Source organism: Argopecten irradians, chromosome 2 (genome assembly GCF_041381155.1).
Source record: "Argopecten irradians isolate NY chromosome 2, Ai_NY, whole genome shotgun sequence".
Taxonomy (NCBI): domain Eukaryota; kingdom Metazoa; phylum Mollusca; class Bivalvia; order Pectinida; family Pectinidae; genus Argopecten; species Argopecten irradians.
The window spans coordinates 66,451,249-66,692,254 of NC_091135.1; the positions used below are offsets into that span (position 1 = coordinate 66,451,249).

Below are 241,006 nucleotides of genomic sequence, written 5' to 3' on the forward strand. Positions count from 1 at the left end.
GCGAGATAGTGATAACAAGAATTTTTAACGGACGTACCACGGACGAAAAGCCAATCTTAATAGCCCAATCTATCTGATGGTGGTGGGCTTAAAATGTAAACTGGAAACGGCATTTATTGTTTTCAACAACATCCTTCTTCTCACGCCATTCTCATAGCCAAATATAGAACCTTCAGTTATTCACCTTTTGGATGAATCCATGCCAGGGAAATGTATCCCTCGCGCCTGAAGACTTATAACCGTCCATAAATAAGGAATACATTATAACGGGGTGACCATACCATAGCTGATTGGATCCAATTTATTTTATAGGTCATTGTTTTATCTATGATATATCGGAAATATATTAAAGAGGATACAAGGGATGCTTTCAAATCAATTGTTCAACTACTCTTGTTCAGTTGACTTCAACACATCTTTTCAGAAGCCAGGAATAAACATTTTATTTCAGGATTAAAGTCTCTTTCTGGTGGTTTTATCGAAGGATAAAGTTGAGTAGGGTATCGATATTTGGAATAGACCGCGAAGCGGTCCATAAAACATGGAAGGCCGTCCTTACATGACCATAGCTGTTAATAGAACGTTAATTAATCAAACAAATGAACAAGTGTTTGAATAAATGCATTCATTAAATTAACGTATGAAAACGATTTAATGTAAGTTCAACAATTTTATTGTAATAACAATTAATGATGTACAATAATAACAAAACAATATATCTAGATAACAGATACAATATGTCAATATATATTTTTAACTTGTTGATTGTGTTTGATAGCTCCATCAACCACTATGATCATATAAATACTTGATCGATTTGCATCACGTTCATTGATAATTGCCCCGCAATGATATTCAGTCCGCTGATCATGAAGTGTACATGACCAAACTTGCTTACATCGCAGTTAAACCACATAATTTGAACAAATACGCTATCAGTACTATAAAATTACGTTATATTTATACAGATAAATATAAATATCATTTGTTTTAATCGTTTGGTCCAAGTTTGTGAAGACTGTCTTAGAGTTAACATTTCCATGGAAGTATGTCATAATCATTATATCCGTAACTCTCAGTTGATCTTCCAACCTATGTTAAAAGCGTCACTTACGCTGACCATCCCATTTTTTATTGTTGTCATGGTCAGCATTAAAACACCATGGTCTTACAATGTAACCACATGTTTGTTATTGAATGGATTTGTGTCCTGAACGATATAAACTTTTGGAGGCTAAAATTTTACGGATATGAAAGCATCATTATCAAAAGCATTACTCTTGACATCACTAATTTTGTAGAATTCATCTGACGGAGATTCTTTATCGTCTTCCTTACCACTGTTTTCACAATTACACACTATTTTATTTTTAACTGAAATCACAATTCTATCGTATGGAGCCAGGGATCGCATCCACTCTGGTAGGAAATCCCAAGATCGTAGTTTTGAAGGCAAAACTTTCGGGCGCTTATTCTGAAGAACATTTATTATAATTATCGCAACTATCAGAACAAGACAGGGCACGAGAATTCCTATAAGAACATTTACTCCAGCTAGTGAGATAGCAAATACAAGAGCCGGTAGTAAAAAGAACATACAAATAAGGTAAGCAATGGCAAACCATCGATACTCCGCTGTGATGTTACCCATGTATTTGGCGGCATTTATCGGCAATTTCCGTAGCGGGTATATGATGAAAAACAAGAACACTCCAGTTATATTAAAGAATAAATGACAAAGTGAAAGTTTGAACGATTCGTAAAAGTTTCCAGATGATGCCAAAGCTGCCAGAATGCTGGTTCCCGTTGTACCGATGTTTGATCCCAGGGTCAAAGGGTACATTCGTTCTATGTGGATAACACCGACGCCGACCAGGGGTGTGATTGCCGACGTGAAGATAGAACTGCTCTGGACAAGGATCGTCAGACCGGCTCCCACTACGATGGCGACTAACCCGGACAGGAAGCCGACACATCCGTCTAATTTACCGTTAAACAGTTTACGGGCGAGACGTGCAATCTTTCCTTTCAATATAGAGTGGAGTAACTTCACAATAAACGCTAGGCATATACATAGTACCACTAAAGACGCCACAAGGAGAAGGGCTCCCACACTACCGTCACTCCAAGTCGTCTCCGAGAAAAGATGGTCTCCTTTAGAAAACAATAATACATCTGTTTAAATTACCTTGGTAAAATAATCATAACGTTAAGTAATTCAGATGCCTCAAAATTATTACCAAAACTTTACATTTTGACAAACAAACGTACTGAATATTTCGCATTGAATTGAATTCATCATAAAAGTATTAAATCGTATTTAATATCGGTTTATTACCAAATCTGTCAATCCAAATTCACCTAACACTAATCATGAAGTGACATAATAATGCAGATCGTGAACGTCCATATTTCACCGCTTTTCGCACCAAAACATGGTGTTTTCTGTATAAAGATTATAAATCCATCCTCAAGTTTGCTGATATTTTGATTTCGCCCAGTTAAGTCCTTTTTATATCATAAATGACATTTATAGCCTACTGGAATAGCATTGAAATGGTATACCATTAGCCCACACTGGAAGTAATAAGCGACTAAGCTTGAGATCTAGTATTTTGATATTTAGCCACCTTTTAGGCATGCAACAGGAGCAAGAGGCGCAATCCACACTCAAAAACTGTCCCTCCAACTAAAGACAGTTGCAGACAGCCAAACGTTAATTTCATTATCATTTCTACCCTTTTTTATTATACTCGCATTTGCCTGGCCCTCTCCTTTCGCAATGTCATTTATAGCCGAGTTATCGAGCTGAAAAATCAAAAATATATTATTGTGCTTTATATTGTAATAACATCATCTTTCACCTCGATCTCTTTACTTTTCGCGTGCCTTTATCTGAGTGGAATAATGTGACAGCATTATATTTCATGTTTGGCTGAATGGGGTAACATTAAAATCGGAACAACCCACAATCGATCATTGTCAGTGCACGTTTCTCTTCAAGATTATTCAAACAAGCTTATTTAACTAGGAGAATATGCAATTGAAACTAGTATTGCTAATAATAAGAATATCTACTTTACATACTGAAATCAAGCTAATACTAACCGATACTATTCTACTGGTAAGAGGTTTGGTAAGTGCTTTCAGGAACTCTGGATTTTCCGATGTGCCATTATTTTCGGTGCTTGGTAGCGTCTGTATAATTGCATTGGAAACTTCAAACAAATAGCCGGAAATCACCTCGACCGGAAGTAGAACTATGACACACAACCAATTGAACATGTCATGCACGGTAGCTGCAGCAAATGCCCTGCGGAACTGGTTCCTATCCGCTGTCTGCCCCATAGCAACTATAGTGTTGGTGACGGTAGTACCAATGTTGGCGCCCATGATGATAGGTATGGCAGGCTTCACTGTTAATACTGTAAAGTTTAAACCATACATTAGACCACACATTCAAATGTATGTGTGCATATTTCACAGAGAAACATTGCAGGAAATATAATATTACCAAAACATGCCGATGGCGAGACTGCAACATCATAAAAAAGTCGCCTGGCAAAAAAGGCTCAACTAATCACTACAGCAGGAGAACATGTCACGTTTTCTTTTACCTAACAAAAACGACGGGGTCAGAAATAATAAAATCACAACTATACGTATATAGCATCGATGGAACTCATCATTTCTAAAAAGTATGTAACGGAAAGTACAAATCATAATCTTCGTCAATATGAAATTAACCTACTTTCAGCAGAAACCATAGAGACCACGATGGACGTTGATGTCGAGGAGCTCTGCACGAGCACAGTCACGAGAACCCCGATCATGAGGCCCGCTACGGGGTTGAGGAGGACCTCGTTATTGGACAATGCCTCTCCAGCAGCTTTCCCTGATGACGAAACAGAAACATTAAGAGAATGCATTATAAAAAGGACATATCCAACATAAGCACTTTTCATTATGCCTTCAAATTATATATGTATAACTATGCGGAAAAATATTAACAAAACAAATTTTCATATTGCCTATTGGATGCCTGAAGTAAAAATCAAATTAAAAAAGACTCACAAGGATATCGTTTACATGGTAAACATCCGGAGTATGCATAGCTAAAGCAATATAGTAATTTTGGACTTTAATTGTAGAAACAGAAGAGTGCAATCTTGAACAAATCAATATTGAGTGAAAATATGCAGACACTGATAATACATCTTCAGGAGAAATGTACAGTTTTTCAAGGATAAAAAAGTTTGCAAAAATGACCAAATGAACATTGACAAAAGTCGATACAATTGTTTAATTTTATATTTAGCTCACTGGCCCAAAGGGGCAGGAGGAGCAGCACCAATAGGAGTTATAGAGTTAAATCCTTTAAATTGCTACTAGTCATAGTGTTACCAAATTTGACCATAAACATCCTCTAGGGAAAGGGAACAGAGTTTGTATAAATGTTGGCTCTGACCCCCCGGACAGGAAGGGCGGGACCAAATAGGGGAGACCGAGGTAAATAATTAAAATCTCTACTAGTCATAGTGTTATGTATGGATTGTAACAAGATTTGGCCAGAAACATCCTCTCGGGAAGGGGAAGAGAATTTGTAAAATTTTGTCTCTGACCCCCTGGAGCAAAATGATTGGGGCCCAATAGGTAAATTAGAGGTAAATATTTAAATTCGTTAAGAAAAGTAACAATGAACCTGTTTTCAAAACATTACTTGGCATTGCAAACCAGATGAGTGATACATGCCCTCTGGTCCTCTTGTTTGGTGTTCATTATATATTGATTGATAGATTTTCTATGATATCAAAATTAATTAGTAAATGAATAAAAACGTTTCAATCATAAAGCGTATGATAGAAATCTTCCTGGCTGTAATATTACATGTACAAGTTATTTTAATAGCATTAGTCATTGTATTAGAGTTACCAACTAATTAGTATACGTCATAAAATGAAAATAAATCGCATTCCTTCTCAAATACCATTATTTCACTATATAAAAATATCTAAACAAACTAGCAGAACCTACAAATATGTTCACAGCAGTTAGAATCATTATGAATTAATTCATGATATGTTATTTTTTGACGGACTGCAGATGATATAGAGAATACATGGTTAGTATCTTACAATACAAGGTTTTCTTTTGGTGCGAGACTTAGGAAAGCCGAGATAACGAGGCTTTGCCGAGTCATCTCGGCTTTCCGTGTCGAGCACCAAAATAAAAATTGTATTGTAAGATACTAACCGTGTATTCTGTTTATCCTGCAACCATTATGACATTCAAAACGAAAGCAAATTGACAGTTATTTACTTTGTTTCGCTCGAAGCGAGACGCTTCTTTGATGCGGAGGTAAAGATTCATTCACTTAACCGAATGAGAGTGTACTCCTTTTTACTGCCGTGGGAAATAAATAAGCGCATTCACAAACAGTAACCGTAATTCTGCTCAATGTGATATATCACTGAAAGGAAATGAAAATACTCAAATAACAATAAATACCCATTAAAGAGATTTTCGATATCGTAAAAATGACGTCATTTCGGTGAATGTGACGTCACGTTTTAGCGGGATTGAATGACGTTTCATTCACTGGAAGGTTCAAGTTCTGGGTCAAGTTAGAAAAAGTTCCGTCAGATATGGAACAAATTCACGTGATCGTATTGACGGATAAAGCATTTCGTATTGACGGATAAAGCACAAGTTTATCCGGCAGTAGTTATCGTTCAGTATATATGTGGGACAGTTGCAGGATAAATACATTTCACGTGAGATAAATAAATTCTTACCTCCGAGCAGTTTAAAGGCTGCACTAAGAACATCCAGGGAACAGATGAACAGATACAGTAGTCCCACTAGAAGTATTGGTTTAAGGATCGCCAGTAGGACCCATATTATCCGTTCTTTATCCGACATATCTGTAAATGGCACAATACTTATAGTTATCTAACAATTACAGAACATCTAAACTTATTCAATCGAATAAAGACTATATGAGTCTATGGGTTATGTATTTTTTAATCCTTCCAACGATATTGATCTCCAAAAATGTATTTTTAAAGATATGAGTGGAAAATGTGGAAGACTATTCTATATAAACTACAGCCATTTCATGTATCGTTATCTTATGTAAAATAATATTAAATCATACTTCAATAGCACTGCATTATACGGTCCGTATCAAGGTTGTTTAGGAAGTTAGTGTTCTAATTATAGAGTTAAGAAAGGCCAATGCATTATCTTCTAGACTACCTGGTGTAATTTGATACTCAATAAACTTGGACAAGTACCATCAAGCTAAATGACCCTTGTTGAACTTTATTATTTTACCACTTCAGCACTAACAGCATTAGGATACCTTTCCATTTCTTGTCATCGTCAGGTATATCGGTGAGGGCGTAGAGGTCGACTTCGGCTGGTGCAGTCTCTATCTCTGAATCCACCTCCGGTCCTGTACGTTTTGATGACTCCACTAAAGTGGACGAGGAGCAGCTAGATTTCATTGTAACTTATGACTGGAATATAATAGTGATTATGCGTTTATAACAATACTTTAATTTAAGATAAAAATAACTTTAGAATAGATTAATCATGTTAGCGCATCCACATAGCTTCTTACATTTACGTTTCTATGTATTCCTGCTATATAACATTTTACTGTATTATCCCTGACATCAGTTCGAATAGTATAGTGTCAAAGTTTAGAACCGAACATGCACAATGGTAAGTTCCCATGGGACATTTGAAATATTTAAATATTCGATGAAAGGACCGAGTTGATTTATAAAATTGGGTTCAAACTCGAAACTAAAGGTTATCTTAAAAAATATTATACCAAAATCCGCACGAAGACAAAATTAAGAAACAAAAGAAAGAACTTGAATAGATATTTCAAATAAAACATAAAAATAATTTTTTTAAAGTGAACAGTCGGGCAAGGATGGCTAAAGTCGGTAAAAATGGTGTGAATGTATCCAGTATAATTTCTTATGGAATAGAAAAATAAACTTTCTCGTCAAAATCTGTCTGCGTACGTAGAAATTAATTTAAAGTATACGAATGCTAAAACGTCCTCCCAGCTGACTATGTCCGTGGTTACATTTCCACGGAGCCTCGCTTTCAATGCTTTCAACTTTTCTTTATTTCAATGGTCAGAACTGGGAAACGTAAGCAGAACTTGACCGTTGTATTAATATGTGAGAACTTTTGGAAGGCCAATGAACGCATTTAGACTGGTTTTCTTTGCCCGACTATTCACTTTAAAAAATCGCGCAATAATACTATACCTGCGAAAAAATTCAAATATGAATGCTTTCAGCGATATAAACTTACTAAATATCTTTATAAGATCCATCAAATAATTTTAAATACGTACCTCCGACTTGAATGGCAACGACCAACTGACCCGTTCTGCTCTGTATGCTGTGATGTCTACCTAGTGCCTATGCGCCTAGACGGACTGCTTGCATTTGAAAATGGTTCATGATTTCACTGTATTTATACCAAAAAGTGCGTTCGATCACTTTTAACCGCTGTCCATACTTCCAACGCATGTTTCACTCGTGAGGACATGCGCAGATTCAGATTTACACTCATTCCTTTCATGACAATACATAAATTATGTTAGCCCTTGAACTAGTCTCCCAACATTAAAATTCGATATTTGTTTAAACAGAGTGTGTCCTAATAAACCGAATTAGTAGAGTAACGCGACCATAACCAATGAAATATAATGAAAATGTGATCATTCAGTCATATTACTGATCAGATTTTCAGTAGTTGATTCTTCTGCATCCCATAATATGTTTTTATATTTGCTGTATGTTTATGTATATTTCAAACAACAATAGTTGATATTCATATGCAAAGATCAAATAATGATTTTCATTGAAAATTTATATTTTGAATATTTACTAATATTTAATGTAATTACGTTCGTATTGAATTTAACAAAAATGTTAGTTCCATAGCAACAATGCCATTTCAAAGCTCACAGTTTATCCTCTATTTTTTTTTTTTTTTTTTTTTTTTTTGCTTCAAATTATTGGATTTCCTAAAGATTGTATAGCAGTTGCATTAAATGGATGTTCCTGCTTTACGCCCCTTCATGTGTTTCAAATGGCACGAGTTATTAAACGATCATATTAGTTAGTAGCATTTTTTACTGCAAGTTACTTTACGTTATTTTGGTATAATCACAAAGAACTTGTACAAAATGTCTCAATTCTCATTTCTGATAGAATAAAGGATCTGAGTCAGTATTTCCACTGAGGTTTTTCTTGCAGTGTTTACTTTTTTCTGTAAATCATTTTTCCTAATATCATGATATTCTCTACGTTGTAATAGTTTGCGGTTACAATATCCACTATTATTTTCTATTTTGTAAAAGGTTTTGTGTCTTCCCTGATATGTATGTAAAGAAGGCAGAGAAGACATACGGTATTAAAGGATATTTAGGAATTGGTATTGACTAGATAACCAATAATAATGTACATTAATTACTAAGTTATTGGCTTCTCGTCTTCAAAATTTGTGTTTTTATACATTTTTAACTTCTTGAATTCCTGATGGATTAATTTGTTAATTTTGGTTTTTAGTCGATTCCAATGACGGGTTTAATTCAATACAGATCCTTACTATCTCAAACCAATTACAAAATTTAATGTTCCCGATTAGAATTCGAAATTTAAAAAAAAAATGTCAATAATCTCGTTCGTGAATTAATTTCATATGTGACGTCTGTATTGGTGATTTTTATTGATTAGTTTGACATCTAAGTCTTATATAGGACATTCAAAGTATCTGCTGCCTTTTATCGCAACACAAAAGGTATTCTAGAAACCACTTTATTTAAAAATGACCTGTTTTCTAATACTCTGTATATCAAAAATTCAAATTAAGATCAGATTATTAAACTTATTTTATAACAACAGAAAACTAGCACGAGGTCCTCCTGAAAAACTAAGAGTAGTTCAAGCCTTTAGAGAAGAGTAAAAGTTCTATAAGTCACAGACCTCAGTCATCAAAATGAATTAATATCTAGGATAAGGTACACTCACCATTTTTACTCGAATGATAACACATTTAAGAATCACTTCTAACAAATGACTTCAGAAAGAATAGGAAGACTAATAGTCTTTTACTAGTCTTCGTATTTTTCGATAATTCATGATCTCGATCGTTCATATTCCTCTTGGTCTTCATCTTACCTGGATCCCGTCAAATCTTCTGTTGTAATATCTCACTGCGCTTGTGATATTTAAACGAGAGAAGTTGTATTTAAAACTGTCTAAGAAACGTAATTTCTCTTCAATAGCCTTTGGTTTTTAGAAGATATATTCAATATTCTCAAAACATGAAAACGTTACTGACGATAAATATGAAAATGTATATCCATATAAAGTGAAGCGCCAATTTCGATAGTAGTGATGGTTGTGTAAATATCAATAAAATGTTGAATTTTCTAAACATCTATTTAAAAACTAATTTTGTGACAAGTACCAATTTGATCCTATATCTACTTCCAGTGTCCAAATAGACCAGTAAACAGTCATTCTAGAATGCATTCTTTGTATGTATATTTAAGGTGCAATCTAAAATAATATAGACATATTTGGTACACAATTTAATGTACATCATATGTAAACACCCTTGGCAGAAACTGCAACATACATTTGTCTGCAGGGCATTTCCTGGTAATGATTGAATTTCAAAGAGTTGATGAGAAAAAACGGTTCCGAAACCCACATTAGATGAGATACAATACCACAGGTCATGTCAGGTGAAGAGCGTTACACAATTGTCTATGGCGCTATAAATCAGAGAACCTGTATCAATGTAAATACTGTTACAAGTATTCATTGATGTGATAGTATGTTGAGTACATCATAAATACAACTTATATATGCATGTAATAAATCTATCAGCCAATGAAATGTCGTAATGGGTTAGTCGTGAAGCGGCTTGGTATATTCCTACGCGAGAAACCACGAGTGAAGAAATTAGTGAAACAACATGTCCGATAATTACGGTGGCTGGGAAGGGTCATCAAATAAATAAAATCATGGCGTGGGAACAGTACATTGTTTCGTTTATATTCTTCATTTCAGTATTTGTCTTCAAGATTTTGCATTAAAACTGTAGAAATTCCCCATAAAGTCATGATTTTACTTTCTAAAAGTAATTGGCTATCTTTATTGATCAAAATAACCTTTGTTGTAACACAATATTCAAATGGAAACATAATAAACCAATGTATTAAATCCATAAATACACACACAGAATGATATGATTTATTATCCTGACTGTAAAAGTTACTATAATAAGTTGTATGTACAAGGTAATTAAAATACACGTATATATTGTGTTCCCAATACGCCGTCGTAATGTTTCGCTTGAACGCAATGCTATTTCGTTCATTATCACTCAATAATTTCATTTATTTTATGTCCGCTCCAAACAACCGTAGATAATACATTACCCTACATATGTAAATTCTTTGTTTTATTTGATTTAAACTTAACGAACCAACTCAGCCAACATCTTGCAATATAGATTAATGCTCTTCACTTCTGAACAAAGGCCTACATACACTTTAAACTTCCCTTACCAGTATTAGTTCAAACAGATTTAAAATCTTGAACGTTGTCTTCTGTTTTCTATAGTTTACCTCCTCTAAATAAAGCGACCGAGTGAACATTTTCTGTGTTATGCTCACTGTTGCTCATATGTTATTGGGTTATTTGATTTTCAGTAAATTAAAGTTATATATGAATTGTACCGTCTGCACTGGTGATCTTCAAACATCTGAAACGCTATATAGAGTATTTATCTGATGATTCATTAAGGGGTGATATTTTAGATTCAACATATCCAATGAAATTTAAAAGAAGTTTTTGCTACTTCGGCCACGTAAGTAATCTAAGAACAATCTGAATTGACCAGTGACAGTTAAGATCTGTTAAAGTCTGCTATGCCGTGGACTTAGGACTGTGTGAATCTGAGAAAGATGCTGTGAGAAAACTTTCCTTCATTCATAGTTAAATCCTGGACTTGGACAAAGAATTCTGTGTGATTGCATCGACTTAAACTTAAGAGCTGATAATCAAACATAACATAACAATGTAGGCAGCCCTAAATCCCAAAATTATATGATTCTTCTTAACTCGTTTGTTGGTGTCACTGCATGCGTTCTTTACAATGGAAACACAAGTGAGGAGTACCCCATAGAGCAAGGAGTCGCTCAAGGGAGGACTCTCTCAGCTTGATTATTTTTGGTCATGATTGACGACCTTGCGGTGGAATTAAATAAAGCAGGCCTAGGTTTAGTCATTCGAGATCTCAACATACATTGTGTGTTCCTCGCAGATGATATTTTACTCCTAACAGCATCGATCAGTAATACAGTTGGACATAGTCCACAACTATGCAAAGCTATGGAGGCTTAACTATAACTCTGCAAAATCATCGTTAATGCAATTTACAAACCGGGAACGGTCGCAAAACGAACTGAATACCTGTTTACTTGGAAATACACAGATTGCTTGGACAGCATCAAAAGTGTACGCTGGGATAACGTTATGCCACAATCTGAAACCGGATATGCATATCGTGAGTTCTTGCGGGAAAGGGCGTAAAGCTATAAACAGTCTTGTCAGTGTTAGTATACACCAACATGGAATTAACCCAATAAAAAGTGTGCGCATTATTAAATCAGTTATCCTTCCTGTAATACTTTATGGATGCGAGCTATGGGTGAATCCAACAAAGTCATCTCAACCCGAGCTAGAGCGAACGCAAAGATATGCAGCTAGGCGATGTCAGGGTTTTGAAAAAACATCAGCTTCAGCGATAACGACAAGAGCCCAGGGGATATTTGTTGCGAAGTTGAAAAGCGCAAGTTATTCTTTTGGAATAATCTTCGTATTGCAAGTGTAGACTTCGTGTGGAAATCACTATTTTTAATTCGGCTTTGTGACTGGAGAATATAATGTTTGCAATACCAGCTTCATTAAGGATATAGCAGAGACAATGCTGAAATTTAAAATACATTCGTTTCTCCTCGAATTTGCCCTATCATCGGTGAAATGTAGTGCTAGACAATGGAAGACTTTTGTTAAAACGTTACAGAGCATTTTCATTTTAATAAATTGTGCTGTAAATGTGATCATAGTGTACTTCTGAGGTATTACAAATTAATACATTCCAACATTCAATTCAATTCAATTCAATTTTATTGCTTCCTTACATCCATACAAAAGGGACCGATAGCAAAACATACATGTACATAACACACAGTAGATCAAAACAACAACTTAAACATTGATCAAGCCAGCTTTCCTCAGTTTAAATGACTTTTTAATAAAGAGGCCTAAATCCGGCAGAAGTTTTAGATCATTAGAAGACAAGAGTCGTATCAAATTTTCAAAATCTGTTAAATGGTGGTTAATTACATATTTATGACTATTAAAGAAAATTGTTCTCACTGTAGAGTTAACGGAACACATAAAAATGAAGTGGGTTTCGTCCTCAAAATTTGCATAACCGCAGAGAACGGGGAATCTTTTTACTTTTTACCCTACCCGCCTCGATTTCAAAACTGTGGTTGCTAATTCGCAGTTTTGCGAGCAATTTTCTTAATTCAAAATCCTTAATAGAAAGATATGTTTCTTCCTTATAGTTTTGTTTTAATTTACTATATAAAAGTTTTACTGTTATTATCTGAATTATCTTAGTTGTAAAACTGGCTTTGAATGTACCTTGTATCGATTTCTTGAATAATAGTTTCACATTACGTTCAAATGTCCTACTAGGATTGGCATTTTCAAAGTTATAAGAAATCTTATATTTCTTTATGATATTAGAAACATAGGAGAACCAATAATACGTTCCATTTGCGTGTATATTTTTACTAACAGCCAGTGCTTCCTTCACCAGGACGTTGATGTCTTTTTGTGAAGTCCTTCTTAAATAGCATAAAGCTTGTGTGTTTATGAAACAATCTAAAGTAAACTGTCCTAATTCAGTCCTGGAAGCTATATTCAATACAAACTTTCCAAAACCCAAAGCCATTTTTTTGCAAAATTTCAAATTGATTTGCTCGAATGGTGTTTTATCAATTAAGGAAAATGGGCCAAACAATGCCTTGTTCGAGCAAGCTCTTTTACTATCATTTGCTATCTTGCTATAATAATCAGCATACCAAATTTCAGAGTTATACGTCAAAACTGGTCTGTCTAGGAAATTGAATAACTTTTTCCATAGCCATATGGGTTTATCAGCTATTCCGTTAAAGATGCTCCACCGCCGACAGACCATAAATGATATTCATCATTTGAACAATAATTGGTGTTTAATCGTGTATATATATGTCTTATTAACACAAAAATTAATATAAAATAATGTATTTCGTCTTTGGTGCATGTGCAATCAGTACTTCATTCTATATAGTATATAGTGACACGGAATTTTTTCGGGATGCAATTAATTATTTTTCATATTTTTAACTTGAAGTAAAATTAGAAGCTCAAACTTTTCAATGGTGGTAATAGTGTAAAGTAAGTAACTTTTGTAACTGCAGAAAAATGCTAAATCGTCTGCTCCTGTTCTTGATAGTGAAAAAGTATCATTTGTCAGCGGTGGAGCATCTTTAAGGTATTGTTTAATTGAGAATAAAACCTTTTTACTTTTCGCGCAAAGTTCTTTAACAGCAAGCGAAAATTTTCTGTTATCACATAATTTTCTACCCAAATATTTATACTCATTTACTTGTTCAATTTCTTTAAAAAGAAATGGTTTAACTTTAATACATTTGTGGTTAGTGGTGAACATTGGCCCAAATCCTCTATGGGAAGTAAGTTTGAAGTATCAGAAACAGACATGGGCTATTGCGGAATTCGTAAAACTTTCATACAGATCAGAAACAAATTGTGTCTTATGTAGATTGTGTCGAAAAGAAACGGATAACACTGCTAAGCACTTTCTTATAAAGTGTCCATCCTTATACGAATCCAGGCATGCATTGTTAGAACATGTTGTAAATACGATAATGGTTAGTGACTATGTGAAATATGACTTACTCTAATATGATGATCAATATAGAAGATGACGAGTGGGAAAGCTGCATCACGATACGTAGAGCTTATGCTCTCTGAAGTAAATTTTCTTCTAACAAAGTGACACTTTATCTGAAATGTCAGCTAAACTGACCAATTGGCTATGTACATAACCTGCATTGTTTATCACAAAATATGTAACTGTGTTACCATGTTATCTTTCTGTCTGTCATAGAAAGAGGAGCGAATCCTCGGTTAAACGCCAAATGTGACGGAGTGACAGTTATGGCATAACCTACACAGTTGTTATTGTTGGTAGTTCAATCTTTATAACGTGACATTCATGGATTTGGGGCTTATCATTTCAATAGAGTCATAAACCTATTACTTTGGTTCTAATACGAAATGTTAGTTTAATTTTAACTCATGGCATAGTCCTTAGTGATGGTTTGATTTGATTTGTTTAGTTTTACGTCCTATTAACAGCCAGGGTCATGTAAGGACGTGCCAGGTTTGTTGGTGGAGGAAAGCCGGAGTACCCGGAGAAAAACCAGCGGTAAGTACCTGGCAACTGCCCCACATGGGATTCGAACTCGCATCCCAGAGGTGGAGGGCTTGTGGTAATATGTCGGGACATCTTAACCACTCGGCCACCGCGGCCCCAACAATATGAAAAAAAAAAGAAAAATATAGTCGTCAAAGTTTTTATGAAAATGTGCATGGCATATTGGAATATTTTTGTTCTGACCCCAAGGCTTATTGGAGATTGATTAAAAGACTTATGAAATCTAGTGGTACTTCACAGACTATCCCTACCCTTATTAATCCAACAAGTGACAATTTAGTAAATAGCTTTCTTAATTTTGACGTCATCCATGGTTTGTCATTTGGCCTGATTATAACATCTTTAGTAGGTATACACTGAGCGGCAAAATCTATAAAAAGTATGGTAAACATCTCACATGCGATATGTCCGGATTCAGCATTAAGTAAGGAGCTTTCCCAATCATATTCAGATATAAGATTATTTAACTTAAGAAAATCTGCTCTTTTATATAACCAAATCTTACGTTTATACACATGTCGACGAGGAATAAATTCGATATCCAACAACCTATCGTTTTGTAACCTCTATATATAAATCGGGTCTATTGATGGCCTTATGAGTACTTTTTAACAAGACAACTGAGAACATACATGTACATGCCACATGTCGAGGAGGGAATGTTATCTGACGCTGATCAAAGATTGACATGCCTAAAGTTACGTAACTGTTTAATGTTATATGTGAACTCTCCAATCTCAACACATAATTTAGTGTCGGTTTTATCTTTTAGGGCCAAATTGTTAAACGCTTATTGGCATGCATGATATTCATCTATGTTACGTTATTCGAAGCAGATGAATAGCTTATTAGTAACGAACATTCAATGAAAACAATTTAATTTTCTTTTTTATTTAATTGATTGATCATATCCGTATGAGTTTCTTAGTTTTATGTTGATCAGAATCTAGAATCAAATCTCCAATCAGGCTACTCATTCTTTATTGCCTTTTTCAGAGACGAAATCTTTTAGACAAAATAGTTTAATGTGTGTTATTCCTTGGAGGCCTACTCACTGTTGTAAGTATACTATAACGCGATGTACTTTTGTTTACTTTTTATGGATAATCTGATCCAAGAGTTAAGTATCGGCATATCCTCACATATTACATACATCTTGTTGTTTTGATGAGACATTTTATAAGCCTACAATATCCTATTGTGATATATGTACATGTTAATTACAATGCATCACATGTACATGAACGTCCCGCCAACCAGTCACCTGCTTGACTTATTTCTCCCCCTACAGCTTCTATCCTGTAACCGCTACCTATCTGAATGGCATCTAACACTTCGAACAAAGTTTCAAAAAACTTCTACATTATACTGGTTAAGAGAAAAATATCATAAGACCATAAACATGTGTTAAATATTAACAACAATTCCTTAGGAACATTTCGTGTCGACGTAATGCCTGCAAGAGTAAGCTGACAAAGGCAATCACATGCTGAAAATTGCAGGTGAATGTCACCTCACTATTCTTCTGTTTTTGTTTACGTCCTCGTTTGATGAGGGGGATCAGACACAACATACGCAGTGTCGCCATGAAAAGCACTGGACAGAAATTTAGACAGGTAGTCGGTATCATTTTAAAAATTCTTGTTGTTTTCGTCTTCCTCTACCTCTTCATCTGTGCGTTGGGATTTCTAGGAAACGCCTTTAAACTAGTGGGAGGTAAGTGATGTCATGGTACAACTGATATAACGGAAATACTTGTCATTGGCTCGCTTGATTACTTATTGCTTTTGCGGGACGATTCTTTTCAAAGCTCGTATTTACAGTAAATTTTTACTAAATGAAAAAATCTCACTTTAGAAGGCACGATATGCCTAAATACTCCGACGTGTTGACTATATAATTTCACTGAATACTCCGACGTGTTGACTATATAATTTCACTGAATACTGCGACGTGTTGACTATATAATTTCACTAAATACTCCGACGTGTTGACTATATAATTTCACTGAATACTCCGACGTGTTGACTATATAATTTCACTAAATACTCCGACGTGTTGACTATATAATTTCACTGAATACTGCGACGTGTTGACTATATAATTTCACTAAATACTCCGACGTGTTGACTATATAATTTCACTGAATACTGCGACGTGTTGTCTATATAATTTCACTAAATACTCCGACGTGTTGACTATATAATTTCACTGAATACTCCGACGTGTTGACTATATAATTTCACTAAATACTGCGACGTGTTGACTATATAATTTCACTAAATACTCCGACGTGTTGACTATATAATTTCACTAAATACTCCGACGTGTTGACTATATAATTTCACTAAATACTCGGACGTGTTGACTTTATAATTTCACTAAATACTCGCGACGTGTTGACTATATAATTTCACTAAATACTCCGACGTGTTGACTATATAATTTCACTAAATACTCCGACGTGTTGACTATATAATTTCACTAAATACTCCGACGTGTTGACTATATAATTTCACTAAATACTCGGACGTGTTGACTATATAATTTCACTAAATACTCGGACGTGTTGACTATATAATTTCACTAAATACTCGGACGTGTTGACTATATAATTTCACTAAATACTCCGACGTGTTGACTATATAATTTCACTAAATACTCGGACGTGTTGACTATATAATTTCACTAAATACTCCGACGTGTTGACTATATAATTTCACTAAATACTCGGACGTGTTGACTATATAATTTCACTAAATACTCGGACGTGTTGACTATATAATTTCACTAAATACTCGGACGTGTTGACTATATAATTTCACTAAATACTCGGACGTGTTGACTATATAATTTCACTAAATACTCCGACGTGTTGACTATATAATTTCACTAAATACTCCGACGTGTTGACTATATAATTTCACTAAATACTCGACGTGTTGACTATATAATTTCACTAAATACTCGGACGTGTTGACTATATAATTTCACTAAATACTCCGACGTGTTGACTATATAATTTCACTAAATACTCCGACGTGTTGACTATATAATTTCACTAAATACTCCGACGTGTTGACTATATAATTTCACTAAATACTCCGACGTGTTGACTATATAATTTCACTAAATACTCCGACGTGTTGACTATATAATTTCACTAAATACTCCGACGTGTTGACTATATAATTTCACTAAATACTCCGACGTGTTGACTATATAATTTCACTGACCTACTTATTACATTAATAAATGTTACATACGTTACCATAACTAGCGAACACTGAATTAATTAGAGTGTATTCAGTATCATGAAAGAATTCACAACAAGTATTATAATTATGTAAATGTGGCTTGTTCCGGATTTGAAATTGACATGGAAAATATCGTCAAATAATAAACCATTTTTGTTTTCCGTACAGATCTTTTCTTTTATAATTTATTTTATTAATTTACATCAATACTGTATTTGTATTGCGTTTTTAATTAAGTCATTGTAAAACACAAAGATAAACGAAGTGTTTGATAAGGTGTAACAATTAATATTTCTGTGTCTAAATGACTGAAAGACCTCTATGGATCTGATTGATTTAAGCTGATTGATTCAAGCTGAAGCTATACCAGCTGAAAAGCATAAAAATATCACAGAAATGTCTTATGATTTTATCAACCATTCATTTCAAATCAGTGAGTATGTTAATATTAACCCCTATCCGCGGTTTTTGTTTTTTTTTTTTTGTTTTTTTTTTTGGGGGGGGGTTTAACGAATGTGTAGTTTATATATTATTATCACACTTTTACACATCTTGAACAATACATATACGAATACCACTTCCATCAAAACTAAACAAGATCAACAAAAGAGTTTTTTTATGTTTTGTTAGTTTTACGTCCTATTTACAGCCAGGGTCATTTAAGGACGTGTCAGGTTTGCTGGTGGAGGAAAGCCGGAGTACCCGGAGAAAAACACCGACCAGCGCCGATCTGGATGACGAGTTCTAGAAGTACCTAGGCACAATTCAGTTTAATTCTCAAATGTGATGAAATCATAAAAGCCTCTTCAATCGATGTAGACTTCATTAAATATACATTTCTGCGGAAAAAAGGTTGACATGTGTAGTCGATAGCAGTATACTTCAGTGAGGTATCCAGAGACAATATACCGCAATCTTCCAAAACCTACTGGGTGCTACTCCATAAATCATCATGACCGTTCAAAACGATGTTAAACCAATTTTAATATTGATTAAACAATAGAAAAAAAGAAAAAAAATCCCTTTTTACACATGGAAGATTGTCTCTACATGACCGTGGCTGTTTATAGGACGCTAATTTATCAAACAAACTTTTAGTATCATGAATCACCCCAGATAATGATTGAAATAATGTACAGTATTCTTACGTGTAAACTCCTCATATGTCCTAATTTACAACCCAGGAAAGACGGCTGGGAAGGCATTCCGGGAAAATGACCTCCTCTCCAACCCCGTGGCTGGCCTAATGATCGGTGTACTGGCTACGGTTCTGCTTCAGAGTTCGTCAACTACCACCTCCATCATAGTCACCTTGGTGGGCTCCCGAAGTACGTCATACAAAACATAAAATCATTTCATAATACAGTAATCAATTTTAACATGCTGTGTATCAGAAAATACTTATGATAAAAACCTAAAAAGGTAACTAGTTAATCCACTTGATCAGCCATAAAAGTCCATTTCCTATTTGCAGGAAAAGTTTTGAATGCATCCTATCATTATGTATCATTTATACTTATTATTCACCATAAAGATAATTCAATTGATTTTTCTTGGTAGTTATACCAACGATGACCGCTATCCCCATGGTGATGGGAGCTAACATAGGCACCTCTGTGACAAATACACTCGTCGCTCTGGCACAATTTGGCAATCGCGAAGAGTTCAAAAGGTCGTTTTCAGGGGCAACCGTCCATGACATGTTCAATTGGCTAACAGTTCTGATACTCCTGCCATTAGAGGTCGCTACCCACTACCTGTACAGACTCACTGACGTAATCATCAAAAGCCTTGACCTTTCCGAATCTTCTGGGAAGAAGCGCGACCTCTTAAAAGCTATCACAAAGCCCTTCACTAACCTGGTGGTAAAGGTATGCAAACCATGGCGGCATTTCAAAAATAACAGTATGTCCTATGTTGAACAATTAAAACACATTTTCCTGTAATTAAGTGATCGTCACAGATATGACGTGTTGCCAATAAAACCAGCATCATGAAGACTCAACTTTGTCTTCGAGAAGGAAAGCCACAATCGGTGACGAAATCAACACATACAATAGTTTGTCAGTTCTTGTGTGAACATGGTAGCAATACGTTTTCTTGAAGATTGATGGTTTTAATCTAAGCTGAAAATAACAAACGGGGTTAAATATGTGGCTCAGTACTTGATTTTATCCGTTCCAGGTAAACAGTAAAGTTATCAAAGAGATCGCGGTGGACAAGGCTGGGGCAGAGGAGAAGAGTGTCCTCAAACGTTGGTGCAAGACGTTGAAAGTCCCAGTTAACTCGTCCACAGCTGAAAGTTCTTACCCGGGAAATGTTTCACTGGGTAAACCAAAGGAAATCTGTCACAAATAACAACTATCTACGGGTATCCATGGGTACTTTTGATTTACGGAATCACTTTCCACAAAATGGGAATATTTACAATGTTAACCATGAATTTCGATTGACATTTTAATTTAAGCAGTTAGAATTACTCTCCAGGAAATTGCACGTTATATTTCAATTATCAATACTTTCTCATTACGAGAAAATTGACAATAGTCGGAAAAATATATAATATTCGAAATCCTTTCAACAAAAATAATCTTAGCAATATCCAACAAAATCACGCAAAAACGTATTCAAGATTTACAGAATTGAGATGATTGACTATACGTTTACAGTTCATACCACGGTCTTAGGTTTTAAGTACAATGCAAAAGTTTTAAGCGTCATTTTCTTTTTCAGATCATGCAACCGTTTCTAATCAAACCCGAAACATGTCGGAAATGTCTGAAACAGTGTCTAAATTTGAAACGATCTATGTGGAAAGATGTGAGTATAGTACTTTATTTCTTTGACTAGTTTATACTTATATTGTAAAACCTTTGTGATGCAGAAAAGCAAAAAATGTGAAACCATGAATTGTGGTAAACAGAAAACAGTTCAATAAAACATAACCGGAAAGATCAACGGTATCCGCAAGAATTCACGTTAATGTTCTTTTCAATGCATTGCCTTGTTCGAGAAAAAGACATTTCGTGACTACAAATACCATTGCAAGAAATTCTATAGGCTTGATATTAATCATGTGCATGGTGTATTTGATTTTCCAAATACCAGGTCATGCATGGAGAACTCGATTCTGATTTCGACTTGTTATTTAGGTTAAACACTTGCCCTTCTTGTCAATGAGTACATTGTATCTGTATCCTCGTATAAATTGTCTTCAAACAGAAAGTGCTAATATCTATGTTTTATTGGTATAATACTGTTGCTGGTTTACCACTTACAGTTATGTTATCATTGAGTTCGGAAAACGCCCATCATATGACACGCTAATGGACAAAGCGACGATTGTCCTTTGTCTCCTGTTTTATAAACAGTTGCCATATTATCTTTTTATAATTCATAAAGCAGTTGGTCAACTGCAAGACGCGTTAAGCGCCGTGGCACCAATTTCTCAAAACAAACTTACAAACGTCAAAAACAAACATGTTTAGACCAAGAGGCATCGGAGAGGCGTGTATAGGGACAAAGGGTTTCATTAGGTCTGTCAGGGAGTTAGAAAGTATAATTTAATTATGGGTTAATAAAACATGTGAACGTCGTAACAAAGCTTGGTATACTTATTCTAGGTAACAACCTGTTGGCCATGACAGACCTAGACGACAGCACAGCTGGTGTCCTCCTAATGGTCATCTCCTTTGGTATGATCATCGTCTCCCTAGTCGTCATCGTCAAACTCCTCAACTCTATGTTAAAGGGATCAGTGGCTAAAGTGGTCAAGAAAAGCTTCAACTCCAACTTCCCGGGGAGGTTTTCCTTCCTAACTGGTTATGTGGCCATCCTGATCGGAACAGGTGATAGACTACCAGTATTTTGCATTAGTTCAAGAAACATTAATGTTTTATGTAGTTTTTTACGCGTTAAAATTTACTACAGTATGCATATGAATCGTTCCAGAACGACAGATTTCAAACGAATGTCGACAACAGGATCCAATAAAGATTGGCGTTTTCAATAGTTAGAGGAACAGTAATTAAACATATAATGTCATTACGAGTCTTATCGTTAAATTCCACAAGGTACCACATTTTTTCATACTCCCTTTACGTTTTCATGTTTGTCTTTTACAGGTATGACAATGATAATACAGAGTAGTTCCGTGTTTACTTCCATCCTCACGCCACTTGTCGGTGTGGAGGTCGTCTCGCTCGACCGGATGTTCCCACTCACGATTGGTGCAAATATTGGTACAACGATTACAACCATCATGGCATCTCTCTCACTTCCTGCCGAACAAATCCCACACTCTCTCCAAGTCGGACTCTGTCATTTGTTCTTCAATGTTTCCGGAGCAGTTATATTTTATCCTGTCATGTTCATGAGAAAAGCTCCGATAGGTTTGGCAAAAATGCTTGGCAACGTTACGTCACGGTATCGATGGTTCTCTTTTTTCTACATAATTCTAGCATTCTTTCTCGTGCCTGGCACAGTACTAGGGCTTTCTCTGGCAGGAACCACAGTTCTCCTAGCTGTTGGTGTCCCACTTATCATAACTTTCGTTATAATTATTCTTATCAACGTCCTTCAGAGGAAAGCAAACACTCGTTTACCCACAATTCTTAGGAATTGGGATTTTCTTCCAGAACCCCTACATTCTCTGGATCCCTTAGACCGAGTAATAACAAAGATTACCGGGGTGTGTAAATGTTGTCGGAGAGAAGACGAATCGGTTCACACAGAGGACGCCTGTGTCCAAGGGAAATCAAACAGGGGGTTTGAAATAACAGAAGAAGAAATATAATCTTTAATGTGAGATTAGTTTTGTTTGTATAATCATTCATACACATTATTGTACAGGGTGGTGGTGTTTTTTGACCTATTAAATGTATATGTGGTGTTTCATAACCTAATAAATATATATGTGGTGTTGAATATATCGGTAAATAAATTTTTTATAGCGAGATAAAAAAAAATATATATTTGTTTACCCTAAGTTAGTCCACGGGCATTTTCAGACTTAAAGATAATCTGACAGCATGTCTTGGTAATAATATAATATAGGTTTGGCAACTCGGCCACGTAAACTACGGCACCCCACTTCTTGGAAAAGCACATTTATTCCAACTAACATGTTACAAATTATACACAACCGTATTAGGAAATGTTTATCTTTCATTTAATGTACACGTGTTGTGGGAGACTTATGGTATGCCTTTACCAGGGTATAGAATCCAGAGCTTTCTTCACAAGGCCGAACGCTCAATGAAGGGAATTATAAAAAAGTTAGTAAGTTAATTATAAAGAAAACAAAAATATCCCAATTTAGGACAACTTAGAATGTAGCAAGAACGCAAGTTACCTTAATCCACTATTCATCTCACACGAGTCATTAAGTACGAGTTTGTACAAGATCTCCCTTTAAAATAGCAGTAGTAGTCAGATGTTTACAGTCATCACAATAAGCTTTGTATTTAAGTATTTCCTCTTTTGTACAGACAAGCGTGGAAGAGTCGTTTATAGTTAGTGGTATAGAACAACCGGGCTAAGGATAACACCAAGACGTCAAAATGACCCAAGTCATCAAGATTAGATAATGCATTAAAATGGCTGGATTTACCGCTAAGGATGACACCAAACAGACCCAATGCATCAAGCCTAGATACTGCATTAAAATGGCTGGATGTACCGCTAAGGATGACACCAAGACGCCAAAAGGACCCAAATCATCAAGACTAGATAATGCATTAAAATGGCAGGATGTACCGCTAAGGATGACACCAAGACGCCAAAAGGACCCAAATCATCAAGACTAGATAATGCATTAAAATGGCTGGATGTACCGCTAAGGATGACACCAAACAGACTCAAATCATCAAGACTAGATAATGCATTAAAATGGCTGGATGTACCGCTAAGGCTGACACCAAGACTCCAAAAGGACCCAAATCATCAAGACTAGATACTGCATTAAAATGGCTGGATGTACCGCTAACGTTGACACCAAACAGACCCAAAGCATCAAGACTAGATACTGCATTAAAATGGCTGGATGTACCGCTAAGGATGACACCAAGCAGACCCAAATCATCAAGACTAGATACTGCATTAGAATGGCTGGATGTACCGCTAAGGATGACACCAAGCAAAAGGACCCAAATCATCAAGACTAGATAATGCATTAAAATGGCAGGATGTACCGCTAAGGATGACACCAAACAGACTCAAATCATCCAGACTAGATAATGCATTAAAATGGCAGGATGTAGCGCTAACGTTGACACCAAACAGACCCAAAGCATCAAGACTAGATAATGCATTAAAATGGCTGGATGTACCGCTAAGGATGACACCAAACAGACCCAAATCATCAAGACTAGATATTGCATTAAAATGACTGGATGCAGCGCTAAGGATGACACCAAGACGCCAAAAGGACCCAAATCATCAACACTAGATACTGCATTAGAATGGCTGGATGTACCGCTAAGGATGACACCAAGACGCCAAAAGGACCCAAATCATCAAGACTAGATACTGCATTAAAATGGCTGGATGTACCGCTAAGGATGACACCAAGACGCCAAAAGGACCCAAATCATCAAGACTAGATACTGCAATAAAATGGCTGGATGTACCGCTAAGAATGACACCAAACAGACTCAAATCACCAAGACTAGATACTGCATTAAAATGGCTGGATGTACCGCTAAGGCTGACACCAAACAAACTCAAATCATCGAGACTAGATAATGCATTAAAATGGCAGGATGTACCGCTAAGGATGACACCAAACAGACTCAAATCATCAAGACTAGATACTGCATTAAAATGGCTGGATGTACCGCTAAGAATGACACCAAGACGACAAAAGGACCCAAATCATCAAGACTAGATAATGCATTAAAATGGCTGGATGTACCGCTAAGAATGACACCAAGACGACAAAAGGACCTAAATCATCAAGACTAGATAATGCATTAAAATGGCTGGATGTACCGCTAAGGATGACACCAAGACGCCAAAAGGACCCAAATCATCAAGACTAGATACTGCATTAAAATGGCTGGATGTACCGCTAAGGATGACACCAAACAGACTCAAATCATCAAGACTAGATAATGCATTAAAATGGCAGGATGTACCGCTAAGGATGACACCAAACAGACTCAAATCATCAAGACTAGATAATGCATTAAAATGGCTGGATGTACCGCTAAGGATGACACCAAACAGACTCAAATCATCAAGACTAGATAATGCATTAAAATGGCTGGATGTACCGCTAAGGATGACACCAAACAGACTCAAATCATCAAGACTAGATACTGCATTAAAATGGCTGGATGTACCGCTAAGAATGACACCAAGACGCCAAAAGGACCCAAATCATCAAGACTAGATACTGCATTAAAATGGCTGGATGTACCGCTAAGGCTGACACCAAGACGCCAAAAGGACCCAAATCATCAAGACTAGATAATGCATTAAAATGGCTGGATGTACCGCTAAGGATGACACCAAACAGACTCAAATCATCAAGACTAGATAATGCATTAAAATGGCTGGATGTACCGCTAAGGATGACACCAAACAGACCCAAATCATCAAGACTAGATAATGCATTAAAATGGCTGGATGTACCGCTAAGAATGACACCAAAACGACAAAAGGACCCAAATCATCAAGACTAGATAATGCATTAAAATGGCTGGATGTACCGCTAAGGATGACACCAAGACGACAAAAGGACCCAAATCATCAAGACTAGATAATGCATTAAAATGGCAGGATGTACCGCTAAGGATGACACCAAACAGACTCAAATCATCAAGACTAGATAATGCATTAAAATGGCTGGATGTACCGCTAAGGCTGACACCAAGACGCCAAAAGGACCCAAATCATCAAGACTAGATAATGCATTAAAATGGCTGGATGTACCGCTAAGGCTGACACCAAGACGCCAAAAGGACCCAAATCATCAAGACTAGATAATGCATTAAAATGGCTGGATGTACCGCTAAGGATGACACCAAGACGCCAAAAGGACCCAAATCATCAAGACTAGATAATGCATTAAAATGGCTGGATGTACCGCTAAGGCTGACACCAAGACGCCAAAAGGACCCAAATCATCAAGACTAGATAATGCATTAAAATGGCTGGATGTACCGCTAAGGCTGACACCAAGACGCCAAAAGGACCCAAATCATCAAGACTAGATACTGCAATAAAATGGCTGGATGTACCGCTAAGGATGACACCAAACAGACTCAAATCATCAAGACTAGATAATGCATTAAAATGGCTGGATGTACCGCTAAGGATGACACCAAACAGACTCAAATCATCAAGACTAGATAATGCATTAAAATGGCTGGATGTACCGCTAAGGATGACACCAAGACGCCAAAAGGACCCAAATCATCAAGACTAGATAATGCATTAAAATGGCTGGATGTACCGCTAAGGATGACACCAAACAGACTCAAATCATCCAGACTAGATAATGCATTAAAATGGCTGGATGTACCGCTAAGGATGACACCAAACAGACCCAAAGCATCAAGACTAGATAATGCATTAAAATGGCTGGATGTACCGCTAAGGATGACACCAAACAGACTCAAATCATCCAGACTAGATAATGCATTAAAATGGCTGGATGTACCGCTAAGGATGACACCAAAAGGACCCAAAGCATCAAGACTAGATAATGCATTAAAATGGCTGGATGTACCGCTAAGGATGACACCAAACAGACTCAAATCATCAAGACAAGATAATGCATTGAAATGGCTGGATGTACCGCTAAGGCTGACACCAAACAGACTCAAATCATCAAGACTAGATAATACATTATAATGGCTGGATGTACCGCTAAGGATGACACCAAACAGACTCAAATCATCAAGACTAGATTATACATTAAAATGGCTGGATTTACCGCTAAGGATGACACCAAACAGACTCAAATCATCAAGACAAGATAATGCATTATAATGGCTGGATTTACCGCTAAGGATGACACCAAACAGACCCAAATCATCAAGACTAGATAACACATTAAAATGGCTGGATGTACCGCTAAGGATGACACCAAACAGACTCAAATCATCAAGACTAGATACTGCATTAAAATGGCTGGATGTACCGCTAAGGATGACACCAAACAGACTCAAATCATCAAGACTAGATAATACATTAAAATGGCTGGATTTACCGCTAAGGATGACACCAAACAGACTCAAATCATCAAGACTAGATAATGCATTAAAATGGCTGGATGTACCGCTAAGGATGACACCAAACAGACTCAAATCATCAAGACTAGATAATGCATTAAAATGGCTGGATGTACCGCTAAGGCTGACACCAAACAGACCCAAATCATCCAGCCTAGATAATGCATTAAAATGGCTGGATGTACCGCTAAGGATGACACCAAACAGACTCAAATCACCAAGACTAGATAATGCATTAAAATGGCTGGATGTTACCGCTAAGGATGACACCAAGACGCCAAAAGGACCCAAATCATCAAGACTAGATAATGCATTAAAATGGCTGGATGTACCGCTAAGGATGACACCAAACAGACTCAAATCATCAAGACTAGATAATGCATTAAAATGGCTGGATGTACCGCTAAGGATGACACCAAACAGACTCAAATCATCCAGACTAGATAATACATTAAAATGGCTGGATGTACCGCTAAGGATGACACCAAACAGACTCAAATCATCAAGACTAGATAATACATTAAAATGGCTGGATGTACCGCTAAGGATGACACCAAACAGACTCAAATCATCAAGACTAGATAATACATTAAAATGGCTGGATGTACCGCTAAGGATGACACCAAACAGACTCAAATCATCAAGACTAGATAATACATTAAAATGGCTGGATGTACCGCTAAGGCTGACACCAAACAGACTCAAATCATCAAGACTAGATAATGCATTAAAATGGCTGGATGTACCGCTAAGGATGACACCAAACAGACTCAAACCATCAAGACTAGATACTGCATTAAAATGGCTGGATGTACCGCTAAGGATGACACCAAACAGACTCAAACCATCAAGACTAGATACTGCATTAAAATGGCTGGATGTACCGCTAAGGATGACACCAAACAGACCCAAATCATCAAGACTAGATACTGCATTAAAATGGCTGGATGTACCGCTAAGGATGACACCAAGACGCCAAAAGGACCCAAATCATCAAGACTAGATACTGCATTAAAGTGGCTGGATGTGCCGCTAATGCTGACACCAAGACGCCAAAAGGAGCCAAATCATCCAGACTAGATAATGCATTAAAATGGCTGGATGTACCGCTAAGGATGACACCAAACAGACTCAAATCATCCAGACTAGATAATGCATTAAAATGGCTGGATGTACCGCTAAGGCTGACACCAAACAGACTCAAATCATCCAGACTAGATAATGCATTAAAATGATAGGGTGTGTATGTACTAATTTACAATCTTATCAAACAAAATAAGTATTTTTACAATCGAATGTGAGTTTTTATCTAGACATCAAGATCGAGGTAACATTACAGAATTAACTTTATAGAATTGCTAGTAGCCTTTTATTATAGTTATTGCCCCCAATCCATGGTCAGAACTAGATCAAAATGAACAAGTAGTTCTAATACAATATGCTGCCTTTCATTCAAAGGGGAGAAATTATTACATTTTTCTTGGTACTTTCAGAATTCTATTGTATTTTCATATACAGTAAAATCTAATGACCGCCTATCTAAAGCTATATTGAGAGGCTTTTATACTTTTAGTGTGTTTTACTGATCTCATCTGTAACAATTATCTGTGCAATGTAGCTAATGATTGGTCATTTTCACCAATTCAAATTTGTATACTGGCCAGTTGCTGAGATCAACTTCTCCAGTTGCATCTCTTTGATCATAATATACAAATACTAGTAGTAAGCATGTAAGTCAAATTCAAAACCAAAGTGAATTAATTCAGATTTTATTTTTCCTTTTTATGTTTCACCTTGTGATGTTTTTTAACCTTGCCATTATGGTCTTTTTTTCTTTCCTTGTAAAGTTTATGTTTGTGCTTTGCCGGTCGTCTCCTTTCATCAGATTCACTACTTTGTTTGTGTCTCTTTCTTCTTTCATCTGTGTCACTAGAATGTTTGTGGCTTCTTTTTTTCTCGTCAGTATCACTAGTATTATTGTGCCGGATTTTCCTTTTCTTATAGTCACAGTCTTTTCTGGTATGAGAGGATTTTAGTCTTTTAACTTTCTTCTTCCTGTGGAGTTTGTGATGTTTTTTCTTCTTTTTCTTTCCTTCATGCGAGTCATCTGAAGATGATGTCTGCTCTATTAAATCTTTCAGTTGTTGAATTCTAAATGGAAACAAATCAAAGTTTTGGAGTTTAAACTCTTAAATAACTTTACAACATAGAAAGATTTTCATTCAAATCAATAATGCTTTTAATACCTGCCCACAAAATAGGATTTAAGTTTAAATGGTTAGAAACAATGACAAAGCATCCTCATTCCTTAATTCAGATATGACTAATGATAAGATAATGCTTTGAAAAAATAAATGATTACAAAAGAAAAAAAAAGATTCAGGAAGCCTAAAAGATTTAATTTGGTTGTTTTTGTATAAATAAATAGTTTGAATAATTAACCTAGAAAATGTCCATAAGAAAATAAAAGTCCTTGTCACAATATGAAATTAGAATAATGGGACTGGTGACCATCTTGAATGCTTGATCCAAAACAAATATAAAGTGTATAACTAGACATCATACTGGTTAATATGAGTTGGTGAGATTAAATTGTAATTAATAGTACATATTTGTTGGTTGACACAGCAAGATGAGACGAGATGGTCATGCTGTACAAAGCTACCCCTATTCCATGGCAGGAGAATAAACATTAATTGCCTCTGGTCATACCTTTCTTCTTTCTGTTTTCTCTTTCTGTCCTCTATGTATTTCCTCATGGGATCTTCATGGCTCTGTAGATATAAAGAGAACACTGATTCAAGTAAGTACTAGTGAAACAGAATTTGTTTCAGCATTCAAGAGGCATGATATGAATAAATTGTTGAAACTATTTACTAATCTTTGCACCTGAAATGCCAAATGTCACAAGTTTTTTTCTTCTCTTTTTGAGTTTTTGTTGGAATTTCTCCAATATGATGTAAATGTATATTTAAGGACAATCATTAGCATTGTAAAACTTACCCATCTGAATCGATCTGTTTGTGTCGCATCACTGATAAATTTAGGACATTTTCTGTCGCCAGCACGGTGCCCATGACCACGGCACGACCAGCCTACAGAAACAGTCAGGGCAGAACTCTGTGAAAGTTAGCTACGATCCTACCATATTAAACCTGCATTTTCCATAATTATTTCAAAACATATTTTAATGTTAGACCTTCAAAAGTGAATGGAACCAATTCTCTTGTGCTTATGCCCTTTTACAGCTATAGTCATTAAATTTCTCATAGAGAACAAAACCTTCTAAAACATTGGAATAGTCCAAGCAGTTCAAAACAAGTCAAAGGTAACTGATAGCAACTTTTAGATTTCGCTTTCTCCATACATTTTACACTTAGTTGATATCAATTATGAGAGAGGACCCAGCTGGTTGTTTATATATGATTAATGGGGTATGTTAGTTCTCCTCCACTGGGATACCAAGTGGTAGTTACATGTACCATATTCAACTCAATAAGCGCCCAGGGCGCTTAAAAATGGAAGCAAATAAGGGGGTGCTTAGTAGAAACAAATGGACTAGACTTTCATAAAATTATTCTACAAAGTAAATCATATATCAATTTGAAAAGAAAAAAAGAAGAAAATCAGAAAGGAAACCAATAAAGTTTTCATATTTTCAATCTGCATTTAATTTGAATTAAGTGAAATGGAAGCCTAAAAATAGGGGAGGGGCGCTTATAGGGATGGAGGCACTTATTGGGTTGATTATGGTATGTCTCACGAAAGTGTAAACTCAGGGACATTAAAACAAATTTTGCAGGTGTTATCAATTCTACTTACCAGCATAGTTTTTAGTGTCTATAATTTCCCTGAATTGGCCAACCTTAATTTTATGGGTTTTTTTTTTGGTTTTTTTAACAACTATCGTAAATAAACTAATTTTACTCACACTGTAATTTCGACTTTTTCTCCTTTTCGTTACCCTCTGTCTGACTTGTCTCCCCTGTAAACATTGTGATTCTCCTGAATTCAGTCCACTGTCAGGTACATGATCATCTGTGCCATGTCAACAGTAACCTGGTAAATAAATAGTTACATAGTCAGAAATAAACCAAAAGAAACTTTCGTTTAGGATTTTCATATTTATATATCAGTCACTTTATGGTAGCATTTCCTATAAATACCAAAATCCTGTTCAAAGTTGCCTTCACACTTCATGGTTCTGTTACAATCGAGGTACAAATCAATGAATGCCATCCATAAGCAGGCTGTGCTCAATGTTGTTAAATTATGACACACAGATACAACATTCAACTGAATAGACACAAAAGATAACTAGCTATTAAACAATTAAATATGCAGCTGAAATGCTCATAAAGATTTTTGAACCAGCCATGCAGTCACCAACAGAATTTGTCCCTAACCTTCAATTGGTTGAAGCTGATATCACCAGTACCCTTCTGGCAGCTTTTGTTATAACATGGAGACCCCTGTCCAGTCAGCCCAACCAGTCTCCATGAACAATAAACTTCCCATGCTGTCCAAGGGCATCCTACATAACGGGGATGCCACGATGCCATCAATGACCAAAAAGCTCAATTGGTACAGCATTCAGCTAGTGTACTGAGGTCCCAGGTTTCAAGCCTCTGCCTGGCCATTAGTTTCTTCTCTACAAACCAGTATGTATATGCCCATCGAGTCACCAGAAACATTATGATTGACTTTGTGTAAAAGGAGCGGATCGGTGTGGTTTGTACAAGTGTTAAATACAGTCTCTGTCACTCAGCTGACGGAGCGGGTCAGTGTGGTTTGTACAAGTGTTAAATACAGTCTCTGTCACTCAGCTGACGGAGCGGGTCGGTGTGGTAAACAAGTGTTATATACAGTCTCTGTCACTCAGCTGACTGTGCGGGTCGGTGTGGTAAACAAGTGTTAAATACAGTCTCTGTCACTCAGCTGACTGTGCGGGTCGGTGTGGTAAACAAGTGTTAAATACAGTCTCTGTCACTCAGCTGACTGTGCGGGTTGGTGTGGTTTGTACAAGTGTTAAATACAGTCTCTGTCACTCAGCTGACTGTGCGGGTTGGTGTGGTTTGTACAAGTGTTAAATACAGTCTCTGTCACTCAGCTGACAGGTCAGGCTTCTTTAGCTATGATTGGTCCATCATTGAAGTCAGATTCATGCCACAATGACAATCCACAAGCGCATTGCATTTTTGCACATGAAGCTGACGTTAATTAATCATTGAAATACGCTAAATTAATGCATGGCCATCACAAATAAACATTTAATCATTTGGTAAAACATATGACTAACAACCCACCATAACCTACCCAACTGTCCGACTACAGGTACTTGTGATCCAACAGTGTCGGTTACTGTGTTTTATATATAGAAAGTGCAAGTATAATGCTCCCGAATCATTACTTCCGGTTTATTACCTAGCTACCTAGCTACTTCCTGTTTACAGATGCTGGCGCACATGCAGGGAGATCTGTTAGTTGGAAGCCGCCGATTTGCTGATGTAACACAGGTATATAATTTCATAACACTTTATCCACAATTATATCGCTCTAACATTATTAGCAAGGTGGTATTGTGTACGCCTGGTGTAACGATTTAGAGTCAAATCGGCCCAGAAACACACACAAACTGGTGACGGCCTTATATCCCTACGGCCCCCAACCTGTTAGTCCGAAGGCCCATGAGTCCTAAGGCCCATTAGTCTGAAGGCCCAATAGTCCGAAGGCCCGATAGTCCAAAAACAGATAATATAACTGGAATTTATATGCGAACAGTACTGTACTCGAAATGAAATTGTGATAGAACGGGTTTCTATCATTGTTGCATTTATTTGTACAGTATGTATATTTGTTATTGCACTCTTCTTTCTAAGTCTTCACTTCAGTGATCTGTTTATTCATCTTTGACCCAAATTCAGGGGAATATCGTGAGAACAGGTCTTATCTATGGTGCGTTTGCTGTAAAATTAGCAGTCACATTCATCAACCTAGTTGTCCTCATGATCACCCCGATGCTGACCGCTGGCCAGAGAACATGTGTGGTACACGTGGGAGGTGTTTATCAGTCAGTTGAGCCTTGTCTGATTTAAGCGAAAGTTATATTTAGTGTGTAGGTGGGTTGTTGTAGCAACGGTTTCACCGAAATATGGTGTTCTGTCCGGACTTTGACCAATCAGTGATCACTTTGGGGTACTGGGATGAGTTGTTATAAAAGGGGCTGCTTCTAAGGAAGCTTTGGTCTTGACTAGGGAGAATGGGTTAGGGACAGAACCACGCCGTGCACTGTCAACAGTGTAACACTTGCGGGGTCTCTGAACAACCATTTGGGTTTATACTTAGAGCTACATGGCTAACAATGGTTTGTGTCGTTCTAGGGGATTGTCAGGGGCTTAGGGCTTCGACATCCATAGGAAACCTAGTTCGCACAGTGTAGTAGGGGATCGTCAGGGGCTTAGGGCTTAGACATCCATAGGAAACCTATTTACACAGTTAGTTATGTCTCTTAGAGTTGGGAACATTTGGTAGGTCGGTTGTCTCCCGTTAGGTGTTGTTGGACTGTGTTTGGGAACACATGGTCTTGTTGTTCATACATGCCATACCTCCCGGCGTGAGACAAAACCTCCCGTATTTTAAAGCCTTTTATTGTCTCCCGGCAGGAGAGTCTAAATTCCCGATTTCTATAAACCCCTCTGTTTTAATTTCGTTGCCACATTTGTGTACATGCTAGGTTAATTTTAGCATGAGAGTAACCACTCCCTGACCCCCTGACCAACACCCAAGTGGCCCTAATTAGCATCCTTGGGCTATTTCCACCTTGGCTTGTGGTGTCACTTTCACACACGTCTGTGTATTACGTAAACTGAAGTCAAGCAGCCGATCGGCCGCATACAAAACAATCAGCTGGCCTTTCAATAAATTTTATGACTACAGCTAGTGAGCATTACAACAAAACAAATACTGCTTACAACTGTGAATGATTTACTCACGTTTTTAATGTTAAATAGGCCTATCTGTATTTGATGGATGTCACAAACTTTGCAATCGTAATGGCCGCCATTTTGGGTAATTGTAATAGATGATCTGGATTTTATAGAATTTCACGATTTCCTAATAACCACGTTTTTAAAAATGGAAAAAGTATTATTTTTTTAGAATTTCTGTGTGAATTTATTTTTAGAAAAAAAAATATATTAATAATAAAAAATCATCAGTAGTAACTGAATTTCAATAAATAGAATTAAAAAGAAATTTACTTTTTTTCTCTCTCAGATTAAATTACATTTTGAATACTACTGTAACAATTCTGTTTTTTTTTTTAAAATTTAGTGCTTGTAAATTTAAGAACTTTATATAAGTAAATTATCTGTTATTGTGAAAGATTATTAAAAAGCCCAGTCTAATATTTCGAACAATAAAACTGCTCCAGAACTGGGTGTATATAGGGATGTGACTACTTTTGCAAAACCACACATTCCTTTATTTCAGTAAAATTCAATATGAATGCAGAATTTCATCATAAAAAAGCAGATATTTAATTTATTCATATATGTTGCGCGTATACCTCCCTCTTTTGAGACCAAAATCCCTTAAAATGGTTATCAATCTCCCTTTCCACCCCTAGAAAAATATGGCATGTATGGTTGTTCTGTAGCTATATAATTAGGGTTTTGCTTCATATAGGATAATTGTATACTTGTTTCTCTTATTGTAAGTTGTCTACATCCGGCACTATACTATTGTAAATATATTCTTTATCAATTCTGTATTACTTGTCTTTATATAATAAATAGTTGTTTGTACCTGTATTTACCTAGTTGAGTTATTGGATTAGTATCTGTGCTTCCGCTACATCCTAGAGATTGAACCTGTTGTGAAACAGGCTTGTAACCTGTGGAGGAAAAGGGATCCGGAGAGGATTTGTGATGACTGTGGACTCTGTTGTATACTAAAAATACTATACGATCACGATTTGGGACTTAAACATATAACGGGAGCTACAGTCTGATCGCCCCTCCGGGTCTCTTGGAAAACCCTCCCTATTACAAAACAAACGTTTATTACAGTTTTCGATGTAAAAGATTTGTTGTTTGCTAAGGTAAACTTACATGTACGTTACTTTGTAGATTTGATACGAAAAATGATAATAAACAACGAAATGTTGCCAATTTGAAAAAAAAAAAAAGTATAATCTTGAAATACGTAAACGTATTATAGGATAAAATGCAATCCTGTGTAACATCCCCCCCCCCCAAATATCATTATGCGAACCATTTCTGTCATTAAAGATGCCCCACCGCTGACAAATGGTATTTTTTCACTATCAAAAAAAGGAGCAGACAATTTAGTATTTTTCTTCAGTTACAAAAGTTACTAACTTTACACCATTACCACCATTGACATGTTTGAGCTTCTAATTTTATTTTGAATTAAAATTATGAAAAATAATTAATTGCATCCCGAAAAAATATTGGGGCACTATATCCTATATGGAATGAAGTACTGATTGCCCATGCACCAAAGGCAAAATAAATTATTTTATATTATTTTTTGTGTTAATAAGACATAAATATACAGGGTTCTCGTTAAAAAGCCGGTTGCCGGCAAAAACAGCCGTCTATTTCCTTGTTTACAAGCAGCTATATTTGTCAGAAATAAGTATTGGCCATGATAAGGGCCAGCGGCCCCCAACCACCTATTATTAATTTTCAACCATGTATTAAAAAACTTAGTGAGAACCCTGTATATACATGATTAAACACCAATTATTGTTCAAATAATATTCATCATTTATGCTCTGTCGGCGTGGGGCATCTTTAAGGGTAGAATAAACAAGTCAAAGAAAGGGGAAGGAATCGCAAAAATAAGTCGTTAAATACATGTACATATTGTACAATATAACGAAGTTAAGAGGTATAATAAAGGTCATTTTTCGGTAAGATTTTATTGTATCTATCATTTATTCATGGGAATGTTAATCCTAATCAAATTACAATGTACATAAGGCTTACAATCGGACATCTTTAAGCTTGTTTGTTCATAGAACGTATGCTCTTATCAAATATAACATATTTAACACTTTTTAAAATATTTTTCTTTTCTTTTGATGTAATTTTGACCTTTTGACAACTTTCCGTCTAGATATTGTCAGATCAGCAGTGCAGAAAAATGTTTTCTGAAAATACAACTGTACGTTAATTATATCAATATAATGGGCCTTTGGACTTTTAGACCGTAGAGATATAAGGGTGTCACCCACAAACTAGCCTCAGTCAACACACAAATACTCGCCAAAACAGACAGCAGAACGAGACATGCACAGTGTGACACCCACACACATTTAGACATATCTCTGCTTACAAAGACACGTACAAATACTCCTTCTTCCCACATACAAATACACAATGGAGTCTCTTACCGGTAGCAGTAGTACAAAGCACAACACTCGAGGAATTCAAGGCACGCATCTCCCATACACAGTCCTTGAAGCCTTCACATCCATCTAAATACAACAAATGTTTTTATCTTACAGAATGAACTGAAAAACTAAAAGAAATCCACTGTAATTAACCCCCTCCCCACACCTCTGTGCTAACCCCAAAGCCACATAATCGTCGGCCCACTTCCTGTTTTAAGGTTTCAGTCTCCGATCTCAATGAAAATTGGTCTATAGTAGTTTTAATTGATTCAGAAGGGGGAACTTTAGGTAAGGACAATCATATTTTGTTCAACAAATGACATTTACCTTTTTCAGGAAACTTACACTTCATGTTTTATTCAACTAAAGATTCAGAAGGGGGAACTTTTACCATATTTTTGTCTCCAAAATGGGAGCTATTGCTGCAAAATTTGTTAATATATTATTTGGATGAAGGGCTACGTTACCTTTTTTCATAAACGATACATATTCAACCAATACTTTATACTGTGACTTTGTTGTTTTGTGCCATGAGTCAGATGACCGTTAAGGCCCATGGGCCTCTTGTTTAAGAAGTTAACTACTTGTGAACGTTACAAAACAGTAGGCCAAACCGTAGGTATTTAGCACGCTGGTAAGTCAAAGACCCACTATAGACTAATATATAAAGTGTATATTAGTCTATAGTGGGTCTTTGACTTACCAGCGTGCTAAATACCTATGGCCACACGATTATGCACATTGCAACAATAATTCATTCTCAATTAGATTCTAGTACTGATTCAATTACAATAAATGCACTTAAAAAATTTACATGCATGTACATCTACATAAAGTAGTAATTGGAATAAGGACTGCAGACATAATAAAATTGTCTGACTTTAAAGAATTTATGTTTGGGTCGCCAAAGGATTTATAAGTGAGAAGGATTTGTCACACAGGGTTTTGGATGAATACAGCGCGTTTTTGTATTTGTGCAATGACCGTGACATTGGGCAACAACTGATTTTCTGATGAAAATATCAAAAATGATTAATTGTGTCCTGAAAAAATTCCTGAATAACTGGTTGCACATACACCTAAAGCAAAATAAATTCATTTTTGTGTTAAGTAGACATATCTACATACACACATTAAACGCCAATTATTGTTAGAATGATGAGTTTCGTTTACCCTGTTGGCGGTGGAGCATCTTAAAAGATAAAATGTGTATCTGATGAACACAAGAGCAACCCTTTTCACATTTGACATTGGAGTCTCAATTATAATAATAAGAAAATGAAATAAAAAACAGTTTAGGCTATTTTTGAAGTTATTCGTCAGTGTAATATTTGACATGACATTCCTATATACCTCAGGGTAATCTTCCCCATATTCATCTTGGGAATCAATATCAATGCTAGATAATTTCAAAGTCCTAATGCGGGTGATGATGGGAGGATTGGGGTGTCTTTGATGTTGATATGGGTGTCTAGCCATTTTCACATTGCAGATGATTCAAATTTATGATTTACAAGTATATTATTTAGGAAATGGAACAACTAAATTATTTATGACAAAAGAATTATCATGAAAAAGTTTAGGGAGTGATAATGGGGATACATAAGTTTGTAGTCAACAAATTTTGGTTTTTATTGCTATCACTAGGAGACACAATAGTTTTAGTTACACATTAAATACAGGTGATGCTGTCAAAGATAACCTTAGCTATTGATAACACATTTAGTAAAATAAAAAAAGAAAATTAGAACCATTCACTAATTCAGAAATTGTGTTATTGTTGTAGCTGTGTCCGAGATGGTGATTGCCATTGGATTTGAGGGCAGTGCCAACAAGATTGGAATTGGTATTATAAAAGATGGAGAAGTATTGTCTAACCCTCGTCATACCTATATCACACCCCCAGGACAAGGTAGGATGGCAATATTCTAGAGACTTGTCAAAGTACATAAGGGGAGATAACTCCTAGTGGTTTATATGTAATAGTAACTTCTGTCAAATTTGATAAATTCATCATTATTAAGGGACATCTGATGTTAATTGATAAAATGAAGGAAAGCAGATAGCTGTTACCGAAACTAAAATGCTCTTAGGTATGTTTCTCTGTAAAACAAATCATGTTTTTAATGAGTTTACAAATTATTGCTAATGTTTGATGACCAGATTTCTAAGATATAGCTTCAAAAGTAGTACAATTAACATACATATATTTGGGTCATTCTACCATCAGAGTACATTTTGGGTCACACTGATATCAGCAGGTATTCAATTAAGAAAAACTAAATAAAAACAGGAGAGACTTTTTTGTGACCATGGATTGTGTTTATCTAAATTGTAAATCAAGAAACTGTGTTACTTTTGAGAAAAAGTCATAAAAATAGTTTGGTATGTCAGTAGGTACCTATTTTGGCTAGGTCACAAACGGGTTGTTACTAAAATGCAAATTAACATGAAAATATTAATAAACCATTTATAATCAAATAAAAATACATTTCCCATCACATTTCTGAAACTTAAAAAAAAAAATTTCAAACCAAATGCGAAAAATTTATACTTTTTGTGATAAAAAGATTAATTCGAGTGAAAATATGCATCACATGTTTCAATCATTACCGCACTGATTCGTCTTAAATTATTATTTTCATAGATTGTATAATTCAGACATCACAAATGAAAATGTCACTAAAATGCTTATGGTCTACGTACTAACCTTAAACAAATGCTTTTACAAATACCTGAGAAGAAACTAAAAAGAGACCTGTTAATTAGTCAACTGACCTGCATATGCGTTTTAATGCTTATTGTCGAAACCTAACAAATTATCAAAAGTTACAACAGAATCACTAGTTTTGGACTTCTATAAGTCCAGAAAAAAATCTGCTAAGGGTTACATTGGCAAAAAAAATAGGGTCGGTAGGTCGGCATATTTAAAAAAAAAAGTTATTGTCTTTCACTCTAAAATAATGGCCTGAACGGGAGTTAGGGTAGAATGACCCATTTGCTGTGATTTTAGCTTTAGGAATTATGAGATTGTTGCTAGCTCTAAGCCTCCTATAATGTTAGTGTACTTACTGGTGAAGATGGTTACTTGAAAAAGGGACTATATTTGTTTACTTTCTGTAATATTCAGGTTTTCTTCCAAAAGACACAGCCATACACCACAGAAAGCATATCTTGGATGTACTCAGACAAGCTCTGACTGAAGCCAATCTCGAACCCAAAGACCTTGATGTTGTTTGCTACACCAAAGGTAATACAACACTTTCATACAACACTTGTTTCACAAAAGGTAATACAATACTTCACTGAAACGATGTTGTTTTCAAAGTTTATAGGGGCGCAGCCCTTCGAAGTGCGAAGCACTTCTAAGGTAACACATACTTATTAAATATAAGAAAAACACAATCTTTCAAATTCAATCAGTTTGCGGCCGCCATTGTTTTACCCACTGTAAAAAATCCCATCAACGTGAAAGCGATGCTTTGAAGTCAGTTCATTATATAATCAAGCGGTTCAAACGCATTCATGATCCCGAAAACATAATCTTCATTCGGCAGAAGCTCAGTGCTATTGCTCTTTTAATGCAAGCATTCATAAACGATAAACCACTTTCAATATAATCAGCTGACTAAAAACAGAATATCTGTTACGGAAATAAAATGTGGATTTCCTTCTCAAATAGGGGTTTGGGGACAAGGACAGAGTGTGAATATATGTATAAAAAATAAACAGAAAATTTGACTCCGATATTTCCATAAATAGGACTCTTTAACATTGCATAATTAATTGTTTACTGAAACATCTGGCTGCGTCCTTTAAAGCCTTGCCTTCAGTCATATTACAATACAGTAATTAAATGATTTTATGATTGATGTTATATTGTTTGGTTACAGGCCCAGGAATGGCTGCCCCTTTGGTGTCTGTTGCTGTAGTAGCCAGGACAGTGGCCCAGCTATGGAGGAAACCCATCATAGGAGTCAACCATTGTATAGGACGTATCCTTGTAGTACCAGTCTGGATAGTTCTTTTCTGGTTTTGTTGATTCTTCAGATTCTTCCATTGATGTCTGTTCAGGACATTAGCTCCGAAAAAGGTTTTAATCATTATATTTACATTCCGAGTATTCCGTCTCTATATGAATCAACCAACTGACGAAAACAAACATTTGCATATGAAAACACTATGAATACACTATGAATACAACAATTCTCGTGCTTCGATCAGCTGATTTCAAACATCACGCCAGTTTCATATCAATAAAAAAATAGCCCCCCACAATATTTTTATGTACAGTATGTATAATCTTTAATGTGTTGTTTCTTGATATGGAATTAACTAAGGTTTAATTACACATACATGTACTGTAATATGTCTATCAAGTCTTATTCTAACTATATTTCTTTTTAAACGTTTGTCATTTGCAAAAAAAAAAGTTGACAGGAAGGCGGAAGCTTGAAAACACGACGTTATGGAACGACTTTGTCATCCAGCCATTAATCTCGTTTCTCGTCGTATATGGGTGTCATAATTTTGAATATAATATAATAACCTTTTAAAAAATTTTACTTTCATATATTATTGTAATGTAAATATATGGATTGAATATTTTTAGCCCACCATCATCAGATGGTGGGCTATTCAAATCACCTTTCGTCCGTGGTCCGTCGTCCGTCCGTCCTTCCGTCCTTCCGTCCGTCCGTTAACAATTCTTGTTACCGCTATTTCTCAGAAAGTACTGAAGGGATCTTTCTCAAATTTCATATGTAGGTTCCCCTAGGACCCTAGTTGTGCATATTGCATTTTGGGACCGATCGCTCATCAAGATGGCCGACTGGCGGCCATCTTGGATTTTGATAGTTAAAGTTTGTTACCGCTATTTCTCAGAAAGTACTGAAGGGATCTTTCTCAAATTTCATATGTAGGTTCCCCTAGGACCCTAGTTGTGCATATTGCATTTTGGGACTGATCACTCAACAAGATGGCTGACCTGCGGCCATCTTGGATTTTGATAGTTAAAGTTTGTTACCGCTATTTCTCAGAAAGTACAGAAGGGATCTTTCTCAAATTTCATATGTAGGTTCCTCTAGGACCCTAGTTGTGCATATTGCATTTTGGGACCGATCGGTCAACAAGATAGCCGACCGGTGGCCATCTTGGATTTTGATAGTTAAAGTTTGTTACCACTATTTCTCAGAAAGTGCTGGTGGGAATTTCACATGTACGTTTCCCTTGGGCCTGAGTTGTGCATATTGCATTTTGGGACTGATCCGTGAATAAGATGGCCGACTGGCATCCGTCTTGGATTTTGATAGTTAAAGTTTGTTACCGCTATTTCTCAGAAAGTACTGAAGGGATGTTTCTCAAATGTGATATGTATGTTCCCCTAGGACCCTAGTTGTGCATATTGCATTTTTGAATTGATCGGTCGACAAGATGGCCACCAGGCAGCCATCTTGGATTTTGATAGTTATTGCTATTTCTGTGCAATTACTGAAGGGATATCTCTCATATTTCATGTGTAGTTTCCCCTTGGACTTTAGTTGTGCATAGTACCTTTGGGACTGATTGGTCAACACGATGGCCAACCTGTCGCCATCTTGGATTTCACCGCTGATTCTCAGAAAGCAATAAAGCGATTTGTCTTAAATGTCATATGTTGTATATTTGAAAAAGTTTGAAAAGCAGGGAAAGATCCTTCTTTCCATTGTCAGACATAGATCATTCTATGGTGGGGGCCAAGATCCCTCTGGGATCTCCTGTTCTAATTTCCATAGCGCCTATGAATAGCAGAAGCTATCTACATATCTTCCAAGGAGCGCTAACGCACTCCACGGGATATGAAGATAGCTCCTGCTACCATATTCATAGCTGCTATGAAAATAAGAAAAATACATATCTCTATATGAATCTTGTTATATACATATCATCTCTGAGAGGTCAAAAGAGTTTTTCAAGAATTCCGTACCAGGCCCCAATTTTATGAACATTCCTTGATTTCAAACTCCCAAATGTGAAATTCTGCATGGGAAAGCATTACATATGTTAGGTACGAAATCTGAAGTTTAGAACCTTTCTCTAAATTCTGTAATAAAACTTCTAAAGAAATTTTGATGAAACCATGCCCAGTTGATAATTTTTAGCTCACCTGGCCCGAAGGGGCAGGAGGGGCAGGGCCGGCCCAATAGGGGAATTTGAGGTAAATCCTATAAATCGCTACTTGTTATAGAGTTCTGCATGGATTGTAACCAAAATTGGCCACAAACATCCTTGGGAGAAGGGAAACAGAACTTGTATAAAGGAGTAGATATGATAGGACCAGTATTTGGCCTTAATTTTTCAGGCCGAAAAAAAACAACTCTGATCCCCATCAATTTCATATCAATAAATACTCTCATACTTGCCATTCATCAAAACATAATTTTTTATAACCATGTACACGATGTGTCCCACCTATGACGTCATCAAATTGATGATTTTTCTCTTCTCGCCAAATTTTGCTAGAAATTCATCATCTTTAGGTTAGAAAAGGCTTGAAATGGATTTGGCCGCCCCCTTGGAGCAACTTTACATTTTGCATGGATATGCGTAAATACACGATACACAACGTGTGAAAATCTCTTTCTGCTCCACGAAGGCGGCCACATTCAATTTTAGAGAAAACCACTCAAAAAGTATGATTTTTCAAGGATTTTTGTGAAAAATGGCGAGAAACTGCATGTTGATGACGTCATAGTGAACATAATTGGCACATGCGGGATATTTTCAAGATGTAATGTGTTAGCAAATGTATTCAGCTGTTATATGGCAAAATATGTTGTTCTTTACTGGAGAATTAATTTTGAGGCCATATTCGAGTCTTAATTAACGTACCTTCTCCTTTTGGCTCTAACTCCCCAGGGGCAGGAGGGGCGGGGCCCAATAGAGAAAATAGAGGTAAATCCTATAAATCGCTACTTGTCCTAGAGTTCTGCATTGATTGTAACCAAATTTGGCCACAAACATCCTTGGGGGAAGGGGACCAGAACTTGTGTAAATTTTGGCTCTGACCCCCTGGGGGCAGGAGGGGCACGGCCCAATAGGGGAATTTGAGATAAATCCTATAAATCGCTACTTGTCATAGAGTTCTGCATGGATTGTAACCAAATTTGGCCACAAACATCCTTGGGGGAAGGGTACAAGAATTTGTGTAAATTTTGGCTCTGACCCCCTGGGGGCAGGAGGGGCGCGGCCCAATAGGGGAATTTGAGGTAAATCCTATAAATCGCTACTTGTTCTAGAGTTCTGCATGGATTGTAACCAAAATTGGCCACAAACATCCTTGGGGGAAGAGAAACAGAACTTGTATAAATTTTGGCTCTAACCCCCCGAGTGCAGGAGAAGGGGCCCAATAGGGGAAATAGAGGTAAATTCTATAAATCGCTACTTGTCCTAGAGTTCTGTATGGATTGTGACCAAATTTGGCCACAAACATCCTTGGTGGAAGAGGAACAGAACTTGTATAAATTTTGGCTCTGACCCCCTGGGGGCAGGAGGGACGGGGCCCAATAGGGGAATAAGAGGTAAATATTAAAATTTCTTCAGAAAAGATACAATGAACCTGTATTCAGAACATTACTTGGCATTAAACCAGGTGAGCGATACAGGCCCTCTGGGCCTCTTGTTTAAGGTGGTCGGGTGGTGTAGTGGTTAAGCCGCTCGCCTTTCACCTAGCCGGCCGGGGTTCGATCCCCGACACGGACGTGAAAAGATCAGGGGTCACCTGCCCAATGATGTGGGTTTTCTTCTGGCCATCGAGAGTGATTTATATAAGTTGTATAACTTGTTTCTCAATCGATGTAAAATCAATAAAGTTTATGTTTAATTTTAAAACTGTTTAAGTCATACTAATAAATCATGGCAATAACATTTCCATGCTTCATGGTAAACAATGTGTATACAACACAGGTTCTTTTGCCTTTTACCTAAAGGTGTAAACTAAGGTGACATCATTGGTCCTTCACTTTTAACCCATTATCACTGAGACATACTGTTTTCTTCAGAAAGAAAGAAGGTAAAATGACATTCTTTCCAAATATAATAAATAGTGCATCATTTTAATAGCAAATCTTTGTGAAATGTTTGCTTTGAATCTTTAACCAATGTCAGATATAGAGATGGGGCGTCTCATCACTGGAGCTAACAATCCAGCTGTACTATATGTCAGTGGAGGTAACACACAGGTAAGTTTATGACAATATTTACATTGTTTATTGATTATTGTAAAGTTAAATTTAATTCATTGGTGACTACCATATACTTTAAAATCCTTTTAAAACTAACATTGTAGGCACTTTATATTAGGAATTAGTATAAACATGGAAATTTTAGGTGAGGGGGGAAATATTTGCTTATCGTTCGAAGGTCTTTTCATGGTAAAACCTTTCCCCACACATTTTTTTTAGAAATGTATGAACTGTGTTGCTGTCTGGAGGTAAATCTATCGCAGAAATGTCACCACCACAAAAGTTTAATGCATTCAAATCACAAAATTAAGTATGCACTCATGAAAATATTCACTTTTACAGTTTATGTAGGTATGGTGAGAGCAGAACTCAAGAAAACAATGAAAGGTGAATAAAAATGTTTACACAAAACTTTTACACACAGTGATGTTTTATTGTTCAATCACCACAGGTTATCGCCTACTCCCAGCAGTGTTACAGAATCTTCGGGGAAACCATTGACATTGCCGTCGGCAACTGTTTGGACAGATTTGCACGGGTCCTGAAATTGTCCAACGACCCAAGTCCCGGGTATAATATAGAACAACTGGCCAAAGGTGGACGCAAGTTTTTGGAACTGCCTTATACTGTCAAGGGAATGGATGTGTCTTTCTCGGGACTTTTATCATATATAGAAGAGCGAGCGGTGGGTCTTGTAGAGAGTGGGCAGTATACACCAGAAGATCTCTGCTTCTCCTTACAAGAAACTGTGTTTGCCATGCTGATTGAGATCACGGAGCGAGCCATGGCCCATTGTGGCTCACAGGAAGTACTCATTGTGGGAGGGGTGGGATGTAATCTCCGTCTACAGGAAATGATGGGCAAGATGGCAGAGGAAAGGGGGGCAACTCTATTTGCCACAGACATGAGGTATCTATAATTATAATCCAAATCTTGTTACTTTTAAGGTAAAAAAAATTGATTAACATTGAATATGATGTTGAAGATATTACCAGATTTTCTAATTACATATTTGTTATTATATTAGTGTTAAAAATATTTTTTTTGTAGATGTTTCATTTTTTATTTTTCTCTTCCTAATATGAAACTAAATTGAAAATTCGTCAGGAAGTACACAAACTGTTTTGTATTTTTATTTTTGTGACATTAAAGTTTCAAATGGGATATCTCTCCAAACATATAACAGTATGATGGGATATCTCTCCAAACATATAACAGTATGATGGGATATCTCTCCAAACATATAACAGTATGATGGGATAAACTCTCCAAACATATAACAGTATGATGGGATATCTCTCCAAACATGTAACAGTATGATGGGATATCTCTCCAAACATGTAACAGTATGATGGGATATCTCTCCAAACATGTAACAGTATGATGGGATATCTCTCCAAACATATAACAGTATGATGGTATATCTTTCCAAACATATAACAGTATGATGGGATATCTCTCCAAACATATAACAGTATGATGGTATATCTCTCCAAACATATAACAGTATGATGGGATATCTCTCCAAACATATAACAGTATGATGGGATATCTCTCCAAACATATAACAGTATGATGGGATATCTCTCCAAACATATAACAGTATGATGGGATATCTCTCCAAACATGTAACAGTATGATGGGATATCTCTCCAAACATGTAACAGTATGATGGGATATCTCTCCAAACATGTAACAGTATGATGGGATATCTCTCCAAACATGTAACAGTATGATGGGATATCTCTCCAAACATATAACAGTATGATGGGATATCTCTCCAAACATATAACAGTATGATGGGATATCTCTCCAAACATATAACAGTATGATGGGATATCTCTCCAAACATATAACAGTATGATGGGATATCTCTCCAAACATATAACAGTATGATGGGATATCTCTCCAAACATATAACAGTATGATGGGATATCTCTCCAAACATATAACAGTATGATGGGATATCTCTCCAAACATATAACAGTATGATGGGATATCTCTCCAAACAATTAACAGTATGATGGGATATCTCTCCAAACATATAACAGTATGATGGGATATCTCTCCAAACATGTAACAGTATGATGGGATATCTCTCCAAACATATAACAGTATGATGGGATATCTCTCCAAGCATATAACAGTATGATGGGATATCTCTCCAAACATATAACAGTATGATGGGATATCTCTCCAAACATATAACAGTATGATGGGATATCTCTCCAAACATATAACAGAATGATGGGATATCTCTCCAAACATATAACAGTATGATGGGATATCTCTCCAAACATATAACAGTATGATGGGATATCTCTCCAAACATATAACAGTATGATGGGATATCTCTCCAAACATGTAACAGTATGATGGGATATCTCTCCAAACATGTAACAGTATGATGGGATATCTCTCCAAACATGTAACAGTATGATGGGATATCTCTCCAAACATGTAACAGTATGATGGGATATCTTTCCAAACATATAACAGTATGATGGTATATCTCTCCAAACATATAACAGTATGATGGGATATCTCTCCAAACATATAACAGTATGATGGGATATCTCTCCAAACATATAACAGTATGATGGGATATCTCTCCAAACATATAACAGTATGATGGGATATCTCTCCAAACATATAACAGTATGATGGGATATCTCTCCAAACATGTAACAGTATGATGGGATATCTCTCCAAACATGTAACAGTATGATGGGATATCTCTCCAAACATGTAACAGTATGATGGGATATCTCTCCAAACATGTAACAGTATGATGGGATATCTCTCCAAACATATAACAGTATGATGGTATATCTTTCCAAACATATAACAGTATGATGGGATATCTCTCCAAACATATAACAGTATGATGGGATATCTCTCCAAACATATAACAGTATGATGGGATATCTCTCCAAACATATAACAGTATGATGGGATATCTCTCCAAACATATAACAGTATGATGGGATATCTCTCCAAACATATAACAGTATGATGGGATATCTCTCCAAACATGTAACAGTATGATGGGATATCTCTCCAAACATATAACAGTATGATGGGATATCTCTCCAAACATGTAACAGTATGATGGGATATCTCTCCAAACATATAACAGTATGATGGGATATCTCTCCAAACATATAACAGTATGATGGGATATCTCTCCAAACATATAACAGTATGATGGGATATCTCTCCAAACATATAACAGTATGATGGGATATCTCTCCAAACATATAACAGTATGATGGGATATCTCTCCAAACATATAACAGTATGATGGTTTACACCTCTAGAGTGTCTCTATTACAGGTTTTGTATAGACAATGGTGCTATGATTGCTCAGGCTGGCTGGGAGATGTTCAGGGCCGGAATGATTACACCACTGGAGGATACATTCTGTACACAAAGGTATGATACATATCTCTACCTCATTAACCCAGCCTATAAATAAACACACATTGAACATCCATGATTTAACCAAAATGGAAAAAAAATATTTTCAAGTGACAGCTGAAAGTTTGTCATAATTATTTTCCATGATCATTCTACAGTGGACAGCTAGATCTATCCGGCATTTAATTTCCTTTTCCCCACCCTTTCACTGAAAGAGAATCTTACACATTTGTGTAATGTGTACATGTGTCAATTTATCTACCGCCAATCATGCATCTGTTCAACTCTTTGCATGTTCTCATATTTTCTTAAAACTTGTAAACAAGCACAAAACCCGTAATAGCCTGAGAGGTATAGTACATACGTGTAATATTCTTACTTGACATTTATGGAAATATCTTCTTGTGAAAATAAAAGAATCTCTTGATGTTTACAGGTTCAGGACAGACGAAGTGAAAGTTAAATGGAGAAAATGACCCTCAACATCTGGAGGCTAGTTATATGGCAAGAAGAAAATTTGTATGGAGTGGCTGCATGGAGACTTCTAACCAATAAGTGAATAAGTGATGGATGATGTCTGCAATGTTACATATCTGGTGGGAATTGACAGTTCTAGACACTTTAGTTATTACAGTCAGAATGACACACTAGAATGGCTCATCAGATAGGCTATACTCATAGCTGGTCTAACACCGATGTGATGAAGGATTGTTTCCTCTAGACCACAGAGGTTTTCTCTATTAATAAGTATCTCATGGTACATCAACATGATTCTGATTCCTGCCACTAGGTCACATGATGTCCTCTGTTGAGAGTGAGAGTTACGCCCCTTCTCTCTTTGATTAAGGATATTTTATTTGATAAAGAAATCTTGATAATATATATCAATTTTGGTCAAATGAGTATTCATCTAGCCTATTATAGGCCTCATTCTTGACTAATGTGAAGGCTTTGTTTTTAACACTATGTAAATATAGCCTATATGTTATAGATATGAACTCTCACTCAATGTCTCATGTTTATATTAATTTATACAAGTTGACTATTTTGGATACAATAAGCTTTGACAGCAAATAAATATATATTGATCTGGATATTGGTAATATACTGGTACATATATCATTATCACTATAATATATAAACCATGCATGACGGTGCCTATAACGTTAGTTTTGAATGGATAGCTAGCTGGTATGACTTATATATTTCTACAATACTGTCAATACCCTGGTAAGTGAATAAGCAAAGGATGGGGTGTTGGGGTAGGTTGATGGGGTGGGATGATATGCACTTCTATAGGAAACTGATGCTAGATGTGAAAAATGGAGTTTATTGATATAAGTTTCTCTTTTTTTCTATTAAATCACTTGAAAACAACAATCTATTATAAGGTCTACTGGGCATGCTCCATCAATACAATGCTAATGCCTACTTTTATTTTATCTGAAAGGAAATTGTAGGATCAAAAATGTTATTTATATCCATTCTCTCTCATAATTTCATTAAATATCATACCTTTGTATAACTGATATTATATTTGCATAAATGTGAGAAATATAGAACTGATATTATATTTGCATAAATGTGAGAAATATAGAATATTCGAGCTTCACCTTGTATATTGACTTTACTAAACTAGGCAGCTGCTTCCATTGTATTTTTTTTTTATTTCAGTTGCAATGACATAAAGAATTTAACATATGACAGTGAGACAATTCTGATCAAACAAAGATATACAGAATGTACTGCCTTAATTAGTCCACAACTATAAACAGATTTGGTAAGGGATGGACCTTGATGGCCTTTATAAAAGTGGACTTGGATATCATAACAGATACTATGGATTACTTCTACCGTTGAATAAAATAGTTTATAAAATTGTGATACACAAAATATCCATCTGATATTTACACATATGTTTGTACCGATGCTGTTTTAAATCAAAACTTTATTTTGATATAGGGTTGTTTTTGAAATGATTGTTACCATGTTGTAAAAATCAACATGGACTTTATTTATCAGCAGTCATGGCAATGTGTGATAATATGGCAGATGTTCTTGAGGACACAGAGTGAAATAAACATTCACAACCACTCCTAGCTTGGTGTGAGTTTATCTGGTGGCAAAATAACAGATCAAACCTTATTGTTGGTAACATCTAGGAATCGCCTTACTAGATCCTTCCATTAGAGTGAAGAAATGTTCCTGTAGGGTGTACAAAGGTAAACTTTCCACAACCAGTAGTCCATTTCTGTATTAATGTTGTCTTTCTTTAATAAAACACTAGCCTTAACATGTAAACTCCACATCTTTAAGCAGGACTACATGTATACTAAAGCCTTCAAAAAAGGACAGTAATATACTTAGTTTTACCAGAAAACAATGTCAACTTTAACCTGTATAGAAACAAACATGTACAGACACATCAACCTTAACCAGAAAAAACCAGATTCTCACCCCACATGTTAATCCTTCACAAGAATTTACCATTTTTCAACCTGGATACCATATATGACATGAACTACTATATATATACCCTGTTGTATCAGCGATGTATATTATATTTATGTCTCTGTATCCACTCTAACCTGGAGCTAACAATTTCACCTGAAAACATTACTTACATTTGTATAGTACTTGAAGTAACTTTCAGAGAATACCAATTTTAATAAGGATGTTGACCTGAAATTTGAAATTAACATCAAGATTTATCAGAAGAATTTAATTAGCATGATTAGAATGAAAACTAGGCTGAGACTGGATATATCAAAATGAACCTGGAGACACAACAAATTCACTACACCTGGCAGTCTTAGAAAGTCGTAAGATGTCAACATGTGATCATCATTTTTATACAGACATCAGAATTAATCTGGAGACAACCACACTTTTATGTGAATTAAAAACTGAGATTAGTCTTGTCTAGGTTGTTTAATCATCTTTCATGTCCCTGTGGTCTTTTAGATATCACATGTAGACAGTAAATAAGTAATGCTGGGAAAATTAACAAGCAAAAAAACTGTTCTCACTAAATCCTCATGATTTCCTGATTCAGCAACAAGTTTTCTCTCCTCCATCTAACCATACACATAGAACATCATTTTATTACACAGCTAACTAACACACCAAACTTACATAATCCTGCCCACAGTAAAAATTGACATGATAATGGTAGAACTAGAAAAAGAACTCTTATATAATACTGACACTTTATTGATACTGTCCCTTCTCAACCATCCCTTGGTACCATGTGTTTGTGGTTAATACTTCTCAACCATCCCTTGGTACCATGCGTTTGTGGTTAATACTTCATCTCAACCATCCCTTGGTACCATGTGTTTGTGGTTAATACTTCTCAACCATCCTGTACCTGTGTGTGTACCATGTGTTTGTGACTAATACTTCTCAACTGACATGTGTTTGTTTCAATCTTGGTACCATGTGTTTGTGACTAATACTTCTCAACCATCCCTTGGTACCATGTGTTTGTGACTAATACTTCTCAACCATCCCTTGGTACCATGTGTTTGTGGCTAATACTTCTCAACCATCCCTTGGTACCATGTGTTTGTGACTAATACTTCTCAACCATCCCTTGGTACCATGTGTTTGTGGCTAATACTTCTCAACCATCCCTTGGTACCATGTGTTTGTGGCTAATACTTCTCAACCATCCCTTGGTACCATGTGTTTGTGGCTAATACTTCTCAACCATCCCTTGGTACCATGTGTTTGTGGCTAATACTTCTCAACCATCCCTTGGTACCATGTGTTTGTGGCTAATACTTCTCAACCATCCCTTGGTACCATGTGTTTGTGACTAATACTTCTCAACCATCCCTTGGTACCATGTGTTTGTGACTAATACTTCTCAACCATCCCTTGGTACCATGTGTTTGTGACTAATACTTCTCAACCATCCCTTGGTACCATGTGTTTGTGACTAATACTTCTCAAATATCCCTTGGTACCATGTGTTTGTGACTAATACTTCTCAACCATCCCTTGGTACCATGTGTTTGTGGCTTACTTCTCAACCATCCCTTGGTACCATGTGTTTGTGACTATACTTCTCAACCATCCCTTGGTACCATGTGTTTGTGGCTAATACTTCTCAACCATCCCTTGGTACCATGTGTTTGTGACTAATACTTCTCAACCATCCCTTGTTACCATGTGTTTGTGGCTAATACTTCTCAACCATCCCTTGGTACCATGTGTTTGTGACTAATACTTCTCAACCATCCCTTGGTACCATGTGTTTGTGACTAATACTTCTCAACCATCCCTTGGTACCATGTGTTTGTGTGGCTAATACTTCTCAACCATCCCTTGTTACCATGTGTTTGTGGCTAATACTTCTCAACCATCCCTTGGTACCATGTGTTTGTGGCTTACTTCTCAACCATCCCTTGGTACCATGTGTTTGTGGCTAATACTTCTCAACCATCCCTTGTACCATGTGTTTGTGGCTATACTTCTCAACCATCCCTGGTACCATGTGTTTGTGGCTAATACTTCTCACCATCCCTTGGTACCATGTGTTTGTGGCTAATACTTCTCAACCATCCCTTGTTACCATTGTGTTTGTGGCTAATACTTCTCAACCATCCCTTGTTACCATGTGTTTGTGGCTTACTTCTCAACCATCCCTTGGTACCATGTGTTTGTGGCTTACTTCTCAACCATCCCTTGGTACCATGTGTTTGTGACTAATACTTCTCAACCATCCCTTGTTACCATGTGTTTGTGACTAATACTTCTCAACCATCCCTTGGTACCATGTGTTTGTGACTAATACTTCTCAACCATCCCTTGTTACCATGTGTTTGTGGCTAATACTTCTCAACCATCCCTTGGTACCATGTGTTTGTGACTAATACTTCTCAACCATCCCTTGGTACCATGTGTTTGTGACTAATACTTCTCAACCATCCCTTGGTACCATGTGTTTGTGACTAATACTTCTCAACCATCCCTTGGTACCATGTGTTTGTGACTAATACTTCTCAACCATCCCTTGGTACCATGTGTTTGTGGCTAATACTTCTCAACCATCCCTTGGTACCATGTGTTTGTGGCTAATACTTCTCAACCACCCCTTGGTACCATGTGTTTGTGGCTAACTTCTCAACCATCCCTTGGTACCATGTGTTTGTGGCTAATACTTCTCAACCATCCCTTGGTACCATGTGTTTGTGACTAATACTTCTCACCCATCCCTTGGTACCATGTGTTTGTGACTAATACTTCTCAACCATCCCTTGGTACCATGTGTTTGTGGCTAATACTTCTCAACCATCCCTTGGTACCATGTGTTTGTGACTAATACTTCTCAACCATCCCTTGGTACCATGTGTTTGTGACTAATACTTCTCAACCATCCCTTGGTACCATGTGTTTGTGACTAATACTTCTCAAATATCCCTTGGTACCATGTGTTTGTGACTAATACTTCTCAACCATCCCTTGGTACCATGTGTTTGTGGACTTACTTCTCAACCATCCCTTGGTACCCTAATACTTCTCAACCATCCCTTGGTACCATGTGTTTGTGACTAATACTTCTCAACCATCCCTTGGTACCATGTGTTTGTGACTAATACTTCTCAACCATCCCTTGGTACCATGTGTTTGTGACTAATACTTCTCAACCATCCCTTGGTACCATGTGTTTGTGACTAATACTTCTCAACCATCCCTTGGTACCATGTGTTTGTGGCTTACTTCTCAACCATCCCTTGGTACCATGTGTTTGTGACTAATACTTCTCAACCATCCCTTGGTACCATGTGTTTGTGACTAATACTTCTCAACCATCCCTTGGTACCATGTGTTTGTGACTAATACTTCTCAACCATCCCTTGGTACCATGTGTTTGTGGCTTACTTCTCAACCATCCCTTGGTACCATGTGTTTGTGACTAATACTTCTCAACCATCCCTTGGTACCATGTGTTTGTGGCTTACTTCTCAATCATCCCTTGGTACCATGTGTTTGTGACTAATACTTCTCAACCATCCCTTGGTATCATGTGTTTGTGGCTAATTACTTCTCAACCATCCCTTGGTACCATGTGTTTGTGGACTAATACTTCTCAACCATCCCTTGGTACCATGTGTTTGTGGCTAATACTTCTCAACCATCCCTTGGTACCATGTGTTTGTGACTAATACTTCTCAACCATCCCTTGGTACCATGTGTTTGTGGCTAATACTTCTCAACCATCCCTTGGTACCATGTGTTGTGGCTAATACTTCTCAACCATCCCTTGGTACCATGTGTTTGTGCTAATACTTCTCAACCATCCCTTGGTACCATGTGTTTGTGACTAATACTTCTCAACCATCCCTTGGTACCATGTGTTTGTGACTAATACTTCTCAACCATCCCTTGGTACCATGTGTTTGTGGCTAATACTTCTCAACCATCCCTTGGTACCATGTGTTTGTGACTAATACTTCTCAACCATCCCTTGGTACCATGTGTTTGTGGCTAATACTTCTCAACCATCCCTTGGTACCATGTGTTTGTGGCTAATACTTCTCAACCATCCCTTGGTACCATGTGTTTGTGCATTCACCATATTTTGTGTTCTCTCAACCATCCCTTGTTACCATGTGTTTGTGGTTAATACTTCTCAACCATCCCTTGGTACCATGTGTTTGTGGCTTACTTCTCAACCATCCCTTGGTACCATTTGTTTGTGGTTAATACTTCTCAACCATCCCTTGGTATCATGTGTTTGTGACTAATACTTCTCAACCATCCCTTGGTACCATGTGTTTGTGGCTTACTTCTCAACCATCCCTTGGTACCATGTGTTTGTGACTTACTTCTCAATCATCCCTTGGTACCATGTGTTTGTGGCTTACTTCTCAACCATCCCTTGGTACCATTTGTTTGTGGCTAATATTCACTAACAAGCATTAATTATATGACACATTTTACCTCACTATAGTAAATCACTTTTGATAGATAGGACTGAGGACTATATCTAATATATCAGTTGGTGTAACTAATACATATTTACCATTAATGATAACCCAAAAATATGGAAGGATAAATCGAAAGCTATATAAAATTCCATTAGTATATAAGTAATATAAAGCCTCTCAAAAGGCTGGGTTGTTTTAGAGACTTAGATGGTCTCTGGTCATTTATATGGAATGTGTTATATAAGCTGGGCATCTATAACAAAGAGAAAGCTTCAATATGAGGGAAACACATCTACTAGTACCTTGCTGCTAATACAGTTAGTTCTAGATTTCCAAGGTCTTATATATATAATATTTTTAGGTCACTCTGGTATCCATCTACAGTAAGGGCCCTCCATAGGAGGATCAATGTCAACTGAGTAAAGGCATACATGTAGGTATATCAGAAACAAATGCAGCATTGACGTTCTATATAACTTTTTTTTCAAACTAACTTCATTTCTTGAATTTCATTGAATTGAATCCAGATAAGGAAGTCAGCAAAAATGCTCAGTCCAAATAACAAAATTTCTATGTTATTGGTCTTAGGAAGATAACTCCACAAGTCACCTGGTCACGGATGATGAAGTCACTACCTGTACCGGTCATTACCGTTATTGTGTACCTGTCGTTAAGCCACGCCCACCAATCAATTAGCATCACTTTACTGGACCAGCTACAAATTGTTAGTTGGATGTACATGTACCTATTGTTAGCCAGCTGGGCTCCAGGGGTACCTGAAAAATCGCACGCTAACTGTTATCTGTAGCCAAGAGACTAAAGCCTTGTATTGGATTGTCCTAGCTATATAGGTGTATTAGCAATTTCTGATATTTAGATATTTTCTCACAACATTGATGTACATTTTGTATAGTAACAATTATTTTGTTGACGGTAACATATATTTTGATGATATACATATGTACTAGATAGCACACATTGAGAGCACTAGATAGTGAGAATTATGAACAAGAACGTAACTAGCAGGATCATTGAATCTCTGACTGAACGACCTAATAAGTTGTATTAGATTTCAGTCTCACTCGAAGGAAAAAGAAAGGTTACTTAAAATTTACTTATTATCATATATGATTCACCGTTAAAAAAATATGGGAAGTTTTCTTATCCGCATGCATGTACATGTATAATGTTCAGAAGTCTATTTATGTCCGTGGTCCTCAAAACGTTTTGTCTTAGCGGACTAATACCAAGGCAATGTCACTGAAATCTTCTAATTCCTTATCGCGCTATTTTCTTAACTACCAGAACATTTCTATATATAGACACCACCTGAACACCAGACTTCTCCCCCTCTTTTTAAATGTCAGACAGATCTTGTAATACAAGTTCTACCTGTCCGCCCCCGCACCTAACATGCCTGGTGTTGAATACCTTGCATGTCTGACCAACAGCCCACCGCGAATTGAATACCTTGAATACCCTTACACTGCTAGACGCGTGAACTTTCTCAGTTCTAGCTTTACATTTATTATACTTTTTATTCAGCTCTTTATTAACATGTTCGTAATAATTTTGGATCAAATTACCATTTTTCACGATTTGCATACCAGCTACAATTCTGTACCTTACATACACAGAAGCCAGTGAATGGGTGACTGCCGGAGGACAATTGCCGTAATACAATATATTATATTTATATTTTGTTTGTTTCCCTGCAGCTCGTTTTGATGATAAACCAGACTTATACCGATTACTTGGTTCTTCTGACGGTGGTTTAACCTGCCTATGTTATTCGTTTATTTTTGCCTAATATAAATATAAGGCCAAAAAAAATCAATTTTAAAAAACCACCTAATACTATATATATAATAGGCAGGTTTAACGGACTACGCCACATCATGATGTCTCTCCACATGTGAAAAACCTATTCAACGAGGCATCGAAGTATCGGCGAAGTAGACACATTTTCGAACGTTGATGACCACTGAGCAATACATAAAAATTCCCAATGAATACAGATTATATATTTACAGACGAGTGTGGAAAAAAGACATCCTGAAGCCTCAAATAAACAAGTAATCTCTTTTCGGCTCTCTGATGTGGCTTCAGGAAGTCTGCGAGTGTCAGATGTTATTGAAACCTCTATACGTTAAAAAGACCGAAGACGAATTTTAACCTGTCTAATTGTCCCTTGGCTGCAATATAGAACTTGTATAGTGCATTCAGAAGCAAGTGAGTTGTTGCCTACATTTTGCTATTGTGAGAGCTTGGGAAATAGTTGATTCATATTTCAATGTACTGGTTGACATTTTGGGTTCTAGTTTCAAATTTGATAAAACGGAAAGTTTTATATATAGGCTTTTTATGATAACCTATAAACAGAAAAAAGAATCATGATGGCACTACGGTAGATACACATAACTAATACATATATGGACAGAAGTGATTACCATCAGTTCTTATGTATACATAAGGACGACCAAAGCCTGTGTATCTTCATATCAAACTTTAAGTCATGTGACGATCGTTGTATGGAAACATAAACATAACTATGAGTTGGTTCTTATCGTCATCCCAGTCGTGGCATTACAACATTAGTACCTGTAGTCAAGTAACGAAAAAAAGGGTCGTTAACAACACCTAAGCCATTCACAACTCAAAAACCGTGTAAAATACAAAGAGCCAAGACGTACCATAAAAAGAATCGAAAATGTTACAAATTACTCCATTGGTCGACCTTGGTGATTCATGGTTTTAATGACACACATTTCGCCAGGAATGAATTTGTTTAGAATAGTAGAAGTAATTTAAGCTGGTATCGTATCGATTGCAATGCAGTTAAATTGTAAAAATGGATGTTTCTTGTAAGTTCCTCCGTCTTCTTATTTTACATTTACCAGAGATATGGATATTTTTGAGGTATTTAATATTATTCCTTACTGAATAGGAAATAAATGTATGTCTGGAATTTTGTAGTGTGAGCTTCTAGAGCATATATAGCTGTCTGACAATCCGATGGAAAAAGCCAGATCAAAGGTTCTTTCCCAAGGAAAGTTGTCATCCTGACTTTTTCACTTGAATGTGTGAAAAGAATATGTAAAATTATGTGCGACTACATTTATCAAATAATTTGTCAGACAAGAAATCACACTTAATATATTAATATATAATTTAAATCTATACAAAACCCCACACAGCTCAAAGTGCTATTCATCGAATACCACTCATTCCTGGAACATATATTATATATATTCAAAATCCGGAGTATTATATAATTATAAATCCGGAGTATTATATATTTATGTTTCTGAAATATATCGCCTTTAATATTATGTAGGGTTCTCCAATTTAAATCGATCATTATATTTATCATTGATAGTTGAAACTGTTTGTTCTTCTTCTTATGTGTACGGGACGCCGTCAAAGTATGACGATTATGTCACGGGGGACCTGTAGGGGTGCAAGGGTGTGAAAGGATTAGATTTGTGATTTTTTTTTTTTTTTTAGTATATAGATAAAAGGTGTGTGCAGAACTATTTTGTGAGGGCTTCAAGGGCTACGTTGGAAATATGTGCCTTGAAGTCCTCGAGTGTAGTGCATTGTACTGCTGCTACAGGGAGGAGATTCCATTGTGTTATTGTTTGTGGGAAAAATGAGTATTTGTATGTGTCCTTTGCAGCAGAGATTTGTCTGAAGCAGTGTGGATTGGAGTGTCTGGTTCTGTGGTCTACTGGTATGAGTATGGTCTGGTATTCGACGGCAACTATATTGTGTATTATTTTGTAGAAAAGTATCAATCTTGTGTGTAGCCGTCGTGTCTGTAGTGTTGGCCAGTTGAGTTGATGTATCATGTTTGTAACTGAACTGGAGTCGTGATATTTGTTGTGAACATATCTTGCTGCTCTGCGTTGTGTTTTTTCTATCTGTTGAATTTGGTGTGTGTTGTGGGGGGTCCCATATGGAAGAGCAGTATTCCAGTTTGGGTCGAACTAGTGCTTTGTATGCGTGTGCTTTTATGTGTGGTGAATTAATTTTTAAGTTGCGCTTTTAAAACCCTAGTTGAAAATGTTTGTTTTCTTTTTATATTTTTGAAACAATTTTGAATCAACAATTTAAATACAATGTGCCATGACTGCATTAAATCCGTCATTGCCTTTGTGAATCAGTCTATAAGTAATGGTTATATTTTCACCTGTACTAGATCTTATCACGTGACTTGTCTGGAGGTGTCGGCGGAACCTGTCATGACAGCGCCCCCTAACGGACTGATTGAGTTTGAGCGACATTGTAGACAGTCTACCGGATTTGGATATTAATCGCGTGAAATGTAGTGTATGGAGTAATTTTTACTTGTCTCAGGTAAGCTGAAAACATCGCAATATTTTAATCAAAACAAAGTTTGATATGTAAGATCTTTCCTGATTCTCTCCTATGGCAGGGTCACTCTTCCTCGTTGTTACTTGTTAGTCAGGTATGTTCAGGTGTTCAAAGTATGACAACTCGGCGAAAGTGTTATTTATTAACATTTAAACCATATTACATGCCAGATTAGACATGTCCTGTTACGGCTAATGTTACAATAAATATTCGTTAGGTACGAAATCGTCCGATGCGGACGAGAAACATATGTTTTTGGGATGGTGAATGTAAGAAGAGGCCCACGACGGGGTGTGACTCCCTTAGTCATTTTACCTGTCGTATTGCCTGACAGATCACTCGTAATATAGGACTACATATTGGCTCTAGGAGAACCACTGTCCATCTCTGACATGTACTGCCACCAAGTAGCGTTAATTATACAATTATGGACCGGGAAATGAATATAATAATCTTACACAATGACTATGTAAATATTTCGTGTACAACCCACTGATAAACAGTTTGTTTACATTACCTAATATGTGCTGTAGAAAGACATTTTTGTTTTCTGTGTTCAGTGTAGATAACTGATGCTGACTCAGGTGTATACTCAGCCTGTACTATCTTTTTGTGTACGTTTTATTTAATATCAATGTAAACACAAGATTCTACCCAGGAAGCGAGTGTTGATTCACAATGCATGGTTTTTACCTGGCCACATACATCTACATTGTATTCATAATAGAGCTTTAAAGATGCTCCACCGCCGACAGAGCATAAATGATATTCATCATTTGAACAATAATTGGTGTTTAATCGTGTATATATATGCCTAATTAACACAAAAAATAACATGAAATAATTTATTTCGCCTTTAATGCATGCACAATCATTACTTCATTCCATATAAGATATAGTGCCACGGAATTTTTTCGGGATGCAATTAATTATTTTTCATATTTTTAACTTGAAGTAAAATTAGAAGTTCAAACTTTTTCATGGTGGTAATGATGTAAAGTAAGTAACTTTTGTACTGGAAGAAAAATGCTAAATCATCAGCTCTTGTTTTTGATAGAGAAAAAATACCATTTGTCAGCAGTGGAGCATCTTTAATATGCAAATGCTGGTAGGATGTAACAGAAAAAAACCCATCTTAATTTCAATGACTGTATGATGTACCAAGATGATGACAACTAGTTTCATTTTTGTGAATATCATATTTAAAAAACAAACAGTTAAACAGCGAAAAAAAAAATGATTGAGACAAAAACATCATCAAATGAATTAATTCAATATAGCATGCCATTTGAAAGCTTCTAAGTTAAAATAACCTTAACCAATGCAAAAGCAGAAATTCCAGTTATCAATTTCTAGTTGTGTTTATACTACTAAAGGTAGAGTGTTATATGTATTACATTGTACAAGTGTGTATCCAACCATGCATGTCACTAAATCCCATGATAAATTCGTGTATACACAAGAAATCATATTGACAAATTATGACTCATGATCTGCAGGATTTCACATAATATACATTTTATAAAACTAGTTTTAATTTTCAATTTAAAGAACATTTTATTGCTTATGTCATTTATTGCAATTGAAATAAAGATAAAATTTGTATTATTAGTAAGATAAAGATTTTTAAAGAAAAAAATTAACTTGTCTAGAGAGTTTCACAATTATATTGATTGCTCTCTCAGACTTCAGGTATTTATTTACTGGTATACTTAACTTCAAGGGAAGAATTCTTGGTTAATATCTATCTGTATAGTTATGTTTGTAGATGGTAATTACATATAGACCAAAGATCCTTATAGAGTTGAATTGACAGCTATAAGTCTATCATATCCATACTATTGCTTTAAGGTCAGCCTGACCTTGACCCATATTGTACCGACCACCAATATTTATTTGGTGGTCAGTATGTCATGTCACATCCCATTACTTGTGTGGTTAGTCTGGTTTCCTTGGTGCAACGATGTCCAGGATTTCCAAATGTATTTTTCAACTCTCCAGAAACCAGGATATTATTTGCTTAGCAAGCTGTAAGTAAATATCAGTAAAGCTTAGTGACCCTATAGGTATCCCTCAGACACACATAATCTACTTTTATAGAGATTCTGTGTAACTACCAAAAATAACTTGATACTCTTGTCTTGGTGAAGCTCCTCAATGATCATGATAATACATGATTGAAGTACTCGTCATAGGTAGAGGGTCTTTCCCTCCTAATCTCCATCTCTGCAGAACTGGTGAAGCTTGACTGACCTAACTGCACCGATCATGGTGAAAATTTTGTCTTTACACCATCGACCATTGATACATTACCAGTCAGCTAACCTTCCTCTCCTACTTACTCAAGGCTGTTGGTGACAGGTACAGGACTTTTGATTGGACTTTTGATTCATTCAGTGTATATTCATTTAGTGTCTACAGATAATCTCATTCACTGATGCCCCATCCACTATTCACTGGCGCCCAATTCACTATTCACTGGCGCTCCCATTCGCTATTCACTGGCGCCCAATTTGCTATTCACTGACGCCCAATTCACTATTCACTGACGCCCCATTCACTATTCACTTGCACTTAATTCACTATTCACTGACGCCCCATTCACTATTCACTGGCGCCCAATTCACTATTCACTGACACCCCATTCACTATTCACTGGCGCTCCCATTCGCTATTCACTGGCGCCCAATACGCTATTCACTGACGCCCAATTCACTATTCACTGACGCCCAATTCACTATTCACTGACGCCCCATTCACTATTCACTGGTGCCCAATTCACATTTCACTGACGCCCCATTCACTATTCACTGGCGCCCCATTCACTATTCACTGGCGCCCCATTCCCTATTCACTGGCCTCCATTCACTATTCTTACAATGGTGTAGTTAACAGATGGGTTCTCACAGCATTTGACGGACATTTTGGTGGTCCACTAACAGCGTTTGTGTGGGAACCAAGGACATGTTATGTTACAATGTATAGCTAGATTATGCAAAACTTACCATCCAATATATATGGAATGGTATGCAGTATATATAATCATAGGTACATGTGTACATGTATATGTTATTAATGGGGGAGTTTCGAGATCCCAAAATGACGTGGGTAAAGTACAATTTACCGTCAATAAGTCCCACCTTCTGGTGTTTATGATGTCATGAAACTCACATCAAATGATGATGTCATAATCACTAGATGGTGGGACTAATCTATGGTAAATTGTACTTTACCCATGTCGAAACTCCCGTATTGCTACACGAATAAGACTCTTAGAGTGTGTGTTTATTATTATTATTCAACAGACAATTGCCCAACCAGACAACTGTCAAGTTTTTACCCTAGAGATGAGGTTGTAGGTATACATTAAGTCATATGGTAAAACATGCATCTATGGTATACATCCTTTAATGAACTACTTTTATTATAGTAAACAATTCAAAGTTATTGTATGGTTCCATGTGGTGATAAATTACCAAATAATACTGATAGTTATGTACACTGCTCTCACTTAGAGCAAATATCAAAATAGCAAACTCAGTTGATGTGAACAATTTGCTAACAATCTTAAGGTCCGACAGTATCAAATCTGACTTATTGCAATATGTATTTTATTGCATGTACTACTGTCTTTATGTTTAAAGTTTCACGAACAATGACCTTTAAGGTCAATACAAAAGGTTGCCTTTATCGCTGTAAATTACAAAATCTCTAGGCTATAGACATCAATCTATGGATGGAGTGACCTAGATTTCAGAAATAAGAAATCATTAAAAAGTGGGTTAGATTATTTTTTTTATTGAGTTGGCTTGTATGGTAGAAAAGAAATAAAAGTTCATGCAAATAAGAAGTTGTGCATGGTAGTGTAGTATGATTGATTTGTACATTATAAGGTTTTACTGACAAAGATAAAAACAGTGACAATATAATCATGATACACTGTGTCTCCTACCCATTAATACTATAATGATTGGAAAGGCTGGATCCTTATAGAGCCTGGTACCACTACTGACTGGATTGGAATAGCTGGATCCTTATAGAGCCTGGTACCACTACTGACTGGATTGGAATAGCTGGATCCTTATAGAGCCTGGTACCACTACTGACTGGAATATATGGATCTTTATAGAGCCTGATACCACTACTGACTGAATTGGAATAGCTGGATCCTTATAGAGCCTGGCACTACTAGTGACTGGATTGGAATAGCTGGATCCTTATAGAGCCTGGTACCACTACTGACTGGATTGGAATAGCAGGATCCTTATAGAGCCTGGTACCACTACTGACTGGATTGGAAAGGCTGGATCCTTATAGAGCCTGGTACCACTACTGACTGGATTGGAATAGCTGGATCCTTATAGAGCCTGGTACCACTACTGACTGGATTGGAATAGCTGGATCCTTATAGAGCCTGGTACCACTACTGACTGGATTGGAATAGCTGGATCCTTATAGAGCCTGGTACCACTACTGACTGGATTGGAATAGCTGGATCCTTATAGAGCCTGGTACCACTACTGACTGAATGGAATAGCTGGATCCTTATAGAGCCTGGTACCACTACTGACTGGATTGGAATAGCTGGATCCTTATAGAGCCTGGTACCACTACTGACTGGAATATATGGATCCTTATAGAGCCTGGTACCACTACTACTACTGACTGAGAATTGGAATATCTGGATCCTTATAGAGCCTGTACTACTACTGACTGGAATATATGGATCCTTATAGAGCCTGGTACCACTACTGACTGGAATATATGGATCCTTATAGAGCCTGATACCACTACTGACTGAATTGGAATATCTGGATCCTTATAGAGCCTGGTACTACTAGTGACTGGATTGGAAAGGCTGGATCCTTATAGAGCCTGGTACACTATGACTGGAATATCTGGATCTTATAGAGCCTGACCACTACTGACTGATTGGAATACTGGATCCTTATAGAGCTGATACCACTACTGACTGGATTGGAATAGCTGGATCCTTATAGAGCCTGGTACCACTACTGACTGGATTGGAATAGCTGGATCCTTATAGAGCCTGGTACCACTACTGACTTGAATATCTGGATCCTTATAGAGCCTGGTACCACTACTGACTGATATATCTGGATCCTTATAGAGCCTGGTACACACTACTGACTGAATTGGAATAGCTGGATCCTTATAGAGCCTGGTACTACTAGTGACTGGATTGGAATAGCTGGATCCTTATAGAGCCTGGTACCACTACTGACTGGATTGGAATAGCTGGATCCTTATAGAGCCTGGTACCACTACTGACTGGATTGGAAAGGCTGGATCCTTATAGAGCCTGGTACCACTACTGACTGGATTGGAATAGCTGGATCCTTATAGAGCCTAGTACCACTACTGACTGGAATAACTGGATCTTTACAGAGCCTGGTACCACTAGTGACTGGATTGGAATAGCTGGATCATTATAGAGCCTGGTACTAACACCCGCAAAATATATCTAGGATCATTTAAACTATTGAAACAGAATTCCTATCAGATAAAAAGGTTTGAGGCACCCAACAGACCTGTAGGTATACTGGAGTCACCATCTAAATAATAAACATATTTAAACTGTATTTTGGACTATTAAGGTAAAGTATAGTTCTCATTGCAGCTGTAGCTATGAAGTAAAACATATTTGTTATTTCTTGTTGGTGTCAGAAATAAGATATTGATTTTGTGGATCCATATGCTCTTCAGGTAAATGTACTTGTTGTGTTGATGAAATGAAGAGATGGCTGCAATGTTGTGTCAACGTTTTGTTTTCTGTAGTACATTTTACAATTTGTATGTACCGTAATATACATGTACATTATATGGGGAGCCCAAAAGGGGCCACTATAAGGCCGAATGGAAAAGAAATAAACTATTCGAAAAAGTATAGTAGAGACAAAATTAACAGTACTTTCAATTCAAAAATTAAAATCTTTAAGCCAGTTTGCTCTGATACCTTTAATTTAATCTTACTTTTAAATTCACATGAGTGTCTTTTGACCTGTGAAATTGTGTCTTGACCTATGTCCTTTGACCTCAAGTAAGTAAGATTTGTGTGGTAACTATGATAGATTGCCAATCTAGGGTTGATGTGTTGAGTGATAGGCTGTTGTTACTGTATAGAATGGCAGTACATTTTGTATAATGCCCATTATTCTCTAATTATACATTAACTTTACCATCAATTGTTCCACACAACAGATTCAAGGATTCCTACTATGTAAAACTGGCAATATCATTTTGTAATTGCAAGAAATAAAATAAATATATCTTGATAAATTGAATTCTATTGACAAGTTGATGATGCTAAGGCATGCCATCATCTTTCCTTGATATGAATCTTAACAGATATGCCGCCATTTTATGTGGAAATCTATACAGTGTCTGCTGCCAACACTTTCGCTTTCAATACTTGACAATGCATAGGTTTTGTTTGAACATCAGACCTGAAGGAAGAACATTTATGGGGTTTATTTTTGTAGATATACGAACTACGTCCGTATATACTCTCACAGATGCATGTGATACAAATTTTTGAAATTTTAGATCACATTTCTCAAATCTGAAAGGTAAAAAGCAAAACTGAAAAAGGTTATGTTTGCAGAATACTTTCAGCTTGATCTGAAATGGTTATTTGGCTTCTGGCATTTCTAAAATCCTTATTAGATAATTGTGTTGGTCTGTTCTTTTTAATGGAGTCATTCACTTTGGAAATTTTGAATTTCAAATTTTTTTTTCATGTTTTTATGTTTAAGAGGAATTAAAGTTCATACAGTATATAAAAGGGGAAAGTTGATGGGGTTAATGATAATAATGATAATAGACTTAATTTAAACTTTATTAGCTTAGCAGCTCGTCTTACACATGGCCAAGATGAATGTAAAATATACAATATATACAATGGGTGTTTGTTGCAAGAGGATGTGAAAGAATGTTGTTCATATTATGTAAAAAGGACAATCTCAGAAAAAGTTACATGCTAGAAAGAAATAGTGATTCTGAAGTAAATTTTTGTGAGGAATTAATTAGCATTAACTAACAGATAGACTCTGAGATCAAAATAAGACATAGTATCTGATTTGATTTAGTTGTTTTAACAGTGATCTGTTTAAGAGATCAGATTTATGGCAAGCCAACTTGACATTTATTTAAAGAGCAACGTTGATCCTTAATTTCACTGTATATATATAAGATATCTTGATTGCGATATAAGATATCTCATAGTATATAAGATATCTTATATCGTAAATAAGATATCTCATTTGATTTATGTATATAAGATATCTTATATAACAACGATATTTCAATTATATATAAGATATCTTATATAACAACAATATTTCAATTAAATATAAGATATCTTATATAGGAACAAGATTTCAACAAATCCCAAAAAATGAAGTCTCTCTGTATACCGGAAATATCTCTTTGAGTCTACATAGAGACATGTGCAGTATACCTTTTACTCGTTCAAATAGACTCTTGTTGGCTTCGTAAGCTATGCCAGTATCAAGCGTTTGGTTGAACGAGACAAAAGTATGCATGTCGATTGGCTGCCATTATATTTATTGCCGACAACTAGAGTAATGGAAATAACTGCTTCTGCGTTTTCAATACATCGTTGAATGCAACCAAACAGTGCTGGATTCTCCCTTTCAGCACCATCTCCGCCATTTCGAACGGTTCTTAGATGTGCACCAAAGTGCTCAGAATGATGCTCGAAGGAGAAATTAGTTTCTGTTTTAAATGCTACGAAATCTCATTCTATATAAGATATCTTATATAGCAACAAGTTTCAATTATATAAGATATCTTATATATTAATTGATATATCTTATATTCGATATACGATATCTTATATAGAAAATTAAATGAGATATTTTGTATACTATATGAGATATCTTATATACAAATTGAGATATCTTATTTAATTTCTATATAAGATATCTTATATAGATATAAGCTATCTGATATAGATATGAGATATATATATAAGATATCTTATATAATTATATAACATATCTTATATTATTCTATTAAATATGGGATAGACCTTGCTCCTTCAATTAATGTTAAGATGGCTTAATTGCCATACAGATTGCTAAGCAAAAACTAAAAACTAAGATTGTTCCATGATCATACATACATTGGGAGAGATGATGTTTATATTTACAACCCACTGACCATACTCAGTAATCATTACTTTTTACTATGTTTCCTGTTCATCCACAGTTACAGCCCTATATCATCCCAACCCTCAGTTCAGGACGAATCTCACCTCTCAATCTTATCCCAAGCCTGATGAAGCATTCAGATTCTGACACAGGTGAATGGCCATGTAATTAATTAGCCATGTATGTATACACACAAGTCTGACTTGTGATGACCATGACCCCCTGGCCACCATTATATCTTAAACAGGGCATATCATCACCACCAGCCGACTGGAGTCTGTGCTGGGTCTCTCTCATAGCCAGTATTGGCCTGTAGTGTTCCCCATCATAGGATATTGGCAGTAGATGTGGACAGCTTCATATCCAACTGCCTGTAAGACTTTCTAGGAAATTGTGGCTTTTGTGATTTACCTCTGATTTGTATTTAGACTACATGTTGTTGTTATTGAGTGAACTTTCCCAGTGACCGTGGGTAGATGAGGATGGACGTGGGGTATGATATCTCCTGGATTATGTAATCCTTTAGTGACTTAATCAGCTGATGTGACCTGGCAGGTAAGATTCGTTATAGGTATAAAGGCATTGTTTATTGGACTAGAAACATGATGTATTGTTGTGTGTATAACATGTATATGGTATGTATGGTATGTACACACTATCAAATGTAATACACCTGATATATCAGCTGGTCCTCAGGGATTAGCCCAACAAACCTAAAGTAACTCAAGTCTGTTACTTTCACTTCTTTTATTGTATATACCTACTGGCTGGATTTTGCTTTGTTGTCAATTTAGTAATACATAATTAAGCTTTAATGACTTGGAGAGTAACTTTGATAGCCAAGATTATATAAATCGTTAGTGCAGATAACCCTATCACCTCGTTATAATGGCTTGCTCAGGGTGCTTCAAAGGAACTGTAATGTAGAAACATAAATTAGGACCCAGTATTCCTATGTTTAAAAAGTTAATAAATAGGATATTTTGTAACCAAATTTTTCTTACAATTTCCATATGCCCCTAAAAACAGATTATAGGGGAGGGGCACAAATTATGTCAAATACAGTATGATCAATATATGGTATCCTCCAATGACCTCCATACTGTATTGTATCATCATCAGGCGGTGCAGGGTATTATGGATTATATAACATCAGGTTAGGGTTGATTTCCTCATTTAATAAAAAATATAGCAAGTAAAACTTGTCAGTTCAGATCGGTATCCTGCACAGTTACAATGAATTGATGACAATTTTAATTTGTAGACGTTGATTAAAATTCTCATCAGTTGAAGATCACAAAATTTACGCTGATGTGTTGATTAAATGTTTTCTGTATGAAAATTAAAAGTGATTTTTTGTGACATCAGAACAAAAGTTATTTATGATCATTCTGAGCTGTGAGAGTTGTATAAATGGGTAATTATAACGATTCTTGTAATGCTTCACACTGCCAACTTCATGGCGATGGTTTATAAAACTTTTTGGCATAAACTTATATTTTGATGATTTAAATAAACTGATTGTGTTATATGATAAGGTACCATACATCAAATACTTGTTAGACAATGGCAAGGTGCTTGATGCATCGTTATATTTCTAAAGTATCATGTTAGCCAAGATAACGACATAATGCTGTTTTCAACAACATCAATTATGTAATGGCTGAAATACAAAATTATTGCACACAAGTAATCTTGTGTTTTACTATTGAAAAAAAAAGAAATAGAAAACAAAAATTGGAAAAAGTGAGTAAAGAGAAATACAAGGGAATATTGAGGTCATATCTGCCTTGTCTCTCCAGGGGACCGTTATCATCAGAGGAAACCTATATATATATATATTTCAGTAATTGAAAATCAATAGAAAATGACATAGATGTAGACAAACTTCATGAGAGTGAAGGAGCTTGGAAAGTATTTGTATCACGATAAAGAATTGGCTCAGGCATATCCCCATGGACTTGTAATATAAATGTAACTGTTTGGAGGACTCGTATGTAACTGTTTGATGTGTATTTATAAAGCCATCACAATTCTTTTTCAACCACCAATGAATCATAATATGATTTGTATTGAAGGTAGTGTATATGAAAATGTTGATTCTCATATTTTATTGAGAAAAGTATCAAAGAGAAATTCACAAACTCACAAAAGAAGCTGGACTTGTGTTACCAAAGTTGTGGTACAAAAAGAATTACCATGACACTTGTTATAAGTCTGTGATAAGGATGTCGTACTCAATTATCCTCAACATATAGCCTTGACAGTAATTATCTGTCAACATATACATAACTACAAAGGCCAATGATTTAGTATTGTTTGGCTGTAACATCACATAATAGATGAACTTGTCACAACTGATTCACTCACCAACTGTCACAATCTACATCAGAAACATATATACATAGAGATTGGCAACTCCACCATTTTTAGGATCGGCAGATGTACCTCTGTACGTGCTAAGGGGTTTTATATCAACTCTTAAATAGTGATATACAGTAGAATAACTTTGATATGTTATAAAAGTTCAGTAGTTTTTAGGTGGTTTGAGTACAATTTTGGACAGAAAAAATAATATTTTAACATTAATAAAACAAAATGCACTTTTGGTTTTAAATGTCTGATTTTCCCAAAACCAGGTAAAATTGCTGTTTTTCATGCTTTCATATTTAAACATAAATCGGGAAAACTGGTAACATCAAACCATGATTTAATGTTTAAACTTTGTGTTGATGCAAAAATATAATGTTTAAAAGAATACACTTTAAAGTAGTTAGCCAAGCGAGGTCCCGCTGCCTGTCAACAAAGACAAAGAAGGAGTTTCCAATCTCTATGTATATATGTTTCTGTCTACATGCAGCTACGGATTGGAAGTAAAAAGGATCCAGGCAGAGATAAGAAAATTGTTTACTTCAGATATACTTTAGTACTATAGGAGGACTATCAAATCTGTTATTGAAATAAAATTTTGATTTTTAAAGCTTCAGATTGCCCAGCTTTTACATTTTGTATTAGTGGAAGCTGGTGTGATCTAAGACAGAAAAGGGTATTGCTAACTGTCAATCATACAGACAGATGGGGGAGATATTTACTTAACTTAAATATAGTTGTTGACAGGCAAAAGAAAATAACATTTCTGTTTGCCTGTAAGATCTTTGTAAAAGTTGCTGATAACACCTTGTGTGTGTTATATCTTGACATTCCTGCCATTGTTAGACATTCTGACAGTTTAGGATCTAAGATAAGTGATGATAGAGACATCATGTGCTGGTGATTATAATGTCCCTGTTAGTCTAACCTAGGTACGTATATACCCCGTGGTTACCTTTAGACTGTAGATTGATGATGGTATTTTTATACACTTTTCTCATAAATGCTTGTATTTGTTGATCCCATCTGCTTTTTGCATGAGCAGAATATTTCAGAGCTGAGGCTAAAATGGTGATTTTATGTGTGATCCCTGTTGATTCTGTTTCTTTGCTTGGTCTCTCTGTTGATTCTGTCGGTATTAAGTCCGACTATTTGGGAGATCGGCATTTAGTCTGAATATTTGGGAGATCTGTATTTAGTCTGACTATTTGGAAGATCGGTATTTAGTCCGACTCTTTGGGAGATCTGTATTTAGTCCGACTATTTCAGAGATCGGTATTTAGTCCGACTATTTCAGAGATCGGTATTTAGTCCGACTATTTCAGAGATCGGTATTTAGTCCGACTATTTGGGAGATCGGTATTTAGTCAGACTATTTGGGAGATCGGTTATTTGGGAGATCAGTATTTAGTCTGTCTATTTGGGAGATCTGTATTTAGTCTGACTATTTGGGAGATCTGTATTTAGTCCGACTATTTGGGAGATTGGTATTTAGTCCGACTATTTGGGAGATCGGTATTTAGTCAGACTATTTTGGAGATCGGTATTTAGTCTGACTATTTGGGAGATCTGTATTTAGTAAGACAATTTGGGAGATCAGTATTTAGTCTGACTATTTGGGAGATCTGACTATTTGGGAGATCAGTATTTAGTCCGACTATTTGGGAGATCAGTATTTAGTCTGACTATTTGGGAGATCTGTATTTAGTAAGACTATTTGGGAGATCAGTATTTAGTCCGACTATTTGGGAGATCAGTATTTAGTCTGACTATTTGGGAGATCAGTATTTAGTCTGACTATTTGGGAGATCTGACTATTTGGGAGATCAGTATTTAGTCTGACTATTTGGGAGATCAGTATTTAGTCTGACTATTTGGGAGATCAGTATTTAGTCTGACTATTTGGGAGATCAGTATTTAGTCTGACTATTTGGGAGATCAGTATTTAGTCTGACTATTTGGGAGATCTGACTATTTGGGAGATCAGTATTTAGTCTGACTATTTGGGAGATCAGTATTTAGTCTGACTATTTGGGAGATCTGACTATTTGGGAGATCAGTATTTAGTCTGACTATTTGGGAGATCTGACTATTTGGGAGATCAGTATTTAGTCTGACTATTTGGGAGATCAGTATTTAGTCTGACTATTTGGGAGATCAGTATTTAGTCTGACTATTTGGGAGATCAGTATTTAGTCTGACTATTTGGGAGATCAGTATTTAGTCTGACTATTTGGGAGATCAGTATTTAGTCTGACTATTTGGGAGATCTGACTATTTGGGAGATCAGTATTTAGTCTGACTATTTGGGAGATCAGTATTTAGTCTGACTATTTGGGAGATCTGACTATTTGGGAGATCAGTATTTAGTCTGACTATTTGGGAGATCAGTATTTAGTCTGACTATTTGGGAGATCTGACTATTTGGGAGATCAGTATTTAGTCTGACTATTTGGGAGATCAGTATTTAGTCTGACTATTTGGGAGATCTGACTATTTGGGAGATCGGTATTAAGTCTGACTATTTGGGAGATCAGTATTTAGTCTGACTATTTGGGAGATCAGTATTAAGTCTGACTATTTGGGAGATCTGACTATTTGGGAGATCGGTAGTGATTTAAGTAGGTTCTAAGTTTAAGACAGAATCAGTCGGATATTACCAACAATACAATTAATACATTATGACGGTTTTGCACACAAGGACTAGGTAACGATTGTGTGTGTCGCACAGTCCTAAACCATCGATGTCAATTGATATACTAGCCTTACACTGGGTTTGGATATAGGATTGGTTTCATATGTATGAAATAGGACAAATAATACTACTATAGGGAAACACCGTCTGGACATGATTTCCTGTTCTTGTGACATCTAGCTATATAGTAATAGTGCCTTTGACCAAGATAGTGTAGACAAGAATTTACACAAAGAGTGGTTTACAGATATAGTTGATCATGCTAGATATCCGGCTGATTCTAGATATCCGGCTGCTGTTGCAGTTAGCATAGTTAGCAATTTATTTGTATAGACAATGAAATGTGAACAGCATTATTAACAAGACAAATCAGCTAGGTAGTCTTGTGATAAACAAAGAAAGCATGCTGGTCTGTACAAAATGGCTGTGAATTATTGATGAGGCCTAGGTGGGTTTGGTATGATAGATTGACTGACAGGCGGACTATAGGAGATAGATAGCAGGTCAGAGATCCCTAATCCTGCTGCTGTAGTCGTCCAGAGTGGCCCCATCAACCCATTCAGCTAAGTGTGGCACCCCTATTAAAATTGATAACTCTGCTTTGATCGATAGCTATATATATAGGCTGAACCCAGGAAGTTGTGAGGTCATTTAGAATTACTGTGTGAGGGGGAGTAAGTACAGAGAGTTTGTCTGTGTCCTAGTCAGCTTACCATAATGTCTGTATCCTAGTTAGTGTACCTTAGTGTCTGTATCCTAGTTAGTGTACCTTAGTGTCTGTATCCTAGTTAGTGTACCTTAGTGTCTGTATCCTAGTTAGTGTACCTTAGTGTCTGTATCCTAGTTAGTGTACCTTAGTGTCTGTATCCTAGTTAGTGTACCTTAATGTCTGTATCCTAGTTAGTGTACCTTAATGTCTGTATCCTAGTTAGTGTACCATAATGTCTGTATCCTAGTTAGTGTACCTTAATGTCTGTATCCTAGTTAGTGTACCTTAATGTCTGTATCCTAGTTAGTGTACCTTAATGTCTGTATCCTAGTTAGTGTACCTTAGTGTCTGTATCCTAGTTAGTGTACCTTAGTGTCTGTATCCTAGTTAGTGTACCTTAGTGTCTGTATCCTAGTTAGTGTACCTTAATGTCTGTATCCTAGTTAGTGTACCTTATGTCTGTATCCTAGTTAGTGTACCTTAGTGTCTGTATCCTAGTTAGTGTACCTTAGTGTCTGTATCCTAGTTAGTGTACCTTAGTGTCTGTATCCTAGTTAGTGTACCTTAGTGTCTGTATCCTAGTTAGTGTACCTTAGTGTCTGTATCCTAGTTAGTGTACCTTAGTGTCTGTATCCTAGTTAGTTAGTGTACCTTAGTGTCTGTCTGTATCCTAGTTAGTGTACCTTAGTGTCTGTATCCTAGTTAGTGTACCTTAGTGTCTGTATCCTAGTTAGTGTACCTTAGTGTCTGTATCCTAGTTAGTGTACCTTATGTTGTCTGTATCCTATTTGTATCTAGTTAGTACCTTAGTGTCTGTATCCTAGTTAGTGTACCTTAGTGTCTGTATCCTAGTTAGTGTACCTTAGTGTCTGTATCCTAGTTAGTGTACCTTAGTGTCTGTATCCTAGTTAGTGTACCTTAGTGTCTGTATCCTAGTTAGTGTACCTTAGTGTCTGTATCCTAGTTAGTGTACCTTAGTGTCTGTATCCTAGTTAGTGTACCTTAGTGTCTGTATCCTAGTTAGTGTACCTTAATGTCTGTATCCTAGTTAGTGTACCTTAATGTCTGTATCCTAGTTAGTGTACCTTAGTGTCTGTATCCTAGTTAGTGTACCTTAGTGTCTGTATCCTAGTTAGTGTACCTTAATGTCTGTATCCTAGTTAGTGTACCTTAGTGTCTGTATCCTAGTTAGTGTACCTTAATGTCTGTATCCTAGTTAGTGTACCTTAATGTCTGTATCCTAGTTAGTGTACCTTAGTGTCTGTATCCTAGTTAGTGTACCTTAATGTCTGTATCCTAGTTAGTGTACCTTAGTGTCTGTATCCTAGTTAGTGTACCTTAATGTCTGTATCCTAGTTAGTGTACCTTAGTGTCTGTATCCTAGTTAGTGTACCTTAGTGTCTGTATCCTAGTTAGTGTACCTTAATGTCTGTATCCTAGTTAGTGTACCTTAGTGTCTGTATCCTAGTTAGTGTACCTTATGTCTGTATCCTAGTTAGTGTACCTTAGTGTCTGTATCCTAGTTAGTGTACCTTAGTGTCTGTATCCTAGTTAGTGTACCTTAGTGTCTGTATCCTAGTTAGTGTACCTTAGTGTCTGTATCCTAGTTAGTGTACCTTAGTGTCTGTATCCTAGTTAGTGTACCTTAGTGTCTGTATCCTAGTTAGTGTACCTTAGTGTCTGTATCCTAGTTAGTGTACCTTAATGTCTGTATCCTAGTTAGTGTACCTTAGTGTCTGTATCCTAGTTAGTGTACCTTAATGTCTGTATCCTAGTTAGTGTACCTTAAGTGTCTGTATCCTAGTTAGTGTACCTTAATGTCTGTATCCTAGTTAGTGTACCTTAATGTCTGTATCCTAGTTAGTGTACCTTAATGTCTGTATCCTAGTTAGTGTACCTTAGTGTCTGTATCCTAGTTAGTGTACCTTAGTGTCTGTATCCTAGTTAGTGTACCTTAGTGTCTGTATCCTAGTTAGTGTACCTTAGTGTCTGTATCCTAGTTAGTGTACCTTAGTGTCTGTATCCTAGTTAGTGTACCTTAGTGTCTGTATCCTAGTTAGTGTACCTTAGTGTCTGTATCCTAGTTAGTGTACCTTAGTGTCTGTATCCTAGTTAGTGTACCTTAATGTCTGTATCCTAGTTAGTGTACCTTAGTGTCTGTATCCTAGTTAGTGTACCTTAATGTCTGTATCCTAGTTAGTGTACCTTATGTCTGTATCCTAGTTAGTGTACCTTAGTGTCTGTATCCTAGTTAGTGTACCTTAATGTCTGTATCCTAGTTAGTGTACCTTAGTGTCTGTATCCTAGTTAGTGTACCTTAGTGTCTGTATCCTAGTTAGTGTACCTTAGTGTCTGTATCCTAGTTAGTGTACCTTAATGTCTGTATCCTAGTTAGTGTACCTTAATGTCTGTATCCTAGTTAGTGTACCTTAATGTCTGTATCCTAGTTAGTGTACCTTAATGTCTGTATCCTAGTTAGTGTACCTTAGTGTCTGTATCCTAGTTAGTGTACCTTAGTGTCTGTATCCTAGTTAGTGTACCTTAATGTCTGTATCCTAGTTAGTGTACCTTAATGTCTGTATCCTAGTTAGTGTACCTTAGTGTCTGTATCCTAGTTAGTGTACCTTAATGTCTGTATCCTAGTTAGTGTACCTTAATGTCTGTATCCTAGTTAGTGTACCTTAGTGTCTGTATCCTAGTTAGTGTACCTTAGTGTCTGTATCCTAGTTAGTGTACCTTAATGTCTGTATCCTAGTAAGTGTACCTTAATGTCTGTATCCTAGTTAGTGTACCTTAATGTCTGTATCCTAGTTAGTGTACCTTAGTGTCTGTATCCTAGTTAGTGTACCTTAGTGTCTGTATCCTAGTTAGTGTACCTTAATGTCTGTATCCTAGTTAGTGTACCTTAATGTCTGTATCCTAGTTAGTGTACCTTAATGTCTGTATCCTAGTTAGTGTACCTTAATGTCTGTATCCTAGTTAGTGTACCTTATGTCTGTATCCTAGTTAGTGTACCTTAGTGTCTGTATCCTAGTTAGTGTACCTTAATGTCTGTATCCTAGTTAGTGTACCTTAATGTCTGTATCCTAGTTAGTGTACCTTAGTGTCTGTATCCTAGTTAGTGTACCTTAGTGTCTGTATCCTAGTTAGTGTACCTTAGTGTCTGTATCCTAGTTAGTGTACCTTAATGTCTGTATCCTAGTTAGTGTACCTTAGTGTCTGTATCCTAGTTAGTGTACCTTAGTGTCTGTATCCTAGTTAGTGTACCTTAATGTCTGTATCCTAGTTAGTGTACCTTAATGTCTGTATCCTAGTTAGTGTACCTTAATGTCTGTATCCTAGTTAGTGTACCCAATATAGATCACAAGGAGACACAACAGTAGTAGTCTGTACCACACTCAATACATATTACATACAGGGAAGGTAGCCCTACAATTGATGTTAATTAATCATTGAACGTCTTTAAGTAGCTCATTTCATGGAATTTTCCTTTGTCCAGTTGGCATCATATGGGCTATGAATGCCAACTGAAAGAAGTTCAATGCTTATATTTACATTTGGTTATAACAGATTTTGCATCTATAATAAATCTTTCGTTATCGTCGATAATGGAACAGTCATTTGAACAGCCATTTTCCATGATTGCTGGTATGGCAATTGTGACGTCACAATAATAATGATGTCATAATAAGCGGCTGTGGTACATAGACTATATGAATGCAAACTGCGCTTGGTATAGTTACATAATGGGACTACAGTGAAAATGTAAATACTGTATTTCCCTAATAAGGGCTCCGATGTAATTCGTTAAAAGTGGCGCCGTTATTTGACACCATTTTTAGATGTTTTTTTTGGAAACAGGCTATAGTCATCTACGAAATTTTCTATAACCAACTTATGTTTTTTAGTTAAGTAAGTATTGAAATTACATAATTATGAAGAAATGTATGTGTAAGTAGTATTTAACATTGGTTAAATGTGTCTCTTTCATTGAATTTTGGCATTTCATGCTAGCCTGGTTGTTTACCATGCGTACACAAAATGGCAGACGGTGCATTCGATCGCTACTTTCGTTTTGTGGCAGATGGGAAATACTGACAAGTGTACACAATAAAATGCTTAGAAATGACAGCATTCCTATTATTTAGGAACCTTTATCATAGATATACAGTAAGTATTCATAAAACCTGTATAGACATCGCTAAAATGTTGTTGCCAGTTAGTCTTCATCCACACAAGGGTGTGGGACATTCAAGTGAGTCACGTTTTGTTTTGAATAGTGATCTTGCTGTTTTTATTCGTAAACACTCGGCAAACATGTCCTAAGTTGTCTAATGCAATAAAAGTTCTTGTAGATATGTTAAGCATCAAACTGATGTGAAACAGTATTTTATTAGCACCTGCAAAGACAAATTGTCAAATTTGCCACAAAAACTGTATGAAATTAGCAGTTCCCCATGGCAAGGCACTAGTGTCACTGGGAAAGACACTTTGGCCTATGTAACTTAGCAAGACACTTTGCCCAAGCTGTATCTCTTGACAAGCTATTTTGCTCTATTTGTGATCCAATGCAATATATATATTGTTCTGTGTTTCTTGGCAATACAATTTGCTGTAGATCTGTACCTTGTTTTCATTGGTAAGACACTTTACTATGTTCACCTTAAACAAGACACTTTGTCCTGTGTACCTGACAAGACACTTTTCAATGTGTCTCCCTGGGAAGACATTTTATCCTTTTAGACAATATCCCCATTTTATATTTAACAGACATTTGATGTTCCAGTATTAAATTGTCCTTGAGATATCTACCATAAACAAATCAACTTACCCATCATCGCCTTAAGTTACTTAACTGCAGTTTGGTTGTTTTCTTTAGGTCATTGAAACATTAATAGTGTCTATGGATATACAAACTGAGAACCTAGCTGCCTCTAAATGATCCTGGCTACCCAGAGCAATCCACCAAACCATGTATGTGATTGACCATGATCCCATAATAGCCTATTTATAGGTGACCTTTGTATAGTTATAAGCATCAATTGCTAAATGCATGCTGACTTGCATACATTATGCATATATGCATCATATCTTTTTGATGTACATGTATCACTATATACTAGATTCCCCCTGTAATGTTATGACTGGAAGACAACACACACCAGGAACTTAATTATGACCCTGGGGTTGTGTAGTATACAAAAGATCATAGATCCCTGGGGTTGTGTAGTATACAGAAGATCATAGATCCCTGGGGTTGTGTAGTATACAGAAGATCATAGATCCCTGGCTCTGTAGTATACAGAAGATCATAGATCCCTGGCTCTGTAGTATACAGAAAATCATAGATCCCTGGGGTTGTGTAGTATACAGAAGATCATAGATCCCTGGCGTTTGTGTAGTATACAGAAGTTCATAGATCCCTGGCTCTGTAGTATACAGAAGATCATAGATCCCTGGGGCTCTGTAGTATACAGAAAATCATAGATCCCTGGGGTTGTGTAGTATACAGAAGATCATAGATCCCTGGGGTTGTGTATATACAGAATTCATAGATCCCTGGCTTGTAGTATACAGAAAATCATAGATCCCTGGGGTTGTGTAGTATACAGAAGATCATAGATCCCTGGGGTTGTGTAGTATACAGAAGATCATAGATCCCTGGGGTTGTGTAGTATACAGAAGATCATAGATCCCTGGCTCTGTAGTATACAGAAGATCATAGATCCCTGGGGTTGTGTAGTATACAGAAGATCATAGATCCCTGGGGTTGTGTAGTATACAGAAGATCATAGATCCCTGGGGTTGTGTAGTATACAGAAGATCATAGATCCCTGGCTCTGTAGTATACAGAAGATCATAGATCCCTGGGGTTGTGTAGTATACAGAAGATCATAGATCCCTGGGGTTGTGTAGTATACAGAAGATCATAGATCCCTGGGGTTGTGTAGTATACAGAAGATCATAGATCCCTGGGGTTGTGTAGTATACAGAAATCATAGATCCCTGTCTGTAGTATACAGAAGATCATAGATCCCTGGGGTTGTGTAGTATACAGAAAATCATAGATTCCTGGGGTTTGTGTAGTATACAGAAGATCATAGATCCCTGGGGTTGTGTAATATACAGAAAGATCATAGATCCCTGGCTCTGTGTAGTATAGACAGAATAAATCATAGATCCCTGGGGTTGTGTAGTATACAGAAGATCATAGATCCCTGGGGTTGTGTAGTATACAGAAATTCATAGATCCCTGGCTCTGTAGTATACAGAAGATCATAGATCCCTGGGGTTGTGTAGTATACAGAAGATCATAGATCCCTGGGGTTGTGTAGTATACAGAAGATCATAGATCCCTGGCTCTGTAGTATACAGAAGATCATAGATCCCTGGGGTTGTGTAGTATACAGAAGATCATAGATCCCTGGGGTTGTGTAGTATACAGAAGATCATAGATCCCTGGGGTTGTGTAGTATACAGAAGATCATAGATCCCTGGGGTTGTGTAGTATACAGAAGATCATAGATCCCTGGCTCTGTAGTATACAGAAGATCATAGATCCCTGGGGTTGTGTAGTATACAGAAGATCATAGATCCCTGGGGTTGTGTAGTATACAGAAGATCATAGATCCCTGGGGTTGTGTAGTATACAGAAGATCATAGATCCCTGGGGTTGTGTAGTATACAGAAGATCATAGATCCCTGGCCATGACCTGTCTTTACTGTGTGAATAAACAATTTAGCAGTCATTGTGTCAAACCCCTGTTGATTATTGTTGTCAACCCCTGGTGGAATGAATTGCTCTGTTAAGTGGTATATGATAACTGACTTTGTTATGTCAGAAGTGCACCTGTTGGTGGTCTGGTTAAAGCCAAACTTTCATGTGGCTGTATTTGTTGTTTTTACATGAAACAGATTCTGTTAATGATATTATTACACCAACAGAGATGTACAGGCCCCTTTTTCTTTCTGCCAGAAGTCAAGGCCAGCTCATTACTGCCTGAGGTTTCATTCATGATAACAAGAGGCTGACAAACAGATGCTGGAATATCTGTGATGGATCTAATAGCATTTTATCTGCAGGTCGGCAATTAATGTAATGAGTTGAGAAAACAGCTCAGAATGAACTGGGAGACAGTGAAGGTGAAACGCTAGCAGGAAACCTATGTAACCATGCTGATTACTGCTAGGTAATTACTAAATGGATTCTTTTAATATCTGTTAGATTTTAGTATTATGTTGGTGCTACATATTCTCATGTTATACTTGAATGGACGTATCAGAGTTGCTTTATCACATATAGGTTTTCTGTGAAAAAAGATTTCATCAATGATTGTTAAACTTTATTTCACCTATTTACAGATAAAGCAATAACAAACAAAACACAGGTTTTAGAGTTTGTAATTATTTTGGCTTCTGTTACTATGATAGATGGACTAGACACTTCAATTATTATTACTATGATGTGGATTATCAAGGACACTTAAATTCTTACTATGATGTAGATTATCAAAAGCTTTCTGTTTTGATTACTTTTCTGATGATGGTGAAATGGAATATGTTGTAGCAGGAGCTTGTGTAATATGAGCCTTTATAGTTAAGTAAATATACAGTGGCCACAGGAGGTAGCTGATTAGGATATTTGATTGATAAAGAAATAAAGAATTAAGGACAAGAAATCCTCCTGGCTATAGTAGCTCTGCATCGCTTTGTCAGATATAAGATGTCATGTACAATGAACTCTACCAGGGTAGGAAAGCATCGGGGAGAATGTGGCGTTCAAACAGGGAGAACATGGCTTCCAATGGGGTATATCAATCTGTGTCCCTGTAATGATGGTGATTAATATTAATAAATTTGACCTTGGAGATTAACTAAAGTGACCTTAAACATTTGAACAAAAATGGGATTACTAACATAATAAAGTAATGCAGAGAAGAGATTTCAAGAAATTGTGAGGTAGGATGAATTAAGGTGAAGAAGGATGGATGGACAGACAGACAGACAGACAGATAGGCAGACACAATGTCCCCACTTAAAAGGTAGATTTGTATTTTTGAGATGATTGCTTTTCTTTGGTTTGTAACCATGACAACAGTTATTATTCATGTATAGTTACATGATACGAACATTTACAAGAAACAGAAAATTGTCTACACACATACAGAAAATTGTCTTCACACATACAGAAAATTGTCTACACACATACAGAAAATTGTCTACAAACATACAGAAAATTGTTTACACACATACAGCCAGATATCCTGATGTTTCCTGTATTGATTTAGAAAGTTCAAATTTACATTTGTACTTATTCATGATTACTTTCCTAAAAATCAATTGTCTTTTGTAGAATTGCATTTCATTGTTACGAGGTTAATTGAGTTTGTTGTAGAGGCAGTGCACTATCAGGACCATCTGTTATCAGTGTCTTGGGGGATGTTCACATGGTTTTGTGTTAGTTTATCATCCCATGTGTTTGGTATGTTACAGAAGCATGTTCCATGTCAGATAACAAGGTCTGGTCACAGGGCTCAGTCGAGGCATCTTAACATCATTACAGTATCCAAATATGGTGTCAGGCGCTCCCCCAGGATCTCCACGGAGACCAAATGTTCCCATGGATATTACACATTAATGCATAATAATATAGGAAACGTCATAAAAAATACATTTTTGCCATCTCAATATGGTGTTGATTCAAACTGAACCATAGAATTGTGTTGAACCCATCTATGAAACATATTAGGTAAGACCATTTTTGTCGAGTCAGAAATGTAACAAGACAAATGAATTTCATTGGTCACAGAAGAGCCTCAATCTGAGGTTTCCTGTCAAACTCATTTCAATGGTCTGAGAGGAGCCTCAATCTGAGATTTCCTGTGAAAGCCTTTCCATTGGTCAAAGAAGAGCCTCAATCTGAGAATTTTTCTGAAAGCCATTTTATTGCTCAGAGAATATAGATTCTGTTGGCTTTAGATGATTGATTAAATATGTAAATTCCTGTTACTATTTGATTCTTGCAGATCTGAATGATGTACTGTGGGTATTAATGATAACTTTACTTATAATTATAGCTCCTATTTCATAGAGGTTATTACATGCCCTTTTATTGCAATGTTTCTTAGGATGATAAGTTTTTACTCAGGTTTTACACAGAAGCGATGCATGTATACACATAATGGTCAATGTGCAGTATTATGTAGCTATGTTCACTTTGATACTTAGTAATACATACAGTAAAATATATAATGAGCAAGATAGCATTTATGTTCAAACATTGCCACGATCAATTGCCTTTAAGCCTTATAGAGACAGGCTATATGACTAGGTATATAATATAAGACTCTCTCATATGTGGATATGAAGGATAGGGATATTCTACCCAAAGGTCACAAAATGTAGTAAACATTTTGTGATCCTGAGGGTAGAATATCCCTATTCTTCATATCCACTTATGAAAGAGTATTTTCTTTCATACCTTGATGTTTTATCGCAATTGCAAAAACAAATGTAATAATTTTGCCAAGGAAATAAAAATTTTGTTGACACCGTGATGTCATGAGGCTTTATTGCATGGGTAGCCATGCAATACAGCCTCAGGCGACATGAGTGTATTGCCCTAGACCAGCCAGTATTACACCCGTAGGTATGAAAGAATACCCATTCCTATACTGCATCAGTGTTTTATTGAAACAGATTCTGAGCAAGTGTTATGAGTAATGTTACATTGTTTTTATTTTGATACATGAATTTTGTTCTTCGATTGATATTAGTTGTACCAACACCTCAAGAATGCTTTTGATTTGCTTATAAATGTAGTATCTGGTTCATTTGTTTGGAGATAATTGATCCTTAGGAATTAAATTTAACAACAAGATCATTGTGGTATTAAAGAAATAATTCTATTTTTTGTTGTTTACTGAAATGATGCACGTTAGCGCGGCATGTTGAAATCTGTCCAACAAATGCAATTTACACACCAGTAAACAACAAAAAACAATTTAATATATTTACATTTTAACCAAGTTTTTCTTTTAAATTCAATGTTCTGATAAGTTATACGATTGATGTAACATCCGGTCAATTGAAGGAATCCTGGAACAGCTGGCTCCAATTTGGGGGGAAATGTTGTCAAGTTCAGAAAGTACACAAAATCTTTTTCATTTAATTGATGCAATATTTCTCAAATATTTTTATTTTCTGAAATGTATTTAAGATACTCATTACATTCAAATTGTTTTATTGAAGCATTAAAAATACAGAAACAATATGTAGGCCAAATCTTATGCGTATTAACACTACTTGAGGAAGTCAGTGTTCCAGTGTATGTATTATAGCGCGACAACTGACTGCATTTACACAATTGTAAACGATTTCCCAGTTGGTAAGGTTATATAGCAAAGAAAAAACAGAAATGTAAATATTCAGTAAATGAAGTAGATGTATACAGAGCAAAATGTGTAGTCTTAGAATTTCAGTTTTACCTCGCTAATTCTACCCGTACATATCCAATACTCACCCTCTTGATCTTCACCTTAGTTTGTATTGTTGATTTAACAAGCTATCATGGTCCTCCGATATCACATGCATGTGCGATAAAAGTGATTACACTAAGAAATTGTACATATTTGGTTTGATATGATATCTCCATTGACATCATCTTACTAGTCAAGGTATCCCAGTATCCGACATTCTCCCTCTTGTACTATGCTCCACATGGGTCTGTTGCTAAGAAGGTTGGTGGTTTTTTCTCCAAGTGCACCTCAATCTTCTTCTTCAACAACAAAACATGGCTTGATCTGAAATGACACTGAATATCATTAAAGTCCTACACAACCCAAATGTTGTACCCGGTAGTCAATCTTTATCTACACACAAACATTTGATAGTTTCTTACAATTGGATAGGTACAGATGGTCCCAATGCAACTTTCAGATAGTTTTTACATTGACCCCTTGACCTTGCCTTTCATATAGGTTTATGGTTTATAGCCCGGGAAGCCATTGACTAGGACCCCTATTACCACTGAGCTTTGCTATGCCATTGAGTTGTCAGATGAGAAACATTTAAAACTCCATATTATTGATTATATATAAATTTTCTGTTCATTCTTATTCAATGATGACAGCATACGCTAGTTTACAATTTGGTTACAAAATTACATAACAGTAAATTTTAACATCCAAATAATGATTTTATATGAGAAACTTTGAAAGTGCCCCAAACCATAATTGAGTCCTTGATGAGATTCTGTGTTGTTGTGTTCTGATTGGTAGATTTTGGACTCCATATTTTGTTCTTCTGCCATGGTTAATGTTGAACATCATTTATATTAATGATTATTTGACAGTCAGTTCTGCTGTTTTCTGTAGTAGCACACTTGAGGATTGGTTCACCATATACATACATAACCAATTAGCCCTGGTAGAAAAGAAGTAATTAATTGTGGCAGGGGAAAATAAGTGCAATCATTATGTAGTATGACCATTGAACATGGTTTGATTGTTGTAACAGGAAATTTGACCTTAGGAAATACTGTGTGGTTACATGGAACAAGTTAAAAATGTAAAACAGGCAATTTGACCTTAAAGTTAGCTGTGAGTAGGTGATTTGTAGACATTTCTACTGGTGGTAGCATGGAGATGGCCGTTATCTGATTATAGACTTAATAAGTGACACATAAGGAAGAGGATTTTAGATCCTTTTAATTCTCTCTGTGTATTCCCTGGATTCAGAAATGAGCACCTGTCTCTTATTTCATCAGTAGTTGATTACTATCTCATACCCAATTACTGCTATCCAAGATGTCTGCTGTGATGGCTTCTGGCATGTACCAGGTAAGTAATATGTATACATAGACACATATGCATGCAGGGGTGGCTCAGTGAGTGACCACTGGTCAGTCCTGTCACTGACCTAGGCTGACCAGCTGGTGGACATTGAGTGGGTGTTGTACATCATTATCCTGTTTACTGTCATTGGTTGTCAGCATCCTTCCATCCACAATGACCTGTGGGTGAAACAGTAGGATTATCTCCCCTTGGTTTGAAATATTGTAAAAATCAAAATTACAAAAAAAAATTAGAATTTTATTGAAGTTTTAAGATTCTATAGACTGGTGTTGGATCTATGGTATAGTAGACTGCTCCTATAGATTGTTATGTAAATTATTAGGCTAAAGGAGGGGTTGTAAGTTTGAATCTTATGTGGGGCAGTTGTCAGGTACTGACCGCTGGTCTGTGGTTTTTCTCCGGGTATGCTCCTGGCTTTCCTCTACCAATAAATCTGGCACCTTCTTAAATGACACTGGCTGTTAATATGATGTTTCGTTTCTTAGAAAAACAAACTTACGTCACACTTCTTATATTTTAATTGTTTATTTATTGCCTTATCTTCATCAAATGCCATTCCACATAATCCTACCTAAATACAACATACATAATACATAAAATACACAGTCTATAAACCTAATCACTTTTGACAAAGACAACGTAAACCAACCATAATTTCAACATGAGGGTGATCAGTTTTATTATACATGTATAATCTACTGATGGGCTTTTATATTTTTACATTTGACACCATTTCAGAGGCAGGTGGCCAGTAGATTACACTTTGATATCGGAGTTTGTACTGGTCATGGTGGACATGTAAGCATATTGTATGTAACAAAGTTCACACAGTATATCCCTATCATAGGTATGTTTGACCTACGTCCTCTTGGATGATGAAGAATTCAGATAGAATCCTCAAATACTCTAGAGCTAGCAACTCTAATGAATTTCTATGGTCCTTGTTTAAACACTTTGGTCTCTTTCATGTTGCTTCTGATAGTCTGTGTAGAGTAACTTAAATGCTTGTCCAGAGTATGGAACACTTACCTGATGTAGTTAACAAATGACGAGATTTCTGGTGAGGCAAACGTTAAGGATCATAAGGTAATGACTTCCAGGTAAACATTTATAATGGTTGAGGAAGCCTGATCATAGTACAGACACTGGCACCATATACCTACCATTCAACCTGCTAGGTAAGTCGTGGACAGAGGGTTTTGTAAGGTTGATAGTATGATATACTGGGTACAGTTGTTTTAATCTGTAGGGAGGAGTTCAGTAAAAATTACATTACTATATGTAAGCCCTCCCCATCCCCTCTCGATCTCCCCCTATCTCCCTCACTTTCTGTAGCAAACCCTGTAAGCTGGACCCTGGTATCCTTAGAAATGAGAAATATGGTAAATTGTGTGGAATCTGGTACTAGTGTGATAATGATGAGTTAAGTAGGCAAGGAATAAGGACTCATGCTAGTAGTCCTCTGATAATACATTAAAATGATTTAAGATATAAAGCGTTTCATTAGCCTCAGTTGACCTTCACAGCAAAATTGTAAACTTCTGGATCACATATATCTGGTGAGAATATTTTTACCAAATAGCCTTGAGACACAGAACAAGAAGTTAAAAAGGAAAAGTTTAAAAAGAAACTTGAACAGTTTTCATTATATAGTTGTTTGCCTACAATAAGCCATTAAAATATGTGTGGTACCCCTTGGCTGTAAATGTTTCTGGTGTGATTGTGATGTAGATGACTCACGGACATGCAGCCAGGTAGAAAATATTTACATAGCTAACGTATAATACACAGATGTAATACTACGACACAAGATTTTCTAAATAAAGCATAATAGGAGGACAAGTAGAAATAAAACATTTATAAACAGAATTTAAACTTACAATTTCTTTATTCTTATCAGTTATATTGTTTCTGTATGTCTGTTTTAATGATACTATTTCAGTTTTTTCCTCAGAGGTGATTTCTTGTCAAACTTTTTACCCATACTCCCATATATTGGTATGGTTAACATCTGTCTACTTTTTGTCTTGAATCAGTGTCATTGCTTCAGCATCTCACTGTTGGGATTTGATCAAACTTGCGAAGAGGTTGTGTGACTCTGCTACCGAAAGCTTAAGATTATCACTGCTAAAACAAGACAAATCTTCTATTGATTCAGTTTAATACAGTCAAGAGACTTCTGAGCTTTGACTTTGGGGGTATTCTGGAGTCACGGAAATATTTGGTCATTAGATATGATATTATTACAATCAGAATGACATGTTTTTAGTAACGGCATTACAGAAGAGACAACAGTGGTCTGATTGGTGGACATTAGAAAGGGTTTTCTACTGAGATGTATATATACTTTAGTAACGGCATTACAGAAGAGACCACAGTGTTCTGATTGGTGGACATTAGAAGGGTTTTCTACTGAGATGTATATATACTTTAGTAACGGCATTACAGAAGAGACCACAGTGTTCTGATTGGTGGACATTAGAAGGGTTTTCTACTGAGATGTATATATACTTTAGTAACGGCATTACAGAAGAGATCACAGTGTTCTGATTGGTGGACAATAGAAGGGTTTTCTACTGAGATGTATATATACTTTAGTAACGGCATTACAGAAGAGATCACAGTGTTCTGATTGGTGGACGTTAGAAGGGTTTTCTACTGAGATGTATATATACTTTAGTAACGGCATTACAGAAGAGATCACAGTGGTCTGATTGGTGGACATTAGAAGGGTTTTCTACTGAGATGTATATATACTTTAGTAACAGCATTACAGAAGAGATCACAGTGTTCTGATTGGTGGACAATAGAAGGGTTTTCTACTGAGATGTATATATACTTTAGTAACGGCATTACAGAAGAGATCACAGTGTTCTGATTGGTGGACATTAGAAGGGTTTTCTACTGAGATGTATATATACTTTAGTAACGGCATTACAGAAGAGATCACAGTGTTCTGATTGGTGGACATTAGAAGGGTTTTCTACTGAGATGTATATATACTTTAGTAACGGCATTACAGAAGAGATCACAGTGTTCTGATTGGTGGACATTGGAAGGGTTTTCTACTGAGATGTATATATACTTTAGTAACGGCATTACAGAAGAGATCACAGTGTTCTGATTGGTGGACATTGGAAGGGTTTTCTACTGAGATGTATATATACTTTAGTAACGGCATTACAGAAGAGATCACAGTGTTCTGATTGGTGGACATTGGAAGGGTTTTCTACTGAGATGTATATATACTTTAGTAACGGCATTACAGAAGAGATCACAGTGTTCTGATTGGTGGACATTAGAAGGGTTTTCTACTGAGATGTATATATACTTTAGTAACGGCATTACAGAAGAGATCACAGTGTTCTGATTGGTGGACATTGGAAGGGTTTTCTACTGAGATGTATATATACTTTAGTAACGGCATTACAGAAGAGATCACAGTGTTCTGATTGGTGGACATTAGAAGGGTTTTCTACTGAGATGTATATATGGTGGACAATAGAAGGGTTTTCAGAAGAGATCACAGTGTTCTGATTGGTGGACATTAGAAGGGTTTTCTACTGAGATGTATATATACTTTAGTAACGGCATTACAGAAGAGATCACAGTGTTCTGATTGGTGGACATTAGAAGGGTTTTCTACTGAGATGTATATATACTTTAGTAACGGCATTACAAAAGAGATCACAGTGTTTGATTGGTGGACATTAGAAGGGTTTTCTACTGAGATGTATATATACTTTTGTAACGGCATTACAGAAGAGATCACAGTGTTCTGATTGGTGGACATTAGAAGGGTTTTCTACTGAGATGTATATATACTTTAGTAACGGCATTACAGAAGAGACCACAGTGTTCTGATTGGTGGACATTAGAAGGGTTTTCTACTGAGATGTATATATACTTTTGTAACGGCATTACAGAAGAGATCACAGTGTTCTGATTGGTGGACATTGGAAGGGTTTTCTACTGAGATGTATATATACTTTTGTAACGGCATTACAGAAGAGATCACAGTGTTCTGATTGGTGGACAATAGAAGTGTTTTCTACTGAGATGTATATATAATGGTGGACAATAGAAGGGTTTTCTACTGAGATGTATATATACTTTAGTAACAGACATACAGATATCATATGATGAAGTGATAGCTTCTTACAACATTTAACCACAAAATCACACTGTATGTTTAAAACAAATACTCGAATAAGGATTCTTCTGTGAAAATGCAATGATTTTGGTGCAAGCAAATTTTAGTACAAGATGAGTATCAAAGAAATCTAAATTTAGTATCAGAATATGATATTGTAAAAATCGCTTATTAATAACACAATGAAAATATGATTTGTATATTTATATTTTAGTGCAATTATGTTCTATGTTAACAGTCAAAGAAGTTGAAACAAAGTTCACAAAAGAGTAGATATGATAGGACCAGTATTTGGCCTTAATTTTTCAGGCCGAAAAAAATTAACTCTGATCCCCATCAATTTCATATCAATAAATACTCTCATACTTGCCATTCATCAAAACATATTTTTTTATAACTATGTACACGAAGTGTCCCACCTATGACGTCATCAAATTGATGATTTTCCTCTTCTCGCCAAATTTTGCTAGAAATTCATCATCTTTAGGTTAGAAAAGGCTTGAAATGGATTTGGCCGCCACCTTGGAGCAACTTTTCATTTTGCATGGATATGCGTAAATACACGATACACAATGTGTGAAAATCTCTTTCTGCTCCACGAAGGCGGCCACATTCATTTTTAGAGAAAACCACTCAAAGAGTATGATTTTTCAAGGATTTTTGTGAAAAATGGCGGGAAACTGCATGTTGATGACGTCATAGTGAACATAATTGGCACATGCAGGATATTTTCGAGATGTAATGTGTTAGCAAATGTATTCAGCTGTTATATGGCAAAATATGTTGTTCTTTACTGGAGAATCAATTTTGAGGCCATATTCGAGTCTTAACGTACCTTCTCCTTGGTATGCTCAATATAAATATATATCAATTTGTATATGCTCATTATCGTTAAATGGGATCTAGTGCATTGACCATGTCAAATACGGTACTTGGGTCATACAGATGAAATGTATGTTGTACTGTGATTGTTTTGTTATCTGATAAAGGTAGATTACATTTCTGAGATGAAAACTGACCACACTGACCAATCAATCTTGTTGATTGCCTGTGATAACTACACATACCTTGATGAGAACACTGATTGAAACATAATGTATAAGGTGGCGACATTGAAGGATGATAATGTGTTTTACATGATCTGGCCCACTGGGTCATGCATGATTACCCACCAGGTGACCTCAGCTAGATACAAACAGTACTTAGGGATCAGGCGCACCCTCATATAGTTTTCCAACAGAAGGGGTGAAAATATGATAGATGGTGTTTTGAGGAGATCTAGTGTTGTGTCAGACACTGAGCTGGGAAGAATGTACCAATGTTTTGTCTGAGGAAACAAGTCAGCACTAAAATTTCATCAATCTACTTTGTGTATGGGCTTCACCTCGATACAGGCACTACATTTATTGGCCTAGTGGTTAAGGTGTCTATGACAATCCACCTTGTCAGCCCTCCACCTCATGGTCATGGTAGCCTAGTGGTAAAGGTGTCTGACATTCTACCTTGTCAGCCCTCCACCTCCAGGTCGTGGTAGCCTAGTGGTAAAGGTGTCTGACATTCTACCTTGTCAGCCCTCTACCTCATGGTCATGGTAGCCTATAGTGGTACAGGTGTCTGACATTCTACCTGGTCAGCCCTCCACCTCCAGGGTGTGGTAGCCTAGTGGTACAGGTGTCTGACATTCTACCTTGTCAGCCCTCCACCTCCAGGTCGTGGTAGCCTAGTGGTACAGGTGTCTGACATTCTACCTTGTCAGCCCTCCACCTCTAGGTCATGGTAGCCTAGTGGTACAGGTGTCTGACATTCTACCTTGTCAGCCCTCCACCTCAGGTCATGGTAGCCTAGGTCAGGTGTCTGACATTCTACTTGAGCCCTCCACTGGTATACAGGTGTCTGACATTCTACCTTTGAGCCCTCCACCTCTAGGTCATGGTAGCCTAGTGGTACAGGTGTCTGGAGTCCAGTGTAAGCACTTCTACCTTGTCAGCCCTCCACCTCCAGGTCATGGTAGCCTAGTGGTACAGGTGTCTGACATTCTACCTTGTCAGCCCTCCACCTCAAGGTCATGGTAGCCTAGTGGTACAGGTGTCTGACATTCTACCTTGTCAGCCCTCCACCTCCAGGTCGTGGTAGCCTAGTGGTACAGGTGTCTGACATTCTACCTTGTCAGCCCTCCACCTCAAGGTCATGGTAGCCTAGTGGTAAAGGTGTCTGACATTCTACCTTTAGCCCTCCACCTCATAGGTCATGGTAGCCTAGTGGTACAGGTGTCTGACATTCTACCTTGAGCCCTCCACCTCTTGGTCTTGGTAGCCTAGTGGTACAGGTGTCTGACATTCTACCTTGAGCCCTCCACCTCAGGTCATGGTAGCCTAGTGGTAAGGTGTCTGACATTCTACCTTGTCAGCCCTCCACCTCCAGGTCATGGTAGCCTAGTGGTACAGGTGTCTGACATTCTACCTTGTCAGCCCTCCACCTCCAGGTCATGGTAGCCTAGTGGTTAAGGTGTCTGACATTCTACCTTGTCAGCCCTTCACCTCCAGGTCGTGGTAGCCTAGTGGTCAGGTGTCTGACATTCTACCTTGTCCATTCTAGCCTCCAGCCTACCTCCAGGTCGTGGTAGCCTAGTGGTACAGGTGTCTGACATTCTACCTTGTCAGCCCTCCACTTCACCTCAAGGTCATGGTAGCCTTGGAAGGTGTTGACCTTACCCCTCAGGTCTGGTAGCTGTAAGGTTGACATTTTCTAGCCCTCCACCTCAGTCTGGTAGCCTAGTGTAGGTGTTGAATTCTACCTTTAGCCTCACCCGTATGTGCTAGTGACAGGTGTCTGACATTCAGTGTTGATTCTACCTTGTCAGCCTCCACCTCAAGGTCATGGTAGCCTAGTGGACAGTGTTGACATTCTACCTTTCAGCCTCCACCTCAGGTTGGTAGCCTAGTGGTAAGGTGTCTGACATTTTACCTTGACCTCCACCTCAAGGTCATGGTAGCCTAGTGGTACAGGTGTCTGACATTCTACCTTGTCAGCCCTCCACCTCAAGGTCATGGTAGCCTAGTGGTACAGGTGTCTGACATTCTACCTTGTCAGCCCTCCACCTCAAGGTCATGGTAGCCTAGTGGTACAGGTGTCTGACATTCTACCTTTAGCCCTCCACCTCTTGGTCATGGTAGCATAGTGGTATAGGTGTCTGACATTCTACCTAGAGCCCTTCACCTCTACGTCATGGTAGCCTAGTGGTTAAGGTGTCTGACATTCTACCTTGAGCCCTCCACCTCTAGGTGATTTTGGCTAGTGGTACAGGTGTCCGACATTCTATCTTGAGCCCACCACCTCTTGATCATGGTAGCCTAGTGGTTAAGGTGTCTGACATTCTACCTTTAGCCCTCCACCTCTTGGTCATGGTAGCATAGTGGTATAGGTGTCTGACATTCTACCTAGTGCCCTTCACCTCTATGTCATGGTAGCCTAGTGGTTAAGGTGTCTGACATTCTACCTTGAGCCCTCCACCTCTAGGTGATTTTTGCCTAGTGGTACAGGTGTCCGACATTCTATCTTGAGCCCACCACCTCTTGATCATGGTAGCCTAGTGGTACAGGTGTCTGACATTCTACCTTGAGCCCTTCATGTCTAGGTCATGGTAGCCTAGTGGTTAAGGTGTCTGACATTCTATCTTGAGCCCTCCACCTCTTGATCATGGTAGCCTAGTGGTTTAGGTGTCTGACATTCTACCTTGAGCCCTCCACCTCTTGGTCATGGTAGCCTAGTGGTTAAGGTGTCTGACATTCTACCTTGAGCCCTTCACCTCTAGGTCATTGTAGCCTAGTGGTTCAGGTGTCTGACATTCTACCTTGAGCCCTCCACCTATAGGTCATTTTTGCCTAGTAGTACAGGTGTCCGACATTTTACCTTGAGCCCTCCACCTCTTGGTCTTGGTAGCCTAGTGGTTAAGGTGTCTGACATTCTACCTTGAGCCCTCCACCTCTTGGTCATGGTAGCCTTGTGGTACAGGTGTCTGACATTCTACCTTGTCAGCCCTCCACCTCAAGGTCATGGTAGCCTTGTGGTATAGGTGTCTGACCTTCTACCTTGAGCCCTCCTCTCAAGGTCATGGTAGCCTAGTGGTTAAGGTGTTTGACATTTTACCTTGAGCCCTCCACCTCATGGTCTTGGTAGCCTAGTGGTAAAGGTGTCTGACATTCTACCTTTAGCCCTCCACCTCTTGGTCATGGTAGCCTAGTGGTACAGGTGTCTGACATTCTACCTTGAGCCCTCCATCTCTAGGTCATGGTAGCCTAGTGGCACAGGTGTCTGACATTCTACCTTGTCAGCCCTCCACCTCAAGGTCATGGTAGCCTAGTGGTACAGGTGTCTGACATTCTACCTTGTCAGCCCTCCACCTCCAGGTCGTGGTAGCCTAGTGGTAAAGGTGTCTGACATTCTACCTTGTCAGCCCTCCACCTCAAGGTCATGGTAGCCTAGTGGTACAGGTGTCTGACATTCTACCTTGTCAGCCCTCCACCTCAAGGTCATGGTAGCCTAGTGGTACAGGTGTCTGACATTCTACCTTGTCAGCCCTCCACCTCAAGGTCATGGTAGCCTAGTGGTACAGGTGTCTGACATTCTACCTTGAGGTTTAGGTGTCTGACATTCCCTTTAGCCCTCCACCTCTAGGTCATGGTAGCCTAGTGGTTAAGGTGTCTGACATTCTACCTTGAGCCCTCCACCTCTAAACTTGCCCTCCACAGCCCTCCACCTCTTGGTCTTGGTAGCCTAGTTGTACAGGTGTCTGACATTCTATCTTGAGCCCTCCAACTCTTGGTCTTGGTAGCCTAGTGGTTAAGGTGTCTTACATTCTACCTTGAGCCCTCCACCTCTTGTTCATGGTAGCCTAGTGGTTAATGTGTCTGTCATTCTACCTTGAGTCCTCCACCTCCAGGTCGTGGTAGCCTAGTGGTACAGGTGTCTGACATTCTACCTTGAGCCTTCCATCTCCAGGTCATGGTAGTCTTGTGGGTATTCTATTATCTCCTTGTCACATTCATTTAGTTAAACCTGCATGGCACCGGCATTTTCATCAGGTTTTTTTGGTAGTTTGCATTTTTCCCAATAATGTTTTTTAATGATTTTTTGGTTTGCTGCATTATATAATTTTGTGATTAGCCCTGTGTTGATTGACTATACACAGGTATGATATATACAGCAGATGTAATGTGTTTTGCTGGTTTTTTACAGCTGACTGGTTTCACATGCAATTAAAACAAAAAGTGTTAATGCACATGGTGGTGATAATATATGTACCAGATTGACCAATCTTTTTCAGACAGTGATTATCCACTCACAAGGACAAAAGTTCAAAGGTCAATATGTAAAGGTTTACCCTGATAACAATATAGACATGTACATGAGAGGTACAAACTTTGTTTAAAATTGATTACTTCCTTTAACAAATATTATACATATGCAAAAGAATGCATACACATGAGAATGCATACACAATAGGATTATTTCAAATTGAAAAGTATGTGTCAAACTGTCTAATTTGTTTTGTCAATATACCTATAAACGAAGTTAAGGCTGTGGATGTGTGTGTGGGCCTGAAGTATAGGACAGGATGTATACCTATACCACAGGAGACTGTGAAGACAGGTGTGGTACATCCTGTTATTGTACAAACCATCTAATAAAATGTACTCAAGGAAGGTTTCATTTCATATCATTTAATTTTAAAGGAGACTTCGAAGAAACAAAAACTTAAGCAATCAAACCAAGATTCATTATCACAATGGTCATTTTGATATTGTGGTACTGTATTTGTAAAAATATCACATGGATAAATTAACTAGACAACACCTCGTTGATGTGATAAATACATAATGACATCTAAATATAGCCAGAGAATAAGTTGTGAAATTACAGGTATACTGGTGCAATTGTGTAAGGTGATGGACTTCAAACTGTACACTTAGCTTAGTATACACACATAAGTGGCATACACACGGGCAACAGGTTCACTTCATTTATGACAGAAAACAGGACCCTGATTACCGTCAACACATGTTGATTAATTGACTGATCAAAATTAAATTGACCTAGTTTTAGGTAATTTCAACATGGTATGTATACCATTACTTAGTCCTGATTTATTCTATTACTATCTTTTAATCAGGTCAGAATATGGGCATACATGCTGCAAAATGATTACTTTTGCAAAAAAATAAACTATTAAAGAGAAGCAATTAAAATAAAAAGTTACAACTAAAAAGGGAGGTAATCCTCAAAAATATAAAGGGGCAGAAGCACTGAAATCTGCCCTAGATTATGAATTGAATGTTTTCTGCCACTTAATGTAGATTGGCAGTTGTCTGCCCCTGATTGTGGATTGGCAGTTGTCTGCCCCTAATTGTGGATTTCAGGTTGTCTGCCCCTTATTGTGAACTAAAGGTTGTATGCCCGTGACCGTGAATTGGTGGTTGTCTGCCCCTGATTGTGGATTTGAGGTTGTCTGCCCCTGATTGTGAACTAGAGGTTGTCTGCCCTTGACCGTGAATGGCTGGTTGTCTACCCCAGATAGCAGTGGACAAGTTTGATTGATCAGTTTTCTCTTATGGTTCTGTCTGTGAAAAAGTTAATTGGTTCTTTTTCTTTTAAGAGTACCTTAAGACCTATGCAAAATTGGACCAACAGAATCGACTTTTTATATACAAGTGCCTGGTACCTCAGTGTGTCAAGGTCGTAAAGTGTCACCAAAGCGCGCCCAATGTTTGTGTAGGGTTAATAAAGCAGCCAGATTGACCGGCCAGCTGTAACAATTTGGACACATCCTATGTTATTATGGCACCCTTGCCGTCATTCTCTGCCTCATGGATCCAATTTGGCTGCACAGATTTGATTTTGTGTCCTTTCCAATGAGATGCAGTGCTTCCACAAGAGATGGAAGGAGCCAGTTCAACTCAGGACAGTTACCATCATTGAGATTAAAACATGTAAATGTTATTTGGACTTTGCCAGTTTGTAGATGGAACTGTTACCACTGTGATGGGAGAACAAACCAATCTGCTACTGTGTGACAAGAGACATATGTTAGCCAATGGGTGACAGTGTGCTGGTGTCACTCCCTAGTATCCCGTGATATCAATCCAAGCAGTCAAGCTGATCAATCGGTCTTAGCGAGCTGTAGTACTCTCAAATCTGAAATATGACTTTGTGGTTTCGAGCTTTAACATTGTTTTATGGGGAGAATATTTGTGGTTACAAAAACAAAAAATTCTACACAATGATCATTATATGTATACTGAAAGAAAGAGCAAATGATTCCAATTTGTTAGTCACTGACCAAAGGTCCTTATCAGACAGTAGGTAAATCACTACAGTAAAACAGGGTTTAAAGAACCTTTGGGGACCAACATAACTACATAAGCAAAACATCTTAAATGTTTCTATGTTATCATCCAGAATGTGTTTTAAGCATGTTTTACTGTACTTTTATTTAACCTAGTGTTTGAGGATGATTTATCCAGTATTACATACATATGTATTAACACTTACAGCTGTACTCTTTTAGAATTGTTTCAATATTTGCAATCCAATATATGTCAAAGTGCAGGCAATCTATTCCAATTGTTGTGTGATTTTTTTAAAGAGTTCTTGTTGTCATTATTACTGTGCATAGATTTAAGGCTGAATGCCTAATAAATGTGTTCAATAAGGTTTTATTTTCTTAGGATTTTTAGGGACCTATGTATTGTACTACTGGCAACCATTTTAGTTTTTTAACCAATAGAATTAAATCCCATTCAAACCCTAAAGTGTAATTTTTCAAACAGACCTACAATGAGCCATTGTTCATTATTAAATGATTGTTTCATCACATATAAAATATCATGTTTCTGGAATTCATAATGATTTTTTAATTTTGTCAATGTTCATCCATTTAAGATTAAAAAAGTTAGGATTATATACACCTTCCTATCTTCCATGTTGCAAGAGAGTTTGTAATATTTATTTTGAGATTGTCTGTTAATTGAACTGCCAGCATACAGTATAGACACAGACGTTTTGTAGCGATTAAAGCCTTTACCCATTGTGTAATTACATCTATGTCTATGATAAAAATGTAAATGTATTTACAAAGAATACGATACGCTATAGCCTAGTTCACTTGTATGTTACCACTTGAGCTGCTTGCGAGCCGTTTTACTGTAATAGAATCAATATCACTAGATTTATTTCCTACAATAATGCTACAGTTCTTAAACAAACATCCTCTTGATACCCCGATTCCTGTAAGGGGGTCTTCCTGTAGGCACTATCATCTCCATCACTGACTCCGATAGGGCTGGATTCTCCTCCGGAAAAAAAGAGCTCAGTTGTTACTTAAGTAGGAATATTGAGAGTTTAGTTAGGGTCTACTGCAGCCTCTCTGGATTCTGATTGGACATACGATACACAAATCATCATGTTTTGGTGCTTTGTATAAAATGCAGAGAGTTTGGTTAAGGTTGTCTGTCTGAATAGTGATCGGGAATACATGTTCGGAACTTATTACAAGTCATAATAGAATGGTGTATTTATAATACAGGAGTTTTGATCACTTCTCTGATTTGATGAAAAGTATTCCTTGTTTCATCATACAATGAGTTTGTACAACAGTGATTATTTCTATACAATTACCAATTTCTCTTTGACCTTTTTGATGAAATCGAGAATCTTTAGAGAAATGAAGGAAAAGGGATGTACTATGCAGTATCTTTAGGACTGAAGTTGATGATAGTGATTTGATATACCACCGGGCTAATTGGTAATTGCAGTACTCTGTATAATAAATATTACATGCTTACACATCATGGCATGTTAATATAACCCCTTAATCTGATGACGGTAATAATTATTGATGTAAACTATGATTTCCTATTTTCTACTTAATATGCATCATGCATTTTACCAAGAACAATTTATATATTTACATGATTGTGTGGTCATAGTATAATCATACAAGCCTGTACCAGTTTTCTTTAGGGATATTTATTTTGTGTAGAGGGAATACCAGTTTCAGCAGAAGGAATGGCAATCAGATTAGGCAATTAACAAAAGTCATTTAAAGGAATAGGCTTTCTTTAATTGGGAGAGTAACCTTTACCACTGTTTACTACAAGCCATTAGTAAGAGCATTCCTACTGGGATTTGTTGTGGCAGTGCTAACAACTCAAACTACCTAAAGAGCTGCACATTTATTAAGAATTGACAGTTGACATGAAAGCAATTTTCTGTAAACTTACGCCTTTGCAAAAGTGAAAATTGTATGACAAAATCTGTATTGGGCTCTGGTTTATAGGGTGAAGAATGAGATGTATGCATGTTGTAATGACAATGGTGTAAAAAGTAAAAAAAATGATTTATTACTTGTGTTAACCGAGTTGATCTAAATTCTTTGTGAATAGTTATCTGCATCCTCTTGGAAAGATGCTACATTAAAGACATCTCACCAATAAATATAACAGTCGTTGATCAATATTGTTATCCTAACTGCAGCCTAACCTCAGCACATATCTGGATACACCCTATGAGAGGATCTAACTCTGGGTCAGGTTGGGAAGAAACGAGACAATTTGTTATTGTCTCAATTCAATATGAGGACAGCCTAATCAGATAGACTGATGGATTGGTCAGGGGTGTCCAGTGTCCATTTAGGAGAGGTAGGAGGTGCTAAACTGACCAATAGGTCCTGTCAGCTGACCAGTCAATCTGGAAGAAAATTTACTAGTCTGGCAGATATGGGAGGCTGTAGTAATATAAGCTAAATTCTATGGTGCTGGTCAAGGTTTTGGTAGGAAATTATTACGGACCAAAATATCTGGATATGTGTACATCATAGAGTTAAAGAATTGCCACATCTCTAAGTCCATCTTTAACAAGCAATGCAGCGGGGTGTTGTTCCAATTTCTCTTATTCCTTCACTTGACCACCAATATGTCACCACATGATGTCTGTCCTTGATGGTATAAGTGGGTGAGTCAGGGTAGGATCTGCATGGTTTGTCTGTCAGGTCTCCTAGCTATTGTGTTTTATAGATACAGTATATCTAGTTTATCAAAAGTAACTGATGTTTTCTTTATTTATGAGGTATTTTTTGTTGTCTTCGCAGGTAGTGGTCTGACTACTGTCGCCATGGATACTCTTGGCTGACCTTGCGTGACCTTGCACAGGATGAATCTGTGATCCAAGAAAAGACTACTGTGTTTTACCCACCTCATACCATTTGATAAGCCAAGAGAAATCCACATTCCAAAATGACGGACCACCAGGATTTAATTGCGGAGATTGCCTCCGTGGAAAAAATGGCCACGCAGGATCGATTAAAACATGCCAAGAAACGCCGATCCCAACAACTTAAAAAATGGGCAAACTATGAAAAACAATTAGAAAAGGACTCAAAACGTAAGAAATCAAAAAATCAACAACGAAGGAGTGGTAGCAGAGCTAGGGTGCGATTTCCTGGCAAGATTGTTCTATTGGAGGCAGCAGCCAGGAACGATATTGATGATGGTAAGAATGACTATAGTAACACTTTAAACATATCAGTTATGTTATCTCCTCCCTTCCCACTAGAAGTACCAGTGACTATAAAACACAGCCTAAACATATCAGTTATGTTATCTCCTCCCTTCCCACTAGAAGTACCAGTGACTATAAAACACAGCCTAAACATTTGAGTTATGTAATCTTTTCTGGCCTTATCATTTTAAGGTTTGCTGGTCACCTTTGTAGATGTACTGTTGTAACAGCTCTGTGGAAAGTTGAGCAGCAGAGATTGTGGAGGATTTAGTGTTGCCATTTGAGTGTAGTGTAATTACCCCCTGTAATCTCTACATCCCTTGTCAATATTTGGCATTACTGTATTTCTCCAAATTAGAATAGTTTACTACCTCATAAATGTACTGCCTGCTGGAGGTCTATATATTACTACACACAGGTACACCTTTCTCATCCAAATCTTGTGGCAGACATTTTTGTCCATCTTGATAGTGATTTTGTTTGTGTTTCAAAAAATGAAATGTTATAGATGATCTACTTTATCTCAATGTATGTACAGTAAAACACGGTTATAACGAACCTCTGGGGACTCAACAACATCACTTTGTTATAAGCATAGTTTGTTATACACTATTAGTTAGTCATAGTCAGTTACTGACCCCCTATACAGGCATAGAGGGTCAGTAAGATTTATAGGGGGCGAGGGCGTAGCCCGAGCCTCCTATACTTCTAACTGACCCTCTAAGCCTTTATCAGTCTGGGGTTTTATGGTAAACCATACCTTTATAAAAGATACGGCTAACAATAACTTTTATCATATAGGTAAAGTTATGGTTTATCGTCGCTTTGACAAAAGTAATGATTATCCATATCTTTTAACATACACACTATCGGGGAGCAGTCATTATTTATATTCTTTCAACTAAGTTATGGTTTTTCATAACTTTTTTTTATAGAAAAAGTTATGATTTTCCATACCTTCATACAGAAGTTATGGTTTTACATAACTTTTATTTTAGAAAGTTATGCTTATTCATTCTTTCATACAAATTGTGGTTTTTAAAAACTTTTAGGATAGAATTCTCAAATCATTTGTGATACGCATATTATAACCTAGATGGATATTGGTCTTGTGTTGCACATGTTGCATGTATATTGCTATACATATATGTTGAATTCATTATACATTTGTGGTAGTTGAGCCAGTCATCTTGATTATCAATATAGTTAAGAGTGATGTACATGCAATCATTCTCTGTACTGTATATGTTATAAAAATCAATATAAAATGAAACTCTTGACCCTTGTTCAATGGTGCGGTTATCATTGATTATCAGATACGACCACTTTATAGGTACACTATAAGATTCATTCTCACTTAGCCAACATTCTGAAATTTACCTGTATTACCTGGCCAACATGTCAAGTTTTACACCTGAGTGAGTTATAGTCTGTTCTTACTTTCTATGATAGGAAATATTAATGAAAAAGATAAGTTGAAGATTAAAATGGATTTGTGTAGGAAAGTTTTAGTTTGAAAACTTACATTTTCAGGTAAAAATATAGAATATATATAATAATTCCATTAAAACTTTTTTTATATTATCAATAACGGAACCTTCATTTCAAGATGGTAAATCTCTACTTTTTTACAAAATGATCAATTTAGAAAAGAAAACAAATAGAATTAATGATTTCCAATTTTGATTTGGTGTCTTCTGTTGAGTATGATATTGCTTGATAGCCCGTCTATAGAATTGGTACGTATAAAAATAATTAGATGTTGTTTACATTAATTACTGTCAATGTTATTTTATCATGGGGAATTCGGCGGTTTGCCCAATAATGGTGCATGTTTTCCTAATATGAGATACATTTAAGTGTTGTTGTGATTAATTAATCGAAATAGTATGTTCTTACGTTATTAGTGTTTTGAGTTATAGATGTAAAATATAGGGATTTCATAAAGCTCCTGAAATTGAAAAGGTACACATCAGCTTCTCAAAAAGACTTAGAGTACTTGGTGTGGGGAAAAAGCTTCTCAAAAAGACTTAAGAGTACTTGGTGTGGAGAAAAAGCTTCTCAAAAAGACTTAGAGTACTTGGTGTGGAGAAAAAGCTTCTCAAAAAGACTTAGAGTACTTGGTGTGGAGAAAAAGCTTCTCAAAAAGACTTAAGAGTACTTGGTGTGGAGAAAAAGCTTCTCAAAAAGACTTAAGAGTACTTGGTGTGGGGAAAAAGCTTCTCAAAAAGACTTAGAGTACTTGGTGTGGAGAAAAAGCTTCTCAAAAAGACTTAGAGTACTTGGTGTGGAGAAAAAGCTTCTCAAAAAGACTTAGAGTACTTGGTGTGGAGAAAAAGCTTCTCAAAAAGACTTAGAGTACTTGGTGTGGAGAAAAAGCTTCTCAAAAAGACTTAGAGTACTTGTGTGTGGGAGAAAAAGCTTCTCAAAAAGACTTAGAGTACTTGGTGTGGAGAAAAAGCTTCTCAAAAAGACTTAGAGTACTTGGTGTGGAGAAAAAGCTTCTCAAAAAGACTTAGAGTACTTGGTGTGGAGAAAAAGCTTCTCAAAAAGACTTAGAGTACTTGGTGTGGAGAAAAAGCTTCTCAAAAAGACTTAGAGTACTTGGTGTGGAGAAAAAGCTTCTCAAAAAGACTTAGAGTACTTGGTGTGGGGAAAAAGCTTCTCAAAAAGACTTAGAGTACTTGGTGTGGAGAAAAAGCTTCTCAAAAAGACTTAGAGTACTTGGTGTGGAGAAAAAGCTTCTCAAAAAGACTTAGAGTACTTGGTGTGGAGAAAAAGCTTCTCAAAAAGACTTAGAGTACTTGGTGTGGAGAAAAAGCTTCTCAAAAAGACTTAGAGTACTTGGTGTGGAGAAAAAGCTTCTCAAAAAGACTTAGAGTACTTGGTGTGGAGAAAAAGCTTCTCAAAAAGACTTAGAGTACTTGGTGTGGGGAAAAAGCTTCTCAAAAAGACTTAGAGTACTTGGTGTGGAGAAAAAGCTTCTCAAAAAGACTTAGAGACTTGGTGTGGAGAAAAAGCTTCTCAAAAAGACTTAGAGTACTTGGTGTGGAGAAAAAGCTTCTCAAAAAGACTTAAGAGTACTTGGTGTGGAGAAAAAGCTTCTCAAAAAGACTTAGAGTACTTGGTGTGGAGAAAAAGCTTCTCAAAAAGACTTAGAGTACTTGGTGTGGAGAAAAAGCTTCTCAAAAAGACTTAGAGTACTTGGTGTGGGGAAAAAGCTTCTCAAAAAGACTTAGAGTACTTGGTGTGGAGAAAAAGCTTCTCAAAAAGACTTAGAGTACTTGGTGTGGGAAAAAGCTTCTCAAAAAGACTTAGAGTACTTGGTGTGGGAAAAAGCTTCTCAAAAAGACTTAGAGTACTTGGTGTGGAGAAAAAGCTTCTCAAAAAGACTTAGAGTACTTGGTGTGGAGAAAAAGCTTCTCAAAAAGACTTAGAGTACTTGGTGTGGGGAAAAAGCTTCTCAAAAAGACTTAGAGTACTTGGTGTGGAGAAAAAGCTTCTCAAAAAGACTTAGAGTACTTGGTGTGGAGAAAAAGCTTCTCAAAAAGACTTAGAGTACTTGGTGTGGAGAAAAAGCTTCTCAAAAAGACTTAGAGTACTTGGTGTGGAGAAAAAGCTTCTCAAAAAAGACTTAGAGTACTTGGTGTGGGGAAAAAGCTTCTCAAAAAGACTTAGAGTACTTGGTGTGGAGAAAAAGCTTCTCAAAAAGACTTAGAGTACTTGGTGTGGAGAAAAAGCTTCTCAAAAAGACTTAGAGTACTTGGTGTGGAGAAAAAGCTTCTCAAAAAGACTTAGAGTACTTGGTGTGGAGAAAAAGCTTCTCAAAAAGACTTAGAGTACTTGGTGTGGAGAAAAAGCTTCTCAAAAAGACTTAAGAGTACTTGGTGTGGAGAAAAAGCTTCTCAAAAAGACTTAAGAGTACTTGGTGTGGAGAAAAAGCTTCTCAAAAAGACTTAAGAGTACTTGGTGTGGGGAAAAAGCTTCTCAAAAAGACTTAGAGTACTTGGTGTGGAGAAAAAGCTTCTCAAAAAGACTTAGAGTACTTGGTGTGGGGAAAAAGCTTCTCAAAAAGACTTAGAGTACTTGGTGTGGGGAAAAAGCTTCTCAAAAAGACTTAGAGTACTTGGTGTGGAGAAAAAGCTTCTCAAAAAGACTTAGAGTACTTGGTGTGGAGAAAAAGCTTCTCAAAAAGACTTAGAGTACTTGGTGTGGAGAAAAAGCTTCTCAAAAAGACTTAGAGTACTTGGTGTGGAGAAAAAGCTTCTCAAAAAGACTTAAGAGTACTTGGTGTGGGAAAAAGCTTCTCAAAAAGACTTAAGAGTACTTGGTGTGGAGAAAAAGCTTCTCAAAAAGACTTAGAGTACTTGGTGTGGAGAAAAAGCTTCTCAAAAAGACTTAGAGTACTTGGTGTGGGGAAAAAGCTTCTCAAAAAGACTTAGAGTACTTGGTGTGGGGAAAAAGCTTCTCAAAAAGACTTAGAGTACTTGGTGTGGGGAAAAAGCTTCTCAAAAAGACTTAGAGTACTTGGTGTGGAGAAAAAGCTTCTCAAAAAGACTTAGAGTACTTGGTGTGGAGAAAAAGCTTCTCAAAAAGACTTAGAGTACTTGGTGTGGAGAAAAAGCTTCTCAAAAAGACTTAGAGTACTTGGTGTGGAGAAAAAGCTTCTCAAAAAGACTTAAGAGTACTTGGTGTGGAGAAAAAGCTTCTCAAAAAGACTTAGAGTACTTGGTGTGGGGAAAAAGCTTCTCAAAAAGACTTAGAGTACTTGGTGTGGGGAAAAAGCTTCTCAAAAAGACTTAGAGTACTTGGTGTGGGGAAAAAGCTTCTCAAAAAGACTTAGAGTACTTGGTGTGGGGAAAAAGCTTCTCAAAAAGACTTAGAGTACTTGGTGTGGAGAAAAAGCTTCTCAAAAAGACTTAAGAGTACTTGGTGTGGAGAAAAAGCTTCTCAAAAAGACTTAGAGTACTTGGTGTGGAGAAAAAGCTTCTCAAAAAGACTTAGAGTACTTGGTGTGGGGAAAAAGCTTCTCAAAAAGACTTAGAGTACTTGGTGTGGGGAAAAAGCTTCTCAAAAAGACTTAGAGTACTTGGTGTGGAGAAAAAGCTTCTCAAAAAGACTTAAGAGCACTTGGTGTGGAGAAAACACTACTAATGCTATGGTATATATCAAACTTGGAAGAGTTTCTTCAATATATACCATAGCATTAGTAGTGTTTTTCTTCTAACTTGATCTATTATCAGGAAAATTAGAAACGGAAGAAAATAATCATAGCTGGATTTTACAGTTGAGATTGGAATTTAAAAAAATGTGGTTTGGGTTATATATATGATTTGGAATCGTTTCTTAAATCTGATTTGAATGCACTATCAAAGTGTATCACATATTTCATATATGTTTATAGGGGGTCAGTAACTGACTATATAACGAATTTATCGCATCGAGGACCATTTGTTTGGTTTATTAATTCTTTGTTTCCTATTTGTTCAGTCAATAATCTGATATCAAACTTAAATCATACTGGCGCGAATGATAACAAACAATCGCCACTTTAAGAATAATTGGCCTAGGCTATGTATTTATTTATGTATTTCTTTCAAGAATTTTCAAATAAACTGTATAAGGAACCTGCAGAATGATACTGAATAGTTCATTAATCAACAATAATTTCGACATTCCTATGTGCACAGTACCGATCGCGAGTAGGCCTACCTCAATACGACACCGTCTGTATATTGAAAGCAACACAAACAAGAGTGACACAAACATCCATCTAACATTTTAAGCACAAGCTCCGTGACCATCTGTGCATTCTTGCTGAGATAATCACTTAAAAGTTATGCCGATAAATTGATTGATTGTAGAGTGAATATTGATCTGTAGGTACGAACACCTCCATTTCTTTATAATCACAGTATAGAAAACGCTTGAATTGTTACGTTTGACTTTCGCCGCGTCATCAACTTTCAAACTGGCGTAGGGGAATTCGAAGCAACTCGTATTTCAAAAAATGCATTTCATGTAATTTGAAGTATTAAAACGATTAAAGTTATTTTTACACAAAAAATAACAAGTAATATATAGTTTTATGGTAATGAAGTGGTATATCTAGTTGAAGATAATGTGTTTAAAATTTTGAAGCGAGGGCGAGAGCCGCCATATTGCACCATAATAAAATTTACTGACCCCCTATAAAGTGATAGGGGGTTACCACGTGACGGCTCTTGGCCAATCATTTGGGGACATTTCTGTCCGAGGTGCGATAAAATTTATTACAGTCATCTTCTAGGAACCTTGCTGGGGAATGAAAATTACTACATTATATGAATTCATTGTAAGTGTGTTCATTATAAAAATGTTTTACTGTATATTCTCACACACCTGTATAATATCAATAATATTATAGATCAAAGAAGAAATATCAACAGTTGTATTCCAGATGACACTGGATCCTAACAATTCTGTTGGTTGTATCTAGACTAGATATAATTGACATCATATTTCTCTCTTTTGCAATCTTTTTTACACATGTCATGTTGGCTGAAAAGGGTCTTTTACCTGTATAGTGCCATGTTGACTCTTCTCCACAGTCCTTATCGACTGTATTTCATGGTTAACAAGAGTACTATTCCAATATGCCATATAGCTTAATGCTCCTGTGTCTAGACTGGTTAAACCTCATGATCATATTCTTAGAAATTCTAGATTATCTCTTCCTACTTTGAAACTCTAAATCAAAATGTATTTGTAGAGAATCTCAACTTTTTGTAGGCAATGCTGACATTGTGAAGACTGATGGCCATTGTTTTCCTTTAATTGATTTTTATTTTTTTTTTTGTGGTGATATGGTAACAATTTCATTATTTCATAAACTGTAATAATTGGCCATGGGCCAGCACTGAAACAGAACTGAGACAAGATCTCTCGTATATGTATTTATTCTGGTACAGTAACCCGGCTCATGTATACATGTATATATAATCCTCATGCATTCAGGAAAACAAGAGGTAAAGAATCTAATTGAAGTAATGAGGCATGAAATTTGGAGATAAAGCTATGGCCAGACCTATTCCAGTGAATATAGAATAACTGGTAATGTTTTCTAGGGGAGCAGCAAGCTTCAATTATAAATATATAGGAATGACTTCTTCTGACAGGCAGGACTAAATTGGAGGGACATCAAAGATGAATGTTGATGCATTTCTCTTGGGATGCGCCATACAAATCATTTTCAATTTCTCTTTAAAGTGGCCTATATATATTGCTATCAAGTATACATAACTATCATTGAAATGGAGCACTGTGGCTGGAAATGGACCCCTGGTCGATAGACAGTCACATACAGATATAGGTCCAGCTTCATATCACTGTATTATCTCTTCCCAAAATGATTTGACATTACCTTACAATGACTGGTCTTCCTTATAGTCTATATGTTTAAAAATAGATGAGCTTTTAGGCACCAACAAAATTACTTTGTTATAAGAACAGTTTGTTTTACACATATTACAAACGAATGATGGAACCCTGACAGAGAATGAAAAGTCCTACCTTATAACTAAACCAGGAGTTCATTATAAGAAACGTGATTTATGGATATCAGCAGGCTATATATAAGTGGTTAGGGTACGTATCTGACAGTTTGACATTTCATGCCGGGTGCTTTTCCTGCAGAACTCTGGCTTCTTCCCTGACTATCAAATCCATGATAATTGGATCTGAGACATCAGAATGTCAAAATTTATATTTAGAAAGTTAGCTCTATGGGCCTGGATGGATAATCATGTAACACATATGTCAGACTTTTTGTACCATACCCTAAAGGTTCATCTGTGTTTGTGATTTCATTTTTCTTTGTATTTTTTAAGGAGTAATATGTTTTCTTTGTATTTTCTAAGGAGTAATGTGTATCTAAGAAGTTGTCTTTAAATGAAGGTTTTGTTATAGATATCTCTGTCATTTTTATGTGAAGTCATGATACCAAGTGGTATAAAAGATTATATTGTCACTTGTTGACCAGCTATTGACCATCATTGAAATATTTTTAGTCTGACCTTGGTTTGTCTGTATATCATCAAACAGCAATGATTGTATTGATATAAACACCAAAGGTAGTGCAATGCCCTATATATGTATTCAATTAGGACACGGTCTTTAAGAATTACTTTATCTTTCCACATTTGTAAAATATTAACCATAGTTTTGCCATTTGAACTATCTGTCATAATTTGAATTTAAATCATATCAATTAGCTACTCTGCCATAGATGTATCTATATAAGTGGGCATTTTCAAATCCATGTACAAAGGGTTGTTTGATTAATTCAGAACTATTTAAATGTGTGTATCAAACTTGTACAGCTATGCATGTTGCTAGCGTTTATTTACATTTCCAAGCAGTGAATCACCAATTCCTGTAAATCAGTTTAAATCACAGTACACTCTGGAGCTATATAGAGACAAACATTTTGTAGCTTGAACATAATTACTATTTGTGTTCCAAATTCTGCCAGTAATCCCGTTTTATAGGGTTCTGTGTGTATACAGTATTTAGGAGAGAGACTTTTACTATTAATGTAGGCAGGAATTTTCAGGAAAAGTTTTAAAAGAAAAAACCTTTTCCTCTATTTGGCACCATGCATCCTACCGTGATTTGCATATACATATCTGATTTAAAGACTCCTATTATATATCTAATTAGGTTTCTGTCAAGTCCTCTAGGCTTAGCGATGTGTAGTTTGTTTAATTAATGCCATATATTTCCAGCGTAGTGTGTGATTTCTAGTAATTAGTCAGATGGAGCACCTGCTTTAATTAGAAATACCACCCACTTGTAGTGATTACATCACCTGTCCACACTTATGTAACGTCTTTCGTCTTACTTTCTCCTTTAAACAACTTCTTCTCAAACATTAATATCCACATGCATTGATCTAATATAAGGCCTGTAGCGTACTGGGATGAATGACTACCAGGTTTATTCAAAAGAATGACCTTGACCTATATCTAAGATAAAAAAGGTGAATATTCTGCAATCTTAACAGACTTTTTGTAAATAACTAAGAGGTCTTTTAACCTACATGTCACCTGCTGGAACAAAGGGTATACAATTTGTTAAAAATTATGAGCTTATGCCTTCATTTAAGGTCATGATGTCAAATAGGCTAAAATGTTTACTTCTTGTCAATAATAAGAGAATCCAAAGCATATAATAGCAAAATGTGAAAATCGTCTTTTAAAAACTGCTACATTATATAACATATGAATGTATGAACTGTATAGTACTGATAGTGAGCAGTAACACTATTGGGCAGTACGGAGACCGAAATAATTTATGTCCCAACAGGATGTTAACACAATGGAATAAGTGACCATCATTGGGTCATCTGTGGAGAATTAGGTCCGAGCTACCTCTTTGGCCAATCAATAGTTGGAGATGAGGGAGCATTTAACACCCTTATTAGGTTGTTGACCAAGCTAGCCATGATGGACCGGACAGATCGCTCCATATTCCCAGCCCGGCTGACCAGTAATTGGAATGATTGAAAATCAGCCACATCCTTATAAATATGAATTACAGATTAGTGTCGGCATTTGGGGATAGACGAGGCTGTGGTCAACGCCACTGGAGCATAAGGTATGGCTATTAGCCATGGAGCGGAATGGTCTGAATGACAGCAGAAGTGAGACTACTGAAACTGTTCAGTACATTATTATGTAATATGATACTGGAATCTCGGAGAAGATGATAGTATGATGTAATATGTATGGAAATAAAATTAAATTAATTGAACGGTCTGCAGCTAGATAAAACATTTACTATCACAATATCACAAAATCTTTTACAGTCTAGCCATCTGAGGCTGGGATATTAAACATTTGAGATATGTAGATTTCAAAGCCATTTATTACCTGTATATTGCTTGCGAAAAAACGAAAAGAGAGTATAGAGTTGTGTTTTGAGTGGCATTTATAGGTGTCTCAGGTATAATCATGTTTGATATTCAATTGTAAAAGACTTTGAACAGCCATTGATTTAAGAGGCTTACATTGGTTTCTGAACTATTGATAGTTACTAACACTAGGGTTATAGATATATAAACACTTAAGGATAGTTTTAAGTTTGTGAACAGCTAACTATAGTGTTCCCAATATAGTGGTCTATCAGATGTCTGTGAACAGCTAACTATAGTGTTCCTTGTTTGGTGGTCTATCAGATGTCTGTGAACAGCTAACTATCAGTGTTCCCAGTGTGGTGGTCAATCAGATGTCTGTGAACAGCTAACTATCAGTGTTCCCAGTGTGGTGGTCTATAAGATTTTTGTGAACAGCTAACTATAGTGTTCCCAATATAGTGGTCTATCAGATGTCTGTGAACAGCTAACTATAGTGTTCCCACTGTGGTGGTCTATCAGATGTCTGTGAACAGCTAACTATAGTGTTCCCAGTGTTGTACTCTATCAGATGTCTGTGAACAGCTAACTATAGTGTTCCTAGTTTGGTGGTCAATCAGATGTCTGTGAACAGCTCACTATAGTGTTCTCAGTGTGGTGGTCTATCAGATGTCTCCGAACAGCTAACTATCAGTGTTCCCAGTGTGGTGGTCTATCAGATGTCTGTGAACAGCTAACTATAGTGTTCCCAGTCTGGTGGTCAATCAGATGTTTGTGAACAGCTAACTATAGTGTTCTCAGTGTGTGGTCTATCAGATTTCTGAACAGCTAACTATCAGTGTTCCCAGTGTGGTGGTCAGTCAGATGTCTGTGAACAGCTAACTATCAGTGTTCTCAGTGTGGTGGTCTATCAGATGTCTGTGAACAGCTAACTATCAGTGTTCCCAGTGTGGTAGTCTATAAGATGTTTGTGAACAGCTAACTATAGTGTTCCCAGTGTGGTGGTCTATCAGATGTCTGTGAACAGCTAACTATAGTGTTCCCAGTGTGGTGGTCTATCAGATGTCTGTAAACAGCTAACTATAGTGTTCCAGGTGTGGTGGTCTATCAGATGTCTGTGAACAGCTAACTACAGTGTTCCCAGTGTGGTGGTCTATCAGATGTCTGTGGACAGCTAACTATAGTGTTCCCAGTGTGGTACTGTATCAGATGTCTGTGAACAGCTAACTATAGTGTTCCCAGTGTGGTGGTCTATCAGATGTCTGTGAACAGCTAACTATAGTGTTCCCAGTGTGGTGGTCAATCAGATGTCTGTGAACAGCTAACTATAGTGTTCTCAGTGTGTGGTCTATCAGATTTCTGAACAGCTAACTATCAGTGTTCCCAGTGTGGTGGTCAGTCAGATGTCTGTGAACAGCTAACTATAGTGTTCCCAGTGTGGTTGTCTATCAGATGTCTGTGAACAGCTAACTATCAGTGTTCTCAGTGTGGTTGTCAATCAGATGTCTGTGAACAGCTCACTATAGTGTTCCCAGTGTGGTACTCTATCAGATGTCTGTGAACAGCTAACTATAGTGTTCCCAGTGTGGTGCTCTATCAGATGTCTGTGGACAGCTAACTATCAGTGTTCCCAATGTGTGGTCTATCAGATATCTGTGAACAGCTAACTATAGTGTTCCTAGTTTGGTGGTCTATCAGATGTCTGTGAACAGCTAACTATAGTGTTCTCAGTGTGGTGGTCTATCAGATGTCTGTGAACAGCTAACTATAGTGTTCCCAGTGTGGTTGTCTATCAGATGTCTGTGAACAGCTAACCAGAATGTTCCTTGTGGTGGTCAATCAGATGTCTGTGAACAGCTAACTATAGTGTTCCCATGTGTGTGGTACTCTATCAGATGTCTGTGAACAGCTAACTATAGTGTTCCCAGTGTGGTGGTCTATCAGATGTCTCTGAACAGCTAACTATCAGTGTTCCCAGTGTGGTGGTCTATCAGATGTCTGTGAACAGCTAACTATAGTGTTCCTAGTGTGGTGGTCTATCAGATGTCTGTGAACAGCTAACTATAGTGTTCCCAGTGTGGTGGTCTATCAGATGTCTGTGAACAGCTAACTATAGTGTTCCCAGTGTGGTGGTCTATCAGATGTCTGTGAACAGCTTACTATAGTGTTCCAAGTGTGTTGGTCTATCAGATGTCTGTGAACAGCTAACTATAGTGTTCCCAGTGTGTTGGTCAATCAGATGTCTGTGAACAGCTAACTATAGTGTTCCCAGTGTGGTGGTCTATCAGATGTCTGTGAACAGCTAACTATAGTGTTCCAAGTGTGGTGGTCAATGATCAGATGTTATTTTAAATCTTCAACAATAAATTTCAGCGGCTGTTGTAATGAATGAAAAAGTCATGTTTACAACAGTAGCATGCATAGAGTATTAATACAGGAATGGTGATGTGAAAGTCTGCTGGACCAAATAGACACAGGATGGGACGAATTCTCACCCTCACACGAATATTGTGTAATATGCAAATGATACATTTTGTTTCCTTTCATTGAATTGAATTTCTGGTTGTTATGCTGATTGAAAAGTAGCTTCTGTGAAAGTTGACAAGTGTGGCAGAAAAGATTATGTAAATGCCCTTCAGACGGGATTGAGTTTCGGGATGAGCTTCACGTCTGGCTATTACGTATGTAAACATAGGGCGAATCCTGTCCTCATACATTGTAGATCTAGTGGGTCTGTTTGTTTTCACCTGGTCTGCATTGACATGGAAGAATTTGATGTTTGAACATATGCAATGTATGAATAATTGGAATTATAGTTACATTTCAAATAAAGAAAATTCACAAAGAAACTTCATGGCATCCAGTAGACCCCTGAGAGTATGTTTTTACTCCCAGATATCAGATTTGACTCTTGGCGTTGAAGAACATGTCTATTTGTCATATGATTTGACTCTTCAGATTTCTGAAAAATGATTATTTGACTTCTGGAACTGCTAAAAGTCAAGGGTCAACTGGATGCCCTAAACTTTCTCACCAATAGTTTACCACAAAACAAAAGTATTATGTTTGGGGGGATCTTTGATTACATTTAATTCCACACTTTTCTATTAGATTTAGCTGAACAAATCACTGAAGTGTCAGAAAAGAGTAATTATGACATAAACGATATTTTAAAGTCATGCATGTGATATTACCATATTTGTTTTCTTTTTTCTCAATAGTACGGCGACTTTTGACCCAGGGAGTGAACCCAAACTCCACCAATGAAGATGGCCTGACAGCTCTTCACCAGGTTTGTATATCACATGACCAGAGAAATCAACCTTCAACTTTTAAAAAAATGTCAAAAGGAGTTCTTATTAGAATATCAAATAAAACTTAAAGATAAAAAAATGTCTTTATGAAGTGGATAAGTATGTTGTATTGTGATTATATATTGTGTTGATACAAACCTAGAGGACAGTAGACATCTTCAAGCAGAATCTTTGCCGAAATGTTTATGTCCAAAAGTCATCGTGTCCAAGACTAGGGTTTAGCTTCACATATAGTTTATGTAGTAATTTAGATTATCCCTGAACTGAGCTTTATGAATATGATATGTGACAGTATATCTCTATGATGTTTTACATCAATAGCTTCCCCGGAAGCGCTGTAGTAACTGTGAATTGATGTGATTACTGAACTATAAGTACAGATGAACTTAAAATGGTCATACACAAACATAGTATGGTTTACATATGGTTTACATATAATGGCTAGCAAATTATAAAGCCATATAGATGTAGCCTTTCTCTAACCACTTTACCTAGATCTGCTGACGAAGCACAAACATTATGTATGTAACATAGTCCAAACTTTTGGGGAGTTTCACCCTCTTTAGTGATCAACATACCAACTATTGGTACAAAACTCATGTCACAATACCAGGGATAAAAGAGAGGAAAATTAAAACTCATGTCACAATACCAGGGATAAAAGAGAGGAAAACTTAAACTCATGTCACAATACCAGGGATAAAAAGAGAGGAAAACTAAAACTCATGTCACAATACCAGGGATAAAAGAGAGGAAAACTAAAACTCATGTCACAATACCAGGGATAAAAGAGAGAGGAAAACTAAAACTCATGTCACAATACCAGGGATAAAAGAGAGGAAAACTAAAACTCATGTCACAATACCAGGGATAAAAGAGAGGAAAACTAAAACTCATGTCACAATACCAGGGATAAAAGAGAGGAAAACTAAAACTCATGTCACAATACCAGGGATAAAAGAGAGGGAAACTAAAACTCATGTCACAATACCAGGGATAAAAGAGAGGAAAACTAAAACTCATGTCACAATACCAGGGATAAAAGAGAGGAAAACTAAAACTCATGTCACAATACCAGGGATAAAAGAGAGGAAAACTAAAACTCATGTCACAATACCAGGGATAAAAGAGAGGAAAACTAAAACTCATGTCACAATACCAGGGATAAAAGAGAGGAAAACTTAAACTCATGTCACAATACCAGGGATAAAAGAGAGGAAAACTAAAACTCATGTCACAATACCAGGGATAAAAGAGAGGGAAACTTAAACTCATGTCACAATACCAGGGATAAAAGAGAGGAAAACTTAAACTCATGTCACAATACCAGGGATAAAAGAGAGGGAAACTTAAACTCATGTCACAATACCAGGGATAAAAGAGAGGAAAACTTAAACTCATGTCACAATACCAGGGATAAAAGAGAGGAAAACTAAAACTCATGTCACAATACCAGGGATAAAAGAGAGGAAAACTAAAACTCATGTCACAATACCAGGGATAAAAGAGAGGAAAACTTAAAACTCATGTCACAATACCAGGGATAAAAGAGAGGAAAACTAAAACTCATGTCACAATACCAGGGATAAAAGAGAGAGGAAACTAAACTCATGTCACAATACCAGGGATAAAAAGAGGAAAACTAAACTCATGTCACAATACCAGGGATAAAAGAGAGGAAAACTTAAACTCATGTCACAATACCAGGGATAAAAGAGAGGAAAACTTAAACTCATGTCACAATACCAGGGATAAAAGAGAGGAAAACTTAAACTCATGTCACAATACCAGGGATAAAAGAGAGGAAAACTAAAACTCATGTCACAATACCAGGGATAAAAGAGAGGAAAACTAAAACTCATGTCACAATACCAGGGATAAAAGAGAGGAAAACTTAAACTCATGTCACAATACCAGGGATAAAAGAGAGGAAAACTAAAACTCATGTCACAATACCAGGGATAAAAGAGAGGAAAACTAAAACTCATGTCACAATACCAGGGATAAAAGAGAGGAAAACTAAAACTCATGTCACAATACCAGGGATAAAAGAGAGGAAAACTAAAACTCATGTCACAATACCAGGGATAAAAGAGAGGAAAACTAAAACTCATGTCACAATACCAGGGATAAAAGAGAGGAAAACTAAAACTCATGTCACAATACCAGGGATAAAAGAGAGGAAAACTAAAACTCATGTCACAATACCAGGGATAAAAGAGAGGAAAACTAAAACTCATGTCACAATACCAGGGATAAAAGAGAGGAAAACTAAAACTCATGTCACAATACCAGGGATAAAAGAGAGGAAAACTAAAACTCATGTCACAATACCAGGGATCATCACAAAAGAGGATAAAAGAGAAAACTAAAACTCATGTCACAATACCAGGGATAAAAGAGAGGAAAACTAAAACTCATGTCACAATACCAGGGATAAAAGAGAGGAAAACTAAAACTCATGTCACAATACCAGGGATAAAAGAGAGGAAAACTAAAACTCATGTCACAATACCAGGGATAAAAGAGAGGAAAACTAAAACTCATGTCACAATACCAGGGATAAAAGAGAGGAAAACTAAAACTCATGTCACAATACCAGGGATAAAAGAGAGGAAAACTAAAACTCATGTCACAATACCAGGGATAAAAGAGAGGAAAACTAAAACTCATGTCACAATACCAGGGATAAAAGAGAGGAAAACTAAAACTCATGTCACAATACCAGGGATAAAAGAGAGGAAAACTAAAACTCATGTCACAATACCAGGGATAAAAAGAGAGGAAAACTAAAACTCATGTCACAATACCAGGGATAAAAAGAGAGGAAAACTTAAACTCATGTCACAATGTCACAAACCAGGGATAAAAGAGAGGAAAACTTAAAACTCATGTCACAATACCAGGGATAAAAGAGAGGAAAACTTAAACTCATGTCACAATACCAGGGATAAAAGAGAGGAAAACTAAAACTCATGTCACAATACCAGGGATAAAAGAGAGGGAAACTTAAACTCATGTCACAATACCAGGGATAAAAGAGAGGGAAACTTAAACTCTGTCAAACAGGGATAAAAGAGAGGAAAACTAAAACTCATGTCACAATACCAGGGATAAAAGAGAGGAAAACTTAAAACTCATGTCACAATACCAGGGATAAAAGAGAGGAAAACTAAAACTCATGTCACAATACCAGGGATAAAAGAGAGGGAAACTTAAACTCATGTCACAATACCAGGGATAAAAGAGAGGAAAACTTAAACTCATGTCACAATACCAGGGATAAAAGAGGGAAACTAAAACTCATGTCACAATACCAGGGATAAAAGAGAGGAAAACTTAAACTCATGTCACAATACCAGGGATAAAAGAGAGGAAAACTTAAAACTCATGTCACAATACCAGGGATAAAAGAGAGGGAAACTTAAAACTCATGTCACAATACCAGGGATAAAAGAGAGGAAAACTAAAACTCATGTCACAATACCAGGGATAAAAGAGAGGAAAACTTAAACTCATGTCACAATACCAGGGATAAAAGAGAGGGAAAACTTAAAACTCATGTCACAATACCAGGGATAAAAGAGAGGGAAAACTAAACTCATGTCACAATACCAGGGATAAAAGAGAGGAAAACTTAAAACTCATGTCACAATACCAGGGATAAAAGAGAGGAAAACTAAAACTCATGTCACAATACCAGGGATAAAAGAGAGGGAAACTTAAACTCATGTCACAATACCAGGGATAAAAGAGAGGAAAACTAAAACTCATGTCACAATACCAGGGATAAAAGAGAGGAAAACTAAAACTCATGTCACAATACCAGGGATAAAAGAGAGGAAAACTAAAACTCATGTCACAATACCAGGGATAAAAGAGAGGAAAACTAAAACTCATGTCACAATACCAGGGATAAAAGAGAGGGAAACTTAAACTCATGTCACAATACCAGGGATAAAAGAGAGGAAAACTAAAACTCATGTCACAATACCAGGGATAAAAGAGAGGAAAACTAAAACTCATGTCACAATACCAGGGATAAAAGAGAGGAAAACTTAAACTCATGTCACAATACCAGGGATAAAAGAGAGGAAAACTAAAACTCATGTCACAATACCAGGGATAAAAGAGGAGAAAAACTAAAACTCATGTCACAATACCAGGGATAAAAGAGAGGAAAACTAAAACTCATGTCACAATACCAGGGATAAAAGAGAGGAAAACTAAACTCATGTCACAATACCAGGGATAAAAGAGAGGAAAACTTAAACTCATGTCACAATACCAGGGATAAAAGAGAGGAAAACTAAAACTCATGTCACAATACCAGGGATAAAAGAGAGGAAAACTAAAACTCATGTCACAATACCAGGGATAAAAAGAGAGGAAAACTTAAAACTCATGTCACAATACCAGGGATAAAAGAGAGGGAAACTAAAACTCATGTCACAATACCAGGGATAAAAGAGAGGAAAACTAAAACTCATGTCACAATACCAGGGATAAAAGAGAGGGAAACTTAAACTCATGTCACAATACCAGGGATAAAAGAGAGGAAAACTAAAACTCATGTCACAATACCAGGGATAAAAGAGAGGAAAACTTAAACTCATGTCACAATACCAGGGATAAAAGAGAGGAAAACTAAAACTCATGTCACAATACCAGGGATAAAAGAGAGGAAAACTAAAACTCATGTCACAATACCAGGGATAAAAGAGAGGAAAACTAAAACTCATGTCACAATACCAGGGATAAAAGAGAGGAAAACTAAACTCATGTCACAATACCAGGGATAAAAGAGAGGAAAACTAAAACTCATGTCACAATACCAGGGATAAAAGAGAGGAAAAAACTAAAACTCATGTCATGTCACAATACCAGGGATAAAAGAGAGGAAAACTAAAACTCATGTCACAATACCAGGGATAAAAGAGAGGAAAACTAAAACTCATGTCACAATACCAGGGATAAAAGAGAGGAAAACTAAAACTCATGTCACAATACCAGGGATAAAAGAGAGGGAAACTTAAACTCATGTCACAATACCAGGGATAAAAGAGAGGAAAACTAAAACTCATGTCACAATACCAGGGATAAAAGAGAGGAAAACTAAAACTCATGTCACAATACCAGGGATAAAAGAGAGGAAAACTAAAACTCATGTCACAATACCAGGGATAAAAGAGAGGAAAACTAAAACTCATGTCACAATACCAGGGATAAAAGAGAGGGAAACTTAAACTCATGTCACAATACCAGGGATAAAAGAGAGGAAAACTAAAACTCATGTCACAATACCAGGGATAAAAGAGAGGGAAACTAAAACTCATGTCACAATACCAGGGATAAAAGAGAGGAAAACTAAAACTCATGTCACAATACCAGGGATAAAAGAGAGGGAAACTAAAACTCATGTCACAATACCAGGGATAAAAGAGAGGAAAACTAAAACTCATGTCACAATACCAGGGATAAAAGAGAGGAAAACTAAAACTCATGTCACAATACCAGGGATAAAAGAGAGGAAAACTAAAACTCATGTCACAATACCAGGGATAAAAGAGAGGAAAACTAAAACTCATGTCACAATACCAGGGATAAAAGAGAGGAAAACTTAAAACTCATGTCACAATACCAGGGATAAAAGAGAGGAAAACTAAAACTCATGTCACAATACCAGGGATAAAAGAGAGGGAAACTTAAACTCATGTCACAATACCAGGGATAAAAGAGAGGAAAACTAAAACTCATGTCACAATACCAGGGATAAAAGAGAGGAAAACTTAAACTCATGTCACAATACCAGGGATAAAAGAGAGGAAAACTAAAACTCATGTCACAATACCAGGGATAAAAGAGAGGGAAACTAAAACTCATGTCACAATACCAGGGATAAAAGAGAGGAAAACTTAAACTCATGTCACAATACCAGGGATAAAAGAGAGGAAAACTAAAACTCATGTCACAATACCAGGGATAAAAGAGAGGAAAACTAAAACTCATGTCACAATACCAGGGATAAAAGAGAGGAAAACTAAAACTCATGTCACAATACCAGGGATAAAAGAGAGGAAAACTAAAACTCATGTCACAATACCAGGGATAAAAGAGAGGAAAACTAAAACTCATGTCACAATACCAGGGATAAAAGAGAGGAAAACTTAAACTCATGTCACAATACCAGGGATAAAAGAGAGGGAAAACTAAAACTCATGTCACAATACCAGGGATAAAAAGAGAGGGAAAACTAAAACTCATGTCACAATACCAGGGATAAAAGAGAGGAAAACTAAAACTCATGTCACAATACCAGGGATAAAAGAGAGGGAAACTTAAACTCATGTCACAATACCAGGGATAAAAGAGAGGAAAACTTAAAACTCATGTCACAATACCAGGGATAAAGAGAGGAAAACTAAAACTCATGTCACAATACCAGGGATAAAAGAGAGGAAAACTAAAACTCATGTCACAATACCAGGGATAAAAGAGAGGAAAACTAAAACTCATGTCACAATACCAGGGATAAAAGAGAGGAAAACTAAAACTCAACAATCAGGGATAAAAGAGAGGTAAACTCATGTCACAATACCAGGGATAAAAGAGAGGAAAACTTAAACTCATGTCACAATACCAGGGATAAAAGAGAGGAAAACTTAAACTCATGTCACAATACCAGGGATAAAAGAGAGGAAAAACTAAAACTCATGTCACAATACCAGGGATAAAAGAGAGGAAAACTAAAACTCATGTCACAATACCAGGGATAAAAGAGAGGAAAACTTAAACTCATGTCACAATACCAGGGATAAAAGAGAGGAAAACTAAAACTCATGTCACAATACCAGGGATAAAAGAGAGGAAAACTAAAACTCATGTCACAATACCAGGGATAAAAGAGAGGAAAACTTAAAACTCATGTCACAATACCAGGGATAAAAGAGAGGAAAACTAAAACTCATGTCACAATACCAGGGATAAAAGAGAGGAAAACTAAAACTCATGTCACAATACCAGGGATAAAAGAGAGGAAAACTAAAACTCATGTCACAATACCAGGGATAAAAGAGAGGAAAACTTAAACTCATGTCACAATACCAGGGATAAAAGAGAGGAAAACTAAAACTCATGTCACAATACCAGGGATAAAAGAGAGGGAAAACTAAAACTCATGTCACAATACCAGGGATAAAAGAGGGAAAACTTAAACTCATGTCACAATACCAGGGATAAAAGAGAGGAAAACTAAAAACTCATGTCACAATACCAGGGATAAAAGAGAGGAAAACTTAAACTCATGTCACAATACCAGGGATAAAAGAGAGGAAAACTAAAACTCATGTCACAATACCAGGGATAAAAGAGAGGCAAAACTTAAAACTCATGTCACAATACCAGGGATAAAAGAGAGGAAAACTTAAAACTCATGTCACAATACCAGGGATAAAAGAGAGGAAAACTAAAACTCATGTCACAATACCAGGGATAAAAGAGAGGAAAACTAAAACTCATGTCACAAATACCAGAGAGGATAAAGAGAGAGAGGAAAACTTAAACTCATGTCACAATACCAGGGATAAAAGAGAGGAAAACTAAAACTCATGTCACAATACCAGGGATAAAAGAGAGGAAAACTAAAACTCATGTCACAATACCAGGGATAAAAGAGAGGAAAACTAAAACTCATGTCACAATACCAGGGATAAAAGAGAGGAAAACTAAAACTCATGTCACAATACCAGGGATAAAAGAGAGGAAAACTTAAACTCATGTCACAATACCAGGGATAAAAGAGAGGAAAACTAAAACTCATGTCACAATACCAGGGATAAAAGAGAGGAAAACTTAAACTCATGTCACAATACCAGGGATAAAAGAGAGGAAAACTAAAACTCATGTCACAATACCAGGGATAAAAGAGAGGAAAACTAAAACTCATGTCACAATACCAGGGATAAAAGAGAGGGAAACTAAAACTCATGTCACAATACCAGGGATAAAAGAGAGGAAAACTTAAACTCATGTCACAATACCAGGGATAAAAGAGAGGAAAACTAAAACTCATGTCACAATACCAGGGATAAAAGAGAGGAAAACTAAAACTCATGTCACAATACCAGGGATAAAAGAGAGGAAAACTAAAACTCATGTCACAATACCAGGGATAAAAGAGAGGAAAACTAAAACTCATGTCACAATACCAGGGATAAAAAAGAGAGGAAAACTTAAACTCATGTCACAATACCAGGGATAAAAGAGAGGAAAACTAAAACTCATGTCACAATACCAGGGATAAAAAGAGAGGAAAACTAAAACTCATGTCACAATACCAGGGATAAAAGAGAGGAAAACTTAAAACTCATGTCACAATACCAGGGATAAAAGAGAGGAAAACTAAAACTCATGTCACAATACCAGGGATAAAAGAGAGGAAAACTAAAACTCATGTCACAATACCAGGGATAAAAGAGAGGAAAACTTAAACTCATGTCACAATACCAGGGATAAAAGAGAGGAAAACTTAAACTCATGTCACAATACCAGGATAAAAGAGAGGAAAACTAAAACTCATGTCACAATACCAGGGATAAAAGAGAGGAAAACTAAAACTCATGTCACAATACCAGGGATAAAAGAGAGGAAAACTAAAACTCATGTCACAATACCAGGGATAAAAGAGAGGAAAACTAAAACTCATGTCACAATACCAGGGATAAAAGAGAGGAAAACTAAAAACTCATGTCACAATACCAGGGATAAAAGAGAGGAAAACTAAAACTCATGTCACAATACCAGGGATAAAAGAGAGGAAAACTAAAACTCATGTCACAATACCAGGGATAAAAGAGAGGAAAACTTAAACTCATGTCACAATACCAGGGATAAAAGAGAGGAAAACTAAAACTCATGTCACAATACCAGGGATAAAAGAGAGGAAAACTTAAAACTCATGTCACAATACCAGGGATAAAAGAGAGGAAAACTTAAACTCATGTCACAATACCAGGGATAAAAGAGAGGAAAACTAAAACTCATGTCACAATACCAGGGATAAAAGAGAGGAAAACTTAAACTCATGTCACAATACCAGGGATAAAAGAGAGGAAAACTAAAACTCATGTCACAATACCAGGGATAAAAGAGAGGAAAACTAAAATCATGTCACAATACCAGGGATAAAAGAGAGGAAAACTTAAACTCATGTCACAATACCAGGGATAAAAGAGAGGAAAACTTAAAACTCATGTCACAAATACCAGGGATAAAAGAGAGGAAAACTAAAACTCATGTCACAATACCAGGGATAAAAGAGAGGAAAACTAAAAAACTCATGTCACAATACCAGGGATAAAAGAAGGAAAACTAAAAACTCATGTCACAATACCAGGGATAAAAGAGAGGAAAACTAAACTCATGTCACAATACCAGGGATAAAAGAGAGGAAAACTAAAACTCATGTGTCACAATCAGGATAAAAGAGGAAAACAATACCAATACCAGGATAAAAGAGAGGAAAACTAAAACTCATGTCACAATACCAGGGATAAAAGAGAGGAAAACTAAAACTCATGTCACAATACCAGGGATAAAAGAGAGGGAAACTTAAACTCATGTCACAATAACCAGGGATAAAAGAGAGGAAAACTAAAACTCATGTCACAATACCAGGGATAAAAGAGAGGGAAAACTAAAACTCATGTCACAATACCAGGGATAAAAGAGAGGGAAACTAAAACTCATGTCACAATACCAGGGATAAAAGAGAGAAAACTAAAACTCATGTCACAATACCAGGGATAAAAGAGAGGAAAACTTAAACTCATGTCACAATACCAGGGATAAAAGAGAGGAAAACTAAAACTCATGTCACAATACCAGGGATAAAAGAGAGGGAAACTTAAACTCATGTCACAATACCAGGGATAAAAGAGAGGAAAACTAAAACTCATGTCACAATACCAGGATAAAAGAGAGGAAAACTAAAACTCATGTCACAATACCAGGGATAAAAGAGAGGAAAACTTAAACTCATGTCACAATACCAGGGATAAAAGAGAGGGAAACTAAAACTCATGTCACAATACCAGGGATAAAAGAGAGGAAACTAAAACTCATGTCACAATACCAGGGATAAAAGAGAGGAAAACTAAAACTCATGTCACAATACCAGGGATAAAAGAGAGGAAAACGGATAAAGAGAGGAAAACTAAAACTCATGTCACAATACCAGGGATAAAAGAGAGGAAAACAGAAATATCCTGTATATAATCTGGTGATGATTTCAATCGTACCTTGTCTGTTTTTATTTTATACACCTCTTGCTGTTCTGACTTCATAATCATTTGTACAATTTTATTACAAAATGTAAAAATTATTTGGCCTCATCAGGCAAGGTCTACATAAGCCATTCTTTTACTAATCATAAAATCAAATGGAGACAACATGTACCTCTCCTGTTTTATTTTTTCTTCTTCTAAAAATATGGTACAGAATGGAGGTTATATGTACTAACATTACTATGTATGTCTCTAGGGCCGAATGTTATTTGAGTTTTATTAGATACCGTAATATAAGAAATTCATTCGAAATTGATAGAGAGGAATATTGTCATGAAAAACATAACGCTGTTATGTGTGGCCAAAAATTTAGGTGATAAGTATCTTTTGTTTTAATTTGTGATTTTTTGTTTGTCTCTGAAAAAATATATATACGTATACCTCTTAGATGCTATTACCTAAATCCAACTGACGACCTTTTGCCCATAATGCAAAACATAGTATATGTCCAGGTAAAAAATCCAGGTAGATCACACACAGGTAAAGTTACCTTTATGATACAGACTATAATTGTTATAACAACATACTTGCTGGTATATTGTTTTTAAAATGTAGGCGTTCCGGGATACAGCCCCTCTTCTACCTATCATACTTCACAAGCTATTGACATGATTTGATGTAGAAAAGATATAGGTACAGTGGTGGTATCATGGTAACGACTTATTGTTTCAGTGTTGTATCGATGACAGTGAGGAGATGCTGAAACTTTTATTAGAGTTTGGTGCTCAGGTGAACGCCCAGGACAGCGAGATGTGGACGGCGTTACACGCAGCCGCTACATGTGGTCATGTACACCTATGTAAACACCTCATAGAAAAGTAAGTATAGTGCTATCCCACTGAATCGTTGCTATCATAGAATGGTCCATCAGTAAGTATAGTGCTATCCCCACTGAATCGCTGCCATCATAGATGGTCATCAGTAAGTATAGTGCTATCCCACTGAATCACTGCTATCATAGAATGGTCATCAGTAAGTATAGTGCTATCCCACTGAATCGCTGCTATCATAGAATGGTCATCAGTAAGTATAGTGCTATCCCACTGAATCACTGCTATCATAGAATGGTCCATCAGTAAGTATAGTGCTATCCCACTGAATCACTGCTATCATAGAATGGTCATCAGTAAGTAAGTGCTATCCCACTGAATCGCTGCTATCATAGAATGGTCATCAGTAAAGTATAGTGCTATCCCACTGAATCGCTGCTATCATAGAATGGTCATCAGTAAGTATAGTGCTATCCCACTGAATCGCTGCTATCATAGAATGGTCATCAGTAAGTATAGTGCTATCCCACTGAATCACTGCTATCATAGAATGGTCATCAGTTAAAGTATAGTTGCTATCCCACTGAATCGCTGCCATCATAGAATGGTCATCAGTAAGTATAGCTATGCTGAATCTGCCACTAGATGGTCATCAGTAAGTATGCTGCTATCCCACTAGAATCGCTGCCATCATAGAATGGTCATCAGTAAGTATAAGTGCTATCCCACTGAATCGCTGCTATCATAGAATGGTCATCAGTAAGTATAGTGCTATCCCACTGAATCACTGCTATCATAGAATGGTCATCAGTAAGTATAGTGCTATCCCACTGAATCGCTGCTATCATAGAATGGTCATCAGTAAGTATAGTGCTATCCCACTGAATCGCTGCTATCATAGAATGGTCATCATAAGTATAGTGCTATCCCACTGAATCACTGCTATCATAGAATGGTCATCAGTAAGTATAGTGCTATCCCACTGAATCACTGCTATCATAGAATGGTCATCAGTAAGTATAGTGCTATCCCACTGAATCACTGCTATCATAGAATGGTCATCAGTAAGTATAGTGCTATCCCACTGAATCACTGCTATCATAGAATGGTCATCAGTAAGTATAGTGCTATCCCACTGAATCACTGCTATCATAGAATGGTCATCGGTAAGTATAGTGCTATCCCACTGAATCACTGCTATCATAGAATGGTCATCGGTAAGTATAGTGCTATCCCACTGAATCGCTGCTATCATAGAATGGTCATCAGTAAGTATAGTGCTATCCCACTGAATCGTTGCTATCATAGAATGGTCATCAGTAAGTATAGTGCTATCCCACTGAATCGTTGCTATCATAGAATGGTCATCAGTAAGTATAGTGCTATCCCACTGAATCGCTGCTATCATAGAATGGTCATCAGTAAGTATAGTGCTATCCCACTGAATCGTTGCTATCATAGAATGGTCATCAGTAAGTATAGTGCTATCCCACTGAATCACTGCTATCATAGAATGGTCATCAGTAGTAAGTATAGTGCTATCCCACTGAATCGCTGCTATCATAGAATGGTCATCAGTAAGTATAGTGCTATCCCACTGAATCGCTGCTATCATAGAATGGTCATCAGTAAGTATAGTGCTATCCCACTGAATCGCTGCTATCATAGAATGGTCATCAGTAAGTAGTGCTATCCCACTGAATCGCTGCTATCATAGAATGGTCATCAGTAAGTATAGTGCTATCCCACTGAATCGCTGCTATCATAGAATGGTCATCAGTAAGTATAGTGCTATCCCACTGAATCGCTGCTATCATAGAATGGTCATCAGTAAGTATAGTGCTATCCCACTGAATCGCTGCTATCATAGAATGGTCATCAGTAAGTATAGTGCTATCCCACTGAATCGCTGCTATCATAGAATGGTCATCAGTAAGTATCATAGAATGGTCATCAGTAAGTATAGTGCTATCCCACTGAATCGCTGCTATCATAGAATGGTCATCAGTAAGTATAGTGCTATCCCACTGAATCACTGCTATCATAGAATGGTCATCAGTAAGTATAGTGCTATCCCACTGAATCACTGCTATCATAGAATGGTCATCAGTAAGTATAGTGCTATCCCACTGAATCGCTGCTATCATAGAATGGTCATCAGTAAGTATAGTGCTATCCCACTGAATCACTGCTATCATAGAATGGTCATCAGTAAGTATAGTGCTATCCCACTGAATCACTGCTATCATAGAATGGTCATCAGTAAGTATAGTGCTATCCCACTGAATCGCTGCTATCATAGAATGGTCATCAGGTCAACCTTACTGATCTCATATTCACATTTAAAAGTCATCAATATAAACTGTTTTAAAGCAGCATGAAGCACTAAACAGAGCTCCACATAACCATGAGTCTCCCTGGAGATAGCGGCTGGATGTTTGTTAGGGATTGGTGTATAACAAAGTTACTCAGTTCATATGATACTTTGTTTGTTTATTGCATGTGGACATGCACAGTGTTTCCTTTACTCTTCAAACTTTGCTACATAGCCCAGTGTTTGTAATTGACCTGGTCAATCCTGATACTGTATTGGACCTTAACACCAGCTGATGCTGGCTAGCTGATCATCATCAATTCTCCTTTCTTGACCATGTTGACCATTTCCTGTGGTCCATCAATAATTCCACACCTATAAGTTGTAGGGAGTTTTCACCATTCTGGGTCACTGACCAAGTTCTGTTTACTGATGATAGATTTAAGGACATTACTGTTTGCTGTGATGTGAGAATATGGTTATATAGGAATTTCCTTAATGAAAAAGCACAATAGATTAGAATTTATAGGACAATATTACTGCTTTACCAATAGTGGGCTGTGTCATCATGTTTGCTCACCTGATCTCTGTCAAATAAATGGGTATATATATATATGTAAATTCATTTTTTTTTCAATTTAATGGTATACAAGTTCATCAGCTGATACCCTAGAAAAGTCAGCTACTAAAGTCACAGTCTCAGCTGACCTAGCCTAAATACACTCCATAAAACTACCATCAACCTACATTTAGTCTGAACTATACTAAATTGCTTTCATCAATTGGTAAATAAATCTATAGTAGCCCAGTATTTAGTCACACAGGGGCAAATCAAATGGAGTTTAGTCTTAATTGATTTCATCAATGGAAATTAAACTTGCTTGTCTTCAGGCCACACCAATTTGAAAAATAGTTTGTCAGGAATTCCCGCTCCTAAAATTGAAATTTCAGGAAAATATATAAAAAAAAAAATCTCGTTCCTGTAGGAAAAGGGGACGTCCCCTGCACAGCAACAGAATGTTGTGAAGATTAGCAATGTTTTGTTAGAGTTGACATTAGAGTTGTTAGTGATTGACGGTGATATTTTGAAAACATGACTAACATTTCATTCTTCAAAACCGACAGCTAAAGGTTGTATCGAAATAGCTTCTCATCATATGGCGTTAAATGATCATGGTGAGTTAAGTATGAAATTTGTTGAATATAGAGAAATCAAGTATTAATTGTTTGTGTTATTTTTCATTAAAATATAATATCAAAATTATAGACCAGTGAAGGGTGGTTTTTCATAATATTTTAATATTGTTGTAATATTGTCTCAGTAAAACAAAACTTATATGAGAAACATCAATTATTATTGAATCATGTGTTGGAGACAATATCAGAATCATTTTGAGTCCATGCATGCACTTCTAGGATATTGTAGCCTAAATTGGTTGTTACTATTTTTTCTAACTGAAACAACTTCAATTTTCTATGACTTCCATCAGATTTATTTAATGGTGTTTAGCAATTAAAGGTAGGTTACGCCCAACCAAATGAATATTTTTTTTGTGAAATGCGATAAACGGAAGAAAAGATGAAAAAACACATTAAAATACCTCAATTTAATTTCTTTATACATTTGAGATTGAACAAATGTGTCTTGAGTACAAAATTGAAGGAAATCCTTGATTTATTTCGGTGTCCATCAGACAAAATAGTATGCAAATGGAGCTTCGATGGATTGTGTTGTCAAAGTTTGCCGCAGACTAACTACATGTATATTTGGTGTACAAAGCTAGCGAGCGTATGTAAGTAACATGAAGTGTTTTAGATTGTATGATATGTATAAACAGTCCATCACACTTCGATTTGTTGTTGTTTTTTTAACTAAACATGCCGTGTCAAGACTGTCACTTCTATCTGACATTTTGTTGCACGCTTCCGTTTGTTGATGCGGCCTCGTTTTGGAAAAAAATATGTCATGTTCTATGTATTGCTTGACTTCATTCTATTTTTAGAGGAGTATTTTCCTGGTCAAGCTAGGCAACTGACCACCCATATTGTTCGCTGTATGCATTGAAAATGATCTGAAGATTATATCTAGGTACAGGATAAATTTCAATTTCGTAGTCTTTATATTTCATTGGGCGAAACCTACCTTTAAACACAAATTTCCACCCCATCCTAAATATTTTTACCAAATTAACACTATTTAGATGCTATATTAAAACTGGTTATATTGACAATGTAAATGTTTTATGATGTGATCATACAAAATCAACAAGAAGTTTACCAACTACCTTTAGTATTCATTTCTACTGCTTTTAAAAGCGATCAAATCATTTCAAGAACATAAACCAAACAAATATCACTCGAATATAATGATTTGGATATGTTAAATCCTACAGATATTACAATATAGCATTTTACAACTCGCTCACTCCGATTTCTCCCAAAATGAGAAATAAAAATAATTTAAAAAAAATTCTAACCTCTTGCTTCAAATTACCTAAGAACTATTTATCAAATTGGTGTGGTCTAATGAGCTACTTTCCAGCAATTTATTCTAAAAATAAACCTTAATTTACTAGACTACAAAAAGACCGTTATTTAATCTTGGGCTGAATAAATCAACTGAAATTAATCTTTGAAAGAAATTATAAACTGAATACTAGTAAATATCATGTGTGGGGTGATCGCCGAGGTGATGAGGGAGATCCTAGCCTGACTATTCCATCATTCTCAGTTTGCCCATTAATTTACACTACAATCACTGGACATAAAACACCAATAAAGGTTGTACTGACCTCACCATACTATATATAGAATCCTAGGTTGATTGGCCAGGTCTTCTTCTGACCCTGGTCCAACATAAAAATGGCCTCATTTGAATATTGACAGAATTTTGAAATGTAGGTCAAATACCAACTGTTCTGAAGTCTGCAAATCCACAATCAAATATATCACCATCAGAATGTCTGAGGAAATCCCTTGTTGATAGAATATATTAGCCATGTTCAAACTGACAGGTACCTTATTTGTGCACAGTTTTGATGATGTTTTTCCAGTGGGGTCAAAAGCAATTCTGTATCACAGTTTGAGGATCAAGTAAGGTTAGGTTATTTAAGGTATTTATTTAGGTTAACGGTTGATGTTTTTTTTTGTTTTTTTTTAAATCTAGCTTTACTTCATATCATCTAAACACATCCTTAAGAAGATAGTTGGATGCAAAGCATTAACTGTGCTATGTTTTCTGCTGTAATAATATACTGTTTACTACATATTTTTGATGCTCCTGCCATATTTTGGTCTGTTGTGTACGAGTGTATGTTTTGGGAGATTGCAGTATTGTCCCATGCCATCGTGTTGTGTCTCCTTATAAAAGTACTATATCACTGAAGCATGCTGCTAAATACACCCTGCCATGGAATCAAGGTCATGCAGTAATTCTCATGTCTGTCTCATGCCATTCTGTTTTGTCTGGCCCTGTCATACAGTTTTTACCATGTCTGTCCCATGCCATTCTGTTTCGTCTAGCCCTGTCATACTGTATTTACCATGTCTGTCCCATGCCATTCTGTTTCGTCTAGCCCTGTCATACTGTATTTACCATGTCTGTCCCATGCCATTCTGTTTCGTCTGGCCCAGCCATACAGTATTTACCATGTCTGTCCCATGCCATTCTGTTTCGTCTGCCCCGTCATACAGTATTTACCATGTCTGTCCCATGCCATTCTGTTTCGTCTAGCCCTGTCATACTGTATTTACCATGTCTGTCCCATGCCATTCTGTTTCGTCTAGCCCTGTCATACAGTATTTACCATGTCTGTCCCATGCCATTCTGTTTCGTCTGGCCCTGTCATACAGTATTTACCATGTCTGTCCCATGCCATTCTGTTTCGTCTGGTCCCGCCATACAGTATTTACCATGTCTGTCCCAAGCCATTCTGTTTCGTCTGGCCCCGCCAAAAAGTATTTACCATGTCTGTCCCATGCCATTCAGTTTCGTTTGGCCCCGCCATACAGTATTTACCATGTCTGTCCCATGCCATTCTGTTTCGTCTGGACTCGTCATATAGTATTTACCATGTCTGTCCCATGCCATTCAGTTTCGTTTGGCCCCGCCATACAGTATTTACCATGTCTGTCCCATGCCATTCTGTTTCGTCTGGACTCGTCATACAGTATTTACCATGTCTGTCCCATGACATTCTGTTTCGTCTGGCCCCGTCATACAGTATTTACCATGTCTGTCCCATGCCATTCTGTTTCGTCTGGCCCCGTCATACGGTATTTACCATGTCTGTCCCATGCCATTCTGTTTTCTTCTGGCCCAGTCGTACTGTATTTACCATGTCTGTCCCAAGCCATTCAGTTTCGTCTGGCCCCGCCATACAGTATTTACCATGTCTGTCCCATGCCATTCTGTTTCATCTGGCCCCGTTTCCGATATATAACATGTGTAGACTGGGGGGTTTATGTCTGAATAGCCATCTCTAGTTTTACCTTCTAAATTTAAACAAAATGTGAACAGATTAGTGAAATGATTAAATATAAAACTACAATACAGATGGTAGGAACTGTGAGTAGGGCAATTGTAAAGAAACAAAGTGCTGTCAGTGACAATAGTAAGAGTACAGCTCCCATTAGGAACAGTCGTGAAAAAGTAATAATTCAACTTAACAGAATTTCTTCACAGACATCTTACCATCAAATTGTGAGAGAACTTTCTTGAGATTAACATTGAAATCTTTGGTTCTATATTTGGTATATAAAATCTTGGTTACTTCACCCAAATGAGCAATAGGATATATCAGGCGTTTTTGGAGGAAATTGTAAAGGACATCAGGGCTATATGTATTGTCGCCCTATTGCCCTGCTGATGGTCCAATTGATCAGTTACATTAATTCGTCTAAGCTGATGTGAGCAGCTGAAGTAGAATACCAGTGGCATATTTTGTGATCATCATGTGACAAAGTTAATCAAGGACAGAGCTAAGCTATTGATTTCTGAATTGAAAAGCTTCATTGCTGAACTGACAGCTGAGTAACATGTCCTGTCAGCGGTGTAAGTTCATTTCTCCAAACTTTACTCCTACACTGTGACAGATATAAGTGTATCATGTTAAGTGTTTCCTTCCAGTTACACTCAGACCATTTACTTCAACATAACTTTACACACATTAAAAAAAAATGAAAGGAGAAAATAAGCATTTTAAAAAAAGCTACATTTTTAGCTCACCTGGTCCGAAGGACCAAGGTGAGCTTATGCCATACCGTGGCGTCCGTCGTCCGTCGTCCGTCGTCCCGTCGTCCGTCGTCCGTCCGTCCGTCCGTCAACAATCGACTTCTTCTCCATAACCGCTGGTCGGATTTCAACAAAATTTGGCTGGTAGGCATCCTTATGGGCTACTAACTGAAAATTGTACAAAATGATGGGGCTGACCCCCCAGGGGCCTGAGGGGCGGGGCCAAAGGGGTCAATTTGGCCTATTTCCATATAAACGACTTCTTCTCTGAAACCAAGCATGGGATAGCACCCCATAATGCAATGGTAGCATCCTTATATGGGTGGGGATTCAAAAATTGTACAAATGATGGGGGCTGACCCCCGGGGGCCTGAGGGGCGGGGTCAAATGGGGTCCATTTGGCTATTTCCATATTAAACGACTTCTTCTCTGAAACCAAGCATGGGATAGCACCCATAATGCAATGGTAGCATCCTTATAGGGTGGGGGATTCAAAATTGTACAAATGATGGGGCTGACCCCCCAGGGGCCTGAGGGGCGGGGCCAAAAGGGGTCAATTTGGCTATTTCCATATAACACGACCTTCTTCTCTGAAACCAAGCATGGGATAGCACCCATAATGCAATGGTAGGCATCCTTATATAGGGTGGGGATTCAAAATTGTACAAATGATGGGGCTGACCCCACGGGGGCCTGATGGGGCGGGGTCAAATGGGGTCCAATTGGCTATTTCCATATAAACGACTTCTTCTCTGAAGACCAAGAATGGGATAGCACCCATAATGCAATGGTAAGCATCCTTATAGGGTGGGGATTCAAAATTGTACAAATGATTGGGGCTGACCCCCGGGGCCTGAGGGGCGGGGTCAAATGGGGTCCATTTTTGGCTATTTCCATATAAACGACTTCTTCTCTGAAACCAAGCATGGGATAGCACCATAATGCAATGGTAGCATCCTTATAGGGTGGGGATTCACAAATACAGTTTAAAGATGCTCCACCGCCGACAGAGCATAAATGATATTCATCATTTGAACAATAATTGGTGTTTAATCGTGTATATATATGTCTAATTAACACAAGAAAATAATATAAAATAATTTATTTTCGACTTTGGCTCATGCGCAATCAGTACTTCATTCCATAAAAGATATAGTGACACAGATTTTTTTCGGGATGCAATTAATTATTTTTCATATTTTTAACTTGAAGTAAAATCAGAAGCTCAAACTTTTCAATGGTGGTAATGGTGTAAAGTAAGTAACTTTTGTAACTGAAGAAAAAATACTAAATCGTCTGCTCCTGTTTTTGATAATGAAAAAATACCATTTGTCGGCGGTGGAGCATCTTTAACTCTTCTTCTGAGACTGAAAATTTCTTATGAAATTAGGAGAATGATGAGTTAGGTATCAGGTATATCTTAATTGTAATTTTTCATTCTCTGCCATGAGGGGCTGTGGTGGTCTAGTGGTGAAGATGTCCAGACATATTACCAGTAAGCCATCCATCTCTTGGTCACGAGTTGGAATCCCATGTGTGACAGAATGACAACAGAACATTTATGTCTTCCAGACATAATATTTTGTCTACACGTCTTAAGTTATAAGGCTTTAAATCATTTTAACCTTTTTATATCATCAATATCTTTATTGATAAAGCCTAAACTATTTAAAATTGCCCATTGTTGCTGTTATATCGTTTTCTTATTTCCATCTTGATTACTCCAACTGATGTGATATTCTAGTCTTGGTGAAATGTATATGATAGACATTACAGAGTAATAGTAAAGCCCACTCAATCTCTACTAGACTTTTCTATTAAACCTGTGATTTATCCAAATTAACACGCTACAATAAGGACCAATTTGTAGCACCGACATCCTGTTTTAATGACAAAAGATGAAACCTCGGGTCTATATTTGGGCTCACATTTAATGATAATTACACCGAGCTGGATAAATGTGTGAAGTTTTTTTCCTCATTTTACAGCAATGATGTACTAATATTAGTGTTACTAGTGGTGGACTGATGTTAATGACATTCTAGGTAGATTGTCACATGTTTGGTGTTCTTGGAGATATTGTGTCTAATACAGCATCACCCGCTTGATATTATTTCAATAAATTTGAAATAGCTATACGGAGTGAGAACAAATACAATAATATTATATGAGTTTTGTGAGGTGCAGATGTTACAGACTGATTGTACAGACATGTGTTCAAATATGCTGACAGATCTGTTACAGGAATTCTGTTTTAATGTTTTGTGATTATGTATTTTAATTTCCCCTAAGATTTTTCAATGTTTTTCCCCCCCCCCCCCCCCCCACCCACGTTTTTTTTTTCTTTATGAAGTTTTGTTTTTAATATTACTGGTAAAATAGAGCAAACATCCAAGATGGCCAACACAATCTCTGATAGGTGCATCTTTAATTTCATTTGGAGGTGGGTAGATTTATGACAGACATTTTCTGGTTTCATTAGATGTTGTGACAGATGTTGATCACCGTTTTAAAGTTAAATAAATGTCAGCCATGTTTCCCTTTTTACAATATAAAGCAGTCACTCCCAATTACATTCTCTGTCTTGTTACCCTATAAATTACTCTGTATCTGAAGTCAGAATGAGGCCTCTAAATTATTCACACAAACAATTACTCTCACATTCTCTGTGGGCTATAATGTAACTGTTATCTTTAAAATGTTTCCATGGTAACAGAGGAAAACAAATACTTTCTCCACTATGCAGTTTTCATTTTACCCATAAACAAAAGCTTATCACAAAGACACATATCTAGTGGGTACTGCCTGGTAAATATGATTCCCATCATTTATTGGGGGGGATGATATTTTCGTGATTTTGCAGGTCATCCTCATGGTCACAAGAATTTCATTCGTGAAATATGGTACTAAGAAATGGTTGAAATATTTGTACTCTTGAAGACAAAGCACGAAAGTTTGATTGCAAATAAACTGGTTACATCATTAATTTAGAATTAATAAGTAGCTTTAACCCAAAATATGGTACTGTTAAAATCAATGGAGGGAAGCCATTAGATTAATATTGTACATATCTGATGATACAGATAGGCAGCGCTGAAATTTCCTCCTAAAAAGGAAGTAAAGTAACACATCAATATCTTACATCACAAAGCACAAGATTATAGGGCACTGCAAACACTTTCATTTGTTAATGGAATATTATTTCTTTTGTGAAATTTGAGAAATGGATTGATGTTGTAATAAAATAATTTGTATTTTAAGTTTGATTTGTCTTCGTTGCCTGAGGTCGTTAAGGCCATTTCCATATATATGATGAAGTAGGTTTCCAACATAAGGCCCATAGTTAAGATAAAGTTTCAGTTTGTTTGCATACAACAAATACATTCCACCTATGATATTCACCCATATGATATTTTTAGCTCACCTGGCCCTAAGGGCCGGTGAGCTTATGTCATGGCGCGGCGTCCGTCTGTCCGTCAACATTTCCTTTAAATCGCTACTAGTCATAGAGTTCTGCATGGATTGTAAACAAATTTGGCCACAAACATCCTTAGGGGAAGAGGAACAGAACTTGTATAAATTTTGGCTCTGGCCCCCCAGGGGCAGGAGGGGCAGGGCCCAATAGGGGAAATAGAGGTAAATCCTATAAATCGCTACTTGTCCTAGAGTTCTGCATGAATTGTAACCAAATTTGGCCACAAACCCCTTGGGGGAAGGGGAACAGAACTTTTATAAATTTTGGTTCTGGCCCCCTGGGGGCAGGAGGGATGGGGCCCAATAGGGGAAATAGAGGTAAATCATTTAAATCGTTACTAGTCATAGAGTTCTACATGGATTGTAACCAAATTTGGCCACAAACCCCTTGGGGGAAGGGGAACAGAACTTTTATAAATTTTGGTTCTGGCCCCCTGGGGGCAGGAGGGATGGGGCCCAATAGGGGAAATAGAGGTAAATCATTTAAATCGCTACTAGTCATAGAGTTCTGAATGGAATGTAACCAAATTTGGCCATAAAAATCCTTGGAGGAAGGGGAACAGAACGTGTATAAATTTTGGCTCTGATCCCCCAGGGGCAGGAGGGGCGGGGCCCAATAGGGGAAATAGAGGTCAATCCTTTAAATTGCTACTAGTCATAGAGTTCTGCATGGATTGTAAACAAATTTGGCCACAAACATCCTTGGGGGAAGGGGAGCAGAACTTGTATAAATTTTGGCTCTGGCCCCCTGGGGGCAGGAGGGGTGGGGCCCAATAGAGGAAATAGAGGTAAATCATTTAAATCGCTACTAGTCATAGAGTTCTGAATGGAATGTAACCAATTTTGGCCACAAACATCCTTGGAGGGAAGGGGAACAGAACTTGTATAAATTTTGGCCTGGCCCCCTGGGGGCAGGAGGGATGGGGCCCAATAGGGGAAATAGAGGTAAATCATTTAAATCACTACTTGTCATAGAGTTCTACATGGATTGTAACCAAATTTGGCCACAAACATCCTTGGTGGAAGGGGGACAGAACTTGTATAAATTTTGGCTCTGACCTGGGGGCAGGAGGGGCGGGGCCCAATAGGGGAAATAGAGGTAAATCCTTTAAATCGCTACTAGTCATAGAGTTCTGAATGGAATGTAACCAATTTTGGCCACAAACATCCTTGGGGGGAAGGGGAACAGAACTTAAATAAATTTTGGCCTGATCCCCCAGGGGCAGGAGGGGCAGGGCCCAATAGGGGAAATAGATATAAATCATTTAAATCACTACTTGTCATAGAGTTCTGCATGGATTGTAACCAAATTTGGCCACAAACATCCTTGGGGAAAGAGGAACAGACCTTGTATAAATTTTGGCTCTGACACCCAAAGGGCAGGAGAGGTGGGGCCCAATAGGGGATTTAGAGGTTAATATTAAAATTCCTTCAGAAAAGAAACAATGAACCTGTATTCAGAACATTACTTGGCATTACAAACCAGGTGAGCGATACAGGCCCTCTGTACCTCACTGCTGAAATGTGACCATCATTGTAATGTTGAAGACATGTCAAAAAGATATGATGGTAGGTAAATATTGATGTTTTCAAATACCAACTTTTAAATCGTATAGTATTCAACAAGGCTTACATCAATAAAAAAAAACCACTTCATAAATGCATCTCACATATGCCACCCTATGTAACACATTGGTTTCTCCTAGTAGATTTTCCAACAACAATCCCCAAAATAGAAATAATTCTACAGAGATTGTTATTTATAAACCACGGAAAAGAAAGATTTGAGTTTCGATGAAACACTGTCATCATTAATTGTCAATGCTGCTATGATGATTTATCTCCCTTTGTCGTTTTATAAAGGCGCTGAGCTGTAATCATTAATTATCTCCCTTTGTCGTTTTATAGAGGGGCTGAGCTTTTATCATTAATTATCTCCCTTTTTAGTTTTATAGAAGGGCAGAGCTGTTATCATAAATTATCTCCCTTTGGTGTTTTATAGAGGGGCAGAGCTGTTAGCATTGATAATCTCCCTTTTTCGTTTTATAGAGGGGCTGAGCTGTAATCATTAGTTATCTCCCTTTGTCGTTTTAGAGGGGATGAGCTGTAATCATTAATTATCTCCCTTTGTCGTTTTAGACTGGCTGATCTGTAATCATTACTTATCTCCCTTTGTCGTTAATAGAGGGGCTGAGCTGTAATAATTAATTATCTCCCTTTGTCGTTTTATAAAGGGGCTGAGCTGTAATCATTAGTTATCTCCCTTTATCGTTTTATAGAGGGGCTGAGCTGTAATCATTAGTTATCTCCCGTTATCGTTTTATAAAGGGGCTGAGCTGTAATCATTGGTTATCTCCCTTTATCGTTTTATAGAGGGGCTGAGCTGTTAGCTGTGAATGCTGATGGGAACATGCCGTATGACATCTGTGAAGACGAAGTGACCTTGGACTATATAGAGACAGAGATGGCTAAAAGAGGTCAGTATCCCCTGAGGTCAAGGTCATATTCTTGATGAACTTTAAATTGTATATAACCCAATCCTGTAAGATTGTTGTCAAAGTTCTTACATACCACACAAGGGACAAAGAAAAAAAGGGTTTTTATAGCCAATTGGTCTCTATACACAGGTGGTTGCAAAGTCTATCTTGATTACTCCTTTTTACTGGTATTTCATATTTAAGCCATGGCGTCACTAGACGAGGCAATGGCTCATTCACTGAAATTTGGATATAACGTTTGATGTCAATGAATAACAATTCTCCAAGCTTCAATTTAGCTATAAGTTGGACAATGCTATATGCAACATTGTCCAGATGAATACTCTTTAAAGATAGAATACAAAAGTAAAAGTTTAAGTGAATTTACGATAATTCTTTATCTTATATACTACTCATGTATGTGAATGAGATCCGGGCCACCGAGATACTGGTGGTGAATCGGTCAGAGGACGTGGGGAAACAGAGGCTTTAGGAATGATCTAACATTTAATGTGTCTGTGGATTTTTGTGGTGAACTACAGAGAGACACTTATAGGGGTTTATTTACAGTATTTACCATAGCAAAAGGACAGTCTCCCCGGTGACACATCAAATAACATAGTGACTGGTGGGATGGTGACACATCAAATAACATAGCGACTGGTGGGATGGTGACACATCAAATAACATAGCGACTGGTGGGATGGTGACACATCAAATAACATAGCAACTGGCGGGATGGTGACACATCAAATAACATAGCGACTGGCGGGATGGTGACACATCAAATAACATAGCGACTGGCGGGATGGTGGCACATCAAATAACATAGCGACTGGTGGGATGGTGGCACATCAAATAACATAGCGACTGGTGGGATGGTGACACATCAAATAACATAGCGACTGGTGGGATGGTGGCACATCAAATAACATAGCGACTGGTGGGATGGTGACACATCAAATAACATAGCGACTGGTGGGATGGTGGCACATCAAATAACATAGCGACTGGTGGGATGGTGACACATCAAATAACATAGCGACTGGTGGGATGGTGACACATCAAATAACATAGCGACTGGTGGGATGGTGACACATCAAATAACATAGCGACTGGTGGGATGGTGACACATCAAATAACATAGCGACTGGTGGGATGGTGGACACATCAAATAACATAGCGACTGGTGGGATGGTGACACATCAAATAACATAGCGACTGGTGGGATGGTGACACATCAAATAACATAGGACTGGTGGGATGGTGACACATCAAATAACATAGCGACTGGTGGGATGGTGACACATCAAATAACATAGCGACTGGTGGGATGGTGACACATCAAATAACATAGCGACTGGGGGATGGTGACACATCAAATAACATAGCGACTGGTGGGATGGTGGCACATCAAATAACATAGCGACTGGTGGGATGGTGACACATCAAATAACATAGCGACTGGTGGGATGGTGACACATCAAATAACATAGCGACTGGTGGGATGGTGACACATCAAATAACATAGCGACTGGTGGGATGGTGGCACATCAAATAACATAGCGACTGGTGGGATGGTGACACATCAAATAACATAGCGACTGGTGGGATGGTGACACATCAAATAACATAGCGACTGGTGGGATGGTGACACATCAAATAACATAGCGACTGGTGGGATGGTGGCACATCAAATAACATAGCGACTGGTGGGATGGTGGCACATCAAATAACATAGCGACTGGTGGGATGGTGCACATCAAATAACATAGCGACTGGTGGGATGGTGACACATCAAATAACATAGCGACTGGTGGGATGGTGACACATCAAATAACATAGCGACTGGTGGGATGGTGACATCAAATAACATAGCGACTGGTGGATGGTGACACATCAAATAACATAGCGACTGGTGGGATGGTGACACATCAAATAACATAGCGACTGGTGGGATGGTGACACATCAAATAACATAGGACTGGTGGGATGGTGACACATCAAATAACATAGCGACTGGTGGGATGGTGACACATCAAATAACATAGCGACTGGTGGGATGGTGACACATCAAATAACATAGCAACTGGCGGGATGGTGGCACATCAAATAACATAGCGACTGGCGGGATGGTGGCACATCAAATAACATAGCGACTGGTGGGATGGTGACACATCAAATAACATAGCGACTGGTGGGATGGTGACACATCAAATAACATAGCGACTGGTGGGATGGTGACACCATCAAATAACATAGCGACTGGTGGGATGGTGACACTTCAAATAACATAGCGACTGGTGGGATGTTGGCACATCAAATAACATAGCGACTGGTGGGATGGTGGCACATCAAATAACATAGCGACTGGTGGGATGGTGGCACATCAAATAACATAGCGACTGGTGGGATGGTGGCACATCAAATAACATAGCGACTGGTGGGATGGTGACACATCAAATAACATAGCGACTGGTGGGATGGTGGCACATCAAATAACATAGCGACTGGTGGGATGGTGACACATCAAATAACATAGCGACTGGTGGGATGGTGGCACATCAAATAACATAGCGCTGATGGGATGGTGACCCATCAAATAACATAGCGACTGGTGGGATGTTGGCACATCAAATAACATAGCGACTGGTGGGATGGTGACACATCAAATAACATAGCGACTGGTGGGATGGTGGCACATCAAATAACATAGCGACTGGTGGGATGGTGGCACATCAAATAACATAGCGACTGATGGGATTTATACAACCCATGACGAGCAGCCCTATAAGACAGGAAGGCCACACCAGATCTATGTCATTACAGCAGACAAACTTGTCTAGACAGTGTGCATCATCATGTCCGATTCTCTCAAACCAAGATTTAGGCATTCATTACAAAGTTTTCCTATTTTGGTCTCTATCCTGTTATCCTATTATTGGGAGAGACGCTTTGCTGAGTTTACACCTGCCAGCCTGTTACAGCCTGTCAGCTAAATGTTACATCTTTGTTAGGTAATAGCTGTACAGATACCTCCCTCATTTCATTAGTGGAAGAAATCATTGTTTTTAACATTGGTATTCATTGTGACATCAGTTTATTATAAAGATGGAATGATAAAGTCTGTCTGTTGTAAAAAAGTAGTCTATAGAGATCAGGTCACATTGTTCTGACGATGTAAAAAGTAGTCTATAGAGATCAGGTCACATTGTTCTGACGATGTAAAAAGTAGTCTATAGAGATCAGGTCACATTGTTCTGACGATGTAAAAAGTAGGCTATAGAGATCAGGTCACATTGTTCTGACGATGTAGATAAAAAGTAGTCTAGTCTATAGCAATCAGGTCACATTGTTCTGACGATGTAAAAAGTAGGCTATAGAGATCAGGTCACATTGTTCTGACGATGTAAAAAGTAGTCTATAGAGATCAGGTCACATTGTTCTGACGATGTAAAAAGTAGTCTATAGCGGTCAGGTCACATTGTTCTGACGATGTAAAAAGTAGTCTATAGCAATCAGGTCACATTGTTCTGACGATGTAAAAAGTAGTCTATAGAAATCAGGTCACATTGTTCTGACGATGTAAAAAGTAGTTTATAGCAGTCAGGTCACATTGTTCTGACGATGTAAAAAGTAGTCTATAGAGATCAGGTCACATTGTTCTGACGATATAAAAAGTAGTCTATAGCGGTCAGGTCACATTGTTCTGACGATGTAAAATGTAGTCTATAGCAATCAGGTCACATTGTTCTGACGATGTAAAAAGTAGTCTATAGAGATCAGGTCACATTGTTCTGACGATGTAAAAAGTAGTCTATAGAGATCAGGTCACATTGTTCTGACGATGTAAAAAGTAGTCTATAGAGATCAGGTCACATTGTTCTGACGATGTAAAAAGTAGGCTATAGAGATCAGGTCACATTGTTCTGACGATGTAAAAAGTAGTCTATAGAGATCAGGTCACATTGTTCTGACGATGTAAAAAGTAGTCTATAGAGATCAGGTCACATTGTTCTGACGATGTAAAAAGTAGTCTATAGAGATCAGGTCACATTGTTCTGACGATGTAAAAAGTAGTCTATAGAGATCAGGTCACATTGTTCTGACGATGTAAAAAGTAGTCTATAGAGATCAGGTCACATTGTTCTGACGATGTAAAAAGTAGTCTATAGAGATCAGGTCACATTGTTCTGACGATGTAAAAAGTAGTCTATAGAGATCAGGTCACATTGTTCTGACGATGTAAAAAGTAGTCTATAGAGATCAGGTCACATTGTTCTGACGATGTAAAAAGTAGTCTATAGAGATCAGGTCACATTGTTCTGACGATGTAAAAAGTAGTCTATAGCAATCAGGTCACATTGTTCTGACGATGTAAAAAGTAGTCTATAGAGATCAGGTCACATTGTTCTGACGATGTAAAAAGTAGTCTATAGAGATCAGGTCACATTGTTCTGACGATGTAAAAAGTAGTCTATAGAGATCAGGTCACATTGTTCTGACGATGTAAAAAGTAGTCTATAGAGATCAGGTCACATTGTTCTGACGATGTAAAAAGTAGTCTATAGCAATCAGGTCACATTGTTCTGACGATGTAAAAAGAAGCCTATAGCAATCAGGTCACATTGTTCTGACGATGTAAAAAGTAGTTTATAGCGGTTATAGCGGTCAGGTCACATTGTTCTGACGATGTAAAAAGTAGTCTATAGCAATCAGGTCACATTGTTCTGACCATGTAAAAAGTAGTCTATAGCAATCAGGTCACATTGTTCTGATGATGTAAAAAGTAGCCTATAGCAATCAGGTCACATTGTTCTGACGATGTAAAAAATAGTTTATAGAAATCAGGTCACATTGTTCTGACGATGTAAAAAGTAGTCTATAGAGATCAGGTCACATTGTTCTGACGATGTAAAAAGTAGTTTATAGCAGTCAGGTCACATTGTTCTGACAATGTAAAAAGTAGTCTATAGCGGTCAGGTCACATTGTTCTGACGATGTAAAAAGAAGCCTATAGCAATCAGGTCACATTGTTCTGACGATGTAAAAAGTAGTTTATAGCGGTCAGGTCACATTGTTCTGACGATGTAAAAAGTAGTCTATAGAGATCAGGTCACATTGTTCTGACGATGTAAAAAGTAGTTTATAGCAGTCAGGTCACATTGTTCTGACGATGTAAAAAGTAGTCTATAGAGATCAGGTCACATTGTTCTGACGATGTAAAAAGTAGTCTATAGAGATCAGGTCACATTATTCTGATGATGTAAAAAGTAGTCTATAGAGATCAGGTCACATTGTTCTGACGATGTAAAAAGTAGTCTATAGAGATCAGGTCACATTGTTCTGACGATGTAAAAAGTAGTCTATAGAGATCAGGTCACATTGTTCTGACGATGTAAAAAGTAGTCTATAGAGATCAGGTCACATTGTTCTGACGATGTAAAAAGTAGTCTATAGAGATCAGGTCACATTGTTCTGACGATGTAAAAAGTAGTCTATAGCGGTCAGGTCACATTGTTCTGACGATGTAAAAAGTAGTCTATAGAGATCAGGTCACATTGTTCTGACGATTTAAAAAGTAGTCTATAGCGGTCAGGTCATATTGTTCTGACGATGTAAAAAGTAGTCTATAGCAATCAGGTCACATTGTTCTGACGATGTAAAAAGAAGCCTATAGCAATCAGGTCACATTGTTCTGACGATGTAAAAAGTAGTTTATAGCGGTCAGGTCACATTGTTCTGACCATGTAAAAAGTAGTCTATAGCAATCAGGTCACATTGTTCTGACCATGTAAAAAGTAGTCTATAGCAATCAGGTCACATTGTTCTGACGATGTAAAAAGTAGCCTATTGCAATCAGGTCACATTGTTCTGACGATGTAAAAAGTAGTTTATAGAAATCAGGTCACATTGTTCCGACGATGTAAAAAGTAGTTTATAGCGGTCAGGTCACATTGTTCTGACGATGTTAAAAGTAGTCTATAGAGATCAGGTCACATTGTTCTGACGATGTAAAAAGTAGTTTATAGCAGTCAGGTGACATTGTTCTGACGATGTAAAAAGTAGTCTATAGCGGTCAGGTCACATTGTTCTGACGATGTAAAAAGTAGTCTATAGCAATCAGGTCACATTGTTCTGATGATGTAAAAAGAAGCCTATAGCAATCAGGTCACATTGTTCTGACGATGTAAAAAGTAGTTTATAACGGTCAGGTCACATTGTTCTGACGATGTAAAAAGTAGTCTATAGAGATCAGGTCACATTGTTCTGACGATGTAAAAAGTAGTCTATAGCAATCAGGTCACATTGTTTTGACGATGTAAAAAGTAGTCTATAGAGATCAGGTCACATTGTTCTGATGATGTAAAAAGTAGTCTATAGAAATCAGGTCACATTGTTCTGACGATGTAAAAAGTAGTCTATAGAGATCAGGTCACATTGTTCTGGCGATGTAAAAAGTAGTCTATAGCGGTCAGGTCACATTGTTCTGACGATGTAAAAAGTAGTCTATAGCAATCAGGTCACATTGTTCTGACGATGTAAAAAGAAGCCTATTGCAATCAGGTCACATTGTTCTGACGATGTAAAAAGTAGTTTATAGCGGTCAGGTCACATTGTTCTGACGATGTAAAAAGTAGTCTATAGCAATCAGGCCACATTGTTCTGACGATGTAAAAAGTAGTCTATAGCAATCAGGCCACATTGTTCTGACGATGTAAAAAGTAGTCTATAGCAATTAGGTCACATTGTTATGACGATGTAAAAAGTAGTCTATAGAGATCAGGTCACATTGTTCCGACAATCTCAACTTCATGAGTACCTGGACGATCTCAAGGTCATGAGTGTGTGTAAGTGTGTTTGTTTCAATAATTCTGTAACTTTTGTAAAATAAAGTAATAGAATGGTAGTCTATGAGATTCGCTGCATACGGAGTGCATTTAATTGGGTTGGTTTTGCCATGACCTAAGTATAGATATGAAGGAGGTCCTTTCTTCAAACAATCAAAAGTGTATGCTCATGTTACGTCATGTAGTCCTTAAACATTTAGGGGAGAGACATAGTGTATGCTCATGTTATGTCATGTAGTCCTTAAACAATTAGGGGAGAGACATACGTTTTAGTTCACATATAAAAAAAAGTGTCACTATACAGAAGACTTAATTAATTAAATAAAACCCTGACCCTAATGTTCCTTACACAGGTGTCCAGCCTTTACATTAACATTCTTATGCTAATTGTGATAAACCTTAGAAAGATATCTTTCACTTCATGTACAAGTCATATGTAACAACATTGGTATATATAGAAAACAAATCCATGGTCATTATATATGTAACAACATTGGTATATACAAGTATAGAAAATAAAGCCTGGTAAGTAATATCTACACCTAATTTCCATACAAAAGTTATTCTCTGGTAAGTAATATCTACACATTCCATATTGGTAGGAATTTCCATACAATTAAAAAATCTGCAAATGTTACTCTTTATGTAGTAATCATGAAATGTAATAGCCTGCAAGATAAAGTAGTTTTACAGTCTACTAGGTTTTGATGGTGGAGGATAGCCTGTTTAGCAACTGCATCACCTGGGATTTGAACTCAGAACCAAGAGGCGGAGGAACTAGCGATTATTTGTTTCAAAATCTCTACCACTCTGTCACCTCGAGTAACAGTAATAGTAAAGTGTTATTCGGTGGATCATTGATGGCTATAACTGATTAATGGTAAAAATGAGACAGAAAATAGATACCTATTGTCAGGGGAATACCACACAGACAATAATATAAAACCTTTCTTGCTCTGAATGGTGACCAATTTTTTGCTGGGAAGCACAACATTTCAATAAGGCATGGAATGGGCTGTATACACTAGGCTTGGAGTGACTCTTCAGCTCAAGTGTTAAACACGGAGTCTTCACATTACTTTGTGGTAACACAAGCTTTCTCTTACCAACTGTAATTATATCTGTTTTAACCTTCATCACTAGCGTTCATTGAGAAATAATCGTTAACTGTTAGCTTAGTATAAGGTTTCTTTATTGGATACTGTTGTTATCATAATAATATGGGTCAATGGAGTATTGTCAATGTTATGTTCCGGGTAACACAGTATCCTTACAATCATTGGTCTATAAGATACAAATTACATGTACTTTAAATTGTAAATATGGAGCAAGGAAGTATAACCTTGTAGACAAAATAGATTGTAGAATTTCCAAGGCAACTGCTCCTTTCACTATTAAGACACACATAAACCACACATGATCAGTCATACATTGTTTATCAAGGTAGCCAACAGCTACAACAAGGTTACTTATGATAAGAAATGTCAGGGCATGTGTTCCAGTGGATAGTGACCCATCTAACAAAGGCAGTATTGTTTTGCCATTTCATTCATGTATGACTGGAAGGTTTTTGGTGTGTTGGAGGTCATCTTGCAATATGTTGGTGATGATTATTTGAACTTGGGAGGAAGACACTGAGGCTGTAAATCCATGCAGTTCTACTGTTTTATTCTCCTTCTGTTGGTATATCATTATTACAGTTCAGATGTTATCTTGTACTTCAACTCCATACTCACTTTTGTACTGCCTTCCTCATCACCACTACCTGGGGAATTATAACTCTCTATCCTCATCAACACTACCTGGGGAATTATAACTCTCAATCCTCATCACCACTACCTGGGGAATTATAACTCTCTATCGTCATCACCACTACCTGGGGAATTATAACTCTCTATCCTCATCAACACTACCTGGGGAATTATAACTCTCTATCCTCATCAACACTACCTGGGGAATTATAACTCTCTATCCTCATCACCACTACCTGGGGAATTATAACTCTCTATCCTCATCAACACTACCTGGGGAATTATAACTCTCTATCCTCATCACCACTACCTGGGGAATTATAACTCTCTATCCTCATCAACACTACCTGGGGAATTATAACTCTCTATCCTCATCAACACTACCTGGGGAATTATAACTCTCTATCCTCATCAACACTACCTGGGGAATTATAACTCTCTATCCTCATCACCACTATCAGGGGAATTATAACTCTCTATCCTCATCAACACTACCTGGGGAATTATAACTCTCTATCCTCATCACCACTACCTGGGGAATTATAACTCTCTATCCTCATCACACTACCTGGGGAATTATAACTCTCTATCCTCATCACCACTACCTGGGGAATTATAACTCTCTCTATCCTCATCAACACTACCTGGGGAATTATAACTCTCTATCCTCATCACCACTACCTGGGGAATTATAACTCTCTATCCTCATCAACACTACCTGGGGAATTATAACTCTCTATCCTCATCACCACTACCTGGGGAATTATAACTCTCTATCCTCATCACCACTACCTGGGGAATTATAACTCTCTATCCTCATCACCACTACCTGGGGAATTATAACTCTCTATCCTCATCACCACTACCTGGGGAATTATAACTCTCTATCCTCATACCACTACTACCTGGGGAATTATAACTCTCTATCCTCATCACCACTACCTGGGGAATTATAACTCTCTATCCTCATCAACACTACCTGGGGAATTATAACTCTCTATCCTCATCACCACTACCTGGGGAATTATAACTCTCTATCCTCATCACCACTACCTGGGGAATTATAACTCTCTATCCTCATCAACACTACCTGGGGAATTATAACTCTCTATCCTCATCACCACTACCTGGGGAATTATAACTCTCTATCCTCATCACCACTACCTGGGGAATTATAACTCTCTATCCTCATCACCACTACCTGGGGGAATTATAACTCTCTATCCTCATCAACACTACCTGGGGAATTATAACTCTCTATCCTCATCACCACTACCTGGGGAATTATAACTCTCTATCCTCATCACCACTACCTGGGGAATTATAACTCTCTATCCTCATCACACTACCTGGGGAATTATAACTCTCTATCCTCATCACCACTACCTGGGGAATTATAACTCTCTATCCTCATCACACTACCTGGGGAATTATAACTCTCTATCCTCATCACCACTACCTGGGGAATTATAACTCTCTATCCTCATCACCACTACCTGGGGAATTATAACTCTCTATCCTCATCACACTACCTGGGGAATTATAACTCTCTATCCTCTCACCACTACCTGGGGAATTATAACTCTCTATCCTCATCACCACTACCTGGGGAATTATAACTCTCTATCCTCATCACTACCTGGGGAATTATAACTCTCTATCCTCATCACCACTACCTGGGGAATTATAACTCTCTATCCTCATCACCACTACCTGGGGAATTATAACTCTCTATCCTCATCACCACTACCTGGGGAATTATAACTCTCTATCCTCATCACCACTACCTGGGGAATTATAACTCTCTATCCTCATTACCACTACCTGGGGAATTATACCTCTCTATCCTCATCACCACTACCTGGGGAATTATAACTCTCTATCCTCATCACCACTACCTGGGGAATTATAACTCTCTATCCTCATCACCACTACCTGGGGAATTATAACTCTCTATCTCATCACCACTACCTGGGGAATTATAACTCTCTATCCTCATCACCACTACCTGGGGAATTATAACTCTCTATCTCTCATCACACACTACCTGGGGAATTATAACTCTCTATCCTCATCACCACTACCTGGGGAATTATAACTCTCTATCCTCATCACCACTACCTGGGGAATTATAACTCTCTATCCTCATCACCACTACCTGGGGAATTATAACTCTCTATCCTCATCACCACTACCTGGGGAATTATACCTCTCTATCCTCATCACCACTACCTGGGGAATTATAACTCTCTATCCTCATCACCACTACCTGGGGAATTATAACTCTCTATCCTCATCACCACTTGGGGAATTATAACTCTCTATCCTCATCACACTACCTGGGGAATTATAACTCTCTATCCTCATCACCACTACCTGGGGAATTATAATCTCTATCCTCATCACCACTACCTGGGGAATTATAACTCTCTATCCTCATCAACACTACCTGGGGAATTATAACTCTCTATCCTCATCACCACTACCTAGGGAATTATAATTCTCCATCCTCATCAACACTACCTGGGGAATTATAACTCTCTATCCTCATCACCACTACCTGGGGAATTATAACTCTCTATCCTCATCACCACTACCTGGGGAATTATAACTCTCTATCCCTCATCAACACTACCTGGGGAATTATAACTCTCTATCCTCATCACCACTACCTGGGGAATTATAACTCTCTATCCTCATCACCACTACCTGGGGAATTATAACTCTCTATCCTCATCACCACTACCTGGGGAATTATAACTCTCTATCCTCATCAACACTACCTGGGGAATTATAACTCTCTATCCTCATCACCACTACCTGGGGAATTATAACTCTCTATCCTCATCACTACCTGGGGAATTATAACTCTCTATCCTCATCACTACCTGGGGAATTATAACTCTCTATCCTCATCACCACTACCTGGGGAATTATAACTCTCTATCCTCATCACCACTACCTGGGGAATTATAACTCTCTATCCTCATCAACACTACCTGGGGAATTATAACTCTCTATCCTCATCACCACTACCTGGGGAATTATAACTCTCTATCCTCATCAACACTACCTGGGGAATTATAACTCTCTATCCTCATCACCACTACCTGGGGAATTATAACTCTCTATCCTCATCACCACTATCAGGGGAATTATAACTCTCTATCCTCATCAACACTACCTGGGGAATTATAACTCTCTATCCTCATCAACACTACCTGGGGAATTATAACTCTCTATCCTCATCACCACTACCTGGGGAATTATAACTCTCTATCCTCATCACCACTATCAGGGGAATTATAACTCTCTATCCTCATCAACACTACCTGGGGAATTATAACTCTCTATCCTCATCACCACTACCTGGGGAATTATAACTCTCTATCCTCATCACCACTACCTGGGGAATTATAACTCTCTATCCTCATCAACACTACCTGGGGAATTATAACTCTCTATCCTCATCACCACTACCTGGGGAATTATAACTCTCTATCCGTTCCGTCACTCTGTCATTCTGACCTGATGTTCTGATATGTTCTCTCTTATCTGTCTACTATATCTCTATCTACATCTTCCTTTTCATATTATATCTGTCCTTACTCTATTTATCTAAATTCTCAAATTCTATTGGTTAATTACATCTTTAGGAGGTGTGGATACATTTCACATCACATGTCTTTTGATGATCATACTGTCCTGTCTCAGGACCAAGATTACATGTACATTGAATTATTCTAAATGAACCTTGCACCCCAACACTATTGTCCATAGACACCTTAGTGACCTTACAGACACTTATCTCCTGACCCCTTTGAGTCCTTATATAATGACCGTATGTGGGACACTAACTATATCCTAATACCTATTTTTAATTGCTCTCTCTCTAATTTCCCAATCTTTCTTATCTATAACTGTATCTCTTTATGTTAGTACAACTATTGCTGTTATTTCCTTTAAGACTGGTGCTGTTACCAAACTACGCCCAGCTTAAAACTCATATTTCCATAAATCCTTTATCATTACCTCCAGGAGGACTGGGGAGTTTTGTGACTAAAATAATTTGATATGTTTTTGATGACCAGGCATCACACAGGAGGAGATAGACGAGACGCGACTGATCGCAGAGAAGGAAATGTTAAAGGATATGGAATGGATTGCAACACAGAATGGTAACCTAGAATATTACACAGAAAACGGCACCACTCCAGTAAGTTCTATGTATTATGTAAATAAACTTGGGCATCGTGGGTTTGTGGGGAAAGGGTAGACGATTTAGGAGAAAATTATGGATAAAGAGATAGCTGAAGCAATAAATACAACTGTAACGTACAATTTGATATCTACATTGTGTGTTTTCTATCTATGGATCATACAAAAACCTGAGTAAAAACCTAACCTATATAAAAAGTATTTTTTAGGTATTTCTATGCCTAGGTCAAACAAAACACATTGACTTGAGGGTAATTAGTAAAACGGTATGAGATATGAGAGGCATCTGGAAAGTTTTTGGGTAATCTACATTTGTCAAACAGGCCTTAGGAATGCTAGGGACGAAGGTTGCTAACAAATTATTGATAGCATTCTTGCATGACTTATCCACTTGATTTTAACAAGTCAATTTAAACCAGCTGTGGTTCTGTATCAAGGTTCTGTTCAGTTTTATACATCAAAAAATCTCTTTACCTATTATCGAATTGTGAAGGTATCTGTCTACATGTTCCTGGAGTTTAGGCCCGCTTAGAGTCATTGGTTGATGGTTCTTTTCTGGAAACTTTGTCTATATTCCACCATGTTTTACTGTAGTCCACCCAATAAAAGCTCAGGGTGCTTAAAACATTAAAAAAATGAGGGGGCACTTAAATAAGACTGAATTTGGGCTAACATTTCACAAACGTATTGCACAACCATTGATCAATATGCTAAAGAAATCAAATAGAGAAACCTAAACAGGTTTCATTGTTTCAGTCTGTATTTAATTTGAGTTAAATGAAATTGAGGCCTCAAAAAGGGGGATGGGTGCTTATAGGGTCGAATATGGTAACCACATACGAGTCTAAAGTAGGAGTGAACAACATCCAACACCTGAAAGATGATCATAGTTACACTAAACTTCGGTGTTTTAGCTTTGATTGTTTAAAAACAATTTCCTCTTAAGAACACCTAAACTATATCCATATTAAATAAGTTCTTTTACACTGCTCTGAAAGGGCAAACTCACTTTCTAGAGTACGTGTAGAAGTTTGAATGTTCAAAAACATTGTACATAACTGTTTTATCAGAAAGATGCAGTTATGCCATCTGCATTATGCTATCTTCTTTGAAAGCTTAAACAACTTGACACACAAAGCCTTTTTGATAATGATACATTAATCTGTGAAAATCTGTGAAGATTTATATAGTAAAAGTACATACAACTTGGAGTAAATTTTAAAAAAAAAGTAATCTGTGTCTTTTTTTCCCCTTCTTTTTAATAGTTTTTGGAATCATTTTGTTGGCAATAAAAAATCTTCTTTAGTTTTTACGAGTCAGTGGAGAATTTATCAGACAAACTAAGTTTTTCTGATAGTTTTTATCTGGTTAAACTATTGCTAGTGACATTCACAACTGTAAGGCTGGTAGCTGGTATATAGAGATAATTTGTTAAATGGCAAGTCACTTAAGTTCATTTGTAAATAAAATTCTGCATTTTCAGCCCACCACCATCAGATGGTGGGCCATTCTAATCGCTTTTAGTCTGTGGTCCATTGTCCATCCTCATGAACGTCCGTCCGTCCGTTAACAATACTTGTTACCACTATTTCTCAGAAAGTACTGAAGGGATCTTTCTCAAATTTCATATGTAGGTTCCCCTAGGGCCCTAGTTGTGCATATTGCATTTTGGGACCGATCGTTCAACAAGATGGCCGACAGGCGGCCATCTTGGATTTTGATAGTTAAAGTTTGTTACCGCTATTTCTCAAAAAGTGCTGAAAGGATGTTTCTCAAATTTCATATACAGGTTCCCCTAGGACCCTAGTTGTGCATATTGCATTTTGGCTCCGATCGGTCAACAAGATGGCCGACAGGCGGCCATCTTGGATTTTGATAGTTAAAGTTTGTTACCGCTATTTCTCAAAAAGTACTGAAGGGATCTTTCTCATATTTCATATGTAGGTTCCCCTAGGGCCCTAGTTGTGCATAGTACCTTTTAGAACTGATGCATAATGCCTTTCGGGACTGATCGGTAAACAAGATAGCCAACCGGCCGCCATCTTAGATTTCATTGTTGAAGTTTGTTACCACTATTTCTTAGAAAGTACTATAGCGATCTGTCTCAAATTTTATATGTCGTGTGTTTGAAAAAGTTTGAAAAGCAGGGAAAAGATCCCTCTTTCCATTGTCAGACATAGATCATTCTTTGGTGGGCACCAAGATCCCTCTGGGATCTCTTGTTATAGTTAAAAGTTTGATACTGCTATTTCTCAGAAAGTACTGATCATTTTTCAAATTACACATGTAGGTTCCCTTTGGGTCCTTAGTTAAGCATATTGCATTTAGGGACCGATCAGTTCACAAGATGGCCACCATGCATCCATCTTGGTTTGATTGTTAACGTTTGTCACCACTATTTCTCAGAAAGTTATGAAAGGATCTGTCTCAAATTTCATATGTAGGTTCCCCTAGGGCCTAGTTGTGCATGTTGCATTTCTGAACTGATCGGTCGACAAGATGGCCGACCGGCTGCCATCTTTGATTTTGGTAGTTGAAGTTTCTTACCACTATTTCTGAAGGGATCTGTCTTAAATTCCATACCTAGGTTCCCCTTGGGCCCTAGTTGTGAAGAATGCGTTTTTGAAAGTTTGAAAAGCAGAGAAAATATCCCTCTTTCAATTGTCACACATAGATCAATCTTTGTTGGTCGCCAAAATCCCTCTGGGATCTCCTGTTAATTAAATGAGTAGTGTTATTTTTTATTTCAAATTCTCCTTCACAGATGTTTATGCTGTTTTGGAAATCTTTATGTTATATCCCTACCATGAAATGAGAGGGGCAGATAGTGTATCCCTATCCCTCAATAGGGACAGGGTCATGTTTTACAGACATTTCTATATCAGTGAAATAAAAATTCTGTTTTGATACATGTGAGGATAAACTCCATTTAGATGTATTAAGGAGATAAATTTCTTTATCTGTGCAAATTTCAATGAATTATTATTAAATACAAATGTAGAGATTTTCTGAACTAAGTAGACAACAATATAAAGCTAATTATTTCAAAATTAAATCTGATTATACCAAGTATGCATTGATCTGAAGCAATAATTGCAGGCCAGAACTAGGTCTTTGATTTTATCTTCAGTCAAAGCCTTCATGCTAAAATTACAGTAAACACCCAGTGACAAAGTGATAATGTTAGTTGATATGCTTTAAACAATGACATTAAGCTTGATCAATTTGATACAGCAAGCAAGACCTCCATGGTTACATTCTTTCAAAGTAATTAAACTTGTGACATTACATTATTTTGGAGTCAATAAAATCTTAAAGATTCATGAACCTGTATTCAATAGTATGAAGTCTCCATTGATCTTGTCATGGACACAAATTAACAATAGAATTGGTCACATTTTACAGCTCCACATAGCAGCAGCCAATGGTTACATGCATGTAGCAGAATTTCTGTTGGATCATCACGTCTCTGTAGATATGAGAGATCGAGACTCGTGGCAACCAATCCACGCTGCAGCTTGTTGGCTCCAGGTACAGTTATCTCCCCTTTATGAAAAATGCTGAAAATTCATGAGAAATTCTGAAGCTGATTATTTAGATTGATATTTACTGAAATATGCATTGTTCTTTGTTAAAGTATCAGACCACCTTTTATAAAATATACATAGTGTTAGATATCGTCAATTTATAGGACAATGGTTTTCAACTTATTTGTTTGGGATATATTTCAAAGTTAACAAGTTATATAAGTTAAGTGAGAAATTTTTAATGTTAACAGGGAGTAAAATAATATAAGAATCCTGTGCAATGGTTATTTTTCTAAAGTTGAAAGGTTATTAAAACGTTTATTAGATTTGAGTATTTGTAATGTGACCCTTTATGATTTCAGCCTGAAATGATTGAACTACTTGTCAGGAATGGTGCAGATATTGACTCTAAAACCAAAAATGGAGAAACCCCTTTTGGTAAGATCTTTCTAAATAGTTTGTTTCTTATATATACTCCATGATTAAGCATAAAAATTATCAAATCATGGTAGTTCATATCCTGAAATGAATTTGGCATAGCTAATCACCTTGTATGAGTAGAACAATACTCATTGTTATCTTATTTAGGAGGCTGTAGTGGCGTAGTGGTTAGGTATCCTAACATTCTACACTAGCCCCGCCCTCCACCTCTGGATTGTGAGGTGGGACCTAATATTAAGAATTTGGGGCAAACATTAGGTTCATGAATTTATATATTTGTGAATTCAATGTATTGATAAATATATTATCAATATTGGCATATGTACAACATTTTCTATAGTTAAGTGTCAAATTACAGATTTATGCGAAGATGCTGAAATAAAACAGAAGATCCTTGATATGAAGGACGAAATTGAGAACAACAAAGCCAGTCGATCCAAAGATAATGTCCGACGACATAAACACAATACAAGATCGTAAGTATTGCTTGGTTATTGGTTATAATGGAGATCTAATTATCCAGAGGATACAGAGTGTAATTATCCAAAATCTAACCATAATATCTTACCTGTTGATCATAGCAGGATTTACCCTGAGGGAAAATCTCCCACACGTAGGTTACCATGGCGATAGGATTTTTGTTGTAATAACATCCTGTTTATTGGCAGGGTTTTATTAGCTGGTAATTGGTGTTCTATTTTGATTTATCTTTTATGGATTTTTTACATCAAAATATCTGACAATAAATTTACATTATGGAGTCCACATTTATAATGCTGATGTATATAAATTATCTTGACATGAGTGAAATTGACTCGTCTATTAAGAATATTTTTGACATAAATTCAACTTGACATCAATTTGAGATAGATGAACACTGCTTGTAGAACCTTGTGGTAGAGGATTGAGCGGTTGTTTCCTATAGATGTCTATGATGTAGAGCACTGCTGAGCACGACCTAGCTCCCACTAAAATAGAGGACTGGCGTTTGACAATGGCTGAGGCTATCAATAACTGTGTATATGCATGTCAATTAATCTGATATAGTATCACCAATCATCATCAGGCTTTCAGCAAATCATTTTGGTTTTCATGCTACCTTTCTAGAGTTACTAGAAACCCACTTTCATACCTGTCATAGGGTTTCTACTATTTTGTTTTGCTTTGACATTTTGCAGAACCTTTCATCTATTTTTTTGATCATCATTATTTTGTTTTATTTCTTTATCAAACCATTTAATTATCAAGACATATCCTTTAGGAAACAGTCCTCACAGGGGATGTTAAGATATTCCTGTTTTAACATTCTGCAATACAAATGTTGAAGGGACGCCTTCAATTAATCTATACTATTGTTTCTTTTGTGAGAGTTTGATGTTGATTCCTCAGAAGTAACTGATTTCGAGGGGGTATTTATTGTTTTAGGGGTACTTCCTCCACGTGAGTAACTCCAAATAATCAGTTATTTTCAAGTCCTAGTTTCTTTGTATTAATACTCGCTGTTGACTCCTCTCTCCGACTATGAATGAAACATGGTTAATACTTGTTTTTATAAGAAAGATGACGGAATGACTTACTCCTATATAGACTTTTCTTGTTACAGTAATTTGATGTAATGAAGAAAACACTTCAGTAATTAGGCCATTAATGGTTTAAGAGGGAAAAGTGGTGATGCTTTTATGATTAATGAAATGTATTGAGAACAAAAATATGTAGCCATTAGCCACAGTGTTAGAAATACGACCTTGCTATACCCATGTGCTGTAGGATGTCTGAGGGGGTAGGAGTCAACTGTGAATACACATATTGCGTAGGCCCAATAAACACACAACTATTTATAAAATTTGAATCTAAAAGATTTAAATTAGCAAATCTTATTTGATAATCCTTCATCTTGTACTTCCCTATTCTTGCATGGAAACTATTTTTCAATCTATTTTCACAAGTATATACATGTATGACTACTAATAAAATAATGTATACTTTACTTAAAACTTTATTTTCTTACTGTATGTATAGCAATTAAGTACTGTGTATCTATTGTAAGTGTGTGTCTAAATTAACCTAGATTTCATATGACAGTCTATGACAAACAAATGCCTCGTTTATTTTGAAATATCGGTGTATATATATATATGAGATCGATCACAGATTTGTTTTAGTTTTGTTTTTTCTATTAAAATTCCATCACAAGGATATTCAACATTTATTTATTATATATATATATGGTAGTAATGTAGTTCAGTCACAGATATCCTTTCTATCCTCTTTATCAGATCTGCTCTCATTATATATATGTATATATATTGTAGTAATGTAGTTCTGTCACAGATATCCTTTCTATCCTTCTGTCACAGATATCCTTTCTGTCGTTCTGTCACAGATATCCTTTCTATACTCTTTATCAGATCTGCCCTCAGTATATATATATATATATATGGTAGTAATGTAGTTCTGTCACAAATATCCTTTCTATCCTCTTTATCAGGATTATAGTAATGTAGTTCTGTCACAGATATCCTTTCTGTCCTCTTTATCAGGATTGTAGTAATGTAGTTCTGTCACAGATATCCTTTCTATCGTTCTGTCAGATATCCTTTCTATCCTCTTTATCAGGATTGTAGTAATGTAGTTCTGTCACAAACATCCTTTCTATCCTCTTTATCAGGATTGTAGTAATGTAGTTCTGTCACAGATATCCTTTCTATCGTTCTGTCACAGATATCCTTTCTGTCGTTCTGTCACAGATATCCTTTCTATACTCTTTATCAGATCTGCCCTCAGTATATATATATATATATGGTAGTAATGTAGTTCTGTCACAAATATCCTTTCTATCCTCTTTATCAGGATTATAGTAATGTAGTTCTGTCACAGATATCCTTTCTGTCCTCTTTATCAGGATTGTAGTAATGTAGTTCTGTCACAGATATCCTTTCTATCGTTCTGTCAGATATCCTTTCTATCCTCTTTATCAGGATTGTAGTAATATAGTTCTGTCACAGATATCCTTTCTATCGTTCTGTTAGATATCCTTTCTATCCTCTTTATCAGGATTGTAATAATGTAGTTCTGTCACAGATATCCTTTCTATCCTCTGTCACAGATATCCTTTCTGTCCTCTGTCACAGATATCCTTTCTGTCCTCTGTCACAGATATCCTTTCTATCCTCTGTCACAGATATCCTTTCTATCCTCTTTATCAGGATTGTTATAATGTAGTTCTGTCACAGATATCCTTTCTATCCTCTGTCACAGATATCCTTTCTATCCTCTGTCACAGATATCCTTTCTATCCTCTGTCACAGATATCCTTTCTATCCTCTGTCACAGATAACCTTTCTATCCTCTGTCACAGATATCCTTTCTATCCTCTGTCACAGATATCCTTTCTATCCTCTGTCACAGATATCCTTTCTTTCTGTCCTCTGTCCTCTGTCACAGATATCCTTTCTGTCCTCTGTCACAGATATCCTTTCTATCCTCTGTCACAGATATCCTTTCTATCCTCTGTCACAGATATCCTTTCTGTCCTCTGTCACAGATATCCTTTCTGTCCTCTGTCACAGATATCCTTTCTATCCTCTGTCACAGATATCCTTTCTATCCTCTGTCACAGATATCCTTTCTATCCTCTGTCACAGATATCCTTTCTATCCTCTGTCACAGATATCCTTTCTATCCTCTGTCACAGATATCCTTTCTATCCTCTGTCACAGATATCCTTTCTGTCCTCTGTCACAGATATCCTTTCTATCCTCTTTCACCGATATCCTTTCCATCATCTTTATCAGAATTATCTGCTCTCTCTGATATGTAGAAACAGACATGTGTAAAAATTTTGTTTATTTTTTCTTTTAAGATATCAAACAAAAACTGTTATCAAAACTTACAAACCTATGCAGGTGGGATTTTGTGTAGAAAAACATACAGGGATATACAACAAAAGTTAATGTTTTCAGATTTTATATTTTGGTTTAAAATGAAACAGATTTTCAGATTTATTTTCATGTAAGGGCAAGACTGAAAATTGAAATGAGTCTTCTTAAGAAGAAATCATGTTTTATACTGATGTCAAGTAAGTTTGATTATTAAAAAAAACGAATGAGGAAATCCATATATCATTTTCTATTTATGGAAGAAAAACATCAAGGAAAGGATTCCCAAAGAAAGATGTTTAATTTGAGGCTTTCATGTATTTTATTTTGTCACTTTTTACCTGGTAGATAAAATGATGATGTAGGCAGTATATGTTGTATTTTTACCTTTTTAGAATGTGTTTTATTTTGTCCCATTTTACCTGGTAGATAATCTGATAATGTAGACAGTATGTTTTATTTGTCCCTTTTTACCTGGTAGATAAAATGATGATGTAGGCTGTTTATGTTTTATTTGTCCCTTTTTACCTGGTAGATAAAATGATGATGTAGGCAGTATATGTTTTATTTTGTCCCTTTTTACCTGGTAGATAAAATGATGATGTAGGCTGTTTATGTTTTATTTTGTCCCTTTTTACCTGGTAGATAAAATGATGATGTAGGCAGTATATGTTTTATTTTGTCCCTTTTTACCTGGTAGATAAAATGATGATGTAGGCTGTTTATGTTTTATTTTGTCCCTTTTTACCTGGTAGGTAAAATGATGATGTAGGCTGTTTATGTTTTATTTTGTCCCTTTTTACCTGGTAGATAAAATGATGATGTAGGCTGTTTATGTTTTATTTTGTCCCTTTTTACCTGGTAGATAAAATGATGATGTAGGCTGTTTATGTTTTATTTTGTCCCTTTTTACCTGGTAGATAAAATGATGATGTAGGCTGTTTATGTTTTATTTGTCCCTTTTTACCTGGTAGATAAAATGATGATGTAGGCTGTTTATGTTTTATTTTGTTCCCTTTTTACCTGGTAGATAAAATGATGATGTAGGCTGTTTATGTTTTATTTTGTCCCTTTTTACCTGGTAGATAAAATGATGATGTAGGCTGTTTATGTTTTATTTTGTCCCTTATTACCTGGTAGATAAAATGATGATGTAGGCTGTTTATGTTTTATTTTGTCCCTTTTTACCTGGTAGATAAAATGATGATGTAGGTGTTTATGTTTTATTTTGTCCCTTTTTACCTGGTAGATAAAATGATGATGTAGGCAGTATATGTTTTATTTTGTCCCTTTTTACCTGGTAGATAAAATGATGATGTAGGCTGTTTATGTTTTATTTTGTCCCTTTTTACCTGGTAGATAAAATGATGATGTAGGCTGTTTATGTTTTATTTTGTCCCTTTTTACCTGGTAGATAAAATGATGATGTAGGCTGTTTATGTTTTATTTGTCCCTTTTTACCTGGTAGATAAAATGATGATGTAGGCTGTTTATGTTTTGTTTCTGTTGATGATGTTGTTTTATTTGTCCCTTTTTACCTGGTAGATAAAATGATGATGTAGGCTGTTTATGTTTTATTTTGTCCCTTTTTACCTGGTAGATAAAATGATGATGTAGGCTGTTTATGTTTTATTTTGTCCCTTTTTTACCTGGTAGAGATAAAATGATGATGTAGGCTGTTTATGTTTTATTTTGTCCCTTTTTACCTGGTAGATAAAATGATGATGTAGGCTGTTTATGTTTTATTTTGTCCCTTTTTACCTGGTAGATAAAATGATGATGTAGGCTGTTTATGTTTTATTTTGTCCCTTTTTACCTGGTAGATAAAATGATGATGTAGGCTGCTTATGTTTTATTTTGTCCCTTTTTACCTGGTAGATAAAATGATGATGTAGGCTGTTTATGTTTTATTTTGTCCCTTTTTACCTGGTAGATAAAATGATGATGTAGGCTGCTTATGTTTTATTTTGTCCCTTTTTACCTGGTAGATAAAATGATGATGTAGGCTGTTTATGTTTTTATTTTGTCCCTTTTTACCTGGTAGATAAAATGATGATGTAGGCTGTTTATGTTTTATTTTGTCCCTTTTTACCTGGTAGATAAAATGATGATGTAGGCAGTATATGTTTTATTTTGTCCCTTTTTACCTGGTAGATAAAATGATGATGTAGGCTGTTTATGTTTTATTTTGTCACTTTTTACCTGGTAGATAATCTGATGATGTAGGCAGTATATGTTTTATTTTGTCCCATCTTACCTGGTAGATAATATGATGATGTAGGCAGTAGTCTCCCTTCATTAACGATAGTTTTGGTGTTTTATTTTCAGCTTCTCTAATAGTTCCACCTCATTATATAGTTCCAGTACCTCACTGAGTGACAAACCACACAGGTATCCCCCCCCATAAACCCCTCATCTCATCCTTCATTCGCTCTCTCGTTCCACAGGTTAGGACAAACTTATACTGACATCTGCTCATAGATAATATTGTGTTGTCTTGTTTAGATTTAGAGTTATCTGTTCTTTTGAAGTGACTGTTACATCAATACATCATTGAGCATTGTAAATTATTTTATTGTTCCTCATACAAAGAAATGGCGTAGCATTAAATATTTGACCACAGGGGTTGATAACTCTTTATCAGAACTCAAATAACAAATATAAAACAGCATGGAAGTCCTTGGCAAGGAACGGTGAAAAATGAAATGTTTTATCAATATTGACAAACATCTATACAATTTCTCAATCTGCTTAGATAAGCTCTTTTCTTATGCAGGCAAATAAAAATTTGACAACTTTTAAAAGTATTTAAAATTATTGTCTAAATCAAACTGAAAATCTTGTAAACTAGCCAAAAATGTGAGTAATAACTTATGAAGAAACATATGCTGACAGATTCGCTCAACACCTTTCTGAAGCAGACTTTCATTTAAATGAGCATAGCATCTGCATGTGATTAATTTTCAAAAGAATTCCTGAGCTGCAGCGTCAGCCGTTTGTCCTAACCTGAGGCATTTCCTTCGTTATTAACCTCTCTTTTACCTTGCTAAACATTGTAGTTCAATGGCATATGTCACTCAGTAAAATTCAAATATAGCCACTCATGGACCAGATTCAGCCCCCCTAGAAACATTCTACATCTAATAGCTGTATGATACATCATTATGTTGTGGATCACATCAGCGACTATTTGTAGTTATGTGTGCAGATATTTTGTATTATTGTAAAATTGTAACACACACAAAAGAAAAAAAAGAAAAAAAAAAACCAATCAAATCTGATGGAAAAAAATGCCATCCATATTTTGTTGTCAAAGACCCGTGAGAAGACATGCGCGGGTGGCTAATTTGAAATAAATAAGGGGCTGGAATATAACCAATCAAATGTTGAGATGTTGAATTGCAGTGAAGTCCTGATTTAATTGTGCCGATGAGCTATAATACACAGCTAGAGCCTCTTCAATCTGAGAGATGACTTATACATAGGGAAGACTTCATTAGTGGATAGTACTCGTTAACCTCTTCCAAGATTTAACTTTGGCTCTAGGGGTAAATGTGCTAACTACACATTTCTATATCTCATGGATAATTATTTGTGAAATCTGTTTACTTGCTACCAGCAATGTGTATGAATCCTATAATTTAATGAGTTCTATCGGAAAAAAATGAATTCCAATACAAACTTAGTCTCCCAGAACTGAAGGCGTTTCTATGTATAAAGTCTGAGGTATCAACTGTTCTTTGTTCATTCTCCATCCTCTTTAACAAAGCAGCTTCAAGCAATGTATCGAAGTGTTAAAGTTATCCAATTTGTAAAATGATTAAATTAATGGGATCAATTTCCATTGATTCCTTTAATTGTCATATTTGGAATATAAGAATTAGGCAATAGACCCATGGCTATTCATGTGTAGTAAAACTAATGACAAAGGTATATACTGTTATCCTGTAATAAGACCTGGTATCATACCTTGATTTGTTAACATAGAGATACACGAAAGGGAGGTTATTGTACCCCAAAACAGGGGAGACAACTCTCACACTTGATATGCTGCTTTGTACAAGATACCCCTCCCCATGAGTTTGCCTTGCTAGTTATCAGTTAAATATTGTTTACATATTGACAGAGTATAATCAGTTGTATATTACCATGTGAAGTCAGACAGCCAATATGGATGGAGCTAGAAATAGAAATGACTTTACAACATCATAAAGCTGCATGTGTATTAATGTATCAGATTATTTCACCAGGTACTCTCTTAACCAAGAGGATACCTTTGACCTTTGTAGTTCTTTTGAACCTTAAAAAGGACATCATTTAATTTGGAAATTTTTGTTTTGTGGAACCTTTACAATCAAGATTGTATTAAATAAATGTAGTATGAGAGAAAAAGTAAGTAGCAAGATTTGAACCCAGGGCTAATTGAGCTAAATGGTTACTGATGGGTCTAGTGTTCAATGAGTTGGCCCTTCAAAGATACACAAAGCCCTATATACCACCACCAGTAAATAGTTTGGCACCAATCCACGTTTGGTGACCTGACAAAGGTTTGAACCCAGGACCTCAGAACACTCCACTGAAGTTCTATCACTTTACCTGGCCAAAGATCATCAACCCACTGATCAGTACATATTTTGAAGATTTTATTTTGTTATTCAGTAAGATAGTGGTTCCATGTTTAAGGCCAAATATTATAATTCACAGTAGAAAATATAATGGTTATTTTGTTTTTTTGGCTTGTGTTCGGATGCCAAACTTCTGCTTTTTGTAAGTGATAAGGAGAGGTTTAAGGCCCTTAGGGCCTGTCTGATCCAAGCAGGCCTGCCTTGATAGAGATTTGTGAGATCATGTCTGACAGAGAAGGATAGTCTGTGTGCTTATGAAGCAAGCTCAAACGAGCTTTGATCTGAGGATGAATACTTGTATATAGGAAATGGCTACAATCTATTGGCCTGACAGACAGTTCCACTATTTACTGGGAATAAACCCACTACTGGACCAAGCAACATTGATTCCAATGTATAACTCTGCATCAACACACTGGATATATCAGCCCCTTGTGTATATGGGCAGGATAGCCTGAATGGTTCAAACTTGGACACAAAGAATACATTTCAAAGCATTTCTTATTCACCCTAACAGGAAGGTGGCTGCATTTGTTCCCTTTGTATTACAAACCAGTTGGTTTTAGAACACATCGCAACTGCCAGACAACTTAATAGATGAATGTCCTGTAATACACACTTATAACTATACAACTGCCTTTAGCTTGTATACACATATCATTGTCAGTCACAACATAGGTATTTCTGAACAATTTGAGAATTTGAACAGAATATGGGGCACTCATTGGAATGTATGATAAGGGCAGTGACGGGGCATGGACCCGTACAGTAACTTAAGTCTCACTTATGAGGACGTGGTGACTTATGGGTACTTAGGGCACCTACCAGGTACGCAGACATTAGGGCACCTACCAGGTACGCGGACATTAGGGCACCTACCAGGTATGGGGACATTAGGGCACCTACCAGGTACGCAGACATTAGGGCACCTACCAGGTACGCGGACATTAGGGCACCTACCAGGTATGGGGACATTAGGACACCTTCCGGGTATGGGGACATTAGGGCACCTACCAGGTACGGGGACATTAGGGCACCTACCAGGTATGGCGACATTAGGGCACCTGGGTATGGGGACATTAGGGCACCTACTGGGTATGGGAACATTAGGGCACCTACCAGGTATGGGAACATTAGGGCACCTACCAGGTATGGGGACATTAGGGGACCTACTGGGTATGGGGACATTAGGGTACCTACTGGGTATGGGGACATTAGGGCACCTACTGGATATGGGGACATTAGGGTACCTACTGGGTATGGGGACATTAGGGCACCTACTGGGTATGGGGACATTAGGGCACCTGGGTATGGGGACATTAGGGCACCTACCAGGTATGGGAACATTAGGACACCTACTGGGTATGGGGACATTACGGTACCTACTGGGTATGGGGACATTAGGGCACCTACCGGGTATGGGAACATTAGGGCACCTACCAGGTATGGGGACATTAGGGCACCTACTGGGTAAGGGGACATTAGGGCACCTACTGGGTATGGGGACGTAAGGGCACCTACCGGGTTTGGGGACATTAGGGCACCTACCGGGTATGGGAACATTACAGCACCTACTGGGTATGGGGACATTACAGCACCTACCGGGTATGGGGACATCAGGACACCTACCAGGTATGGGGACATTACGGCACCTACTGGGTATGGGGACATTACGGCACCTACCAGGTATGGGGACATTAGGACACCTACCAGGTATGGGGACATTAGGGCACCTATCGGGTATGGGGACATTAGGGCACCTACCGGGTATGGGGACATTAGGGCACCTACCGGGTATGGGGACATTAGGACACCTACTGGGTATGGGGACATTAGGGTACCTACTGGGTATGGGGACATTAGGGCACCTACCGGGTATGGGAACATTAGGGCACCTACCAGGTATGGGGACATTAGGGCACCTACTGGGTAAGGGGACATTAGGGCACCTACTGGGTATGGGGACATAAGGGCACCTACCGGGTTTGGGGACATTAGGGCACCTACCGGGTATGGGAACATTACAGCTCCTACCGGGTATGGGAACATTACAGCACCTACCGGGTATGGGGACATCAGGACACCTACCAGGTATGGGGACATTACGGCACCTACTGGGTATGGGGACATTACGGCACCTACCAGGTATGGGGACATTAGGACACCTACCAGGTATGGGGACATTAGGGCACCTATTGGGTATGGGGACATTAGGGCACCTACCTGGTATGGGGACATTAGGGCACCTACCTGGTATGGGGACATTAGGGCACCTACCTGGTATGGGGACATTAGGGCACCTACCTGGTATGGGGACATTAGGGCACCTACCGGGTATTGGGACATTAGGGGACCTACCGGGTATGGGAACATTACAGCACCTACGGGGTATGGGAACATTAAAGCACCTACCGGGTATGGGGACATCAGGACACCTACCAGGTATGGGGACATTAGGGCACCTAACGGGTGTGGGTACATTAGGGCACCTACCAGGTATGGGGACATTACGGCACCTACTGGGTAAGGGGACATTACGGCACCTACCAGGTATGGGGACATTAGGGCACCTACCAGGTATGGGGACATTAGGGCACCTATCGGGTATGGGTACATTAGGGCACCTACCGGGTATGGGGACATTAGGGCACCTACCTGGTATGGAAACATTAGGGCACCTACCGGGTATTGGGACATTAGGGCACCTACCGGGTATGGGGACATTAGGGCACCTACCGGGTATGGGGACATTAGGGCACCTACCTGGTATGGGGACATTAGGGCACCTACCGGGTATTGGGACATTAGGGCACCTACCGGGTATGGGGACATTAGGGCACCTACCGGGTATGGGGACATTAGGGCACCTACCGGGTAGGGGGACATCAGGGCACCTGACGGGTATGGGGACATTAGGGCACCTACCGGGTATTGGGACATTAGGGCACCTACCAGGTATGGGGACATTAGGGCACCTACTGGGTTTGGGGACATAAGTTACCTACCGGGTATGGGGACATTACACCACCTACCAGGTATTAGGACATTAGGGCTACTACTGGGTATGGGAACATTAGGCCACCTACTTGTTATGGGGACATTAGGGCACCTACCGGGTATGGGGACATTAGGGCACCTACTGGGTATGGGGACATTAGGGCACCTACCGGGTATGGGGACATTACAGCACCTACCAGGTATTAGGACATTAGGGCTACTACTGGGTATGGGGACATTAGGGCACCTACTTGGTATGGGGACATTAGGGCACCTACCGGGTATTGGGACATTACGACACCTACCAGGTATGGGGACATTAGGGCATCTACCAGGTATGGGGACATTAGGACACCTACCAGGTATGGGGACATTAGGGCACCTACCAGGTATGGGGACATTAGAGCACCTACCAGGTATGGGGACATTAGGGCACCTACCGGGTATGGGGACATTAGGACACCTACCAGGTATTAGAAAATTAGGGCACCTACCGGGTATGGGGACATTAGGGCACCTACCAGGTAATGGGACATTAGGGCACCTACCAGGTATGGGGACATTAGGGCACCTGCTGGGTATGGGGGCATTAGGGCACCTACATGGTATGGGGACATTAGGGCACCTACCAGGTATGGGGACATTAGGACACCTACCGGGTATGGGGACATTAGGGCACCTACCAGGTATGGGGACATTAGGGCACCTACTGGGTATGGGGACATTAGGGCACCTACCAGGTATGGGGACATAAGGGCACCTACCGGGTATGGGGACATTAGGACACCTACTGGGTATGGCGACATTAGGGCACCTACCAGGTATGGGGACATAAGGGCACCTACCGGGTATGGGGACATTAGGACACCTACCGGGTATTAGGACATTAGGGCACCTACCAGGTATGGGGACATTAGGGCACCTACCGGGTATGGGGACATTAGGGCACCTACCAGGTATGGGGACATTAGGGCACCTACCAGGTATGGGGACATTAGGGCACCTACCAGGTATGGGGACATTAGGGCACCTACCAGGTATGGGGACATTAGGGCACCTACCGGGTATGGGGACATTAGGGCACCTACCGGGTATGGGGACATTAGGGCACCTACCGGGTATGGGGACATTAGGGCACCTAAGGGGTATGGAGATATTAGGGCACCTACCGGGTATGGGGACATTAGGGCACCTACCGGGTATGGGGACATTAGGGCACCTACCGGGTATGGGAACATTAGGACACCTACCAGGTATGGGGACATAAGGGCACCTACTGGATATGGGGACATTACGGCACCTACCAGGTATGGGGACATTAGGGCACCTACCAGGTATTGGGACATTAGGACACCTACCAGGTATGGGGACATTACGGCACCTACCAGGTATGGGGACATTAGGGCACCTACCGGGTATGGGAGCATTAGGACACCTACCAGGTATGGGGACATAAGGGCACCTACTGGGTATGGGGACATTAGGGCACCTACTGGTTATTGGGACATTAGGGCACCTACTGAGTATGGGGACATTAGGGCACCTACTGGGTATGGGGACATTAGGAACCTACCGGGTATGGGGACATTAGGACACCTACCAGGTATGGGGACATTAGGGCACCTACCAGGTACGCGGACATTAGGGCACCTACCAGGTACGCGGACATTAGGGCACCTACCAGGTACGCGGACATTAGGGCACCTACCAGGTACACGGACATTAGGACACCTACCAGGTATGGGGACATTACGGCACCTACCAGGTATGGGGACATTAGGGCACCTACCGGGTATGGGGACATTAGGGCACCTACCGGGTATTGGGACATTAGGGAATCTGGCTATGGGGACATTACGGCACCTACCAGGTATGGGGACATTAGGGCACCTAATGGGTTTGGGGACATTAGGGCACCTACCAGGTATGGGGACATTACGGCACCTACCAGGTATTGGGACATTAGGGAATCTGGCTATGGGGACATTACGGCACCTACCAGGTATGGGGACATAAGGGCACCTACCGGGTATGGGGACATTAGGGCACCTACCGGGTATTGGGACATTAGGGCACCTCCAGGTATGGGGACATTAGGGCACCTACCAGGTATGGGGACATTACGGCACCTACCAGGTATGGGGACATTAGGGTACCTAATGGGTTTGGGGACATTAGGGCACCTACCGGGTATGGGGACATTAGGGCACCTACCAGGTATGGGGACATTACAGCACCTACCAGGTATGGGGACATTAAGACACCCACCGATTATGGGGACATTAGGGGACCTACCGGGTATGGGGACATTACAGCACCTACCAGGTATGGGGGACATTAGGGCACCTACCGGGTATGGGGACATTAGGGCACTCTAAGAGACATGGGTACTGATAGTACTCCTGTCCATTCCGTATGGGCTTGTCATGTCTCTGCATCCCATCATGTTCTATGATAAATGGAGACTGTCAGACAGGGCATTTTATGTTTTATATAACTTATATTTCTACTCGTGTGGTGTGATGTACTTTTTAGCCTGATTTTGATTAATATTGGTACGTTGTTGAGGGGAAGAGAGTCAAATTTTCCACTTAATTATTTGGCTGCACACCACTCAGCCAAATAGCCTTGGTCAGATGTCAATGACTGGTGATTATTGGTCAGTAAGGATGTGTCCAGTCACATCACAGACTACCAGTAGGTGGCAGCACAAAAAGTTCAGGCTTTTGTAAGGTTTGGCTGCAGTGAATAATTTCAATTTTGATATTAGGAATTTGAACATGCTATAATTTCTCTGCACTTTCAACAACGTGTGTATCTCTTCTAATATTCCACAAGAAAGTGTAGTTGGAACTGAATTCTTCTTGAAAAAGGCATAAGTTAAATGTCTAAAGAAATATTTTGCTTAAAGATGCTCCACCGCTGACAAACGGTATATTTTCACTATCAAAAACAGGAGCAGGCGATTTAGTATTTTTCTTCAGTAACAAAAGTTACTTACTTTACACCATTATAACCTTTGAAAAGTTTAAGCTTCTAATTTTACTTCAAGTTAAAATTACAAAAAAAATAATTAATTGCATCCCGAAAAAATTCTGCGGCACTATATCCTATATGGAATGAAGTACTGATTGCGCATGCACCAAAAGCAAAATACATTATTTTATATAACTTTTTCTGTTAATTAGACATATATATACACTATTAAATACCCATTATTGTTCAAGTGATGAATATCATTTATGCTGTGTCGGCGGTGGAGCATCTTTAATCCAGAAATTATATTTTGGACACATACCATCAATCACTATATAAGGATTTTGTATGATTCTGGCAGACTGATACTTAATTCATAGTGTAACAATAAATGATTCCTGTCAAAATAATACATGTATAATGCATGTAATTTCTGATATTTTATTTCTTTGTTTTACAATGGTGTTTATAAATTTTAATCATGTACATTGTCAATATGCAGACGATTATTTTACATTATACTTATTCTTTAGTAATTAATTAGAGTTATTCTTTGTTATTTCATTAATTCATACGTAAGCATTGCCTTTTAACTTTCCTGAAGGACTTAAACATTTTGAGGAAACTGTGTCATTAGTAGATATTTTATAAGCCAGATTTTTTCTCTATTTAGTAGGGATGGAAAATAGAGATGTAGGGTTTTACAAACAATTAATTTGAAATTAAATTGTAATTTGGTAAATTTACTGATGATAAAACTACCAATGGAATGGAGTTTGTCTGGATTGGGCTGGGAGGCAGTGTCTGCTTGCTGCTGTAGTAGATACCATCAATGGAGAATTAGAGCCCATATGTGTCGTAAAAGCTGAAAAATAGAGATAATCATATTGATTCTAGTCTTACTGATGGACCAGGCTAGGATATTGGGTTGTCTCCTCTATCTTATGGTCAGCATATCGGTGTAACAACACTAAAGTATCAGATGCTGGTACATTTAAAGTACACATGGAGATGTAGTTTTTTCTTTCCTTTAAAATTGAAATGTTGACATTACCTAACAATTAGATGTATGTAGTCTTTATAAGTGTTTTATGCCATGAATTTAGTTCAATGTTCTCATACAAGGAGGGACTATTTGTTTCAGACATAAGGGAGCAAACCAAGAACAACACCTGAGGTACTATAGTCAAACACATAGGCCGTAGATGTGCAGTGTTCTGATTGGTTCAAATACCTATGGTTCTGAGGGTGTTTCAGCTTATTGGTCAATATTGTTGATAGTAATACTAACTTCTTCATTATAATACAGATTGGGGTTTTTATTACCTTTTTATATCCAGTGTTTCATACTAAAGACTTGCATGTTTTTATTCATGTAACTATCTATATGCTAAAATATTTATATATGCTTTATATGTAGTTAAGTAGATATTGAAGTATTTGCTATACTTATAATTTGTAAAAGATCATTCTTTTTCTACTCTGTAAAATTGAAAATAACCGACATGTGCTTTAAATGTGCTTACTATATTTGCTACATGAAGTGTCCAGAGCACAAAAGATAAATTCAAATGGGATGTTTAGTAGTATTTAGATATTAAAACAGTGGTTTTGGATAGAAATAATGATTGTCAATATGTAATCTAAGTATGGTGACAATTTCTACTGATCTCTATATAGAAGGGAAAGATGAGAGATGGTATCTTGAGATTCCTGGATATTGTAATGATAGATAATGGTATATATACCATCTATACCCCCAGGAGAAGGAAAGATGAAGTTGTTTGACAAGGGGAGATAAAAATGAAGAAGAAAAGAAAAATTACATAAAAAGATCGAGGATTTTAAAGAAACTCATAATTCAAGGATAATTTTATAAACAGTTTTAATTTACAGGAATGTGTATTTAAAGTTCAGATCTATAAAAGTTTATAATGCAATTTTAGAAGATATGAAATACAGTTTTGAACGTTACTTGTTGTAACATATTTTCCTGAATGCTACTTTACAGATTTGATTTAATGACATGCTTTATAAAAAATCATCAGCATATTTTAGTATTTAAAACAGTATGCATCTAGCAGCTATTCAAGTTGTATTATTTATATATATTCTGTGTTTTTCTTTTGCATGAATGTTTCTGGTTTTATAAACAATTTTTGTTGAATTAACTTTTATGATATTGATATTTGAACTGCATGTTGTCATAACTATTGTTATTTTTATGAATGCTATAAAATAAGATAGAGGTTTAGTTGTATCCATACTTTAAAGGTACATTGGGTAGAGATATAGGAGATATAGATAGGGTGGGTCAATATTTTATGGGTAGAGATATAGGAGATATAGATAGGGTGGGTCAATATTTTATGGTTAGAGATATAGGAGATATAGATAGGGTGGGTCAATATTTTATGGGTAGAGATATAGGAGATATAGATAGGGTGGGTCAATATTTTATGGGTAGAGATATAGGAGATATAGATAGGGTGGGTCAATATTTTATGGATAGAGATATAGGAGATATAGATAGGGTGGGTCAATATTTTATGGGTAGAGATATTGGAGAAATAGATAGGGTGGGTCAATATTTTATGGGTAGAGATATAGGAGAAATAGATAGGGTGGGTCAATATTTTATGGGTAGAGATATAGGAGATATAGATAGGGTGGGTCAATATTTTATGGGTAGAGATATAGGAGATATAGATAGGGTGGGTCAATATTTTATGGGTAGAGATATAGGAGATATAGATAGGGTGGGTCAATATTTTATGGGTAGAGATATAGGAGATATAGATAGGGTGGGTCAATATTTTATGGGTAGAGATATTGGAGATATAGATAGGGTGGGTCAATATTTTATGGGTAGAGATATTGGAGATATAGATAGGGTGGGTCAATATTTTATGGGTAGAGATATAGGAGATATAGATAGGGTGGGTCAATATTTTATGGATAGAGATATAGGAGATATAGATAGGGTGGGTCAATATTTTATGGGTAGAGATATAGAAGATATAGATAGGGTGGGTCAATATTTTATGGGTAGAGATATAGGAGATATAGATAGGGTGGGTCAATATTTTATGGGTAGAGATATAGGAGATATAGATAGGGTGGGTCAATATTTTATGGGTAGAGATATATTAGGAGATATAGATAGGGTGGGTCAATATTTTATGGGTAGAGATATAGGAGATATAGATAGGGTGGGTCAATATTTTATGGGTAGAGATATAGGAGATATAGATAGGGTGGGTCAATATTTTATGGGTATAGATATAGGAGATATAGATAGAGTGGGTCAATATTTTATGATATAGATATCAATATAGATAGGGTGGGTCAATATTTTATGATACAAGATATAGGATATATAGATAGGGTGGTCAATATTTTACATGGATATAATATAGATAGGGTGGGTCAATATTTTATGGGTAGGAGATATAGGAGTATATAGATAGGGTGGTGGATATATGATACAATATAGTCATTTATATAGATAGGGTGGGTCAATATAGATATGGGTGGAGATATAGTATAGGGGGTAGGTCAATATTTATGGGTAGAGATATTTAGGAGATATAGATAGGGTGGGTCAATATTTTATGGGTAGTAGATATATAGATATAGATAGGTGGGTCAATATTTTATGGGTAGAGATATATATATAGATAGGGTGGGTCAATATTTTATGGGTAGAGATATAGGTAGAGATATAGATAGGGTGGGTCAATATATTATGATTGGTAGAGATATAGGAGATATAGATAGGGGGGTCAATATTTTATGGTAGGTGATATAAGTATATAGATAGGGTGGGTCAATATTTTATATAGGAGGTATATATAGAGATATATATTTATAGACAGGTGGGTAATATTTTATAGGGTGAGATATAGGACTATAGGGTGAGTTCATATATTTTATGGGTAGTATATATAGGAGATATAGATAGACAGGTGGGTCCAATATATTAATAGATATAGGAGATATATAGACAGGTGTTTTCAATATATTAGAGACATAATAGTTATATAGACAGTGGTATATATAGGAGGTAGGAGATATTATAGGTGGGTAATATTATATGACAGTATAGGAGTTATATATAGGGGGTAGTTATATATGGGTAAGATATAGGTTATATAGTAGGGTGGTAATATTTTATAGACAGGTGGTAGTTATAGATAGATAGGTAGTGGTAGTTATATAGGACAGGTGGGGTCAATATAGACAGGTGGTAGTATAGGAATATATAGATATTGGTGGGTAATATTTAGACTGGGTGTATAGAGTATAGGAGATATAGATAGAAGGGTGTCAATATATTTTATGACAGGTAGAGATATAGAGTAGGTAGGTGGTATATAGATAGGGTGGGTATAATATAGACAGGTTAATGGTAGTTATATAGGAGATATAGATAGGTGGGTCAATATTTTATGGGTGGAGATATAGAGAACATATAGATAGGGTGGGTAATATTTTATGGGTGTGAGATATAGAATATATAGATAGGGTGGGTCAATATTTTATGTGGTAAAGATATAGGAGATACCTATAGATAGGGTGGGTCAATATTTTATGAGATTAGGAGATATAGATAGGGTGGTCAATATTTTATAAGATATAGGATATATTAGATACCCCTAGGTTAATATTTTAGGGTAAATATATATTGTGTGGGTCAATATTTTATGGGTCTAGAGATATTGGAGGAGATATAGATAGTCTGGGGTCAATATTTTATGGGGGGAGATATAGGAGATATAGATAGGGTGGGTCATATATTACAGTAGAGATATAGGAGTATATAGATAGGGTGGGTTCAATATTTATGGGTAGGTGGATATAGGAGATATATATACTATGGTCAATATTTTATGGGTACACAGATATAGGAGATATAGATAGATAGGGTGGGTCAATATTTTATAGACATGGTAGGTTATTAGGGGGATGTATAGATATGGGTGGGTAATTTTAATTAGTGTGGGGTACAATATATTAGGGGTTTAATAGATATAGGAGATATAGTATAGGGTGGGTCAATATTTTATGGTAGAGATATAGGAGATATAGATAGGGTGGGTCAATATTTTATGGGTTAACCATATGTATATATAATAGGGTGGGTCAATATATTTAGACAGGACATATAGGAGTAGATAGGGTGGGTCAATATTTACAGTATTACTGTCGACATGGGTATAGACAGGGTGGGTCAATATATTATGAGTAGGTAGTAATATATAGACAGGGTGGGTCAATATTTTATGGGTATATAGCCTGAAAGATATAGATAGGGTGGGTCAATATTATAACATGGTTATATAGGAGATAAGATAGATGGTCAATATATTGATAAAACTATGGTGTATACATATAGGTGGGTCTGAATATTTACAGAGTAGAGTAGTTATATAGATAGGTGGGTAGTTAATATTCATGGGTATAGATATAGGAGGATATATTTTTAGGGTACATTGTCAATATTTTATGGTAGAGATATTTCTATATATAGATAGGTAGGGTCATATTTTACACTCTAGATATAGATAGTACTGTCAATATAATATGGATATAGATATAGGAGGGATTAGATAGGGTGGGTCATATTTATGGGTACACCATTTGTAGATATATAGGGCAGGGTACATATTTTTATGGGTAGTAGGAGATATACCATAGGGTGGGTCAATATTTTATTACCAGAGGTATGTCTATAATAGAGGTGGGTCAATATATTTATGGGTAGTTATATATTGGAGATATAGATAGGGTATATATTACAGGTCTATATATGTAACTACATTATACATAGATAGGTGGTCAATATATAATTATCTATAAATATTTCTATATAGAATACAGGTAGATATAGATATTCATATACCCAGTATATATTATATAGACATAAATATATGTAGTATATATAGACAGGTGTCATATTTTATTATGGGTAGATATATATAGACCATAGTCAGGGTGGGTCAATATTTCTACAGGATATAGATATATATATAGTCTATGTGATACTACAATATTTTTCTATCATATTAAGATAATATATATAGACATCAATATTTTATCTATATATATACCTATAAAGTGGGTACATATTGTATAGATATGTCTATATAGTTAATATTCAATGTGGCACTATATATATATACAATATTTATTTGATATAAACTATATTATGACCTGTCAATATTATAAACTACCATAGTGTCTATATACTGATCATATTGTCTAATTATAACTACACCTGTATATCTTATCTACCACCATATATATATAAGTACCAGTACCTATATATGGCTACCTGTAATATATAGACTACCATAATGTATATTTAACTAATATTTTCACCTTCTATATATAACTACATGTATATATTTTTACCATCTAGTTTTCTCATATACACCTATTGTCTGTCATAATACCAGACAGTTGTCTAAAATTATATTGTATGTATCTAACTATACTAGGATTATTTATTATATAGATATATATGATATATCAATCTAATGTGGTAGAGATATACCTGGTAGTCTATATAGACTACCACCAATAGTTTATAACTAGATCCCTTAGTTATATATATCCACCACCTCCTATTCTATGGGTGTCTAGATACCTAACAATATAACTAGTTGTTTTATCTATATACACATAAAAGTAGTATGTATATAATTAGTGTCCTATATAACTGATATTGATAACTACCATCAGTATATATACATATGTCCCATTGTGCGATCTATCTATATAGACTACCACCTGTCTATATAACTATGAAAACTGTAGTATAGAATTAGTTTTACCCACAGACATATATTACATATGTCTATCTATATACAGACCATCTTATATATAAATAAATCTAGAAAATATATAAATATATATCTATATTATTAACACATGTTGGTATATATACTCTAACAGGTGGTATCTATATAGACAGTACATGTACTATATTGACTATCACATTCTATATACTACATAAAGTATATAACATTCCCATATATATGATACTATACCTACTAGACTATAGACAGGTGTAGTTATATAACATGTACTGTATATATAATTCATTTATATATATATTCCTATGTTTCCTATACATGTCATAAAATATTAACCCACCTATATATACTACAGGTGTCCTATATCATTATTTTAAAGGGTACATTTGATAACTATAAATTGACCTATCATATGGTACCTATATACCTGATATGTAATATATTTATATAGACATCTTTACTCTATAAAATAGACCACAGGAGTTAATACTATATCTCTACCCAACCTATTATATATAGACAGGTGATAACTATCTATATATCATAGACTATAACTATATCTGTTCTATATAACTACATGGTAGTTATAAGGACCCATGTCTAGTTATATAGACACCTACTATATCTCCTATATATCTCAGTTGTCTTATATAACATTCTCCTATATTATACCCATTTACTAGAAGGTCTATATACCCACTGTGTATATATATATATCTACAGCATTATATATATTGACAGTGGTATCTATATCTACTACATCAGGTATCTATATAGGACACTTGGAGTATATCTATATAGACAGGGTGTCGTTCTATATAAATACTTGATACCTCATGGTAGTTATATAGACCAGCTACAAATATAATATATACCCTATTGTCTATATAAATATACCACATCTGTAATATATCTATACACCATATATCTTATATAGACATACCACATAGTTATATAACTTTATATTAATATGGGAAATGTCTATATATAGACTATATCTCCTATATTAATATCATAAAAATATATAGACTATAGTTATAATAAATATAGGGTGGTACCCACCTATCTATAGGGTATATATTAATCCAAAAATATCTATTATATAGACTAACATCTCTATCCCATAAAATATTGAACTAGACCCTAGGTCTATATTATATGTCTCATATACCACATAAAATATTGACCTACCCTATCTATATATATTAACCATCTATATACCTAAAATATAACTACACCTGTCTATATAATAACTCATTATCTTGTACTATAAAAATTACCCACCCTATCTAATATAACTACATCTATATAACTACCTCCTGTCTATATAACTACCATCTGTCTATATACTACATCTGTCTATATAACTATCACATGTCTATATATCTATCACCATGTCTATATATCTACCTCCTGTCTATATAACTACCTCCTGTCTATATAACTACCAACTGTCTATATAACTACCTACATCTATATAAACTACCTCCTGTCTATATAACTACCACCTGTCTATATAACTACCTCCTGTCTATATAACTACCATCTGTCTATATAACTACCAACTGTCTATATAACTACCTACATCTATATAACTACCACTTGTCTATATAACTACCATCTGTCTATATAACTACCATCTGTCTATATAACTACCATCTGTCTATATAACTACCTCCTGTCTAAATAACTACCTTCTATCTATATAACTACCACCTGTCTATATAACTACCTACTGTCTATATAACTACCAACTGTCTATATAACTACCACCTGTCTATATAACTACCTCATGTCTATATAAGTACCACCTGTCTATATAACATAAAATAATGACCTACCCTATCTATATATCTACCTATAAAATATTGACCCACTCTCTATATCTCCAATATCTCTATCCATAAAATATTGACCCAACCCTATATATATCTCTACCCATGAAATACTGACCCACCCTATCTATATCTCCACCCATAAAATATTGACCCACCCTATCTATTTCTCCAATATCTCTACCCATCAAATATTGACCCACCCTATCTATATCTCTACCCATAAAATATTGACCCACCCTATCTATTTCTCCAATATCTCTACCCATAAAATATTGACCCACCCTATCTTTATCTCCAATATTTCTACCCATAAAATATTGACCCACCCTATCTATTTCTCCAATATCTCTACCCATAAAATATTGACCCACCCTATCTATATTTCCTATATCTCTACCATAAAATAATGACTTACCTTACCTATATTTCCTATATCGATATCACTACCCATAAAATATTGACCCACCCTATCTATTTCTCCAATATCTTTACCCATGAAATATTGACCCATCCTATCTATATATCCAATATCTTTACCCATGAAATATTGACCCATCCTATCTATATCTCCAATATCTCTACCCATAAAATATTGACCTACCCTATCTATTTCTCCAATATGTCTATCCATAAAATATTGACCCACTCTATCTATATCTCCTATATCTCTACCCATTAAATATTGACCCACCCTATCTATATCTCCAATATCTCTACCCATAAAATATTGACCCACCCTATCTATTTCTCCAATATCTCTATCCATAAAATATTGACCCACCCTATCTATATCTCCAATATCTTTACCCATAAAATATTGACCTACCCTACATTGTATCTATATCTCTACCCATTAGATATTGACCTACCCTATGTATATCTCTACCCATAAAATACTTATAAATCTAACATGTTTATATCTCCTAAACATTATGTATCTCGATCGACTTATAAAATACTCATCTAGCTACTTATCATGTTCTATTTGCTGTTTTTGTGTATTGTTTTCATGTTTAATGTCATTCTTTATGTATAATCTTCAATTTTGGAAGAAATAAAGATAATATTACATATATGTACTTATCTACCCCCTATAAATACATGTATAGTAGTATGAATTAACATTTATTTTTGTCTGTTTTCATTTAACAAATTAACACCTTTATTTAATCTTTGTTTTTTCCTTTACAATTTCTTAATATGACAGTGTACATGTACGTCCCAGTTATACAGAAAATGTATATTGTATACTTTGTATATTATATCTACTGTATATATATAAATAACTCTATTTTAAAAACAACATAATAATTCAACAAAAAATGTATTAATAGTCCCATGATTACACTTATAATCAATCCATACATTTAACTTGTCACCTTTAATGATACATGGGGTAGGCCTATATATAGGTATACACTTGTAGCCCCAGGGGGTCATCCCCACACTTACAGGTAAGTTTGACACCTTGTGTATTACCTGAGCAAACCCATAGGTACTGATGATATTACTTCTCAGGACTACAATGTATATAATTAGGGTGCAGTATATCAATAATTATACTGCATAAAGGGGGGATCAATATTTTATAGGGGGGGTCAATATTTTATGCATAAAATATTGACCCGGGTCAATATTTAATGGGGGGTCAAAATTTTATATGTTGCCGGTATGAAAATTTTTATTTTCTTTTGTTTTCTACTTCAAAATGTTTTAATTCTGCTGTAAACATTTTTTTCTTTGTATCTTTTACTCCTTTAAATCTCATTGGCATTGTTTATCATTTTATCTAATCCATTACTTCCTAATTTTTTCCTTTTCACAAAAAGTTGGATGGTGTAAATTATCTCCCTTGAGTAATATTTGTGTCCTTTGAAAACCGCTTATCTCCCCTGTCAGTGAATTATCTCCCTTTTTCTGTCTATTGCAGTGCCTCCATCAGGAGAAGTAGTATGCGTGGGGAGAAGAATCCACTTTTTATGAAGGAAGCCAAGGAGGAGGCGTTACACTTCGGATGGAGAAAGGATAACGATGAGGATATTGTGGTAAAGTTCTAAAACAATATAACTTTAATAAATGGAAGGAGACATGAAGCCTTGAGATCTGTTTTTCCCAATTGAAAGATTCCAAATTAATAATAATAATAATTGATAAAATAGGATTGAAATATATCTCATTGAAATAGGATTGAAATGTATCTCATTGATGCATATTGCCATTTCTAGTGAAAACCTATTAATTTGTTGGTGTAATTAACATTTCTTTTCCTAAACCTCTTAACACCGGGCTTCATACTCGGGTTAAGGTAGTCCAAATATCATGTACCAAAAGTAGTCTCCCACCTACAGTTTGACTTCTGACCAAATCAAAGTAAATGGTGCTGTCTCACACATGGTGATGGGCTGTGATGAAAAGTTGTCCATCCTCCATATCTTTACTGTGCCAATTTGTAATTGCAGGAAGATGAAAAGGAAAACCTTCCATCCACAAACATAGACGACGTACAACTGATTATAGATGATGCAGATGATAATAAGAGGAAGCCTCAATCTCTGATCGAAACCTCACTCAACGGTAACACAACTGACACCGTCCAGTATTCTCGCATGATTTCAGATACAATAGACATTCGCAAGCAACAGCACAGAAATAGTAAATCGAAATTGCCTAATGAAACAAAAAATGTAAATAGAACTTCTTCTGCAGACAGACCTTCTGCCCCAGATCAAACAGCCAATCAGCAGACAGGTCAAGGGTCGGGGCACCAAGGAGCTCCTGGTGTAACTAAGAAACCCAGCTTTACAAGGAAATCAGACCACAGTCCACCACAAAGGCAGAAGGATGTCGAACCATTGGATGAAGAACAACCTAATGAAGATGACGAGGAGTCTGGGTCAAAGGTCAGATATCCCTCAGGAACACCCTCAATTACGTTGTCTGACCTGAAAAAACACAGGTCAGAGTCGCGTAGTCGTGAAAACAGTGTAATTGACACCCAGGTACAGAATCTATTCCTTAGTAGCCTCAACAGTAACAACAAGAAATATAGCAGCTCATCACTGCCAAGGGGGGACAACCCTGATCACCACACAGATAGCAACGGCCACAATAACAATATGAAATCTTATCCTAACCATTCGGAAGGAATCCGACGGTTCACCGCTCCTGGTCATGCACCAGCTGTTGGAGGAGAGGAAAAACAGGGATGCTGTGTCATTTTGTGATGCATGCTGGGATGTGTTAGATTTTCTCTTTTCTAATTATGCAACAAATAATATAACTGCAGGAATGATAAAAAGGTTACCATGTCAATTGTTACCGTGGAAATCATCACCTCTACTGTGTTAAACATGGGAATGATTGGGACAGGAATAATTCCCAATGATATTGTTACCATTGGGATTTTTAACACTGGACTTTGTAGGTTGGGGATGGATAGATAGGAATTTGTACCATGTGGACTTCCTACCATATAAGAGATTTTAGAGGAAACGTTACTATGGCATTCATCTGTGCAGTTGTGATACTGTTGTGTTGCACATTTAAGCAAGATACATTTTTTGTATTTCTGAATTTAAGATATTTGTTCCATACATGTGTGTTATTGTCCGACTTGTTTAAGTGGAGTTAAGCAAACGAGATCAAATTAGCCCATGACATTGACTTCTATACGGATTGACATAAGTCAGTCACACAAGAAATTGTTTATGCAATGAGCTTTTCACTAACTGGGCCATTGGATTATTTAAGTTCCTTATAAATGGATGTACTTCTTAACTATAGGTAATGTCATATACAATGTATAGGTAAAGGTAATATAATTATGATACAGTATAGATATGTAATACTGGGATTGTAGATTGTATCAAAGGAGAAGGATATCTTAGTACTGGACCAGGGTTTAAACTCAGATCCCCTAATTTCCTGTCACTATCCAGGGTTGTTAATCCTTAATTCACTTCACTAATTACAACACTGTAAATGGCTTGCAGAATCTCAAGATTCTTTAATAAAAAAAACTCATGGCAAATAATGACTTCAAAGTATGAAGGATTTTCAGTTATAACGATAAATGATTAGAAATATACAATTTACAGAAGCTCAGTGATAAGTTTAAGATTGCGGTTCAGATAATAAAACAGTTGTTTCATGCCTTTTCAGTCAACAGTCAAAACTCTTATCCTCAGCGTTGGGTTGGGACCAACTCTATTTACTGGGTTGATCCCAACACCTCGGAAAAGAGTTTTGACTGTTGACTGAAAAGGCATGAAACAACTGTATACTACTAGTGGTTGTCAGTGGTTACAGCCAGGGGTTAGGGGCCAAACTCTATACAGATACCCTAACAACACCACAGTAGACTATGGGTTACAGCCAGGGGTTAAGGGCCAAACTCTATACAGATACCCAAACAACACCACAGTAGACTATGGGTTACAGCCAGGGGTTAGGGGCCAAACTCTATACAGATACCCTAACAACACCACAGTAGACTATGGGTTACAGCCAGGGGTTAAGGGCCAAACTCTATACAGATACCCTAACAACACCACAGTAGACTATGGGTTACAGCCAGGGGTTAAGGGCCAAACTCTATACAGATACCCTAACAACACCACAGTAGACTATGGGTTACAGCCAGGGGTTAGGGGCCAAACTCTATACAGATACCCTAACAACACCACAGTAGACTATGGGTTACAGCCAGGGGTTAGGGGCCAAACTCTATACAGATACCCTAACAACACCACAGTAGACTATGGGTTACAGCCAGGGGTTAGGGGCCAAACTCTATACAGATACCCTAACAACACCACAGTAGACTATGGGTTACAGCCAGGGGTTAGGGGCCAAACTCTATACAGATACCCTAACAACACCACAGTAGACTATGGGTTACAGCCAGGGTTAAGGGCCAAACTCTATACAGATACCCTAACAACACCACAGTAGACTATGGGTTACAGCCAGGGTTAAGGGCCAAACTCTATACAGATACCCTAACAACACCACAGTAGACTATGGGTTACAGCCAGGGGTTAAGGGCCAAACTCTATACAGATACCCTAACAACACCACAGTAGACTATGGGTTACAGCCAGGGGTTAGGGGCCAAACTCTATACAGATACCCTAACAACACCACAGTAGACTATGGGTTACAGCCAGGGGTTAAGGGCCAAACTCTATACAGATACCCTAACAACACCACAGTAGACTATGGGTTACAGCCAGGGGATAAGGGCCAAACTCTATACAGATACCCTAACAATTACTCCACAGTAGACTGTGTTATCTGATATTGGGCTTTTACTTTATACTTGTATCAGTTTAGCAAATATCTATAGTTATTATTTAATGCAGCAAAGCTTTACAGAATAAGCTTTAATATTTATTATTTTAATTTTTGATAACCACAGGATTAAAATAAGGGCATAATCCTAAAGCAGATTTAGTCCTCAGAATGAATGTAAAAAGTGTTGTTTTTTTGTCCTGTAGTGGCTGAGTCTGTTTCACTGAGTAGATTTGCCGAATAATACAGTTACATGAGCTACATACAGATTCTGCCAACAGTTTCCTACATAGTATTAAACAACAGGTTTTTAACCAAATGCTCAATGAATGATGAAGATTTTCTATGTAGTGTAGAAATGTGATACTGCTATTTAACAATGATTAGTTATGTTTGAAAACTTGAAGAGCATGCCTATAAGGTTATACTGGTAACACTAACGGACTTTGTAGTACCTGTTAATGTCAGACAGAGATGCTTATAGCTTCAGCTCTTTGTATATTGTTCTTCCTGTTTTGTACCAAGATAGATATTATAAGTAAAATGAGTGCTAGGCCATTAACAACTGACTTATTGAACAATAAGGTTGTGAATTTCACTGATTTGTATGTAGTGTATATGAATATGAATTTTGTCTTAGTTTTTTTCCTTGTATAAAGTTAATATTAATTGGTTAGATTAGTATGTATCAGTTATCACACTTTGTGAAGATGCATTCCGGATGTTATATATATCTTTTTATACAAGTATTATTGCTAGCCTATAGAAATCTCATTAAAATCCCTAAAATCTTTTTGTTAAGTCTGAGCCCATTGGATTTATTTGAAATAATGCCTTTATTTTAAGTCTGAGCCCATTGGATTTATTTGAATTAATGCCTTTAGTTTCCAGTCATATATCAGAAATTTTAGGTGCCTTACAAAAGGCACCTTTCAGTTTGTATATTGCAAGGCTACTAGAGTTATCTCCCATTATTTATTAATCGAGGCATAATTCTGGAATAAAAACTCTTTTTGTCCTACTGAGAAAGAATAGCCAATGGCTGATGATTTTTTCTTCCGATTAACACCATATGATCATGATTAGTGCAGATTAATTGACTTGTAAGGGAATTGTATTCATTGTTTGATAAAATGCATAATGAGTTAATAATATGAGAGCAAAAGTGCAATATAAAGTGTTAGGCTGTTGTCTCTAGATTGGGTATCTATTTATACATACAGCTGATGTCTCTGCGAGATATCTGGGTCCTACATTCCCCGTGCTACTGGTGATGCAATACAAAACGGTGATAAAATATTAATCCTTACGTTTATATAATACTGTATACTTAAGATAATCTGCACACGGTACAATATTTTATTCAATGGTGTGTAGAGTTCATTTTGTAAAATATGATCCTGATTTTCTTCCCCTGACTTCTTTTCTTGTTTGTTCAGGTGGTATTTTGTACAGGTAGATTTGTTAATGAATGGGTAGGCTCACATTCCAGTTTATAAATCAATGAAAATTGAGTTAAAATGTTTTATGCACAGAGGTAGGCTAATTACAATTTATATTGTACCTGTATATAGTTGAAGGTGTAACAACATCACAGGTGTAATACCACAGGCGTAACACTTCAGGTGTAATATCACAGGTGTAACAACATCACAGGTGTAATACCACAGGTGTAGAAACAGGTGTAATACCACAGGTTAATATCACAGGTGTAGAAACAGGTGTTATAACATCACAGGTGTAACACTACAGGTGTAACACTTCAGGCGTAATATCACAGGTGTAAATACATCACAGGTGTAATATCACAGGTGTAGAAACAGGTGTAACAACATCACAGGTGTAACAGTACAGGTGTAACATAAAAAGTTTAAAACACAGGTGTAACATTACAGATGTAATATCACAGGTGTAATATCACAGTTGTAGAAACAGGTGTAACAACATCACAGGTGTAACAGTACAGGTGTAACATTACAGGTTTAAAATACAGGTGTAACATTACAGGTGTAATATCACAGGTGTAGAAACAGGTGTAACACTACAGGTGTAATATCACAGGTGTAACGTCACAGGTGTAATATCACAGGTGTAATAGCACAGATTAAAACACAGGTGTAATACTACAAGTGTAATAACTATCACAGGTGTAATATCACAGGTGTAGAAACAGGTGTAATAACATCACAGGTGTAACATTACAGGTGTAACAACATCACAGGTGTGAAAACACTGGTGTAACATCAAAGGTGTAAATACATCACAGGTGTAACAACATTACAGGTGTAAATACATCACAGGTGTAACATAACAGGTGTGACAACATCACAGGTGTAACACAGGTGTAATATCACAGGTTTAAAACAGGTGTAATATTACAGGTGTAACAACATTACAGGTGTAACAATATTATAGGTGTAAATACATAACAGGTGTAAATACATCACAGGTGTAACACAGGTGTAATATCACGGGTTTAAAACACAGGTGTAATATTACAGGTGTAACAACATAACAGGTGTAACAACATTACAGGTGTAACAATATTACAGGTGTAAATACATCACAGGTGTAAATACATCACAGGTGTAACATAACAGGTGTAACAACATCACAGGTGTAACACAGGTGTAATATCACAGGTTTAAAACACAGGTTTAAAACACAGGTGTAATATTACAGGTGTAACAACATTACAGGTGTAACAATATTACAGGTGCTGTAACAGCTAAGTTCAGCCTGGTTCAGAAATCAGACATTTTCATAATCATTACATCCATGATTGTTATTTTATAGCCATATTATTTTGGAATATGTTTGATATATCTATATATATTTAGTTTTTATTCACTGAGCTCACCACCCGTCTGTATATTTGTTTTGTTGTTCTTACTTTGGTTCCACTAAACATTAGCGTAGAAGGTTCTGTATTGTAAGGTGTAACCATTTGGCCTCAATCATCAGTAGTATCATGGATAGACATGTCTGATTGTATGTGATTGAATGAATATTTCTTATGTCTTTATTTTCAATGGTGTCACTTCAAAAGCTTTGCAAAATATCAAAATTTAGATGTCTGTATTATAACTTTTATAGAAATTTTATAGTTTTGCTTCCTAATATCTTAACATTTATTTTTAGCTGACTTTATTACTGAGCATCTATTGACAAATACAAATGAAGAGTTGTGTAAAACACCAAGTTTTGTCACATTTTATTTAAGTCTGCCTACCATATATAGATTTCACCTAATAAAACAATGCACATTACAGCTGTGGAATATTTCAGAAAATATCTTAATTCTACTGGAGATAGGTTTTCAATCCTTCAATATTCCAGTGGTTACAAACAATAACACTCCCTTTTAATTTGTGCTTGCAGTTCTTTGAATACTGAAAGATGAAACTTCATATAGAATAGATGAATATAGAAATGTCTAGAAAGAATTAAGAGTTCTAAGATAAAGGATGCGAAAGAATCTCTCAGAACAGTTGTTTATTGTGTATTGGGTTGGATCCCATAGGTCAGTAAAATTATGTCAGTTGATGAGGTCAGTCTAGCAATATATAGAATGTCTGGCCTATCCAAGGTCATGTGGAACTAAATGAAGCTTACGTGTGATTGATGTCTTAATATTAAATTACCACAAACAATTTAGCCTCAACATATTATCATGGTTTTCAATGGGAATAACGTTTTTCTCATTTTAATAAGACTATTGAACATATTTGAAAATTTAAACCCATTATTCAACATTTTTTAACTTCATAACGTAGAAAACATAAACTAAAAAAAACATCTGATTCTATATCATTGCTGTTGAAAAGTTATAATACTACTGATAAAATAAGCCCTGAAATATAGTTTACAAAGTGCTGTTGTGCAATATAGGTTTAAATGAAACACATAATGATGAACTATCATTAGGGATGTTGTATGGAGTTTGGTGAGATTGAAAAGACTGGAGGACCACTTTATGGTTTTGATAAGTAATGGTATGTGTGTTTTTCTAAAGTTTGCATTCCTTTTGTCTCATTGACTTATAATATGTCTATATTCATACACATTCATAAAACAAGAATCATGTTATCACTTGTCAGAGGATAAAAGAGTGAAGTGAGCTTTGAATTTGAATCCCAATCAACTAAATGTTTTACATGACATCATCAGAGGTAAAAGAAAAACTAACATAATTCTTAAGGTTTCATAACATTAAGTGAAATACGTGTAGTTCAAATTTATTTAGGTTATATTTATGTTACAATACGTATATGATGAATTGTCCTTTGGGTAACTGTTTGGATTAAAATTGCTTTTTGAAGCATGTTTAATACACTTTACTTTCTGGTAAGTCTTAAATCATATGGAATTATTTTGGGCATTTTGTTGATAAAGAAAAAGAGTCAACGGTAACCAATTATATTCTGTAAGACAGATACTAAGTTTGATCTGTTAGATGGTACAGTAAAAAAGAGTCGAGCAACCAATTATATTCTGTAAGACAGATACTTGATCTGTTAGATAGTACAGTAAAAAAGAGACTCAGGATAAACAGTATGGAAAACAATTAACAGGAATTAGAATTTCTAATTGGAACAGTCTGTAAAATCAGCCTAATTTCGGTATAGATGATGTATCATTAGATAAGGAATTTCTATTTGTTACTTCCAGTAAGATGTCACTCAATATATAATTATGTAGTACAACAGAAAGTACCAGTAAATATATTTATTACAGTAAGATGATACTTAATATGTACTTTATAGGAGACAGTAATATAGAGGACACTTTTAACTTTAGATGTTACTACTGTAATCTGAAGAATAAGAGACAGTGCAGTAATATAGAGGACACTTTTAATGTTAGATGTTACTGTAATCTAAAGAATAAGAGACAGTGCAGTAATATAGAGGACACTTTTAATTTTAGATGTTACTGTAATCTGAAGAATAAGAGACAGTGCAGTAATATAGAGGACACTTTTAACTTTAGATGTTACTGTAATCTGAAGAATAAGAGACAGTGCAGTAATATAGAGGACACTTTTAACTTTAGATGTTACTGTAATCTGAAGAATAAGAGACAAAGCTGTAGGGTAGTAAGTTACATTGTTATTTATCTATCCCTCGTGTTCAGATGTGTGTGGTTTTTGAGTGTGTATTTCTCTGTATAAGATATTAACATCTAACTCGATCTTTGAGTGCACATTCTATTGTATCATCCTGATTGTTTTGCTATTATGGTACATTTTATATTGATTCCATATATATAACTTTATACAGTATTGTACATATCATTAAACAGCTTGTAAATAGACAGAGTATCATTTAATTTGTGTATCGGCTAAAATTCATACAGGAAATGTATTCTTCAAGGGAGCTCACTCTTGTTGTAATAGCAAAACTTGTTAAATGTTGGACTAATTGGGAATACAATGCACTACATAAACATTTTTATAAGATCCTAAATTTGTTTTTGTTTTTCTTTTTGATAAGAATATAAATCTTGTTCTTTTTGATAAGAATATTAACCTTGCCTTTTTATATCCCCACCTAAAAGTGAGGAGTGAGACATAGCAAACCATGTCCAACCAGTCAAGTTCCGGTCATGTTCTCAAACATGTAGGAGAAGGATGCATTTCTGGCTGATGTCTAGTTTATGGGCCGAATACCAGTAGCATGCAGCTTCTTGAGCTTCTTAGTGTATGAGATTGCAGTACATAGAAAGAATTTGGTATATCTGACTTCTATTTCATTTAAATAAAACAGTTAGTGTTGCAAGCATTTAAATAAAACAGTTAGTGTTGCAAGCAACACACGTCCCCTGCAATTAATTACATTTTCTAATATAAGTTATTGATACTTGGTTACGTATGCTATCATTATATGAAGTTTGAAAAAATTCTGTTTATCTGCTCTCAAGTTATCGTCCCAGAAACGAAAATTTGTGAAACAAACCATTTTTAGCTCACCTGGTCCGAAGGACCGAGGTGAGCTTATGGGATACCGCAGCGTCCGGCGTCCGGCGTCCGTCGTCCGTCAACAATCGACTTCTTCTCCATAACCGCTGGTCGGATTTCAACAAAATTTGACTGGTAGTATCCTTATGGGCTACTAACTGAAAATTGTACAAATGATGGGGCTGATCCCCCGGGGGCCTGAGGGGCGGGGCCAAAAGGGGTCAATTTGGCTATTTCCATATAAACGACTTCTTCTCTGAAACCAAGCATGGGATAGCACCCATAATGCAATGGTAGCATCCTTATAGGGTGGGGATTCAAAAATTGTACAAATGGTGGGGCTGACCCCCCCCCCCCCCCCCCCCCCCCCCCGGGGGCGGGGTCAAATGGGGTCAATTTGGCTATTTCCATATAAACGACTTCTTCTCTGAAACCAAGCATGGGATAGCACCCATAATGCAATGGTAGCATCCTTATAGGGTGGGGATTCAAAATTGTACAAATGATGGGGCTGACCTCCCGGGGGCCTGAGGGGCGGGGTCAAAAGGGGCCAATTTGGCTATTTCCATATAAATGACTTCTTCTCTGCAACTAAGCATGGTATAGCACCCATAATGCAATGGTAGCATCCTTATAGGGTGGGGATTCAAAATTGTGCAAATGATAGGGCTGACCCCCCGGGGGCCTGAGGGGCGGGGTCAAAAGTGGTCAATTTCCATATAAATGACTTTTTCTCTGCAACTTAACATGGGATTACGCTCATAATGCAATGGTCACATCCTTATAGGGTTTGGATTCAAAATTTTGCAAATGATGGGGCTGATCCCCCGGGGGCCTGAAGGGTGGGGTCAAAAGGGGTTAATTTAGCTATTTCCATATAAACGACTTCTTCTCTGCAACTAAGAATGGAAGAGCACTTATAATGCAATGGTAGCATCTTTATAGGGTTGGGATTTGAAATTGTACAAATGATAGGGCTGACCCCCGGGGCCTTAGACGGCAATAGATGCGAGGTCAAAAAGGTCAATTAGGCTACTACTTTCATATAAATTACTTTGTCTCTGAACCTATGTATTGGATAGCATATTTGTATGGTATCAATAGCATCATTGTATGGTTGTGATTCAAAATTAAACTTTGGGAGTCAAGTTTGCTTATTTTTCTAATTGTCAGAGTCTTGTGATAATTACTAACAAAAAACCAGGTGAGCGATACAGGCCCTCTGGGCCTCTTGTTATTATAATAAGTAATCCTGTGTAGTTGACGTTTTCACCCCAAATTCTATCCCAAGCTATGTTATCTCCTATGTTACCATTGTATAAAGTTTGAACAAATTCCGTTGTGTTCTTAAGTTATCATTCGGAAACTAAAATTTGTGAAACAATCTACTTTTAGTAACTGACCTTTGTAGTTGACCTTTTGACCCTAAATTTAATGCCAAGCTGTATTTTCTTATATGCTACGATTGTGTGAAATTTAATCAAAATCTGTTCATATTTTCTCAAGTTATCGTCTGGAAATGAAAATTTTTTAAACAATCTATTTTTAGTAACAATAACCTTTGTAGTTGACCTTTTGACCCAAGATTCAGTCCAAAGCTATATTTTCCCATATACTACCATTGTATGGAGTTTGATAACAAGAGGCCCATGGGCCTTAACGGTCACCTGAGTTAGAATATAATAATGAAACAAATAATAAAACAAATGAAAGACATAAAAACACTATATGCTCTATTGCTGGGCCTTGAAGTTGGTCAGTGATTTATAAATTTGACCTTTTTTAGACTATGAAGAGTATTTGCTTCCATCAAACCTGTGAACTTAGAGGTATTTTTTGAAATTTTAATCAATTTGACCCTGTTTGGTCCTGCCCCTCTGGTCCCCCAGGGGGTCATCGAGGACGGATATGGATGTTAAAATGCTATATCTTAGGCTAATAATTCTAATCAAGTTTGACTAATTTCCTACGAAAATTGGGCAAATAATGTTCACAAATATGTTTTTCCTATATAAATTAAAGTAAACTTGACCCCTCCCCAGGGGGTAACGTAAGACCCCAAGGTCATATAATTCACAGTTTTTATAAAACACCTGAAGACCTTTCCATCTATAATTATTTGATTCCACTATATCCAGAATTTTAGAAGATTTTTGAAGTTTTAGCCTATTTGACCCTTTTTTTAGCCCCGCCCCTCTACCCCCAGGGGGTCGGCCAGGACCAATGTGGATATGATATCAAAATGCTATCTCAGGCTAATAATTCTAACCAAGTTTGACTCATTTCCTATGAAAATTCTGCAAAAAATGCTCATTAATGTGTTTTTCCTATATAAACTATATAGTAAACTTGACCCCTCCCCAAGGGGAAACAGGAGATCCCAGGGTCATATAATTTACAATTTTTATAAACAAACTTTAAGACCTTTTTATCTATAAAGTGTATTTGATTATACCATTTCCATAATTTTAAAAGAATATTTTTGAAGTTTTAGCCTATTTGACCTTTTTTGGCCCCGCCCCTCTGCCCCCAGGGAGTCGGCCTGGACCAATATGGATATGATATTAAAATGCTATCTCAGGCTAATAATTCTAACCAAGTTTGACTCGTTTCAAATGAAAATTGAGTAAAAAATGCTCATAAAATGTGTTTTCCCTATATAAACTATAGTAAACTTGATCCCCTCCCCAGGGGGAAATGTGAGACCCCAGGGTCATATAATTCACAATTTTTGTAAAGGACCTTATGACCTTTCTATTTATGAAAAGTATTTGATTCTACCATTTCCAGAATTTCAGAAGAAGATTTTTGAAGTTTTAGCCTATTTGACCCTTTTTTAGCCCCTCTCCTCTGCCCCCATGGGGTTGGCCAGAACCAATGTGGATATGATATATTAAAATGCTATCTCAGGCTAATAATTTTAACCAAGTTTGACTCGTTTCCAATGAAAATTGAGCAAAAAATGCTCATAGATGTGTTTCCCTATATAAACTATAGTAAACTTGACCCCCTCCCCAGGGGGAAACGTGAGACCCCAGGGTCATATAATTCACAATTTTTGTAAAGGACCTTAAGACCTTTCTATTTATGAAAAGTATTTGATTCTACCATTTCCAGAATTTCAGAAGAAGATTTTTGAAGTTTTAGCCTATTTGACCCCTTTTGACCCCGCCCCTAAGGCCCCTGGGGGTCAGTCATAGAAAATTTGTTAATAGGATTAAATGACCATCTCATACTGATAATTCTGACAACATTTGACTCATTTCCTATTACAAATGACCAAATAATGTGCAAAAAAGTGTTTTCTCAATATAAAGTATAGTAAACTTAACCCCCTCCCCAGGGGGAAACTAGAGACCCCAGGGTCATATAATTCACAATTTTTGTAAAGGACCTTAAGACCTTTCTATCTATGAAGAGTATTTGATTCTACCACATCTGTGAGTAGAGAAGAAGATTTTTGAAATTTTACTCAATTTTACCCCTTTTGGCCCCTCCCACAGCCCCCTGGGGGGGTGAGGACCATATAATTCACAATTTTGATTGGCCTTATGCCTTAGAAGGTTTGTGCAAAATTTCATTGAAATTGCTTCAGCAGTTTTGGAGAAGAAGTCGAAAATGTAAATTGTTTACGGACATACGACGGACGACGACGCACGACGACGGACAAAAGGCGATTAGAATAGGTCACTTGAGACTTCGTCTCAGGTGACCTAAAAATGCAGTAATTTTTATCAAGTTATTGTGTGGAAACAAATTTTTTTAAACAATCAATTTTTACTAACAGTGACTTTGTAGTTGATCTTTTGACCCCAAATTCAATCCCAAGTTGTATTTTTAGGTCATCCTGACAGTCAGGATGACGTTTTGTCATCGTGTTTTGTCCGTCGTCGTCCGCAGTGCGTCGTGCGTAAGACAATTTATACAAAAGCCTACTCCTCCTTCATCCTTTGATGGATTTCATCCATATTTGGTTTGAAACATTATTGGGGAAGGACAATCATATTTTATATAAATGAGCCTGGTCCGACCCCTAGGGGCTGAGGGGTGGGGCCCCAAAAGGGCAAATTTTCTTATTTTACGCTTTAAAATCCTACTCCTCCTTCATCCTTGGGATGATTTCATCCATATTTGTCGTGAAACATCATTGAAGAAGGTCAAATATATTTTAAATAAATGAGCATGGTCTGACCCCTAGGGGCTGAGGATGGGGCCCCAAATGGGGAAATTTTCTTAAATTTACCTTTAAAATCCTACTCCTCCTTCATCCTTGGATGAATTCAACCATATTTGGTGTGAAACATCATCATTGGGGAAGGGACAATCATATTTTATATAAATGAGCCTGGTCTGACCCCTAGGAGCTGAGGGTGGGGCCCCAAATGGGGAAATTTTCTTAAATTTAGTTTTAAAATCCTACTCCTCCTTCATCCTCAGATGAATTTCATCCATATTTGATGTGAAACATCATTGGGGAAGAACAATCATATTTTATATAAATGAGTCTGGTCCGACCCCTAGGGGCTGAGGGGTGGGCCCCAAAAGGGCAAATTTTCTTAATTTTAGCTGGCCCACTTCCTGTTTTCAGGTTTCGGTCTCCGATCTCAATGAAAATTGGTCTATAGGGGTTTTAATTGATGCCGAACAACATGCAAACATTTTCGTAAATATTTTGGTATTCCAAGATGGCCGCTGGCCCACTTCCTGTGTTCGGGTTCAGTCTCCGATATCTCAATGAAAATTGGTCTATATGGGTTTTAATTGATTCAGAAGGGGGAACTTTAGGTGAGGACAATCATATTTTATAAAGGACCGAGCTAAGACCCATGGGGATAGTACGGCGGAGGTCCAAAATGGGAGCTTTGCTGAAATTTGGCTTTAAAATCTGACTCCTCCTTATATTAATCCTTGAATGGGTTAAAACCATATATGGATGAAGGGCTACCAAGTTTGTTCAACAAATGACATTTACCTATTTCAGAAACTTGCACATTTAACTAAGGAGTTCCTTGTATTGTTTATATTAATCGTTAACCAATACTTTATACTGTGACTTTGTTGTTTTATGCCATGAGTCAGATGACCGTTAAGGCCCATGGGCCTCTTGTCTCATATGCTACCATTGTGTGAAGTTTGAGCAAAATCCACCCATCAGTTCTCAAGTTTTCTGGAAACCGAATTGGGACAGACAGACAGACGGAGACAGACAGACAGACGGAAACAAACACTAGTCCCCTCCGGTTTCATCAGCAAGGGACTAAAAACATTTAGCGAGGATACCACAGGACTACTCCAACGTCAGAGTAATACTACAAAGTAATTGTTAAAGTTATAATGTCTATTGTCGGCAAAATTATTTATCAGAGGAGAGGTCATGTTATAAGATCATCATTACATCTCTCAGTATCCCAAATTTAAAAGAAAAACTTCAGAAATGTCAACATTAAACATTTGACAGGACTGCATTTTAATATGCTCAGTTTTGTTCATCGGGATGCAAAATTCAGCATATAAAAATGCAGTCTATCTATGCAGATCCCTTTGATAATTTGAGCTTACTGGTAATATCAAAGCTCATTGGTGGAAGAGTTATTTCCCTTTAATTGAAGTTTTTACTTTGACTTTCTGATCATTGAAAACAAGTAAATTAATACAAACACTTAAATTTGTATGGATAACTCAAGTAATACTAGAACAATAACATTAAACAAGAGGTCCAGAGGGCCTGTATCGCTCACCTGGTTTGTAATGCCAAGTAATGTTCTGAATACAGGTTCATTGTTTCTTTTCTGAATGAATTTGAATATTTACCTCTAATTCCCTATTGGGCCCCGCCCCTCCTGCCCCCAGAGGGGGGTGGGGGGTGGTCAGAGCGAAAATTTACACAAATTCTGTTCCCCTTCTCCGAAGGATGTTTGAAAAATTTGGTCACAAACCATGCAGAACTCTAGGACAAGTAGCTATTTATAGGATTTACCTCAGATTCCCCTTTTGGGCCCCATCCCTCATGCCCCAGGGGGGTCAGAGCTAAAATTTATACAAACTCTGTTCCCCTTCACCCAATGATGTTTGTGGCCAAATTTGGTCACAATCCATGCAGAACTCTAGGACAAGTAGCGATTTATAGGATTTACCTCTTTTTCCCATATTGGGCCCCGCCCCTCCTGCCCCTGGGGGGTCGGAGCCAAAATTTATACAAGTTCTGTTCCCCTTCCCCAAGGATGTTTGTGCCAAATTTGGTCACAATCCATGCAGAACTCTAGGACAAGTAGCGATTTATAGGATTTACCTCAGATTTCCCCTATTGGGCCCCTGCCCCTCCTGCCCCAGGGGGGATCAGAGCTAAAATTTATACAAACTCTGTTCCCCTTCACCCAATGATGTTTGTGGCCAAATTTGGTCTACAATCCATGCAGAACTCTAGGACAAGTAGCGATTTATAGGATTTACCTATTCCCCTTTGGGGCCCCCCTTGGGGTACCTAAAGACTGTTCCCTCCCCAAGGATGTTTGTGCCAAATTTGGCCAATCCATGCAGAACTCCGATTATAGATTTACCTCCCTTCCCCTATTTTGGGCCGCACCCTCGAACCAGGTGGGGGGGGGGGTCAGAGCCAAAATTTATACAAGTTCTGTTCCCCTTCCCCCAAGGATGTTTGTAGCCAAATTTGGTTACAATCCATGCAGAACTCTAGGACAAGTAGCGATTTATAGGATTTACCTCTATTTCCCCTATTGGGCCCCGCCCCTCCTGCCCCTGGGGGATCAGAGCCAAGATTTATACAATTTCTGTTCCCCTTCCCCCAAGGATCTTTGTGGCCAAATTTGGTTGCAATCCATGTAGAACTCTATGACTTGTAGCGATTTAAAGGAAATGTTGACGGACGGACGGACGGACGGACGGACGACGGACGACGGACGCCGTGCCATGATATAAGCTCACCGGCCCTTCGGGCCAAGTGAGCAAAAAACAAGTAATACTAGAAAAATAACATTAAAAAACAATATGTTTATTATGAAACAAATGAATACATCCAGTATAAACAGATAAAGATTAATGATACAATTATCACCAAGGGAATGTGTACAAACACGAGGCGGATATGTGGCCCGGCGGACTGTTTTACCTCTGTTATACAGTTGTAAGGAGATAAGACAGAATAGCATCAACAAACTGTATCAAGCCAAGGATCTGGCATAGTCCACTTATAAAAGGTGGCACTATAAGCTCATTTTTGTGCTTTAGCAATGAAAGTTGCAGTCTGCTAGTTTCAAAATTAATTAAAAACTTGAAATTATTTCTGGGCTAAAATTTGAACACATTCAAGCAAATGTTAACTGTATCCTAAACATACATGTATGTAAAGTTATTAATTTATCTGAAACATTAATATTTGATATTTGAATTACGAGAAATGATGTGTATAATGATTTCCTGGTCAACCTTCACATACAACTTTGAAACGTACACAGAAAGTACACTTATGTCTCATCTAGGTTATCGTTGTATACATGTATATATATAGACAAAGCAACAAGGATTAAAGGTGATAAAATTGAGTGTCTTTGTTTGACAGATACAAGGCAAAAGTTCAACCAGAAGACTACAGTTCCAGAAAAAAAGTTTGAGTGTGACGTTAGTTGGAAATAAACAATATGAAATGCATTGAGAACAGTATTGAGGCTTTATATAAAGTCCCTGGAAACATTGAGAAAAGAGAGTATTGAGACTTTATATAAAGTCCCTGGAAACATTGAGAACAGAAAGTATTGAGACTTTATATAAAGTCCCTGGAAACATTGAGAACAGAAAGTATTGAGGGTTTATATGAAGTCCATGGAAACATTGAGAACAGAAAGTATTGAGATTTTATATGAAGCCCCTGGAAACATTGAGAACAGAAAGTATTGAGACTTTATATAAAGTCCCTGGAAACATTGAGAACAGAAAGTATTGAGACTTTATATAAAGTCCCTGGAAACATTGAGAACAGAAAGTATTGAGACTTTAAAAAAAGTCCCTGGAAATATTGAGAACAGAAAGTATTGAGACTTTAAAAAAAGTCCCTGGAAACAGATCCTATTCGTTGACACATTTTGGACAATATATGGACAGAGCAATGATATCACAAAAAACTATCCTCCACAGCTAACAGCTTAAAGAACAATAAGATAATATCTAGTATCATAACAATTATTCAATGTGATAGCTTTGAGATTCTTGATATGTACAAATACCACCATTCCCTAAAATATGTTGTATATGTATTGAGGTTTTTATCATTATCAGGAATTTTTAACTCCATCTCATTTATCAAAAGTCCTGGCACCATAATTTAACAAGAGGCCCATGGGTCTTATCAGTCATCTGATTACAGCACAGTACAAGTATACAGGAATGGAAAAAATACAAACGTCCAAAAAAGAAATGAAATTAGAAAATGTTCATCTCTTGTTCAACTAACGATTAAGACTTAATACTAAGAACTATTCAGTAAAAGTTTAATTCTGATATATTTGACCAGTGTGACCTTGCGTCAGATGGCAGACGGTGCATGACGATGGGATGGATGAAGAACGATGACTATAGCTAAAAGACTTAAACATACATGTAACAAGCGTATACTGTATATTTTATTGATAGTTATAGTTTGACTAGATTATAAAAGCATTAACATGGAGATTCAATGTTTAACAGTTTGATGTATGACTTAACTAATAAGGTGCATTTGTATTTTATATCTTATCAACAAAATTCTTGTGCTGCACATGTACATTAAATTGCGTTTGTGACAATAGATTTTATTACCCACAGCAGGTTCAGCAGGTTGTAAAATATATGGGATATAGTACAAAGGTCATTGTAGGATATGTAATCTCCTCGCTAGGGTAAGTGATTACTAGGGAAATACAATGTTTTTAACGAAAACTCGGACAGAAATGTCCCCAAATGATTGGCGGAGAGCCGTCATGTGGTGACCCCCTATCACTTTATAGGGGGTCAATAAAAATTTTTATGGTGCAATATGGCGACTCTCACCCTCGCTTCAAAATTTAAACACATTCTCTTCAACTAAATATACCACTTCATTACCGTAAAACTATATATTACTTGGTGATTTTTGTGTAAAAATAACTTTAATGGTTTTAATACTTCAAATTAAATGAAATGCATTTAAATACGAGGTGCTTCCCCTATGCCAGTTTGACAGTTGATGACACGGCGAAAGTCAAACGTAATAATTCAAGCGTTTTCTAGACTGTGATTATAAAATGCCTTTATAGGGGGTCAGTAACTGACTATATAACTAATAATATAGCTAGGCTCAGTTTCATCAACATTCATTAATTGTAAGAAATTCCTTAATTTACAATTCTTCATAGGAAAGCATTAAAGCTCCTTAACTTAGGATATTTCCTTAACTTTGAATTTGTAATGTTTCTCTATGGAGAATTTTTAAGTTATCTGTAAGGAATCCCTTAAAACTACGGAATGTTCATGAAACTAGGCCCTAGTATAAAGGCCTGTCAAATACATAGGGATATCTCTACCAAAGTAATGCCGAGTTTTGATCATCCAATTTTTTTGAGGAAGGTTATCAGATATTGCTATTTTCTTGGTACAAGTAGGTCACAATATTTTATGAGGTCAATTCTTTAGGTGTATTGTGACCAGGTACCATCAATATCATTAGTAATTATATTTTTGACAATAACTTCATTCTCATTACCTAATTAATTCACATCTATGACAAAATCAAATACATGTATCAATTAAATTAAGCCTCCATGACAATGTAATCAGCAGATTTGAGGAAAACACACACCATTGCTTCTCATCCCTATGAAGTTAGTTGCTTAACAAGAGATCCCAGAGGGATCTTGGCGCCCACCAAGATTGATCTATGTCTGACAATTGTCAGATATGGTTCTTTTCTCTACTTTTCAAACTTCAACAGTTCATCTGTTGATGATGGGCTAAAAAACCATTGTTAATGTGCATTAGTCATATGAGAGACTAGATTCCACATATGGTCCAGTGGACCTGATATCACTCACATGGTATAACTAAGCTACCGGTATATCTGATGTATATGATTGCAGAGTATAGGTTGTTCATCAACACACATTTGCTGTACATCATTAAATGAAATTGTTTATCTTGTGAATTAACAAACAAGGTGAGTTAAGTGATTGTAGTAGGAGTGTTCGTGAGTGAATCATCACTTTGTGAGTGTCTGTGAGTGAATCATCACTTTGTGTCTGTGAGTGAATCATCACTTTGTGAGTGTCTGTGAGTGAATCATCACTTTGTGTCTGTGAGTGAATCATCACTTTGTGTCTGTGAGTGAATCATCACTTTGTGTCTGTGAGTGAATCATCACTTTGTGAGTGTCTGTGAGTGAATCATCACTTTGTGTCTGTGAGTGAATCATCACTTTGTGAGTGTCTGTGAGTGAATCATCACTTTGTGAGTGTCTGTGAGTGAATCATCACTTTGTGAGTGTGAGTGAATCATCACTTTGTGTCTGTGAGTGAATCATCACTTTGTGAGTGTCTGTGAGTGTCTGTGAGTGTCTGTGAGTGAATCATCACTTTGTGTCTGTGAGTGAATCATCACTTTGTGAGTGTTCGTGAGTGAATCATCACTTTGTGAGTGTCTGTGAGTGTCTGTGAGTGAATCATCACTTTGTGAGTGTCTGTGAGTGAATCATCACTTTGTGAGTGTCTGTGAGTGAATCATCACTTTGTGAGTGTCTGTGAGTGAATCATCACTTTGTGTCTGTGAGTGAATCATCACTTTGTGAGTGTTCGTGAGTGAATCATCACTTTGTGAGTGTCTTTGAGTGTCTGTGAGTGAATCATCACTTTTTGAGTGTCTGTGTGTGTCTGTGAGAGAATCATCACTTTGTGAGTGTCTGTGAGTGAATCATCACTTTGTGAGTGTCTGTGAGAGTCTGTGAGTAAATCATCACTTTGTGAGTGTCAGTGAGTGAATCATCACTTTGTAAGTGTCTGTGAGTGAATCATCACTTTGTGAGTGTTCGTGAGTGAATCATCACTTTGTGAGTGTCTGTGAGTGAATCATCACTTTGTGAGTGTATGTGAATGAATCATCACTTTCTGAGTGTTCATGAGTGAATCATCACTTAGTGAGTGTATGTGAGTGAATCATCACTTTGTGACTGTCTGTGAAAGAATCATCACTTTGTGAATGTCTGTGAGTGAATCATCACTTTGTAAGTGTCTGTGAGTGAATCATCACTTTGTGAGTGTTCGTGAGTGAATCATCACTTTGTGAGTGTTCGTGAGTGAATCATCACTTTGTAAGTGTCTGTTAGTGAATCATCACTTTGTGAGTGAATCGTCACTTTGTAAGTGTCTGTGAAAGAATCATCACTTTGTGAATGTCTGTAAGTGAATCATCACTTTGTGAGTGTCTGTGAGTGAATCATCACTTTGAGAGTGTCTGTGAGTGAATCATCACTTTGTATCTGTGAGTGAATCATCATTTGTGAGTGTCTGTGAGTGAATCATCACTTTGTGAGTGTCTGTGAGTGTCTGTGAGTGAATCATCACTTTGTGAGTGTCTGTGAGTGAATCATCACTGTATGAGTGTCTGTGAGTGAATCATCACTTTGTAAGTGTATGTGAGTGAATCATCACTTTGTGAGTGTCCGTGAGTGAATCATCACTTTGTGAGTGTCTGTGAGTGAATCATCACTTTGTGAGTGTCTGTGAGTGAATCATCACATTGTGAGTGTCTGTGGGTGAATCATCACTTTGTGAGTGTCTGTGAGTGAATCATCACTTTGTGAGTGTCTGTGAGAGAATCATTACTTTGTGAGTGTCTGTGAGTGAATCAACACTTTGTGAGTGTCAGTGAGTGTCTGTGAGTGAATCATCACTTTGTGAGTGTCTGTGAGTGAATCATCACTTTGTATCTGTGAGTGAATCATCACTTTGTGAGTGTCTGTGAGTATCTGTGAGTGAATCATCACTTTGTGAGTGTTTGTTAGTGTCTGTTAGTGTCTGTGAGTGAATCATCACTTTGTGAGTGTCTGTAAGTGAATCATCACTTTGTATCTGTGAGTGAATCATCACTTTGTGACTGTCTGTGAGTGAATTATCACTTTGTGAATGTCTGTTAGTGAATCATCACTTTGTGAGTGTCTGTGAGTGTCTATGATTGAATCATCACTTTGTGAGTGTCTGTGATTGTCTGTGAGGGAATCATCACTTTGTTAGTGTCTGTGGGTGAATCATCACTTTGTGAGTGTCTGTGAGTGTCTGTGGGTGAATCATCACTTTGTGAGTGTCTCTGATTGTCTGTGGGTGAATCATCACTTTGTGAGTGTCTGTGAATGAATCATCACTTTGTAAGTGTCTGTGAGTGAATCATCACTTTGTGAGTGTTCGTGAGTGAATCATCACTTTGTGAGTGTCTGTGAGTGAATCATCACTTTGTGAGTGTCGGTGAGTGAATCATCACATTGTGAGTGTCTGTGGGTGAATCATCACTTTGTGAGTGTCTGTGAGTGAATCATCACTTTGTGAGTGTCTGTGAGTGAATCATCACTTTGTGAGTGTCGGTGAGTGAATCATCACATTGTGAGCGTCTGTGGGTGAATCATCACTTTGTGAGTGACTGTGAAAGAATCATTACTTTGTGAGTGTCTGTGAGTGAATCAACACTTTGTGAGTGTCTGTGAGTGAATCATCACTTTGTGAGTGTCTGTGAATGAATCATCACTTTGTGAATGTCTGTTAGTGTCTGTTAGTGTCTGTTAGTGTCTGTGAGTGAATCATCACTTTGTGAGTGTCTGTGAGTGAATCATCACTTTGTGAATGTCTGTTAGTGTCTGTTAGTGTCTGTGAGTGAATCATCACTTAGTGAGTGTATGTGAGTGAATCATCACTTTGTGACTGTCTGTGAAAGAATCATCACTTTGTGAATGTCTGTGAGTGAATCATCACTTTGTAAGTGTCTGTGAGTGAATCATCACTTTGTGAGTGTTCGTGAGTGAATCATCACTTTGTGAGTGTTCGTGAGTGAATCATCACTTTGTAAGTGTCTGTTAGTGAATCATCACTTTGTGAGTGAATCGTCACTTTGTAAGTGTCTGTGAAAGAATCATCACTTTGTGAATGTCTGTAAGTGAATCATCACTTTGTGAGTGTCTGTGAGTGAATCATCACTTTGAGAGTGTTTGTGAGTGAATCATCACTTTGTATCTGTGAGTGAATCATCATTTGTGAGTGTCTGTGAGTGAATCATCACTTTGTGAGTGTCTGTGAGTGTCTGTGAGTGAATCATCACTTTGTGAGTGTCTGTGAGTGAATCATCACTGTATGAGTGTCTGTGAGTGAATCATCACTTTGTAAGTGTATGTGAGTGAATCATCACTTTGTGAGTGTCCGTGAGTGAATCATCACTTTGTGAGTGTCTGTGAGTGAATCATCACTTTGTGAGTGTCTGTGAGTGAATCATCACATTGTGAGTGTCTGTGAGTGTCTGTGGGTGAATCATCACTTTGTGAGTGTCTGTGAGTGAATCATCACTTTGTGAGTGTCTGTGAGAGAATCATTACTTTGTGAGTGTCTGTGAGTGAATCAACACTTTGTGAGTGTCAGTGAGTGTCTGTGAGTGAATCATCACTTTGTGAGTGTCTGTGAGTGAATCATCACTTTGTATCTGTGAGTGAATCATCACTTTGTGAGTGTCTGTGAGTATCTGTGAGTGAATCATCACTTTGTGAGTGTTTGTTAGTGTCTGTTAGTGTCTGTGAGTGAATCATCACTTTGTGAGTGTCTGTAAGTGAATCATCACTTTGTATCTGTGAGTGAATCATCACTTTGTGAGTGTCTGTGAGTGAATTATCACTTTGTGAATGTCTGTTAGTGAATCATCACTTTGTGAGTGTCTGTGAGTGTCTATGATTGAATCATCACTTTGTGAGTGTCTGTGATTGTCTGTGAGGGAATCATCACTTTGTGAGTGTCTGTGGGTGAATCATCACTTTGTGAGTGTCTGTGAGTGTTTGTGGGTGCATCATCACTTTGTGAGTGTCTCTGATTGTCTGTGGGTGAATCATCACTTTGTGAGTGTCTGTGAATGAATCATCACTTTGTAAGTGTCTGTGAGTGAATCATCACTTTGTGAGTGTTCGTGAGTGAATCATCACTTTGTGAGTGTCTGTGAGTGAATCATCACTTTGTGAGTGTCGGTGAGTGAATCATCACATTGTGAGCGTCTGTGGGTGAATCATCACTTTGTGAGTGTCTGTGAGTGTGAGTGAATCATCACTTTGTGAGTGTCTGTGAGTGAATCATCACTTTGTGAGTGTCGGTGAGTGAATCATCACATTGTGAGCGTCTGTGGGTGAATCATCACTTTGTGAGTGTCTGTGAAAGAATCATTACTTTGTGAGTGTCTGTGAGTGAATCAACACTTTGTGAGTGTCTGTGAGTGAATCATCACTTTGTGAGTGTCTGTGAATGAATCATCACTTTGTGAATGTCTGTTAGTGTCTGTTAGTGTCTGTTAGTGTCTGTGAGTGAATCATCACTTTGTGAGTGTCTGTGAGTGAATCATCACTTTGTGAATGTCTGTTAGTGTCTGTTAGTGTCTGTGAGTGAATCATCACTTTGTGAGTGTCTGTGAGTGAATCATCACTTTGTATCTGTGAGTGAATCATCACTTTGTGAGTGTCTGTGAGTGAATCATCACTGTGTGAGTGTCTGTGAGTGAATCATCACTTTCTGAGTGTCTGTGAGTGTCTGTGGGTGAATCATCACTTTGTGAGTGTCTGTGATTGTCTGTGGGTGAATCATCACTTTGTGAGTGTCTGTGAGTGAATCATCACTTTGACTAGAATCTTACGGAATTAGATTACATACTTACATAACATGAACCATGAGACCTCAAACAGAGGTCAAGGTCAATAATTTGAGGAATCTTTGATATATTGATCCCTATAGGTCTCCTCTAGATCTTTACATGTACATTTGTACCTACTCCATACCATATCAGTGTGATTTTTATCAGATTTTCAAATAACAAAATGAAAATTTTTAAAAACATAAATTGATCTTTATAATCTCAGAATACCTAAAGAGTGTATATATTAATCCTTAAATCATAAAACCAACAGATATTCACAATTCAGCAAGATTACCATGTCAACTTTGGATAATATCCAAATGTTACTTCTATGTATAGAAGAAAAAAATATACCATCAGATCCATGACATATATTAAAGTCTCAGGTCAGCAAAAATATACCAAAGAAATAAAATCTCATATCCAACTGCTGTTACAGAATAGAAATAATTTCAACTTAGTCAACTAATGAACACATAAACTGATATCTTTAAAAATCTGGTATCATTACATTTCAGCAAATGAACCAGGGGGCTGTTACAATATAAAGGGGGTATAAATACTACATATAATAGGTTAGCATACATTTTGTATACCTGGTAAGCTCTCTTCCATATTGTGCCAGTCCCCTGTGCCCACACACAGATCCCAACATCTAGGTTTATATATAACAGTGGGACTGTAATGATACCCCTATCTGTGCTCTGATACAATAAGTGTTGTACTGTCTCTTGATTTAACTACTTTTGAAAAGACACATATGATTTTTCTTATTTCTATTACTAACAGTATTTATAGATTTGCACTTGAAAACCAAGATTTTGCCGATAATGATCAGAAGCATAAAAATCAGAAAGCAATACCCACCGCTAACTGTTTCAAGCATCTTACTATATAAATAAACTACATAAATAACCAACTACATAGTACTGTATCGGACCCAATAAATGCCCAGGGCGTTTAAAAAATTGGAAAAATGAAAAGGTGCTAAATAGGCAAAAATTATTGCAAACCTATACAGTTTTGATAGTTTTGGTGTTATGCCCGGACAATTGAAATCAGGCCTCAAAAAGGTGAGGGGCGGTTATATGGACATGGGTGCTTATCGGGTTGAACTCTATAACTAATATCTCCTTAATGCCTATCATTATGCTTAAAGATGAAATTCAATCAAATATTTAGAATACTTTAAATTATTGAATTAACATTGTCTTTGTAAGACACCATAGTGTATTTAGAACACAGATGGTGACAGATATAAATAGGAGACCCTACTGTAAAATCTCAACTTTTAAACCTATCCAATACCAGGGCCTTTAGATTGATATCTTTTTCAGTATTGACACCATCTTTTCGAAGTTGAGCTAGACTTGCTTCCAGATGAGCTTTGTCTTTTCCCTGCATCCAATGAAAATAAATATCAAGGTGTAACAAGGGGAGGTAATGTTTATCCCGTCTGTTGCCTTGGAGACATAACAGGGCAGAGTCAGCATACTTAAGGGCCATATCAATCTTATCAATTGCGTGGTAGCAGATCACAAGGCTACAAAGTGTTCCAATCACATCAGGATGCCAGTCGCCCTGTAACTTTTCCTGAACTGGCAAACATTTCTCCAGAATGGTAATGGCATCAGCATAACATCCGCTCTCCATGGCAGAGTAACCATTTCTAAGATCGTCCTCGTAAAAGAATGAGATGAATTCCGGAGAGAATCTTACTTTATGTATAGAGAAGAGGTGTGTAAGGTACTGCTCAAAGGCACGGCTTCGGCGAGCAATGGTCTCATTTTTGAAATTGCCCATCAATAATTTCCCAGGAAATGACACTTCCTCCATCAACCCTGGAAAACGTTTACGAAGACATGAATTCAACTTTTCAAAATCTGAATACCTTTTCTCCACTGTGCCAGGAACCTTCTGTATCTTGTTATGGCTGCTTATCAGAATGGTGTATTTCTGTAAAATACAACATGAACAGTCATTAATTATCTTTGAGTGAGGAAATGAATCACACTGTATTCACATCAACTGTTTAATATAAAAACAGAGCAGAAATCCCTTTCAAAAGGTGTGAAAAGTTTTATCAACAAAGATATAAATTATTAATAGTGTTTAAGACTGATTAATGGTAACAAAAATAATCCAATTTTATAACACTTGATGTAGTTACTAGTTACATTGTATTTACTTATTTGCTACTTTTTGAAAAGTCTGGATTTTAGCGTAATTCATGCCTAAATAAAATATTTTCAGTATTTTATCCTAATTTCATTCCATGACCAATACATGTATTATCACAATAGCAATGATATATACATGTACCTAGAATTTTGTTAAAACTGCTGATGAAATTAGTGGAGGGGGAGGGGGGGTGTTTCAGAGCCAAAATTAAAAAAAAAACTTTGTTCCCCTTCTGCAGAGGATGCTTTTGGCCAAATTTGGTTACAATCCATGCAGAAAACCTAGTTGCGATTTAAAAAATTTACCTCTCCTATTGGGCCCCGCCCCTCCTGCCCCCCGGGGGTAGAGCCAAAATTTATACAAGCTCTGTTCCCCTTCCCCCAAGGATGTTTGTGGCCAAATTTGGTTACAATCCATGTAGAACTCTATGACAAGTAGCAATTGAAAGGAAATTTTGACGGATGGACAACGGACGTCGCCCAATGACCAAAGCTCAAGCCCTTTGGGCCAGGTGAGCTAAAAAAATGCGCTTCCAGTTTTGAATGTATGGTTTATGAAACTGGTAAAATTGCTTATTTCCATGCCTACAAAAATTTATATTAAAATATTTTAATCGGAAAAACTGGTTTTATCAAACCATAATATAATGTTGAAACTTTATGCAAAAATAATGTGTGAATGCCTATAAACCGCCAGAAAAAGAGTTTCCAATCTTTAAGTATATATTTTTGTTTATACTTGCCACAAAGCTTGAACGTCCATCTTTGATCTTGTCTGCCGACACTACATCAAAGCTGACCATGCCAGTCCCCGGGAAATCTCCCTCGAATGACACTGATGCAGTAGGACTGGCTAAACCTACAGAAAAACAAAACTTACACATGAAGAAAGTTGGCGTCATTGATGGGGAAACAGTAAAAACAAGAGATCCCAGAGGGATCTTGGCGCCCACCAAAGAATGATCTATGTCTGACAAAGGGAAGAGGGATCTTTTCTCTGCTTTTCAAACTTTTGCAAACATACTACATATAAAATTTGAGACAGATCGCTTCAGCACTTTCTGAGAAACAGCAGTAACAAACTTCAACTATCAAAATCCAAGAAGGCTCCTTGTTGATCGATCGGTCCAAAATTGAAATATGCACAACTAGAGCCCTAGGGGAACCTATATATGAAATTTGAGACAGATTCATTCAATACATTCTGAGAAATAGCGATAATAATCTTTAACTATCAAAATCCAAGATGGCAGCGGCCATTTTGTTGACCGATCGATCCAAAAATGCAATATGCACAAATAGAGCCCTAGGGGAACCTACATGTGAAATTTGAGACAGATCCTTTCAGTACTTTCTGAGAAATAACGATAACAATCTTTAACTATCAAAATCCAAGATGGCTGCCTGACCACCATTTTGTTGACCGATCGATCCAAAAATGCATTATGCACAACTAGAGCCCTAGGGGAATCTACATATGAAATTTGAGAAAGATCCCTTCAGTGCTTTGTGAGATATAGCAATAACAATCTTTAACTATCAAAATCCAAGATGGCTGCCTGCCGGCCATTTTGTTGACCGATCGGTCCCAAAACGCAATATGCACAACAAGGGTCCTAGGGGAACCTACATATGAAATGTGAAAAAGATCCCTTCAGTACTTTCTGAGAAATAGCGATTACAAACTTTAACTATCAAAATCCAAAATGGCTGCCTGGCGGCCATCTTGTTGACCGATTGGTCCCAAAATGCAATATGCACAATTAGCTAGGCCCTAGAGGAAACTACATATGAAATATGAGAAAGATCCCTTCAGTACTTTGTGAGATATAGCGATAACAATCTTTAACTATCAAAATCCAAGATGGCTGCCTGGCGGCCATCTTGTTGACCGATCGGTCCCAAAACGCAATATGCACAACTAGAGCCCTAGGGAAACCTACGAATGAAATTTGAGAAAGATTCCTTCAGTACTTTCTGTGAAATAGCGATAACAAACTTTAACTTACAAATCCAAAATGGCTGCCTGGCGGCCATCTTGTTGACTGATTGGTCCCAAAATGCAATATGCACAACTAGGGCCCTAGAGGAACCTACATATGAAATGTGAGAAAGATCCCTTCAGTACTTTCTGAGAAATAGCGATAACAAGAATTGTTAACGGACGGACGGACGGACGACGGACCACGGACAAAAAGCAATTTGAATAGCCCACCATCTGAGCCAATAGTGCTGGTTAGAACACTCAATCAGTCAATCCAAAATTCCACTAGAAAACTATCTGAAGCTAATTAAAGACTGGACTCACTTACTAACTAAAGAATTCTTCAGTTTAAAATAATATTTACAGCAGCACTGATGTGGCAATAGAAGGGAGAATTCCAATCATACACCATTCAATGATCTGTTCTTTGCTAAGAACTTAGACCATAATACCTGTTATTCCTTTTTTCCCCTTAATCATTTGTTGACATTGAATTTAAAACAACAGCCAATGAACCACTTACTAGAAGTTTAGGAAAATCACTGAAAACCCTTTTGAGTGATTTTGTTACAACACATTTAGTTTTTCACATTCTGGTTGATTACAATATGGCTACTTATGCTGATATTTAGATTAGATAACATCAAGTAAGGATCAGACTATGAATATGTGGGGAAAATATACAAGGATATATCCCAGCTGTTTAATGCAACTGTACAATAATAGTAAAATGACTTTTTGTTCCAGGAATTGCCAGTCATTGGATATACCCTTTTTTGTAACATTATATCATTATTGTATTGAAACTAAACAAGATGCCCATCAACCATAATGGTTACCAAACTATTGGTACAATACAAAAGAACTAATACAGCAGTGGTAAAACCATTGGATAAAACAAAATCCAAAGTTGCGTATCCGTATTTAAGACCGTATCCAAAGTCACACTCAACGGAAATTACAAAATATTCACATTTCAAATTAATAATAAAAAGGTAAATCCATGAAAGGGATTGTAAACATAACCTTAAATTGAAATTTTGTTTTTAATCTTCACTGCCGTTCATGAGACTCTATTGCTTCAGAATTTTCTGCCTGGCAACGGAGAATGACATTGAGATATATTGTAGCCTCAGTCACATATTTTTGGTTGAAGTGAAAGTAGAAATGCTCTATGCTGTATTTAGTCATTCAATGCCAGGAATTCAGCAAGGTTATGATTCTTAGATAAAAATGATCTCTAGCAGTATAATAAGTCAATAAAGTGAAAAAAAATAACTCTTTTACCATTGGAATTCCATTAACATACATGTATTTACTTGTCATCAAAACTGCATTCATAACAACTATATACTACTATTTGGTAACAGTTTAAAACCAAATCAAAGTACTGAAAGTACTAAATGGCTCGGTCTCGATGATAGGAGGAATATATTTCTATGGTCAATACTACTGTAGTTTTGTACAATAAGAAATAAATTTGGCTGGTGTTCCTTCCAACTTGGACTTTTGAGGACTCCTTGGACACCAAGGTGTAAAATAAAAGACACATACTAAAATCTTGGAAGCCCATTCTAATATTTCCTATGATGTTATATGTCAAATGATTTTGCTTGTTAATTTGATGTTAATGAAAATATCCATTCTTAATGACTATTGTCATCAAGTTCCTGGGACCACAGTATCAGTTAACAAGTATTGTTTTGCAGTAGAGAAAGACAAGAGGCATACTTTTCTATGCCAAAATGTCTTAAATATAGAATATGTCTGTCCTCTAGAAGACTTATCAATATCACCATGTGATTTTTGAATAAATTGGTCAATTGGTCTACTTTTAACAAGTTTTGTAATTATTCTTTTGTAAAACAGCAAGTTGATTGATATACAGTGGAACCTCCCAAAACCGAACCTTCTCAAAACCGATCACCTCTAGAAACCGAACATGGATGTCATGTACGGAATTAATTCCTCTTTATTAATAGTATATAAAACTTCCCAAAACCGATCCCTCCCTATTCCGAATACCGGACCGATTTTGAGATCGGAATAGTCAAATGTAACTAAAATACACTTCTGAAAACCGGCCTTACCTGAGCGACACCGATAGATTGCATTGAGGTCTGATCAACCGACCGTGAAATACACACGTACCTGTACCATAGTTGTTGCATGCCATGTCCTTGGGCATGTATACAGATGTGAAGGCTATAGGTACACGGTAATTATACCCGAGATGGTGGTGTAATTATTTAATCATGCCTATTGTTTAGATATCTAATGAAGGTCTACCATGTGCACGCGGTTTGTTTACTGTAGGAAAACAAGCAGAGCTAGTAATAAAGAGATAGTTTCGTATTCAAATCACACGTTTTTTTTTATTTACATATGTAGTTGTCGGATAACGTAAATTATCTGTATGAAGAAGCCGAAGCCATGTATTGTTTTAGAAAATGACTATGTCATATAATGACCGGCATCGACTGATCATCGTGTAAATAGACCATATAATTTGATTCTTGACGTAACCGGAAGCGATCGGTCGTATGTAGGTTGCAGACGATCGCGAGAACATCCCCAAGAACATTCACGCAACTAACTAACTAAACTACGTTTATAAGCGGTAACAAAGTCAAGTTTGCTGTAATCCATTCCTTTTAAACGTATGATTCTCTCTTTTGTGATAACATTCACATTAACAATCAATATCGGTCGGTTTTAACGAACACTAGCCATACCTGCGGTGCACTAATGTAAAAAACGACTTCCGATCGATTAAATCCGGATCGTGATGATTGGTATTCGGTGTACTTCTCCAAACCGAACCCTCTCTAAACCGGCCGAAATTATATGCACCGACCATGATCAGTTTCGGGAGGTTCCACTGTACATTGTATCCGAATTTCAATTCAAACCGGATAACTTGTTAGCTCACCATAGACCATGAAATTGTTTGTACACTTTCTTAACTTCAGGATTAATTGTTTTACAAAATTACAAATGAATTTTTCTACAACATTTTTTATTTTCAAATCCCCCATACCTCTGATGAGTATAATAAAACTGTCGTTACAAGTGAATCAAATATTTTCAGTTTAAGATGAACAGGAAGAGATACATTCCTTTATTTCTTATAAATAGCAAACACCGAGTTAATTGTTTGTTCAGCAGGTTTTTTCCCTTTCTTTTAAAACGCTACCATTAACATTATTTTCTGTACCTAGATATGTAAACAATTCTTATAAATCTAATTCTGTATTCCATAACATCAACTGGTGTTGTTGTACCGATTTACGTCTTGAGAATATCACAATTTTTTTCTTTCTGAAATTAAGTTCTAATTTCCATGTTATGCAATATTGTTAAAATTCATGTAACATTTGTTGTAGACCATCAGATATTTCTGATATCATAACAGTGTTATTGGCAAATAATATGATAAAAAGTTTGGGATACATTCCAATATCATATACCGTAAAAACTGGTATAATTTGCGCAGGTACTTTTTAGGGCTGAAAATGCTTAAAAAATCTATTATCAGTATATTTTGGCATCAAAAAAATGGGGAAAAACAATGTCCAGGGAATCCCATAATGATGTATGAAGGTGACAATTTCAATGCAAAATATTCCCCATAAATGCTTGACAACTTGCACAAAAAGTGTTGTATTTAGAAGAAATAACATATGAAAACCGCATTGTGTTTGTTTTCTTTTATCGGCCACCGTACCCTGAAACTGAAATATCTAGCAGATGTCCAAAACATCGGCGGTCTGGTCAACCGTACTCCGTGCACATGTCAATGTTCTGAGATATTACACATGGATAGTAATCAGGAATATTTGAAAAGAGTAGAATATATTTACGTAAATTGGCACAATAAGTAATTAGTGTGTTTGAGATAATTAACAATCAACAGCAATCAGCTAGCGGATACATAGTTTAGCTTGCAACAATCACAGTGTGCATAATTTGTCAAGATTTGTAAGACAAAATATTCCACCAGGTAAGATTGTAAGTCATAAAGGTAGATTGACAAGAGATCCCAGAGGGATCTTGGCGCCCACCAAAGATTGATCTATGTCTGACAAATGAAAGAGGGATCTTTTCTCTGCTTTTCAAACTTACACTTCTTTTTTCTGCTTTTCAAACTTTAAACTATCAAAATCCAAGATGGTGGTCACAAAATGCAATAGGCACAACTAGGGTCCTAGGGGAACCTACATATGAAATTTGAGAACAATCCCTTCAATACTTTCTGAGAAATAGCGGTAACAAACTTTAACTATCAAAATCCAAGATGACTGCTGGTCGGCCATCTTGTTGACCGATCAGTCCCAAAATGTAATATGCAGAACTAGGGTCATAAAGGAACCTACATATGAAATTTGAGAACAATCCCTTCAATACTTTCTGAGAAATAGCGGTAACAAACTTTATCTATCAAAATCCAAGATGGCCACTGGTCAACCATCTTGTTGACCGATCAGTCCAAAAATGCAATATGCACAACTGGGGTCCTAGGGGAACCTACATATGAAATTTGAGAAAGATCCCTTCAGTGCTTTCTGAGAAATAGCGGTAACAAACTTTAACTATCAAAATCCAAGATGGCTACCTGGCGGCCATCTTGTTGACCGCTCAGTCCCAAAATGCAATATGCACAACTGGGGTCCTAGGGGAACCTACATATGAAATTTGAGAAAGATCCCTTCAGTGCTTTCTGAGAAATAGCGGTAACAAACTTTAACTATCAAAATCCAAGATGGCTACCTGGCGGCCATCTTGTTGACCGATCAGTCCCAAAATGCAATATGCACAACTAGGGTCCTAGGGGAACCTACATATGAAATTTGAGAAAGATCCCTTCAGTGCTTTCTGAGAAATAGCGGTAACAAACTTTAACTATCAAAATCCAAGATGGCTACCTGGCGGCCATCTTGTTGACCGATCAGTCCCAAAATGCAATATGCACTACTAGGGTCCTAGGGGAACCTACATATGAAATTTGAGAACATTCCCTTTAGTACTTTTTGAGAATTAGCCGTAACAAACTTTAACTATCAAAATCCAAGATGGCGGCTGGTCGGCCATCTTGTTGACCGATCAGTCCCAAAATGCAATATGCACAACTAGGGTCCTAGGGGAACCTACATATGAAATTTGAGAAAGATCCCTTCAGTACTTTCTGAGAAATAGCGGTAACAAACTTTAACTATCAAAATCCAAGATGGCTGCCTGGCGGCCATCTTGTTGACCGATTAGTCCCAAAATACAATATGCACAACTAGGGTCCTAGGGGAACCTACATATGAAATTTGAGAAAGATCCCTTCAGTACTTTTAGAGAAATAGCGGTAACAAGAATTGTTAACGGACGGACGGACTGACGGACGGAAGGACGGACGGACGGACGGACGGACGGACGGAAGGACGGACGGACGACGGACCACGGACGAAAGGCGATTTGAATAGCCCACCATCTGATGATGGTGGGCTAAAAATAGGAAGTGAGATAAAATAACCAGATAAATATTTGTAGCGGGATCAGACTGGGTTGATTATCGGTGATCAGGTAGCTTAGTCGGAAGAGCTACATTTTCTTGTCTCCTGTTACAGAATTGGCACCCAACTAAATAACCAACGGTTATGGTGTTTGAAAGGGTCTCGTATGTATTCAACAAGAGGCCCAGAAGGCCTGTATTGCTCACCTGGTTTGTAATGCCAAATAATTTTCTGAATACAGATTCATTGTTTCTTTTCTGAAGGAATTTTAATATTAACCTCTAAATCCCCTATTGGGACCCACCCCTCCTTCCCCCTGGGGGTCAGAGCCAAAATTTATACAAGTTCTGTTCCCCTTCCACAAAGGATGTTTCTGCATGGCCAAATTCGGTTACATTCCATGCAGAACTCTATGACTAGTAGCGATTTAAAGAATTTACCTCTATTTCCTCTATTGGGCCCCACCTCTCCTACCCCCGGGGGATCAGAGCCAAAATTTCTACAAGTTCTGTTCCCCTTCCCCCAAGGATGTTTGTGGCCAAATTTGGTTACAATCCATGCAGAACTCTATGAGAAGTAGCGATTTAAAGGATTTACCTCTATTTCCCCTATTGGGCCCTGCCCCTCCTACCCCCAGGGGATCAGAGCCAAAATTTATACAAGTTCTGTTCCTCTTCCCCCAAGGATGTTTGTGGCCAAATTTGATTACAATCCATGCAGAACTCTAGGACAAGTAGCGATTGATAGAATTTACCTCTTTTTTCCCCTATTGGGCCCCGCCCCTCCTGCCCACGGGGGGTCAGAGCCAAAATTTATACAAGTTCTGTTCCCCTTCTCCAAGGATGTTTCTGGCCAAATTTGGTTACAATCCATGCAGAACTCTACGACAAGTAGCAATTTATAGGATTTACCTCTATTTCCCCTATTGGGGCCCCCCCCCTCCTGCCCCCGGGGGTCAGAGCCAAAATTTATACAAGTTGTGTTCCCCTTCCCCCAAGGATGTTTGTGGCCAAATTTGGTTACAATCCATGTAGAACTCTATGACAAATAGCGATTTAAAGGATTTACCTATATTTCTCCTATTGGGCCCCGCCCCTCCTGCCCCCGGGGTGTCAGAGCCAAAATTTATACAAGTTCTGTTCCCCCTCCCCCATGGATGTTTGTGGCCAAATTTGGTTACAATCCATGCAGAACTCTATGACTAGTAGCGATTTAAAGGAAATGTTGACGGACAGACGGACGGACGAATGACGGACGGACGGACGACGGACGACGGATGACGGATGCCGCGCCATGACATAAGCTCACCGGCCCTTCGGGCCAGGCGAGCTAAAAAAGGAGGGAGGGACTGGACTGGGTCGATTATCGATGACCAGGTAGTTCAGTCGGTAGAGCACTCAGCTAGTGTTCGGAGAGTCCCGGGATCGAATCCCGGTCTTGCCGCTACATTTTCTCCTCTCCTGTTACATATGGTACCATACTGTGCATTTAGATATTCAAGGTTAATCAACAATGTTCGCTGATCTTGCAGAATTGCCTTACAGTGTTATAATGAATGCAGTAAATGTATGTCTCATTGGTGTGATTGATTTAAAGGCAGTTCATGTGGTGATCGAAAAAAAGGTAAAATCAATATTTTCAGAGTGATCAGGGAACATTGATAGTCAAGGCAGGGAAAACATAAGACGTCCTGTGTTATACAAATTAATGTTTAATTGATTTTCATTAAATTGTCTCGAAGGTGATGATTAGAGTGTTATGAACGATAAGCTTAATATGTTTTTGACAAAAAATATAAACAGCTAATGTCATATTGTGTTTTAAATTTAAATAATCTTTTATTTATTCATTTCATTTCAAGCATGTACATGTCATTGAATACAAACAAATATCAGGTATATGCTTAAATCATATTACAGTTAAATTCACAATAAGAAATTTGAAGATGATGATGGTAATTATTTTCGGATTGAAAATGATTACAATATTAAGCTTCCACAGTTGAAAATTATTTCTTTTTGTTCACACAATTCTTCTCCTAGACTGTTTCCAGTTGAAATGATACATACATGCTGACATTCTGTAAAACATAAGGAAACAATAAATGTATTAACAGAGTAATTACTGAAAAGGCTAATATCATATAATTAAACATTTTAATCATAAATAGCAATACCAGCATAGAGTAAATATTATTGAAGTTTAATTCCCGCTGTTGTTCAGTCCTCCTGGTCTTACATGTAAGAGTTTTGTCCTTCATAAATTGATTGTAATACAGCAGTTGTTATATAATGTGCACAAAGAAGTATAAATATACACACGTATCATATGAGTACAGTGGTAAATTAATAAGTTATACAGAAAATGATGGTGCTGATCATGAAAAGCGTAAAGTCTATTTTCACTAAAAACAGTGATCATGTGGGCTTTTGTGCGATTGCATTTGTAAGACTGTGCCAGGTGGTGGAGATTAGTTCCGCTCGAGTGATCACACAATGCAAGTGAGAGTCGGGAATATGTTTATGTAAGTTTTAATTGCTATTCTCTGATGCTTGTTGGTAAAATATAACTCAGGATAATTGCTAAACAATTAACTGTTTTCTCTACATTTGTTACAGATTGAAACAGCTTTTTAAGTGCCGTTTTACGGAAGAATTATGAAAAGAAATCGGCATTTTCGTCGATCTAGTAGTCCAAAAAATATCACTTTGAGTTATATGAACATTCCATATATGATTTATGTCATTCGGCCAAAAATTTACTTCGTATTACCTAGTTTAATGAATATGCTGTATGTATATGATCAGAACGTCAAGCTCCTGTGGTGAAAATAACTAAAATGTTTTGAAAGTATGGTTTAGTGGTAATCTCTGAACGTGCTTTAGTATAGTATAGATATAATCTGATATTTATACATGTGCTTATATAATTATAAAATTATCAATAATTATGGATGTGGTAAATATTCATACCTTATAAACTGCCGTTAGTTTTAAGATTACGCCACCTTGGACATTCACAAAATGTTCACCGTCTGTCACATGCTATTTTATAAGTAGACCAAGTTTGTCCAAAATTTTGTTAGAGTTGTCTTTCTTCCATTGTAGTTTACGTCCATGTCATCCTGAACTCATCGGGTATTATCGGGAGAATCTATTCCCCGAGGAGTTCCGGATGAAGGCCATGTGCCATAACACAGCCGTGATAAATGCATCTCCATTTCGCCATGAAATGTATTTGCTCCGAGACAAATTTGATTCAAATTACAAAATTCATTATGGTATCAATTTTGATGTTCGAGGTGAAATATTGATTTCATTTTTTTCCGTTGCGGGATAACTGTCACTAATAGGGAGTAAACGTCTGGGGGGAACCAGCTTCGGAGCGAAGCATTTTTGGGACGAAACGTCTTCATTCATTGTAAACACCATTTTGGGGACGAAAAGTCTAGATACTTTGTAAACAATTCAGGTGAAAATTTTCAAACAGAAGTTCTTTTGGATAGTGTACATAGAAAGGATATGAAAGCCGTAATATACTATTCCTATTTCAACGTTACATACGCTTATTTCAGTAACTTTCATATTCAAAATTTGCTACTTAAAATTCCCGGTAAAATCAAAGTTGTTGAATACACTGCCGCTAGGAGCGCTAGTATGTGCGAGCAATTCCAAGCCAATCATATTGAGGAAATTGACTGTAAGAGAATTTTGCAACCACGATCACAACGGCGAGGTGACCCTCGCCAAAAACAATGGATAAACTGCTGCGCTTTCTGACACTGATAGGCTTAACATTATGTAATAATAATTATTTTTGTTAGCATATTAATTATGAAGCATATCATTTCCAATATCATTTATTTACTAATCTATTTCATTAATTTATCTACTGACTGAAGAAGTGGGAGTACACAATTTCACACTTTTGGCATTGATTTTAATGAATTTCAAATACTTTCATTCCGAATCAAAAAGACTGACTTACATCGGAAGATGTACAAGTGCTTCACAACACACGAGTATGTAATCTGATATGGGCAGACGTGTCACTGCGCATGTTAGTTGTTATTTACTTGAAGTTAAACCTGTGGTTGAACGGGTTTGGGGGACATAATTTCGCACACCTCTCAAACTTTCTTGTTTTCGGAAAAAATAATTATTTTCAAACATTTTTTAGACCAACAACATAATAAACAAAAATTAAGGTTCATGTAATGGCTTTAAACAGTGATATTTTGCAAGCCTAAAACGCATTACTGTGCTGCAATTGAACAGAACTAATTTCATTAATTGTTGGTATATACCCTGGCTAACTGTCAGTCTTACTGTTGATATGTAATTTGTGGAGCTGCGTGTAAAATACAGTAAAATATGAGAAAAATGTATAGTTCTGGAGAAGACATAGAACTCGTGTGAATTGCATTGATGGAACCAAATAATCATGCCATCGTGTTCAGTTGTGAATATGCCAGGTACTCCAACAGTTTGTTTGGCAAAATCGGACCAGCAAATAGCTTGCAAAATATCACTGGTTAAAGCCATTACATGAACCTTAAGTAGAGTTTCAATCTTGAAATGACATCTAAATCCAATGATATTTCGAAATGAAAAAGTGGCATCTGGCCGCCATTTCCATTACGAAAAATGACTGTTCCCCATAGTATTTAAACCATATTTTATGGTGATCATACTGATATATACATAATATAGTAAACATTTTATATTTAGTAGTTTTAACTTTATTATTTAATTTCTGTTAGTGTACATAATATGGTAATCATATTATTAGTTGTAACTTCGTTTTTAATAATTAATGCATTGTATGTTGTTACAAAAATGATATCAATTCATGTTTCATGTTTCATATTTGATAGATTTCATATCTGTTTTAAAATATTTAGTATATAATACAAGGACGTATATCTCATTATGTTGTGATAATGATATATTAAAATCTATACTGAATAAATGTCATAACAGCTGTTCTGTTATCTTTTTGTTTGAGGTAGTCCTTCATTTGTAGCGTAGTTACTACTCTTTGAATATAACATGGGTAAAGTACATTAAACGTTGATAAGTCCCACCATCTGGTGATTATGACGTTCATAATTTGATGTGAATATCATAACGTCATAATTAACAGAAGGTGCTACTGATCGACGGCAAGTTGTACCCTGGTCATGTATTGGTATCTCCAGTTAAAGGGAGGTAACCGCTATTACAAACTAGTATGTTCCGGTTTGTCGTTTCTTTGATTATCAACTACGTCATAAAATCTAAATATTCCAGACTCAGCAAATGTTACTAACTTTATGAGAAGTTATATAAATATTTTGGGTAAGTTTTGGGTAGTTTTGGGGAAGTTTTGGGTAAGTTTTGGGTAGTTTTGGGTAAGTTTTGGGTAGTTTTGGGTAAATCGTTACGCCCCATAGATAACTACTGATTCCCGATATACATGTTTTTTGACATTATGGTAAGTTTTCACTTCGTAATTAAGCGTCAAAGTTCTGCTCTAATTCGAGGGCGTAACTTGCGATGACTCATATAGGGGTCGGGCATTAGATCATCATCAGAAGTTTCTCAATATCGAGATCTAGTATTATTATATTAACATAAGATGTGCCTTATTATTTTAACTCCGTTTTTCAAAACAGCCTTATCCTGAAGTGTTAAACTAATTTAAATATGACAAAATCACATTATATAAATAAATTACTTTCTGTGCGAAATTACGTACCCTCACTATACAGTACTTTTTTAATCAGGGTTTTTTAAGCACCTGTGAATAATGAATGTTTGCAAATAACTTTTTAAATATTACCATACAGCACATTTAAGATAAAGAGTTAGATTTTTTTCACAACTAATAAAGATTTTAAAATAAACACACTTTTTGCATCTTCATCTTTGTCATCGATTTCTAAAGTAAGGTTTGTTTCAGGAAATGCATCACTTTCATCTAATAACACGAGATCTTGGACGTCATCTCTTTGGATACATGCTCTCTCCAAATTATTTTTCATGTGATCCTTCCTTAGCAGAGAAGCCATAATTTCACGACATCAAAACATTCAAATGTAAGCAACAGAATTTTAACGTCAACATTGTTTTCACCTTCCAACAAACAAACAGGAAGTTTATCTTTTGTTTGGGGATAACTCCTTTTATCAAAAAATAAACTTTTCGGAATACCTCTCGTTTTATGCAGCAAAGTAGCTGAAAACGAAAGTAGGAATGTGGGAGCGGTCAATGTATTCGAAAATAATTTTCATACTTCTATTAATATCTAATGAATTATTTTACGTTTTATATGTAAATAATATTTTTAATAATAAAATTGATTTAGTTAAGTAGAAAATTTATTTTTTCGACGAAATAAATTATTTTTGACCAATGAAATTGCATTACGGGTTCGAAGTCAAATACAAAATGGCGACAGCGGAGGACAGAAAGGCGTCCTTTGGAGATGAAAACCAACTTTCGGCAATACTCAACGAGTTAAATGCACAGAGAAACATATCACGGTTTTGTGATGTTATTCTAAAAGTAAGTGGTGATCAGATATTCGCTCATTCCAATGTACTGGCTGCAGCAAGTCCTTATTTTGCATCATTCCTCGGCCTAGGACAGGATTCGCCACGGGCATTTTCTCAGAAAAATCCACAAATCATTGAGATTCACATCGATGGTAGCGACGGAGACAGCGGTTACGGAGATGCCGTTCACAGAGTTGTTGACTTCATGTATACGAGTAACATTAGTCTGAATTACAGTGTTCTTACACCTGTTTTGGAAATTGCCAAAATAATGCAAATGAGCAAAATCATGGAATTCTGTGATTTATTTCAACGAGGCGAAGATGGAGTTAAACTAAAAGAAGCACAAAACAACAGAAGTGACGCAAGCACACAGTCAACTGCGAATTATTCCAACCGATTTCAACCTTATCCTCATGATTCAAATGATATTATGGAGCCTCCATTGAAAACAGAGGTAAAACGAAAAAGGGGTAGACCAAGGAAAAATCGCGAAAATGTTCTATTAGATATTCCAAAACCATTGGAGCAAGAGGAATTGAAGGGGGATACAATAGAATTGGTGGAAAATGAAAAAACAGAGCAAGAAAATTTAGAGACAGAGGAAGGAATGTTTAAAGAAGACGAACATTCAGACTTATTTTTAAATGTTTACAAACTTGATGCTTCAGTTGAGAACATGAATGAAGACGAACCTGAAAGTACAGCTGACGGTAGACCAATTAGAAGGGTACGTGGTAAAAGACCAAAACACTTTGAAAACTATGTGGATAGTCCCATGGGTAGTTACAACATTACAAAAACAAAATCTGGGAGAGAAATCTATGAATGTCAGGATTGTCCGTACAATTCTGAAGTGATGTACCATTTCCGGAGACATCGCTCTTCCCATTTGAGTGCTAGTTCCAAATACAAGTGTGACAAATGTGACTTTTCTACCCCAAGACTCAAAGTTCTTACCAATCACCGCCGAAACCATTTGCATGAAGACAATAAATGCAGCTTTTGTGATTTTCAGGCTGATGACAAGGAAATATTGCAAGTACATCTTGAAAAGCATTCTGGACAATATCCATATTTTTGCCAATACTGTGAAACGAAATTCAAAACGAAAACCCAACTGAATATTCATCTTCCAAAACATTTGGACAACAAACCATTTGTATGCACAGAATGTAATGCTGGATTTAAATGGAAGCATGCACTGAAGAATCACATGATCACTCACAGTCAAACGAAGGACCATCTATGTGATATTTGTGGATTCACCACAGCACACAAAAGCCAGTTAAAAGCACATAGACTAATACATACAGGTAATACGTACAAGTGTGAAGTTCCTGGTTGTACATTCCAAGCAACAAAGCGACAAAACTTGAAGTATCACATGTTGACACATACCCACGAGAAACCCCACCAATGTGAGATATGTGGACAAAGCTTTTCTTTGGTTAAAAATATGAAGAGACACATGCTGCTTCATACAAACACCAGACAATATAAGTGTAAGATGTGCATATTTTCCACGACGCGGTACGACAAACTCAAAGATCATATGTTAAAACAGCATGGAGAGGGAGAAATGCCAAAAAAGAGGTTCAGGTTAAATGATTATCAGAAAAATGTGGTTCCTGGCCAGGGTGATGCTATCAAGTTTGACGAGCTTGGAGACGGGGAAGTGATATCAAACATTGTTCATGTGGAAAACACCATGAGTACAGCAGAATGCAAAATTGATGAAAATTCCTCTGGGGACCAACAGATCTTCATTACAAACCCTGCTGGAGAGCAGTTCCCCATAACTCTAACCAGGATTGATAATATGGAAGGAGTCAACACTGGCTGTTACCAAGCTATCCAGTTAGTGGCACATGTTGAGTAAATATAACAGGACAGATCATTCAACATGTCAAAGTTGTCGACTCACAGCAAATAATTACATGAAGATTGTTTGTCGTACTTGTATATGCTAGGAATAATTTCTTGTTGTAGGAATCTAATTTTTACTCTCTCAAAGCTAAGAATAGCTGGTGATCAATTGAAAGTAACTGGTTTAATTGAATTGTAAATATTATCAGTTGTGCTTTAAGAAATTTATGAAAGAAAATTTAGATATATTTGATACTTGATCCATGAGTATGCTATTGCTAGCATGTAATTAAGGTCTCCACCTCCACCTCTTGGCCACATTGGCCAAGATGATGTTGTAATTACTACATATATATAACACTCTACCAATAAAGTCCTGCAAAAACATATATATTTAAACTCATCATACATATTTTTATAAATAATGAGTTTTAAAAAGTAAAGATATAAACGACATTTAGAAGATATATTTTTTTTTGGACCATTAATATGTCATGTCATTTTCTTTACCATTATTAACTGTATAAAACAATCATGCTACAGTTTTACCATCGAATCCCCAATCAATATTGATCAGTGTGAAGCAAAATTGATATTAACAGTATACCATCAGTAATATAATCAGAAGTGCAACAATCAAATATTATCTACCTAAATAAGTAATACCTGTGTGTTTTAATGTGTTTTCCTATCAGCATTCATTTACATTCCAGCATACAAGTAGTTTTGTATAAGTACATATATATACATGTACTGTGACATCTTATACTAATTCTTTTTGTACTCCTGCATAATAATCATATATATATAAAACATTGTTCATAATTGTATGATGTTATAAAGATATATGGACAATCAATTCATGCAAATGATTTGATAATTAAGAAGTTAAACAAGTTTAAATTCATCACTTCCATCTTTGTTTAATTAATTAAAAAAAAGAATATTGTAGCTAAAACGGACAATTGTAAGCTAGGCTAGCTAAAGAATTTTGTGTAAAAGTTATAACCAGATACCTACGTATTACTCTATTTAATTGCCTCTGATTTATTTAAAACTTGGAATTTCATACTACAACAATATGATGCTCTCACACTTCTATTGTCCAACTTTATTAACCACTACCAGTTAACTGTTTATCACTTACATTGTAAGTGTTAGTTTAAAATGTGGTTGTGAACAGTTGTTTAAACTGACCTACCTACTAGTTTATTAACCACTATATCGACAGATGTAGAACCACACTGTCACCATCTGAAGTACTGACCTACCTACTAGTTTATTAACCACTATATCGACAGATGTAGAACCACACTGTCACCATCTGAAGTACTGACCTACCTACTAGTTTATTAACCACTATATCGACAGATGTAGAACCACACTGTCACCATCTGAAGTACTGACCTACCTACTAGTTTATTAACCACTATATCGACAGATGTAGAACCACACTGTCACCATCTGAAGTACTGACCTACCTACTAGTTTATTAACCACTATATCGACAGATGTAGAACCACACTGTCACCATCTGAAGTACTGACCTACCTACTAGTTTATTAACCACTATATCGACAGATGTAGAACCACACTGTCACCATCTGAAGTACTGACCTACCTACTAGTTTATTAACCACTATATCGACAGATGTAGAACCACACTGTCACCATCTGAAGTACTGACCTACCTACTAGTTTATTAACCACTATATCGACAGATGTAGAACCACACTGTCACCATCTGAAGTACTGACCTACCTACTAGTTTATTAACCACTATATCGACAGATGTAGAACCACACTGTCACCATCTGAAGTACTGACCTACCTACTAGTTTATTAACCACTATATCGACAGATGTAGAACCACACTGTCACCATCTGAAGTACTGACCTACCTACTAGTTTATTAACCAACTATATCGACAGATGTAGAACCACACTGTCACCATCTGAAGTACTGACCTACCTACTAGTTAATTAACCACAATATCGACAGATGTAGAACCACACTGTCACCATCTGAAGTACTGACCTACCTACTAGTTTATTAACCACTATATCGACAGATGTAGAACCACACTGTCACCATCTGAAGTACTGACCTACCTACTAGTTTATTAACCACTATATCGACAGATGTAGAACCACACTGTCACCATCTGAAGTACTGACCTACCTACTAGTTTATTAACCACAATATCGACAGATGTAGAACCACACTGTCACCATCTGAAGTACTGACCTACCTACTAGTTTATTAACCACTATATCGACAGATGTAGAACCAGAACCACACGTTCACCATCTGAAGTACTGACCTACCTTCTAGTTTATTAACCACTATATCGACAGATGTAGAACCACACTGTCACCATCTGAAGTACTGACCTACCTACTAGTTTATTAACCACTATATCGACAGATGTAGAACCACACTGTCACCATCTGAAGTACTGACCTACCTACTAGTTTATTAACCACTATATCGACAGATGTAGAACCAGAACCACACTGTCACCATCTGAAGTACTGACCTACCTACTAGTTTATTAACCACTATATCGACAGATGTAGAACCACACTGTCACCATCTGAAGTACTGACCTACCTACTAGTTTATTAACCACTATATCGACAGATGTAGAACCACACTGTCACCATCTGAAGTACTGACCTACCTACTAGTTTATTAACCACTATATCGACAGATGTAGAACCACACTGTCACCATCTGAAGTACTGACCTACCTACTAGTTTATTAACCACTATATCGACAGATGTAGAACCACACTGTCACCATCTGAAGTACTGACCTACCTACTAGTTTATTAACCACTATATCGACAGATGTAGAACCACACTGTCACCATCTGAAGTACTGACCTACCTACTAGTTTATTAACCACTATATCGACAGATGTAGAACCACACTGTCACCATCTGAAGTACTGACCTACCTACTAGTTTATTAACCACTATATCGACAGATGTAGAACCACACTGTCACCATCTGAAGTACTGACCTACCTACTAGTTTATTAACCACTATATCGACAGATGTAGAACCACACTGTCACCATCTGAAGTACTGACCTACCTACTAGTTTATTAACCACTATATCGACAGATGTAGAACCACAGTGTCACCATCTGAAGTACTGACCTACCTACTAGTTTATTAACCACTATATCGACAGATGTAGAACCACACTGTCACCATCTGAATTACTGACCTACCTACTAGTTTATTAACCACTATATCGACAGATGTAGAACCACACTGTCACCATCTGAAGTACTGACCTACCTACTAGTTTATTAACCACTATATCGACAGATGTAGAACCACACTGTCACCATCTGAAGTACTGACCTACCTACTAGTTTATTAACCCCTATATCGACAGATGTAGAACCAGAAACACACTGTCACCATCTGAAGTACTGACCTACCTACTAGTTTATTAACCACTATATCGACAGATGTAGAACCACACTGTCACCATCTGAAGTACTGACCTACCTACTAGTTTATTAACCACTATATCGACAGATGTAGAACCACACTGTCACCATCTGAAGTACTGACCTACCTACTAGTTTATTAACCACTATATCGACAGATGTAGAACCACAGTGTCACCATCTGAAGTACTGACCTACCTACTAGTTTATTAACCACTATATAGACAGATGTAGAACCACAGTGTCACCATCTGAAGTACTGATCTACCTACTAGAGTTATTAACCACTATATCGACAGATGTAGAACCAGAACCACACTGTCACCATCTGAAGTACTGACCTACCTACTAGTTTATTAACCACTATATCGACAGATGTAGAACCACACTGTCACCATCTGAAGTACTGACCTACCTACTAGTTTATTAACCACTATATCGACAGATGTAGAACCACACTGTCACCATCTGAAGTACTGACCTACCTACTAGTTTATTAACCACTATATCGACAGATGTAGAACCACACTGTCACCATCTGAAGTACTGACCTACCTACTAGTTTATTAACCACTATATCGACAGATGTAGAACCACACTGTCACCATCTGAAGTACTGACCTACCTACTAGTTTATTAACCACTATATCGACAGATGTAGAACCACACTGTCACCATCTGAAGTACTGACCTACCTACTAGTTTATTAACCACTATATCGACAGATGTAGAACCACACTGTCACCATCTGAAGTACTGACCTACCTACTAGTTTATTAACCACTATATCGACAGATGTAGAACCACACTGTCACCATCTGAAGTACTGACCTACCTACTAGTTTATTAACCACTATATCGACAGATGTAGAACCACACTGTCACCATCTGAAGTACTGACCTACCTACTAGTTTATTAACCACTATATCGACAGATGTAGAACCACACTGTCACCATCTGAAGTACTGACCTACCTTCTAGTTTATTAACCACTATATCGACAGATGTAGAACCAGAAACACACTGTCACCATCTGAAGTACTGACCTACCTACTAGTTTATTAACCACTATATCGACAGATGTAGAACCAGAAACACACTGTCACCATCTGAAGTACTGACCTACCTACTAGTTTATTAACCACTCGACAGATGTAGAACCACACTGTCACCATCTGAAGTACTGACCTACCTACTAGTTTATTAACCACTATATCGACAGATGTAGAACCACACTGTCACCATCTGAAGTACTACCTACCTACTAGTTTATTAACCACTATATCGACAGATGTAGAACCACACTGTCACCATCTGAAGTACTGACCTACCTACTAGTTTATTAACCACTATATCGACAGATGTAGAACCACACTGTCACCATCTGAAGTACTGACCTACCTACTAGTTTATTAACCACAATATCGACAGATGTAGAACCACACTGTCACCATCTGAAGTACTGACCTACCTACTAGTTTATTAACCACTATATCGACAGATGTAGAGAACCACACTGTCACCATCTGAAGTACTGACCTACCTACTAGTTTATTAACCACTATATCGACAGATGTAGAACCACACTGTCACCATCTGAAGTACTGACCTACCTACTAGTTTATTAACCACTATATCGACAGATGTAGAACCACACTGTCACCATCTGAAGTACTGACCTACCTACTAGTTTATTAACCACTATATCGACAGATGTAGAACCACACTGTCACCATCTGAAGTACTGACCTACCTACTAGTTTATTAACCACTATATCGACAGATGTAGAACCACACTGTCACCATCTGAAGTACTGACCTACCTACTAGTTTATTAACCACTATATCGACAGATGTAGAACCACACTGTCACCATCTGAAGTACTGACCTACCTACTAGTTTATTAACCACTATATCGACAGATGTAGAACCACAGTGTCACCATCTAAATTACTGACCTACCTACTAGTTTATTAACCCTTTATATCAACAGATGTAGAACCACACTGTCACCATCTGAAGTACTGACCTACCTACTAGTTTATTAACCACTATATCGACAGATGTAGAACCACACTGTCACCATCTGAAGTACTGACCTACCTACTAGTTTATTAACCACTATATCGACAGATGTAGAACCACAGTGTCACCATCTGAAGTACTGACCTACCTACTAGTTTATTAACCCACTATATCGACAGATGTAGAACCACAGTGTCACCATCTGAAGTACTGACCTACCTACTAGTTTATTAACCACTATATCGACAGATGTAGAACCACACTGTCACCATCTGAAGTACTGACCTACCTACTAGTTTATTAACCACTATATCGACAGATGTAGAACCACACTGTCACCATCTGAAGTACTGACCTACCTACTAGTTTATTAACCACTATATCGACAGATGTAGAACCACACTGTCACCATCTGAAGTACTGACCTACCTACTAGTTTATTAACCACTATATCGACAGATGTAGAACCAATGTCACCATCTGAAGTACTGACACCTACTATTATACACTATATCGACATAACCACACTGTCACCATCTGAAGTACTGACCTACCTACTAGTTTATTAACCACTATATCGACAGATGTAGAACCACACTGTCACCATCTGAAGTACTGACCTACCTACTAGTTTATTAACCACTATATCGACAGATGTAGAACCACACTGTCACCATCTGAAGTACTGACCTACCTACTAGTTTATTAACCACTATATCGACAGATGTAGAACCACACTGTCACCATCTGAAGTACTGACCTACCTACTAGTTTATTAACCACTATATCGACAGATGTAGAACCACACTGTCACCATCTGAAGTACTGACCTACCTACTAGTTTATTAACCACTATATCGACAGATGTAGAAACCACACTGTCACCATCTGAAGTACTGACCTACCTACTAGTTTATTAACCACTATATCGACAGATGTAGAACCACACTGTCACCATCTGAAGTACTGACCTACCTACTAGTTTATTAACCACTATATCGACAGATGTAGAACCACACTGTCACCATCTGAAGTACTGACCTACCTACTAGTTTATTAACCACTATATCGACAGATGTAGAACCACACTGTCACCATCTGAAGTACTGACCTACCTACTAGTTTATTAACCACTATATCGACAGATGTAGAACCACACTGTCACCATCTGAAGTACTGACCTACTACCTACTAGTTTATTAACCACTATATCGACAGATGTAGAACCACACTGTCACCATCTGAAGTACTGACCTACCTACTAGTTTATTAACCACTATATCGACAGATGTAGAACCACACTGTCACCATCTGAAGTACTGACCTACCTACTAGTTTATTAACCATTATATCGACAGATGTAGAACCACACTGTCACCATCTGAAGTACTGACCTACCTACTACTAGTTTATTAACCACTATATCGACAGATGTAGAACCACACTGTCACCATCTGAAGTACTGACCTACCTACTAGTTTATTAACCACTATATCGACAGATGTAGAACCACACTGTCACCATCTGAAGTACTGACCTACCTACTAGTTTATTAACCACTATATCGACAGATGTAGAACCACACTGTCACCATCTGAAGTACTGACCTACCTACTAGTTTATTAACCACTATATCGACAGATGTAGAACCACACTGTCACCATCTGAAGTACTGACCTACCTACTAGTTTATTAACCACTATATCGACAGATGTAGAACCACACTGTCACCATCTGAAGTACTGACCTACCTACTAGTTTATTAACCACTATATCGACAGATGTAGAACCACACTGTCACCATCTGAAGTACTGACCTACCTACTAGTTTATTAACCACTATATCGACAGATGTAGAACCACACTGTCACCATCTGAAGTACTGACCTACCTACTAGTTTATTAACCACTATATCGACAGATGTAGAACCACACTGTCACCATCTGAAGTACTGACCTACCTACTAGTTTATTAACCACTATATCGACAGATGTAGAACCACACTGTCACCATCTGAAGTACTGACCTACCTACTAGTTTATTAACCACTATATCGACAGATGTAGAACCACACTGTCACCATCTGAAGTACTGACCTACCTACTAGTTTATTAACCACTATATCGACAGATGTAGAACCACACTGTCACCATCTGAAGTACTGACCTACCTACTAGTTTATTAACCACTATATCGACAGATGTAGAACCAGAACCACACGTTCACCATCTGAAGTACTGACCTACCTTCTAGTTTATTAACCACTATATCGACAGATGTAGAACCACACTGTCACCATCTGAAGTACTGACCTACCTACTAGTTTATTAACCACTATATCGACAGATGTAGAACCACACTGTCACCATCTGAAGTACTGACCTACCTACTAGTTTATTAACCACTATATCGACAGATGTAGAACCACACTGTCACCATCTGAAGTAGTACTGACCTACCTTCTAGTTTATTAACCACTATATCGACAGATGTAGAACCAGAAACACACTGTCACCATCTGAAGTACTGACCTACCTACTAGTTTATTAACCACTATATCGACAGATGTAGAACCACACTGTCACCATCTGAAGTACTGACCTACCTACTAGTTTATTAACCACTATATCGACAGATGTAGAACCACACTGTCACCATCTGAAGTACTGACCTACCTACTAGTTTATTAACCACTATATCGACAGATGTAGAACCACACTGTCACCATCTGAAGTACTGACCTACCTACTAGTTTATTAACCACTATATCGACAGATGTAGAACCACACTGTCACCATCTGAAGTACTGACCTACCTACTAGTTTATTAACCACTATATCGACAGATGTAGAACCACACTGTCACCATCTGAAGTACTGACCTACCTACTAGTTTATTAACCACTATATCGACAGATGTAGAACCACACTGTCACCATCTGAAGTACTGACCTACCTACTAGTTTATTAACCACTATATCGACAGATGTAGAACCACACTGTCACCATCTGAAGTACTGACCTACCTACTAGTTTATTAACCACTATATCGACAGATGTAGAACCACACTGTCACCATCTGAAGTACTGACCTACCTACTAGTTTATTAACCACTATATCGACAGATGTAGAACCACAGTGTCACCATCTAAATTACTGACCTACCTACTAGTTTATTAACCCTTTATATCAACAGATGTACAACCCCAGTGTCACCATCTGAAGTACTGACCTACCTACTAGTTTATTAACCACTATATCGACAGATGTAGAACCACACTGTCACCATCTGAAGTACTGACCTACCTACTAGTTTATTAACCACTATATCGACAGATGTAGAACCAGAAACACACTGTCACCATCTGAAGTACTGACCTACCTACTAGTTTATTAACCACTATATCGACAGATGTAGAACCACACTGTCACCATCTGAAGTACTGACCTACCTACTAGTTTATTAACCACTATATCGACAGATGTAGAACCACACTGTCACCATCTGAAGTACTGACCTACCTACTAGTTTATTAACCACTATATCGACAGATGTAGAACCACACTGTCACCATCTGAAGTACTGACCTACCTACTAGTTTATTAACCACTATATCGACAGATGTAGAACCACACTGTCACCATCTGAAGTACTGACCTACCTACTAGTTTATTAACCACTATATCGAGAGATGTAAAAACCACACTGTCATCATCTGAAGTATTGACCTACCTACTAGTTTATTAACCACTATATCGACAGATGTAGAACCACAGTGTCACCATCTAAATTACTGACCTACCTACTAGTTTATTAACCCTTTATATCAACAGATGTACAACCCCAGTGTCACCATCTGAAGTACTGACCTACCTACTAGTTTATTAACCACTATATAGACAGATGTAGAACCACAGTGTCACCATCTGAAGTACTGACCTACCTACTAGTTTATTAACCACTATATCGACAGATGTAGAACCACAGTGTCACCATCTGAAGTACTGATCTACCTACTAGAGTTATTAACCACTATATCGACAGATGTAGAACCACAGTGTCACCATCTGAAGTACTGACCTACCTACTAGTTTATTAACCACTATATCGACAGATGTAGAACCACACTGTCACCATCTGAAGTACTGACCTACCTACTAGTTTATTAACCACTATATCGACAGATGTAGAACCACACTGTCACCATCTGAAGTACTGACCTACCTACTAGTTTATTAACCACTATATCGACAGATGTAGAACCACACTGTCACCATCTGAAGTACTGACCTACCTACTAGTTTATTAACCACTATATCGACAGATGTAGAACCACACTGTCACCATCTGAAGTACTGACCTACCTACTAGTTTATTAACCACTATATCGACAGATGTAGAACCACACTGTCACCATCTGAAGTACTGACCTACCTACTAGTTTATTAACCACTATATCGACAGATGTAGAACCACACTGTCACCATCTGAAGTACTGACCTACCTACTAGTTTATTAACCACTATATCGAGAGATGTAAAAACCACACTGTCATCATCTGAAGTATTGACCTACCTACTAGTTTACTAACCACTATATCGACAGATGTAGAACCACACTGTCACCATCTGAAGTACTGACCTACCTACTAGTTTATTAACCACTATATCGACAGATGTAGAACCACACTGTCACCATCTGAAGTACTGACCTACCTACTAGTTTATTAACCACTATATCGACAGATGTAGAACCACACTGTCACCATCTGAAGTACTGACCTACCTACTAGTTTATTAACCACTATATCGACAGATGTAGAACCACACTGTCACCATCTGAAGTACTGACCTACCTACTAGTTTATTAACCACTATATCGACAGATGTAGAACCACACTGTCACCATCTGAAGTACTGACCTACCTACTAGTTTATTAACCACTATATCGACAGATGTAGAACCAGAACCACACTGTCACCATCTGAAGTACTGACCTACCTTCTAGTTTATTAACCACTATATCGACAGATGTAGAACCACACTGTCACCATCTGAAGTACTGACCTACCTACTAGTTTATTAACCACTATATCGACAGATGTAGAACCACACTGTCACCATCTGAAGTACTGACCTACCTACTAGTTTATTAACCACTATATCGACAGATGTAGAACCACACTGTCACCATCTGAAGTACTGACCTACCTACTAGTTTATTAACCACTATATCGACAGATGTAGAACCACAAGTGTCACCATCTGAAGTACTGACCTACCTACTAGTTTATTAACCACTATATAGACAGATGTAGAACCACAGTGTCACCATCTGAAGTACTGATCTACCTACTAGAGTTTTTAACCACTATATCGACAGATGTAGAACCACAGTGTCACCATCTGAAGTACTGACCTACCTACTAGTTTATTAACCACTATATCGACAGATGTAGAACCACACTGTCACCATCTGAAGTACTGACCTACCTACTAGTTTATTAACCACTATATCGACAGATGTAGAACCACACTGTCACCATCTGAAGTACTGACCTACCTACTAGTTTATTAACCACTATATCGACAGATGTAGAACCAGAAACACACTGTCACCATCTGAAGTACTGACCTACCTACTAGTTTATTAACCACTATATCGACAGATGTAGAACCACAGTGTCACCATCTGAAGTACTGACCTACCTACTAGTTTATTAACCACTATATCGACAGATGTAGAACCACACTGTCACCATCTGAAGTACTGACCTACCTACTAGTTTATTAACCACTATATCGACAGATGTAGAACCACACTGTCACCATCTGAAGTACTGACCTACCTACTAGTTTATTAACCACTATATCGACAGATGTAGAACCACACTGTCACCATCTGAAGTACTGATCTACCTACTAGAGTTATTAACCACTATATCGACAGATGTAGAACCACAGTGTCACCATCTGAAGTACTGACCTACCTACTAGTTTATTAACCACTATATCGACAGATGTAGAACCACACTGTCACCATCTGAAGTACTGACCTACCTACTATTTATTAACCACATATCGACAGATGTAGAACCACACTGTCACCATCTGAAGTACTGACCTACCTACTAGTTTATTAACCACTATATCGACAGATGTAGAACCACACTGTCACCATCTGAAGTACTGACCTACCTACTAGTTTATTAACCACTATATCGACAGATGTAGAACCACACTGTCACCATCTGAAGTACTGACCTACCTACTAGTTTATTAACCACTATATATCGACAGATGTAGAACCACACTGTCACCATCTGAAGTACTGACCTACCTACTAGTTTATTAACCACTATATCGACAGATGTAGAACCACACTGTCACCATCTGAAGTACTGACCTACCTACTAGTTTATTAACCACTATATCGAGAGATGTAAAAACCACACTGTCATCATCTGAAGTATTGACCTACCTACTAGTTTACTAACCACTATATAGACAGATGTAGAACCACAGTGTCACCATCTGAAGTACTGACCTACCTACTAGTTTATTAACCACTATATCGACAGATGTAGAACCACACTGTCACCATCTGAAGTACTGACCTACCTACTAGTTTATTAACCACTATATCGACAGATGTAGAACCACACTGTCACCATCTGAAGTACTGACCTACCTACTAGTTTATTAACCACTATATCGACAGATGTAGAACCACACTGTCACCATCTGAAGTACTGACCTACCTACTAGTTTATTAACCACTATATCGACAGATGTAGAACCACACTGTCACCATCTGAAGTACTGACCTACCTACTAGTTTATTAACCACTATATCGACAGATGTAGAACCACACTGTCACCATCTGAAGTACTGACCTACCTACTAGTTTATTAACCACTATATCGACAGATGTAGAACCACACTGTCACCATCTGAAGTACTGACCTACCTACTAGTTTATTAACCACTATATCGACAGATGTAGAACCACACTGTCACCATCTGAAGTACTGACCTACCTACTAGTTTATTAACCACTATATCGACAGATGTAGAACCACACTGTCACCATCTGAAGTACTGACCTACCTACTAGTTTATTAACCACTATATCGACAGATGTAGAACCACACTGTCACCATCTGAAGTACTGACCTACCTACTAGTTTATTAACCACTATATCGACAGATGTAGAACCACACTGTCACCATCTGAAGTACTGACCTACCTACTAGTTTATTAACCACTATATCGACAGATGTAGAACCACACTGTCACCATCTGAAGTACTGACCTACCTACTAGTTTATTAACCACTATATCGACAGATGTAGAACCACACTGTCACCATCTGAAGTACTGACCTACCTACTAGTTTTATTAACCACTATATCGACAGATGTAGAACCACACTGTCACCATCTGAAGTACTGACCTACCTACTAGTTTTATTAACCACTATATCGACAGATGTAGAACCACACTGTCACCATCTGAAGTACTGACCTACCTACTAGTTTATTAACCACTATATCGACAGATGTAGAACCAGAAACACACTGTCACCATCTGAAGTACTGACCTACCTACTAGTTTATTAACCACTATATCGACAGATGTAGAACCACACTGTCACCATCTGAAGTACTGACCTACCTACTAGTTTATTAACCACTATATCGACAGATGTAGAACCACACTGTCACCATCTGAAGTACTGACCTACCTACTAGTTTATTAACCACTATATCGACAGATGTAGAACCACACTGTCACCATCTGAAGTACTGACCTACCTACTAGTTTATTAACCACTATATCGACAGATGTAGAACCACACTGTCACCATCTGAAGTACTGACCTACCTACTAGTTTATTAACCACTATATCGACAGATGTAGAACCACACTGTCACCATCTGAAGTACTGACCTACCTACTAGTTTATTAACCCTTTATATCAACAGATGTAGAACCACACTGTCACCATCTGAAGTACTGACCTACCTACTAGTTTATTAACCACTATATCGACAGATGTAGAACCACACTGTCACCATCTGAAGTACTGACCTACCTACTAGTTTATTAACCACTATATCGACAGATGTAGAACCACACTGTCACCATCTGAAGTACTGACCTACCTACTAGTTTATTAACCACTATATCGACAGATGTAGAACCAGAACCACACGTTCACCATCTGAAGTACTGACCTACCTACTAGTTTATTAACCACTATATCGACAGATGTAGAACCACAGTGTCACCATCTGAATTACTGACCTACCTACTAGTTTATTAACCCTTTATATCAACAGATGTAGAACCACACTGTCACCATCTGAAGTACTGACCTACCTACTAGTTTATTAACCACTATATCGACAGATGTAGAACCACACTGTCACCATCTGAAGTACTGACCTACCTACTAGTTTATTAACCACTATATCGACAGATGTAGAACCAGAACCACACTGTCACCATCTGAAGTACTGACCTACCTACTAGTTTATTAACCACTATATCGACAGATGTAGAACCACACTGTCACCATCTGAAGTACTGACCTACCTACTAGTTTATTAACCACTATATCGACAGATGTAGAACCACACTGTCACCATCTGAAGTACTGACCTACCTACTAGTTATTAACCACTTATCCACTATATCGACAGATGTAGAACCACACTGTCACCATCTGAAGTACTGACCTACCTACTAGTTTATTAACCACTATATCGACAGATGTAAAAACCACACTGTCATCATCTGAAGTATTGACCTACCTACTAGTTTACTAACCACTATATAGACAGATGTAGAACCACACTGTCACCATCTGAAGTACTGACCTACCTACTAGTTTATTAACCACTATATCGACAGATGTAGAACCACACTGTCACCATCTGAAGTACTGACCTACCTACTAGTTTATTAACCACTATATCGACAGATGTAGAACCACACTGTCACCATCTGAAGTACTGACCTACCTACTAGTTTATTAACCACTATATCGACAGATGTAGAACCACACTGTCACCATCTGAAGTACTGACCTACCTACTAGTTAATTAACCACAATATCGACAGATGTAGAACCACACTGTCACCATCTGAAGTACTGACCTACCTACTAGTTTATTAACCACTATATCGACAGATGTAGAACCAGAAACACACTGTCACCATCTGAAGTACTGACCTACCTACTAGTTTATTAACCACTATATCGACAGATGTAGAACCACACTGTCACCATCTGAAGTACTGACCTACCTACTAGTTTATTAACCACTATATCGACAGATGTAGAACCACACTGTCACCATCTGAAGTACTGACCTACCTACTAGTTTATTAACCACTATATCGACAGATGTAGAACCACACTGTCACCATCTGAACTACTGACCTGACCTACCTACTAGTTTATTAACCACTATATCGACAGATGTAGAACCACACTGTCACCATCTGAAGTACTGACCTACCTACTAGTTTATTAACCACTCGACAGATGTAGAACCACACTGTCACCATCTGAAGTACTGACCTACCTACTAGTTTATTAACCACTATATCGACAGATGTAGAACCACACTGTCACCATCTGAAGTACTGACCTACCTACTAGTTTATTAACCACTATATCGACAGATGTAGAACCAGAAACACACTGTCACCATCTGAAGTACTGACCTACCTACTAGTTTATTAACCACTATATCGACAGATGTAGAACCACACTGTCACCATCTGAAGTACTGACCTACCTACTAGTTTATTAACCACTATATCGACAGATGTAGAACCACACTGTCACCATCTGAAGTACTGACCTACCTACTAGTTTATTAACCACTATATCGACAGATGTAGAACCACACTGTCACCATCTGAAGTACTGACCTACCTACTAGTTAATTAACCACTATATCGACAGATGTAGAACCACACTGTCACCATCTGAAGTACTGACCTACCTACTAGTTTATTAACCACTATATCGACAGATGTAGAACCACACTGTCACCATCTGAAGTACTGACCTACCTACTAGTTTATTAACCACTATATCGACAGATGTAGAACCACACTGTCACCATCTGAAGTACTGACCTACCTACTAGTTTATTAACCACTATATCGACAGATGTAGAACCACACTGTCACCATCTGAAGTACTGACCTACCTACTAGTTTATTAACCCTTTATATCAACAGATGTAGAACCACACTGTCACCATCTGAAGTACTGACCTACCTACTAGTTTATTAACCACTATATCGACAGATGTAGAACCACACTGTCACCATCTGAAGTACTGACCTACCTACTAGTTTATTAACCACTATATCGACAGATGTAGAACCACACTGTCACCATCTGAAGTACTGACCTACCTACTAGTTTATTAACCACTATATCGACAGATGTAGAACCACACTGTCACTATCTGAAGTACTGACCTACCTACTAGTTTATTAACCACTATATCGACAGATGTAGAACCACACTGTCACCATCTGAAGTACTGACCTACCTACTAGTTTATTAACCACTATATCGACAGATGTAGAACCACACTGTCACCATCTGAAGTACTGACCTACCTACTAGTTTATTAACCACTATATCGACAGATGTAGAACCACACTGTCACCATCTGAAGTACTGACCTACCTACTAGTTTATTAACCACTATATCGACAGATGTAGAACCACACTGTCACCATCTGAAGTACTGACCTACCTACTAGTTTATTAACCACTATATCGACAGATGTAGAACCACACTGTCACCATCTGAAGTACTGACCTACCTACTAGTTTATTAACCACTATATCGACAGATGTAGAACCACACTGTCACCATCTGAAGTACTGACCTACCTACTAGTTTATTAACCACTATATCGACAGATGTAGAACCACACTGTCACCATCTGAAGTACTGACCTACCTACTAGTTTATTAACCACTATATCGACAGATGTAGAACCACACTGTCACCATCTGAAGTACTGACCTACCTACTAGTTTATTAACCACTATATCGACAGATGTAGAACCACACTGTCACCATCTGAAGTACTGACCTACCTACTAGTTTATTAACCACTATATCGACAGATGTAGAACCACACTGTCACCATCTGAAGTACTGACCTACCTACTAGTTATTAACCACTTATCGACAGATGTAGACCACTATCTGAAGTACTGACCTACCTACCTACTAGTTTATTAACCACTATATCGACAGATGTAGAACCACACTGTCACCATCTGAAGTACTGACCTACCTACTAGTTTATTAACCACTATATCGACAGATGTAGAACCACACTGTCACCATCTGAAGTACTGACCTACCTACTAGTTTATTAACCACTATATCGACAGATGTAGAACCACACTGTCACCATCTGAAGTACTGACCTACCTACTAGTTTATTAACCACTATATCGACAGATGTAGAACCACACTGTCACCATCTGAAGTACTGACCTACCTACTAGTTTATTAACCACTATATCGACAGATGTAGAACCACAGTGTCACCATCTGAAGTACTGACCTACCTACTAGTTTATTAACCACTCGAGAGATGTAGAACCACACTGTCACCATCTGAAGTACTGACCTACCTACTAGTTTATTAACCACTATATCGACAGATGTAGAACCACACTGTCACCATCTGAAGTACTGACCTACCTACTAGTTTATTAACCACTATATCGACAGATGTAGAACCACACTGTCACCATCTGAAGTACTGACCTACCTACTAGTTTATTAACCACTATATCGACAGATGTAGAACCACACTGTCACCATCTGAAGTACTGACCTACCTACTAGTTTATTAACCACTATATCGACAGATGTAGAACCACACTGTCACCATCTGAAGTACTGACCTACCTACTAGTTTATTAACCACTATATCGACAGATGTAGAAAAACCACACTGTCACCATCTGAAGTACTGACCTACCTACTAGTTTATTAACCACTATATCGACAGATGTAGAACCACACTGTCACCATCTGAAGTACTGACCTACCTACTAGTTTATTAACCACTATATCGACAGATGTAGAACCACACTGTCACCATCTGAAGTACTGACCTACCTACTAGTTTTATTAACCACTATATCGACAGATGTAGAACCACACTGTCACCATCTGAAGTACTGACCTACCTACTAGTTTATTAACCACTATATCGACAGATGTAGAACCACACTGTCACCATCTGAAGTACTGACCTACCTACAAGTTTATTAACCACTATATCGACAGATGTAGAACCACACTGTCACCATCTGAAGTACTGACCTACCTACTAGTTTATTAACCACTATATCGACAGATGTAGAACCACACTGTCACCATCTGAAGTACTGACCTACCTACTAGTAGTTTATTAACCACTATATCGACAGATGTAGAACCACACTGTCACCATCTGAAGTACTGACCTACCTACTAGTTTATTAACCACTATATCGACAGATGTAGAACCACACTGTCACCATCTGAAGTAATGTAGAACCACACTGTCACCATCTGAAGTACTGACCTACCTACTAGTTTATTAACCACTATATCGACAGATGTAGAACCACACTGTCACCATCTGAAGTACTGACCTACCTACTAGTTTATTAACCACTATATCGACAGATGTAGAACCACACTGTCACCATCTGAAGTACTGACGACCTACCTACTAGTTTTATTAACCACTATATCGACAAGTAGAACCCACACTTCACCTATACTGACCTACCAAACTAAGTTATTAACCACTATATCAAAGGAACTTCATATTAGTTTTTATTTCGTCCTCATGTTTTTGTTATTTTCTTCCAGAACCATTCACAATATCTTTATGTACCATGTCATGACGTAATCTTACTATGACGTCATTGTACTATGACGTCATGTTTTACAAATAAAAGAATTCAAACCCCTGAAGACCGGCATGAGCCGAGAAAGCGCTAGGGAGAAAAAACTGTTTTATAGTTGTATATATATATATATGTGTGTGTTTCTGGTAGAAGGTGTACTAACCGTGGGATAGTATAGTATGTCTTGTCAACCTTCAGTTGAGAGGACCAATTTGTCCACAATTCAAGGATCTGAGAATTAGTTGCAGTATATATCATATAGTACTAGAGTATTATTTTTCATCTGGATCCCTAAAACGTCTAAACAAGGCCGTTTTAGTTTATTCGGAACAACCGGTTTGACCGTTTGTAAGTCATTATTTCAAGTATAAGTCCTGACGGACCTGCAGTTTATGATTCAGGCCTGTGAGGGCTTTGTCAAAGCTCGTCTGAAAACAATATAAAATCACCAGGCCCGTCTTTAATTTATAAGCGAACAACTAGGTCCAACCAGTCGAAAACGGCCTTGGTCTATGGCCACTCTGGTGGGTCCATATTGGTATAAACTAACTATTTCTCAG

At 37.1% G+C, this 241,006-nt stretch overlaps 7 protein-coding genes across 21 annotated transcripts; 4 read left to right on the plus strand and 3 right to left on the minus strand.

The window, feature by feature from the left end:
- Positions 1–700: 700 nt before the first annotated feature.
- LOC138316263 (sodium-dependent phosphate transport protein 2B-like) lies at positions 701–7,471 on the minus strand. The gene is made up of 7 exons (XM_069257876.1): positions 7,382–7,471; positions 6,365–6,521; positions 5,796–5,924; positions 3,752–3,895; positions 3,109–3,425; positions 2,739–2,808; positions 701–2,154 (listed from the first exon to the last, which is right to left on the minus strand). The coding sequence occupies exons 2-7, from the start codon at positions 6,507–6,509 to the stop codon at positions 1,235–1,237; spliced, it is 1,725 nt and encodes a 574-aa protein (XP_069113977.1). The 5' UTR covers positions 6,510–6,521; positions 7,382–7,471; the 3' UTR covers positions 701–1,234.
- Positions 7,472–16,190: 8,719 nt separating this feature from the next.
- LOC138317065 (sodium-dependent phosphate transport protein 2B-like) lies at positions 16,191–22,798 on the plus strand. The gene is made up of 7 exons (XM_069258688.1): positions 16,191–16,341; positions 19,067–19,210; positions 19,443–19,753; positions 20,067–20,211; positions 20,616–20,702; positions 21,506–21,730; positions 22,007–22,798. The coding sequence occupies exons 1-7, from the start codon at positions 16,212–16,214 to the stop codon at positions 22,675–22,677; spliced, it is 1,713 nt and encodes a 570-aa protein (XP_069114789.1). The 5' UTR covers positions 16,191–16,211; the 3' UTR covers positions 22,678–22,798.
- Positions 22,799–28,873: 6,075 nt separating this feature from the next.
- On the minus strand, positions 28,874–36,708 carry LOC138316265 (retinitis pigmentosa 9 protein homolog). 5 transcript variants are annotated; one of them, XM_069257879.1, is made up of 5 exons: positions 36,543–36,708; positions 31,053–31,180; positions 30,125–30,216; positions 29,834–29,895; positions 28,874–29,272 (listed from the first exon to the last, which is right to left on the minus strand). In XM_069257879.1, the coding sequence occupies exons 2-5, from the start codon at positions 31,114–31,116 to the stop codon at positions 28,891–28,893; spliced, it is 600 nt and encodes a 199-aa protein (XP_069113980.1). In that variant the 5' UTR covers positions 31,117–31,180; positions 36,543–36,708; the 3' UTR covers positions 28,874–28,890. The 5 variants fall into 5 exon arrangements, with proteins under 5 accessions (XP_069113980.1, XP_069113983.1, XP_069113979.1 ...); XM_069257882.1 differs by lacking the exon at positions 36,543–36,708 and adding an exon at positions 32,554–32,780; XM_069257878.1 differs by lacking the exon at positions 36,543–36,708 and adding an exon at positions 32,438–32,553.
- Positions 32,551–50,278, plus strand: LOC138316264 (tRNA N6-adenosine threonylcarbamoyltransferase-like). Of its 2 annotated transcripts, XR_011207611.1 has the most exons (9): positions 32,551–32,637; positions 38,329–38,454; positions 39,673–39,792; positions 40,436–40,537; positions 44,688–44,761; positions 45,216–45,673; positions 48,101–48,199; positions 48,621–48,739; positions 49,859–50,278. XR_011207611.1 is itself a non-coding variant. In XM_069257877.1 (8 exons), exons 2-8 carry the CDS (start codon positions 38,340–38,342, stop codon positions 48,658–48,660), a joined length of 1,008 nt encoding a protein of 335 aa, XP_069113978.1. In that variant the 5' UTR covers positions 32,551–32,637; positions 38,329–38,339; the 3' UTR covers positions 48,661–50,278. The 2 variants fall into 2 exon arrangements, 1 of the variants encoding a protein (XP_069113978.1); XM_069257877.1 differs by having other exon boundaries at positions 48,621–50,278.
- A 9,052-nt stretch (positions 50,279–59,330) lies between these two features.
- On the plus strand, positions 59,331–188,530 carry LOC138316266 (protein phosphatase 1 regulatory subunit 16A-like). 10 transcript variants are annotated; one of them, XM_069257887.1, is made up of 15 exons: positions 59,331–59,481; positions 99,621–100,021; positions 113,144–113,214; positions 124,252–124,397; positions 137,744–137,847; positions 150,541–150,665; positions 154,073–154,198; positions 154,557–154,632; positions 154,994–155,111; positions 156,061–156,075; positions 170,256–170,288; positions 179,701–179,815; positions 180,230–182,677; positions 182,742–185,597; positions 185,632–188,530. In XM_069257887.1, the coding sequence occupies exons 2-13, from the start codon at positions 99,766–99,768 to the stop codon at positions 180,992–180,994; spliced, it is 1,950 nt and encodes a 649-aa protein (XP_069113988.1). In that variant the 5' UTR covers positions 59,331–59,481; positions 99,621–99,765; the 3' UTR covers positions 180,995–182,677; positions 182,742–185,597; positions 185,632–188,530. The 10 variants fall into 10 exon arrangements, with proteins under 10 accessions (XP_069113988.1, XP_069113990.1, XP_069113991.1 ...); XM_069257889.1 differs by having other exon boundaries at positions 182,742–185,563; positions 185,731–188,530; XM_069257890.1 differs by having other exon boundaries at positions 182,742–185,418; positions 185,718–188,530.
- Positions 188,531–196,009: 7,479 nt separating this feature from the next.
- Positions 196,010–219,719, minus strand: LOC138316268 (sorting nexin-20-like). Its single transcript, XM_069257894.1, has 3 exons — positions 219,462–219,719; positions 206,828–206,943; positions 196,010–205,860 (listed from the first exon to the last, which is right to left on the minus strand). Exons 1-3 carry the CDS (start codon positions 219,619–219,621, stop codon positions 205,189–205,191), a joined length of 948 nt encoding a protein of 315 aa, XP_069113995.1. The 5' UTR covers positions 219,622–219,719; the 3' UTR covers positions 196,010–205,188.
- A 275-nt stretch (positions 219,720–219,994) lies between these two features.
- On the plus strand, positions 219,995–223,078 carry LOC138316269 (GDNF-inducible zinc finger protein 1-like). Its single transcript, XM_069257895.1, has one exon. The coding sequence runs from the start codon at positions 220,001–220,003 to the stop codon at positions 221,987–221,989; it is 1,989 nt and encodes a 662-aa protein (XP_069113996.1). The 5' UTR covers positions 219,995–220,000; the 3' UTR covers positions 221,990–223,078.
- Positions 223,079–241,006: the final 17,928 nt, after the last annotated feature.

Coding starts and splice junctions, on each gene's coding strand:
- LOC138316263 (XM_069257876.1), bottom strand. CDS start 6,509: ATGAAATCTAGCTGCTCCTCGTCCACTTTAGTGGAGTCATCAAAACGT. Junction 3,896..5,795: donor AGCCTTTAAACTGCTCGGAG/GTAAGAATTTAT, acceptor TTTCGTCATCAG/GGAAAGCTGCTGGAGAGGCA. Junction 3,426..3,751: donor CTCTATGGTTTCTGCTGAAA/GTAGGTTAATTT, acceptor TAAACTTTACAG/TATTAACAGTGAAGCCTGCC.
- LOC138317065 (XM_069258688.1), top strand. CDS start 16,212: ATGAAAAGCACTGGACAGAAATTTAGACAGGTAGTCGGTATCATTTTA. Junction 19,211..19,442: donor CACCTTGGTGGGCTCCCGAA/GTACGTCATACA, acceptor TTTTCTTGGTAG/TTATACCAACGATGACCGCT. Junction 19,754..20,066: donor TCACTAACCTGGTGGTAAAG/GTATGCAAACCA, acceptor TATCCGTTCCAG/GTAAACAGTAAAGTTATCAA.
- LOC138316265 (XM_069257879.1), bottom strand. CDS start 31,116: ATGTTTACAGGGGAGACAAGTCAGACAGAGGGTAACGAAAAGGAGAAA. Junction 30,217..31,052: donor GAAAAAGTCGAAATTACAGT/GTGAGTAAAATT, acceptor CTGTTTCTGTAG/GCTGGTCGTGCCGTGGTCAT. Junction 29,273..29,833: donor AGAAAACAGAAAGAAGAAAG/GTATGACCAGAG, acceptor GTTTCCATTTAG/AATTCAACAACTGAAAGATT.
- LOC138316264 (XM_069257877.1), top strand. CDS start 38,340: ATGGTGATTGCCATTGGATTTGAGGGCAGTGCCAACAAGATTGGAATT. Junction 39,793..40,435: donor TGTTGTTTGCTACACCAAAG/GTAATACAACAC, acceptor GTTTGGTTACAG/GCCCAGGAATGGCTGCCCCT. Junction 44,762..45,215: donor TCAGTGGAGGTAACACACAG/GTAAGTTTATGA, acceptor CAATCACCACAG/GTTATCGCCTACTCCCAGCA.
- LOC138316266 (XM_069257883.1), top strand. CDS start 99,766: ATGACGGACCACCAGGATTTAATTGCGGAGATTGCCTCCGTGGAAAAA. Junction 100,022..113,143: donor CAGGAACGATATTGATGATG/GTAAGAATGACT, acceptor TTTTCTCAATAG/TACGGCGACTTTTGACCCAG. Junction 179,816..180,229: donor ATAACGATGAGGATATTGTG/GTAAAGTTCTAA, acceptor TTGTAATTGCAG/GAAGATGAAAAGGAAAACCT.
- LOC138316268 (XM_069257894.1), bottom strand. CDS start 219,621: ATGGCTTCTCTGCTAAGGAAGGATCACATGAAAAATAATTTGGAGAGA. Junction 206,944..219,461: donor CAAAGATGAAGATGCAAAAA/GTGTGTTTATTT, acceptor GTTTTTCTGTAG/GTTTAGCCAGTCCTACTGCA. Junction 205,861..206,827: donor ATGGACGTTCAAGCTTTGTG/GCAAGTATAAAC, acceptor TGTATTTTACAG/AAATACACCATTCTGATAAG.
- LOC138316269 (XM_069257895.1), top strand. CDS start 220,001: ATGGCGACAGCGGAGGACAGAAAGGCGTCCTTTGGAGATGAAAACCAA.